A 288,358-nucleotide genomic window follows, 5' to 3' on the forward strand; every position below is an offset into this window, starting at 1 on the left:
ATGCCTGGCTGATAGCAGCACAATACTTCCTCCTCCATTCCTGGTTGTTAGCAGCACCATCCTTCCTCCTCCATTCCTGGTTGTTAGCAGCACCATCCTTCCTCCTTCATTCCTGCCTGTTAGCAACACCATCCTTCCTCCTCCATTCCTGGTTGTTAGCAGCACCATCCTTCCTCCTGCATTCCTTTTTGATAGCAGCACCATCTTTCCTCCTCCATTCCTAGTTGTTAGCAGCACCATCCTTCCTCGTCCATTCCTGGCTGCTAGCAGCACCATCCTTCCTCCTCCATTCCTGGTTGTTAGCAGCACCATCCTTCCTCCTCCATTCCTGGTTGTTAGCAGCACCGTTCTTCCTCCTCGATTTCTGGTTGTTAGCAGCACCGTCCTTCCTCCTCCATTCCTGGCTGTTAGCAGCACCCTCCTTCCTCCTCCATTCCTGGTTTTTAGCAGCACTGCCCTTCCTCCTCCATTCGTGGTTGTTAGCAGCACCATCCTTCCTCCTCCATTCCTGGTTGTTAGCAGCACCGTTCTTCCTCCTCCATTCCTGGTTGTTAGCAGCACCCTTCTTCCTCCTCCATTCCTGGCTGTTAGCAGCACCATCCTTCCTCCTCTATTCCTGGTAGTTAGTAGCACCATCCTTCCTCCTCCATTCCTGGATGTCAGCGGCATCGTCCTTCCTCCTCCATTCCTAGCTGTTAGCAGCACCATCTTTCTAGTCCATTCCTGGTTGTTAGCAGCATTCCTCCTTCTTCCTCCATTCCTGGCTGTTAGCAGCACCATCCTTCTTCCTCCATTCCTCGTTGTTAGCAGCACCATCCTTCCACCTCCATTGCTGGTTGATAGCAACATTCCTCCTTCCTCCTCCATTCCATGTTGTTACCATTCCTGGTTGTTAGCAGCACCATCCTTCCTCCTCCATTCCTGGTTGTTAGCAGCACTGCGCTTTCTCCTCCATTCCTGGCTGTTAGCACCACAATCCTTCCTCCTACAATCCTTGTTGTTAGCAACACCATCCTTCCTCCTCCATTCCTGGCTGTTAGCAGCACCATCCTTCCTCCTCCATTCCTGGTTGTTAGCAGCACCATCCTTCCTCCTTCCTCCTCCATTCTTGGTTGTTAGCAGCACCATCCTTCCACCTCCATTCCTGGCTGTTAGCAGCATTCCTCCTTCCTCCTCCATTCCTGGTTGTTACCATTCCTGGTTGTTAGCAGCACCATCCTTCCTCCTCCATTCCTGGTTGTTAGCAGGACCATCCTTCCTCCTCCATTCCTGGCTGTTAGCAGCACCATCCTTCCACCTCCATTCCTGGTTGTTAGCAGCATTCCTCCTTCCTCCTCCATTCCTGGCTGTTAGCAGCACCATCCTTCCACCTCCATTCCTGGTTGTTAGCAGCACCATCTTTCCTCCTCCATTCCTGGTTGTTACCATTCCTGGTTGTTAGCAGCACCATCCTTCCTCCTCCATTCCTGGTTGTTAGCAGCACCGCCCTTCCTCCTCCATTCCTGGTTGTTAGCAGCACCATCCTTCCACCTCCATTCCAGGTTGATAGCAGCACCATCCTTCCTCCTCCATTCCTGGCTGTTAGCAGCACCATCCTTCCTCCTCTATTCCTGGTTGTTAGCAGCTCCATTCTTCCTCCTCCATTCCTAGTTGTTAGTAGCACCATCCTTCCTCCTCCATTCCTGGCTGTTATCAGCACCATCCTTCCTCCTCCATTCCTGGTTGTTAGCAGCACCATCCTTCCTCCTCCTTTCCTGGTTGTTAGCAGCACCATTCTTCCTCCTCCATTCCTAGTTGTTAGTAGCACCATCCTTCCTCCTCCATTCCTGGCTGTTAGCAGCACCATCCTTCCTCCTCCATTCCTGGTTGTTAGCAGCACCATCCTTCCTCCTCCATTCCTGGTTGTTAGCAGCACCGTTCTTCCTCCTCCATTTCTGGCTGTTAGCAGCACCATCCTTCTTCCTCCATTCCTGGTTGTTAGCAGCACCATCCTTCCTCCTCCTTTCCTGGTTGTTAGCAGCATCGTTCTTCCTCCTCCATTCCTGGCTGTTAACAGCACTATCCTTCCTCCTCCATTCCTGGATGTCAGCGGCAATATCCTTCCTCCTCCATTCCTGGCTGTTAGCAGCACCATCCTTCTCATCCATTCCTGGTTGTTAGCAGCATTCCTCCTTCATCCTCCATTCCTGGCTGTTAGCAGCACCATCCTTCCTCCTCCATTCCTGGTTGTTAGCAGCACCATCCTTCCACCTCCATTCCTGGTTGTTAGCAGCATTCCTCCTTCCTCCTCCATTCCTGGTTGTTACCATTCCTGGTTGTTAGCAGCACCATCCTTCCTCCTCCATTCCTGGTTGTTAGCAGCACCACCCTTCCTCCTCCATTCCTGGCTGTTAGCAGCACCATCCTTCCTCCTCCATTCCTGGTTGTTAGCAGCACCATCCTTCCTCCTCCATTCCTGGTTGTTAGCAGCACCGTTCTTCCTCCTCGATTTCTGGTTGTTAGCAGCACCGTCCTTCCTCCTCCATTCCTGGCTGTTAGCAGCACCCTCCTTCCTCCTCCATTCCTGGTTGTTAGCAGCACCGCCCTTCCTCCTCCATTCGTGGTTGTTAGCAGCACCATCCTTCCTCCTCCATTCCTGGTTGTTAGCAGCACCGTTCTTCCTCCTCCATTCCTGGTTGTTAGCAGCACCCTTCTACCTCCTCCATTCCTGGCTGTTAGCAGCACCATCCTTCCTCCTCCATTCCTGGTAGTTAGTAGCACCTTCCTTCCTCCTCCATTCCTGGATGTCAGCGGCATCGTCCTTCCTCCTCCATTCCTGGCTGTTAGCAGCACCATCCTTCTAGTCCATTCCTGGTTGTTAGCAGCATTCCTCCTTCTTCCTCAATTCCTGGCTGTTAGCAGCACCATCCTTCCTCCTCCATTCCTGGTTGTTAGCAGCACCATCCTTCCACCTCCATTCCTGGTTGTTAGCAGCATTCCTCCTTCCTCCTCCATTCCTGGTTGTTACAATTCCTGGTTGTTAGCAGCACCATCCTTCCTCCTCCATTCCTGGTTGTTAGCAGCACTGCGCTTTCTCCTCCATTCCTGGCTGTTAGCAGCACAATCCTTCCTCCTGCATTCCTTATTGTTAGCAGCACCATCTTTACTCCTCCATTCCTAGTTGTTAGCAGCACCATCCTTCCTCCTCCATTCCTGGCTGTTAGCAGCACCATCCTTCCTCCTCCATTCCTGGTTGTTAGCAGCACCATCCTTCCACCTCCATTCCTGGTAGTTAGCAGCATTCCTCCTTCCTCCTCCATTCCTGGTTGTTAGCAGCACCATCCTTCCTCCTCCATTCCTGGTTGTTAGCAGCACCATCCTTCCTCCTCCATTCTTGGTTGTTAGCAGCACCATCCTTCCTCCTCCATTCCTGGCTTTTAGCAGCACCATCCTTCCATCTCCATTCCTGGTTGTTAGCAGCATTCCTCCTTCCTCCTCCATTCCATGCTGTTAGCAGCACCATCCTTCCACCTCCATTCCTGGTTGTTAGCAGCACCATCCTTCCTCCTCCATTCCTGGTTGTTACCATTCCTGGTTGTTAGCAGCACCGTCCTTCCTCCTCCATTCCTGGTTGTTAGCAGCACCGCCCTTCTTCCTCCATTCCTGGCTGTTAGCAGCACCATCCTTCCTCCTCCATTCCTGGTTGTTAGCAGCACCATCCTTCCACCTCCATTCCTGGTTGTTAGCAGCATTCCTCCTTCCTCCTCCATTCCTGGTTGTTACCATTCCTGGTTGTTAGCAGCACCATCCTTCCTCCTCCATTCCTGGTTGTTAGCAGCACTGCGCTTTCTCCTCCATTCCTGGCTGTTAGCAGCACAATCCTTCCTCCTACAATCCTGGTTGTTAGCAGCACCATCCTTCCTTCTCCATTACTGGTTGTTAGCAGCACGATCCTTCCTCCTCCATTCCAGGTTGTTAGCAGCACCATCCTTCCTCCTGCATTCCTGGTTGTTAGCAGCACCATCTTTCCTCCTCCATTCCTAGTTGTTAGCAACACCATCCTTCCTCCTCCATTTCTGGCTGTTAGCAGCACCATCCTTCCTCCTCCATTCCTGGTTGTTAGCAGCACCATCCTTCCTCCTTCCTCCTCCATTCTTGGTTGTTAGCAGCACCATCCTTCCACCTCCATTCCTGGCTGTTAGCAGCATTCCTCCTTCCTCCTCCATTCCTGGTTGTTACCATTCCTGGTTGTTAGCAGCACCATCCTTCCTCCTCCATTCCTGGTTGTTAGCAGCACCATCCTTCCTCCTCCATTCCTGGCTGTTAGCAGCACCATCCTTCCACCTCCATTCCTGGTTGTTAGCAGCATTCGCCCTTCCTCCTCCATTCCTGGCTGTTAGCAGCACCATCCTTCCACCTCCATTCCTGGTTGTTAGCAGCACCATCCTTCCTCCTCCATTCCTGGTTGTTACCATTCCTGGTTGTTAGCAGCACCATCCTTCCTCCTCCATTCCTGGTTGTTAGCAGCACCGCCCTTCCTCCTCCATTCCTGGTTGTTAGCAGCACCATCCTTCCTCCTCCATTCCAGGTTGATAGCAGCACCATCCTTCCTCCTCCATTCCTGGCTGTTAGCAGCACCATCCTTTCTCCTCTATTTCTGGTTGTTAGCAGCACCATTCTTCCTCCTCCATTCCTAGTTGTTAGTAGCACCATCCTTCCTCCTCCATTCCTGGCTGTTAGCAGCACCATCCTTCCTCCTCCATTCCTGGTTGTTAGCAGCACCATCCTTCCTCCTCTATTCCTGGTTGTTAGCAGCACCGTTCTTCCTCCTCCATTCCTGGCTGTTAGCAGCACCATCCTTCCTCCTCCATTCCTGGTTGTTAGCAGCACCATCCTTCTTCCTCCTTTCCTGGTTCTTAGCAGCACCGTTCTTCCTCCTCCATTCCTGGCTGTTAACAGCACTATCCTTCCTCCTCCATTCCTGGATGTCAGCGGCAATATCCTTCCTCCTCCATTCTTGGCTGTTAGCAGCACCATCCTTCTCATCCATTCCTGGTTGTTAGCAGCATTCCTCCTTCATCCTCCATTCCTGGCTGTTAGCAGCACCATCCTTCCTCCTCCATTCCTGGTTGTTAGCAGCACCATCCTTCCACCTCCATTCCTGGTTGTTAGCAGCATTCCTCCTTCCTCCTCCATTCCTGGTTGTTACCATTCCTGGTTGTTAGCAGCACCATCCTTCCTCCTCCATTCCTGGTTGTTAGCAGTACCGCCCTTCCTCCTCCATTCCTGGCTGTTAGCAGCACCGCCCTTCCTCCTCCATTCCTGGTTGTTAGCAGCACCATCCTTCGTCCTCCATTCCTGGCTGTTAGCAGCACCATCCTTCCTCCTCCATTCCTGGTTGTTAGCAGCACCATCCTTCCTCCTGCATTCCTTATTGTTAGCAGCACCATCTTTCCTCCTCCATTCGTAGTTGTTAGCAGCACCATCCTTCCTCCTCCATTCCTGGCTGTTAGCAGCACCATGCTTCCTCCTCCATTCCTGGTTGTTAGCAGCACCATCCTTCCTCCTCCATTCCTGGCTGTTAGCAGCACCGTTCTTCCTCCTCCATTATTGGCTGTTACCAGCACCATCCTTCTTCCTCCATTCCTGGTTGTTAGCAGCACCATCCTTCCTCCTCCATTCCTGGTTGTTATCAGCACCATCCTTCCTCCTCCATTCCTGGCTGTTACCAGCACCGTTCTTCCTCCTCCATTACTGGCTGTTACCAGCACCATCCTTCCTCCTCCATTCCTGTTAGTTAGCAGCACCATTCTTCCTCCTCCATTCCTGGATGTCAGCGGCATTGTCCTTCCTCCTCCATTCCTGGCTGTTAGCAGCACCATCCTTGTCATCCATTCCTGGTTTTTAGCAGCATTCCTCCTTCTTCCTCCATTCCTGGCTGTTAGCAGCACCATCCTTCCTCCTCCATTCCTGGTTGTTAGCAGCACCATCCTTCCACCTCCATTCCTGGTAGTTAGCAGCATTCCTCCTTCCTCCTCCATTCCTGGTTGTTAGCAGCACCATCCTTCCTCCTCCATTCCTGGTTGTTAGCAGCACCATCCTTCCTCCTCCATTCTTGGTTGTTAGCAGCAACATCCTTCCTCCTCCATTCCTGGCTTTTAGCAGCACCATCCTTCCACCTCCATTCCTGGTTGTTAGCAGCATTCCTCCTTCCTCCTCCATTCCTTGCTGTTAGCAGCACCATCCTTCCACCTCCATTCCTGGTTGTTAGCAGCACCATCCTTCCTCCTCCATTCCTGGTTGTTACCATTCCTGGTTGTTAGCAGCACCGTCCTTCCTCCTCCATTCCTGGTTGTTAGCAGCACCGCCCTTCTTCCTCCATTCCTGGCTGTTAGCAGCACCATCCTTCCTCCTCCATTCCTGTTAGTTAGCAGCACCATTCTTCCTCCTCCATTCCTGGATGTCAGCGGCATTGTCCTTCCTCCTCCATTCCTGGCTGTTAGCAGCACCATCCTTGTCATCCATTCCTGGTTGTTAGCAGCATTCCTCCTTCTTCCTCCATTCCTGGCTGTTAGCAGCACCATCCTTCCTCCTCCATTCCTGGTTGTTAGCAGCACTGCGCTTTCTCCTCCATTCCTGGCTGTTAGCAGCACAATCCTTCCTCCTACAATCCTGGTTGTTAGCAGCACCATCCTTCCTTCTCCATTACTGGTTGTTAGCAGCACGATCCTTCCTCCTCCATTCCAGGTTGTTAGCAGCACCATCCTTCCTCCTGCATTCCTGGTTGTTAGCAGCACCATCTTTCCTCCTCCATTCCTAGTTGTTAGCAACACCATCCTTCCTCCTCCATTTCTGGCTGTTAGCAGCACCATCCTTCCTCCTCCATTCCTGGTTGTTAGCAGCACCATCCTTCCTCCTTCCTCCTCCATTCTTGGTTGTTAGCAGCACCATCCTTCCACCTCCATTCCTGGCTGTTAGCAGCATTCCTCCTTCCTCCTCCATTCCTGGTTGTTACCATTCCTGGTTGTTAGCAGCACCATCCTTCCTCCTCCATTCCTGGTTGTTAGCAGCACCATCCTTCCTCCTCCATTCCTGGCTGTTAGCAGCACCATCCTTCCACCTCCATTCCTGGTTGTTAGCAGCATTCGCCCTTCCTCCTCCATTCCTGGCTGTTAGCAGCACCATCCTTCCACCTCCATTCCTGGTTGTTAGCAGCACCATCCTTCCTCCTCCATTCCTGGTTGTTACCATTCCTGGTTGTTAGCAGCACCATCCTTCCTCCTCCATTCCTGGTTGTTAGCAGCACCGCCCTTCCTCCTCCATTCCTGGTTGTTAGCAGCACCATCCTTCCTCCTCCATTCCAGGTTGATAGCAGCACCATCCTTCCTCCTCCATTCCTGGCTGTTAGCAGCACCATCCTTTCTCCTCTATTTCTGGTTGTTAGCAGCACCATTCTTCCTCCTCCATTCCTAGTTGTTAGTAGCACCATCCTTCCTCCTCCATTCCTGGCTGTTAGCAGCACCATCCTTCCTCCTCCATTCCTGGTTGTTAGCAGCACCATCCTTCCTCCTCCATTCCTGGTTGTTAGCAGCACCGTTCTTCCTCCTCCATTCCTGGCTGTTAGCAGCACCATCCTTCCTCCTCCATTCCTGGTTGTTAGCAGCACCATCCTTCTTCCTCCTTTCCTGGTTCTTAGCAGCACCGTTCTTCCTCCTCCATTCCTGGCTGTTAACAGCACTATCCTTCCTCCTCCATTCCTGGATGTCAGCGGCAATATCCTTCCTCCTCCATTCTTGGCTGTTAGCAGCACCATCCTTCTCATCCATTCCTGGTTGTTAGCAGCATTCCTCCTTCATCCTCCATTCCTGGCTGTTAGCAGCACCATCCTTCCTCCTCCATTCCTGGTTGTTAGCAGCACCATCCTTCCACCTCCATTCCTGGTTGTTAGCAGCATTCCTCCTTCCTCCTCCATTCCTGGTTGTTACCATTCCTGGTTGTTAGCAGCACCATCCTTCCTCCTCCATTCCTGGTTGTTAGCAGTACCGCCCTTCCTCCTCCATTCCTGGCTGTTAGCAGCACCGCCCTTCCTCCTCCATTCCTGGTTGTTAGCAGCACCATCCTTCGTCCTCCATTCCTGGCTGTTAGCAGCACCATCCTTCCTCCTCCATTCCTGGTTGTTAGCAGCACCATCCTTCCTCCTGCATTCCTTATTGTTAGCAGCACCATCTTTCCTCCTCCATTCCTAGTTGTTAGCAGCACCATCCTTCCTCCTCCATTCCTGGCTGTTAGCAGCACCATGCTTCCTCCTCCATTCCTGGTTGTTAGCAGCACCATCCTTCCTCCTCCATTCCTGGCTGTTAGCAGCACCGTTCTTCCTCCTCCATTACTGGCTGTTACCAGCACCATCCTTCTTCCTCCATTCCTGGTTGTTAGCAGCACCATCCTTCCTCCTCCATTCCTGGTTGTTATCAGCACCATCCTTCCTCCTCCATTCCTGGCTGTTACCAGCACCGTTCTTCCTCCTCCATTACTGGCTGTTACCAGCACCATCCTTCCTCCTCCATTCCTGTTAGTTAGCAGCACCATTCTTCCTCCTCCATTCCTGGATGTCAGCGGCATTGTCCTTCCTCCTCCATTCCTGGCTGTTAGCAGCACCATCCTTGTCATCCATTCCTGGTTTTTAGCAGCATTCCTCCTTCTTCCTCCATTCCTGGCTGTTAGCAGCACCATCCTTCCTCCTCCATTCCTGGTTGTTAGCAGCACCATCCTTCCACCTCCATTCCTGGTAGTTAGCAGCATTCCTCCTTCCTCCTCCATTCCTGGTTGTTAGCAGCACCATCCTTCCTCCTCCATTCCTGGTTGTTAGCAGCACCATCCTTCCTCCTCCATTCTTGGTTGTTAGCAGCAACATCCTTCCTCCTCCATTCCTGGCTTTTAGCAGCACCATCCTTCCACCTCCATTCCTGGTTGTTAGCAGCATTCCTCCTTCCTCCTCCATTCCTTGCTGTTAGCAGCACCATCCTTCCACCTCCATTCCTGGTTGTTAGCAGCACCATCCTTCCTCCTCCATTCCTGGTTGTTACCATTCCTGGTTGTTAGCAGCACCGTCCTTCCTCCTCCATTCCTGGTTGTTAGCAGCACCGCCCTTCTTCCTCCATTCCTGGCTGTTAGCAGCACCATCCTTCCTCCTCCATTCCTGTTAGTTAGCAGCACCATTCTTCCTCCTCCATTCCTGGATGTCAGCGGCATTGTCCTTCCTCCTCCATTCCTGGCTGTTAGCAGCACCATCCTTGTCATCCATTCCTGGTTGTTAGCAGCATTCCTCCTTCTTCCTCCATTCCTGGCTGTTAGCAGCACCATCCTTCCTCCTCCATTCCTGGTTGTTAGCAGCACCATCCTTCCACTTCCATTCCTGGTTGTTAGCAGCACCAGTCTTCCTCCTCCATTCCTGGTTGTTAGCAGCACCGCCCTTCCTCCTCCATGCCTGGCTGTTAGCAGCACAATCCTTCCTCCTCCATTCCTGGTTGTTAGCAGCACCATCCTTCCTCCTCCATTCCTGGTTGTTAGCAGCACCATCCTTCCTCCTCCATTCCTGGCTGTTAGCAGCACCATCCTTCCTCCTCCATTCCTGGTTGTTAGCAGCACCATCCTTCTTCCTCCTTTCCTGGTTGTTAGCAGCACCGTTCTTCCTCCTCCATTCCTGGCTGTTAACAGCACTATCCTTCCTCCTCCATTCCTGGATGTCAGCGGCAATATCCTTCCTCCTCCATTCTTGGCTATTAGCAGCACCATCCTTCTCATCCATTCCTGGTTGTTAGCAGCATTCCTCCTTCATCCTCCATTCCTGGCTGTTAGCAGCACCATCCTTCCTCCTCCATTCCTTGTTGTTAGCAGCACCATCCTTCCACCTCCATTCCTGGTTGTTAGCAGCATTCCTCCTTCCTCCTCCATTCCTGGTTGTTACCATACCTGGTTGTTAGCAGCACCATCCTTCCTCCTCCATTCCTGGTTGTTAGCAGCACCGCCCTTCCTCCTCCATTCTTGGCTGTTAGCAGCACCGCCCTTCCTCCTCCATTCCTGATTGTTAGCAGCACCATCCTTCGTCCTCCATTCCTGGCTGTTCGCAGCACCATCCTTCCTCCTCCATTCCTGGTTGTTAGCAGCACCATCCTTCCTCCTGCATTCCTTATTGTTAGCAGCACCATCTTTCCTCCTCCATTCCTAGTTGTTAGCAGCACCATCCTTCCTCCTCCATTCCTGGCTGTTAGCAGCACCATCCTTCCTCCTCCATTCCTGGTTGTTAGCAGCACCATCCTTCCTCCTCCATTCCTGGCTGTTAGCAGCACCGTTCTTCCTCCTCCATTACTGGCAGTTACCAGCACCATCCTTCTTCCTCCATTCCTGGTTGTTAGCAGCACCATCCTTCCTCCTCCATTCCTGGTTGTTAGCAGCACCATCCTTCCTCCTCCATTCCTGGCTGTTACCAGCACCGTTCTTCCTCCTCCATTACTGGCTGTTACCAGCACCATCCTTCCTCCTCCATTCCTGTTAGTTAGCAGCACCATTCTTCCTCCTCCATTCCTGGATGTCAGCGGCATTGTCCTTCCTCCTCCTTTACTGGTTGTTAGCAGCACCATCCTTCCTCCTCCATTCTTGGTTGTTAGCAGCACCATCCTTCCTCCTCCATTCCTGGGTTTTAGCAGCACCATCCTTCCACCTCCATTCCTGGTTGTTAGCAGCATTCCTCCTTCCTCCTCCATTCCTTGCTGTTAGCAGCACCATCCTTCCACCTCCATTCCTGGTTGTTAGCAGCACCATCCTTCCTCCTCCATTCCTGGTTGTTACCATTCCTGGTTGTTAGCAGCACCGTCCTTCCTCCTCCATTCCTGGTTGTTAGCAGCACCGCCCTTCTTCCTCCATTCCTGGCTGTTAGCAGCACCATCCTTCCTCCTCCATTCCTGTTTGTTAGCAGCACCATTCTTCCTCCTCCATTCCTGGATGTCAGCGGCATTGTCCTTCCTCCTCCATTCCTGGCTGTTAGCAGCACCATCCTTGTCATCCATTCCTGGTTGTTAGCAGCATTCCTCCTTCTTCCTCCATTCCTGGCTGTTAGCAGCACCATCCTTCCTCCTCCATTCCTGGTTGTTAGCAGCACCATCCTTCCACCTCCATTCCTGGTTGTTAGCAGCACCATCCTTCCTCCTCCATTCCTGGTTGTTAGCAGCACCGCCCTTCCTCCTCCATGCCTGGCTGTTAGCAGCACAATCCTTCCTCCTCCATTCCTGGTTGTTAGCAGCACCATCCTTCCTCCTCCATTCCTGGTTGTTAGCAGCACCATCCTTCCTCCTCCATTCCTGGCTGTTAGTAACACCATCCTTCCTCCTCCATTCCTGGTTGTTAGCAGCACCATCCTTCCTCCTGCATTCCTTTTTGTTAGCAGCACCATCTTTCCTCGTCCATTCCTAGTTGTTAGCAGCACCATCCTTCCTCCTCCATTCCTGGCTGTTAGAAGCACCATCCTTCCTCCTCCATTCCTGGTTGTTTGCAGCACCATCCTTCCTCCTCCATTCCTGGTTGTTAGCAGCACCGTTCTTCCTCCTCGATTTTTGGTTGTTAGCAGCACCGTCCTTCCTCCTCCATTCCTGGCTGTTAGCAGCACCCTCCTTCCTCCTCCATTCCTGGTTGTTAGCAGCATTCCTCCTTCCTCCTCCATTCTTTGCTGTTAGCAGCACCATCCTTCATCCTCCATTCCTGGTTGTTAGCAGCACCATCCTTCTTCCTCCATTCCTGGTTGTTAGCAGCACCATCCTTCCACCTCCATTCCTGGTTGTTAGCAGCATTCCTCCTTCCTCCTTTCCTGGCTGTTAGCAGCACCATCCTTCCACCTCCATTCCTGGCTGTTAGCAGCACCATCCTTCCTCCTCCATTCCTGGTAGTTAGCAGCACCGCCCTTCCTCCTCCATTCCTGGTTGTTAGCAGCACCGTTCTTCCTCCTCCATTCCTGGCTGTTAGCAGCACCATCCTTTCTCCTCCATTCCTGGCTGTTAGCAGCACCATCCTTCTCATACATTCCTGGTTGTTAGCAGCATTCCTCCTTCCTCTTCCATTCCTGGTTGTTACCATTCCTGGTTGTTAGCAACACCATCCTTCCTCCTTCCTCCTCCATTGCTGGTTGTTAGCAGCAAGATCCTTCCTCCTCCATTCCTGGTTGTTAGCAGCACCATCCTTCCTCCTCCATTCTTGGTTGTTAGCAGCACCATCCTTCCTCCTCCATTCCTGGCTGTTAGCAGCACCATCCTTTCTCCTCCATTCCTGGCTGTTAGCAGCACCATCCTTCTCATACATTCCTGGTTGTTAGCAGCATTCCTCCTTCCTCTTCCATTCCTGGTTGTTACCATTCCTGGTTGTTAGCAACACCATCCTTCCTCCTTCCTCCTCCATTGCTGGTTGTTAGCAGCACCATCCTTCCACCTCCATTCCTGGCTGTTAGCAGCATTCCTCCTTCCTCCTCCATTCCTGGTTGTTAGCAGCACCATCCTTCCTCCTCCATTCTTGGTTGTTAGCAGCACCATCCTTCCTCCTCCATTCCTGGTTGTTAGCAGCACCGCCCTTCCTCCTCCATGCCTGGCTGATAGCAGCACAATATTCCTCCTCCATTCCTGGTTGTTAGCAGCACCATCCTTCCTCCTCCATTCCTGGTTGTTAGCAGCACCATCCTTCCTCCTCCATTCCTGGCTGTTAGCAACACCATCCTTCCTCCTCCATTCCTGGTTGTTAGCAGCACCATCCTTCCTCCTGCATTCCTTTTTGTTAGCAGCACCATCTTTCCTCCTCCATTCCTAGTTGTTAGCAGCACGATCCTTCCTCCTCCATTCCTGGCTGCTGGCAGCACAATCCTTCCTCCTCCATTCCTGGTTGTTAGCAGCACCATCCTTCCTCCTCCATTCCTGGTTGTTAGCAGCACCGTTCTTCCTCCTCGATTTCTGGTTGTTAGCAGCACCATCCTTCCTCCTCCATTCCTGGCTGTTAGCAGCACCCTCCTTCCTCTTCCATTCCTGGTTGTTAGCAGCACCGCCCTTCCTCCTCCATTCGTGGTTGTTAGCAGCACCATCCTTCCTCCTCCATTCCTGGTTGTTAGCAGCACCGTTCTTCCTCCTCCATTCCTGGTTGTTAGCAGCACCCTTCTTCCTCCTCCATTCCTGGCTGTTAGCAGCACCATCCTTCCTCCTCTATTCCTGGTAGTTAGTAGCACCATCCTTTCTCCTCCATTCCTGGATGTCAGCGGCATCGTCCTTCCTCCTCCATTCCTGGCTGTTAGCAGCACCATCCTTCTAGTCCATTCCTGGTTGTTAGCAGCATTCCTCCTTCTTCCTCCATTCCTGGCTGTTAGCAGCACCATCCTTCCTCCTCCATTCCTCGTTGTTAGCAGCACCATCCTTCCACCTCCATTCCTGGTTGATAGCAGCATTCCTCCTTCCTCCTCCATTCCTTGTTGTTACCATTCCTGGTTGTTAGCAGCACCATCCTTCCTCCTCCATTCCTGGTTGTTAGCAGCACTGCGCTTTCTCCTCCATTCCTGGCTGTTAGCACCACAATCCTTCCTCCTACAATCCTAGTTGTTAGCAACACCATCCTTCCTCCTCCATTCCTTACTGTTAGCAGCACCATCCTTCCTCCTCCATTCCTGGTTGTTAGCAGCACCATCCTTCCTCCTTCCTCCTCCATTCTTGGTTGTTAGCAGCACCATCCTTCCACCTCCATTCCTGGCTGTTACCATTCCTGGTTGTTAGCAGCACCATCCTTCCTCCTCCATTCCTGGTTGTTAGCAGGACCATCCTTCCTCCTCCATTCCTGGCTGTTAGCAGCACCATCCTTCCACCTCCATTCCTGGTTGTTAGCAGCATTCCTCCTTCCTCCTCCATTCCTGGCTGTTAGCAGCACCATCCTTCCACCTCCATTCCTGGTTGTTAGCAGCACCATCTTTCCTCCTCCATTCCTGGTTGTTACCATTCCTGGTTGTTAGCAGCACCATCCTTCCTCCTCCATTCCTGGTTGTTAGCAGCACCGCCCTTCCTCCTCCATTCCTGGTTGTTAGCAGCACCATCCTTCCACCTCCATTCCAGGTTGATAGCAGCACCATCCTTCCTCCTCCATTCCTGGCTGTTAGCAGCACCATCCTTCCTCCTCTATTCCTGGTTGTTAGCAGCTCCATTCTTCCTCCTCCATTCCTAGTTTTTAGTAGCACCATCCTTCCTCCTCCATTCCTGGCTGTTATCAGCACCATCCTTCCTCCTCCATTCCTGGTTGTTAGCAGCACCATCCTTCCTCCTCCTTTCCTGGTTGTTAGCAGCACCATTCTTCCTCCTCCATTCCTAGTTGTTAGTAGCACCATCCTTCCTCCTCCATTCCTGGCTGTTAGCAGCACCATCCTTCCTCCTCCATTCCTGGTTGTTAGCAGCACCATCCTTCCTCCTCCATTCCTGGTTGTTGGCAGCACCGTTCTTCCTCCTCCATTTCTGGCTGTTAGCAGCACCATCCTTCCCTCTCCATTCCTGGTTGTTAGCTGCACCATCCTTCCTCCTCCTTTCCTGGTTGTTAGCAGCATCATTCTTCCTCCTCCATTCCTGGCTGTTAACAGCACTATCCTTCCTCCTCCATTCCTGGATGTCAGCAGCAATATCCTTCCTCCTCCATTCCTGGCTGTTAGCAGCACCATCCTTCTCATCCATTCCTGGTTGTTAGCAGCATTCCTCCTTCATCCTCCATTCCTGGCTGTTAGCAGCACCATCCTTCCTCCTCCATTCCTGGTTGTTAGCAGCACCATCCTTCCACCTCCAATCCTGGTTGTTAGCAGCATTCCTCCTTCCTCCTCCATTCCTGGTTGTTACCATTCCTGGTTGTTAGCAGCACCATCCTTCCTCCTCCATTCCTTGTTGTTAGCAGCACCACCCTTCCTCCTCCATTCCTGGCTGTTAGCAGCACCATCCTTCCTCCTCCATTCCTGGTTGTTAGCAGCACCATCCTTCCTCCTCCATTCCTGGTTGTTAGCAGCACCGTTCTTCCTCCTCGATTTCTGGTTGTTAGCAGCACCCTCCTTCCTCCTCCATTCCTGGTTGTTAGCAGCACCGCCCTTCCTCCTCCATTCGTGGTTGTTAGCAGCACCATCCTTCCTCCTCCATTCCTGGTAGTTAGTAGCACCTTCCTTCCTCCTCCATTCCTGGATGTCAGCGGCATCGTCCTTCCTCCTCCATTCCTGGCTGTTAGCAGCACCATCCTTCTAGTCCATTCCTGGTTGTTAGCAGCATTCCTCCTTCTTCCTCAATTCCTGGCTGTTAGCAGCACCATCCTTCCTCCTCCATTCCTGGTTGTTAGCAGCACCATCCTTCCACCTCCATTCCTGGTTGTTAGCAGCATTCCTCCTTCCTCCTCCATTCCTGGTTGTTACAATTCCTGGTTGTTAGCAGCACCATCCTTCCTCCTCCATTCCTGGTTGTTAGCAGCACTGCGCTTTCTCCTCCATTCCTGGCTGTTAGCAGCACAATCCTTCCTCCTACAATCCTTGTTCTTAGCAGCACCATCCTTCCTTATTCATTACTGGTTGTTAGCAGCACGATCCTTCCTCCTCCATTCCTGGTTGTTAGCAGCACCATCCTTCCTCCTGCATTCCTGGTTGTTAGCAGCACCATCTTTCCTCCTCCATTCCTAGTTGTTAGCAACACCATCCTTCCTCCTCCATTCCTGGCTGTTAGCAGCACCATCCTTCCTCCTCCATTCCTGGTTGTTAGCAGCACCATCCTTCCTCCTTCCTCCTCCATTCTTGGTTGTTAGCAGCACCATCCTTCCACCTCCATTCCTGGCTGTTACCATTCCTGGTTGTTAGCAGCACCATCCTTCCTCCTCCATTCCTGGTTGTTAGCAGCACCATCCTTCCTCCTCCATTCCTGGCTGTTAGCAGCACCATCCTTCCACCTCCATTCCTGGTTGTTAGCAGCATTCGTCCTTCCTCCTCCATTCCTGGCTGTTAGCAGCACCATCCTTCCACCTCCATTCCTGGTTGTTAGCAGCACCATCCTTCCTCCTCCATTCCTGGTTGTTACCATTCCTGGTTGTTAGCAGCACCATCCTTCCTCCTCCATTCCTGGTTGTTAGCAGCACCGCCCTTCCTCCTCCATTCCTGGTTGTTAGCAGCACCATCCTTCCTCCTCCATTCCAGGTTGATAGCAGCACCATCCTTCCTCCTCCATTCCTGGCTGTTAGCAGCACCATCCTTTCTCCTCTATTTCTGGTTGTTAGCAGCACCATTCTTCCTCCTCCATTCCTAGTTGTTAGTAGCACCATCCTTCCTCCTCCATTCCTGGCTGTTAGCAGCACCATCCTTCCTCCTCCATTCCTGGTTGTTAGCAGCACCATCCTTCCTCCTCCATTCCTGGTTGTTAGCAGCACCGTTCTTCCTCCTCCATTCCTGGCTGTTAGCAGCACCATCCTTCCTCCTCCATTCCTGGGTGTTAGCAGCACCATCCTTCTTCCTCCTTTCCTGGTTGTTAGCAGCACCGTTCTTCCTCCTCCATTCCTGGCTGTTAACAGCACTATCCTTCCTCCTCCATTCCTGGATGTCAGCGGCAATATCCTTCCTCCTCCATTCTTGGCTGTTAGCAGCACCATCCTTCTCATCCATTCCTGGTTGTTAGCAGCATTCCTCCTTCATCCTCCATTCCTGGCTGTTAGCAGCACCATCCTTCCTCCTCCATTGCTGGTTGTTAGCAGCACCATCCTTTCACCTCCATTCCTGGTTGTTAGCAGCATTCCTCCTTCCTCCTCCATTCCTGGTTGTTACCATTCCTGGTTGTTAGCAGCACCATCCTTCCTCCTCTATTCCTGGTTGTTAGCAGCACCGCCCTTCCTCCTCCATTCCTGGCTGTTAGCAGCACCGCCCTTCCTCCTCCATTCCTGGTTGTTAGCAGCACCATCCTTCGTCCTCCATTCCTGGCTGTTAGCAGCACCATCCTTCCTCCTCCATTCCTGGTTGTTAGCAGCACCATCCTTCCTCCTGCATTCCTTATTGTTAGCAGCACCATCTTTCCTCCTCCATTCCTAGTTGTTAGCAGCACCATCCTTCCTCCTCCATTCCTGGCTGTTAGCAGCACCATCCTTCCTCCTCCATTCCTGGTTGTTAGCAGCACCATCCTTCCACCTCCATTCCTGGTAGTTAGCAGCATTCCTCCTTCCTCCTCCATTCCTGGTTGTTAGCAGCACCATCCTTCCTCCTCCATTCCTGGTTGTTAGCAGCACCATCCTTCCTCCTCCATTCTTGGTTGTTAGCAGCACCATCCTTCCTCCTCCATTCCTGGTTGTTAGCAGCACCATCCTTCCTCCTCCATTCCTGGTTGTTAGCAGCACCGTTCTTCCTCCTCGATTTCTGGTTGTTAGCAGCACCGTCCTTCCTCCTCCATTCCTGGCTGTTAGCAGCACCCTCCTTCCTCCTCCATTCCTGGTTGTTAGCAGCACCGCCCTTCCTCCTCCATTCGTGGTTGTTAGCAGCACCATCCTTCCTCCTCCATTCCTGGTTGTTAGCAGCACCGTTCTTCCTCCTCCATTCCTGGTTGTTAGCAGCACCCTTCTACCTCCTCCATTCCTGGCTGTTAGCAGCACCATCCTTCCTCCTCCATTCCTGGTAGTTAGTAGCACCTTCCTTCCTCCTCCATTCCTGGATGTCAGCGGCATCGTCCTTCCTCCTCCATTCCTGGCTGTTAGCAGCACCATCCTTCTAGTCCATTCCTGGTTGTTAGCAGCATTCCTCCTTCTTCCTCAATTCCTGGCTGTTAGCAGCACCATCCTTCCTCCTCCATTCCTGGTTGTTAGCAGCACCATCCTTCCACCTCCATTCCTGGTTGTTAGCAGCATTCCTCCTTCCTCCTCCATTCCTGGTTGTTACAATTCCTGGTTGTTAGCAGCACCATCCTTCCTCCTCCATTCCTGGTTGTTAGCAGCACTGCGCTTTCTCCTCCATTCCTGGCTGTTAGCAGCACAATCCTTCCTCCTACAATCCTTGTTGTTAGCAGCACCATCCTTCCTTCTTCATTACTGGTTGTTAGCAGCACGATCCTTCCTCCTCCATTCCTGGTTGTTAGCAGCACCATCCTTCCTCCTGCATTCCTGGTTGTTAGCAGCACCATCTTTCCTCCTCCATTCCTAGTTGTTAGCAACACCATCCTTCCTCCTCCATTCCTGGCTGTTAGCAGCACCATCCTTCCTCCTCCATTCCTGGTTGTTAGCAGCACCATCCTTCCTCCTTCCTCCTCCATTCTTGGTTGTTAGCAGCACCATCCTTCCACCTCCATTCCTGGCTGTTAGCAGCATTCCTCCTTCCTCCTCCATTCCTGGTTGTTACCATTCCTGGTTGTTAGCAGCACCATCCTTCCTCCTCCATTCCTGGTTGTTAGCAGCACCATCCTTCCTCCTCCATTCCTGGCTGTTAGCAGCACCATCCTTCCACCTCCATTCCTGGTTGTTAGCAGCATTCGTCCTTCCTCCTCCATTCCTGGCTGTTAGCAGCACCATCCTTCCACCTCCATTCCTGGTTGTTAGCAGCACCATCCTTCCTCCTCCATTCCTGGTTGTTACCATTCCTGGTTGTTAGCAGCACCATCCTTCCTCCTCCATTCCTGGTTGTTAGCAGCACCGCCCTTCCTCCTCCATTCCTGGTTGTTAGCAGCACCATCCTTCCTCCTCCATTCCAGGTTGATAGCAGCACCATCCTTCCTCCTCCATTCCTGGCTGTTAGCAGCACCATCCTTTCTCCTCTATTTCTGGTTGTTAGCAGCACCATTCTTCCTCCTCCATTCCTAGTTGTTAGTAGCACCATCCTTCCTCCTCCATTCCTGGCTGTTAGCAGCACCATCCTTCCTCCTCCATTCCTGGTTGTTAGCAGCACCATCCTTCCTCCTCCATTCCTGGTTGTTAGCAGCACCGTTCTTCCTCCTCCATTCCTGGCTGTTAGCAGCACCATCCTTCCTCCTCCATTCCTGGTTGTTAGCAGCACCATCCTTCTTCCTCCTTTCCTGGTTGTTAGCAGCACCGTTCTTCCTCCTCCATTCCTGGCTGTTAACAGCACTATCCTTCCTCCTCCATTCCTGGATGTCAGCGGCAATATCCTTCCTCCTCCATTCTTGGCTGTTAGCAGCACAATCCTTCTCATCCATTCCTGGTTGTTAGCAATATTCCTCCTTCATCCTCCATTCCTGGCTGTTAGCAGCACCATCCTTCCTCCTCCATTGCTGGTTGTTAGCAGCACCATCCTTTCACCTCCATTCCTGGTTGTTAGCAGCATTCCTCCTTCCTCCTCCATTCCTGGTTGTTACCATTCCTGGTTGTTAGCAGCACCATCCTTCCTCCTCCATTCCTGGTTGTTAGCAGCACCGCCCTTCCTCCTCCATTCCTGGCTGTTAGCAGCACCGCCCTTCCTCCTCCATTCCTGGTTGTTAGCAGCACCATCCTTCGTCCTCCATTCCTGGCTGTTAGCAGCACCATCCTTCCTCCTCCATTCCTGGTTGTTAGCAGCACCATCCTTCCTCCTGCATTCCTTATTGTTAGCAGCACCATCTTTCCTCCTCCATTCCTAGTTGTTAGCAGCACCATCCTTCCTCCTCCATTCCTGGCTGTTAGCAGCACCATCCTTCCTCCTCCATTCCTGGTTGTTAGCAGCACCATCCTTCCACCTCCATTCCTGGTAGTTAGCAGCATTCCTCCTTCCTCCTCCATTCCTGGTTGTTAGCAGCAACATCCTTCCTCCTCCATTCCTGGTTGTTAGCAGCACCATCCTTCCTCCTCCATTCTTGGTTGTTAGCAGCACCATCCTTCCTCCTCCATTCCTGGCTTTTAGCAGCACCATCCTTCCACCTCCATTCCTGGTTGTTAGCAGCATTCCTCCTTCCTCCTCCATTCCTTGCTGTTAGCAGCACCATCCTTCCACCTCCATTCCTGGTTGTTAGCAGCACCATCCTTCCTCCTCCATTCCTGGTTGTTAGCAGCACCGCCCTTCTTCCTCCATTCCTGGCTGTTAGCAGCACCATCCTTCCTCCTCCATTCCTGGTTGTTAGCATCACCATCCTTCCACCTCCATTCCTGGTTGTTAGCAGCATTCCTCCTTCCTCCTCCATTCCTGGTTGTTACCATTCCTGGTTGTTAGCAGCACCATCCTTCCTCCTCCATTCCTGGTTGTTAGCAGCACTGCGCTTTCTCCTCCATTCCTGGCTGTTAGCAGCACAATCCTTCCTCCTACAATCCTGGTTGTTAGCAGCACCATCCTTCCTTCTCCATTACTGGTTGTTAGCAGCACGATCCTTCCTCCTCCATTCCAGGTTGTTAGCAGCACCATCCTTCCTCCTGCATTCCTGGTTGTTAGCAGCACCATCTTTCCTCCTCCATTCCTAGTTGTTAGCAACACCATCCTTCCTCCTCCATTCCTGGCTGTTAGCAGCACCATCCTTCCTCCTCAATTCCTGGTTGTTAGCAGCACCATCCTTCCTCCTTCCTCCTCCATTCTTGGTTGTTAGCAGCACCATCCTTCCACCTCCATTCCTGGCTGTTAGCAGCATTCCTCCTTCCTCCTCCATTCCTGGTTGTTACCATTCCTGGTTGTTAGCAGCACCATCCTTCCTCCTCCATTCCTGGTTGTTAGCAGCACCATCCTTCCTCCTCCATTCCTGGCTGTTAGCAGCACCATCCTTCCACCTCCATTCCTGGTTGTTAGCAGCATTCGTCCTTCCTCCTCCATTCCTGGCTGTTAGCAGCACCATCCTTCCACCTCCATTCCTGGTTGTTAGCAGCACCATCCTTCCTCCTCCATTCCTGGTTGTTACCATTCCTCGTTGTTAGCAGCACCATCCTTCCTCCTCCATTCCTGGTTGTTAGCAGCACCGCCCTTCCTCCTCCATTCCTGGTTGTTAGCAGCACCATCCTTCCTCCTCCATTCCGGGTTGATAGCAGCACCATCCTTCCTCCTCCATTCCTGGCTGTTAGCAGCACCATCCTTTCTCCTCTATTTCTGGTTGTTAGCAGCACCATTCTTCCTCCTCCATTCCTAGTTGTTAGTAGCACCATCCTTCCTCCTCCATTCCTGGCTGTTAGCAGCACCATCCTTCCTCCTCCATTCCTGGTTGTTAGCAGCACCATCCTTCCTCCTCCATTCCTGGTTGTTAGCAGCACCGTTCTTCCTCCTCCATTCCTGGCTGTTAGCAGCACCATCCTTCCTCCTCCATTCCTGGTTGTTAGCAGCACCATCCTTCTTCCTCCTTTCCTGGTTCTTAGCAGCACCGTTCTTCCTCCTCCATTCCTGGCTGTTAACAGCACTATCCTTCCTCCTCCATTCCTGGATGTCAGCGGCAATATCCTTCCTCCTCCATTCTTGGCTGTTAGCAGCACCATCCTTCTCATCCATTCCTGGTTGTTAGCAGCATTCCTCCTTCATCCTCCATTCCTGGCTGTTAGCAGCACCATCCTTCCTCCTCCATTCCTGGTTGTTAGCAGCACCATCCTTCCACCTCCATTCCTGGTTGTTAGCAGCATTCCTCCTTCCTCCTCCATTCCTGGTTGTTACCATTCCTGGTTGTTAGCAGCACCATCCTTCCTCCTCCATTCCTGGTTGTTAGCAGCACCGCCCTTCCTCCTCCATTCCTGGCTGTTAGCAGCACCGCCCTTCCTCCTCCATTCCTGGTTGTTAGCAGCACCATCCTTCGTCCTCCATTCCTGGCTGTTAGCAGCACCATCCTTCCTCCTCCATTCCTGGTTGTTAGCAGCACCATCCTTCCTCCTGCATTCCTTATTGTTAGCAGCACCATCTTTCCTCCTCCATTCCTAGTTGTTAGCAGCACCATCCTTCCTCCTCCATTCCTGGCTGTTAGCAGCACCATCCTTCCTCCTCCATTCCTGGTTGTTAGCAGCACCATCCTTCCTCCTCCATTCCTGGCTGTTAGCAGCACCGTTCTTCCTCCTCCATTACTGGCTGTTACCAGCACCATCCTTCTTCCTCCATTCCTGGTTGTTAGCAGCACCATCCTTCCTCCTCCATTCCTGGTTGTTATCAGCACCATCCTTCCTCCTCCATTCCTGGCTGTTACCAGCACCGTTCTTCCTCCTCCATTACTGGCTGTTACCAGCACCATCCTTCCTGCTCCATTCCTGTTAGTTAGCAGCACCATTCTTCCTCCTCCATTCCTGGATGTCAGCGGCATTGTCCTTCCTCCTCCATTCCTGGCTGTTAGCAGCACCATCCTTGTCATCCATTCCTGGTTTTTAGCAGCATTCCTCCTTCTTCCTCCATTCCTGGCTGTTAGCAGCACCATCCTTCCTCCTCCATTCCTGGTTGTTAGCAGCACCATCCTTCCACCTCCATTCCTGGTAGTTAGCAGCATTCCTCCTTCCTCCTCCATTCCTGGTTGTTAGCAGCACCATCCTTCCTCCTCCATTCCTGGTTGTTAGCAGCACCATCCTTCCTCCTCCATTCTTGGTTGTTAGCAGCACCATCCTTCCTCCTCCATTCCTGGCTTTTAGCAGCACCATCCTTCCACCTCCATTCCTGGTTGTTAGCAGCATTCCTCCTTCCTCCTCCATTCCTTGCTGTTAGCAGCACCATCCTTCCACCTCCATTCCTGGTTGTTAGCAGCACCATCCTTCCTCCTCCATTCCTGGTTGTTACCATTCCTGGTTGTTAGCAGCACCGTCCTTCCTCCTCCATTCCTGGTTGTTAGCAGCACCGCCCTTCTTCCTCCATTCCTGGCTGTTAGCAGCACCATCCTTCCTCCTCCATTCCTGTTAGTTAGCAGCACCATTCTTCCTCCTCCATTCCTGGATGTCAGCGGCATTGTCCTTCCTCCTCCATTCCTGGCTGTTAGCAGCACCATCCTTGTCATCCATTCCTGGTTGTTAGCAGCATTCCTCCTTCTTCCTCCATTCCTGGCTGTTAGCAGCACCATCCTTCCTCCTCCATTCCTGGTTGTTAGCAGCACCATCCTTCCACCTCCATTCCTGGTTGTTAGCAGCACCAGTCTTCCTCCTCCATTCCTGGTTGTTAGCAGCACCGCCCTTCCTCCTCCATGCCTGGCTGTTAGCAGCACAATCCTTCCTCCTCCATTCCTGGTTGTTAGCAGCACCATCCTTCCTCCTCCATTCCTGGTTGTTAGCAGCACCATCCTTCCTCCTCCATTCCTGGCTGTTAGCAACACCATCCTTCCTCCTCCATTCCTGGTTGTTAGCAGCACCATCCTTCCTCCTCCATTCCTGGTTGTTAGCAGCACCAACCTTCCTCCTCCATTCCTGGATGTCAGCGGCATCGTCCTTCCTCCTCCATTCCTGGCTGTTAGCAGCACCATCCTTCTAGTCCATTCCTGGTTGTTAGCAGCATTCCTCCTTCTTCCTCCATTCCTGACTGTTAGCAGCACCATCCTTCCTCCTCCATTCCTGGTTGTTAGCAGCACCATCCTTCCACCTCCATTCCTGGTTGTTAGCAGCATTCCTCCTTCCTCCTCCATTCCTGGTTGTTACCATTCCTGGTTGTTAGCAGCACCATCCTTCCTCCTCCATTCCTGGTTGTTAGCAGCACCATCCTTCCTCCTGCATTCCTGGTTGTTAGCAGCACCATCTTTCCTCCTCCATTCCTAGTTGTTAGCAACACCATCCTTCCTCCTCCATTCTTGGTTGTTAGCAGCACCATCCTTCCTCCTTCCTCCTCCATTCTTGGTTTTTAGCAGCACCATCCTTCCACCTCCATTCCTGGCTGTTAGCAGCATTCCTCCTTCCTCCTCCATTCCTGGTTGTTACCATTCCAGGTTGTTAGCAGCACCATCCTTCCTCCTCCATTCCTGGATGTCAGCGGCATTGTCCTTCCTCCTCCATTCCTGGCTGTTAGCAGCACCATCCTTGTCATCCATTCTGGGTTTTTAGCAGCATTCCTCCTTCTTCCTCCATTCCTGGCTGTTAGCAGCACCATCCTTCCTCCTCCATTCCTGGTTGTTAGCAGCACCATCCTTCCACCTCCATTCCTGGTAGTTAGCAGCATTCCTCCTTCCTCCTTCATTCCTGGTTGTTAGCAGCACCATCCTTCCTCCTCCATTCCTGGTTGTTAGCAGCACCATCCTTCCTCCTCCATTCTTGGTTGTTAGCAGCACCATCCTTCCTCCTCCATTCCTGGCTTTTAGCAGCACCATCCTTCCACCTCCATTCCTGGTTGTTAGCAGCATTCCTCCTTCCTCCTCCATTCCTTGCTGTTAGCAGCACCATCCTTCCACCTCCATTCCTGGTTGTTAGCAGCACCATCCTTCCTCCTCCATTCCTGGTTGTTACCATTCCTGGTTGTTAGCAGCACCGTCCTTCCTCCTCCATTCCTGGTTGTTAGCAGCACCGCCCTTCTTCCTCCATTCCTGGCTGTTAGCAGCACCATCCTTCCTCCTCCATTCCTGGTTGTTAGCAGCACCATCCTTCCACCTCCATTCCTGGTTGTTAGCAGCATTCCTCCTTCCTCCTCCATTCCTGGTTGTTACCATTCCTGGTTGTTAGCAGCACCATCCTTCCTCCTCCATTCCTGGTTGTTAGCAGCACTGCGCTTTCTCCTCCATTCCTGGCTGTTAGCAGCACAATCCTTCCTCCTACAATCCTGGTTGTTAGCAGCACCATCCTTCCTTCTCCATTACTGGTTGTTAGCAGCACGATCCTTCCTCCTCCATTCCTGGTTGTTAGCAGCACCATCCTTCCTCCTGCATTCCTGGTTGTTAGCAGCACCATCTTTCCTCCTCCATTCCTAGTTGTTAGCAACACCATCCTTCCTCCTCCATTCCTGGCTGTTAGCAGCACCATCCTTCCTCCTCCATTCCTGGTTGTTAGCAGCACCATCCTTCCTCCTTCCTCCTCCATTCTTGGATGTTAGCAGCACCATCCTTCCACCTCCATTCCTGGCTGTTAGCAGCATTCCTCCTTCCTCCTCCATTCCTGGTTGTTACCATTCCTGGTTGTTAGCAGCACCATCCTTCCTCCTCCATTCCTGGTTGTTAGCAGCACCATCCTTCCTCCTCCATTCCTGGCTGTTAGCAGCACCATCCTTCCATCTCCATTCCTGGTTGTTAGCAGCATTCGTCCTTCCTCCTCCATTCCTGGCTGTTAGCAGCACCATCCTTCCACCTCCATTCCTGGTTGTTAGCAGCACCATCCTTCCTCCTCCATTCCTGGTTGTTACTATTCCTGGTTGTTAGCAGCACCATCCTTCCTCCTCCATTCCTGGTTGTTAGCAGCACCATCCTTCCTCCTCCATTCCTAGTTGTTAGCAGCACCATCCTTCCTCCTCCATTCCAGGTTGATAGCAGCACCATCCTTCCTCCTCCATTCCTGGCTGTTAGCAGCACCATCCTTTCTCCTCTATTTCTGGTTGTTAGCAGCACCATTCTTCCTCCTCCATTCCCAGTTGTTAGTAGCACCATCCTTCCTCCTCCATTCCTGGCTGTTAGCAGCACCATCCTTCCTCCTCCATTCCTGGTTGTTAGCAGCACCGTTCTTCCTCCTCCATTCCTGGCTGTTAGCAGCACCATCCTTCCTCCTCCATTCCTGGTTGTTAGCAGCACCATCCTTCTTCCTCCTTTCCTGGTTCTTAGCAGCACCGTTCTTCCTCCTCCATTCCTGGCTGTTAACAGCACTATCCTTCCTCCTCCATTCCTGGATGTCAACGGCAATATCCTTCCTCCTCCATTCTTGGCTGTTAGCAGCACCATCCTTCTCATACATTCCTGGTTGTTAGCAGCATTCCTCCTTCATCCTCCATTCCTGGCTGTTAGCAGCACCATCCTTCCTCCTCCATTCCTGGTTGTTAGCAGCACCATCCTTCCACCTCCATTCCTGGTTGTTAGCAGCATTCCTCCTTCCTCCTCCATTCCTGGTTGTTACCATTCCTGGTTGTTAGCAGCACCATCCTTCCTCCTCCATTCCTGGTTTTTAGCAGCACCGCCCTTCCTCCTCCATTCCTGGCTGTTAGCAGCACCGCCCTTCCTCCTCCATTCCTGGTTGTTAGCAGCACCATCCTTCGTCCTCCATTCTTGGCTGTTAGCAGCACCATCCTTCCTCCTCCATTCCTGGTTGTTAGCAGCACCATCCTTCCTCCTGCATTCCTTATTGTTAGCAGCACCATCTTTCCTCCTCCATTCCTAGTTGTTAGCAGCACCATCCTTCCTCCTCCATTCCTGGCTGTTAGCAGCACCATCCTTCCTCCTCCATTCCTGGTTGTTAGCAGCACCATCCTTCCTCCTCCATTCCTGGCTGTTAGCAGCACCGTTCTTCCTCCTCCATTACTGGCTGTTACCAGCACCATCCTTCTTCCTCCATTCCTGGTTGTTAGCAGCACCATCCTTCCTCCTCCATTCCTGGTTGTTAGCAGCACCATCCTTCCTCCTCCATTCCTGGCTGTTACCAGCACCGTACTTCCTCCTCCATTACTGGCTGTTACCAGCACCATCCTTCCTCCTCCATTCCTGTTAGTTAGCAGCACCATTCTTCCTCCTCCATTCCTGGATGTCAGCGGCATTGTCCTTCCTCCTCCATTCCTGGCTGTTAGCAGCACCATCCTTGTCATCCATTCCTGGTTTTTAGCAGCATTCCTCGTTCTTCCTCCATTCCTGGCTGTTAGCAGCACCATCCTTCCTCCTCCATTCCTGGTTGTTAGCAGCACCATCCTTCCACCTCCATTCCTGGTAGTTAGCAGCATTCCTCCTTCCTCCTCCATTCCTGGTTGTTAGCAGCACCATCCTTCCTCCTCCATTCCTGGTTGTTAGCAGCACCATCCTTCCTCCTCCATTCTTGGTTGTTAGCAGCACCATCCTTCCTCCTCCATTCCTGGCTTTTAGCAGCACCATCCTTCCACCTCCATTCCTGGTTGTTAGCAGCATTCCTCCTTCCTCCTCCATTCCTTGCTGTTAGCAGCACCATCCTTCCACCTCCATTCCTGGTTGTTAGCAGCACCATCCTTCCTCCTCCATTCCTGGTTGTTACCATTCCTGGTTGTTAGCAGCACCGTCCTTCCTCCTCCATTCCTGGTTGTTAGCAGCACCGCCCTTCTTCCTCCATTCCTGGCTGTTAACAGCACCATCCTTCCTCCTCCATTCCTGTTAGTTAGCAGCACCATTCTTCCTCCTCCATTCCTGGATGTCAGCAGCATTGTCCTTCCTCCTCCATTCCTGGCTGTTAGCAGCACCATCCTTGTCATCCATTCCTGGTTGTTAGCAGCATTCCTCCTTCTTCCTCCATTCCTGGCTGTTAGCAGCACCATCCTTCATTCTCCATTCCTGGTTGTTAGCAGCACCATCCTTCCACCTCCATTCCTGGTTGTTAGCAGCACCATCCTTCCTCCTCCATTCCTGGTTGTTAGCAGCACCGCCCTTCCTCCTCCATGCCTGGCTGTTAGCAGCACAATCCTTCCTCCTCCATTCCTGGTTGTTAGCAGCACCATCCTTCCTCCTCCATTCCTGGTTGTTAGCAGCACCATCCTTCCTCCTCCATTCCTGGCTGTTAGCAACACCATCCTTCCTCCTCCATTCCTGGTTGTTAGCAGCACCATCCTTCCTCCTGCATTCCTTTTTGTTAGCAGCACCATCTTTCCTCGTCCATTCCTAGTTGTTAGCAGCACCATCCTTCCTCCTCCATTCCTGGCTGTTAGAAGCACCATCCTTCCTCCTCCATTCCTGGTTGTTAGCAGCACCGTTCTTCCTCCTCGATTTCTGGTTGTTAGCAGCACCGTCCTTCCTCCTCCATTCCTGGCTGTTAGCAGCACCCTCCTTCCTCCTCCATTCCTGGTTGTTAGCAGCACCGCCCTTCCTCCTCCATTCGTGGTTATTAGCAGCACCATCCTTCCTCCTCCATTCCTGGTTGTTAGCAGCACCGTTCTTCCTCCTCCATTCCTGGTTGTTAGCAGCACCCTTCTTCCTCCTCCATTCCTGGCTGTTAGCAGCACCATCCTTCCTCCTCCATTCCTGGTTGTTAGTAGCACCAACCTTCCTCCTCCATTCCTGGATGTCAGCGGCATCGTCCTTCCTCCTCCATTCCTGGCTGTTAGCAGCACCATCCTTCTAGTCCATTCCTGGTTGTTAGCAGCATTCCTCCTTCTTCCTCCATTCCTGACTGTTAGCAGCACCATCCTTCCTCCTCCATTCCTGGTTGTTAGCAGCACCATCCTTCCACCTCCATTCCTGGTTGTTAGCAGCATTCCTCCTTCCTCCTCCATTCCTGGTTGTTACCATTCCTGGTTGTTAGCAGCACCATCCTTCCTCCTCCATTCCTGGTTGTTAGCAGCACTGCGCTTTCTCCTCCATTCCTGGCTGTTAGCAGCACAATCCTTCCTCCTACAATCCTGGTTGTTAGCAGCACCATCCTTCCTTCTCCATTCCTGGTTGTTAGCAGCACCATCCTTCCTCCTCCATTCCTGGTTGTTAGCAGCACCATCCTTCCTCCTGCATTCCTGGTTGTTAGCAGCACCATCTTTCCTCCTCCATTCCTAGTTGTTAGCAACACCATCCTTCCTCCTCCATTCCTGGCTGTTAGCAGCACCATCCTTCCTCCTCCATTCTTGGTTGTTAGCAGCACCATCCTTCCTCCTTCCTCCTCCATTCTTGGTTTTTAGCAGCACCATCCTTCCACCTCCATTCCTGGCTGTTAGCAGCATTCCTCCTTCCTCCTCCATTCCTGGTTGTTACCATTCCTGGTTGTTAGCAGCACCATCCTTCCTCCTCCATTCCTGGTTGTTAGCAGCACCATCCTTCCTCCTCCATTCCTGGCTGTTAGCATCACCATCCTTCCACCTCCATTCCTGGTTGTTAGCAGCATTCCTCCTTCCTCCTCCATTCCTGGCTGTTAGCAGCACCATCCTTCCACCTCCATTCCTGGTTGTTAGCAGCACCATCCTTCCTCCTCCATTCCTGGTTGTTAGCAGCACCACCCTTCCTCCTCCATTCCTGGTTGTTAGCAGCACCATCCTTCCTCCTCCATTCCAGGTTGATAACAGCACCATCCTTCCTCCTCCATTCCTGGCTGTTAGCAGCACCATCCTTTCTCCTCTATTCCTGGTTGTTAACAGCACCATTCTTCCTCCTCCATTCCTAGTTGTTAGTAGCACCATCCTTCCTCCTCCATTCCTGGCTGTTAGCAGCACCACCCTTCCTCCTCCATTCCTGGTTGTTAGCAGCACCATCCTTCCTCCTCCATTCCTGGTTGTTAGCAGCACCGTTCTTCCTCCTCCATTCCTGGCTGTTAGCAGCACCATCCTTCCTCCTCCATTCCTGGTTGTTAGCAGCACCATCCTTCCTCCTCCTTTCCTGGTTGTTAGCAGCACCTTTCTTCCTCCTCCATTCCTGGCTGTTAACAGCACTATCCTTCCTCCTCCATTCCTGGCTGTTAACAGCACTATCCTTCCTCCTCCATTCCTGGATGTCAGCAGCAATATCCTTCCTCCTCCATTCCTGGCTGTTAGCAGCACCATCCTTCTCATCCATTCCTGGTTGTTAGCAGCATTCCTCATTCATCCTCCATTCCTGGCTGTTAGCAGCACCATCCTTCCTCCTCCATTCCTGGTTGTTAGCAGCACCATCCTTCCACCCCCATTCCTGGTTGTTAGCAGCATTTCTCCTTCCTCCTCCATTCCTGGTTGTTACCATTCCTGGTTGTTAGCAGCACCATCCTTCCTCCTCCATTCCTGGTTGTTAGCAGCACCGCCCTTCCTCCTCCATTCCTGGCTGTTAGCAGCACCGCCCTTCCTCCTCCATTCCTGGTTGTTAGCAGCACCATCCTTCGTCCTCCATTCCTGGCTGTTAGCAGCACCATCCTTCCTCCTCCATTCCTGGTTGTCAGCAGCACCATCCTTCCTCCTGCATTCCTTTTTGTTAGCAGCACCTTCTTTCCTCCTCCATTCCTAGTTGTTAGCAGCACCATCCTTCCTCCTCCATTCCTGGTTGTTAGCAGCACCATCCTTCCTCCTCCATTCCTGGCTGTTAGCAGCACCGTTCTTCCTCCTCCATTACTGGCTGTTACCAGCACCATCCTTCTTCCTCCATTCCTGGTTGTTAGCAGCACCATCCTTCCTCCTCCATTCCTGGTTGTTAGCAGCACCATCCTTCCTCCTGAATTCCTGGCTGTTACCAGCACCGTTCTTCCTCCTCCATTACTGGCTGTTACCAGAACCATCCTTCCTCCTCCATTCCTGTTAGTTAGCAGCACCATTCTTCCTCCTCCATTCCTGGATGTCAGCTGCATTGTCCTTCCTCCTCCATTCCTGTCTGTTAGCAGCACCATCCTTGTCATCCATTCCTGGTTTTTAGCAGCATTCATCCTTCTTCCTCCATTCCTGGCTGTTAGCAGCACCATCCTTCCTCCTCCATTCCTCGTTGTTAGCAGCACCATCCTTCCACCTCCATTCCTGGTTGTTAGCAGCATTCCTCCTACCTCCTCCATTCCTGGTTGTTACCATTCCTGGTTGTTAGCAGCACCATCCTTCCTCCTCCATTCCTGGTTGTTAGCAGCACCGCCCTTCCCCCTCCATTCCTGGCTGTTAGCAGCACAATCCTTCCTCCTCCATTCCTTGTTGTTAGCAGCACCATCCTTCCTCCTCCATTCCTGGTTGTTAGCAGCACCATCTTTCCTCCTCCATTCCTGGCTGTTAGCAACACCATCCTTCCTCCTCCATTCCTGGTTGTTAGCAGCACCATCCTTCCTCCTGCATTCCTTTTTGTTAGCAGCACCATCTTTCCTCCTCCATTCCTAGTTGTTAGCAGCCCATCCTTCCTCCTCCATTCCTGGCTGTTAGCAGCACCATCCTTCCTCCTCCATTCCTGGTTGTTAGCAGCACCATCCTTCCTCCTCCATTCCTGGTTGTTAGCAGCAACGTTCTTCCTCCTCCATTTCTGGTTGTTAGCAGCACCGTCCTTCCTCCTCCATTCCTTGCTGTTAGCAGCACCCTCCTTCCTCCTCCATTCCTGGTTGTTAGCAGCACCGCCCTTCCTCCTCCATTCCTGGTTGTTAGCAGCAACGTTCTTCCTCCTCCATTTCTGGTTGTTAGCAGCACCGTCCTTCCTCCTCCATTCCTTGCTGTTAGCAGCACCCTCCTTCCTCCTCCATTCCTGGTTGTTAGCAGCACCGCCCTTCCTCCTCCATTCCTGGTTGTTAGCAGCACCATCCTTCCTCCTCCATTCCTGGTTGTTAGCAGCACCGTTCTTCCTCCTCCATTCCTGTTTGTTAGCAGCACCCTTCTTCCTCCTCCATTCCTGGCTGTTAGCAGCACCATCCTTCCTCCTCCATTCCTGGTAGTTAGCAGCAGCATCCTTCCTCCTCCATTCCTGGATGTCAGCGGCTTCGTCCTTCCTCCTCCATTCCTGGCTGTTAGCAGCACCATCCTTCTAGTCCATTCCTGGTTGTTAGCAGCATTCCTCCTTCTTCCTCCATTCCTGGCTGTTAGCAGCACCATCCTTCCTCCTCCGTTCCTGGTTGTTAGCAGCACCATCCTTCCACCACCATTCATGGTTGTTACCATTCCTGGTTGTTAGCAGCACCATCCTTCCTTCCTCCTCCATTCCTGGTTGTTACCATTCCTGGTTGTTAGCAGCACCATCCTTCCTCCTCCATTCCTGGTTGCTAGCAGCACTGCGCTTTCTCCTCCATTCCTGGCTGTTAGCAGCACAATCCATCCTCCTACAATCCTGGTTGTTAGCAGCACCATCCTTCCTTCTCCATTTCTGGTTGTTAGCAGCACCATCCTTCCTCCTCCATTCCTGGTTGTTAGCAGCACCATCCTTCCTCCTCCATTCCTGGCTGTTAGCAACACCATCCTTCCTCCTCCATTCCTGGTTGTTAGCAGCATTCCTCCTTCTTCCTCCATTCCTGGCTGTTAGCAGCACCATCCTTCCTCCTCCATTCCTGGTTGTTAGCAGCACCATCCTTCCACCTCCATTCCTGGTTGTTAGCAGCATTCCTCCTTCCTCCTCCATTCCTGGTTGTTACCATTCCTGGTTGTTAGCAGCACCATCCTTCCTCCTCCATTCCTGGTTGTTAGCAGCACTGCGCTTTCTCCTCCATTCCTGGCTGTTAGCAGCACAATCCTTCCTCCTACAATCCTGGTTGTTAGCAGCACCATCCTTCCTTCTCCATTCCTGGTTGTTAGCAGCACCATCCTTCCTCTTCCATTCCTGGTTGTTAGCAGCACCATCCTTCCTCCTGCATTCCTGGTTGTTAGCAGCACCATCTTTCCTCCTCCATTCCTAGTTGTTAGCAACACCATCCTTCCTCCTCCATTCCTGGCTGTTAGCAGCACCATCCTTCCTCCTCCATTCCTGGTTGTTAGCAGCACCATCCTTCCTCCTTCCTCCTCCATTCTTGGTTGTTAGCAGCACCATCCTTCCACCTCCATTCCTGGCTGTTAGCAGCATTCCTCCTTCCTCCTCCATTCCTGGTTGTTACCATTCCTGGTTGTTAGCAGCACCATCCTTCCTCCTCCATTCCTGGTTGTTAGCAGCACCATCCTTCCTCCTCCATTCCTGGCTGTTAGCAGCACCATCCTTCCACCTCCATTCCTGGTTGTTAGCAGCATTCCTCCTTCCTCCTCCATTCCTGGCTGTTAGCAGCACCATCCTTCCACCTCCATTCCTGGTTGTTAGCAGCACCATCCTTCCTCCTCCATTCCTGGTTGTTACCATTCCTGGTTGTTAGCAGCACCATCCTTCCTCCTACATTCCTGGTTGTTAGCAGCACCGCCCTTCCTCCTCTATTCCTGGTTGTTAGCAGCACCATCCTTCCTCCTCCATTCCAGGTTGATAGCAGCACCATCCTTCCTCCTCCATTCCTGGCTGTTAGCAGCACCATCCTTTCTCCTCTATTCCTGGTTGTTAGCAGCACCATTCTTCCTCCTCCATTCCTAGTTGTTAGTAGCACCATCCTGCCTCCTCCATTCCTGGCTGTTAGCAGCACCATCCTTCCTCCTCCATTCCTGGTTGTTAGCAGCACCATCCTTCCTCCTCCATTCCTGGTTGTTAGCAGCACCGTTCTTCCTCCTCCATTCCTGGCTGTTAGCAGCACCATCCTTCCTCCTCCATTCCTGGTTGTTAGCAGCACCATCCTTCCTCCTCCTTTCCTGGTTGTTAGCAGCACCGTTCTTCCTCCTCCATTCCTGGCTGTTAACAGCACCATCCTTCCTCCTCCATTCCTGGATGTCAGCGGCATCATCCTTCCTCCTCCATTCCTGGCTGTTAGCAGCACCATCCTTCTCATCCATTCCTGGTTGTTAGCAGCATTCCTCCTTCATCCTCCATTCCTGGCATTTAGCAGCACCATCCTACCTCCTCCATTCCTGGTTGTTAGCAGCACCATCCTTCCTCCTCCATTCCTGATTGTTAGCAGCATTCCTCCTTCCTCCTCCATTCCTGGTTGTTACCATTCCTGGTTGTTAGCAGCACCATCCTTCCTCCTCCATTCCTGGTTGTTAGCAGCACCATCCTTCCTCCTCCATTCCTGGTTGATAGCAGCACCATCCTTCCTCCTCCATTCCTGGCTGTTAGCAGCACCATCCTTCCTCCTCCATTCCTGGTTGTTAGCAGCACCATCCTTCCTCCTCCATTCCTGGTTGTTAGCAGCACCATCTTTCCTCCTCCATTCCTAGTTGTTAGCAGCACAATCCTTCCTCCTCCATTCCTGGCTGTTAGCAGCACCATCTTTCCTCCTCCATTCCTGGTTGTTAGCAGCACCATCCTTCCTCCTCCATTCCTGGTTGTTAGCAGCACCGTTCTTCCTCCTCCATTCCTTGCTGTTAGCAGCACCATCCTTCCTCCTCCATTCCTGGTTGTTAGCAGCACTATCCTTCCTCCTCCATTCCTAGTTGTTAGCAGCACCGCCCTTCCTCCTCCATTCCTGGCTGTTAGCAGCACCATCCTTCCTCCTCCATTCCTGGTTGTTAGCAGCACCATCCTTCCTCCTCCATTCCTGGTTGTTAGCAGCACCGTTCTTCCTCCTCCATTCCTGGTTGTTAGCAGCACCATCCTTCCTCCTCCATTCCTGGTAGTTTGCAGCACCATCTTTCCTCCTCCATTCCCGGATGTCAGCAGCATCGTCCTTCCTCGTCCATTCCTGGCTGTTAGCAGCACCATCCTTCTAATCCATTCCTGGTTGTTAGCAGCATTCCTCCTTCTTCCTCCATTCCTGGCTGTTAGCAGCACCATCCTTCCTCCTGCATTCCTGGTTGTTAGCTGCACCATCCTTCCACCACCATTCCTTGTTGTTTGCCGCATTCCTCATTCCTCCTCCATTCCTGGTTGTTACCATTCCTGGTTGGTAGCAGCACCATCCTTCCTCCTCCATTCCTGGTTGTTAGCAGCACTGCGCTTCCTCCTCCATTCCTGGCTGTTAGCAGCACAATCCTTCCTCCTCCATTCCTGGTTGTTAGCAGCACCATCCTTCCTCCTCCATTCCTGGTTGTTAGCAGCACCATCCTTCCTCCTCCATTTCTGGCTGTTAGCTGCACCATCCTTTCTCCTCCATTCCTGGTTGTTAGCAACACCATCCTTCCTCCTGCATTCCTGGTTGTTAGCAGCACCATATTTCCTCCTCCATTCCTAGTTGTTAGCAGCACCTTCCTTCCTGCTCCATTCCTGGCTGTTAGCATCACCATCCTTCCTCCTCCATTCCTGGTTGTTAGCAGCACCATCCTTCCTCCATTCCTGGTTGTTAGCAGCACCATCTTTCCTCCCCCATTCCTGGTTGTTAGCAGCATCTTCCTTCCTCCTCCATTCCTGGTTGTTAGCAGCACCATCCTTCCTCCTCCATTCCTGGTTGTTACCATTCCTGGTTGTTAGCAGCACCATCCATCTTCCTCCACTCCTGGTTGTTAGCAGCACCATCCTTCCTCCTGCATTCCTGGTTGTTAGCAGCACCATCTTTCCTCCTTCATTCCTAGTTGTTAGCAGCACCATCCTTCCTCCTCCATTCCTGGTTGTTAGCAGCACCATCCTACCTCCTCCATTCCTGGTTGTTAGCAGCACCATCCTTCCTCCTCCATTCCTGATTGTTAGCAGCATTCCTCCTTCCTCCTCCATTCCTGGTTGTTACCATTCCTGGTTGTTAGCAGCACCATCCTTCCTCCTCCATTCCTGGTTGTTAACAGCACCGCCCTTCCTCCTCCATTCCTGGCTGTTAGCAGCACCGCCCTTCCTCCTCCATTCCTGGTTGTTAGCAGCACCATCCTTCTTCCTCCATTCCTGGTTGTTAGCAGCACCATCCTTCCTCCTCCATTCCTGGTTGATAGCAGCACCATCCTTCCACCTCCATTCCTGGCTGTTAGCAGCACCATCCTTCCTCCTCCATTCCTGGTTGTTAGCAGCACCATCCTTCCTCCTCCATTCCTGGTTGTTAGCAGCACCATCTTTCCTCCTCCATTCCTAGTTGTTAGCAGCACAATCCTTCCTCCTCCATTCCTGGCTGTTAGCAGCACCATCTTTCCTCCTCCATTCCTGGTTGTTAGCAGCACCATCCTTCCTCCTCCATTCCTGGTTGTTAGCAGCACCGTTCTTCCTCCTCCATTCCTTGCTGTTAGCAGCACCATCCTTCCTCCTCCATTCCTGGTTGTTAGCAGCACTATCCTTCCTCCTCCATTCCTAGTTGTTAGCAGCACCGCCCTTCCTCCTCCATTCCTGGCTGTTAGCAGCACCATCCTTCCTCCTCCATTCCTGGTTGTTAGCAGCACCATCCTTCCTCCTCCATTCCTGGTTGTTAGCAGCACCGTTCTTCCTCCTCCAACCTTGCTGTTAGCAGCACCATCCTTCCTCCTCCATTCCTGGTTGTTAGCAGCACTATCCTTCCTCCTCCATTCCTAGTTGTTAGCAGCACCGCCCTTCCTCCTCCATTCCTGGCTGTTAGCAGCACCATCCTTCCTCCTCCATTCCTGGTTGTTAGCAGCACCATCCTTCCTCCTCCATTCCTGGTTGTTAGCAGCACCGTTCTTCCTCCTCCATTCCTGGTTGTTAGCAGCACCATCCTTCCTCCTCCATTCCTGGTAGTTTGCAGCACCATCTTTCCTCCTCCATTCCCGGATGTCAGCAGCATCGTCCTTCCTTGTCCATTCCTGGCTGTTAGCAGCACCATCCTTCTAATCCATTCCTGGTTGTTAGCAGCATTCCTCCTTCTTCCTCCATTCCTGGCTGTTAGCAGCACCATCCTTCCTCCTGCATTCCTGGTTGTTAGCTGCACCATCCTTCCACCACCATTCCTTGTTGTTTGCAGCATTCCTCATTCCTCCTCCATTCCTGGTTGTTACCATTCCTGGTTGTTAGCAGCACCATCCTTCCTCCTCCATTCCTGGTTGTTAGCAGCACTGCGCTTCCTCCTCCATTCCTGGCTGTTAGCAGCACAATCCTTCCTCCTCCATTCCTGGTTGTTAGCAGCACCATCCTTCCTCCTCCATTCCTGGTTGTTAGCAGCACCATCCTTCCTCCTCCATTTCTGGCTGTTAGCTGCACCATCCTTTCTCCTCCATTCCTGGTTGTTAGCAGCACCATCCTTCCTCCTGCATTCCTGGTTGTTAGCAGCACCATATTTTCTGCTCCATTCCTAGTTGTTAGCAGCACCTTCCTTCCTGCTCCATTCCTGGCTGTTAGCAGCACCATCCATCCTCCTCCATTCCTGGTTGTTAGCAGCACCATCCTTCCTCCATTCCTGGTTGTTAGCAGCACCATCTTTCCTCCCCCATTCCTGGTTGTTAGCAGCACCTTCCTTCCTCCTCCATTCCTGGTTGTTAGCAGCACCATCCTTCCTCCTCCATTCCTGGTTGTTACCATTCCTGGTTGTTAGCAGCACCATCCATCTTCCTCCATTCCTGGTTGTTAGCAGCACCATCCTTCCTCCTGCATTCCTGGTTGTTAGCAGCACCATCTTTCCTCCTTCATTCCTAGTTGTTAGCAGCACCATCCTTCCTCCTCCATTCCTGGTTGTTAGCAGCACCATCCTTCCTCCTCCATTCCTGGTTGTTAGCAGCACCGTTCTTCCTCCTCCATTCCTGACTGTTAGCAGCACCATCCTTCCTCCTCCATTCCTGGTTGTTAGCAGCACCATCCTTCCACCTCCATTCCTGGTTGTTAGCAGCATTCCTCCTTCCTCCTCCATTCCTGGTTGTTACCATTCCTGGTTGTTAGCAGCACCATCCTTCCTCCTCCATTCCTGGTTGTTAGCAGCACTGCGCTTTCTCCTCCATTCCTGGCTGTTAGCAGCACAATCCTTCCTCCTACAATCCTGGTTGTTAGCAGTACCATCCTTCCTTCTCCATTCCTGGTTGTTAGAAGCACCATCCTTCCTCCTCCATTCCTGGTTGTTAGCAGCACCATCCTTCCTCCTGCATTCCTGGTTGTTAGCAGCACCATCTTTCCTCCTCCATTCCAAGTTGTTAGCAACACCATCCTTCCTCCTCCATTCCTGGCTGTTAGCAGCACCATCCTTCCTCCTCCATTCTTGGTTGTTAGCAGCACCATCCTTCCTCCTTCCTCCTCCATTCTTGGTTTTTAGCAGCACCATCCTTCCACCTCCATTCCTGGCTGTTAGCAGCATTCCTCCTTCCTCCTCCATTCCTGGTTGTTACCATTCCTGGTTGTTAGCAGCACCATCCTTCCTCCTCCATTCCTGGTTGTTAGCAGCACCATCCTTCCTCCTCCATTCCTGGCTGTTAGCATCACCATCCTTCCACCTCCATTCCTGGTTGTTAGCAGCATTCCTCCTTCCTCCTCCATTCCTGGCTGTTAGCAGCACCATCCTTCCACCTCCATTCCTGGTTGTTAGCAGCACCATCCTTCCTCCTCCATTCCTGGTTGTTAGCAGCACCACCCTTCCTCCTCCATTCCTGGTTGTTAGCAGCACCATCCTTCCTCCTCCATTCCAGGTTGATAACAGCACCATCCTTCCTCCTCCATTCCTGGCTGTTAGCAGCACCATCCTTTCTCCTCTATTCCTGGTTGTTAACAGCACCATTCTTCCTCCTCCATTCCTAGTTGTTAGTAGCACCATCCTTCCTCCTCCATTCCTGGCTGTTAGCAGCACCACCCTTCCTCCTCCATTCCTGGTTGTTAGCAGCACCATCCTTCCTCCTCCATTCCTGGTTGTTAGCAGCATCGTTCTTCCTCCTCCATTCCTGGCTGTTAGCAGCACCATCCTTCCTCCTCCATTCCTGGTTGCTAGCAGCACCATCCTTCCTCCTCCTTTCCTGGTTGTTAGCAGCACCGTTCTTCCTCCTCCATTCCTGGCTGTTAACAGCACTATCCTTCCTCCTCCATTCCTGGCTGTTAACAGCACTATCCTTCCTCCTCCATTCCTGGATGTCAGCAGCAATATCCTTCCTCCTCCATTCCTGGCTGTTAGCAGCACCATCCTTCTCATCCATTCCTGGTTGTTAGCAGCATTCCTCCTTCATCCTCCATTCCTGGCTGTTAGCAGCACCATCCTTCCTCCTCCATTCCTGGTTGTTAGAAGCACCATCCTTCCACCCCCATTCCTGGTTGTTAGCAGCATTTCTCCTTCCTCCTCCATTCCTGGTTGTTACCATTCCTGGTTGTTAGCAGCACCATCCTTCCTCCTCCATTCCTGGTTGTTAGCAGCACCGCCCTTCCTCCTCCATTCCTGGCTGTTAGCAGCACCGCCCTTCCTCCTCCATTCCTGGTTGTTAGCAGCACCATCCTTCGTCCTCCATTCCTGGCTGTTAGCAGCACCATCCTTCCTCCTCCATTCCTTGTTGTCAGCAGCACCATCCTTCCTCCTGCATTCCTTTTTGTTAGCAGCACCTTCTTTCCTCCTCCATTCCTAGTTGTTAGCAGCACCATCCTTCCTCCTCCATTCCTGGTTGTTAGCAGCACCATCCTTCCTCCTCCATTCCTGGCTGTTAGCAGCACCGTTCTTCCTCCTCCATTACTGGCTGTTACCAGCACCATCCTTCTTCCTCCATTCCTGGTTGTTAGCAGCACCATCCTTCCTCCTCCATTCCTGGTTGTTAGCAGCACCATCCTTCCTCCTGAATTCCTGGCTGTTACCAGCACCGTTCTTCCTCCTCCATTACTGGCTGTTACCAGAACCATCCTTCCTCCTCCATTCCTGTTAGTTAGCAGCACCATTCTTCCTCCTCCATTCCTGGATGTCAGCGGCATTGTCCTTCCTCCTCCATTCCTGTCTGTTAGCAGCACCATCCTTGTCATCCATTCCTGGTTTTTAGCAGCATTCATCCTTCTTCCTCCATTCCTGGCTGTTAGCAGCACCATCCTTCCTCCTCCATTCCTCGTTGTTAGCAGCACCATCCTTCCACCTCCATTCCTGGTTGTTAGCAGCATTCCTCCTACCTCCTCCATTCCTGGTTGTTACCATTCCTGGTTGTTAGCAGCACCATCCTTCCTCCTCCATTCCTGGTTGTTAGCAGCACCGCCCTTCCCCCTCCATTCCTGGCTGTTAGCAGCACAATCCTTCCTCCTCCATTCCTTGTTGTTAGCAGCACCATCCTTCCTCCTCCATTCCTGGTTGTTAGCAGCACCATCCTTCCTCCTCCATTCCTGGCTGTTAGCAACACCATCCTTCCTCCTCCATTCCTGGTTGTTAGCAGCACCAACCTTCCTCCTGCATTCCTTTTTGTTAGCAGCACCATCTTTCCTCCTCCATTCCTAGTTGTTAGCAGCCCATCCTTCCTCCTCCATTCCTGGCTGTTAGCAGCACCATCCTTCCTCCTCCATTCCTGGTTGTTAGCAGCACCATCCTTCCTCCTCCATTCCTGGTTGTTAGCAGCAACATTCTTCCTCCTCCATTTCTGGTTGTTAGCAGCACCGTCCTTCCTCCTCCATTCCTTGCTGTTAGCAGCACCCTCCTTCCTCCTCCATTCCTGGTTGTTAGCAGCACCGCCCTTCCTCCTCCATTCCTGGTTGTTAGCAGCAACGTTCTTCCTCCTCCATTTCTGGTTGTTAGCAGCACCGTCCTTCCTCCTCCATTCCTTGCTGTTAGCAGCACCCTCCTTCCTCCTCCATTCCTGGTTGTTAGCAGCACCGCCCTTCCTCCTCCATTCCTGGTTGTTAGCAGCACCATCCTTCCTCCTCCATTCCTGGTTGTTAGCAGCACCGTTCTTCCTCCTCCATTCCTGGTTGTTAGCAGCACCCTTCTTCCTCCTCCATTCCTGGCTGTTAGCAGCACCATCCTTCCTCCTCCATTCCTGGTAGTTAGCAGCAGCATCCTTCCTCCTCCATTCCTGGATGTCAGCGGCTTCGTCCTTCCTCCTCCATTCCTGGCTGTTAGCAGCACCATCCTTCTAGTCCATTCCTGGTTGTTAGCAGCATTCCTCCTTCTTCCTCCATTCCTGGCTGTTAGCAGCACCATCCTTCCTCCTCCATTCCTGGTTGTTAGCAGCACCATCCTTCCACCACCATTCATGGTTGTTACCATTCCTGGTTGTTAGCAGCACCATCCTTCCTTCCTCCTCCATTCCTGGTTGTTACCATTCCTGGTTGTTAGCAGCACCATCCTTCCTCCTCCATTCCTGGTTGCTAGCAGCACTGCGCTTTCTCCTCCATTCCTGGCTGTTAGCAGCACAATCCTTCCTCCTACAATCCTGGTTGTTAGCAGCACCATCCTTCCTTCTCCATTTCTGGTTGTTAGCAGCACCATCCTTCCTCCTCCATTCCTGGTTGTTAGCAGCACCATCCTTCCTCCTCCATTCCTGGCTGTTAGCAACACCATCCTTCCTCCTCCATTCCTGGTTGTTAGCAGCATTCCTCCTTCTTCCTCCATTCCTGGCTGTTAGCAGCACCATCCTTCCTCCTCCATTCCTGGTTGTTAGCAGCACCATCCTTCCACCTCCATTCCTGGTTGTTAGCAGCATTCCTCCTTCCTCCTCCATTCCTGGTTGTTACCATTCCTGGTTGTTAGCAGCACCATCCTTCCTCCTCCATTCCTGGTTGTTAGCAGCACTGCGCTTTCTCCTCCATTCCTGGCTGTTAGCAGCACAATCCTTCCTCCTACAATCCTGGTTGTTAGCAGCACCATCCTTCCTTCTCCATTCCTGGTTGTTAGCAGCACCATCCTTCCTCCTCCATTCCTGGTTGTTAGCAGCACCATCCTTCCTCAGGCATTCCTGGTTGTTAGCAGCACCATCTTTCCTCCTCCATTCCTAGTTGTTAGCAACACCATCCTTCCTCCTCCATTCCTGGCTGTTAGCAGCACCATCCTTCCTCCTCCATTCCTGGTTGTTAGCAGCACCATCCTTCCTCCTTCCTCCTCCATTCTTGGTTGTTAGCAGCACCATCCTTCCACCTCCATTCCTGGCTGTTAGCAGCATTCCTCCTTCCTCCTCCATTCCTGGTTGTTACCATTCCTGGTTGTTAGCAGCACCATCCTTCCTCCTCCATTCCTGGTTGTTAGCAGCACCATCCTTCCTCCTCCATTCCTGGCTGTTAGCAGCACCATCCTTCCACCTCCATTCCTGGTTGTTAGCAGCATTCCTCCTTCCTCCTCCATTCCTGGCTGTTAGCAGCACCATCCTTCCACCTCCATTCCTGGTTGTTAGCAGCACCATCCTTCCTCCTCCATTCCTGGTTGTTACCATTCCTGGTTGTTAGCAGCACCATCCTTCCTCCTACATTCCTGGTTGTTAGCAGCAACGCCCTTCCTCCTCTATTCCTGGTTGTTAGCAGCACCATCCTTCCTCCTCCATTCCAGGTTGATAGCAGCACCATCCTTCCTCCTCCATTCCTGGCTGTTAGCAGCACCATCCTTTCTCCTCTATTCCTGGTTGTTAGCAGCACCATTCTTCCTCCTCCATTCCTAGTTGTTAGTAGCACCATCCTGCCTCCTCCATTCCTGGCTGTTAGCAGCACCATCCTTCCTCCTCCATTCCTGGTTGTTAGCAGCACCATCCTTCCTCCTCCATTCCTGGTTGTTAGCAGCACCGTTCTTTCTCCTCCATTCCTGGCTGTTAGCAGCACCATCCTTCCTCCTCCATTCCTGGTTGTTAGCAGCACCATCCTTCCTCCTCCTTTCCTGGTTGTTAGCAGCACCGTTCTTCCTCCTCCATTCCTGGCTGTTAACAGCACCATCCTTCCTCCTCCATTCCTGGATGTCAGCGGCATCATCCTTCCTCCTCCATTCCTGGCTGTTAGCAGCACCATCCTTCTCATCCATTCCTGGTTGTTAGCAGCATTCCTCCTTCATCCTCCATTCCTGGCATTTAGCAGCACCATCCTACCTCCTCCATTCCTGGTTGTTAGCAGCACCATCCTTCCTCCTCCATTCCTGATTGTTAGCAGCATTCCTCCTTCCTCCTCCATTCCTGGTTGTTACCATTCCTGGTTGTTAGCAGCACCATCCTTCCTCCTCCATTCCTGGTTGTTAGCAGCACCATCCTTCCTCCTCCATTCCTGGTTGATAGCAGCACCATTCTTCCTCCTCCATTCCTGGCTGTTAGCAGCACCATCCTTCCTCCTCCATTCCTGGTTGTTAGCAGCACCATCCTTCCTCCTCCATTCCTGGTTGTTAGCAGCACCATCTTTCTTCCTCCATTCCTAGTTGTTAGCAGCACAATCCTTCCTCCTCCATTCCTGGCTGTTAGCAGCACCATCTTTCCTCCTCCATTCCTGGTTGTTAGCAGCACCATCCTTCCTCCTCCATTCCTGGTTGTTAGCAGCACCGTTCTTCCTCCTCCATTCCTTGCTGTTAGCAGCACCATCCTTCCTCCTCCATTCCTGGTTGTTAGCAGCACTATCCTTCCTCCTCCATTCCTAGTTGTTAGCAGCACCGCCCTTCCTCCTCCATTCCTGGCTGTTAGCAGCACCATCCTTCCTCCTCCATTCCTGGTTGTTAGCAGCACCATCCTTCCTCCTCCATTCCTGGTTGTTAGCAGCACCGTTCTTCCTCCTCCATTCCTGGTTGTTAGCAGCACCATCCTTCCTCCTCCATTCCTGGTAGTTTGCAGCACCATCTTTCCTCCTCCATTCCCGGATGTCAGCAGCATCGTCCTTCCTCGTCCATTCCTGGCTGTTAGCAGCACCATCCTTCTAATCCATTCCTGGTTGTTAGCAGCATTCCTCCTTCTTCCTCCATTCCTGGCTGTTAGCAGCACCATCCTTCCTCCTGCATTCCTGGTTGTTAGCTGCACCATCCTTCCACCACCATTCCTTGTTGTTTGCAGCATTCCTCATTCCTCCTCCATTCCTGGTTGTTACCATTCCTGGTTGTTAGCAGCACCATCCTTCCTCCTCCATTCCTGGTTGTTAGCAGCACTGCGCTTCCTCCTCCATTCCTGGCTGTTAGCAGCACAATCCTTCCTCCTCCATTCCTGGTTGTTAGCAGCACCATCCTTCCTCCTCCATTCCTGGTTGTTAGCAGCACCATCCTTCCTCCTCCATTTCTGGCTGTTAGCTGCACCATCCTTTCTCCTCCATTCCTGGTTGTTAGCAGCACCATCCTTCCTCCTGCATTCCTGGTTGTTAGCAGCACCATATTTCCTCCTCCATTCCTAGTTGTTAGCAGCACCTTCCTTCCTGCTCCATTCCTGGCTGTTAGCATCACCATCCTTCCTCCTCCATTCCTGGTTGTTAGCAGCACCATCCTTCCTCCATTCCTGGTTGTTAGCAGCACCATCTTTCCTCCCCCATTCCTGGTTGTTAGCAGCATCTTCCTTCCTCCTCCATTCCTGGTTGTTAGCAGCACCATCCTTCCTCCTCCATTCCTGGTTGTTACCATTCCTGGTTGTTAGCACCACCATCCATCTTCCTCCACTCCTGGTTGTTAGCAGCACCATCCTTCCTCCTGCATTCCTGGTTGTTAGCAGCACCATCTTTCCTCCTTCATTCCTAGTTGTTAGCAGCACCATCCTTCCTCCTCCATTCCTGGTTGTTAGCAGCACCATCCTACCTCCTCCATTCCTGGTTGTTAGCAGCACCATCCTTCCTCCTCCATTCCTGATTGTTAGCAGCATTCCTCCTTCCTCCTCCATTCCTGGTTGTTACCATTCCTGGTTGTTAGCAGCACCATCCTTCCTCCTCCATTCCTGGTTGTTAGCAGCACCGCCCTTCCTCCTCCATTCCTGGCTGTTAGCTGCACCGCCCTTCCTCCTCCATTCCTGGTTGTTAGCAGCACCATCCTTCGTCCTCCATTCCTGGTTGTTAGCAGCACCATCCTTCCTCCTCCATTCCTGGTTGATAGCAGCACCATCCTTCCACCTCCATTCCTGGCTGTTAGCAGCACCATCCTTCCTCCTCCATTCCTGGTTGTTAGCAGCACCGCCCTTCCTCCTCCATTCCTGGTTGTTAGCAGCACCATCCTTCGTCCTCCATTCCTGGTTGTTAGCAGCACCATCCTTCCTCCTCCATTCCTGGTTGATAGCAGCACCATCCTTCCACCTCCATTCCTGGCTGTTAGCAGCACCATCCTTCCTCCTCCATTCCTGGTTGTTAGCAGCACCATCCTTCCTCCTCCATTCCTGGTTGTTAGCAGCACCATCTTTCCTCCTCCATTCCTAGTTGTTAGCAGCACAATCCTTCCTCCTCCATTCCTGGCTGTTAGCAGCACCATCTTTCCTCCTCCATTCCTGGTTGTTAGCAGCACCATCCTTCCTCCTCCATTCCTGGTTGTTAGCAGCACCGTTCTTACTCCTCCATTCCTTGCTGTTAGCAGCACCATCCTTCCTCCTCCATTCCTGGTTGTTAGCAGCACTATCCTTCCTCCTCCATTCCTAGTTGTTAGCAGCACCGCCCTTCCTCCTCCATTCCTGGCTGTTAGCAGCACCATCCTTCCTCCTCCATTCCTGGTTGTTAGCAGCACCATCCTTCCTCCTCCATTCCTGGTTGTTAGCAGCACCGTTCTTCCTCCTCCATTCCTTGCTGTTAGCAGCACCATCCTTCCTCCTCCATTCCTGGTTGTTAGCAGCACTATCCTTCCTCCTCCATTCCTAGTTGTTAGCAGCACCGCCCTTCCTCCTCCATTCCTGGCTGTTAGCAGCACCATCCTTCCTCCTCCATTCCTGGTTGTTAGCAGCACCATCCTTCCTCCTCCATTCCTGGTTGTTAGCAGCACCGTTCTTCCTCCTCCATTCCTGGTTGTTAGCAGCACCATCCTTCCTCCTCCATTCCTGGTAGTTTGCAGCACCATCTTTCCTCCTCCATTCCCGGATGTCAGCAGCATCGTCCTTCCTTGTCCATTCCTGGTTGTTAGCAGCATTCCTCCTTCTTCCTCCATTCCTGGCTGTTAGCAGCACCATCCTGCCTCCTGCATTCCTGGTTGTTAGCTGCACCATCCTTCCACCACCATTCCTTGTTGTTTGCAGCATTCCTCATTCCTCCTCCATTCCTGGTTGTTACCATTCCTGGTTGTTAGCAGCACCATCCTTCCTCCTCCATTCCTGGTTGTTAGCAGCACTGCGCTTCCTCCTCCATTCCTGGCTGTTAGCAGCACAATCCTTCCTCCTCCATTCCTGGTTGTTAGCAGCACCATCCTTCCTCCTCCATTCCTGGTTGTTAGCAGCCTTCCTCCTCCATTTCTGGCTGTTAGCTGCACCATCCTTTCTCCTCCATTCCTGGTTGTTAGCAGCACCATCCTTCCTCCTGCATTCCTGGTTGTTAGCAGCACCATATTTCCTCCTCCATTCCTAGTTGTTAGCAGCACCTTCCTTCCTGCTCCATTCCTGGCTGTTAGCAGCACCATCCATCCTCCTCCATTCCTGGTTGTTAGCAGCACCATCCTTCCTCCATTCCTGGTTGTTAGCAGCACCATCTTTCCTCCCCCATTCCTGGTTGTTAGCAGCACCTTCCTTCCTCCTCCATTCCTGGTTGTTAGCAGCACCATCCTTCCTCCTCCATTCCTGGTTGTTACCATTCCTGGTTGTTAGCAGCACCATCCATCTTCCTCCATTCCTGGTTGTTAGCAGCACCATCCTTCCTCCTGCATTCCTGGTTGTTAGCAGCACCATCTTTCCTCCTTCATTCCTAGTTGTTAGCAGCACCATCCTTCCTCCTCCATTCCTGGTTGTTAGCAGCACCATCCTTCCTCCTCCATTCCTGGTTGTTAGCAGCACCGTTCTTCCTCCTCCATTCCTGGCTGTTAGCAGCACCATCCTTCCTCCTCCATTCCTGGCTGTTAGCAGCACCATCTTTCCTCCTCCATTCCTGGTTGTTAGCAGCACCATCCTTCCTCCTCCATTCCTGGTTGTTAGCAGCACCGTTCTTCCTCCTCCATTCCTTGCTGTTAGCAGCACCATCCTTCCTCCTCCATTCCTGGTTGTTAGCAGCACCATCTTTCCTCCTTCATTCCTAGTTGTTAGCAGCACCATCCTTCCTCCTCCATTCCTGGTTGTTAGCAGCACCATCCTTCCTCCTCCATTCCTGGTTGTTAGCAGCACCGTTCTTCCTCCTCCATTCCTGGCTGTTAGCAGCACCATCCTTCCTCCTCCATTCCTGGCTGTTAGCAGCACCATCTTTCCTCCTCCATTCCTGGTTGTTAGCAGCACCATCCTTCCTCCTCCATTCCTGGTTGTTAGCAGCACCGTTCTTCCTCCTCCATTCCTTGCTGTTAGCAGCACCATCCTTCCTCCTCCATTCCTGGTTGTTAGCAGCACTATCCTTCCTCCTCCATTCCTAGTTGTTAGCAGCACCGCCCTTCCTCCTCCATTCCTGGCTGTTAGCAGCACCATCCTTCCTCCTCCATTCCTGGTTGTTAGCAGCACCATCCTTCCTCCTCCATTCCTGGTTGTTAGCAGCACCGTTCTTCCTCCTCCATTCCTGGTTGTTAGCAGCACCATCCTTCCTCCTCCATTCCTGGTAGTTTGCAGCACCATCTTTCCTCCTCCATTCCCGGATGTCAGCAGCATCGTCCTTCCTCGTCCATTCCTGGCTGTTAGCAGCACCATCCTTCTAATCCATTCCTGGTTGTTAGCAGCATTCCTCCTTCTTCCTCCATTCCTGGCTGTTAGCAGCACCATCCTTCCTCCTGCATTCCTGGTTGTTAGCTGCACCATCCTTCCACCACCATTCCTTGTTGTTTGCAGCATTCCTCATTCCTCCTCCATTCCTGGTTGTTACCATTCCTGGTTGTTAGCAGCACCATCCTTCCTCCTCCATTCCTGGTTGTTAGCAGCACTGCGCTTCCTCCTCCATTCCTGGCTGTTAGCAGCACAATCCTTCCTCCTCCATTCCTGGTTGTTAGCAGCACCATCCTTCCTCCTCCATTCCTGGTTGTTAGCAGCACCATCCTTCCTCCTCCATTTCTGGCTGTTAGCTGCACCATCCATTCTCCTCCATTCCTGGTTGTTAGCAGCACCATCCTTCCTCCTGCATTCCTGGTTGTTAGCAGCACCATATTTCCTCCTCCATTCCTAGTTGTTAGCAGCACCTTCCTTCCTGCTCCATTCCTGGCTGTTAGCATCACCATCCTTCCTCCTCCATTCCTGGTTGTTAGCAGCACCATCCTTCCTCCATTCCTGGTTGTTAGCAGCACCATCTTTCCTCCTTCATTCCTAGTTGTTAGCAGCACCATCCTTCCTCCTCCATTCCTGGTTGTTAGCAGCACCATCCTACCTCCTCCATTCCTGGTTGTTAGCAGCACCATCCTTCCTCCTCCATTCCTGATTGTTAGCAGCATTCCTCCTTCCTCCTCCATTCCTGGTTGTTACCATTCCTGGTTGTTAGCAGCACCATCCTTCCTCCTCCATTCCTGGTTGTTAGCAGCACAGCCCTTCCTCCTCCATTCCTGGCTGTTAGCAGCACCGCCCTTCCTCCTCCATTCCTGGTTGTTAGCAGCACCATCCTTCGTCCTCCATTCCTGGTTGTTAGCAGCACCATCCTTCCTCCTCCATTCCTGGTTGATAGCAGCACCATCCTTCCACCTCCATTCCTGGCTGTTAGCAGCACCATCCTTCCTCCTCCATTCCTGGTTGTTAGCAGCACCGCCCTTCCTCCTCCATTCCTGGTTGTTAGCAGCACCATCCTTCGTCCTCCATTCCTGGTTGTTAGCAGCACCATCCTTCCTCCTCCATTCCTGGTTGATAGCAGCACCATCCTTCCACCTCCATTCCTGGCTGTTAGCAGCACCATCCTTCCTCCTCCATTCCTGGTTGTTAGCAGCACCATCCTTCCTCCTCCATTCCTGGTTGTTAGCAGCACCATCTTTCCTCCTCCATTCCTAGTTGTTAGCAGCACAATCCTTCCTCCTCCATTCCTGGCTGTTAGCAGCACCATCTTTCCTCCTCCATTCCTGGTTGTTAGCAGCACCATCCTTCCTCCTCCATTCCTGGTTGTTAGCAGCACCGTTCTTACTCCTCCATTCCTTGCTGTTAGCAGCACCATCCTTCCTCCTCCATTCCTGGTTGTTAGCAGCACTATCCTTCCTCCTCCATTCCTAGTTGTTAGCAGCACCGCCCTTCCTCCTCCATTCCTGGCTGTTAGCAGCACCATCCTTCCTCCTCCATTCCTGGTTGTTAGCAGCACCATCCTTCCTCCTCCATTCCTGGTTGTTAGCAGCACCGTTCTTCCTCCTCCATTCCTTGCTGTTAGCAGCACCATCCTTCCTCCTCCATTCCTGGTTGTTAGCAGCACTATCCTTCCTCCTCCATTCCTAGTTGTTAGCAGCACCGCCCTTCCTCCTCCATTCCTGGCTGTTAGCAGCACCATCCTTCCTCCTCCATTCCTGGTTGTTAGCAGCACCATCCTTCCTCCTCCATTCCTGGTTGTTAGCAGCACCGTTCTTCCTCCTCCATTCCTGGTTGTTAGCAGCACCATCCTTCCTCCTCCATTCCTGGTAGTTTGCAGCACCATCTTTCCTCCTCCATTCCCGGATGTCAGCAGCATCGTCCTTCCTTGTCCATTCCTGGTTGTTAGCAGCATTCCTCCTTCTTCCTCCATTCCTGGCTGTTAGCAGCACCATCCTGCCTCCTGCATTCCTGGTTGTTAGCTGCACCATCCTTCCACCACCATTCCTTGTTGTTTGCAGCATTCCTCATTCCTCCTCCATTCCTGGTTGTTACCATTCCTGGTTGTTAGCAGCACCATCCTTCCTCCTCCATTCCTGGCTGTTAGCAGCACAATCCTTCCTCCTCCATTCCTGGTTGTTAGCAGCACCATCCTTCCTCCTCCATTCCTGGTTGTTAGCAGCACCATCCTTCCTCCTCCATTTCTGGCTGTTAGCTGCACCATCCTTTCTCCTCCATTCCTGGTTGTTAGCAGCACCATCCTTCCTCCTGCATTCCTGGTTGTTAGCAGCACCATATTTCCTCCTCCATTCCTAGTTGTTAGCAGCACCTTCCTTCCTGCTCCATTCCTGGCTGTTAGCAGCACCATCCATCCTCCTCCATTCCTGGTTGTTAGCAGCACCATCCTTCCTCCATTCCTGGTTGTTAGCAGCACCATCTTTCCTCCCCCATTCCTGGTTGTTAGCAGCACCTTCCTTCCTCCTCCATTCCTGGTTGTTAGCAGCACCATCCTTCCTCCTCCATTCCTGGTTGTTACCATTCCTGGTTGTTAGCAGCACCATCCATCTTCCTCCATTCCTGGTTGTTAGCAGCACCATCCTTCCTCCTGCATTCCTGGTTGTTAGCAGCACCATCTTTCCTCCTTCATTCCTAGTTGTTAGCAGCACCATCCTTCCTCCTCCATTCCTGGTTGTTAGCAGCACCATCCTTCCTCCTCCATTCCTGGTTGTTAGCAGCACCGTTCTTCCTCCTCCATTCCTGGCTGTTAGCAGCACCATCCTTCCTCCTCCATTCCTGGCTGTTAGCAGCACCATCTTTCCTCCTCCATTCCTGGTTGTTAGCAGCACCATCCTTCCTCCTCCATTCCTGGTTGTTAGCAGCACCGTTCTTCCTCCTCCATTCCTTGCTGTTAGCAGCACCATCCTTCCTCCTCCATTCCTGGTTGTTAGCAGCACCATCTTTCCTCCTTCATTCCTAGTTGTTAGCAGCACCATCCTTCCTCCTCCATTCCTGGTTGTTAGCAGCACCATCCTACCTCCTCCATTCCTGGTTGTTAGCGGCACCGTTCTTCCTCCTCCATTCCTGGCTGTTAGCAGCACCATCCTTCCTCCTCCATTCCTGGCTGTTAGCAGCACCATCTTTCCTCCTCCATTCCTGGTTGTTAGCAGCACCATCCTTCCTCCTCCATTCCTGGTTGTTAGCAGCACCGTTCTTCCTCCTCCATTCCTTGCTGTTAGCAGCACCATCCTTCCTCCTCCATTCCTGGTTGTTAGCAGCACTATCCTTCCTCCTCCATTCCTAGTTGTTAGCAGCACCGCCCTTCCTCCTCCATTCCTGGCTGTTAGCAGCACCATCCTTCCTCCTCCATTCCTGGTTGTTAGCAGCACCATCCTTCCTCCTCCATTCCTGGTTGTTAGCAGCACCGTTCTTCCTCCTCCATTCCTGGTTGTTAGCAGCACCATCCTTCCTCCTCCATTCCTGGTAGTTTGCAGCACCATCTTTCCTCCTCCATTCCCGGATGTCAGCAGCATCGTCCTTCCTCGTCCATTCCTGGCTGTTAGCAGCACCATCCTTCTAATCCATTCCTGGTTGTTAGCAGCATTCCTCCTTCTTCCTCCATTCCTGGCTGTTAGCAGCACCATCCTTCCTCCTGCATTCCTGGTTGTTAGCTGCACCATCCTTCCACCACCATTCCTTGTTGTTTGCAGCATTCCTCATTCCTCCTCCATTCCTGGTTGTTACCATTCCTGGTTGTTAGCAGCACCATCCTTCCTCCTCCATTCCTGGTTGTTAGCAGCACTGCGCTTCCTCCTCCATTCCTGGCTGTTAGCAGCACAATCCTTCCTCCTCCATTCCTGGTTGTTAGCAGCACCATCCTTCCTCCTCCATTCCTGGTTGTTAGCAGCACCATCCTTCCTCCTCCATTTCTGGCTGTTAGCTGCACCATCCTTTCTCCTCCATTCCTGGTTGTTAGCAGCACCATCCTTCCTCCTGCATTCCTGGTTGTTAGCAGCACCATATTTCCTCCTCCATTCCTAGTTGTTAGCAGCACCTTCCTTCCTGCTCCATTCCTGGCTGTTAGCAGCACCATCCTTCCTCCTCCATTCCTGGTTGTTAGCAGCACCATCCTTCCTCCATTCCTGGTTGTTAGCAGCACCATCTTTCCTCCCCCATTCCTGGTTGTTAGCAGCACCTTCCTTCCTCCTCCATTCCTGGTTGTTAGCAGCACCATCCTTCCTCCTCCATTCCTGGTTGTTACCATTCCTGGTTGTTAGCAGCACCATCCATCTTCCTCCATTCCTGGTTGTTAGCAGCACCATCCTTCCTCCTCCATTTCTGGTAGTTTGCAGCACCATCTTTCCTCCTCCATTCCCGGATGTCAGCAGCATCGTCCTTCCTCGTCCATTCCTGGCTGTTAGCAGCACCATCCTTCTAATCCATTCCTGGTTGTTAGCAGCATTCCTCCTTCTTCCTCCATTCCTGGCTGTTAGCAGCACCATCCTTCCTCCTGCATTCCTGGTTGTTAGCTGCACCATCCTTCCACCACCATTCCTTGTTGTTTGCAGCATTCCTCATTCCTCCTCCATTCCTGGTTGTTACCATTCCTGGTTGTTAGCAGCACCATCCTTCCTCCTCCATTCCTGGTTGTTAGCAGCACTGCGCTTCCTCCTCCATTCCTGGCTGTTAGCAGCACAATCCTTCCTCCTCCATTCCTGGTTGTTAGCAGCACCATCCTTCCTCCTCCATTCCTGGTTGTTAGCAGCACCATCCTTCCTCCTCCATTTCTGGCTGTTAGCTGCACCATCCTTTCTCCTCCATTCCTGGTTGTTAGCAGCACCATCCTTCCTCCTGCATTCCTGGTTGTTAGCAGCACCATATTTCCTCCTCCATTCCTAGTTGTTAGCAGCACCTTCCTTCCTGCTCCATTCCTGGCTGTTAGCAGCACCATCCTTCCTCCTCCATTCCTGGTTGTTAGCAGCACCATCCTTCCTCCATTCCTGGTTGTTAGCAGCACCATCTTTCCTCCCCCATTCCTGGTTGTTAGCAGCACCTTCCTTCCTCCTCCATTCCTGGTTGTTAGCAGCACCATCCTTCCTCCTCCATTCCTGGTTGTTACCATTCCTGGTTGTTAGCAGCACCATCCATCTTCCTCCATTCCTGGTTGTTAGCAGCACCATCCTTCCTCCTCCATTCCTGGTTGTTAGCAGCACCATCCTTCCTCCTCCATTCCTGGTTGTTACCATTCCTGGTTGTTAGCAGCACCATCCATCTTCCTCCATTCCTGGTTGTTAGCAGCACCATCCTTCCTCCTTCATTCCTAGTTGTTAGCAGCACCATCCTTCCTCCTCCATTCCTGGTTGTTAGCAGCACCATCCTTCCTCCTCCATTCCTGGTTGTTAGCAGCACCGTTCTTCCTCCTCCATTCCTGGCTGTTAGCAGCACCATCCTTCCTCCTCCATTCCTGGTTGTTAGCAGCACCATCCATCTTCCTCCATTCCTGGTTGATAGCAGCACCATCCTTCCTCCTGCATTCCTGATGTTAGCAGCACCATCTTTCCTCCTTCATTCCTAGTTGTTAGCAGCACCATCCTTCCTCCTCCATTCCTGGTTGTTAGCAGCACCATCCTTCCTCCTCCATTCCTGGTTGTTAGCAGCACCGTTCTTCCTCCTCCATTCCTGGCTGTTAGCAGCACCATCCTTCCTCCTCCATTCCTGGTTGTTAGCAGCACCATCCTTCCTCCTCCATTCCTGGTTGTTAGCAGCACCACCCTTCCTCCTCCATTCCTGGCTGTTAGCAGCACCATCCTTCCTCCTCCATTCCTGGTTGTTAGCAGCACCATCCTTCCTCCTCCATTCCTGGTTGTTAGCAGCATCGTTCTTCCTCCTCCATTCCTGGCTGTTACCAGCACCGTTCTTCCTCCTCCATTACTGGCTGTTACCAGCACCATCCTTCTTCCTCCATTCCTGGTTGTTAGCAGCACCATCCTTCCTCCTCCATTCCTGGTTGTTAGCAGCACCATCCTTCCTCCTCCATTCCTGGTTGTTAGCAGCACCATCCTTCCTCCTCCATTCCTGGTTGATAGCAGCACCATCCTTCGTCCTCCATTCCTGGCTGTTAGCAGCACCATCCTTCCTCCTCCATTCCTGGTTGTTAGCAGCACCATCCTTCCTCCTCCATTCCTGGTTGTTAGCAGCACCATCTTTCCTCCTCCATTCCTAGTTGTTAGCAGCACCATCCTTCCTCCTCCATTCCTGGCTGTTAGCAGCACCATCCTTCCTCCTCCATTGCTGGTTGTTAGCAGCACCATCCTTCCTCCTCCATTCCTGGTTGTAAGCAGCACCGTTCTTCCTCCTCCATTCCTTGCTGTCAGCAGCACCATCCTTCCTCCTCCATTCCTGGTTGTTAGCAGTACCTTCCTTCCTCCATTCCTAGTTGTTAGCAGCACCGCCCTTCCTCCTCCATTCCAGGCTGTTAGCAGCACCATCCTTCCTCCTCCATTCCTGGTTGTTAGCAGCACCATCCTTCCTCCTCCATTCCTGGTTGTTAGCAGCACCGTTCTTCCTCCTCCATTCCTGGTTGTTAGCAGCACCGTCCTGCCTCCTCCATTCCTGGCTGTTAGGAGCACCATCTTTCCTCCTCCATTCCTGGTTGTTAGCAGCACCATCCTTCCTCCTCCATTTCTGGTTGTTAGCAGCACCATTCTTCCTCCTCCATTCCTGGCTGTTAGCAGCACCATCCTTCCTCCTCCATTCCTGGTTGTTAGCAGCACCACCCTTCCTCCTCCATTCCTGGCTGTTAGCAGCACCATCCTTCCTCCTCCATTCCTGGTTGTTAGCAGCACCATCCTTCCTCCTCCATTCCTGGTTGTTAGCAGCATCGTTCTTCCTCCTCCATTCCTGGCTGTTACCAGCACCGTTCTTCCTCCTCCATTACTGGCTGTTACCAGCACCATCCTTCTTCCTCCATTCCTGGTTGTTAGCAGCACCATCCTTCCTCCTCCATTCCTGGTTGTTAGCAGCACCATCCTTCCTCCTCCATTCCTGGTTGATAGCAGCACCATCCTTCGTCCTCCATTCCTGGCTGTTAGCAGCACCATCCTTCCTCCTCCATTCCTGGTTGTTAGCAGCACCATCCTTCCTCCTCCATTCCTGGTTGTTAGCAGCACCATCTTTCCTCCTCCATTCCTAGTTGTTAGCAGCACCATCCTTCCTCCTCCATTCCTGGCTGTTAGCAGCACCATCCTTCCTCCTCCATTCCTGGTTGTTAGCAGCACCATCCTTCCTCCTCCATTCCTGGTTGTAAGCAGCACCGTTCTTCCTCCTCCATTCCTTGCTGTCAGCAGCACCATCCTTCCTCCTCCATTCCTGGTTGTTAGCAGAACCTTCCTTCCTCCATTCCTAGTTGTTAGCAGCACCGCCCTTCCTCCTCCATTCCAGGCTGTTAGCAGCACCATCCTTCCTCCTCCATTCCTGGTTGTTAGCAGCACCATCCTTCCTCCTCCATTCCTGGTTGTTAGCAGCACCGTTCTTCCTCCTCCATTCCTGGTTGTTAGCAGCACCGTCCTGCCTCCTCCATTCCTGGCTGTTAGGAGCACCATCTTTCCTCCTCCATTCCTGGTTGTTAGCAGCACCATCCTTCCTCCTCCATTTCTGGTTGTTAGCAGCACCATTCTTCCTCCTCCATTCCTGGCTGTTAGCAGCACCATCCTTCCTCCTCCATTCCTGGTAGTTTGCAGCACCATCTTTCCTCCTCCATTCCCGGATGTCAGCAGCATCGTCCTTCCTCCTCCATTTCTGGCTGTTAGCAGCACCATCCTTCTAATCCATTCCTGATTGTTAGCAGCATTCCTCCTTCTTCCTCCATTCCTGGCTGTTAGCAGCACCATCCTTCCTCCTCCATTCCTGGTTGTTAGCAGCACCATCCTTCCACCACCATTCCTGGTTGTTAGCAGCATTCCTCCTTCCTCCTCCATTCCTGGTTGTTACCATTCCTGGTTGTTAGCAGCACCATCCTTCCTCCTCCATTCCTGGTTGTTAGCAGCACTGCGCTTCCTCCTCCATTCCTGGCCGTTAGCAGCACAATCCTTCCTCCTCCATTCCTGGTTGTTAGCAGCACCATCCTTTCTCCTCCATTCCTGGTTGTTAGCAGCACCATCCTTCCTCCTGCATTCCTGGTTTGTTAGCAGCACCATATTTCCTCCTCCATTCCTAGTTGTTAGCAGCACCATCCTTCCTCCTCCATTCCTGGCTGTTAGCACACCATTCTTCATCCTCCATTCCTGGTTGTTAGCAGCACCATCCTTCCTCCATTCCTGGTTGTTAGCAGCACCATCTTTCCTCCTCCATTCCTGGTTGTTAGCAGCACCTTCCATCCTCCTCCATTCCTGGTTGTTAGCAGCACCATCCTTCCTCCTCCATTCCTGGTTGTTACCATTCCTGGTTGTTAGCAGCACCATCCTTCTTCCTCCATTCCTGGTTGTTAGCAGCACCATCCTTCCTCCTGCATTCCTGGTTGTTAGCAGCACCATCTTTCCTCCTTCATTCCTAGTTGTTAGCAGCACCATCCTTCCTCCTCCATTCCTGGTTGTTAGCAGCACCATCCTTCCTCCTCCATTCCTGGTTGTTAGCAGCACCGTTCTTCCTCCTCCATTCCTGGCTGATAGCAGCACCATCCTTCCTCCTCCATTCCTGGTTGTTAGCAGCACCATCCTTCCTCCTCCATTCCTGGTTGTTAGCAGCACCACCCTTCCTCCTCCATTCCTGGCTGTTAGCAGCACCATCCTTCTTCCTCCATTCCTGGTTGTTAGCAGCACCATCTTTCCTCCTCCATTCTTGGTTGTTAGCAGCACCATCCTTCATCCTGCATTCCTGGTTGTTAGCAGCACCATCTTTCCTCCTTCATTCCTAGTTGTTAGCAGCACCATCCTTCCTCCTCCATTCCTGGTTGTTAGCAACACCATCCTTCCTCCTCCATTCCTGGCTGTTAGCAGCACCGTTCTTCCTCCTCCATTCCTGGCTGTTAGCAGCACCATCCTTCCTCCTCCATTCCTGGTTGTTAGCAGCACCATCCTTCCTCCTGCATTCCTGGTTGTTAGCAGCACCATCTTTCCTCCTTCATTCCTAGTTGTTAGCAGCACCATCCTTCCTCCTCCATTCCTGGCTGTTAGCAGCACCATCCTTCCTCCTCCATTCCTGGTTGTTAGCAGCATCGTTCTTCCTCCTCCATTCCTGGCTGTTAGCAGCACCATCCTTCCTACTCCATTCCTGGTTGTTAGCAGCACCTTCCTTCCTCCTCCATTCCTGGTTGTTAGCAGCACCGTTCTTCCTCCTCCATTCCTGGCTATTAGCAGCACCATCCTTCCTCCTCCATTCCTGGTAGTTAGCAGCACCATCCTTCCTCCTCCATTCCTGGATGTCAGCGGCTTCGTTCTTCCTCCTCCATTCCTGGCTGTTAGCAGCACCAACCTTCTCATCCATTCCTGGTTGTTAGCAGCATTCCTCCTTCTTCCTCCATTTCTGGCTGTTAGCAGCACCATCCTTCCTCCTCCATTCCTGGTTGTTAGCAGCATTCCTCCTTCCTCCTCCATTCCTGGCTGTTAGCAGCACCATCCTTCCACCTCCATTCCTGGTTGTTAGCAGCACCATCCTTCCTCCTCCATTCCTGGTTGTTACCATTCCTGGTTGTTAGCAGCACCATCCTTCCTCCTACATTCCTGGTTGTTAGCAGCACCGCCCTTCCTCCTCCATTCCTGGTTGTTAGCAGCACCATCCTTCCTCCTCCATTCCAGGTTGATAGCAGCACCATCCTTCCTCCTCCATTCCTGGCTGTTAGCAGCACTATCCTTTCTCCTCTATTCCTGGTTGTTAGCAGCACCATTCTTCCTCCTCCATTCCTAGTTGTTAGTAGCACCATCCTGCCTCCTCCATTCCTGGCTGTTAGCAGCACCATCCTTCCTCCTCCATTCCTGGTTGTTAGCAGCACCATCCTTCCTCCTCCATTCCTGGTTGTTAGCAGCACCGTTCTTTCTCCTCCATTCCTGGCTGTTAGCAGCACCATCCTTCCGCCTCCATTCCTGGTTGTTAGCAGCACCATCCTTCCACCACCATTCCTGGTTGTTAGCAGCATTCCTCCGTCCTCCTCCATTCCTGGTTGTTACCATTCCTGGTTGTTAGCAGCACCATCCTTCCTCCTCCATTCCTGGTTGTTAGCAGCACTGCGCTTCCTCCTCCATTCCTGGCCGTTAGCAGCACAATCCTTCCTCCTCCATTCCTGGTTGTTAGCAGCACCATCCTTTCTCCTCCATTCCTGGTTGTTAGCAGCACCATCCTTCCTCCTGCATTCCTGGTTTGTTAGCAGCACCATATTTCCTCCTCCATTCCTAGTTGTTAGCAGCACCATCCTTCCTCCTCCATTCCTGGCTGTTAGCACACCATTCTTCATCCTCCATTCCTGGTTGTTAGCAGCACCATCCTTCCTCCATTCCTGGTTGTTAGCAGCACCATCTTTCCTCCTCCATTCCTGGTTGTTAGCAGCACCTTCATTCCTCCTCCATTCCTGGTTGTTAGCAGCACCATCCTTCCTCCTCCATTCCTGGTTGTTACCATTCCTGGTTGTTAGCAGCACCATCCTTCTTCCTCCATTCCTGGTTGTTAGCAGCACCATCCTTCCTCCTGCATTCCTGGTTGTTAGCAGCACCATCTTTCCTCCTTCATTCCTAGTTGTTAGCAGCACCATCCTTCCTCCTCCATTCCTGGTTGTTAGCAGCACCATCCTTCCTCCTCCATTCCTGGTTGTTAGCAGCACCGTTCTTCCTCCTCCATTCCTGGCTGTTAGCAGCACCATCCTTCCTCCTCCATTCCTGGTTGTTAGCAGCACCATCCTTCCTCCTCCATTCCTGGTTGTTAGCAGCACCACCCTTCCTCCTCCATTCCTGGCTGTTAGCAGCACCATCCTTCTTCCTCCATTCCTGGTTGTTAGCAGCACCATCCTTCCTCCTCCATTCTTGGTTGTTAGCAGCACCATCCTTCCTCCTGCATTCCTGGTTGTTAGCAGCACCATCTTTCCTCCTTCATTCCTAGTTGTTAGCAGCACCATCCTTCCTCCTCCATTCCTGGTTGTTAGCAACACCATCCTTCCTCCTCCATTCCTGGTTGTTAGCAGCACCGTTCTTCCTCCTCCATTCCTGGCTGTTAGCAGCACCATCCTTCCTCCTCCATTCCTGGTTGTTAGCAGCACCATCCTTCCTCCTGCATTCCTGGTTGTTAGCAGCACCATCTTTCCTCCTTCATTCCTAGTTGTTAGCAGCACCATCCTTCCTCCTCCATTCCTGGCTGTTAGCAGCACCATCCTTCCTCCTCCATTCCTGGTTGTTAGCAGCATCGTTCTTCCTCCTCCATTCCTGGCTGTTAGCAGCACCATCCTTCCTACTCCATTCCTGGTTGTTAGCAGCACCTTCCTTCCTCCTCCATTCCTGGTTGTTAGCAGCACCGTTCTTCCTCCTCCATTCCTGGCTATTAGCAGCACCATCCTTCCTCCTCCATTCCTGGTAGTTAGCAGCACCATCCTTCCTCCTCCATTCCTGGATGTCAGCGGCTTCGTTCTTCCTCCTCCATTCCTGGCTGTTAGCAGCACCAACCTTCTCATCCATTCCTGGTTGTTAGCAGCATTCCTCCTTCTTCCTCCATTTCTGGCTGTTAGCAGCACCATCCTTCCTCCTCCATTCCTGGTTGTTAGCAGCATTCCTCCTTCCTCCTCCATTCCTGGCTGTTAGCAGCACCATCCTTCCACCTCCATTCCTGGTTGTTAGCAGCACCATCCTTCCTCCTCCATTCCTGGTTGTTACCATTCCTGGTTGTTAGCAGCACCATCCTTCCTCCTACATTCCTGGTTGTTAGCAGCACCGCCCTTCCTCCTCCATTCCTGGTTGTTAGCAGCACCATCCTTCCTCCTCCATTCCAGGTTGATAGCAGCACCATCCTTCCTCCTCCATTCCTGGCTGTTAGCAGCACCATCCTTTCTCCTCTATTCCTGGTTGTTAGCAGCACCATTCTTCCTCCTCCATTCCTAGTTGTTAGTAGCACCATCCTGCCTCCTCCATTCCTGGCTGTTAGCAGCACCATCCTTCCTCCTCCATTCCTGGTTGTTAGCAGCACCATCCTTCCTCCTCCATTCCTGGTTGTTAGCAGCACCGTTCTTTCTCCTCCATTCCTGGCTGTTAGCAGCACCATCCTTCCTCCTCCATTCCTGGTTATTAGCAGCACCATCCTTCCTCCTCCTTTCCTGGTTGTTAGCAGCACCGTTCTTCCTCCTCCATTCCTGGCTGTTAACAGCACCATCCTTCCTCCTCCATTCCTGGATGTCAGCGGCATCATCCTTCCTCCTTCATTCCTGGCTGTTAGCAGCACCATCCTTCTCATCCATTCCTGGTTGTTAGCAGCATTCCTCCTTCATCCTCCATTCCTGGCATTTAGCAGCACCATCCTACCTCCTCCATTCCTGGTTGTTAGCAGCACCATCCTTCCTCCTCCATTCCTGATTGTTAGCAGCATTCCTCCTTCCTCCTCCATTCCTGGTTGTTACCATTCCTGGTTGTTAGCAGCACCATCCTTCCTCCTCCATTCCTGGTTGTTAGCAGCACCGCCCTTCCTCCTCCATTCCTGGCTGTTAGCAGCACCGCCCTTCCTCCTCCATTCCTGGTTGTTAGCAGCACCATCCTTCGTCCTCCATTCCTGGTTGTTAGCAGCACCATCCTTCCTCCTCCATTCCTGGTTGATAGCAGCACCATCCTTCCTCCTCCATTCCTGGCTGTTAGCAGCACCATCCTTCCTCCTCCATTCCTGGTTGTTAGCAGCACCATCCTTCCTCCTCCATTCCTGGTTGTTAGCAGCACCATCTTTCCTCCTCCATTCCTAGTTGTTAGCAGCACAATCCTTCCTCCTCCATTCCTGGCTGTTAGCAGCACCATCTTTCCTCCTCCATTCCTGGTTGTTAGCAGCACCATCCTTCCTCCTCCATTCCTGGTTGTTAGCAGCACCGTTCTTCCTCCTCCATTCCTTGCTGTTAGCAGCACCATCCTTCCTCCTCCATTCCTGGTTGTTAGCAGCACTATCCTTCCTCCTCCATTCCTAGTTGTTAGCAGCACCGCCCTTCCTCCTCCATTCCTGGCTGTTAGCAGCACCATCCTTCCTCCTCCATTCCTGGTTGTTAGCAGCACCATCCTTCCTCCTCCATTCCTGGTTGTTAGCAGCACCGTTCTTCCTCCTCCAATCCTGGTTGTTAGCAGCACCATCCTTCCTCCTCCATTCCTGGTAGTTTGCAGCACCATCTTTCCTCCTCCATTCCCGGATGTCAGCAGCATCGTCCTTCCTCGTCCATTCCTGGCTGTTAGCAGCACCATCCTTCTAATCCATTCCTGGTTGTTAGCAGCATTCCTCCTTCTTCCTCCATTCCTGGCTGTTAGCAGCACCATCCTTCCTCCTGCATTCCTGGTTGTTAGCTGCACCATCCTTCCACCACCATTCCTTGTTGTTTGCAGCATTCCTCATTCCTCCTCCATTCCTGGTTGTTATCATTCCTGGTTGTTAGCAGCACCATCCTTCCTCCTCCATTCCTGGTTGTTAGCAGCACTGCGCTTCCTCCTCCATTCCTGGCTGTTAGCAGCACAATCCTTCCTCCTCCATTCCTGGTTGTTAGCAGCACCATCCTTCCTCCTCCATTCCTGGTTGTTAGCAGCACCATCCTTCCTCCTCCATTTCTGGCTGTTAGCTGCACCATCCTTTCTCCTCCATTCCTGGTTGTTAGCAGCACCATCCTTCCTCCTGCATTCCTGGTTGTTAGCAGCACCATATTTCCTCCTCCATTCCTAGTTGTTAGCAGCACCTTCCTTCCTGCTCCATTCCTGGCTGTTAGCAGCACCATCCTTCCTCCTCCATTCCTGGTTGTTAGCAGCACCATCCTTCCTCCATTCCTGGTTGTTAGCAGCACCATCTTTCCTCCCCCATTCCTGGTTGTTAGCAGCATCTTCCTTCCTCCTCCATTCCTGGTTGTTAGCAGCACCATCCTTCCAACTCCATTCCTGGTTGTTACCATTCCTGGTTGTTAGCAGCACCATCCATCTTCCTCCACTCCTGGTTGTTAGCAGCACCATCCTTCCTCCTGCATTCCTGGTTGTTAGCAGCACCATCTTTCCTCCTTCATTCCTAGTTGTTAGCAGCACCATCCTTCCTCCTCCATTCCTGGTTGTTAGCAGCACAATCCTACCTCCTCCATTCCTGGTTGTTAGCAGCACCATCCTTCCTCCTCCATTCCTGATTGTTAGCAGCATTCCTCCTTCCTCCTCCATTCCTGGTTGTTACCATTCCTGGTTGTTAGCAGCACCATCCTTCCTCCTCCATTCCTGGTTGTTAGCAGCACCGCCCTTCCTCCTCCATTCCTGGCTGTTAGCAGCACCGCCCTTCCTCCTCCATTCCTGGTTGTTAGCAGCACCATCCTTCGTCCTCCATTCCTGGTTGTTAGCAGCACCATCCTTCCTCCTCCATTCCTGGTTGATAGCAGCACCATCCTTCCTCCTCCATTCCTGGCTGTTAGCAGCACCATCCTTCCTCCTCCATTCCTGGTTGTTAGCAGCACCATCCTTCCTCCTCCATTCCTGGTTGTTAGCAGCACCGTTCTTTCTCCTCCATTCCTGGCTGTTAGCAGCACCATCCTTCCTCCTCCATTCCTGGTTGTTAGCAGCACCATCCTTCCTCCTCCTTTCCTGGTTGTTAGCAGCACCGTTCTTCCTCCTCCATTCCTGGCTGTTAACAGCACCATCCTTCCTCCTCCATTCCTGGATGTCAGCGGCATCATCCTTCCTCCTCCATTCCTGGCTGTTAGCAGCACCATCCTTCTCATCCATTCCTGGTTGTTAGCAGCATTCCTCCTTCATCCTCCATTCCTGGCATTTAGCAGCACCATCCTACCTCCTCCATTCCTGGTTGTTAGCAGCACCATCCTTGCTCCTCCATTCCTGATTGTTAGCAGCATTCCTCCTTCCTCCTCCATTCCTGGTTGTTACCATTCCTGGTTGTTAGCAGCACCATCCTTCCTCCTCCATTCCTGGTTGTTAGCAGCACCGCCCTTCCTCCTCCATTCCTGGCTGTTAGCAGCACCGCCCTTCCTCCTCCATTCCTGGTTGTTAGCAGCACCATCCTTCGTCCTCCATTCCTGGTTGTTAGCAGCACCATCCTTCCTCCTCCATTCCTGGTTGATAGCAGCACCATCCTTCCTCCTCCATTCCTGGCTGTTAGCAGCACCATCCTTCCTCCTCCATTCCTGGTTGTTAGCAGCACCATCCTTCCTCCTCCATTCCTGGTTGTTAGCAGCACCATCTTTCCTCCTCCATTCCTAGTTGTTAGCAGCACAATCCTTCCTCCTCCATTCCTGGCTGTTAGCAGCACCATCTTTCCTCCTCCATTCCTGGTTGTTAGCAGCACCATCCTTCCTCCTCCATTCCTGGTTGTTAGCAGCACCGTTCTTCCTCCTCCATTCCTTGCTGTTAGCAGCACCATCCTTCCTCCTCCATTCCTGGTTGTTAGCAGCACTATCCTTCCTCCTCCATTCCTAGTTGTTAGCAGCACCGCCCTTCCTCCTCCATTCCTGGCTGTTAGCAGCACCATCCTTCCTCCTCCATTCCTGGTTGTTAGCAGCACCATCCTTCCTCCTCCATTCCTGGTTGTTAGCAGCACCGTTCTTCCTCCTCCATTCCTGGTTGTTAGCAGCACCATCCTTCCTCCTCCATTCCTGGTAGTTTGCAGCACCATCTTTCCTCCTCCATTCCCGGATGTCAGCAGCATCGTCCTTCCTTGTCCATTCCTGGCTGTTAGCAGCACCATCCTTCTAATCCATTCCTGGTTGTTAGCAGCATTCCTCCTTCTTCGTCCATTCCTGGCTGTTAGCAGCACCATCCTTCCTCCTGCATTCCTGGTTGTTAGCTGCACCATCCTTCCACCACCATTCCTTGTTGTTTGCAGCATTCCTCATTCCTCCTCCATTCCTGGTTGTTACCATTCCTGGTTGTTAGCAGCACCATCCTTCCTCCTCCATTCCTGGTTGTTAGCAGCACTGCGCTTCCTCCTCCATTCCTGGCTGTTAGCAGCACAATCCTTCCTCCTCCATTCCTGGTTGTTAGCAGCACCATCCTTCCTCCTCCATTCCTGGTTGTTAGCAGCACCATCCTTCCTCCTCCATTTCTGGCTGTTAGCTGCACCATCCTTTTTCCTCCATTCCTGGTTGTTAGCAGCACCATCCTTCCTCCTGCATTCCTGGTTGTTAGCAGCACCATATTTCCTCCTCCATTCCTAGTTGTTAGCAGCACCTTCCTTCCTGCTCCATTCCTGGCTGTTAGCAGCACCATCCTTCCTCCTCCATTCCTGGTTGTTAGCAGCACCATCCTTCCTCCATTCCTGGTTGTTAGCAGCACCATCTTTCCTCCCCCATTCCTGGTTGTTAGCAGCATCTTCCTTCCTCCTCCATTCCTGGTTGTTAGCAGCACCATCCTTCCTCCTCCATTCCTGGTTGTTACCATTCCTGGTTGTTAGCAGCACCATCCATCTTCCTCCACTCCTGGTTGTTAGCAGCACCATCCTTCCTCCTGCATTCCTGGTTGTTAGCAGCACCATCTTTCCTCCTTCATTCCTAGTTGTTAGCAGCACCATCCTTCCTCCTCCATTCCTGGTTGTTAGCAGCACCATCCTACCTCCTCCATTCCTGGTTGTTAGCAGCACCATCCTTCCTCCTCCATTCCTGATTGCTAGCAGCATTCCTCCTTCCTCCTCCATTCCTGGTTGTTACCATTCCTGGTTGTTAGCAGCACCATCCTTCCTCCTCCATTCCTGGTTGTTAGCAGCACCGCCCTTCCTCCTCCATTCCTGGTTGTTAGCAGCACCATCCTTCGTCCTCCATTCCTGGTTGTTAGCAGCACCATCCTTCCTCCTCCATTCCTGGTTGATAGCAGCACCATCCTTCCTCCTCCATTCCTGGCTGTTAGCAGCACCATCCTTCCTCCTCCATTCCTGGTTGTTAGCAGCACCATCCTTCCTCCTCCATTCCTGGTTGTTAGCAGCACCATCTTTCCTCCTCCATTCCTAGTTGTTAGCAGCACAATCCTTCCTCCTCCATTCCTGGCTGTTAGCAGCACCATCTTTCCTCCTCCATTCCTGGTTGTTAGCAGCACCATCCTTCCTCCTCCATTCCTGGTTGTTAGCAGCACCGTTCTTCCTCCTCCATTCCTTGCTGTTAGCAGCACCATCCTTCCTCCTCCATTCCTGGTTGTTAGCAGCACTATCCTTCCTCCTCCATTCCTAGTTGTTAGCAGCACCGCCCTTCCTCCTCCATTCCTGGCTGTTAGCAGCACCATCCTTCCTCCTCCATTCCTGGTTGTTAGCAGCACCATCCTTCCTCCTCCATTCCTGGTTGTTAGCAGCACCGTTCTTCCTCCTCCATTCCTGGTTGTTAGCAGCACCATCCTTCCTCCTCCATTCCTGGTAGTTTGCAGCACCATCTTTCCTCCTCCATTCCCGGATGTCAGCAGCATCGTCCTTCCTCGTCCATTCCTGGCTGTTAGCAGCACCATCCTTCTAATCCATTCCTGGTTGTTAGCAGCATTCCTCCTTCTTCCTCCATTCCTGGCTGTTAGCAGCACCATCCTTCCTCCTGCATTCCTGGTTGTTAGCTGCACCATCCTTCCACCACCATTCCTTGTTGTTTGCAGCATTCCTCATTCCTCCTCCATTCCTGGTTGTTACCATTCCTGGTTGTTAGCAGCACCATCCTTCCTCCTCCATTCCTGGTTGTTAGCAGCACTGCGCTTCCTCCTCCATTCCTGGCTGTTAGCAGCACAATCCTTCCTCCTCCATTCCTGGTTGTTAGCAGCACCATCCTTCCTCCTCCATTCCTGGTTGTTAGCAGCACCATCCTTCCTCCTCCATTTCTGGCTGTTAGCTGCACCATCCTTTCTCCTCCATTCCTGGTTGTTAGCAGCACCATCCTTCCTCCTGCATTCCTGGTTGTTAGCAGCACCATATTTCCTCCTCCATTCCTAGTTGTTAGCAGCACCTTCCTTCCTGCTCCATTCCTGGCTGTTAGCAGCACCATCCTTCCTCCTCCATTCCTGGTTGTTAGCAGCACCATCCTTCCTCCATTCCTGGTTGTTAGCAGCACCATCTTTCCTCCCCCATTCCTGGTTGTTAGCAGCACCTTCTTTCCTCCTCCATTCCTGGTTGTTAGCAGCACCATCCTTCCTCCTCCATTCCTGGTTGTTACCATTCCTGGTTGTTAGCAGCACCATCCATCTTCCTCCATTCCTGGTTGTTAGCAGCACCATCCTTCCTCCTGCATTCCTGGTTGTTAGCAGCACCATCTTTCCTCCTTCATTCCTAGTTGTTAGCAGCACCATCCTTCCTCCTCCATTCCTGGTTGTTAGCAGCACCATCCTTCCTCCTCCATTCCTGGTTGTTAGCAGCACCGTTCTTCCTCCTCCATTCCTGGCTGTTAGCAGCACCATCCTTCCTCCTCCATTCCTGGCTGTTAGCAGCACCATCTTTCCTCCTCCATTCCTGGTTGTTAGCAGCACCATCCTTCCTCCTCCATTCCTGGTTGTTAGCAGCACCGTTCTTCCTCCTAAATTCCTTGCTGTTAGCAGCACCATCCTTCCTCCTCCATTCCTGGTTGTTAGCAGCACTATCCTTCCTCCTCCATTCCTAGTTGTTAGCAGCACCGCCCTTCCTCCTCCATTCCTGGCTGTTAGCAGCACCATCCTTCCTCCTCCATTCCTGGTTGTTAGCAGCACCATCCTTCCTCCTCCATTCCTGTTTGTTAGCAGCACCATTCTTCCTCCTCCATTCCTGGTTGTTAGCAGCACCATCCTTCCTCCTCCATTCCTGGTAGTTTGCAGCACCATCTTTCCTCCTCCATTCCCGGATGTCAGCAGCATCGTCCTTCCTCGTCCATTCCTGGCTGTTAGCAGCACCATCCTTCTAATCCATTCCTGGTTGTTAGCAGCATTCCTCCTTCTTCCTCCATTCCTGGCTGTTAGCAGCACCATCCTTCCTCCTGCATTCCTGGTTGTTAGCTGCACCATCCTTCCACCACCATTCCTTGTTGTTTGCAGCATTCCTCATTCCTCCTCCATTCCTGGTTGTTACCATTCCTGGTTGTTAGCAGCACCATCCTTCCTCCTCCATTTCTGGCTGTTAGCTGCACCATCCTTTCTCCTCCATTCCTGGTTGTTAGCAGCACCATCCTTCCTCCTGCATTCCTGGTTGTTAGCAGCACCATATTTCCTCCTCCATTCCTAGTTGTTAGCAGCACCTTCCTTCCTGCTCCATTCCTGGCTGTTAGCAGCACCATCCTTCCTCCTCCATTCCTGGTTGTTAGCAGCACCATCCTTCCTCCATTCCTGGTTGTTAGCAGCACCATCTTTCCTCCCCCATTCCTGGTTGTTAGCAGCACCTTCCTTCCTCCTCCATTCCTGGTTGTTAGCAGCACCATCCTTCCTCCTCCATTCCTGGTTGTTACCATTCCTGGTTGTTAGCAGCACCATCCATCTTCCTCCATTCCTGGTTGTTAGCAGCACCATCCTTCCTCCTGCATTCCCGGTTGTTAGCAGCACCATCTTTCCTCCTTCATTCCTAGTTGTTAGCAGCACCATCCTTCCTCCTCCATTCCTGGTTGTTAGCAGCACCATCCTTCCTCCTCCATTCCTGGTTGTTAGCAGCACCGTTCTTCCTCCTCCATTCCTGGCTGTTAGCAGCACCATCCTTCCTCCTCCATTCCTGGTTGTTAGCAGCACCATCCTTCCTCCTCCATTCCTGGTTGTTAGCAGCACCACCCTTCCTCCTCCATTCCTGGCTGTTAGCAGCACCATCCTTCCTCCTCCATTCCTGGTTGTTAGCAGCACCATCCTTCCTACTCCATTCCTGGTTGTTAGCAGCATCGTTCTTCCTCCTCCATTCCTGGCTGTTACCAGCACCGTTCTTCCTCCTCCATTACTGGCTGTTACCAGCACCATCTTCTTCCTCCATTCCTGGTTGTTAGCAGCACCATCCTTCGTCCTCCATTCCTGGCTGTTAGCAGCACCATCCTTCCTCCTCCATTCCTGGTTGTTAGCAGCACCATCCTTCCTCCTCCATTCCTGGTTGTTAGCAGCACCATCTTTCCTCCTCCATTCCTAGTTGTTAGCAGCACCATCCTTCCTCCTCCATTCCTGGCTGTTAGCAGCACCATCCTTCCTCCTCCATTCCTGGTTGTTAGCAGCACCATCCTTCCTCCTCCATTCCTGGTTGTAAGCAGCACCGTTCTTCCTCCTCCATTCCTTGCTGTCAGCAGCACCATCTTTCCTCCTCCATTCCTGGTTGTTAGCAGTACCATCCTTCCTCCTCCATTCCTAGTTGTTAGCAGCACCGCCCTTCCTCCTCCATTCCAGGCTGTTAGCAGCACCATCCTTCCTCCTCCATTCCTGGTTGTTAGCAGCACCATCCTTCCTCCTCCATTCCTGGTTGTTAGCAGCACCGTTCTTCCTCCTCCATTCCTGGTTGTTAGCAGCACCGTCCTGCCTCCTCCATTCCTGGCTGTTAGGAGCACCATCTTTCCTCCTCCATTCCTGGTTGTTAGCAGCACCATCCTTCCTCCTCCATTTATGGTTGTTAGCAGCACCATTCTTCCTCCTCCATTCCTGGCTGTTAGCAGCACCATCCTTCCTCCTCCATTCCTGGTAGTTTGCAGCACCATCTTTCCTTCTCCATTCCCGGATGTCAGCAGCATCGTCCTTCCTCCTCCATTTCTGGCTGTTAGCAGCACCATCCTTCTAATCCATTCCTGATTGTTAGCAGCATTCCTCCTTCTTCCTCCATTCCTGGCTGTTAGCAGCACCATCCTTCCTCCTCCATTCCTGGTTGTTAGCAGCACCATCCTTCCACCACCATTCCTGGTTGTTAGCAGCATTCCTCCTTCCTCCTCCATTCCTGGTTGTTACCATTCCTGGTTGTTAGCAGCACCATCCTTCCTCCTCCATTCCTGGTTGTTAGCAGCACTGCGCTTCCTCCTCCATTCCTGGCCGTTAGCAGCACAATCCTTCCTCCTCCATTCCTGGTTGTTAGCAGCACCATCCTTTCTCCTCCATTCCTGGTTGTTAGCAGCACCATCCTTCCTCCTGCATTCCTGGTTTGTTAGCAGCACCATATTTCCTCCTCCATTCCTAGTTGTTAGCAGCACCATCCTTCCTCCTCCATTCCTGGCTGTTAGCACACCATTCTTCATCCTCCATTCCTGGTTGTTAGCAGCACCATCCTTCCTCCATTCCTGGTTGTTAGCAGCACCATCTTTCCTCCTCCATTCCTGGTTGTTAGCAGCACCTTCATTCCTCCTCCATTCCTGGTTGTTAGCAGCACCATCCTTCCTCCTCCATTCCTGGTTGTTACCATTCCTGGTTGTTAGCAGCACCATCCTTCTTCCTCCATTCCTGGTTGTTAGCAGCACCATCCTTCCTCCTGCATTCCTGGTTGTTAGCAGCACCATCCTTCCTCCTCCATTCCTGGTTGTTACCATTCCTGGTTGTTAGCAGCACCATCCTTCTTCCTCCATTCCTGGTTGTTAGCAGCACCATCCTTCCTCCTCCATTCCTGGTTGTTAGCAGCACCATCCTTCCTCCTCCATTCCTGGTTGTTAGCAGCACCGTTCTTCCTCCTCCATGCCTGGCTGTTAGCAGCACCATCCTTCCTCCTCCATTCCTGGTTGTTAGCAGCACCATCCTTCCTCCTCCATTCCTGGTTGTTAGCAGCACCACCCCTCCTCCTCCATTCCTGGCTGTTAGCAGAACCATCCTTCTTCCTCCATTCCTGGTTGTTAGCAGCACCATCCTTCCTCCTCCATTCTTGGTTGTTAGCAGCACCATCCTTCCTCCTGCATTCCTGGTTGTTAGCAGCACCATCTTTCCTCCTTCATTCCTAGTTGTTAGCAGCACCATCCTTCCTCCTCCATTCCTGGTTGTTAGCAGCACCATCCTTGCTCCTCCATTCCTGGTTGTTAGCAGCACCGTTCTTCCTCCTCCATTCCTGGCTGTTAGCAGCACCATCCTTCCTCCTCCATTCCTGGTTGTTAGCAGCACCATCCTTCCTCCTGCATTCCTGGTTGTTAGCAGCACCATCTTTCCTCCTTCATTCCTAGTTGTTAGCAGCACCATCCTTCCTCCTCCATTCCTGGCTGTTAGCAGCACCATCCTTCCTCCTCCATTCCTGGTTGTTAGCAGCATCGTTCTTCCTCCTCCATTCCTGGCTGTTAGCAGCACCATCCTTCCTCCTCCATTCCTGGCTGTTAGCAGAACCATCCTTCTTCCTCCATTCCTGGTTGTTAGCAGCACCATCCTTCCTCCTCCATTCTTGGTTGTTAGCAGCACCATCCTTCCTCCTGCATTCCTGGTTGTTAGCAGCACCATCCTTCCTCCTGCATTCCTGGTTGTTAGCAGCACCATCTTTCCTCCTTCATTCCTAGTTGTTAGCAGCACCATCCTTCCTCCTCCATTCCTGGCTGTTAGCAGCACCATCCTTCCTCCTCCATTCTTGGTTGTTAGCAGCACCGTTCTTCCTCCTCCATTCCTGGCTGTTAGCAGCACCATCCTTCCTCCACCATTCCTGGTTGTTAGCAGCACCATCCTTCCTCCTGCATTCCTGGTTGTTAGCAGCACCATCTTTCCTCCTTCATTCCTAGTTGTTAGCAGCACCATCCTTCCTCCTCCATGCCTGGCTGTTAGCAGCACCATCCTTCCTCCTCCATTCCTGGTTGTTAGCAGCACCATCCTTCCTCCTCCATTCCTGGTTGTTAGCAGCACCACCCTTCCTCCTCCATTCCTGGCTGTTAGCAGAACCATCCTTCTTCCTCCATTCCTGGTTGTTAGCAGCACCATCCTTCCTCCTCCATTCTTGGTTGTTAGCAGCACCATCCGTCCTCCTGCATTCCTGGTTGTTAGCAGCACCATCTTTCCTCCTTCATTCCTAGTTGTTAGCAGCACCATCCTTCCTCCTCCATTCCTGGTTGTTAGCAGCACCATCCTTCCTCCTCCATTCCTGGTTGTTAGCAGCACCGTTCTTCCTCCTCCATTCCTGGCTGTTAGCAGCACCATCCTTCCTCCTCCATTCCTGGTTGTTAGCAGCACCATCCTTCCTCCTGCATTCCTGGTTGTTAGCAGCACCATCTTTCCTCCTTCATTCCTAGTTGTTAGCAGCACCATCCTTCCTCCTCCATTCCTGGCTGTTAGCAGCACCATCCTTCCTCCTCCATTCCTGGTTGTTAGCAGCATCGTTCTTCCTCCTCCATTCCTGGTTGTTAGCAGCACCATCCTTCCTCCTCCATTCCTGGTAGTTTGCAGCACCATCTTTCCTCCTCCATTCCCGGATGTCAGCAGCATCGTCCTTCCTCGTCCATTCCTGGCTGTTAGCAGCACCATCCTTCTAATCCATTCCTGGTTGTTAGCAGCATTCCTCCTTCTTCCTCCATTCCTGGCTGTTAGCAGCACCATCCTTCCTCCTGCATTCCTGGTTGTTAGCTGCACCATCCTTCCACCACCATTCCTTGTTGTTTGCAGCATTCCTCATTCCTCCTCCATTCCTGGTTGTTACCATTCCTGGTTGTTAGCAGCACCATCCTTCCTCCTCCATTCCTGGTTGTTAGCAGCACTGCGCTTCCTCCTCCATTCCTGGCTGTTAGCAGCACAATCCTTCCTCCTCCATTCCTGGTTGTTAGCAGCACCATCCTTCCTCCTCCATTCCTGGTTGTTAGCAGCACCATCCTTCCTCCTCCATTTCTGGCTGTTAGCTGCACCATCCTTTCTCCTCCATTCCTGGTTGTTAGCAGCACCATCCTTCCTCCTGCATTCCTGGTTGTTAGCAGCACCATATTTCCTCCTCCATTCCTAGTTGTTAGCAGCACCTTCCTTCCTGCTCCATTCCTGGCTGTTAGCAGCACCATCCTTCCTCCTCCATTCCTGGTTGTTAGCAGCACCATCCTTCCTCCATTCCTGGTTGTTAGCAGCACCATCTTTCCTCCCCCATTCCTGGTTGTTAGCAGCACCTTCCTTCCTCCTCCATTCCTGGTTGTTAGCAGCACCATCCTTCCTCCTCCATTCCTGGTTGTTACCATTCCTGGTTTTTAGCAGCACCATCCATCTTCCTCCATTCCTGGTTGTTAGCAGCACCATCCTTCCTCCTGCATTCCTGGTTGTTAGCAGCACCATCTTTCCTCCTTCATTCCTAGTTGTTAGCAGCACCATCCTTCCTCCTCCATTCCTGGTTGTTAGCAGCACCATCCTTCCTCCTCCATTCCTGGTTGTTAGCAGCACCGTTCTTCCTCCTCCATTCCTGGCTGTTAGCAGCACCATCCTTCCTCCTCCATTCCTGGCTGTTAGCAGCACCATCTTTCCTCCTCCATTCCTGGTTGTTAGCAGCACCATCCTTCCTCCTCCATTCCTGGTTGTTAGCAGCACCGTTCTTCCTCCTCCATTCCTTGCTGTTAGCAGCACCATCCTTCCTCCTCCATTCCTGGTTGTTAGCAGCACTATCCTTCCTCCTCCATTCCTAGTTGTTAGCAGCACCGCCCTTCCTCCTCCATTCCTGGCTGTTAGCAGCACCATCCTTCCTCCTCCATTCCTGGTTGTTAGCAGCACCATCCTTCCTCCTCCATTCCTGTTTGTTAGCAGCACCGTTCTTCCTCCTCCATTCCTGGTTGTTAGCAGCACCATCCTTCCTCCTCCATTCCTGGTAGTTTGCAGCACCATCTTTCCTCCTCCATTCCCGGATGTCAGCAGCATCGTCCTTCCTCGTCCATTCCTGGCTGTTAGCAGCACCATCCTTCTAATCCATTCCTGGTTGTTAGCAGCATTCCTCCTTCTTCCTCCATTCCTGGCTGTTAGCAGCACCATCCTTCCTCCTGCATTCCTGGTTGTTAGCTGCACCATCCTTCCACCACCATTCCTTGTTGTTTGCAGCATTCCTCATTCCTCCTCCATTCCTGGTTGTTACCATTCCTGGTTGTTAGCAGCACCATCCTTCCTCCTCCATTTCTGGCTGTTAGCTGCACCATCCTTTCTCCTCCATTCCTGGTTGTTAGCAGCACCATCCTTCCTCCTGCATTCCTGGTTGTTAGCAGCACCATATTTCCTCCTCCATTCCTAGTTGTTAGCAGCACCTTCCTTCCTGCTCCATTCCTGGCTGTTAGCAGCACCATCCTTCCTCCTCCATTCCTGGTTGTTAGCAGCACCATCCTTCCTCCATTCCTGGTTGTTAGCAGCACCATCTTTCCTCCCCCATTCCTGGTTGTTAGCAGCACCTTCCTTCCTCCTCCATTCCTGGTTGTTAGCAGCACCATCCTTCCTCCTCCATTCCTGGTTGTTACCATTCCTGGTTGTTAGCAGCACCATCCATCTTCCTCCATTCCTGGTTGTTAGCAGCACCATCCTTCCTCCTGCATTCCTGGTTGTTAGCAGCACCATCTTTCCTCCTTCATTCCTAGTTGTTAGCAGCACCATCCTTCCTCCTCCATTCCTGGTTGTTAGCAGCACCATCCTTCCTCCTCCATTCCTGGTTGTTAGCAGCACCGTTCTTCCTCCTCCATTCCTGGCTGTTAGCAGCACCATCCTTCCTCCTCCATTCCTGGTTGTTAGCAGCACCATCCTTCCTCCTCCATTCCTGGTTGTTAGCAGCACCACCCGTCCTCCTCCATTCCTGGCTGTTAGCAGCACCATCCTTCCTCCTCCATTCCTGGTTGTTAGCAGCACCATCCTTCCTCCTCCATTCCTGGTTGTTAGCAGCATCGTTCTTCCTCCTCCATTCCTGGTTGTTAGCAGCACCATCCTTCCTCCTCCATTACTGGCTGTTAGCAGCACCACCCTTCCTCCTCCATTCCTGGTTGATAGCAGCACCATCCTTCGTCCTCCATTCCTGGCTGTTAGCAGCACTATCCTTCCTCCTCCATTCCTGGTTGTTAGCAGCACCATCCTTCCTCCTCCATTCCTGGTTGTTAGCAGCACCATCTTTCCTCCTCCATTCCTAGTTGTTAGCAGCACCATCCTTCCTCCTCCATTCCTGGCTGTTAGCAGCACCATCCTTCCTCCTCCATTCCTGGTTGTTAGCAGCACCATCCTTCCTCCTCCATTCCTGGTTGTAAGCAGCACCGTTCTTCCTCCTCCATTCCTTGCTGTCAGCAGCACCATCCTTCCTCCTCCATTCCTGGTTGTTAGCAGTACCATCCTTCCTCCTCCATTCCTAGTTGTTAACAGCACCGCCCTTCCTCCTCCATTCCAGGCTGTTAGCAGCACCATCCTTCCTCCTCCATTCCTGGTTGTTAGCAGCACCATCCTTCCTCCTCCATTCCTGGTTGTTAGCAGCACCGTTCTTCCTCCTCCATTCCTGGTTGTTAGCAGCACCGTCCTGCCTCCTCCATTCCTGGCTGTTAGGAGCACCATCTTTCCTCCTCCATTCCTGGTTGTTAGCAGCACCATCCTTCCTCCTCCATTTATGGTTGTTAGCAGCACCATTCTTCCTCCTCCATTCCTGGCTGTTAGCAGCACCATCCTTCCTCCTCCATTCCTGGTAGTTTGCAGCACCATCTTTCCTCCTCCATTCCCGGATGTCAGCAGCATCGTCCTTCCTCCTCCATTTCTGGCTGTTAGCAGCACCATCCTTCTAATCCATTCCTGATTGTTAGCAGCATTCCTCCTTCTTCCTCCATTCCTGGCTGTTAGCAGCACCATCCTTCCTCCTCCATTCCTGGTTGTTAGCAGCACCATCCTTCCACCACCATTCCTGGTTGTTAGCAGCATTCCTCCTTCCTCCTCCATTCCTGGTTGTTACCATTCCTGGTTGTTAGCAGCACCATCCTTCCTCCTCCATTCCTGGTTGTTAGCAGCACTGCGCTTCCTCCTCCATTCCTGGCCGTTAGCAGCACAATCCTTCCTCCTCCATTCCTGGTTGTTAGCAGCACCATCCTTTCTCCTCCATTCCTGGTTGTTAGCAGCACCATCCTTCCTCCTGCATTCCTGGTTTGCTAGCAGCACCATATTTCCTCCTCCATTCCTAGTTGTTAGCAGCACCATCCTTCCTCCTCCATTCCTGGCTGTTAGCACACCATTCTTCATCCTCCATTCCTGGTTGTTAGCAGCACCATCCTTCCTCCATTCCTGGTTGTTAGCAGCACCATCTTTCCTCCTCCATTCCTGGTTGTTAGCAGCACCTTCATTCCTCCTCCATTCCTGGTTGTTAGCAGCACCATCCTTCCTCCTCCATTCCTGGTTGTTACCATTCCTGGTTGTTAGCAGCACCATCCTTCTTCCTCCATTCCTGGTTGTTAGCAGCACCATCCTTCCTCCTGCATTCCTGGTTGTTAGCAGCACCATCTTTCCTCCTTCATTCCTAGTTGTTAGCAGCACCATCCTTCCTCCTCCATTCCTGGTTGTTAGCAGCACCGTTCTTCCTCCTCCATTCCTGGTTGTTAGCAGCACCATTCTTCCTCCTCCATTCCTGGCTGTTAGCAGCACCATCCTTCCTCCTCCATTCCTGGTTGTTAGCAGCACCATCCTTCCTCCTCCATTCCTGGTTGTTAGCAGCACCACCCTTCCTCCTCCATTCCTGGCTGTTAGCAGCACCATCCTTCTTCCTCCATTCCTGGTAGTTTGCAGCACCATCTTTCCTCCTCCATTCCCGGATGTCAGCAGCATCGTCCTTCCTCCTCCATTTCTGGCTGTTAGCAGCACCATCCTTCTAATCCATTCCTGGTTGTTAGCAGCACCATCCTTCCTCCTGCATTCCTGGTTGTTAGCAGCACCATCTTTCCTCCTTCATTCCTAGTTGTTAGCAGCACCATCCTTCCTCCTCCATTCCTGGTTGTTAGCAGCACCATCCTTCCTCCTCCATTCCTGGTTGTTAGCAGCACCGTTCTTCCTCCTCCATTCCTGGCTGTTAGCAGCACCATCCTTCCTCCTCCATTCCTGGTTGTTAGCAGCACCATCCTTCCTCCTCCATTCCTGGTTGTTAGCAGCACCACCCTTCCTCCTCCATTCCTGGTTGTTAGCAGCACCATCCTTCCTCCTCCATTCCTGGTTGTTACCATTCCTGGTTGTTAGCAGCACCATCCTTCTTCCTCCATTCCTGGTTGTTAGCAGCACCATCCTTCCTCCTCCATTCCTGGTTGTTAGCAGCACTGCGCTTCCTCCTCCATTCCTGGCCGTTAGCAGCACAATCCTTCCTCCTCCATTCCTGGTTGTTAGCAGCACCATCCTTTCTCCTCCATTCCTGGTTGTTAGCAGCACCATCCTTCCTCCTGCATTCCTGGTTTGTTAGCAGCACCATATTTCCTCCTCCATTCCTAGTTGTTAGCAGCACCATCCTTCCTCCTCCATTCCTGGCTGTTAGCACACCATTCTTCATCCTCCATTCCTGGTTGTTAGCAGCACCATCCTTCCTCCATTCCTGGTTGTTAGCAGCACCATCTTTGCTCCTCCATTCCTGGTTGTTAGCAGCACCTTCATTCCTCCTCCATTCCTGGTTGTTAGCAGCACCATCCTTCCTCCTCCATTCCTGGTTGTTACCATTCCTGGTTGTTAGCAGCACCATCCTTCTTCCTCCATTCCTGGTTGTTAGCAGCACCATCCTTCCTCCTGCATTCCTGGTTGTTAGCAGCACCATCTTTCCTCCTTCATTCCTAGTTGTTAGCAGCACCATCCTTCCTCCTCCATTCCTGGTTGTTAGCAGCACCATCCTTCCTCCTCCATTCCTGGTTGTTAGCAGCACCGTTCTTCCTCCTCCATTCCTGGCTGTTAGCAGCACCATCCTTCCTCCTCCATTCCTGGTTGTTAGCAGCACCATCCTTCCTCCTCCATTCCTGGTTGTTAGCAGCACCACCCTTCCTCCTCCATTCCTGGCTGTTAGCAGCACCATCCTTCTTCCTCCATTCCTGGTTGTTAGCAGCACCATCCTTCCTCCTCCATTCTTGGTTGTTAGCAGCACCATCCTTCCTCCTGCATTCCTGGTTGTTAGCAGCACCATCTTTCCTCCTTCATTCCTAGTTGTTAGCAGCACCATCCTTCCTCCTCCATTCCTGGTTGTTAGCAGCACCATCCTTCCTCCTCCATTCCTGGTTGTTAGCAGCACCGTTCTTCCTCCTCCATTCCTGGCTGTTAGCAGCACCATCCTTCCTCCTCCATTCCTGGTTGTTAGCAGCACCATCCTTCCTCCTGCATTCCTGGTTGTTAGCAGCACCATCTTTCCTCCTTCATTCCTAGTTGTTAGCAGCACCATCCTTCCTCCTCCATTCCTGGCTGTTAGCAGCACCATCCTTCCTCCTCCATTCCTGGTTGTTAGCAGCATCGTTCTTTCTCCTCCATTCCTGGCTGTTAGCAGCACCATCCTTCCTACTCCATTCCTGGTTGTTAGCAGCACCTTCCTTCCTCCTCCATTCCTGGTTGTTAGCAGCACCGTTCTTCCTCCTCCATTCCTGGCTATTAGCAGCACCATCCTTCCTCCTCCATTCCTGGTAGTTAGCAGCACCATCCTTCCTCCTCCATTCCTGGATGTCAGCGGCTTCGTTCCTCCTCCTCCATTCCTGGCTGTTAGCAGCACCAACCTTCTCATCCATTCCTGGTTGTTAGCAGCATTCCTCCTTCTTCCTCCATTTCTGGCTGTTAGCAGCACCATCCTTCCTCCTCCATTCCTGGTTGTTAGCAGCACCATCCTTCCACCTCCATTCCTGGTTGTTAGCAGCATTCCTCCTTCCTCCTCCATTCCTAGTTGTTACCATTTCTGGTTGTTAGCAGCACCATCCTTCCTCCTCCATTCCTGGTTGTTAGCAACACTGCCCTTCCTCCTCCATTCCTGGCTGTTAGCAGCACAATCCTTCCTCCTCCATTCCTGGTTGTTAGCAGCACCATCCTTCCTCCTCCATTCCTGGTTGTTAGCAGCACCATCCTTCCTCCTCCATTCCTGGCTGTTAGCATCACCATCCTTCCTCCTCCATTCCTGGTTGTTAGCAGCACCATCCTTCCTTCTGCATTCCTGGTTGTTAGCAGCACCATCTTTCCTCCTCCATTCCTGGCTGTTAGCAGCACCATCCTTCCTCCTCCATTCCTGGTTGTTAGCAGCACCATCCTTCCTTCTGCATTCCTAGTTGTTAGCAGCACCATCCTTCCTCCTCCATTCCTGGCTGTTAACAGCACCATCCTTCCTCCTCCATTCCTGGTTGTTAGCAGCACCATCCTTCCTCCTCCATTCCTGGTTGTTAGCAGCACCGTTCTTCCTCCTCCATTCCTGGTTGTTAGCACCACCTTCTTTCCTCCTCCATTCCTGGTTGTTAGCAGCACCATCCTTCCTCCTCCATTCCTGGCTGTTAGCAGCACCATCCTTCCTCCTCCATTCCTGGTTGTTAGCAGCACCATCTTTCCTCCTCCATTCCTGGTTGTTAGCAGCACAATCTTTCCTCCTCCATTCCTGGTTGTTAGCAGCACCATCCTTCCTCCTCCATTCCTGGTTGTTAGCAGCACCACCCTTCAGGTAAGGTCTTTGGAAAGATGGAGCATGTGCAGAAAAATGCTAAATATATGGCACATTGCTAGAGTCTTTGCTGTCTCCTGTGCTAAATCTACCTTTACGAAGACATCGCCGGAAAGATGGCGCCACCAGCAGCCCGGTAAATATGTTCTTGGCTTAGGGCGTGCAGTGAGGTGCTCCTCTTGAATCATGGAATGATGTGCACCGCATACTCCGCACACATTGTAGCTACACATCTCCTCTCAATATGAATATAGCTCTCAACTGTCCTGTTTTTAACAGTACAGTCCGGCTTTTTTTAAACTGTCCTGCCGCCCCTCTCATGGGCCGCAGTGTGCCGTGATGGTGAGTAGTTATTGGTGAGTAGTTATTTTTCCTCACAGGCTGCTGTGCTTAGCAGATCAGTGGTGGATATATGCCGTACACATGTGCGCAGAGTCTATTCCATGGAGAGAGGGACCAGGGACATACCCAGTGGCTCCTGGAGCACTGGGCATGCCTCCAGCTTGATGAAAACTGGCCATGCCCCCTGTCACTAGGCCACAACCCCTTTTGTCCCGATTACAATTGTCAAGAAGTTGTGAGGTATGAGATGAAGTTAATGTGTATGCTTTGTTTTAATATTGTAATTGAATCATATGGGCTCAAACCAGAAAATCAGGAAACTCTGATGAATAGTAGAGAGCAGAAGGGGCAGGCCAATGACCAAATAAAACTTTCAGCAAGTCTATGAGCAGAGTGTATGAGTGAATGTACACGCTGCTTCCCTATAAAAGACAATTATGTATATATAGCATATATCACAGACAGGATTATCAGACTAATATCCCTGCACCAAGTAGAACTATATAAGAGCATTGTTTGAGATTTGTGTTCCTTAATGTGAACCTGGAATAAAGAATTACTGTAAGTACCTGGAGGAATATCAGCTTTGGCGCTATTTGGTCGCCACATCAATGCTTTCATGTTAGCGTCCTCGGGAGTGCACAATCATGCAATGTTTGCAAGTTTCATAAAACAAACTTGCTTTTGCAAACTCGCACCTAATTGAATTGACCCCATATAATATTGTTACAAGGTGTCTTTTGCTTTAAAGTTACCCTTTAATAGCTTATTGGAAGAGAATTTCTAGCTGACACCTAACCAACTTTTTCAGTTATGGGCCCCATACTGTACATCAGCAATCTATTGGGTAATATATCGACAATGTATGGGGTTCATTGATTCCAACCATTAAGTGATCGGAATTGGTGAATCAGCTTGTCCAACATGTTAGATTTTACATTCCAATCGGGGTTGTACAGTATATTGCCTGTGCAGCCCGTTACTAGTATTTTACAAGTAAAATTATTTGCAGATCTGATCTTTGGATGAAAAAGATCTGCAAATCACTTAAAAATATCAGCAGTGTATGGGTGCATGAGTACAGAAGATTGGTAAATTGGGATTGATGTCTGGGCCCCATAAGATATTGGAGTTGACATCAATAACATATGAATACTGTCGTAACATTACACATGATTCTAGCAAGTGTCAGCGCAGTTGGTTTTGGAAGTGGCAGTTTTTTTGGCTTGCATTTCTCTTTCTGGTATGGGATCATTGATCCGTCTGCTGGAGAAATCGGGTTCTCGTCTTTATTTCCTGCTCGCAGCTTTAAGGATTCCACAATATAAGCGCACTGCAACAGACAACCAGCTGGCCTGAGGTTCCCCATCCCTAGGCGCATCACACGCGATACTGTCTCGGTGGACCATGATGCATTACAATTCCCATCACGTAATGTTTTCTCAATTTTATTATAATGCACATTTTTGTATTTATAATACTCCTTAACTGCCAAATATTGTTTCCAAAAACCGCTCAGAAATTGACGGTTCATTATCCAACACGATTTTATTTTGTTGGCGGTGCTTATTTAGTCCTGATTTTGCTGTTTTATAGGCTGTCAATTCCAGATACTGGTTCATTTTAAATGCTCATGGCCAGCTTACCCTACAATAGGGCGGCGTCCACTCCGTGTTGTTGACTGGTGCACTTTAAACAATGATGAATTGGCAATTTTTTTAAAAACACACACACTGGGGGAGATGCACTAACCCTTGGAGAGTGATAAAGTGGAGAGTGATGAAGTACCAACCAATCTGCTCCTGCCAGTGTACAGGCTGTTTGAAAAATGACAGTTAGGAGCTGATTGGTTGGTACTTTATCACTTTCCACTATATCACTCTCCAAGGCTTAGCGCATGTCCCCCACTATGCTTTAGAGCTCACTATCCATTAATTAAAGTTCTGCGCAGACACCTGTAGACACTGCCAGGGCTTGTATAATGACAGTGTGCTGCTGTGAGATACAATCACTTCATTAGGCAGAGCCATCCTACACTGTTATTATTCCAGCATGACAAGAAGATTGCATGTAAACCTTGGCATTTCCTTCAGCTGTGCTCAAAACCCTCTGTTTGGTCTAATGTTATTTGACCCTGTTATTTTCCCTGTTTTTTACGTCAGCGACAGCTTCTCTTTTGTATGTGTAGCATCATGTCATCGCTTTCATTTCTGCATATGCAATGGCATTATTTTTGCTTTGGTAGACAGCTGTAATCAGGAAATACATTTCATCATTTCAACATTTTGCAAAGACCAGAACGGAAGGTTAATGATTACAATTAACCCTTTGTTGTCCTGCAATGTCCCTACAGCAAACAAAGAGGTTTAGCCAGTTTGTGTTCCAGTTTGGAATATATTTTGAATACATCTGGGTTGATTATTCCAGGACTGAATACATGTCAGTTTCAAAAGCAAGTTGTTTCTAAGCAAGTCTGAATTCTCTGTCAGTTACTATTATCACTTCACTCAATACAATTTGCCTGTACTGTACATAGCCAGATGCAGACTACTTTTTATGGTAATAACTGTTTTTGTTAGAAGATTATATTGAAATTTTAAGGCTACGTCCAGTCGATAGGCTTTGACCCTTTAGATACTAATATGCTCCTGAAATGCCTGTCCACTAAAATAAATTTCTAAAAAAAAAAAAATGCTCATTATTTCCTGTAAAGCTTTTAAAATTTTTAAAAAAAGAAAAACAAACAAACAACAGTCTGGATATAGTTTATCACTTAAAAATAAACATAAAATGTGGTTATAAGCTAAAAAAATACTTCAGATTCCAGAATTGTCCCAGTTTTGACTTAGGATGGGTGTACATCAGACGATGTCTTCTGATCCCGCGGATTGGAGCGACATATTGTTCACATCATCTGATGTGTACGCACTACCGCGTGCTCCCGCCTGCCGACATCAGTTATCCCATCTGCTGTGCGGCAAGGCTGATGGGACGACATGGCGGCCGACAGCATACAGCTGAATGTTACCATGAACGATATAGCTGATGATCTTGCGCTATGTCGTTCAGTGTGTATGGCCAACTGACATCACATCCCGTCTTGCGTGCTGTCGGCGAAGATACACATCGTTCTGATGTGTACCCGGCAGAGTGCTGTGAGGCATATATGAAAAATCTTTGATAAGTAAAGACTGAATAGACAATCATTGATCACTATGTCCATAGTCCATCTTGCTTCATCTGTATGTATACTGGTCCAATACCTCTCCATGGAGATCACAGATCCCTACGTAAGTATCTGTCTCTTCTATGTTCACTTGGTAAAAACAGAAGGGCAGCTAGGCAGAAAGACTTAACTCACTTGAGCACATAGCCTAAAAGATAACATTGAAGAGAAAATAATAAGCAGGAGAGAAAGACCAGTGAGTGAGAGGGGGCAGCACAGGGATACCTCATGCCTCATGATGTCAACCGATCCTAGTACAGACTAGGCTGCATTCTCATGAATACTAGTATGCCACCCAATTAGGTGTGATAGTCCCGATTTGAGGACATTTTCCCGATCGCCTGGTCCATTGTGGAGGTAAGTCCCATACACTTGCCATGTGCATTCCGTTCACGTCCCATGCACTTCAGGGTAAATAATGAGATACTTCTTTATAGGATTTGAATAAATAATATCCCGTAAACAACTACAACACCATTTTAATCAGTACATTATTTTGAATAACATGTGTACTTGAAAATGCATGCGGATTCCTCTATATAATCATACATCATGGGATTACTCAGGAAACATCTCATTATAATCAAAAGAAAAATACAATTTAGATCATGTAGATGGAGAAATATGTTACAGCATATAGCTGCCAGCCATTTTCCTACACGAGCAGCATGCACCCACAAAGATAATCTACATGCATCCAGGTTTGTGGATTCATGAAAACAATAGACAATGGAAAGTACACTACCCCAAGGACAATTTGGAATAGACAAGCTTTGTTTTTGAATTCTGTGGGGATGACCAATGTAATCATCTTTTAGATAATAGTAATTATAGATGGCAATAGTCTATTAAAAGCTTGACTTAAATATAACCATTTTCTCCCACGCAGCACCATAATAACCAGCATTGGGAGTGTTGAATGGAGGACAAGCCTTAAATGGTATAATAAGCTTAATCCATATGTATGTGGGTGGAGTAGGAGTTCATTACACCATTAAGTGATAAAGCCTTGTGGATGTGATAGCAAGCAGATGTTTTTAGATTCAAACACATAATTAGAATAAAGGGCCAGTGAAGAGGGCCATCTATGTTATTGTGAACCAGTAAATAATGTACTTAAACTAGAAATAGTGACATGGATGCAGGGGGGTATCTATAATGGGTCCAAGGGGGGTCCACGCCACACGCCCTGCACCGATATTCTTCATACTTGCCTGTCCAAAGTCCCACGTCTGCTGTAGCAGCGCAACACAAAACCCGTGGAAAATGGCTACGGCAGCCATTTTTCCGGCGTTTTGCACATGCGCAGTAGGGAAATTGCTGGGAAAATGGCTGCTGCACCATAATCCCGGTGATCTGTGTATGCGCAATAGACTCTGGGCACAGACTAGTGCCCAGAGTCTCCTGCTTTGACAGTGCTCTGCCAGCCGCAGGAGAGAGAGTAGGGTAGATGTACTCTGATGTCATCAGTTATTGTCGAACGTCATTCCTTACTATCCACATGGACATAGAGGGGGAATATAAACCTGTGGTGAGCGAAGCGAGTCCGCAAGGGGACAAATTTCTTCTATTGGTGGCCTTTATGGGCATGGAACTACACTCCACGTCACTTCCAGGTACATCTACTGAAGGGCAGGGGTTGAAGCGGGCCCAGAACGGAGCGGAACTACATTTTGTCACTTCTGTTTGGAGACGGAACCAGTTCTGCCTCCTTCGGCTCGATTTGGTAACAAAATCTCAGTGGGCGCCAGGCTTCTTCCCCGCTGCGCCAGCTCACTCCTGAGATCCGGCTTCCGGCTCCCACAGTGTGCACTATGAGAGAGGTCATGAGGAGCAGCTTGTCGGACGGGCCGCGTAAGGTAAGTTTAAGGTTTTTTTGTGTAAGCAGCACTACTACAGGGGGCATTACTATTGGGGGCACTACTACAGAGGGCATTACTACAGGGGACATTACTATTGGGGGCACTACTACAGAGGGCATTACTACAGGGGACATTACTACTGAGGGCCTTGCCAAGCAGGCACTGCATAAGGGGCACTATTACTGGGGGCACTACAGTGTTAGGGGCACTATTACTGGGGGCACTACAGTGTTATGCAGTAAGCACATATGTCTTATCCAGGGGCAACAAAAATAAACTTTCTTCCTAACAATGTAAAATTATGGTTGAAAATGACAGAATGATAATAGAAAGTTAAAGCAATGTATTAAAGTAAAAGTACATACAGGCACGTACAAATTAATTAATATTACAATTTATTTTAAAATTATAATAATTGCATTAAAAAAACAAAAGAGATGTTATGTGATAAAGAGGAAGATGTACTGTACTAAGCCTTGAAAAGTGAAAGTGGAGAGTGACAAAGCACCAACCAATCAGCTCCTAACTGTAACTTTTCAAAAACAACCTGTAAACTGACAGTTAGGAGCTAATTGGTTGGTACTTTATCTCTCTCCCCTTTACCACTCTCCAAGGCTTAGTACATCTCCCCCAAAATGAGAATAATCCCTTAAAGAGTGAAAATTTTAATTTATTTTAAAACTGCATTAAACTTAAAGTTAGCACAATGACACATGGAACAATTAGTCAAACAAAATAACCTAGATTATACATACTTGGAAACCCTATTAACCAAGAGAGGTTTCAATAACTACAACTCTGAGAAACAATGGAGCAGTGCCCCCCGGTGGCCACGCCATATTGTGACTACAAGGATCTGTATATGTGCTGCACTGGTGAGATATTGTTTGATAATCATTTGAACATCGTTTCAACATCGTTTGAAAATTTGGTCTTTTAGACATCTATCATCGTGCAAACATGCTGGTCAGCCTGACAATATCGTCAGGTTCAGCATGTTTGCAGATGATTGATTGTGCCTGCACTGAACGACATATCGTTCAGTGCGGCCACCCTGCAGTGTAGTGAACGATAACGATATCGTTATCGTTCAGTCTTTTCACTGTCGGGTAGTGGATACCCGCCTGATTGGTTGGTACTTTATCTCTCTCCAAAGTTTGATACATCTACTTTAAAGTTTTTTTTTAATGTAGGAGTGTTCCCCATTTAGGAGTAGCTGACAGAACCTCTCTCAGTCCTCAATATTACCAACACATTAGAGGTGGATGTAATCCATATATAGTTTTTGCTCCATCTGGGTGCATTATACTGTATATAGTGGAACACATTAAGCAGACATTGGAGTTACCTTTATTGTGAGTGCCAATTTGTTCTTCCTAAATACTCTCTCTTTTACATAAACTTACTTCATATTTCCATGTTTTCAAATGATTTTTTTTACAACACTATCTTTATGTGCATCATGGATAACATACATCTGGTACCCTGCAAAGATCAGGAACATGTGCCACTGCCACCTCCAACTCTAACAGATCATTGCTGTGTACATTCCAAGTAGAAGAGCACACTCAGGGCCTGATTCAGAGCCGCTCGTAAGCGGCCGCTCGTTCGCTCCGAGCGATGTTCGCACATCTGCGCATGCGTATGGGTTTTAGTACGCATGCGCGAACCAGTCAGTGCGGTCGAAAATCGTGTGCTCGCAAAATAGCGAATGCCAGCTAATTTGAGTGACAGGATGAGGCGTTTGTAGGTGGTAACAGGGGAAGGTGCTTGAAAACGGGGAGTGGAGATCCGAACGCAGGCGCGCCAAAAGGTCAAAACGGGCGTTTTAAGGGTGTGCATAATTAACAAAGCAGCGTCATCGACCACGTCAGTTGGGTGTCTTTTAGCCAGAACTGCTCGCATGATTGCGGTAGGAAAATGCAACCACAAGAATAGCGAGCAGTTCATTCGCCTTTCGATGTACTCGAGTAATCTAATAAATAGCGGAGATGACGTATGATGCGAGCGGCCAGGGGGCGTTTTTTACAAAAAAAGTCTGCATGTTTTGTTCGCTCGTTCAGACATAGAGGCGTCAACAGACCGCAAAGAGCGAACGGTCAATTTAAATAGCCAGCCCCTTTTTCTGGACGAGCGAGCGCAAATAGCGTCCGGCTCTGAATTAGGCCCTCAGAGCAAGTTCTTCAGTACTGGGTTTTTTTGTCAGGTGCTTTTACCTTCCCCATCATTGTGTTGCTGGCAGAGAGTCAGAGTCCTTAGAGTCCTGCTTTTTGGTGGCTTTGTACTAGGTTTTGGTTGGTGGGTTCTCAATTTAAAGACACTTGAATATTTTTTTTATAGGCTATTCCACACTCATTATTTGCAGGGTCAGACTGGATCACAGAGGAATTCCCCGGTGGGCTCCACTGTCAGTGGGCCCACCACTCTTCTAAGGGTCAGGTTCCAGACTCAGCATCTAGAATCCCAGCGTAATTGGTTTACTTTAGGAAAACAGAAGGCGTAAAATATGAGTTGTACTCAAACAAATCTGGGTCATCTACATTCTGAATTCTACGAACGATGAACGATATATCGATAGTGGATCAGCTGTGTACACCCAATATGTCTGTGTATGACGTTATTCACAGACATATCTCATCTGTCCTGCAGTACAGCCGATGCTGATATATCTTGCAGCTATATCGGTATGTCCGAATGTGTGTACGGGTGACCGCCGACCGCATGTATACTGTACTGGCTGTAGGGATCGCCGACACTGACAGCAGCGTGCCCACCCAGCTGTGATTACCTGCCAAACATATCAAGCAGCCGATTGGTAACTGTGTACCTCCATACACCTTACTCTTTTACCTCCACTCTCCGTGCTCTGTTGTTACTTCCACACGCCTTACTCTGATACCTCCACTCTCCGTGCTCTGTTGTTACCTCCACACGCCTTACTCTGTTGTTACCTCCACACGCCTTACTCTGTTACCTCCACTCTCCGTGCTCTGTTGTTACCTCCACACACCTTACTCTGTTGTTACCTCCACACAACTTACTCTGTTACCTCCGCTCTCCGTGCTCTGTTGTTACCTCCACACACCTTACTCTGTTGTTACCTCCACACGACTTACTCTGTTACCTCCACTCTCCGTGCTCTGTTGTTACCTCCACACGCCTTACTCTGTTGTTACCTCCACACGACTTACTCTGTTACCTCCACTCTCCGTGCTCTGTTGTTACCTCCACACACCTTACTCTGTTACCTCCACACGACTCACTCTGTTACCTCCACTCTCCGTGCTCTGTTGTTACCTCCACACGCCTTACTCTGTTGTTACCTCCACACGACTTACTCTGTTACCTCCACTCTCCGTGCTCTGTTGTTACCTTCACACGCCTTACTCTGTTGTTACCTCCACACGCCTTACTCTGTTGTTACATCCACACAACCTACTCTGTTACCTCCACTCTCCGTGCTCTGTTGTTACCTCCACACACCTTACTCTGTTGTTACCTCCACACGACTCACTCTGTTACCTCCACTCTCCGTGCTCTGTTGTTACCTCCACACGCCTTACTCTGTTGTTACCTCCACACGACTTACTCTGTTACCTCCACTCTCCGTGCTCTGTTGTTACCTCCACACGCCTTACTCTGTTGTTACCTCCACACGCCTTACTCTGTTGTTACCTCCACACAACTTACTCTGTTACCTCCACTCTCCGTGCTCTGCTGTTACCTCCACATGCCTTACTCTGTTGTTACCTCCACACGACTTACTCTGTTACCTCCACTCACCGTGCTCTGCTGTTACCTCCACACGCCTTACTCTGTTGTTACCTTCACATGACTTACTGTTACCTCCACTCTCTGTGCTCTGTTGTTACCTCCACACGCCTTACTCTGTTGTTACCTCCACACGACTTACTCTGTTACCTCCACTCTCCGTGCTCTGTTGCTACCTCCACACACCTTACTCTGTTGTTACCTCCACTCTCTGCACTCTGTTGTTACCTCCACACACCTTACTCTGTTGTTACCTCCACACACCTTACTCTGTTGTTACCTCCACACACCTTACTCTGTTGTTACCTCCACACGCCTTACTCTGTTGTTACCTCCACTCTCCACACTCTGTTGTTACCTCCACACGCCTTACTCTGTTGTTACCTCCACTCTCCGCGCTCTGTTGTTACCTCCACATGCCTAAATCTGTTGTTACCTCCACTCTCCGCGCTCTGTTGTTACCTCCACACGCCTTACTCTGTTGTTACCTCCACTCTCCGCGCTCTGTTGTTACCTCCACATGCCTTACTCTGTTGTTACCTCCACATGACTTACTCTGTTACCTCCACTCTCCATGCTCTGTTGCTACCTCCACACGCCTTACTCTGTTGTTACCTCCACTCTCCGCACTCTGTTGTTACCTCCACACACCTTACTCTGTTGTTACCTCCACACACCTTACTCTGTTGTTACCTCCACACACCTTACTCTGTTGTTACCTCCACACGCCTTACTCTGTTGTTACCTCCACTCTCCGCACTCTGTTGTTACCTCCACACGCCTAAATCTGTTGTTACCTCCACTCTCCGCGCTCTGTTGTTACCTCCACACACCTTACTCTGTTACCTCCACTCTCCGCGCTCTGTTGTTACCTCCACACGCCTTACTCTGTTGTTACCTCCACATGACTTACTCTGTTACCTCCACTCTCCATGCTCTGTTGTTACCTCCACACACCTTACTCTGTTGTTACCTCCACTCTCCGCGCTCTGTTGTTACCCCCACACACCTTACTCTGTTGTTACCTCCACACGCCTTACTCTGTTGTTACCTCCACACGCCTTACTCTGTTGTTACCTCCACATGACTTACTCTGTTACCTCCACTCTCCATGCTCTGTTGTTACCTCCACACACCTTACTCTGTTGTTACCTCCACTCTCCGCGCTCTGTTGTTATCTCCTCACTGCGTGCTGTTATCCCCTCACTGCGTCCTCTGTTGTTACCTCCAGCCATTGATACAGTCTCATTCTTGTCATCTTGCTCCTTATCTTCTTATTCTTATTCATATTCTATTTAGCAAGTTGGCTTTTTTTCAGTCTTAATATATTCATATATTCTATATCATAAGCAGTATTCAGTGTCAGACTGGGGTGTGAAGGGACCACCAGGGAATGCAGTGGTAGGGGCCCAAGCTTACGGGGTGTGACCAGCCAAAACAGATGGACTTGGCCAACCATTAGAGAGAATATGCAAAGAAGAGGGCCCTTTATATTATAGGGGACAGGGGAGTGTGAGCACCACCCACTTTGATTGGCAGGAGGGCTAATCTTAGTGTAGTTTCCATAGAAACAAATCAAGCACCCAAGTTCATTGATGACCCTGCTCCTCCCCTAGAGAAGGGGATGGGGCCCTCAGGCAGTGGGGTCCACCGGGGTTTTCCCCTGTACCCCATGGGCCAGTCCAACCCTGGCAGTATTTACTGTCTACTTTATACCACATGTACTAAGGTTATTTCTTGTAACAGTTGGAGTGGGAAATACAGAATACTTTTGCCTCACTGTAAAGGTACAACGTAGTAACCAACCTGACCTACTGCACCTGGCGAGGAACTTAACACGGATTCTTTTCCTGAATAAACCTAGGCTTCATTAACTGATAAATCCAGATGTTTTGTTTTATCACAGTTCATTAATGAGCACAGAATAACACGATAAAATAGTCAGCACCACAAATACCTCCCACGTTGAATGGGACAGGATGATGCCTCTGGTACATTTGCAGAACAAATATCTATTCATATTCCATGGAATTATACTTTATCCACAAGGTGGCATTGTAATGCCAGTCTTTGGGACAAGACACCTTCTTCACTTGATTATGTCATTGGGTATCTCATATTAGTGGCAGATCTTTATATTGAAAGTAACTTCACATTTTTATTTTATTTTATATATTTACATTGCAAATTAGCACAACATACATACTATATGACATTTTTTACTGTTAATTACACTAACACTTAAGGCAGTGATTTTCAACCTTTTTTAACTCGCGGCACACTACACAAGATTTTAAAATTGCCAAGGCACACTATCCGGCGCTGCGGTGTGCGCGGACTATGAAAAAACACACTACATTAGTTCCCACAGGAACAAAACACACTGCATTGGCCCCCACAAGAATAAAAAACACACTACATTGGCCCCCACAAGAATAAAACAATCCCATTGGCTGGCCTAACAGAAAAAAAAACCCACATTGCTCCCCACAAAAAAAACAACCATACCACATTGCGCCCCACAGAATTGCTCCCCACAGAAAAAGAAACCTATGGCTGGCCCCACAGAAACAAAAAACAAAACAAAACACAATGTTCCCCACTAAATAGGCAAATATATGGCTGGATAACATATGGCTGGTTCTCACTAAAAAAAATGACATGACTGGTTCCCACGAAAAAATAAACTATGGCTGGTACCCACGAAGAAGAAAAAAATGTCTGGTCCCCACAAAACCCACATTTCTTCCCCCCTTGTCACTCACACTGCAGCAGGATCGCGTGCGGGCGGGCTTCCAGGCAGGCTGCAGAGCCTGCCTGGACAGAGCGCGGGCTGGCTGATTGGCGCAGGGCGTTGGCTGGCAGAGCGGGCTGGAGGGCAGTGGACAACGCGGAGTGCGTGACCTGTGATGTCACGCCGCCGCATCTTTGCAGGTCACTACCCGGTCGCGCCTGAGTCTCCCAGAGGAGCTCAGCGGCCCGGGATGCTGAAGTACAGTAAAATGTGCCCGGTGGCTCTGACAGCCCTGCGGCACACTTCACAACCGGCCATGGCACACTAGTGCGCCGCGGCACACCGGTTGAAAACCTCTGACTTACGGTGAGTACACACGTAAAGATTTTCTGTCTAACCATCCAACTAGTTGATTGGTTGGAATGAAAACCTGGTAAGGTATGACAGCAAATGACAATCAGCAATTTGCTCCCAAATGCCGGAAAATGGACAAAAACTGTTGTTTGAACAAATTGTTTAGATCACACATTTAACAAACTTGTCTGACCGACCATTTTCATCTGTTTTCTGGCATTTAGGAGCAAATTGCTGATCATCAGTTACTCCCATACGTTACCAGATTTTCATTCCAACCAATCAACTAGTTGGATGGTTGGACAGAAAATCTTTAGGTGTGTATGCAGCATTACATTTAAGCACAGGTAGATAGATGATATTGAGATATAATGCCATTTAAAAAAATATTGTTTAAATAAAATATAATTGGTGAGGTCAAATTAGCCAACTTGTATTGCTTCATGTGTTGCAGAATGCTTAGGTTTACAATTGTTTTTGTATCAATAGGTTAATTGTCTCTCGACAAAACAAATGAACCCTAGTGTGTAAGTGTGTGCGTGTACAGTAAATGTGGTAGGGAACATAGCTTGTAAGCTCCACTGCGGCAGGAACTGATATGAATGGGCAAACATTCTCTGTAAAGTGCTGCGGAATATGTGTGCGCTATATAAATACCTGGTAATAAATATTATTATTGATATTAATAATAATATTATACTGTAACTTCAAAATATTATAGAAAATATATCTAGTATGCTTTAAGAATGTGTTAAGCATAAATGTAATTTTCTTAACAATCCACACTTTCTAAGACCATCATTAAAGACAGTTTGACTCTCATGCATTTGAAAGGAAATGACATTACAATCTGTGCTTTACCTGGAAGGTTTTTAGAAAGTAAAAGAATAATAAACCTAATATTGGTGACCACTAAGTGGCGGCAGTGAGTTTGTGCTGGAAAGATAGGCACCATTCAAAACAAAACAGGGAAAAGCAAGCAAATAAGACACTTATAATCAAAGCAGCAGAGTCTGTAAGTGACAGGGAGGAGGGAGCCATTCCCAGAAACAGGCACAGCCAGTGCAGCAGCCCCCCAAATAATCCAGGGTGCATCTGATGTGACATCCAAGCCACAAGTAAGAGTAGCCTGTCTGCTGGGAGGAAGTGTCACCATGAAGAACAACCCAGCTCTGAGCTGATCAACTAAACAAGTCACGTCTATTTTTCCCTTGTGTGTGTGTGTGTGTTTTATTGAGGGCAAAGAGGAGGCAGAGAGGGGAACGCTATGAGCTGGCAAAATTGGGACCTGGTGGCACTTTGAGTGAAGATGGCATATATACAGGTAGGTGTCCTTCACACTTTGCTTACACATTGCTGAAAATGAAGTATCTGGTGAGAACTTGGACACCTTCAGCCAATGAACAAGTCACTCACTGGGACTTGGTGGAAAGGATGGGTTCTGGCTGGCAGGTGACACCACCTGAGACCACTATACAATGTCACATTACTATTAGTAGTAGTAGTAGTAACATTTACTGATATATACTGTAGCACTAGCAAATTCTGTTGCACTTTACAATTAATAGAAGATTGGTGTGAGAAGACAGAAGGGTGTGTGATGTACATGTTAGGATGTATGTCTCATAGAAGCAGAACTTTATAAGACAAATGTATAAAGGTAATTTAAACAAGTTTTACAGTGCAACAAAAATGCAAAAAAAATCTTAAATATAGATACAGGGAACGCTATGTTTTCTTTTATATAAATTATATACATATATATGTGTGTGTATATGTATGTATGTATGGATAGATACTATTATTATTTATGCTAGTTTTGCCATAAAAATAAAATTGCAAATAATGTTTCTGTCATAAACATGTTGAAAGGATATAAAATGGATACAGATGGGAAGAGTAATGAAAGCTCCTGATGTTTGTCCTCTCTTGCAGCTTAGGTTGGTGTATTTTTCATCATGAGGTTAATTGGGATGTGACATAAATTGTCACCGGGCAGCGAATTACAGGCAGGGTTCTTATGGCTTGTGTCTGACTTGAAGTGAGTTTTGATGTGTGGTTGGAGCTGAGAGTCTGATTGGTTGATGTATTGATGCACAGACAGCAGTCATTATTTGCAAAGCAACAGTTGTTTATGCTGGGAGCAGATGTTGTTCACTTGCTGCAAATTGCCTGCACTTTCAGTGTCAGGTTACCTCAGTCTCACTGTAACTAATAACCGATTGTTTCCTTACAGACTGTTGCTGTACAATAAAAACAGTACATAATCTATATTCATGCTGTCTGTCACATGGGGATTATCATTGTCAAATAATGCGTATTATGCTGTGACAAATTATCACTAGCTACATCACTCACCCTATACATAAATGTATTAGTTATTACTATGACACATTATAACCATACTGGACACATATTATATATGTAATATAGATTCTAGCACGTCTTCTCTCACAAAAAGGAATTTCATAATTACTGTATATTTTCCATATCTGTTTATGGAAGGTGTACAATCTGTTCTATGCTGTTATTATCAGGACATGAAGTAGGACCTGCTAGATTGTAAGATCTGGGAAGCAAAGTGTTTCTGTAGTAATGTATCAGCATAATGTATTTTATTCTGCTATGGAATATGTTTATGTTGTATAATTATTATTATTATTATTGTGCTTGAACTGTATAAAATAAATAAGTGTGATAGTTCCTGAGAAGATGCAAATTGCTGTGCTTTGTATGGAGTACAGTATAATTAAGCGACATTTGGGCCTCTGAACTGCAAACGCTATAGAAAATATTACCATCCCCCCCATATCCCACCTCTTTCATTCTTCACTTCAGTTTATCTTTGCACTTATGGCCCCTCCCCTTTTGTTCCTCACAGCCTGTCTAATACCTTTCTCACACTACTGACTTTTTTGACCGCAGTTTTGCCATTGTTTCATGTTACATCCCTTCAGTCATTCATTATTTTTGGCTTTACAACCCCTAGTTCTTTTTTACCTTCCTGTACTGCATTACTCTGCTCTTCACAGCCATTCCTGTACCACACCTCTTCTGCATTTAATGTTCCCCCTGGACTTGTACGTCCATCATTGATACATTTTTGATGTGGAATATAACTGAGTTTCTTAAGAACATACTTGTAGAACTTGGCTGTTAGTGGCTTTTTTTGAGCATTTCTCCACCCTTAATGGATTGCCCTAAAAATATGTTCCAATATTCTATGCTGTTCTTTCTGTGTACCACCCACCGATTCTGTTCTCCATCATCCCACCACACATGAGACATCATCCTGGCTATACTCGCCTCTTCTTACTGTTATTTTCCATTCTATGTTTTCAGTCATTCACCATCCATTTTTTTTACCTGTCCTTCCTGGGCTTCACTTCTGTACAGTAGCTAAGGTTTACAGTATGTATTCATTTTACCAAGTGTTAGAAATGTTTTAAAAAAACAGATGTGAGGTCCTAAGAAAATGGAAATTATAGGGCATATACTAGCACATTGTTAGGCTGCCAAACTGTAGTCTATGGCAAATGCTTACTGTAATAATCCCCCAGTGGCTCCCTATTAGAAGCGCTCCCTGCTAAATCACAGCCAGACAGGCAGTCCCAGGGGAGGTGTTTTCTCCCCCTGGGACTGCCAGCCTGGACTGCGATAGCGCTGAGAGTGCTTCCAATGCGAAACCACTCCTCTGCATTGCAGTGAGTCCTATCCGTCTTCTAGGAGCTGCAGCTGATGCAGTCCCTAGAAGCTGGTGCCTCTGCGCATGCGCCAGTCGTAGGCCCTGCCAGGTGCATTGCGCATGCACCTGGCGGGAGCCAAAGAGATCAGGAGCCAGCCGGGCCGCTGATCAGGCTGCTGCATGGGCTGGTCCCCTGCCAGAAAAAAAATAGGAGCTGCCTCTGATCTCTTTTATTTATTTATTTTACTTTTTGTACACCATCTCTTTCACTCTTCACCATCCTTTCTAATGCCATTATTTCTGTTTTCATGCTTCAAGTCCATGCCAACCTCTCTTTACCACTCTGCAATTATTTTATATCCTACCTTGTTAGTCCTTCTCCATTCTCTTATTTATCCCTTCCAGTACTTTGCCATCCATCGTGGACTGCACTTCTTCTGTACTTAACCTCTCCTTGTAGACCATGTTGCCAATGTTTTAGGCAATCCTTTCTTTACTCACTCTGTTGCTAATAAAATTATACTGACCAGGGTTAAATATATATTCTTTACATACGTGGATAATTCAAGTAATCTATATTTTTGGGAGACAATTTGGTAAAAACAGTTTGATACAGTTTAAAAAAAAGTTTACTATATATATATATATATATATATATATATATATATATATATATATATATATAGTTCCACGATCCGGCACTCCAAATTTTTGCTGCGACAGCTGCGCTGGGTGCCCTTCACACTAGGGACCTCATTCAGAGTCGGTCGAAGCGGCCGCACGGTCGTACGCGAAAAGGGGCCGTATATGCAAATGATTCCCTCGCAAGTTGCGTCCCTAAGTTCGGATCGGTAGTTGGCCGACCCAGGGGAGGAAGCGGTCGGTAGACAAAAAAATACGCCCCCTTCTCGTATGCATTGCACGTCATCTCCGGGCATATAAGGATTAATCGAGACCATCGGCAACCATCGAAACTGGTCGTAGAGCTTAAGGTTGACCATACCCTCTCTTAAGCTCTACGATCATGTCAGTGTAAAAACCTCCCATATCACATGTGCCATGATGCTACTTTGTTAATTATGCACTCCCATAAACCGTATGCACTCCCACAAAACGCCGTTCGCATAATTAGGCACGCCTGCGTCCGGATCTCCACTCCCCCGTTTTCAAGCACCTTCCCTTGTTACCACCCACAAACGCCTCAATCTGTCACTCAAACTACCGACCTGGTTGTGTTCAAGGAGAGAGAAATTTCTGATCGTAGCGGCTAGTTTGTGCACGCGCATTGCGAACTGTACGCATGCGCAGTATAGCGAACATTGGTGGCGTACGACTGTGCGGCCGCTTCAACCAACTCTGAATGAGGTCCTAAGTCCCCTGGGAGACCTGCTGTAATATTCAAAACCAACGGCGGCACTCCAGAATAAAAATAACCACTGAATCACATAGCTTTCAAATACAATGTTTCAGCGCCTTTATTAGCACTTTTGTCAAGCAAACAAGTGCAAATAAACATTCTATTCTAAGACTGTTAAATAGCTAGCCCCTCATGCAAGCAGACCGCCCATCACTCCGTACAGCGCCCGGAGGCTCGTCTCACCGGAAGTGACAACAAAAACTGATGCAGTACATCGATACACAAAACATAGTGTAACCCGATAACTGCACCACAATATGAGTTAAAAACAACACAGAGCACAATATACAGATCGAAAAGTTACAAACATCACAAGTAAATAATGAACTATAAACAAAACTTTTAGCTGTATGGATCTAAATCATTACCTCATTGCACACGGCGCCTGAACATAGCTACTAGAACTGTGTGTGCTAATGGGAAACCTAAAGCCGCTGACTAAATGTGCAATTAATATAGTAAAAAGGTCTATAGGGTTACAAATATGTCGATGCCTAACTTGTGGAAGGAACCGCATAAGCCCCTGTTGTAACAGTGGTAAGTAGTCATTACACCATGTCAATATGTATAGGGCATAACAACATACTCAAACTGTGAGAGCCAATACATAGACAAAAGACCTCATCGTAGTACAAGCAATAGTGCCATAAATAGAGGACCTGTATACAGACATGACACAGTAGCTATAAAATGTAACCACTGCAAAGTGTCTAACATTAAATGAAACCGTGTAGTCCTAATGACTCAATAAGACCACGGGGGGATAACGTGTCCAGCCTAATAATCCACTTGGTCTCACATTGGAGCAATTTACGAGCTCTTTCGCCACCTCTAGTGAGGGGGGGTACATGGTCTATAATTCTGTACCTGAGGGACGAAATATTATGCTTTGCCAGGGCCAAAATGTCTTGCCACCGGTTGCTCGCTATTGCCTGTGGCTATAGCCGCCCGGATGGCCGAGCGATGCTGAGCAATAGCTCCCTGAGAGTACATTCTGTCTTGCCTATATAGACCTTTGAACAAGGACAGGTGATAGAATAAACAATGTAATTTACTGGTACATGTTAGTTGGTGGTGTATATTGAATTTAGCTTCCGAGTAAGGATGATAAAAAATAGGGCCTGTTTGTAGAAATCTGCACGTCGTGCAGTTGGGGCACTTAGAACAACCCAATTTAGGAGTGCCCAGGAATGTAGTATTTTTATTTTTACCCATCTGTGAGATGTCATTATGCACCAGATAAACCCTCAAATTTCTGCCTCTGCAATAGCAAGACATTAAGGCAGAATTGTGTAAAGGTTTTAACTTTTTGTCAGTCGTAATAATCGGCCATCGAGACTTGGCTTGATGATTAATAGTGGCATTCATATGGTTGTATTTGTTGACCCACATATGTTTATTTATGTTGCGCTTGTCCTTTTTATTGATGGATAGCAGTTGATCAACTGGAATGGCCAACGCTTTCAATTTGGCTTTTTCTAAAGTGGAATGACTATAAACTCTTTGGACAAATTTGGTGTACATTTCTTCCAATTGTTTATTCCCCTCTGTTTGATTTTTGGATATTCTCAATGCGCGTAAGAACTGGGAGAATGGTAGCGCATGTTTCATGGGCGGTGGATGAGCACTGCTAGCTTGTAGAATATTGTTTCTGTCCGTCGCTTTAGAAAACAATGACGGCAACAATTTACCCTCATTCTTAGTTAATGTCACATCCAAGAAATTCACACTATGATGATCAATGGTGTACGTAAATTTAACGGGTTGATTCAACCTGTTGTAATTTTCAATAACATCAATGAAGGCTTGTGGTGTCCCTCCCCAAATAATCAGTAAATCGTCTATGTAATGATAAAATTAAATAATATTCATGGCAACCACAGGGTCTGCAAAAAATATATCATGTTCCACACTAAATATGCAGGCGTTCGTGTACGATGGGGGCCACATTTGACCCCATCACACAGCCTGATACCTGCAGAAAAAATGACCCATCATACATAAAGTAATTGCGAGTTAATACTAACTCCAATAACTCCATGAAGAGCTCAACGCTAGGTCCACTATACAGCGGATTTTTGGTGATAAGTAGCCTTGTAGCCTGCATCCCTGCTGCATGTGGAATGCAGGTAAACAGGCTACAGACAGCGACAGAGCACAAAACACAATTAGTAGGTAGCATTGGTAACTTGGACAATGACAATAGAAGACTATTGGTGTCTTTCAAAAATGTAGGACGTGCCTGTACATATGGCTGTAGCAAAGCGTCGAGGTAAGTGGAAATGGGTTGGTATAATGACCCACCGGCGGGTAGAATCGGCCGGCCGGGAGGCTTAACGGGATCCTTATGTATTTTAGAAATCAAATACAAAAGTGGTTTAATAGGATAGTTGACTTCTAAGGCTTTTTTGATGGCAGGGGAAATTAAACCTTGGTTACATGCAGAACTTATTAAAGAATCTAATTCCTTTTTAAACTGCAAAGTTGGATCAAGAGGCAATTTTTTGTAAGTGGAAATATCACTGAGTTGTTTTTCAGCCTCTTGTTTGTAATCATAAAGATTGAGCGGGTCTGTTGAGCATGGCTCCCCGCTTACTTGCCCTCTTGGAGGCCAGGAATACTGCATGATTTGTGCTGAGTATTTTTATACTCATAATATGGCTGATTTAACCCTGACGGTATTTTTCTATTAAATGCATTGAAGTTTTTATTCCTAAAATGGTGTGCTGGATTCTTGTCTCATGTGGACTCTGCTATATATATATATATATATATATATATATATATATATTTTATATATATATATATATACACACACACACACCCACCCACACATAGTGGCGCCTAGAGGATGGGGACAGGTTTTAATTACCTGGTCTCCTCTGCCTGTGGGTTTGGGTGGGGTGGGGAGGTGGGGGGATAGTGGTTGCATTGATCGCTTCTACCTAACTTTCTGTTCCCCACCTCTTCTGTCTTCTACATGATTTTCTGTACCCCACCTCTTCTGTCTTCTACCTACATTCCTGTACCCCACCTCTTCTGTCTTCTACCTACATTCCTGTACCCCACCTCTTCTGTCTTCTACCTACATTCCTGTACCCCACCTCTTCTGTCTTCTACCTACATTCCTGTACCCCACCTCTTCTGTCTTCTACCTGATTTCTGTACCCCATTTCTTCTGTCTTCTACCTAAATTCCTGTACCCCATATCTTCTGTTTTCTACCTGACTTTCTCTACCCCATCTCCTCTGTCTTCTACCTGACTTTCTGTACCCTATGTCCCCTGTCTTCCCCCTTGTTTCCTGTACTCCACTTAATCAGCTTTTTACCATCATTTCTGTACCCCAGCTGTTTTGACCTTCGCTATCTATTTTGTTCTCTTCTCTTTTCCCCTCCCACCCTCAATATGTACCACATATTATTCCTCCCACCTGGTTCTTCTCTATACATCTTCTTTTTCATCCCTTCCCATTTTTCTGCATATATATGTAGGATTCTGTGGTATAATCTAGCAAGCACATAGTTAGTCATTGCTACGCAACTATCTCACTGTAATCAAATATAATCTAATATATCAGTGAGTCTGGAATATCAGCGCAGCACACACACAGTCCGCCTTTGCATTGATTACCAAAGACAATGATTGTAAGTATTCCTATAGCATATAACCACTGAATATATTTAATGTTTAATATTATCATATGTAATGTATTTGCCGTGAGTCTATTTTTTATGATAACAATGAAGGAAAGTTGCCTCTTTCAGTAACTTATTAATACATACTCCATATATTTATATATTTGAGGTTGTGGGAGAACACTAATCGCTCTGATATGCTGGTGAATTGCATAATTTTGGCTCTGTAGATCATATGCTGTCATCTTATATTACTATTGAATGCTGTGTACAAGCTGTCTGTCATTTGTCTTTGTAAGCAGAAAAAAGGGTGTGGATGATTGACAATTGACCACAGGAAGCCAGGGTTGCTCTAATTATGACGGTTAGCAGCTTAATGACCACATATATGTTTACAGAGGGACGGTGAGGAGCTCCATGTAAAACCAGATTTGTATTTGAATTAGTTCTTTCTGTCATGATGAAAGAGGATGTTTTCCTACAAGTCACAGCTGAGGGGAGGAACTAGTAAGTTAAAGAGGTGTTCTACATCATTACATTAATTTATCTGATGATTTTTAAACCAGTAACCTTTATGTTTATAATGGAACACTTGGGAACTTACGTTTAGCCAAACAAACAGAAATCCAGGGGATTACAGAAAAGCGGTGGTAATAATGAGCTCTTTACAAGCCTAAATTATTTCAGCCCCATGGACAGAGTTGAAACTGTTGCACTTATAAATTAATCTTACACACTGCGTATGGTGTTTGGAATAATTTAGGAGTCTCTATATTTCATGCTTGTTATGCAAATAGTATTACTGATAATTACCTTCTTGCTATTTCCCGGAGTATAAATTCAGGTAATTACTGTATACAGTATTGGTTGGTGTATTAAAAGTTCCCCTTGACTGTGGTCACTTCGAGTTTATAAGATTGCAACATTGTTTCTGTTAATTAGTTACTTCAGACAATTGGGGTAAATTTACTAAAGTGAAATTTTTAGAAGTGAGTTTTAAAAGAGATGTTGTCCATAGCAACCAATCAGATTCTAGCTATTATCTTCTAGAAGGTGCTAGATAAAATGTTACGTAGAATCTGATTGGTTGCTATGGGCAACATCTCTTCTAAAACTCACTTCTAAAAACGATCACTTTAGTAAATTTACCCCCTAGTGTCTCACCTTTATCTATAGTGTCTCTACCTGAATAATGTCACTATACCTCAGGTGATCTATGTGATGGTTGAAGTAAAGTGATACGAAGTAAGTTTTAGGGACTGGCTGGCATATGTTATATGTGACGGTAATGTGTGACTTATATATGGATATTTGTTGCAGGCGTATTGAAACAACTACTTTTATTACTGGTAAATGGTTCATTTGACAAATATTGCCTTGTCGTGTTTGTCACCAGTAAGTCCCACAAACCCTGGGTTGTCCTGAGTTTTAATCACCGACAGTAGTAATCTATACGGATTTTAAACCAAACATTTTAGTGTACAATAGACCTGGGTAAATTAGGGATGCAGTAAGGAAGCCGACGGTCGAAATGCCGACCGCCGGCTTCCCGACTGTCTAATCCTGGCAGGGGTCTAATGACAGGCGTTGAAATCCCGGTTAGGGGCTCCCGGGGGTTTTTTAGGGTTAGGCACCCCCCGGGAGGGTTAGGCTAGGGGTAGGGGGGGTTAGGGTTAGGCACCCGCGGTGGAGGTTAGGGTTAGGCACCTCCCCGAGAGACTTAGGTTTAGGTTGCGGGAAAGGTGCGGTTAGGTTTAGGCACTTACAGGGGGGGGGGTTAGGGTTAGGCACTTTGGAGGGAAGTTAGGGTTAGGCATTTGGGAGGGAAGTTAGTGGTAGGCATTTGGGGGGTTATGTTAGTGAATATAGAAAATACTTACCTGTCGGGATCTTCACTGCCGGTCTTCCAGCGTCGGGATTTGAACCGATCCCGTTATGACTTATGACTCTCTTGCACCTGCCATACCAGCTGTACAGCAACATCTTGACTAACCCAGCATCAATTTACTCTCTATGGAAACATATAGCACAGGAGTCTATAATAAATATCAATAATTAGTCGCTGACTAGCAGACCGTGAAATATACTGCAGTACACAAACTATATTAATTGTAATACTTTGGAATAAGTCCTAGCCATGAACTGTGTGTCTTCTTCTTTAATCAGATCCTATTAATTTTACTTTTATTATCCCCCTGCCCCGCCCCCTTCTTTTATTAACCATATAAATAAATAAGCAAACTGTAGCAAGTAGGCACTATTTATTATATGTATAGTAGTTTATTATAATGACATGCTCTCTCCACTGTGCATCTGTCCTGTACGACGTCTCCTTTCTGGTTCCAAATATCTGAAATCACTGGTCTTTTAAATAACCTTGTCAATAAATCACAACAACCCTCTCAATTGCACTGGCTCTGTGAGAGGGTTTTTATATACATTATACATTTAGATTAATGCCCACAACCACTAGTGGGGATTTATGTGATAAAACAGTGTACATTAAGGGGAGTGCCTGTTCTTTTTTTTTTTTACTTGTTGCAATCGCTAAAGGCATACATCTGTGGCGTCTGATTCCCTGTCTCCCAGGAGAGGTGAGAGGGTCTGAAGCCGTGCCATCCTTTGCAGATGTTTCTATGGTTACAGACTCGGCTAATTTCTAAGTAAGATCTGTCCTCTGATGGAAGAAACAATACAAGGATCTGCCATCCCCTCCCCCTTACTACTTGATGATGTACCGGGAAGACAAACTTGTCACTATAGGGTCACAGGTTATAGTGACAATTTCCTAAATCTGAGCTTCAATATATTCCAGGACACAAAATCCGTATTGAACCTCCCACCTATTTTCATCTGATTAGTTTCCTTGTCACCTTCTGCCTACTCATTACCAGTTAAGTAGATTAAACCACAGCATCATTTTTCTTTCTGTTTTATAAAAACTTTACTTCACTGATTATATTTCGTTGTCACAATAAGACAGGACCTTTGCAATTATTGGTGTCATCTAATATACTGTATAAATAATTTCATAATCTCTGCTGGTAGTGTTCAACCTTTTAGTTTTTACAGTTTGTAATACAAATATGCACATACATTTATAGTTGTATTGTTGTGAATAAAGCATAATAAAATGTGAACGTATATACTGTATTGTTACATTTTGAAAAGAAGATGTTTTTAATGGAATATGTTATCTGAATTAATGTATGATTCATTTTCAAATTCTGAATAGCATACAGTATGACTATAGGCTATAAAGTTTGCAGGAAAAGTATATTTTATTAAGTTATCCAAGTTCCTCTTTGTGAGTATGTATCACTGTCACAATTGGTGTCTGAGAGTTACCTGACTCAGGTGTTGAACTGGATTCAGCGGAGACCGGCTTGACTGGAACCATGGATGAGGTAAATAGCTCTATTTGCATCAGAATTGTATGGCAGTGAGAACTGCCTTTGATGATAAATGACAGGAACAGGAAACTTGTAATGTTGGGGTGGAACCAGTAGAAAACTTGGAGGAACCAGACTGGGACCAGCAGGAAGGCTAGCTGAACTGGACGGTGTATCAGTAGATGGGCTTGCAGAATTGAACAGAGAACCAGTAGATAAATTGGAGGAACTGTATGGAGAATGATGGTAGCACGGGAGCTACTTGGTGTGGCTGGGAAGCCGTGTGGAGAATGGTGGCAGCACGGGAGCTACTTGGTGCAGCTGGGAAGCCATATGGAGAAGGGTGGCAGCACGGGAGCCACTTGGTGCGGTTGGGAAGCCGTATGGAGAATGGTGATAGCACGGGAGCTACTTGGTGCAGCTGGGAAGCCGTAAGGAGAATGGTGGTAGCACGGGAGCTACTTGGTGTGGCTGGGAAGCCGTATGGAGAATGGTGATAGCACGGGAGCTACTTGGCGTGGCTGGGAAGCCGTAAGGAGAATGGTGGTAGCACGGGAGCTACTTGGTGCGGCTGGGAAGCCGTATGGAGAAGGGTGGTAGCACGGGAGCTACTTGGTGCAGCTGGGAAGCCATGTGGAGAATGGTGGTAGCACGGGAGCTACTTGGTGCGGCAGGGATGCCATGTGGAGAATGGTGGTAGCACAGGAGCTACTTGGTGCAGCTGGGAAGCCATATGGAGAAGGGTGGCAGCATGGGAGCCACTTGGTGTGGCTGGGAAGCCGTATGGAGAATGGTGGTAGCATGGGAGCTACTTGGTGCGGCTGAAAAGCCGTAAGGAGAATGGTGGTAGCACGGGAACTACTTGGTGCAGCTGGGAAGCCGTATGGAGAATGGTGGTAGCATGGGAGCTACTTGGTGTAGCTGGGAAGCCGTAAAGAGAATTATTCACTGGAAGGTAGAAAGTGCTCTGGGAGCACAGTGAGGAGGCTCTCTTTAGACAAACTGAAAGACTTGCTGAATTTGACTGTGAACCAGTAGGATTGTGCCAGGTATAGCTATTAACAAGATTGCTGACTGAAGTGGTCTGGGAACCAGCAGGATTTCCTGATGTGCCAGGTATAGCTATTAGCAGGATTGCTGAATTAACTGGTCTGGGAACCAGCAGGACTTCCAGATGCACCAAGTATAGCTATTAGCAGGATTGCTGAATGAACTGGTCTGGGAACCAGCAGTACTTCCAGATGTGCCAGGTATTGCTGTTAGCAGGATTAGTAGATGAACTGGTCTGGAAACCAGCAGGATTTCTGGATACACCAGGTATAGCCATTAGCAGGATTACTAGATGAACTGTTCTGGGAACCAGCAGGATTTCTGGATACACCAGGTATAGCTGTTAGCAGGATTACTAGATGAACTGGTCTGGGAACCAGCAGGATTTCTGGATACACCAGGTATAGCTGTTAGCAGGATTACCAGATGAATTGGTCTGGGAACCAGCAGGATTTCCAGATGTGCCAGGTATTGCTGCCAGCAGGAGCCTGGGATACACTTGTACACAGGGAGACAGAAATAGCACAATCTGTACACCACGGGAAGTAACAAGATGTTCAGGCCCCGAATGCTATGAGAGGAGGATGTTTATATCCTGGGTCTCGCAGGAATTGGTGGATACAGTCAGGTGTTCTGGCAGTAGCATTCTGAGTAGTGGAGGGCACAACATGCAGAGGGAGCAAACATATCTGCAGTACTGAGAGTCAGAACTACACCTGCAATTCCAATCAAGACTAGCAGTGTTCACAGACAAGGAAAGGACCCAGGTGAATCATCAATGTGGAAAGGAGAGCACAGTCCAAATGCATACACAGAAGTGTTGCAGCTAGCATAATCAGGACAGTTCTCCCAGGTGAATACACATACAGATCCATGGGACAGTTGACAGGGGTAAGTGTCAAGGCAAAAGGTGAAAAACTAGCCAGGATTGTGACAATCACATTTTGGTAAGTAATCTAGAGTAGCTGTATTTCATTTGGTATTTTGGAGTCACAAAAACATGCTGATCCTTAGCACCAAACATTAGGATCTGTGTCTAGTTTCACCACATACATCAGTGGTCAAATGGAGGAGATTTGAAATTCGACCCTTCGTTGCTTGAGCTGGTTAATGTCACCAGAATATGGCAGCACACAGGCATGGCCAGTGCAAGGTTTCTAGGCGCTATAAGCAATGCTTCACATTACCACCCCTACACCCTCCAATACACTGTTCAAACCCATATACTTAAAACCACAATCACGTGTTTATGAGAGAAGGGGGAGTCATTATTCATATGCACATCATACACCTGTCTGTAAATGTATTACACATTAACCCCTCTGTATTACCCCCCATCCAGCACCCATGAACCAATTCCCTCTGGAATCCAGTAATCAATTCACTCTAAACCCAGCATTCATTAACCCATTCCTCTCCAGGAATCAATTAATCAAATCACCATCACAGCACCCACTATGAACACCCATTAACCTCCCCACACCCAGCACCCATTAACCCCCCCTGTCAGAACCTATTAATTTCTCCCCACCCTGCACTCATTGTCCCAATCCTTTCAAATAATTAATAAATTCACCACCCCTGCCACATTAGCATCCATTACCCCCCCCCCCCCCCCCGCCACAGCCTGCTAACCCAACCACCCCCACCAATAAGCCATTAAACACTTCACTTGCCTGCCAGGTTCCATTCAGCTCCTCGTTCTTCTTGTGTAGTCTGAGAGGGGGAGCTTCTTGCATAATGGACTGCGTAAGAGGGAAGGGAGGAGTGAGAAGGAACGTGTGCCCACGCTGCTACACCAAGCATGACGCTGACGGCCAGATGAGAAGGTGTAAATAAAGAAGTGCTGAGGCAACGGCACACAGGTGTGGTCATCTTCCAACCACTTTTACTAACATGTCTGATAATAAAATGAATCAATTTCAAACAGATTAGTATCAGGTATAGTAGTAGTTTACACTATCTGTTCTTTTTTTGGGCAGAAGTGTCAGCATGCCTTTGTTCTGCTACCCCAAAGAGTAAAAGCATATCTAGCAGCTTGGCCAGTTACTGTAGATCACTGATTCTGTTGAATATGAATAAAGTATCTTTAACAGTCAATTACAATGAGCCTTGTAGCGCTATTTAGAGCAACATGTCTCTAATCTGTACATAGGTTGTACTATAATTATATTTTATATGAAATATGAGCAAATTAGAACCTGATCATTTCCTTATGTCCGGAAGGTAAATAGTGTGACTCCTCCTTCCTTTCGGTGTCCTTGGGAATCTTCTCAGGCTGTTCTACAGAACAAAAGCAAACTTCATGGATGGGAAATATATGGCTTCTATGGAGTATTCAAGGAAAGGAAATTATTTCCTTTTTTTTCCATACCAGCTCTCAATAAATGTGATGTATCCAACAGGGCGGTGGAGTCAGCGTGTTAAGCGTGGAGTTGGAGACAATTTTGGGTGGAGTTGGTAGAAATGTACTGATCAGCTCCAGTTTCGAAATAAAAATCTATATAATAATTGTGTAAGGCTGTCCTGTTTCCCCAGTGTGCATGCAGTGGAAGCCTGGGCGCATGCCCCAACCACTTCCACTACCAGCTAGGGAGATGGGACAGACCTGAAAGAAAACTGTCCACCGGGGTAAGCATAGGAGAGGGGGAGAGGGTGGGAGCCATGATGGAGCAGAGGGGATGGGGAGAGACATGGAGGGGGTAAGACTAGGTGGGGGTGGCGCTAATCTAGATACATGCTGTCACCACCACCACCCTTGGCTTGGCCTGCCCACACACCCACATTCCCAGATCCTGCTTTACCAAACCAGTGTTTAACCGCTTTGTCACTGCAAGTGAATCATTCATCTGCACATTCATGATGATGTGCAGTTCACTTTTCGACGATTTCAGCTCGCACCCGTCTGGGGCTGCGAGCTGAAATGGAGCGCTGGCAGCTGATCGTGCCCGACAGGAGCAACAATTGAATAGCTCCTTCGGGCGCGATGGGGACTGGAAACAATTGAATTCCGCCCATAGCACTACACTAAGGGGATACCCAGTTTGAATGTAATACACCATGTGTAATTTCTTGTCTTTTTTGACTTGGGGCATGTTATACCCTGATTAACCCTTGGTACAATCCTGCCTATACCTTCTAAACCTTTATACGCTCCTGCCTATATCTTCTAAGTTGACGCTATTTGCGTATGCAGTCATACAGTAAAATAAAAGCGTTCAGACATTGAAATGTGTTTCCAATGCACAAAGTATATTATTCAACATAAAAACAGTAGGTTACACGCTGTGATCTAAAGACAATTTAGCGCAAAGAAATCATACAGACCCAAGGTACAGTTATACATACGCACGCGCACTGGAACCAGTTACCGGCATCAGCAAGAAACCTCCGTCAACAGCATCAGCAGTCTGTACGCACATTTATACCCTTGCAGGGATTGGGAATACAATAGATAAGTTTGGCTTGATTCCATTGGTTCTTCTTAAAATTGTCTTGGTTACAGGATCATTTATTGGACAATTTCAAATGGATACAAACAGTCTCCAACCTCCCTTTGTATCCTTTTTCCCGCCACATGCAAATCTAAGCTGCTAACATTACACTGGGCCTGATTCAGAGCCGGACGCTATTTGCGCTCGCTCGTTCAGAAAAAGGGGCCGGCTATTTAAATTGAGCGCTTGCTCTTTGCGGTCTGTTGACGCCTCTATGTCTGAGCGAGCCAACGAAACATGCGCTCGCTATTTTGTAAAGACGCTCCCTGGCCGCTCGCATACTACGTCATCTCCGCTATTTATTTGATTAATCGAGTACATCAAAAGGCATCTGAACTGCTCGCAGTGCTTGTGGTTGGATTTTCCTACCGCAATCATGCGAACAGTACAGGCTAAGAAACAACCAAGTGACGTGGTCGATGACACTGCTTTGTTAATTATGCACACCCTTAAAACGCCCGTTTTGACCTTTTGGCACGCCTGCGTTCGGATCACCACTCCCCGTTTTCAAGCACCTTCCCCTGTTACCACCCACAAACGCCTCATCCTGTCACTCAAATTAGCAGGCACTCACTATTTTGCGAGCGCTCGATTTCCGACCGCAATGACTGGTTGGTGCATGCGCATTACGACCCATATGCATACGCAGATGTGCGAACATCGCTTGGAGCGAACGAGCGGCCGCTTACGAGCGACTCTGAATCCGGCCCACAGTACATTTTAGTGTTTTAACTCTCTACAGTCCATAAGTTGAAAATGCATGTTGCGATCTTCTCACCGATGATACCGGAAAGCTGTTGAGACAGAGTAGATCAGTACAACACTAAACACGGTTTACTTATCATGTACTAAACCTTAGATATCAAAATAGTCTTTATTTCACAACATTAGTAATAAATGGATAACCCTTGAATATTACACTTTGGAGCTATGGAACCTTTTATGTGAGTGTGCAGTGTGTAAGTATGAGGGGTTTTGGGAAAAGACGCTAGTTAGTTATATGTAACTTAGGGAAGATGCGTACGCATGAAGCTAATAAACAGCGTTCGCCTGCAGGATTTTATGTATTTGCTAATGTGCGTCATGTTAGCGCAACTGCGTGTATTTAATGTGTGTATGGGGTATGGTGAAATATGCAGTTGCATGATGCTAATAATAGCATCGCTGTATGTACTTAAGTGTGAGTTTCTCTAAAATGGCGCTGGACGGCCATTTGCAAAATGGCGTCGTGCAGATCTCATTTTCTAAGATGGTGTCTTGTGGCCATTCGCAAGATGGCATCGTTCCAATCTAATTTTAAACTGATTCTGTCTTAGCCAATTATCCAGCTTCGACAGGCGGGATGCAGCAAAGGAAGAAATGTGGTCAAACCCCCGAAAATGCAGTTTTTGGGTTTTGACCTCATTTCTCATATGCACCAAGATCCGGAATACAGTGCTTGGATGCAGTGGGCAACTCCATCTTCAGATAGTGTTACAGCACTCTGCGAAGAGAAGCCCATAATGTAAGTGGGATCCAATCGGATCCCTCCCAGCACCACCCGCAGTGCCAATTAAAGGGTGACAACCATTTGGACTTCAGGGACATTGCCACCGCCAATGCATTGGACTGCAGCCCTTCCATAATAAAAAAGTCGGCGCTACAGCGTGTCCTGAGTGTTTTTATTTCTGCTATACCGTACACTACAACTATTTCATTTAGTACTCCGTCAGATCAGTCCCATGTATCTCTGAACACATAACCCTGCAGAAATGAAATGCTAAATGGCAGGAGGAGAAAGCCAATAGTGTATCCTAGAGCCCGTCTTTGGCAGAGAGATGGGTCCTGTGAGGTTCTTATTTGGACAACAGATGAGGCGATTCTCTGCCTGTTTTGCTGTCACTTATACACCTCAGGCAGTGTATCTACATGGATGCGAACAAGTGACTGGACCAGTGCGGACATCTTATTGCTCAGTAACATGGCCCATTTATTTGCTCTGATAGGCACATGTAATGTATAAATATTTGTTCTTACATATAGTTCGGTGCGCCAAGAGGGTGGGTGGTGGGAACAAAGAACTGGGGCTTAGGCCTGTCTGGGGCCTAGTGGGACCCCAAATTAGCGATAGAATACACTTATGCTTCCAAGATGGTGTGGCCCCCAGCATGTAAAAAAGGCCCACTATATTTACTCCCAGGTATATAGGCACTCCCCCATTATAACTTTTGACTTTATTGTACACCTCCAACCCTGTCTCCTGGTTAGTTTGAACGCACTCTATGAATAAATATAGAGTTAATGATCTGTGCAAAAGAGTATAGACCTGTCAGACTTGGAATAGTGAAAAATGAATACACCTGATAAGTGAGTGCTTAATGTGTATAGTATGATGACAAATAATGTACCAAGTGTGTCAGCTTGGCAAACATATCATTTATAACAAGTTTTACATAGCACCATAAAGATATTTTCCTCTCCAAAGGATTGTTTACATTTGGTGATGCTTCATTTTCACCAAGAATCTATTTTATGATGCATACACACGGTCAGATTTTTCCTTCAGATCTGAAACGATAACGATTTAAAAATCGTTCAGTCGTTCATATCTGAAGGAAAATCTGACATATCTGAAATGCTTGAACGATGGATGATGAACGATGCGCGTTCCCGTTTGTCAGATAACGATATCTGACATCTGATGTGTTTGCAGTCAGACTTGGACTATTCCATTTTAATGCAGTCAAAAATCGTTCAATCGTTCAAATCGTTCAAAACTTTGGTAAAATCGTTCAAATCGTTCAATCGTTCATCTGACAAATCTGACCGTGTGTATGCTCCATAACATTTTGTTTTTAACAAGAACTTTTTATAGGGCGTTCTTTTCTTCTCAGATGGGAAGTAATATCTTTTTTTTAAAATTTACAAACAGATTACATTTATGGGCAGACATAAAGGAATTGGTATGAAATACCGTCAGCCGCATGGCCGGCGGTACGATTCCCGTCAGCGGCAGCCCGACAGAAGCAGAGTGCGACGCAGCGGAAGCCCGACAGCGCTGGAAATCCCGATCGTGGATAGGTAAGTATCCACTAACCTAACCCCCCTAACCCTAACCCTCCTGAGGGGTGCCTAACCCTAACTTCCCCCCCAAGTGCTTAACCCTAATCCCCCCTCTAAGTGCCTAACCCTAACCACCCCCTTCCCCACTGCCTAAACCTAAGTCCCCCGGGGGGGTGCCTAACCCTAAGTCCCCCCCGGGGGTGCCTAACCCTAAGTCCCCCCCGGGGGTGCCTAACCCTCCCTCCCCCTAGCCTAACCCTCCCGGGGGGGTGCCTAACCCTAAGTCCCCCCCGGGAGCCCTAAACCTAACCCTCCCCCCCCGCGGCTGTCCGCTCGCGGCGCCCGGCATCACTACGATCGTGATGCCGGGCGCCGGTCTCCCAGCGTCGGGGAAATGCGGGCGTCTATATCTAGATGCCTGGCATTTCACCCTTGCCGGGATAAGACAGTCGGGAAGCCGGCTGCCGGTATTTTGGCAGTCGGCTTCCCGATTGCCTCCCGACATAAAATACCAGAAGCTTACATACATGGTTCATTTGCCTGCACAGACATAGCAGGGACCCTTTGAAGAGATTGCTGCTATGCTCTATGGCCCTGATTCAGAGCCGGACGCTCTGACCAGAGCGCTCGCTCTGAATCAGGGCCCACCTCCATTAATATGGAGCATCCTCCTGGACGCTCGTATAGCTGTGGGTCACCACCCACAGCATATACGAGCGTGCAGGATGACGGTCGCGATGGTCTTGACCATTGCGACCATCGAAACTGCGAGCAAAAGCCTGCGGTTGGGTTTTTCAACCGCAAGGCCAGGAGCGATTTTGGCTCTATCAGAGCCAAAATCACTCCCACTGACATCACTAGTGATGTCAGTGGGGCCGGCTTCAGACGGTAGGCGTTCCCTTGGGAACGCCTCCGTCTGGCTGGCACGCCCCCGGCACGCCCACCAAAGGGGGCGTGCTGTCAGTCACCATCGACAGCACGCCCCCTTTGATGAGACACTCCGAGCGAAGGAAAGTCCTTCGCTCGTCGGGTCTCGCGCATGCGCACGACGGAGCTCCCTCCGTCGTGCGCATGCGCAGTGGGGACGATCGACCCACTTGCGAGCGGACAGCCGCTCGCGAGTGGGTCTGAATGAGGGCCTATATCCGTTGCTTCTTGGTTCATGGAGCAATATTAGAGCTAGAGTGCAAGTAAATAGTGTATACTGTACGTTGCCTGTTATTGCTATTACTATACTATGTTTTATTAATATAGTGCATATCAGTATGTGGCCCTTTACAGAATGTTTATCCATTCACAGCAGTTCTTGTCCACTTGGATCTTACAGTATAAATTCCGTACTACAGGTGCACAAATGGACCCGCACACACACTAGGGCATTAGTTAGAAGCCAGTTAATCTACATTTATGTTTTGGGCCCTTGGTAGGAAGCTAGAGGAATCTCATGAGGACATTCCGGAAGCCATTCCGTGTGTGCGTTTTTTGACAGTCACACGTCTGTGACCGGCTTGTTGCAAACCATCGGGTACTACTTTGAATCAGGACCTGTGTATGAAAAGACTTTAGTGTCACGCCTGCGACACTCCCATAACCTGTCCCGCCTGCGACACTCCCATAACACACCCATAAATAAGATGGATCATCTCGTGCAAATGATTAGCCACCTCCGCATTACTGCCCAGGAATGCCCAATACATTTTAAATTTACTTCTCTGTGCGTATGTCTGATATCTCAACTGCGACTCTGTATAAACACAATCAGGACACAATCAGGATGGCACAAATTAGACACATGCGCAGTAAAACAAAACGTCAACTCTATCGGACATCGCCATAGCATGCAACTCAGAATCAGGGCCGCAGTCTTCATGTAGATGGCTCCTGAGTGTATATCCATCCATAGGTGCACAAACTGCATTTGTACCACTTGTTTAGTGTAGAATAAGGGAAGAAAACAGAGGGAACCCGAGTCCATAGGAAGTAAGCTACAGATGTGCCCTGATGCACTATTGCTGCAGTCACGCCAAATAACCCTTCTCTGCGCACCAGGTTGCGTCTGACTCAACTTGTACAGAGCAACTTTTTGTGTTCTTTTTTTGCCCAAAAAATGCATCTTCGTCACAGTGGATACGGCAAAACCACTTTACGAAACTGCAGATTAATTTGCTATGCGACACTTGTATATCTGTGTGCTACTGAGTCTGAATCTGTATACGAAGTGCTATGAAGCAGCGTCTGCAGCTTTTTTCCATGCCAAGGTCTGTTGTGCTTCTTATCAGTGGCATCCCTCCCCGTGGTGAGACCCAGTGTGGTGCGTGCGGCTCCGCTCCGGCAAAAGGTGTGTCCTGGCGGGGGCATGTCCTCATGGCCCGAAAACCCTAGTTTTAGTCACTCCAGGAGTCCCGAAGGTGCGGAGTGCCCCCGGGGACCAGTCTGTGTGCAGTGCCGGCTCCCTCACTGTGTCAGGAACAGAGCACTGCACGCAGTGGCGGTTCTAGGGGTGGGCTAACAGGGCAGTTGCCTGGAGTGCCGGCCCCTAGAGGGCGCCACTGAGTCCCCAGGAAAAAAAATAAAAAATACAGCTCCGGTCCCCCCCGCTAGCCGCTGCAGAGAGGCTCCATTTGCCGGGTGCCTGCTGATATTTGTTATCAGCAGGGAGCACTATGAGTATGACGACTCTCCCATAGGTCCGTGGTGGACCCGCGGTCGGACCGGACAGCAGCAGACGCAGGAGCGGGGCTTAAGGTAAGTATTGTTTGTTTTTTAATTGGATTTTTTTTTTCAGAAGCACCAGCACTGGGGGCATGGCTATAGGGGAGCATTACTACTTGGGGCACTGCCTCTCTCTGTGTCCAAATCTGTTCTGTGGCTTTCAATGGCAACCTTCGGACGCCTGCGCAGTGCAACTCCGACGCATGCACAGACTGAAAACATTGTCCGTTTGCGTCCAACATCGCCACTGTGTCCACCTGTTTCAGGCCGACTGATTTCTTTACATTGTACATAGCACATGGACACAGCTGTACTCAAGGTTGACACCACGCAGAAGAAAACACACAGGGAAACAGGTTACAGATACAGACATATGCAAAGCAGCATAATGATTGTGTAAGCTACAATTACTTCTTGACCCATAACAAATGCGTATTCAAAAGATCAGGCAGCAGTGTACTCTCCAATCATGCAGTAAGGTAGTGAGAGAGAAATACAAATTTTGATCAGTCAGAACAGCCTTTCCTGAGGAATAATTTAACCGCACGAATTGTTGAGTTCTGAATAATCTTTTTAAAATACATCTTGGAAAATAAGATTCATATTTTAACTTTCCAAACCCAATGGCCCCTATCTCCTCTGAATAAATATGCATGTTAATAACTAATCACAACATACATTTTAATTTTATTTAGTCTGTTAATTTACCAACACTGCTAACATTTGATAATTGTACTTTGCATATAGCAATAATTCTTACTATACATTCCCCAAAACATATCACTACAGACATCTTACAGATTGTCACCTGTGTGTATATCCACCCTTTACCACCAAATTGAATAGCCCATTTAAATCTTGAGGGGGTTTGGGGGAGAGGTCTTAAATATTATAACCAGTGGGGAGTAAAGAAGTTGCCCATTACAACCAATCAGCGTTTACCTATAACTTTATAGAATTTGCTAGATAAATGCTAGGCAGAAGCTGATTGGTTGATATGGGCAACTTCTCCATCCTTTTGAAGGTTTGATAAATTTCCCTTCATAGTTCCTCCCCAACCTAATTCTCTTCGATATCCATCAATGTTTATCAGCAAGTCAGAACATTGCCAAATTGGTTCCAGCCAACTGAATAGCAACAACTTCACCCTGTGAGTTCCATGTAGTGAATTGATGTGGTTTCACCTAATGAATAACTTTACCTAAAATCATAAAGATAAGCTCAGACAGATAACACCAACTACCAAAAATCCAAAGCATTGTTAATGCTACTTAAATCTTATGTATATATATATATATATATATATATATATACATACACACACATACAGTCAGGTGCATAAATATTGGGACATTGACAGGATTTTCAGATTTTGGCCTCTATTCACCACCACAATGGCTTTGAAATGAAACAAGCAAGATGTGCTTTAACTGCAGACTTTCAGATTTAATTTGAGGATAATTACATCCAAATCAGATGAACGGTGTAGGAATTACAACGGTTTCTATATGTGCCTTCCACTTTTTAAGGGGCCAAAAGTAATGGGACAAACTAAACAATCCTAAATCTAACTTTCACTTTTTAATACTTTGTTGCAAATCCTTTGCAGGCAATTACAGCCTGAAGTCTGGAACGCATAGACATCACCAGACGCTGGGTTTCATCCCTGGTGATGCTCTGCCAGGCCTCTACTGCAAATGTCTTCAGTTCCTGCTTGTTCTTGGGGCATTTTCCCTTCAGTTTTGTCTTCATCAAGTGAAATGCATGCTCAATCGGATTCAGGTCAGGGGATTGACTTGGCCATTGCATAACATTCCACTTTTTAGCCTTAAAAAACTCTTTGGTTGCTTTTGTAGTATGCTTCGGGTCATTGTCCATCTGCACTGTGAAGTGTCGTCCAATGAGTTCTGAAGCATTTGACTGAATATAAGCATATAATATTGCCCGAAACACTTCAGAATTAATTTTGCTGCTTTTGTCAGCAGTCACATCATCAATAAATACAAGGGAACAGTTCCATTGGCAGCCATACATGCCCACCACCTTGCTTCACTGATGAGGTGGTATGTTTTGGATCATTAGCAGTTCCTTTCCTTCTCCATACTCTTCTGTCAATGTCCCAATATTTATGCACCTGACTGTATATATATATATATATATATATATATATATAAATCTATATATATCCAATTGTGACCTGGCACTCACCAGTCCTTTCAGCTGTAAATGGCTCTGGTGCCCTCCAAAGGGGTACAGCTCCCCCAAATAAACACACAAAAAATGAATGAAGGCGGCACTCAGGGACTTCAGTATCAGGTAAACCAAGCACCCACTGTGGAGTAGCGGTGTATGTGATGTGTTATGATGTCACATTAAAGCCACTCCACAGTGGGTGCTTGGTTTACCTGATACTGAAGTCTCTGAGTGCCGCCTTATATATATAAATAAAACAGTACTCTGGGCCTGATTCAGAGCCAGACACTCTGACAAGAGCGCTCGCTCTGGATCAGGGCCCTCCTACACGTTATTGGAGCGGCCTCCTGGCCGCTCGCATAGCTGTGGGTGACCACCCACAGCTTATGCGAGCGGCCGAAAAGATGGTCTCGCTCCCTCCATCGTGCGCATGCGCACTAGGGCTCGCTCCCTCCATCGTGCGCATGCGCACTAGGGCACCATCGACCCGCTTGCGAGCGCTCAGCGCTCGCGAGCGGGTCTGCATCAGGCCCTCTGTTCCAACACACTCCAGATAGAACCCCTTCAGTGTCAGACAGCACCTCAAAAAAAATCACAAAATGGAGTCTCCCATAATGAAGTACTGTCACACTTATTCATAAAAAAGATATCAATTGCACATCATATATATATGTCTCAAATGAAAACAAGATGGCAGCGTACCATACAAACCTTTTCAGAAAGGCACAGTGTAATAGCATTTAGGGGTCATAATGCTATCCCAAAGCAGTTCACCTTCCCTGCAGGATAACAGGTCCCTTTCAGGTGGCAGATGCTGGCAGCTCCCACAGCTCTCAATGACTGTCAGGTTCTTAAAGTCTGGTAAATCGTCAGGTCCTTATGATTTCTCTGCTTTATACAATAAGAAGTATTGGGATTTGCTTCTCCTTTATTTGCACTTTAATAAGATACTTAAGGGGGATCCATTTCCTAGGGAAATACTGGAGGCCACAATAGTTGTGATCCATAAGGGAGGTAAGAAGGACTCGCATAACTGTGCTAGCTATTGACAGGTTTCTTCTATCAATAATGCTGTTAAGATTTATGCTAAATGCCTAAATCAAGTTCTTCCTTCCCTCGATCAGGTTGGTTTTCTTCAGGAATGACAGACGTGGGAGATTTTGATATGTATTATAGGTATTTTTCAGGTTGTGCATTCCAGAAGATCTCTGACTATAATACAGTACCTTCCCTTAATCCCAAAAGGGCATTTGAATAGATCTCCTGGTGATTCATGACCTCTACTCTAGAAACTATGGGTGTCTCTGGTAAATTTCTGCATGGGGTGTTGACCTTTTGGCTTCGTATTCTTATCCTATGGCAAATATCCTATAAAGCCGCGTATCCATTAGGCGAAGTAATGAATGTTTGAATGATAATGATATCGTTATCATTCATTATATTGTGCAGTGGACATCGAGCTCACACTGAACGATATATCTTTCAGTGCCGACACCCTCCCTCATTCCCGAACCTGCACAACCTGACAATATCGTCAGGTTGGACAGCAGGTTTGGGCGATGAGCGACGTCGTAAACGACCAGTGTGAGCATGCATCACTGGTCATTACGGCATATCCACTGCACAATATAATGAATGATTGAACGATAACGTCGCTATCGTTCAATATATCGCCTAGTGGATATACATATATATATTACTCTAGTAATACCCAGGGATGGACTGAGGCTGTAGATCAGCCCTGGCAGTCCGCCCTGTGCACGCGCCTCAGGCACGCTCACTCGTGAATGGAGCGTGGTTGTTTCAAGGGGGTGTGCTTCAAGTCATGGGGTCCAGGCCTCACAGTACACCCCCGTCTCCTCCCAGCCGAGCAGAACTCACTGTACCATCATTACCACCACCCTTCCGTCTCCCTGAGTTCATATAGTGAATCCGGCAGCGAAGGGTGGAGAGCGGGGACACTTCCACCCTCCTTGAGCTGGCCCTGAGGACATCGGCTCTTCTGGCATGGGAAATGGATCATGGTCTCCTGTCTTGATGATGATGCATGGGATGGGAATATATAAGAAAAGCTGTTGCTAAATCCTTCTTTGATCAAAATGAAAGAGACTTCCCACAAGATCTATTACCGTTGGTATTATACTCCTGATAGGCTGTACTAGATGTACTGTACATTCTATCCTGTCTGTTGGTGGGACTGTCTTCACAGGAGAATAATTATTCACATCTGTTGGTCATACCCTGTAACTGTTCCTTTTTGGGACATGGTTGCTCTTATCAATTCTATGACAGAGGCTTTAGTAATAAAATACCCCAGGGTGCTTGTCCTTGGTTAAGCACTTTACGAATTTAATGTCCCAGCTACTAATGTGTTTTAGTTAAGCACTGGAAAAGTATGCTCAGTCCCGCCCTCTTTACAGGGATACATTACATCTGGCATGTGGCTCTCACGGAAAGATTAGGCACTTCCTTTATGAAAGGGACCATCATTTTACTAAAGTATGGTCTCCTTGGTTAGATCATGAAGGAATAGTCCTTGTATAACTTTTCTATAAATACGCCTGAATTTTCTATTAACGCCGTTACCCTCCTTCCCCCATATATAGTAACAATAACCATGAATGGTACTATTTGAATTATTGAATTTTGTGTAAAATGTTACACCCCATTTGGATTTTATTGAACAATGTCTGTGACCTTATTTGTATTCTGCACTATATTGTTATATCTGCACTGACCTATTTAAAATAACATATATATATTTTATTTTTCAAAAACTTTTCCTGTCCAGTTGGGGCTCGAGTCGCCCTCAAAAGTACATGCATCAGTGTCTATTGGCCATCGCCCGTCTGCGAGTTTATGCAAATGATCTACAAGCTCCTTCTCTCGTGTACATCCATGCTGCCGAATGTGCAAGGATTGAGATGCCCACTTTAAGCGCCAGTGCACGCTGTAATACCGATTGGTGTATCCTTACCCACCACCATCGACCCTTGCACCAGCCCTATGGCAGGTGCAGTTTACCTGTCCGACTATGGCCTATGCTTATGGATGTTCTTCTGTGAATACTGCCGCTTGCATTCACATATCAGCGACACTCCCATAATATGCCCACTGAACAGACCATTTTTGCATGCACTACCAATCACCGCCTAGAAACGCCCATCACTTTTTCTCCACCTTCCTGATACAGTCTGTCCTAATCGCAACAGCATCTTTGTGCGTTCACAATGTGTAATGCCTGCACCGAAGTTTTGCGCATGCGCAGTTGCAATGAATCGCTTCACTACATGTACATCATCATTGCCTGCGGATTGCAGGCGGCTCTGAATCAGGCCCTTGGTGTCTTTCTTATATATATTTTATACACACAATACAATCTATAAATATATTTTAAAAATTAACCATAGCTTTTTTACAGGTTTTAAAATAAAAACAATAAAAAAACCTGAAAACAAGTATAATATTAAGTGACAATGGGCCTGATTCAAATTTGTAGACTATGCGAAAATATGCAAATGTTGCAGCTGCCAGGAGATGTATTGAGACTCCCACCTGCAAATCCAATCATCTGTGTAATATGTTGCAGCATCTGCGTACAAAGACGCAGCATCGGTCGCAGATCATTCGATTGTTGCAGTCCTGAGTGAGTCTATGGTCCTGCAGAATGGCTGTGGGAACTGAGACGCCAAAGCCATATGCCTTACGTATGTGCTCGCAGTTGCAGGACGTGACACGCCCCGAAATGTCACTACAAGCCTATGTTTTTTCCCATTACTGTTCATTACCTCCCCCAAACGTTCCCTGACTGTGAGTGACTACGGTAATGTACCTTGACATTTGCACTGTGTGACTTAGATGCATGCGCTGTTTACTGATAAATCGCTCAACTCCGTAAAATCAGCATTGCTTACAACTCAGAATTAGGCCCAGTATTGCATACATAGGACATACGTAGTGATCCCCTGCCTATATAATAATTCTGTATTTTAACATTGCTTATTTTCCATATGTTCTGTTGATTTTTTTAAATATACTTTTATATTTGTTACTACATAATTTAATCTAATCTGACACGTTTATCGCACTCTTTATTTCAATTTACATTGACAACTCCCCTGCGACACATATCCATTGAGAAACAAACTCAATGTCTTATCCGTTTAAGATTCCACATGCCGTTTAGGTATTGCCATCAAGATTACCCTGTCTGTATTAACCTGTTCCCCATTTCTCTGATAGCCCAATCCCAACTGTGTGCCTGTATCCTATATTACTGGTACATACTTTATTTTAAAGGGTCCCTTCCAGAAAATTTGGGCAGAATCCTCTACCCTCCCTAAACCTTTAGATGCACTAATTCCAACCACCATTGTCAAACTCTTATTCAACCTTTGGAAAACTTAAATTTGACTTAAAGTTGTGTGAGGTTAAAAAAAAACAACATATTAATGGTAATTGTGAACATATTTAAGCTGTGAATCCAATCTTTTATTTTATATAATATTTGTTCTTTAAGCTTTGTTGTATAACCTATATGGATGGAATGACGACGGGTCTTATTTTAGGTTACTCATATCTTTGGAATATATTTTAAATATTGAGAATACACAAGACGGAAGCTAGTTTTCGAGCTGATGATTATGATTGCTACATTTGTGTTTGAACTTGTCTCTATGCTAGATTTAAGGTTGTACATATCTTAAGATGAATGTATCCCAAATTACAGACACTGTAGGCAAGCGGAAGTGTGAAGATCCATATTTGCACATATGCAATTGCAAACTGGCTATTTGTACGGTCAACTCTATATTGCTATTTATAATTTATATGTTTAGCATTTTAGAAAAGCTGAAGAATGCAGTTAAGAAATCAGAAGCTTTGAGAACATAGAAACCTGCATTGCGGGGAGATAGGTCTGTGAGACTCGTTAGTTAGAGGCACATGAGGGAATATAATTATAAATTATCTAGACGCACTGATCATTAGACTCTGACTATTAAAATACTAGGCAAGAGCTAAATTAATGAGGGTTAAAGTTTAGTACCACTGTATGTCTGTGTTAACTAACCAATAATGATCAATGATTTGTGGGATCTAAGGGCTCGATCAGACAAGCGGTTAATAAAAGCCTAGTAAGATTTTGCCAAGGTGGGAACGCAACATGAGGAAATGGCTCTGAACTCTGACTGCACAATGCTGCTCTCATACAAACATCAGTAGAAGCCATGGGTTTAGTCCCAAACAGTTGAAATACTGAGCGCTGACGATGCACCAGCATTTGGGTCTGGCGTGTTTTAGCTTCAACGATACTTGTTCTATATTGTGATCTGTGTGTTCCGTTTGTAACACTGGTCAGCTAACTGAGTCCTAAGGATTCTATAAGAGCAGCAAATTATTTTACCACAAGATACAAGTCTACCAAAATTCATATACCGTAAATAGAGAGTGTATACAGTATGTTATAGAACAGAGCTGCAGTGATACAAAGGTAAATAATAAATTCCTACCGAAGACTAATGTACTATAATTATATAAATATAATAAGTTGTACTTACAGTTGATCTTGTAAAAAAACAAACACTAAATTGGTTTTGTTGTTCGTTTTATTTTTTCCATTTGCTTCATTGTGGATATGAAAAAGGACAGTTGGAGCCAATAAATGAGGTGAGTGTTTGACATTTAATTCTGAGATTCCATATTATAATGTTATATATGGCAGTCACTCCCATGAAAAGCCAGATTTTTTACTTTAACAAAAAAAAAAAAAAACAACTTTATAAGCTTTCATCTAGATGAGCATTTGTAAAAAGAATTTTAAAAAAATAAAAATAAATTCTGAACTGTAAAATGTGTTGGGGCACAAATGCACCTCACTATCCGCCTCATACATAACTAGGAACACACCCACATTCTGTTTTCATTTTGGAACTGCTACTGGAAATATAATCTGTGTAACGTTTGTTGTTCCTATGTTGGAAACCGGTCTCCTGCCGACAATAGTAACATCCGTATGAAAAAAATATTATCTTATGACAGTTGAGCAGCAAGCAGTTGTAGTTCCTGATTGTGAGCAGAAGCCTGACGCGTTTCTCCTCTATCAATTTGGTGGTTTCGTCAGATGGGTCATCCTCGGGTTTATTTTGTTCTATGGATTTTACTATTGTTAGCATTAGATCTGTTTCCAACACATAATTACTGCTTACCAACCAATGGTAAAACTCATCAACATCTCATCAACCTGTTTGCAAGCTATTATTATTGGTACTCGCGTTTTTTTGCAGTGCTGTCTCTTCTTCTTGTTCAAACTTAGGACGGAATGTACTAAGAATGAAAATGTGGCCAAAACTCATAAAATGCAGTTTTCTGAGTTTTGGCCGCATTTCCATATGTACCAAGCTCCGGAATGCAATACTATCCTGGAGCATGGATCTGCTGGGTAACTCCATCTTTAGATGTCCCCATTCTGTGCATGTGCAGAATGACTTCTGGGTATTAAACCCAGAAAGTCCCTCTATCCAAGTCTATCACAAAGGACAGCTTATCAGGAGAGCTGTCCATTGCGACTGTAATTGCATTTCTAAGTACATACCTGCATAATTAACACCGGTATGTACACGATAAGTGGGGGGATGTATCACATTGCAGATGTGATGCTTAGTATGTCCAGCCCCTATTACTACTATATGGTTAATCCTTTCACTCATTATAATTTTTTTCATTTGTCTACTAAGATGCTGCCTTACATAAAATATTTTTCAACATTTGGACTGTATTTATTGCATGTGTCAATATTATCCAGGTGAATGTTTTGATCACCTTTTAATGTGCAAGGGCAAAAGGCATCCCGATGTAAGTGTAGAATGGGGCCTGATCACATCACCTCTGAGGACATGTAAAAATGTTCTTGAGGTAGAAGGAAGGCTGAGCAGCTTCCCGCACACCAGGGAACTGCTCCATAATCTCTTTCCATCACTTAAAGCGAATTGAAATAATTAAAATTGTTCAGTAAACTAAAATCTAACTTTTGCATGTTGATGTAAAATGAGGGGTATAAGTGTCCTCAGACAGGCCCGCACAGCTCCCGTTAGAACAAACATTTTTGTACCTTCGTATGATGTTACCTTTTGTGCAAACTCTATGCACATAAATTAGATATATTTGTGCAAATAAAGAGACAAATGGTATTTGTTCTAAACAGGCTGCACTTTACTTCTAATGAAAATATTGTAAAAACATAAGAAATCTGTAAACTAGTGCACATCAACTTACTATTATCACAAAAATGTTGTAGTTTGGAGTCCACAAGGTTATTCTCTACCTGGTCCTCACTGGCAGCCGTTATCCTCAGCTATATATACTATTTTCATGACCTGCAAGATCAAATAACTCCTGGGGGGTTAATAACTTGACAAACATTAGCGCAAACACAGGCCCGTGGAAAACCAGGGAATAACTACACATAGTGGCAATTAGCAAAGGTGGGGAATGGGGGCAGACATAACAGGAATGGGATGGGTAACCCAAATGAAGGTGGAAAATGTAAAAATAATCTCTGGGAGTCAAGGCTAACAGACAATTAGGTTCCATTTTGAGCAGAATAAAGGTAAAGCAATTCATACCCTCACAACAAGCAGACTATATGCATCCTGAGTTACCCAAGGCAGGGAGCGCCAAAAATTCAATGCATGTTAGACTTGCAAGCTGGCAATATCCAGTGGCCAAGGGCCTGGAGGGACACTACTGTACATAGAAACTCTTTTTTGCTGTGTAAGTATCCACCCCCATCAGGAACAAATGCATGCTATAATTCAAGGCCTTCAATTCCAGAATTTCTAAGCAGCACTTGAACAGAGCAATTAAATCAGAGGTACTGCATCCACATGAACAAACCATTGGGCGCCCTGCAACAACCTCAAACTCACATAGTTGGCACCCAACACAAACGGGCAATTTTCTGAAACTGTTTACGCCAAGAGTGTATCCAAAAGCCCCTTGCCCAACTGGCCTGTTTAGAATCTATGAATTTTACCTAAAGCCATGTATTGTTTAAGCAACACGTGATGACAAGGAGGCTGTAAGACACAGACTACTTAGCTGCTGCCACTAGCTGGATAATCTGAAAGAAAGGCCCCACAAAGACCGGAACAAAACAGTTTGATTCACCCTGTGCCAGCTTGTTTATCAAGTCCAAATTGATGGACTGATGCCTGTCTGAAAGGTTAATGACCCGTTCTTGAGAAAAGTGTTGTCTTAGCAATTGTAATACTATTCGATTGATTTTTATCGCCACCTGGTGACAAAATTTGTAACTAATATTTTTTTAAACAAATGGTTAAATGGTTAGCACATCCTCTGATATACCAGTTGTACAAATTTCTCATCTTTATGAGCCTTAGAATTCACTCCAGAGTGCTCCAAGTAGGGATCCTTTAATTTTAATAGTCATATTATATATATATATTTGTGTATGTGTATACTCACACACTCACATGTGAATTCACAGAAATTAATACACAAGTCACTGCTTTAAATTACTATACTCTCAGAGATGTGCAGATGTATATACTCCTAGTGATATTATGTATTGTTTACATGTGTACTAGTAACTTACCACTCTCCAGTGTGATGAGAGCATTAGCTGAGTCAGTTATGCAGACTGCAGGTTAGAGGAGCTGCTGCCAGCTCTAATTAGAATGGGTAGCAGCCCTGTTGAAGCAATTTTAAATATGCTGTGGTTACGACGCTATAAATTATTTTAATGTTTAGTGAATTGAGCCACTGGAGGGGGAGGGGGGGTTCTGGGGAACTGGAAACCCCCCTATGTGCACCCGTGCAGATCAGCATGCTCCACCAACCCTGGTTGTGCATGGTATTATTGTTGTGTGTCCATGTGCTTCCCCCTATAGTAACAGTATGAGGAGTATTCTGTAAACATCTGGATAGCATGTCAGTGGAGAGAGGTCTGTTTAGGGGGAGCATATGAGGCATAAGACAGGTACAAAAATGCAAGTTTCATCCAAGCGTAGGGGTGTATGATAGAGTGGAAGATAAATATGTGTCGAATTATTATGGATTTATAGACATTCATGCAGAAATTTCCATTAGTGTAGTTTTTCTAACATAGGCTATAATGTTTTTTAGCTGAGTGCACAGAAGCACTTTCTTCTTTAATGTAATGTAATTTAGAAATACAAGCAGTAGTGATACTACTACACCATGTAGTTATATATTCAGTATCCATAGCCAGCTGGTAAAGATATTCCTTCATTCCAGGAATGTACTGTATCCTGATAATGGAACTCTTGGCAGACACATGCACGGTTATGCCCCTTTTCTGAGCATTCTAATGAAAATAAAGAAACAAATTGTGTTTAAAGTGTATATCCCATTGTAATAGTAAATTACAATATTAAACCTTTGCTGCATTGTGAAAAAATAAGCACAGTAGTATCTAGTTGTGAGTAGGATCAAAATGACAGTAGGACCTAGCTGTAAGTAGGATCAATTCAGCGCTCACACCCTTTCCTTCCTTAATCACTTCAATAATCTTACAAAGCCAATAAGACGTCCATTGGTTTTATTCTTTTCATCATCTTAGCTTAATATACCCACACTGCATGAAATGAAGACTCAGGCCCTGATTCACTACGAATCGCTATTCTGCTTATATGCACGCAACTGCGTTGCTAATATCAGCGGTGATATTTAAATGTTTGCAAACGCATTGTGATTGCAGCCTGACATAAGGACGCCCACTTCCCCTTACTCACATCTGTATACTTTAGCAACATAGAGAATGAATTGGTAACATCGAGTAACATCGGACAGTTAGAGAAGCCCAGACATTACTCAGGAGTTGCTTACTTCAGCGCACGCTATGAGGCCTCAGCCGGCATTTGGTAACGATGTGGATAATTTATGCACGCCCATGCAACGGCATTGAAACACACTGGCACGCCTCTGTTCGTCCGACCACCTCCCCGTCACCACCCCCAAACGGCACTTCCTGTCAATCAATCTGCCATTGGTCAGTGTATCCTCTGCGTTCGCACTCCCGAGCGCAGTGGCTAGTTCGCGCACTGCGATGCATACGCATGCACAGTATGCAACAATCAGCCAATTGCGTGTGTATAAGCTACTGCGTTCCTTGCTGAACCAGCCCTCAGACACCTGAATTGCTGCTTAAAGAGGTCACAGCCAAATGTACTAATCATATTAGAATTGGTAATTAAGGGTGGCTAGAAAAGCAGTGTTTACCCTCAGGCTACAGCCCTCTACTGATACTCAACTTATTACATTTATTAATTGGGGCGGGAAATATATATTTCCCCTGTCAGTGACGGTTCTAGGTGCGGGCTAACAGGGCCATCGCCCGGAGCGCCGACACCTAGAGGACGCTACTGAGTCCCCCCCCTGAAAAAAAACCTACAAGAAAGAAATTAAAATGAAAATACGCTGGTCCCCCTCCCCCGCTAGCTGTCGCAGGGAGGCTGCATTTGCCGGGTGCCCGCTGATATTTGTTATCAGCAGGCACCCAGCTCCATCCCTGCAGCGGCAGCCGAAAGCCGGAGCTCACTCCTGAGCTCCGGCTTCCGGCAGAGAGCACTATGGGAGGGACGTCATGATGTCATGATGTATCTCCCATAGATCCGAGGAGCCGCGGTCAGACCGGATGGCAGCGGCAGCGGAAGCAGGAGCGGGGCTAAAGGTAAGTATTGTTTTGTTTTTTTTCAGTCGGAAGCACCAGCACTGGGGGCACGATTATAGGGGCATTACTACTGGGGGATGACTATAGGGGGCATTACTACTAGTGGGCACAACTACAGGGGGCATTATTTGTGGGGGCATTACTAATGGGGTCAGTACTACTGGGGAGCATTACTAATGGGGGCACTACAATAGGGGGGATTACTATTGGGGAGCATTACTAATGGGGGCACTACAATAGGGGGATTACTACTGGGGAGCATTACTAATGGGGGCACTACAATAGGGGGGATTACTACTGGGGAGCATTACTAATGGGGGCTCTACTAATGGGGGCACTACTATAGGGGGCATTACTACTGGGGGATGACTATAGGGGGCATTACTACTAGTGGGCACAACTACAGGGGGCATTATTTGTGGGGGCATTACTAATGGGGTCAGTACTACTGGGGAGCATTACTAATGGGGGCACTACAATATGGGGGATTACTATTGGGGAGCATTACTAATGGGGGCACTACAATAGGGGGGATTACTACTGGGGAGCATTACTAATGGGGGCACTACAATAGGGGGATTACTACTGGGGAGCATTACTAATGGGGGCACTACAATAGGGGGGATTACTACTGGGGAGCATTACTAATGGGGGCACTACAATAGGGGGGATTACTACTGGGGAGCATTACTAATGGGGGCTCTACTAATGGGGGCACTACTATAGGGGGCATTACTACTGGGGGATGACTATAGAGGGCATTACTACTAGTGGGCACAACTACAGGGGGCATTATTTGTGGGGGCATTACTAATGGGGTCAGTACTACTGGGGAGCATTACTAATGGGGGCACTACAATAGGGGGGATTACTATTGGGGAGCATTACTAATGGGGGCACTACAATAGGGGGATTACTACTGGGGAGCATTACTAATGGGGGCACTACAATAGGGGGGATTACTACTGGGGAGCATTACTAATGGGGGCACTACAATAGGGGGGATTACTACTGGGGAGCATTACTAATGGGGGCTCTACTAATGGGGGCACTACTATAGGGGGCATTACTAATGGGGGCAGTACTACTGGGGAGCATTACTAATGGGGGCACTACAATAGGGGGGATTACTACTGGGGAGCATTACTAATGGGGGCACTACAATAGGTGGGATTACTACTGGGGAGCATTACTAATGGGGACACTACAATAGGGGGGATTACTACTGGGGAGCATTACTAATGGGGGCACTACAATAGGGGGGATTACTACTGGGGAGCATTACTGATGGGGGCTCTACTAATGGGGGCACTACTATAGGGGGCATTACTAATGGGGGGATTACTACTGGGGAGCATTATTAATTGGGAGCATTACTAATAGGGGGCATTACTAATGGGGGAACTACTATAAGGGACATTACTACTGTGGGCACTACTAATGGGGGCATTACTACTGGGGAGCATTACTAATGGGGGGCATTACTACTGGGGGAACTACTATAAGGGACATTACTAATGTGGGCATTACTACTGTGGGCACTACTAATGAGGGCATTACTACTGGGGAGCATTACTAATGGGGACACTACTATAGGGGGCATTACTAATTGGGGGATTACTACTGTGGACACTACTACTGTGGGCACTACTATAGGGGGCATTACTAATGGGGGGATTACTACTGGGGAGCATTATTAATGGGGGGCATTACTACTGGGGGAACTACTATAAGGGACATTACTACTGTGGGCACAACTAATGGGGGCATTACTACTGGGGAGCATTACTACTGGGGGAACTACTATAAGGGACATTACTACTTTGGGCATTACTACTGTGGGCACTACTAATGGGGGCATTACTACTGGGGAGCATTACTAATGGGGCACTACTATAGGGGGCATTACTAATTGAGGGATTACTACTGTGGAGCTTTACTACTGGGGGAACTACTATAGGAGGCATTACTACTGGGGGCATTACCACTGGGGGTACTACTAATGCAGGCACTGCATGGGGGGCACCACTACTGGGGCCATTGTGTAAGGGGCACCACTGCTGTGGGCATTGTATAAGGGGCACTACTACTGTGGGCATTGTATTAGGGGCACTACTACTGTGGGCATTGTGTATAAGGGACACTCATTTTGGCATTATGTAAAAGGGGCACCACTGTGTGTCATAACATAAGGGTCTACTGTGTGGTGTAATTTGAATTGGGGATAATGTAATATAAAGGTAATTACTGTGTGTGGCACAATGTATTATACAGGGAATTACTGCATGTGGCATAATATGTTATAAAGGGCATTACTGCGTGTGGCATAGTGTGTTATTACTGCGTGTGGTATAATGTGTTATAAAGGGCATTACTGCATGTGGCATAGTGTGTTATAAAGGGCATTACTGCATGTGGCATAATGTGTTATAAAGGGCATTACTGCGTGTGGCATAATGTGTTATAAAGGGCATTACTGCGTGTGGCATAGTGTGTTATTACTGCGTGTGGTATAATGTGTTATAAAGGGCATTACTGCATGTGGCATGATGTGTTATAAAGGGCATTACTGCATGTGGCATAATGTGTTATTACTGCGTGTGATATAATGTGTTATAAAGGGCATTACTGTGTGTGGCATAGTATGTTATAAAGGGCATTACTGCATGTGGCATAATGTGTTATTACTGCGTGTGGTATAATGTATTATAAAGGGCATTACTGCGTGTGGCATAGTGTGTTATAAAGGGCATTACTGCGTGTGGTATAATGTTATCTTATCTAAAAAAAAATATTTTCTTTTTGTTTTGTTTTTTTTGGGGGGGGGCGCAACTGGGAACTTTGGCCCTGAGCTCCACAATGTCTACAACTGGCCCTGACCCCTGTGCAAATGAGCTAGGTGGTACCATTTCCCTCCCTTGGCTTAGCACTGGCCAATCCTTGGGCTGACGACCAGGTCGACCCTTGAGGTCACGACAAACTCACCTCTTATCTGGGGGAAGTGCCGGTCAACCATTATTGCGTTACTAGAGGCAGCTGAGGAGCACTGCTTGTCGCCAACACCTGGTTCGCAGAACCAAGGCCTCTCTCTGCTGGCTTCTGCACAATAGGAAGATGGCTGTAACTTCCTGACCCTATATACCTCCTCCCAGGTCATTTCTCTCCCCCCACTTCCTGTAAGCTGACCACCATGTCCTTATACTCCCATCCCTGCTAACTTCAACACCCCCTCTCCCTTCCCTCCCCTGACCCACTAACCAGGTTTTTCCAATAAAAAACTGGACGCTTATATATCCTCATCCTTAATTAAGTCCTCACATACTTTACCGCGGTTAGTGTATTTTGCATTGTTACTACAATGCTGGGGCTGGTCTGTAAATCAATAACCCTTAGAAGGGTTAGCAGACAAGCGCTTTAATCTTTTTCAAATAAATATGGGTTAGTATTCATCGCGCTGAAATGAGTTAATGATTACACATTGAAGTGAATGGGCAATGTCACATGGGAGCGAGTAAATGTCTAAATAGGCTATGGGGTCTATTTATTAAGCCATGGAAGGAGAAAAAGGTGGATGGAAATAAAGTACCAGCCAACCAGCTCCCAACTGTAATTTCTCAAACAGTCTGTGACATGGCAGTTAGGAGCTGATTGGCTGGTAATTTAGCTCCATCCAAGGCTTAGTACATAGACCCCTAAATTTTCTGAACCTAATCCCTCCCATGTGACGGGATTAACCTTTACCGCTCTCATTTACCTTAGTGTATCAGTACAGAGTCATTTCAGTGCTAGGAACGTTAGAGCTTTCCCTGCTCAAACAACAATATTGCTCTTAGGACATGACTGACACCACTGTTGTTTTAAAAAATGAATAACATTGCTTGCAGATCATGTAATTTCCAAACAAATATTTTGTTAATCCACCAAGAAAATATGTTAGAAAAGCATTTACATTCTATGTATTAGCATGAGATAAGCCCTTTCTTTTTGCTTCTTACTATCTTTTAAAGGTACAGTAGACCCCACCGGAGAAAATGGTCACTGCATACAGTACTTACCTACTCTCCTGGAATGTCTGGGAGACTCTTGAATCTCAGGGATATCTCTTTTATATGTCCAGAAAAGTGGGCAAGACTCCCGGTGGGCGAGAACTTCCTGAGTGTAGTGGGTGGCCCAGGTGGCTTGTTTATATGATTTGTGCTGAACACACATCATCGTGGACCCACTTTACAATAGTGGTAATTGTGGCATTGTATTGTGGGTCCATAATGATGCAATCACTGCATCAAGCCCCTCATATCTCCGACATGGCTTCCCTCTCCTGGAGGAGGCAGCCTAAAAGTCAGCGGATAGGATTTACAGGGTATCTCCAGTGAAGGCTTGTATGGGGAAGCCTGTGTAAGAAGAGTGGCAGGAGTACATGTATCACTACAGTCCTCTTATCACTAACAACATCTCAGGATAGAGTTAGCCGGGTGGATGCCCGACAGTGGCTGCTGACAAAGGAGGAAATCCCGATCGTCCTAAAGGTAAGTATAAATGAATCTAATTCTACCCCCTAACCCTCCTTTAGGGTGCCTAACCCTAACCAACCCCCGTGCCTAACCCTAATCCACCCTGTAAGTGCCTAACCCTAACTCCTCCTCTAAGTGCCTAAACCTAACCCTGCCTTCCCCGCTGCCTAAACCTAAGTCCACCGGGGGGTGCCTAACCTCTCCTCGGGGGTGCCTAACCTTAACCCTCCCTCCCCCTAGCCTAACCCTAACCTTCCGGGGGGTGCCTAACCCTTACCCCCCCGCGCAGCCGTCCGCTGAGGCGCCGGGCATCAATTCGATCGGGATGCCGGGCGCCGTTCTCCTGTCATCACTAAAATGACAGGCATCTAGATTTAGACTTCTGTCATTCAACCCTCGCCGGGATTAAGTAGTCTGGAAGCCGGAGGTGGGCATTTAGACCGTCGGCTTCCAGACTACATCCCAGCAGGGTAGACCACCAAAATAATGGTTTAGCTATTTCCCCCCAAAAAATTCCAGATTGCTTTATGGGTTTTTTTTTCTTCTAAATTTGCAAACATTTTTATTTTATTAACTTTTTATTTTACCAGAAAGTATAACTAGAATCCCAGGTGCGGACTTCCAGTCCACTGCGCAGCTGCACCCAACCTTCATGCTGAAACCCAGTATAGCTGCCCCAAGCGGTGTCGTGGAGGGGGAGGGGGAGCGGGAACTACTTACCAGGGCCTGAAGTGGCTGGAGGGGACATGGGTCAGTAGCCCGCCACATCAGGCAGGGGGAGAGAGTAGACTGATGCTTCTCAGCTGCAGCAGTTTCTCTCCCTAGCTCAGTATATGTTGCTGTGTGCTGGGCTGCAGAGTCTCCAGGGAGGCTGCTGCCACTGAGCAGAAGCAGCAGTCTTCTCTCTCTCCCTGCAAGTGTTATGGAAGGAAGGGGACAATCGCACTGTTGGTGCAGCACTAACCATGCTACATATTTACTGTCCTATAATTAATGTTGTGCTAGTTAGTAACCTCCTATCATCAATCACATATAATGTTTTGTGTATGCTGATATGTGCACTGAAGACAGCAGACATTTTGTACATTAGGTAAAATAAACAATGATTATTTTAACACTGGATTGTCCATTCTCAGGCATAAATGATTGTGTAGCAATTTTTCATTATATAATATGTGCTATCAATATCAAACCTCTGGGCATGCTGGGCTTTATGTGTAAAATTATTGCATACTCATGTTAAAGTCATGCGTTCTGCACGGTCATGCTTTGGAAATTTACCTCAGGATGTTTTTTGGTATTTGTGTAAAAACATATGTTATGTAAAAAGGAACAATAATACACCACTGGGATATTTTCTGAATCATTGTGAAATGAGCCGATGTGAGCTGTATTCTCAGCAGGCATTTTAACACCCTGCTGCGTGTTGCTATCTCTTGGCACAGGGGTTCCTGTCCAAAATTTCAGATCTGCTGCTGTGCCGGTGGACGTGCAGGAACTGCTGTCAGAAGTGTTACGAGTGCAGCTGCTGCCAATCAAGTGAAGATGAAGTGGAGATCCTGGGGCCCTTTCCCGCTCAAACACCGCCCTGGCTGTTAGTATAGCAGAGACAATGTCTTACTTATCACTACAGTTTAGCTTTGTGTTTTAGTGGGGGGGGGGGAATAGAATTAACAAATCAGGGCCATCTTAACAGCAGTGTAGGCCCTGGGCAAAGCAATGCACTGGGGCCCCTGCCCACCCATTCTCGGCAATACAAATTTAAAAAGTCAATAAAATTAAATCTTTAGATTTATTGGTACTTTCAACAAAATCAAAGTTTAAACATAAGAAAACATGATGTAAAGTGAGGATTACAGACTCCGCCTCCCTCTTATCTTCTCCAGCTCGCAGTGCAATTCTTGCTCTGCATTGCAGCTGAGATTAAAGTATGGGGGCTCATTTAGAGACGGGGGCCCAGGAGATCATGCCCCCTGTGTCCCACCCCCTAAATCTGGCTCTATGGCTGCAGGCTGGGAGGCAGGTAGCAAATACTGTCTGACTGCTCCGATTGTGTATAATACACAATCAGAGCGGCCGGGGATCATCTTTCTATGCCTGCCCCTCAGCTAGCTGCCCCATGCATGAGTGAGCAGCCGCACACTTCATATAGATGCCCCTCAGCCCAGCCTGCCCAAAGGCCTTGCCCAGTGTGCCTATACGTTAAGATAGCCCTGACACAAATTTTAGAATAAGAATGTGACACCGAAAGATTTTTTCTTTGTGACAGCATCCCACAATGTTTTTGTATTGTAATATTACTTCATTTTAAAAGAAAGGGGAACCTATGCAGTCTCTGGTAACTCAAGAAGACTCAACCCTATTGTCAGCACTTATAGGACTTGATTCAAAGGTGCACGCAATGGCGGCGTCAGACGCATGCAGCCAATGTTTTCAGTCTGCACATGCATCTGAGTAGCACTGCGCATGTGTCCTGTAGAGATTAGTGCTTCAGTTATACTCGGTTCTTTTCCTCAAATTTAGCACAAGTTTGTATTTATAAAAAACATTCGAGAGCCGGATAGCCCATAAGGTTCAGTTTTTCAGATCCGAACGTATCAGAGTAGAACCGAACCGCTCATCTCTACTGGCCCGATAGTTATCGCTGGAAGACGCAGCCATAGGGCTGATGTAATCTTCGATGTTGCAACCGATGGTGCGTCCTAGCACGCGCCACACAGGAATGGCGCCACAGCCAGTGGGCTGAGAATCCATCACGGCATTAGCATAAAGACACTGTTGTAGCAATTGGGTCCGCCTCTGAATCAGGCCCATAGAGTCCCTAAGCTGATAGTAAGCCAGGCACTATTAGATACAGTGGAGCAGACGCAGAGTTGAGAGTAAGTAAGCTTTGCATATGTATCTTCCTGAACTGAATGTATGCACCTACAAACGATACTGTGTTGTACACAACTCACTTGCATCTCCACTTGCAGCTTAAGCGCCGTAACTCTGTGTTAATGGGTTGTTGGCACATAGGCATAGTTTAGTGTAATGAAGTCATCAATGGAATTGCGGGTTATGCAGGTTAATGCGTACACGTGATTGCTCCAGTTTTCAAACTGATTTTTTTGCATTAGAGATAGGTCTAGAGCAGATGTGCATTATTAATGAGACCATGCTTACAGATAAGGGTGTTCCGACTGCAGAGATACATACACCTCTGCATAAGTGTACATGTCTGCATCTAGCTCCATACACGCAGTGCAGATGTAATGATAGCCTAGTTGCATTCAACTGTTAATTGGCCCCAGTAGGACTACCTCTATTAATAAAGGCAGCCTTGTCAGTGACGCATTATTTTTTTTAATATAAAAAATAAGAGAAAAAATGATGCGTGAATAACCAATTAGCCTGAAAGTAGTGTTTTGCTACAGATATACATATAGCTAAGGAGCTGCTGTACATTCTGCAGATCCTGGAAGATTGTACTGGTCACCATTTCATAGATGTTAGTAAGCCTCTCTTACCATAGTATGATGTGCCTACTGTTGTGTCTAAAGCTAGGCACGCACTGGAGCGATGTCAGGATGATATGCTGTTTCGTAGCGACATATCGCCTACATCGCTCAGTGTGTATGCATTTTTTCGTGCTCCCATGGTTGCTAGCGACGGTCGCCAGGTTTGATATGCTGCACATCAAACCTAGCAATATCGCTATTGGCCAATGCATTGTTAATGAATGACGTAACGATGAGCCTTACATCGTTCATTAAAGTCGACCAGTGTGGACGCAAAATCACGGTTGACATTGGAACGAATGCACGTCGCTCCAGTGTGTACTTGGCTTTAGTGGCAAATGCAGGGGGAGTGGTGACCTGATTCACATCATGGTCCTGCCTCCTGTAGGACAATGGCACAATTCAAGTCATTATACTGAGAGCGGCATGGTCATGATGATGCAGTGGCGTAAGTTCATCCCATACGCCCGAAGGCAAGTTATAATTTGTTGCCCCCCTGTCACAGCTGCTGACACTGTAATGTAGCAATTCGCATGCAGACCATACTTGCCTACTTTTGAAAAACACTTTCAGGGAGATTGCAGATGGGAGCAGAATGCGCCGCGAGCAGCGCGGCGTGCCGTTGAGGGGGCGTGGCCCGCTCCGCCCAAAGGGCGTGTCTAGCTCCACCTAGATGCCCTACACACACACATTCACATTACTAGATGCCCTACACATACACACATTCACATTACTAGATGCCTTACACATACACACATTCACATTACTAGATGCCTTACACATACACACATTCACATTACTAGATGCCCTACACATACACACATTCACATTACTAGATACCCTACACATACACACATTCACATTACTAGATGCCTTACACATACACACATTCACATTACTAGATGCCCTACACATACACACATTCACATTACTAGATGCCCTACACATACACACATTCACATTACTAGATGCCCTACACATACACACATTCACATTACTAGATGCCTTACACATACACACATTCACATTACTAGATGCCCTACACATACACACATTCACATTACTAGATGCCCTACACATACACACATTCACATTACTAGATGCCTTACACATACACACATTCACATTACTAGATGCCCTACACATACACACATTCACATTACTAGATGCCCTACACATCCCCACATTCACATTACTAGATGCCTTACACATACACACATTCACATTACTAGATGCCTTACACATACACACATTCACATTACTAGATGCCCTACACATACACACATTCACATTACTAGATGCCCTACACATACACACATTCACATTACTAGATGCCCTACACATACACACATTCACATTACTAGATGCCCTACACATACACACATTCACATTACTAGATGCCTTACACATACACACATTCACATTACTAGATGCCTTACACATACACACATTCACATTACTAGATGCCCTACACATACACACATTCACATTACTAGATGCCCTACACATACACACATTCACATTACTAGATGCCTTACACATACACACATTCACATTACTAGATGCCTTACACATACACACATTCACATTACTAGATGCCCTACACATACACACATTCACATTACTAGATGCCCTACACATACACACATTCACATTACTAGATATCTGATGTCACACTTTCCTAAGCCACAGAACACATCTCTGGTAGAGATAAACTAATTAGGAAGCGGCCAGAGAGATCCGACCGATAACACAGAGACAAGCTTTCCTTTATCAGCTCCACCAGCTGGGAGTTGTAGTGTAGCAGCATATAATGATTTATGTCCTTATAAACTACAGTAATGTAACAACACATCTAACCTACAAGCAGAAGCAGGGAATATACTGAAGGTGTCAATACACACTATAACAACCTGAATGTCTGGCACTGCTGTTACATGTAAAAAAATAAATATATATATATATATATATATATATATATATATATATATACACACACACACACATATCCCACTATGCAGTCAGCATCTGTACATGTCCTGCACGGTGGAGGTAGATAATAAATCCCATGCTGGGAGTGTGGTGAGAGAGGGAGAGGGTCCTACCTTACAATGTGAGGAGTGGTTGGAGGTTCAGGTCAGTAGTTGCTGGGAGGATTGGGTTGCTGGCTGTGAGCAGGCTGCCTCACTCTCCCTCCTATATACTGTATACTCCATTATATATATATATATATATATATATATAATCTTGTCACAGGCATTAACTGCACTCTAAACGGGCACTCACTAACAGCCATCCATGATTAAATGGATGGCTGTCAGTGAGTGCCCTTTCGGAGTGCAGTTAATGCCTGTGACACTCAGCACAGCTAGCCACTATTCACTTCTATTTAACAACACTTTTACTTACATTGAGCCAGGCCACCGTGGGAGGAGAAAAGGCCACCGCTGCTGCTGAACTGTGTACACGTGACCTACGCCTCTGACCAGATGACCAGAGCTCCACAGCGCCGCTGTTTACAGATCCCGACGATCTCACTGCTGTCTAGCCGGCCACCGCTACCCACAACCCCGCGGTGGCCGGCCAGTCATGAGGTTCTGTGCAGGCCCCGCCCCCGGCATTCCAGGACTCGCACATGCGCGGTCCTTAGATAAAAAAAAATAATAAAAAATACGGGAGTTGATGTATACTTTGCGGGGGGGCGGGAGGGTTCATTAAAAATCGGGAGCCTCCCGCTAAAATCGGGAGTGTAGGCAGGTATGATGCAGACAGGCTATAGATAAACGAAGGCAGCAGCTGATGGTCTGACATGGAGCTCTCCACTAATGTATGGTGGCTTCTCAGGTGCCGGGAAGGGGTGCCATGTATTGGGCAGCCATGATGGTACACTCCGGGTACATAGTTACAGCCCTACGTGGGGTGAATATGTTGTGGACAATGGAGGAGGTGCCCCTTCGATGCTGGAGCCGGCGGCAGGCGCCTCCATTGTCTCCCATAGTTCTGCCCCTGTGATGATGCATCAAGTCCCCACTTCACTAAGGAAGTGGGTGGGATCTGGGAGGGTTCCCCGCTCTTTCAGCGTAGCTAAGCATGTGTAATAATCTGTACCACAACAGCTCTCTTATATAATGGGAAATTGAATTTTTTTTTTTTTTTTTTGTTATTTTTTTTATCCAGCTATGCCTTGTGGTGTGGTGTGGTATAATATATATATATATATATATATATATATATATATATATATATAATGTATGAAGTGCTGTCCCAAAACTGAAAGAGCTCATACCAGTTATATATGTAATATAACTGCAATCTTTCTACTGTCCTATTTTCGAAAAGTAGAAATAAAAAAATAATTTTGTTCATAGGATAAATAATCGCAGTGATGACAAGGAAGATTCAGATAATGCAACAAGTGATCCTCCTCCAACACCACAGGAGATGTCACCGGACAGAAGGCGGTCGTCTTCAGATACATCTAGATCTACATATAGCCTCACAAGACGCATTTCAAGTAAGATCTGGTACACTGTACTATAGTAGGAGTACATTATTCCTGAAGGAGAACGACAGCCATCCATTTAATTTTTTGTGGATGAGTCAATGTTGCTTAACGAGAGATATGCACCTACTGTAATGCTTCTACTTTGCTCACGGCATGGAGAAGTTTGAATGTAAGCAAATACCCCGGTTTAGAGTGCCGCTGACTTTATGACTTAGCACGATAAGCGAACTAAGGGCCTGATTCAGACGTGCTCGCAAGCGGGTCGATGTTGGGCCAGTGCGCATGCGTACGACGGACCTGGCTCCGTTGTGCGCATGCGCGAGACCCGGATAGCGATGGGCAAGCCATCGCTATGGGTCTCGCTACAAAGGGGGCGTGCTGTCGATGGTGAATGACAGCACGCCCCCTTTGGTGGGCGTGCCGGGGGAGTGGCTGGCCAGATGGAGGAGTTCCCATGGGAACGCCTACCGTCTGGGGCCGGCCCCACTGACATCACAAGTGATGTCAGTGGGAGTGCTTTTGGCTCTGATAGAGTCTGTGTAAGAAGGCAAAAGACAGGTCCGATACTAGTGACTCACGCCATGCATCATTATGCTTACTCTGCCACTTTCTACCTGTTCTTTGTGACACAGAAACTAATCATAGTACACTATGGGGCAGAATCAGCACAGATCGCAATTGCAACTGCGTATGCAGATTGAGCGATTGTTAGCCATTGCGCATTCATACAAGCCGCACTGCGATTACGCATGCAGATAGAAAACCATCGCAGAGTGAGTGACAGGCTGTGAGCGTTTGGGGGTGTTGATGGGGGTGTGGTCGGAGAAACGCAGGTGTGCCTTTCCGTTCAAGCGCCGTTGCATGTGCGTGCATAAATTAGCTACTGTGATTGCATACGCAGCTTGAGTACTCACTGCGTGCGATGAGACTTGCAATTTCTGCAACGGGTCAGACCTGCTGTAATTGTGCGTGACGGGCCGATGTGCTTAGATGTTACCGATGTATATGCAGCACTGTGAGGTATTACGAATGTGAGAAAGCAGCAATGGGCGTCTCTATTGCTCGCTGAGCTGTGGCAGGTATTAGCATATTCTCGCAGCTTCATTGTGTGCGATTACTGGGGAAAATAGCAAAATTAAGGAGAAAGTGCACAGCACAAAAATTGCATTATATGGCGCAACATTCTAATAAGATACAAACTAAGTCGATCTTTAGTTTTCTAGGTCATCATAGACTGCAATGACTTATGATCTTTTTTTTATGTATCTAGGACCATAATTAGTATTTGCTTGTGGTCTACGATCTTGAAATATCTCTGCATCTATTAAAAAACATTCTGATTCTGGAGTCGCACATTTTATGCACTACTGGTTGTTTAAATGTATATCGGAAATGCATTTGTATTGTTTAACAAATTGCTGTGGTGTCATTACAAGAATTATACCTTCATTATCACTAAATGCCATATATCATTATCTCCTACTGTAGGTTTAGAATCTAGAAGACCCAGTTCTCCATTAATTGATATTAAACCGATTGAGTTTGGTGCATTAGGAGCCAAAAAAGAAATCGTGCAGCCAACAGTACTAAGGAAAACGTATACCCCAGAGGACTACTTTAGGAAATTTGAACCACATTTATATCCAGTTGACTCCAGTAATGATGATGTAGACTCATTAACGGATGATGAAATTCTAAGCAAGTACCAATTAGGTATGATGCATTTTAGTACTCAGTATGATCTTCTGCACAACTATCTGATTGTCAGGGTAATAGAGGCCAGAGACTTGCCACCTCCCATATCTTACGATGGTTCAAGACAAGACATGGCGCACTCTAACCCATATGTGAAGATATGCCTATTACCAGACCAGAAGAACTCTAAGCAAACCGGAGTGAAGCGCAAGACCCAGAATCCAGTATTTGAGGAGAGATATACTTTTGAAATCCCATTTTTAGAAGCCCAAAGAAGAACATTGCTGTTAACTGTGGTGGATTTTGACAAGTTCTCCCGACATTGTGTTATTGGGAAGGTCTCCATGCCACTGAGTGAGGTGGACCTTGTTAAAGGAGGACACTGGTGGAAGGCCATAATACCGAGCGCTCAGGTAATATTAAGGATATATGTACAATGGAATAATACACTTTCTTTAAATAATAATCCCTGATATGTTGGAGGTTATTTTATACCTAAACAAATACGTTAGTGCAGTGGTTGGCAACCCTAACTTAGTGGGCTAGCTAAATTCTAGTTTAGTCCAGCGTACCAGCTCTCTCTCTCTCTCTCTTTCTCTCTCTCTCTCTCTCTATGTATATATATATATATATATATATATATATATACACACACACACACAATATATATGTATGCTTGTGTCTATGTTTGTGATGCATAAACACAATGCATATTTTGTAATTATAACAACTGAATAAACAAATTGCTCTTTTAATTATAAAGTATTGAGGCCAAAATTTAAGTCTGGAACTGGAAACCTTCAGAACATTCGGTGTGCTATTTAAAACTACTATGCATACCGCATTTGGCACAGGTGCTGGGGTTTGCCGACTTCAGATTCAGAGATGGATGCAATGCCAATATATATGCAGATTGTGTAAGCCGCACTGTGCACGCGCAGTGACTAAATTGTGATTATGCTCACACAGAGGAGTCACTCGCAAAGTGAGCGTTTGGGGGATGGACAGAAAAAAGCAGGCGTGTCGGACCGTTTAAGCACTGTTTTCTGGGCGTCCATAAATTAGTCACTGTGTCTTTGCTTGCAGCAGGAGAGCCCCCGTGTGCCTGGAGACCCGCTATGTCTGCCACAGCTTAGACTCAGAAAGCTGATGGCCATCTGATCTGCGTTTCCGGATTTGTGCGCGAACAGCGGATGCTACATGCTTTCAGTTGGCATCTCGCGAGTGAGTGATTAGCATATTATCGCAATTGTGATCTCTGAGAGATTACAGCTGCGATGACATTTCCGTCCATTTCTGAATCAGGCCCTTAGTGATTCCACAGTAAAACATCAGCAATTTGACAACAGTGCATTTTGAAACATGTAGTGCAACAGACTAGAAATAGTTCTAAAATGTTCTCAACTGAAATAGAACAAAATAAAATGCTTAATATCATATACCTCTAGAGCAGAGGTTCCCAAACGCGGTCCTCAAGGTTCCCCAACAGTTCAGGTTTTAGCTGCGTACACACACAACGATTTAGTAAATGAACGATTTTAGTAAACGATTTTCCCTTGAAAAAATGAACGAAAATCATTTACGAAAATCATTAATTTACTAAATGTAATGAACGATTTTCTTGAACTACAAACGATTTTGGCATATTCCCTTACTGAAAATCATTGAGTTGGTCAGTCTGACTAAACTACGTTCATCGTTTTAACTCAGAAAGTGAACGATTTTTTCAACGATTGAACGATAAACGATATAGTTATCGATAATCGTTCAAAAAATCGTTGTGTGTGTATACACCTAGATATCCATGGTTGAGTTCAGGTGTTTAAATCAAATTAACTGAGGTACTAATTAAGTCACCTGTGCTAAAACCTGAACTCTTGGGGAGCCTTGAGATTGTGGGGGTCATTCAGACCCGGTCGTTAGCGCCGATGCGCTCGGACCGGGTCGATGGCCCCCCACAGAGCATGTGCACGACGGCGCCGGCGCCCTCGTGCGCATGCGTGAGACCCGCTACGACCGACAGCGCCGGTCGTAGCTGGTCTCTTTCCAAAGGGGGCGAGCTGTCGATGTTGATTGACAGCTCGCCCCGTTTGGAAGGCGGGCCGGGGGGGTGGCAGCCCAAACAGAGGCATTCCAATGGGAAAGCCTACCGTTTGGGGGAGGCCCCACTGACATCACTAGTGATGTCAGTGGAGAGCTTCCGGCTCAGACAGAGCCAGAAGCTCTCCGGGGCTTACGACAAGGGAGACCCTACCCTAGGGTCTCGTCGTAAGCCCCGATGGTCGCGATGGTCTCTGACCATCGCGACCATCACCGGAGCGGTCGTTAGAGCTGTGGGTGTTAACCCACAGGCTAACGACCGCAACAGAGGCGGGCGGTCAGGATGCAGGCGGCCGCCCAGTTTCTGAGCGACCGCTTGCATCCTCCGACCGCCTCTGAATGAGGCCCTGTGTCTGGTAACCTCTGCTCTAGAGCATTGTTTTACATTTTATGTCTTTTTAAGCTTGTATATACTAAAGCTACTGTAGGTAACCCAAAATGAAACAACAAAACAGTATTTTGATGCAAGTGGGCTGGGTTTTTTTTTTTTTGAGTACTTAAAATAACAAGTGTATTGGATGAGCACTTGTACATACACTAAATTCTCTTTAAAGTAAAATGTTAATATTTGGACTAGATAATAACAAAGTTTTGTTGGTATTACTGAGCAAATATTGTAATGCTTTCTCAGATTTACAGATTATTGAGCAATAATCTTTTAGCATTCTACCGCTATCACCAGTACATATTGTGCTGAAAATATATGACCTTCCTGTTCACATATGAGGAAAAGAGCAGCTGAGCCTTGAGGCATTAAATATTAATAAGAAAAAATGACAATTTTCTTTAGTGCTTGGTACAGAGTGACTCATGTATGGAAGCACTAGAATGTAGTTACATTGTTATAGTATATTTTATATGTTGGCTGCTCAAATTGTCTTCAGGTTGTTATTATATTATTGTGGTCATAAAATTTTATTCTTTGGAGCTTCACGGATGGGCTGCTGTGTGCATCCGGACTAGACTGTGTTGGACTGGGGTGTGGAGAACTTGGGCAAAACCTGGGAGGTCTAATATAGCTCTTTCTCATGCAACAGTTTGGCGAGGACAGAAGCACAAACCGGACAGCTCTGTATGTGGGGGAAGCAATCGGGAAGCCGACTGCCTAAATACCGGCAGCCGGCTTCCCGCCTGTCTTATCTCGGCATGGGTGAAATGCCGGGCGTCTAGATGTAGACGCCCGCATTTCCCCGATGATCGTAGTGATGCCGGGCGCCGCGAGCGGACAGCCGCGGGGGGGAGGGTTAGGTTTAGGGGAGGGAGGGTTAGGGTTAGGCACCCCTGGGGGGGACTTAGGGTTAGGCACCCCCCCGGGGGACTTAGGTTTAGGCAGCGGGGAAGGGGGTGGTTAGGGTTAGGCACTTAGAGTGGGGATTAGGGTTAGGCACTTGGGGGGAAGTTAGGGTTAGGCACCCCTAAGGAGGGTTAGGGTTAGGGGGGTTAGGTTAGTCTATACTTACCTATCCACGATCGGGATTTCCAGCGCTGTCGGGCTTCCGCAGCTTCGCACTCTGCTCCTGTCGGGCTGCCACTGACGGCCGGTGGTATATCATACCCATTCCGTATGTGGAGCAGATAGCTATACAAAAGTACTGGGTTGTGTAGCAGAACCAGCTACACAGGAATTACTGGGATGAGACCAGCTATAAATGATCGCTGGGACGTGGAGCAGAACCAGCTACACCGGATTACTTGGATGAGACCAGCTATACAGGATCGTTGGGATGTAGAGCAGAACCAGCTACACAGGTTTATTGGGATGAACCAGCTATACTAGATTGCGGAGATGCATAGCCAGGGAGTTCCTTAGATAATTACTGCACTGAAACCACATGCTGGCAGCTTGCTGTGCAGATCACAGGAGAGTACTCAGCAGGTCTGTGGACAACTAAGCACTGGCAATTAGTGAGTGCTCAGGAAGCTTCCTTTATACCCCTGGCCGTTCAGGGATAGGCTGAGGAGGTTCACATGACCGCTGGCTGACTCCTGATAGCAGACTGATCGGTCAGTTGACCCTCAGAGTCAAGACTGTGCCTATAGCTGATTTTCTAGGGAACTCCGGTGTTCGGCACACTGATGCTATGCAAAGGTACCACGGTCGCTGTAAACAGCGGAAGTCTGCTAGTGTTAGTGGCAAGTACGTCCATTCATTAAATAGTTTGATCTCTGGGCAATCTGGTTACCCAAATCCTACAAGATAGGTGAGACTGCGCACGGCTAGAGAGACCTGGACGGTTCCGTTTTGTGACAACTCTCTTATTACAAATATTTATGTTGATTTGCATTTCTCTGTCAATTTATAAAAGGGAAAATATGTAATATTTCACTTGGAAATTGTGCCAAAATTGCAGTAAATCATTGCTAAGGCTCAATTTCAGCTGAATAAGAAGAATCTGATGGAATTTTATGGATATTTGTAAGATAGGTGAACAAATAAGTCTTAATTTAAGCTATCGCTATTTACCAGATCATTTATCTGTAGTAACTCTGGGTTATGCTCAAAATTTCCCTATGACCACAATTGATTAGTATTTGTATCTGAAGAGGAGACATAACAATTTTGGTAATTCGTGCATTCTACCTCACTGTAATAAGCTTTTTTTGTACCTACAGACACACAAACAGAGATTTTGGGCTTTGGTGAAATTCACTTTAATTGTAAGATCCATATTTTGTGGACAATTTAATATAAATATCAGGACTTAGTAAGGAACGGTCAATAAATAAGTGCATTGAAGTATTTGTGGGTTTGACACTGGGATAGTTATAATTGAATCTGGTCACAGTGGGGGCCAGTTCAGAGTTGAAAGCAAATCATCCGTGATGTACTTGATAAAGGCCACCTCAAAGCTGATTGGTTGTCATGGGTAACTTCTCCAGTCTTTAGAACATTTGTGTACATTCACCCATATGCATTTCTTTGGGCTGATCACCCCAATCTGTGCACTTGGTTTCATAGCAGTCATCATCATCAGTGAGCACTGGGATCGGTATGGCTTGAAGGCATTCAAAATGTCGGCATCTTAATTTTGAACACAGTATGCCAACTTGCTAGTAATGTTAGTTAAAGCATTGTAACAGCATCGGCACTACAAACTTGAAATGGTATGTAGTCAAGAAGCCAGCAGTCAAAATGCCGACCGCTGGCTTCCCGACTGTGAAATCCTGGCATGGGATTAATAATAGACGTCTAAAAACTGACGCCTATCATTAGCCCCACGCCGAAATCCCCCGACGCCCGGCATACCGATTGTAGGTAATCAGGGCGCCGGGAGCGGATAGCTGCGGGATGGGGTGTGGGGGTGTGTGTGGTTAGGTTTAGTGTCTCCCGGGGAGGGTTAGGGTCAGGCAACCCTGGGGGGAGGTTAGGGTAAGGAACTCCCCCGGGAAGGGTTAGGTTTAGGGTGCGGGGAGGTGGAGTTAGGTTTAGGCATCCCTGGGGGGAGGGGGAGGTTAGGGTTAGGCACTCCTAAGAGAGGGTTAGGGATAGCCTACTTACCTCCCCTGTCGGGATCTTCATCTGCCAGCCTTCCGGCATCGGTATTTCATCCGCTGGGCTGACGTCCAGCGGTATAACATACCAATTCCCTTTAAACAAGATGCTAATGCATCATATTTAAAGTTATACTGCTGATCCAGTTACAATACTTTAATTAACATTGGTACCTACCGTGTCAGCATACTGTGCTGGACATTACACTTCCGTCAATGTCATTGTCGACATTATGAATGTCTGCAAATGAACTACCTCCCCTTGCACTAGCCCTATCCTTGGTGCAAAAGTCACATTTGAAGACAGGCACATATACAGTATGCATACGCACACAACTGCCTAGTCCGCAATTCTGTCTGCACACACTCACTGGACTTAGGCCCTGATTCAGAGCCGGATGCTCTGACCAGAGCACTCGCTCTGAATCAGGGCCCACCTCCATAATTATGGAGCGTCCTCCTGGACGCTCGTATAGCTGTGGGTCACCACCCACAGCCTATACGAGCGTGCAGGTTGATGGTCGCGATGGTCTTGACCATCGCGACCATCGCCACTGCGAGCCGGAGCCTGCGGTTGAGTTTCTCAACCTCAAGGCCCGGAGTGATTTTGGCTCTATCAGAGCCAAAATCACTCCCACTGACATCACTAGTGATGTCAGTGGGGCCGGCTTCAGACGGTAGGCGTTCCCTTGGGAACGCCCCCGTCTGGGAGGCACGCCCCCGGCACGCCCACCAAAGGGGGCGTGCTGTCAATCAACATCGACAGCACGCCCCCTTTGATCAGACACAACGAGCGAAAGAAAGTCCTTCGCTCGTCGCGTCTCGCGCATGCGCACGACGGAGCTCCCTCCGTCGTGCGCATGCACAGTGCACACCATCGACCCACTTGCGAGCGGACAGCCGCTCGCGAGTGGGTCTGAATCAGGCCCTTAGTCTACGTGAGGATGCCCTTTTAGACCAGATCTGCCTGCTCAGTCAGCGGATATGCTTCTGAGATCTGTGTTACTTACTTCGCTCCTAGTGACATACAATTGATTCCAGCGAAAACACGCAAGATATGCTCCGCAAACAGACTGGAGTTCATCTCTTCATCGTCCCCACAGTGAGATCAGTTGAGGCTTGAGTATTGATTGGAGTTTCCTGTGCTTGGCTCATTCCAAGCACATAAAGGTCTATTTACTAAGCCTTTGATGGAGATAAAGTGAACTGACTAGCCAACCAGGTCCTGTTGTTTTTCAAACACAGCCTGTGACATGGCAGTTAGGAGTTGATTGGCTGGTACTTTGTCTCCATCCAAGGCTTAGTAAATAGACTCCATAATCCTTAACATTGTGTTTTGCATGGATTTGGCTCTTTGCATTGCATGAAAGACAGGCTTCAGCAGCATATGCTCCAGCTATGGCTATGACAAGGAGGCTTGTCTGATATGGGGACTCCCGGTGCTGGTCTAACCAGAATGGTATCCAGGGCAACTAATGTACAATTACAGTTTCTCTTACAACCAGCTGTTTCTGTTTTATGTTCATTAACAGCCAAATATTGCAATGTTTCTTGCAAGTCTTAGGTTAAGATTTGTACAGATGTGTCCACATATATCTATCCTCCGTGCGCTACATGTCACGTTATACATAATGTGCGAGCGCCATGTACCTCGGTAGCGCCGTACGTCTTTTCGTGCGACTGTTTACCTTCAAATGCTCGCAAAGCAATGTGAATAGGACGCCCATGCAGCTTCTGGTGATTACAATGATGTGCGGCATGCCTATATTCTGTGTGCCACTGCGGCTGGATCTGCATGGAAAATGCTACGCAACAGTGTCACATCCGCTTCTAAGTTGGCAATAGATCAAGAAAGAGTAAGTAACTGAGCGCCTGATTCAGGGATGTATGCCCATGCATTTGCACTTGCGATCCCGTACACAGCTGCTATGTGAAAATATGTGAAAATATGCTAATGCTGTAGCCGCCTAGAACTGTACGCCCAACAGCAGCTTAGCAGATCCAAACAAGTTCGTAAAAGCACACAGCAACGGTGGTCGCAGTTCCTTTGATAAGCAACCATCCGAGTAACACTATGCTTTCATGAATGGCTGCGGGAACTGAGTCACTGGCGCGTACAGGATCGCAGTTGTAGGCTGAGACACCCCCCAGAAATGGTTGCAACATGCCTGTGTTTTTGCTGCCACTCCCTGAAAACCACCCTCAAACAGTCCTTAATTTTTAATCACTGTGAAAAAATCTTCACCGCGAGCGGCATCGCTAAGGTACCTTGGCGCGTGCATGGTGTGACCATGACGCATTGGGCCGATAGTTTTGCATGTGTGGTAAATACTGGCTGCCGGGCAGCTTTATTTTTTACACTGCAATTTAGATGTCAGTTTAGACACGCCCCTCCCACAATGAAATCTCTCTGCACATTTACACCTGCCCCACGTGCAGTGCAGTGTGGTGTTATCAAGGTGCACAGTTACCTGCTCTTTTTTGCTTTACTCCCAACTCAGAATTAGGCCCAGTGTGGATACAAGATACACAATTCTCTATGTTCTAACGCAATAACATAAAAACATTGTAAAGTGCAAACTCTGCACTATTAGATATTGCACACACAGGTAATTCAATGCACATCAGAAGTCCGTGGTGATTACAGTTCAAACAGATCATTGACTGAAACATCTTTGTCCATACTGTGGAGAGAATACCGTATTTGCCCATCTAATGGTGGCCAAAAATGGTGCCCAGTCTACATCAATACTTACTTTCACCCTTTAATGCCTGTGAGTGAACTTTCCCTAATTGTTATAGGAATTATATTTTTAAAGCCAGCGATTCAGGGGCGGCCCTAGGTCTACTAGCACCATACTTGCCAACTCTCCCTGATTGTCAGGGAGACTCCCTGAAATAGTAGCAATCTCACTGACTCCCTGAAGAGCCTAGCAATCTCTCTGATTGCACCTTACCCCCATTATGAAGCTGTTACTGTATATGCAAAAAAACAAAAAAAAAACCCAGATATGTACATTCAAACTGGATCATTAGTATAATTTTCCTTCCATCGCACAGGGCACCACAGGTCAGGGGGCACTGTTTGGGCCTGTCAAATTTCTGTTTATTATCATTCTCACTTGTAGCTTCCTCTTATTTCATCCCCGGCATCTCCTGGCCTCTCCTATCTCTTCCCTGGCCCTCCCCCATGAAGCCATTCCCCTTTTTTGGGTGCATTATGTCCCTTTGAAAAATGAGGGGGGCGCCAATGCTCTTTCTGGCACAGGGCACCAAAAAGTCTAGTTACGGCTCTGCTCAGATGTAGCAGTACACGCCCACTTTACCGCCACGCTCATAGGTGTTGCTTTCACAATCTCCCTGAAATGCTTTTTCAAAAGTAGGCTAGTATTACTAGCACCCTGTTCAAGAAATTTGTGGAACACGTCCCCCCCCCGAAATCCAACTATATCCGTCACTAATACATTTGTTATTATTTTTAATATCATTATTAAGAACACAAACACACATTGTATCCCACGAGGAAAAAAAACACACATAGTCCCCACAAGAAAAATAACACACACATAGGCCTCCACAGGAATAAAACATACACATAGGCCTAGTGCAGGGGTGGGGAACCTTCTTTCTGCCGAGGCCCATTTTGATATATATAACATTAATCGCGGGCCTGGGGCAGGCCACGCCCCCTCCGGGGCCACAATCGCCGATGATTACAGCAATGCCCAATGTGGGTGTGTACTGCTACATCTGAGAGGCATGTCATAAATTGATTTACATCCAAATGTACACAAACTCCAAAGCAGTCAGTAAGATCTACTTGTTGAAGAAAATACAGTGACACTTTTCAGAAAATGCATGTAGCCATAGGGTTCATTGTGCCTTATAATCAATGCAGGGAAAAGATACAATGATCCCATCTGAATGTATATATCAGTTGTTTTTTATTATATAACCGCTTCATAATGGGGTAAGGAGCAATCAGGGAGTTACCGAGCGGTAAATTTACTAAAGTGAGAGTTTTTCGAAGTAAGTTTTAAAAGTGATGTTGCCAATAGCAACCAATCAGACTCTACTTAACATTTAACTAGCACCTTCTAGAAGATAATAACTAGAATCTGATTGGTTGCTATGGGCAACATCACTTTTAAAATTCACTTCTAAAAACGCTCACTTTAGTAAATTTACCCCCTAGACTCTTCAGAGAGTCAGGGAGATTGCTACTGTTGCAGGGAGTCTCCCTGACAATCAGGGAGAGTTGGCAAGTATGCGTATTGGGTGTCGCACTATTGGGTTGAAGCGCAAGGTTCTCTGTGTAATATTACACACATAGACCTCCATAGGAAAAACAAAACACACGTTGGCCCCTACAGCAAACAAATAATACACAGTGGCCCCCATAGGAAAAAAAAATACACATTGGACCCCACAGAAAAAATACAAAACTAAAACATTGGCCCCCACAGGAAAATATACACTGGCCTCCACAGGAGAAAGACAAACACATTATTCCCCTTGAAAACAACCCAAAAACATTGGCTACTGGGAAGAAAAATAAAATACATTGTCCCCCACAGAAAAAATAAATACACACATTACTTGCCTCAGTCCCCCACAGAAGACTTACCTGATCTGTAATGGAGCATACACACGGTCAGATTTTTCTTCAGATCTGAACTATAACGATTTAAAAAATCGTTCAATCGTTCATATCTGAAGGAAAATCTGACATATCTGACAGATCTTGAAATGACCAAATAGTGGTGCGCTAATAAAAAATGATTAAACACACTAAAATAGGATTGACAGGGCAGAATTTAAACCAAGACGCCAATATTTTGCTCAATATATTTTATGTCAATAACAAGTATCAAATAACAATATACATATACCAAACACACATAAAAAATTTATAAAATATAGACCACAATTCGGATCCTCATATATCTATACTAGGACCTAACATTTAGTCCATAGTGCCACAGTTAAGTATTCGTATTTTAAAAACACTTGACTCTCACCAGACTTGTAAATATAAGGAAGTTCTTTTAATAGTCCCACGGACCAATTTTTGCTTCAGTTTTAATAAAAACGGGATATTCACAATGATAGTCCTTTATAATAAAGAACTTTTGGTGTGGACAATCCCAATCAGCCCGCATGCATAGTTAGAAGGCTCCGGTTTGAAGGTACATAAAGGCTCCAGTAACGTCAACCTGTGACCGCCTCTCTTCAGCCGCTTGCACCCTCTGACTGCTGGAGATTATCCTCCATTGGATTTCCAAGTGATCGGCTTCAGCGATGTACAGAGGCACTAATTAAGTCAGCCTGTGACCACCTCTCTCTTACCGCCCGTGTGCTGCTAGTGCTGGGAGTTCGTCTCAGTTAGCATATATGTGGCTCACTGTATCTATGCAGCAAAACTTCCAATCAAAGCAAGATGATGTCTGGCAAGAAGTAACAACACAATAGTAGGTATCGCTGACGCGTTTCGCTTCCGCCTATGGAAGCTTTATCAAAGAGTATGGATACTCGTGACTCCAGATTTTTCCTTTTTAAACCTACTTAATTGGATAATAATTGGCACAAATCTTTACACCTGCTTAAACAGGTGTCTCTAATGGTCATTAATCACATAACAAAATCCCATGAAGGGTTTTAAGAAAATAAAAACAACAATTTATTGGCGTCAAGGTTAATCATTTTATATTCATAATTATGCATCTACTACGTCTATACCCACATTGTTGGATGATTATAAATCAAAATAAAAAGTATATATATATATATATATATATATATATATATATATATATATCTATATAGAGATAAAAGGTAAAAAATAAAAAATATAAAATAATAAAGATACTATTAAACTACTCCTATACCGGGATTCGAACCCCGGTCTTAAAAACACAGATTCTCAAGATCAGATTCTCTACCTCTACACTATCGTCATATAGGTACCAAACAATCAAATATTAAGTACATCTCTCAATTTTAAATAACTTTACTGAGATACATGCTTTTAGTCAAACTCTCTCGTATTTATCTTATTTTATTTTATTTATATTTTGGCAAGTGTACCCACTACTCACTATCAACTTCAATCCTCCAATGGATATTGTAATAGGGAAAGCTACACAGAGAGATTATATATCACATTATCATGATGTTATCAAAAATGAGAACCCTCACATCTAGTATTATTAGAAACCTCTCACTACTTCTCACTCATAAATTAGCCTCCCGATGTAACTAACTAAATAAGATACATAAATCCAGAGTGAGTTATCTGATTGTCTCACCTGTCAATAACCATATAAACAGGATTAAAAATATTGTATAATAAATATATATCTCCATCGGGATATGAACCCACGTATTCAAGGTGTGTGAGTCTTCACGATCATGTTCTTTACCTCTACACTATCAGCTCTCTCAAACCCTGTTTGGTTGTACTAATATAGCATGTTGAACCTCCTTCTCTCATTATGGCAAATGAAACTAATCACCAGTAAAAACTACAAGCCCCGATAGGATATTGCATCTTAACAAAAATGCATCCCTCACCCTCAATGATCTAGATGGTTGAATATCTGACAGATCTGTCAGATGAACGATTTGATCGATGCGCGTTCCCGATGGTCAGATAATGATATCTGACATCTGATGTGTTTGCAGTCAGACTTGGACGATTCCATTCATTTTAATGCAGTCAAAAATCATTAAAATCGTTCAAATCTTTGGTAAAATCGTTCATCTGACAGATCCGACAAATCTGACCGTGTGTATGCTCCATAAGAGAGAGGAGCTCCTAGTCCTTCCCTGGCCTGCCCTCAGTCACCGGCTGCACCGGCAACAGCAGCAGCCTCAGTGCAGACTCCAGAGCACTGTGTGGGCAGGATGGCGAATGGCTGCGTGACCTATGATGGGAGTAACTTGGGCCGCATGTGAGCCACCCGGACGAGCACAGGCCTGAAGTTAAAAAACTGGTGTCTGGGCAGGGGCTGCAAATCAGGACGGTCCAGGGTCCCAGTAGCGGACGCACCATGCCCCCTGTGGTGTGGCGCCTTTGTGTGACTTCACCGCTGGAATGGCCCTCAAGACGGCCTTGCAGAGATTGTTTAATAGTATCTAACTAGCTGCATAGCAGACAGAATATTTAATATGCACAGCACAACTGCGCATGTGTACAAATCCTTACGCCTATTTAGGATGTTTTATTCATGCACTCCTAAGGACCTGATTCAGAGGTGAACTCTACTATATCCGCTGGTGCATCTTTTGCCAGAGTAACGGCTGCAATATAATACAAATGCTAGTATCAGCTTTCCCCTGGTGTAGCAGCCTGCGTCTAAATGTACAGCCACTGACACTCCCACGTTTAGCATCTCTGCACGCTGTAACACTGCCGGTGATTCTTGACACCATCGGCGCAGGGTGGGAGGGTGGGGAATGAATATCTTTTGCAGCAGCTGTATGGAGGGCTACAGAACCTAATAGGTAGGGGAGCATGGAGTCCATGGAACGATAGTGAGGAGTCCTGGAGTATGGTAGTCATGAACTCCATTTCATACGCAAAGCATGTTTTATAACTAACATTCATGGAATGGAAGAGGGGAACTCAGATATCAACATCCCAGCAAGGACACAGCTGGTAGCACTCACTATGTGACGTACAAGTCTATTGGTATGTTTGGGGGTATCCTTGTGATATCACAAAAGTACAGTAAGTACAAATCAATTATTCTAGGGAAGTTCCAGTGCATAAATATGGGAATTTGTACAAAGAAAGGTTCTGTGCTCCTACATCTTTCACACTTTCTTAAAATACCTTTAAAGGTAAATTTATTATTATTGAAAGAGGTATCAACGCACTAACATGAATTTATCATGAGACAGCTAACCAACTGCCGCAGTGAAAAACATTCATTCATAGGACCATAACTATTATGTTTTTCTTAGAAATCTGGGCAAATAGTCAAATATTCCCTGGAATGCACATTACATAGATATGCCTATGGTATACCAGTAGGGAGGCCAATCCGGGTCATTTTTTCAATCCCGGGATTCGGGATTGAAAAAAATCTCAATAAAATACATTGAGAAAGCCAGTGGCCATTATGCTGTGCCCCCTGTATTTGTGCCCCATATGTAGTGCCCTCTATAATTGTGCCCATTAAGCAATGCCCCCAGTAGTTGTGGCCCTTATGCAATGCTATGAAAGGGAAGTTAAGATGGGGTAGGCACATCAAAAATGGCAATAGATAAATCTAGAAGCAGCTCACCAGGGAGGAGTGGCTAACCCCTTTGAAAACCTTATGGAAAAAAAAAACAACAACTGGGAGCGCTGAATGACACTAGTAGTGTCTAAATTTAATGTATACAGAAATCACAAAATACATATAATAAAATTCACATATTAAATAGACCTTAAATCAAATCTATAGATGACAAAAGCAAATAAAAATACATTAAATCAAAAAATATGAGGAACCACTGTGGCCACAGAAAAACAGACAAAAAAATCGGCATGCATAAAAAAGGGGGTTATTTCCCAATGAATAAATGTTAGTATAGATATGCGAGTTTTTTCTTTTTATTCTTTTGTCTCTTTATCCAGGATTGTATGGAAATGAATCAAAAAGTCTGTTGGATTTGATTTAAATAATAAAAAATAAAATCAGTGTGCACAGCCACCGAATGATGGGCTTATTCCACGAAATTAAAATCAATTTGTAGTGGAAGTGAACATTAATATAAGTCACGTCTGGGGATATATTGCTGAAACCACTAAATCGTGACTAATACAGTCTCTGTGTAACCAATAAACTGGTACCGTATTGCTGCTTTGCAGCGTAGATCTTGGGAGAGGCATCTCCTAAAAGCATCCAGCAAAAGAATCCTTAGTGCCCGACATGTGTCCAGAGACGCCGACCGTGGTGCAGCGGTGGAGTTCACAGACTTCTGTAGTGCATGCCGTGTGCTGGCTAGGAAACCGGCAGTCTCATCCTGTGGTGGAGCCGCAGTCAGCTGAAGATTCAGTGGGATGTAGATGATACTCCCGGGTGCACCAGCACCAGCGTGTGGGAGTAAAAAACCTATCACGTTTCTCAGCCTGTAATCTCTGGCTGTTTCCTCAGAAGTATAGCTCTTCTCTTTAGTCCGGGACTTTAAATAGGAGATGCTAGTTAACTAATTGAGAATAGTTGTGACCGACTTATTGCACACATGGGACCCGGCTTATAGAGAACTGAATAAGATGGATACATATATGAATTGAACTCAATCAAACAGGGTTATTGATATGCATGTAATTGTAACATATTTAAATGGATGGACAGTTGCAAGGAAATTAGAATAATTATCCTAAAAAAAAAAGAAATATAAGAAATAAACACATGAAATGAAAAAATGCAATAAATTACTATAAAATAGACAAATGAGACTTATATTAAGCCTAATGGTTCATTATAAAAATTAAAATAAAAAAATTAATAGATCTCCTTGATAGAAACAAGTATCAACAAAAAAGTACTTTTAGAGAATCTATATATTCATATATTGTGGCGGCATCATAGTCCACAGGCTAGTACAAGAAATTATAATCCAGATTGAACTATATTATGATGTCGACAGATAACTAAAACATATTAAACAAAAAAAGGGGGATATAAGTATATCAAACTAGACTAAACCAAAACAAGGTGTGATGTAATGTCAACAGACAATAGGAACACATATTAACATATAAAAATGAAAAATAATAGGGAAAAACGTGAAAAGGAGGCGAGGATGGACCACAGCATCCCACCATCAATGAAATATATTTAAACTTAGAGTAAAGGTGGATGGTATTCACATACACCTTCCAGACACAACCCCTAGAATATAGAAACAAAGTGTTCCAAAAGGCTGATTAGTAAATAGATGGTAAGTAGTAATTTAAAGCACTTGAAGAAAGTCTCTGTATTCATATATTACAGCAGTGTCATAGGCTAGCATAAGAAAATTGTATTAAATCCAGAGTAATTTGTATTATGATGCCGACAGACAACGAAAACATACTAAGCAAATAAATGATTCAAATGTATCAAACTAAACCTACACAGGGTGTGGTGTAATATCGGCAGACAGTTGGAGCACATATATATATATATAGAGATAAAAAATAATAGGGAAAACCGTGACAGGGAGGTGAGGATGGACCACAACGTCCCACAATCAATGAGATGTATTTAGACTCAGAGTAAGGGTGGACGATGGTGTCCACATCCACCTCCCAGACACAACCACTAAATGTGAAAACAAGGTGCCACAAAAAGCTGGTTAATGAATAGATGGTAGGTAGTGATATAAACCTTTGTGTATTGACATGGAAAGGTGTGTAGAAACTGGCCAACCATATGGATCGGTGCTGTTCCCCCCAAACTCCCAGATGGTGAACTAGGAGTGGAGAAAGACGGCAACAGAACCCCACAGGAGGGTGAGGAGAAGGACTCAAAATAGATGACTAAATGTAATCAAACAGGTAGCACATAGGTGGCAGTCAGCACACAGGACCTCATTCAGAGTCGGCCGAAGCGGCCGCACGGTCGTACGCCGCCGATGTTCGCTATACTGCGCATGCGTAAAGTTCGCAATGCGCATGCGCAAACTAGCCGCTACGATCAGAAATTTCTCTCTCCTTGAACACAGCCAGGTCGGTAGTTTGAGTGACAGATGAAGGCGTTTGTGGGTGGTAACAGGGGAAGGTGCTTGAAAACGGGGGAGTGGAGATACGAACGCAGGCGTGCCTCATTATGCGAACGGCGTTTTATGGGAGTGCATACGGTTTATGGGAGTGCATAATTAACAAAGTAGCGTCATGGCACATGTGACATGGGAGGTTTTAAACATTGACATGATCGTAGAGCTTAAGAGAGGGTATGGTCAACCTTAAGCTCTACGACCAGTTCCGATGGTTCCCGATGGTCTTGATTAATCCTTATATGCCCGAAGATGATGTGTAATGTGTACGAGAAAGGGGCGTATTTTTTTGTCTTCCGACGGCTTCCTCCGCCTGGTCGGTCAGCTACCGATCCGAACTTAGGGATGCAACTTGCGAGGGAATCATTTGCATATCCGGCCCCTTTTCCCATACGACCGTGCGGCCGCTTCGACCGACTCTAAATGAGGTCCACAGTCTCTAGGGACCTAGACTCCTGTGGACAACCGCAAGCCAGGGTGCTAGACAATGTTGAGTTCTATGGTATCATTGAGGCCACGAGGAGACAAGGTATCAAGTTGGAAAATCCAAAATGCTTCTCTTCTACATAGGATATTAAATCTGTCTCCCCCTCTCTATGTGGTTTTAATATGTTCAATGGCTGTTATTGTGAGTCCTCTCATATCCTTGTTAGTGTGTCGTGATAAGGTGTGTGTTTTAACACCTTTCATAATGTTTCGTCTATGTTCTAGAAACCTAGTATTGAGATTACGTGTGGTTCTACCCACATTTGGATGCCGCATTGGTTAAGATTAATTTTCTTAATATTGTGGTTTATGTCTCTGATGGGAAATTACATACAGCAACATACAAAAAAGATGTGGACTGCCAGAATTACTTACATTTTAAGAGCAGTCACTACAAACCTTGGAAACTCAACATACCAAAAGGGCAGTTTCTCCGACTCAGGAGGAACTGCTCCTCAGAATCCGTTTTTAACACTCAATGTAAGGATATGTATTCTGCCTTCATACATAAAGGCTATCCGACGTATATATTAGACAAAGCCCTTCAAGAAGCCAGGTCATACACGAGATGTTCCCTTTTATCTAAATCCACAAAAAATATACCTGCTATTAAATCCAATTTAGATATGTCCTCGATTCATAATACTCACCCCACAACTTCTGATAGAACTTTGTCTTTTATTACCCAATATAATTCCTGTGCTAATGAAATAAGAAACATTATTGGTAAAAATTCTACTATTCTTTATCATGATCGACTTCTTACCTCCTTATTACCCCAGAAAAATTAAGTAGTTTTGAGAAAATCGATGACACTTAAACAGAAACTAGCTCTGAGTTTCTTTACTACTAGAGACACAAATTTGAAATCAGAATCTTTGGCCTGCACCACCAATTGGCTACCACAGAAACTGAAAGGGTTTTTTTTATATGCGGGAACATCAATTGCCTCACCTGCAAACATGTAGTCAATAACACCAAAAGTATCTCTTCCTTTTCCACTAACAAACAATTCGAGATCACCAGTTTTCTTAATTGCAAGTCCAAATATGTGATTTACATTATTCAATGTCAATGCGGCATCCAATATGTGGGTAGAACCACACGTAATCTCAATACTAGGTTTCTAGAAAATAGACAAAACATTATGAAAGGTGTTAAGACACACACCTTATCACGACACACTAACAACTGTCTTACCAAGGATATGAGAGGACTCATAATAACAGCCATTGAACATATTAAAACCACAGAGAGGGAGACAGATTTAATCTCCTTTGTAGAAGAGAAGTATTTTGGATTTTCCAACTTGAAACCTTGTCTCCTCGTGGCCTCAATGATACCATAGAACTCAACAATGTCTAGCACCCTGGCTTGTGGTTGTCCACAGGAGTCTAGGTCCCTAGAGACTGTGTGCTGACTGCCACCTATGTGCTACCTGTTTAATTACATTTAGTCATCTATTTTAAGTCCTTCTCCTCACCCTCCCGTGGGGTTCTGTTGCCGTCTTTCTCCACTCCTAGTTCACCATCTGGGAGTTTGGGGGGAACGGCACCAATCCCTATGGTTGGCCAGTTTCTACATAACTTTCCATGTCAATACACAAAGGTTTATATCACTACCTGCCAGCTATTCATTAACCAGCTTTTTGTGACACCTTGTTTTCACATTTAGTGGTTGTGTCTGGGAGGTGGATGTGGGCACCATCGTCCACCCTTACTCTGAGTCTAAATACATCTCATTCAGGGGCTGGCTGGCAACTTTCAGCCTGGGGGGCAAACAAGGGCAAGTGGCCCAGCTTTTCTACCAGCAAATGCAATTTTAAAATGGGCGTGGTAATAATGTTGGGGGTGTGGTTTGCATAATGTGGCGCTGCAGAGCAGAAAATATTGTATTTTTTTGTAGGGGTCGTATCCTATATGTGATAGCTATCTATGGGATGGGATGAAATATATTGCAGCTGTCCCGTATGTTCGTTACTTATGTATCATGCACATTGACATTTATGTAGGGGGCAAATGTAGTAATTATTTAGGTGACATGCACATGTGCAAGTACAACCTACATAAATATCAATGTGCATGATATATAAGTAACAAAAACATAAGACACCTACACTATATATCATTCCATCGCCTAAATAATTACATATAGTATAGGAGGACCCCTGCAATATATAATAGTGAAGTGTCCTATGTGTTTGTTACTAATATAAAATATGCTGGCAGTGGCACTTACGTTCCACTTGCGTGTGTAGTAATTGTTTAGGTGACATTCACATGTACATGTCACCTAAATAAATATATGTGCAAGTGCAACATAAATGCATGATATTTTATATAACTAGTAAACACATAGGACCCCAGCAGTATTTATAATACATACAGTATGCACAGGCTGGCAACAGAAACCTTGGGGCCCGGTACACTAATATCTCTGGGGCCCCCAACCCCCCCCTTCCCTGGGATCCCGGCGGTCAGAATCCAGATGCCGGCATCCTGACAATGTTAGTATATCGACACCCGTCGGTCGGTATCCTAACCCTCCCCCTTCTCCTTCCTCCCTGATGCCTAAACCTTACCGTCCCCCCTAATGCCTAACCCTAACCCCCCCAAGTGGTGCCTAACCCCCCCATAGTGGTTTCTAAAACTAACCCTCCCTGCCCGTGACTTACAACTAAGGCGCCCTGCTATACCTACAGGATTCCAGCGTCAGTATCTAAACTAGCGTCAGAATTTTGACGCCTATGTTTAGTTCCAGGTCGGGAATTCGACACTGGGATTTATCAGCTGGCATCCCGTCTGCTGGCAAACTGTATCCTCTCTATCTAGCTCATGTATAAGTTAGTGTAAAAAATAAAGTGTGTGTGTATATATATACATATATTCATATATACTTACACACACAGCAAGAATGGCGGCACTCAGTGTTTACAGAAATACTCTAATATATATTATATATATATATACATACACACACGCATATATATGTATATATACACATACTAAATATATATATATAGATATATATACACATAATAAATAATATATATACACACACATTATATATATATGTAAATATATATATATGCATACACATATATATGTGTATATATATATATATACACATATGTATACACACACATACATATATATGATAAAAAATGACATTGACAATTACTTACCTGACCTGGGAGACTTTACCACTTAAAGAAGAGGACTTGGAGTGTGTGGGTGGGGGAAATCGGGGGAGGGGGGTATGCAGCCCATTGCCATTATATAAAATAAATGTGTGACAGTGACACACTCAAGTGCCACTGCCCGCCTTACAGTTGATGCTAGATCCCTTGTCCTTACCTGTTTGCCGCGCATGGACGCCCTGTAGCTGCTGCTGGAGTCCACCGGACATGGATGGGGGCGGAGCCGTGAGTTGTGGCTCACAAGCTCCGCAAAGGCCCATGGGGAGAGCTGCTGCAGCTGGGCATGCGCGGCAGCCCTCCCGCGGCCATTTTAGTATAGGGAAGCCTGGAGCCAGGACTCTGATGGCCGATCAGAGCTCCGCTCGGGTAGCTGCGGCCGGGTAGGTAGTGTTAGGCGGCCTGGCATAGGGGGACATGATGGGACCGGTCCAGCGCCGGTGGCCCAATCTTCTCTCAAGCTGCGCAGGGAGCAGGAGCATCTGCTGCCTGCCTGCTGGAGCCTGGCGGCCCGGGAATATTAAAATTGTACCGGCCTGGGGGGCAGATGGCACCCTGCCCCCCGGCCCAGCCCGCCACTGATGTCATTGATTGTGGGACGTTGAGGTCAAGCCTCACCTTCCTGTCACGGTTTTCCCTATTATTTTTTACCTCTATATATATATATATATATATATATATGTGTGCTCCAACTGTCTGCCCATATTACACCACACCCTGTGTAGGTTTAGTTTGATACATTTGTATCATATTATTATTATTATCGTTTATTTATATGGCGCCACAAGTTTTCCGCAGCGCCTTACAATGTACATAAACAAATAGATTGATTTACAGTGACTTACAGTACAATACATTACAGGACATGGATAATATACATTGCTACATTCACGACCATAACACCCAGATAAGCAACAATGCAAAGCAATCAAGTGTTAGGTGCCCTGGTAGAGAGTAAGAAGTAGATGAAGGTATAGTAAGGAGATGCAAGTCTCTGTATTCATATATTATAGCAGCGTCATAGGCTAGCATAAGAAAATTCAATTAAACCCAGAGTAATTTGTATTATGATGCCGACAGATAAATCATGTATTTGCTTAGTATGTTTTAGTTGTCTGTCGGCATCATAATACAAATTACTCTGGATTAATTGAATTTTCTTATGCTAGCCTATGACGCTGCTATAATATATGAATACAGAGACTTTCTTCAAGTGCTTTATATATATAAATATATATATATCTATATCCCCAGACGTGACTTATATTAATGTTCACTCCCACTACAAATTGATTTTAATTTTGTGGAATAAGCCCATCATTCGAGGCTGTGCACACAGATTTTATTTTTTATTATGTAAATCAAATCCAACAGACTTTTTGATTCATTTCCATACAATCCTGGATAAAGAGACAAAAAGATAAAAAGAAAAAACTCACATATCTATACTAACATTTATTCATTGGGAAATATCCCCCTTTTTTATGCATGCAAATTTTTTTGTCTGTTTTTCTGTGGCCACAGTGGTTCCTTTCATATTTTTTGATTTAATTTATTCTTATTTATTTTTTATTTTCTTTTGTCATCTATAGATTTGATTTAAGGTCTATTTAATATGTGAATTTTATTATATGTATTTTTGTGATTCATGACTATATCTGTATACATTAAATTTAGACACTACTAGTGTCATTCAGCGCTCCCAGTTGTTTTTCCTTATGCAATGCCCCCTGTAGCTGTGCCCATTATGCATTGCCCCCAGTAGTTTTCCCCTTTCTGCAATGCCCCCTAGTTGTGCCCATTAAGCAATGCCCCCAGTAGTTGTGACCCTTATGCAATGCCCTGTAACTATTCCCATTATGCAATGTCCCACCAGTAGTTATGCCACTTCTGCAATTCCCCCTGTAGCTGTGCCCATTAAGCAATGCCCCCAGTAGTTGTGACCCTTCTGCAATGCTCCCTGTAGTCGTGCCCCCTAAGGTAGTATGTCAGGACCCCGGACTGTCAGACTACGGCAGAGGTCCTGGGCAACTGTGCTCCATTTGTCCAGATTCAGGGGTCCTCTCTGGCATGCCCACTCTCCCCGCAGCCATGCGCGGCATCGGCCGCATGAAGTCATCTAAACACTGCCTGAGTACCTAAACGTCCACTCCTGCTTCCCAGTGGTTCCCACTCACCTGCATGGCGATGTTCCACATTGTCCACGAGTGCCTCTCCGGTACATGGGCACGGCCATCTTGGTTTGATCATGTGGTCATACAGTTACCAATCCTAAGTCTCTACTAGGATCAGCTGTTTGTATGTGGCCAGCCAGCAGCAGATACTGGATATATAAGTCCATCCTGGACACTCAGTCACTGTCTGTGCAATGTCTCCTAAAGGTTTCCTTTTGGCTTCTGACGGATCTTCGTTTGTTCCTGACTCAGTATACTTACTGGCTCCAAGAACTCCTGCTATATACTGAGTATAGCTCAGCACCTTGCTCTAAGAACGTTTGCTTAATACTGAACGCAGTTCAGCACCTGGCTCCAAGAACTTCTGCTAATTACTGAACACGGCTCAGAACCTGGCTCCTAGAACTCCTGCTAATTACTGAGCACTGCTCAGCACCTGGTTCCAAGAACTCTTGCTAATTACTGGGCACAGTTCAGCACCTAGCTCCAAGTACTCTTGCTATTACTAAGCATAGCTCAGCACTTTGCTTCTAGAACTCTGACTTTTACCAGAGGTCAATGCAGTGCTTAAGCATACAATCTTCAGCCATTCACAGATCATTTCAAGCATCTGTCTAGTGGTATATTACTACGTATTACCGGGACTGGTTCTATGTTTATACCACTATCCCCTCCAACCATTCTTGTCATCATTAAAGCTCTATTCTGATCTACTTGTGTCTTGTGCCGTATTATGAGGAAAACATATCTAATGGTGCATACACACGGTCAGATTTTTCCTTCAGATATGAACGATAACGATTTAAAAATCGTTCAGTCGTTCATATCTGAAGGAAAATCTGACATATCTGACATGCCTGAACGATGGACGATTTACAATGCGCATTCCCGTTTGTCAGATAACGATATCTGACATCTGATGTGTTTGCAGTCAGACTTGGACGATTCCATTCATTTTAATGCAGTCAAAAATCGTTCAATCGTTCAAAACTTTGGTAAAATCGTTCAAATCGTTCATCTGACAAATCTGACTGTGTGTATGCTCCATAAGACCTCCTCAATTTGTGCTGCCAGTATCACTGCCTGCAAAGCCTGTTCCATCATTGGAGGCCAATTTCCCCAGAGTCATGACATAGTCCCCCAGAACTAGCTCCCCCTCCCTGCCCACACCTCTGTAAAGAACTTATCTGTCTTCATGCTGGCACCGCTCCACGCCGTCAGGGCTCCCGAGTCCCACCGTCGCTGCTGCTGCCTCTTCCTCTGCCTGCTGGATCTAACTGGATCCAGCAGGCGCGCGGGCTCCTCACATCGCTGGTGACGTCATAACGTCACCCGCGCACTGCATTACTGGGAACGCTGGCCTCTGCAGTGATCAGAGGCTTCTATAGTCTATGATCACTTCATTGACCAGCATTCTCAGTACTAGTGGAGGCTTGTCGAGCCGGGAACCGCTTCGGAAACTCAAAAGAGCCACAGGTTGGCCACCCCTGCCTTAGCGGAAGGAATATTGAAGCAGCAATGTGAACATCCTTGGAAAGCAATAACTTCTGAGTCTACTCCATGAAGAACATAACCAGGCCTGAGAACATTAGCTAATCTTTGTAATTTTGAACAGAATTTTTGTAAGTCATCACAAGATATGCAGTGTTATCTGTAAACTGCAGAATAGGAAGGTATTTGAAATGGGATGTAGTTAATTTATCGGCAGCCGAGATGCCGGCCATCGGAATTCCGACGTCAGAATCCTGACCTGGGACTAAAGATAGGCGTTGAAATCCTGACGCCTATCTTTAGTCCGACGAGGAAATCCCGACAGCCGGCATTCCTAACAAAGGTAAGCGGGGCCCTGGAAGCTTTTAGTCATGGGAGGGGGGGTTCGTTTTAGGGGCCCCAGGGGGAGATTAGGGTTAGGCACCCCTGGGAAGGGTTAGGCTATGGGGAGGGGGGGGTTAGGCTTAGGCACCCCCGGGGGAAGGTTAGGGTTAGGGTGCGAGAAGGGGGGGTTAGGCACCACTAAGGGAGTAGGTTAGGCACCACTAATGGAGGGCTAGGGTTAGCATACTTACCACCCCTGTCGGCATCTTCATCCTTTGGTCTTCCGGCGTCAGGATATGAACCGGTGGCTATTCAGCCATTCCATATGAAATACACCTATTAATATTATTTTACATTTCCTAGTTGACCTAAATAATATTATATTCTGTACTATGGTAGACCACAAATGATTTTCAGTCTTTATAGTATATCTCTGAGTCCAAACGTCTGGACACGCGTTAGCAGACAGCACCAGCAGCCTACTGCTTTAATATGCAGGCAGCAGTGGTTCTTGCTATTGTCACCAGACCCAGGACCGTCATGATAAATTTTGGGTCCCAGCATAAAAGGGGTATGTGTAGAGTTGGGACATGCTACATTGGAATATATTGGCCTCATCTGCTCAGGCTGCCATGTTGGAGTTGTGACTGTGGGCCTCATTCAGAGACGCACGCAATGTTGATGTCAGATGCAGTGGAGCAATTTTTTGCTACTGCACATATGCCACAGCCAAACTGCACCCATGCAGCAATTGGGTAGTGATGGCGGTCTCAGTGAGTGACAGGTACTGTACTGTAGTTAGCATTTGGGGTAAAGGCGGATGGCTAGAAAAACGCAGGTACTGTTTGTCGTGTCAAATTGGTGGGCATGCCCTAGTGAGCCTCTGCGAATTCCTATGCAGCTGGAGGCCCCGGCATCTTAGGTAAAATGCTCATTCTGAGACAGCACAGTTGATGTATAACTGAGGTTTCCAGTGTTTTCGCTTTTGTACATAAGCCCAGGAGGTGGGTGTCTCTCTGCACAAGATGGCGGCTGAGTCATTAGCATAAATGTTCAGTTCCACTGCGTATAGGATTGCGGAAGCAACGGGCATTGAGTGCATCTCTGAATCAAGCCCAGTGCTTCTATTACAGGCTCAGACTACCTTCTCAGCACCTAGTGCCCAGACCTACTCACAATAGGCAGGACTTAGGCAAGAACATATTTTTCTATATAAGTGACCCACAGCCTTATGTATCTAAAAGGAATTAAAGCCATCATTGTGCACTGTATAGACACTGTAATTTAACATTTACAGTATGGGAAATATGCAGGGCCGGCCCATTAACGCCAAGTACGGAACCGCGTACGGCGCCAAGCTGTAAGGGCATCGTGTCCGGAGTCCCGCAGCTGTCCACCGCATATGCCGCTGTGCTGCCCGCCGGCGCTACCAGCGCTGCAGCCACGGCCTGAACACTGTCGGTGATTGACAGTACAGCCTGAACTGTCAATCACCGACAGTGTTCAGGTCGCAGCTAATCCGCCAGTGCCATGATGACCACCGCCTCCTTCCAGTTCCCACTGTCTTCCTGAGCGGCGCATCGCGTGACGTCATCACGGCCGTGCCTGGCATTCTGGGACGCAGGGGAGAGAACTATAGACATAGAGCAGGCTGCAGGACCGGGACGCGGAGGAGCAGCCTTTGCCTGCAGGGACACACAGCAGGTGAGTCACTGGGGGAACGGGAGGATTAGGAGGCAGTGAATGCTGAGGAGAGGGGGGGAGGCATTACATGTGTGGCATAATGCATTATAAAAGGCATTGCATGTGTGGCATAATATATTATAAAGGGCATTACATGTGTGTGGCATAGAGTATTATAAAGGGCATTACATGTGTGGCATAATATATTATGAAGGGCATTACATGTGTGGCATAATGTATTATAAAGGGCATTACACGTGTGTGGCACAATATATTATAAAGGGCATTACACGTATGTGGCATAATATATTATAAAGGGCATTACACGTGTGTGGCATAATGTATTAGAAAGGGCATTACTGTGTGTGACATAATGTATTAGAAAGGGTGATCAATTGTACCGCAAGGCCATGCCCCCTGTCCGATCAGCCACGCCCCCTTCCCGATCGTCCACGCCCCTTTTTGAAAGCGGCTTGCGCAGAGGAATGCCGCCTGTAAAGACTTTTTTGCGGAGGGGGGGGCAACTGGGAATTTCCGTCCTGAGCTCCACATTGTCTAGAACCAGCCCTGAGTACAGGCATGGTTGGAGGGGGAGGAGGGACCGATCTCGTGACCGTCCCCGGCATTAAGTCCAAGGAGGAATTTAAATACGGTGGCCTGATTTCTATATTAGTCATCCACTGGCTGTCACCCTCTCCCTGTCACCCTCTCCTTATTGTCATACTCTCCCTGTCACCCAGTGCTGTCACCCTCTCCCTGTTACCAACTGCTGTCGCTCTCACCCTCTCCCTGTCACCCTCTCCCTGTTACCGACTGCTGTCACTCTCAGCCTGCTCTCACCCTCTCCCTGTCACCAATTGCTGTCAACCTCTACCTTTCATCAATCATTGCTGTCACCCTCACCCACTGCTGTCACCCTCTCCCTGTCACCCAGTGCTATCACCCTTTTCATGTCACTCAGTGCTATCACCCTCTCCCTGTCATCACCTCTTTCCCCGAGACCCTCTCCCTGTCGTCACCCTCTCCGTCATCACCCTCTCCCTGTCACCCACTGATGTCACCCACTCCCTGTCACCCACTGATGTCACTCTCTCCCCGCTGTCACCCTCTCCCTGTCACCTATTGCTGTCACCCTTTCCCTGTCGTAACCCTCTCCCTGTCATCACCCAGTGCTGTTACCCTCTCCCAGTCACCCAGTGCTGTCACCCTCTCCCTGTCACCTATTGCTGTCACCCTTTCCCTGTCGTAACCCTCTCCCTGTCATCACCCAGTGCTGTTACCCTCTCCCCGTCACCCAGTGCTGTCACCCTCTCCCTGAATTTGTATCCTTGGGTATAATTGTATCTCAGCACCCAGGGTGGTCCGGCTGTATAAGGACTTCATACATATTCATGTGGGGGCCTATGGGCCTGATTCAGACCCGCTCTTGAGTGCACAGTGCTCGCAAGCGGGTCGATGGCCCCCGACTGCGCATGCGCCGCCTCCGGCGTGTGCATGCATGAGACCCGTACTGCGACGATTGACAGCTCACCCCATTTTGTAGGCGGGGATGGGGGGTGGCTGAACAAATGCAGGCATTCTCTTAGGAACGCCTGGCGTTTGTGGGCAGCCCTACTGACATCACTCTTGATGTCAGTAGTGGACTTCCTACTCTATTAGATCAGGACATCCACTCGGGCTTGCGAGAGCTGAGATCCTACCACATGGTCTCCTCGCAAGCCCGATGGTCGCGATAAGACCATCGCCAGGCCGATGCCACCCACATTGCTACCATCGCCACCCACAGCTTAGCGAGCGGCTTGGAGACCGAATTAAAAAAAAATAAATCCCCGCACTGATTTAGAGCTAGTGCTTGCAAACAGCGAGCGGCTCTGAATCAGGGCCCTATGTGTGTGTTTAATTATTTTCATGTGGGGCCTGTTTTTATTTTTTGCGAGCATAAAAGCATAATTATTTTCACGCCGGGGCTAATGTGTTTTTTTTTTTTTTTTTACTTTTTCAATTAGCCGCAAGGTTTCCCCCATGACTAATTACCGTTAAAAATCCCTGCTGTGCGGTGAAAGGCTGTACAATTAAATAGCCTTTTTCTCACGCCGGAAAATTGGGATTATTTCAACAGGGGGCGCCAAAATCTATATATGCTTACCAAAAAAATTAGGCTTGGGCCGGCCCTGGAAATACGGCCCATTTATCTCCATATTAAAGATTTGCCACTGTCTGCCTTGGTATTGCCTGTGGGTGTTATATTAGACATTGCACCTAGATTACTGTGGTGCCTAGCTAGCCTATCCCTCTTGTAGACATGCTGCAGCTCAGTTATTACAAGTAATGCATTATTTCTGGATGAAGTATCTCCATCAGCATGTCACATTGTTATTATAGTGAGCGTGAGTCACGGGGCAAAGGCTGTTTGCATAAATCATCATCCCTCATATTCCTTGCAGAAAATTGATTTTTTTTTTTGGCTTGGTGCTTTCTGTTTAGATAAATATATTTTGAGCGTAGAGATTGTGTGTTTAATTTATTTTACACTCACTTAGTCACATTCTCAGCATGTTTCGGTGATTGGAATATTCTGTAGCAATTGCTGTCAAACTACATGTGTAATTGGTCAGTATATCCTATGTGTACAGATATTTTATATAAACTGTATAAAGTAGAAAAGAGCATCATTAGGAAGATGTATACATAAATACCAGTGTTCTGTTCATTAATACTTAATTATCACTAGTGATAATTATGTTTAAACTCGCTGCAAGTTTAAACAAGCTTTCGGAGGCATTCTTCATGCCTCACTGCCTAAAGTATTACTTACGGAAAAGCTGTTCTTTTTGAGGAGTCAGCTTCTCGGAATTGTGATACTTTTCCCCTGCAGCTGAGGTGTCCATAAGGACTTCCTCAAACTGAGCATGTGTCATCGTCACCTTCGCCTGTGAAGATTATCGGAGGCTGTATGCCATCTCAGAATTGCGTACAGTAACACCACCAATTTCCAAAGAAAAATACTTTTTTGTAACTTGATGAATGGCCCTGTCACTTTAATTTATACAAAAGTATGTGAAAGTATTAACTTTCACCTGCTTTTGTATAAATTAAGTAATGATGAATAGAACCCTCAGGGTCTAATTCCATACTCTATACAGTATGTCCTTCCAAAGGTACATAAAAATGAGAAAAGACCACCTGGAAGACCAATAGTGTCTGGTATGGGAAGTCTCACAGAGAGAGCGAGTATCTATGTATCTATGTAGACACACATCTATGGAAATTCGTAACAGAACTACCATCATACACAAGGGACACCATGGACATCTTAAATAAATTACAAAATCTTCATATTACAGAAAACTATATGATATGTACCTGTGACATAGAGTCTTTGTACACCAGTATCAATCATGATATAAGGATACGAGCCACTGAATACTTCCTAAGAATGGAAAAGGAAAATGATCACAATTATTTCATATGCAAAATACTGGAGTTCATCCTAACCAAAAATGATTTAGTCTTTAACAAGAAATTCTACCTACAAACCCGAGGTACAGCTATGTGAACTATGTGTGTGCCCACGTACGCGAATCTGTACCTCGGGTGGTGGGAGAAGGAACACGTGTTAAATGAACAATTGGAAAAATTCACAAAACATATCAATGCTTGGCATTGCTATATTGATTGCCTCCTAATAATCTGGGAGGGACCACAACATTTGTTTAAAGAATTTATAGAAGAACTAAATAACAACCCTTTAACCTTAAACTTACTATGGAGATGAGTCAAAAACAAATTACATTCTTGGATCTCACAATAAAAATTACAGAGCTAGGAAACATTGAAACAGATGTCTTTCGAAATTCAACTGCCACCAACAACATATTACATTTTGAGAGCTCCCATCACTTAGCAACCAGGAACGGCATCCCCAAAGGAGAGATGATAAGAACACGGAGGAATTGCTCGGCTATGGAAATCTTTGAAATTAGAGCAAAGGAACTTGAAAAACGCCTATTGAATAGGGGATATACCAGAAGAAACATCAAAGAGCACATAAAGAAGAGAAGCAAAAAGACAGAAGTGATCTATTAGTGCCAAGAATAAAAAGTAGGGAACCCGCAAATGAAAAAACAAGGTTCATTGGTACATACTGTAATCAATGGAGAGATATCCAAAACACACTTCAAAAACACTAATTGATGAAGAACTGGCCAAAGAAATAGGAAACATAGTGAACATAAGTTGGAGGAAACCACAAAATATTGGTGACAGACTAGTACACAGACATCACTCCAATTTTAAGAAACATGAGAAACTTGAAGGAAGTTATTTATGTGGTCACTGCAAAGCTTGCAGCTACATGAAAAAAAAAAACTAAAAACTATACAGACAGGTATGGATACACCAACACAATAAAGGGATATATCAACTGTAATACCCAAGGTGTAATATACTGTTCGGAATGTGAATGCCAAAAAAGATACATAGGGATGACCAGTAGGAAATTAAAGCAAAGAATTTTAGAACATGTGGGAAGTATCAGGAACACTGATAAGGATAGAGCTAAAATGAAACAGCTTGCCAGCGTGGCTTGACACTTTTTGATGGAACATGGAGGCAATTCAAAATATCTCAAAGCTTTCGGAATGGAAAGGGTCCAATTGGAGATCAGAGGAGGAGGCAATTCAAAATATCTCAAAGCTTTCGGAATGGAAAGGGTCCAATTGGAGATCAGAGGAGGAAATTTGAAGAAAGAGCTAGCACGAAGAGAAACAAAGATGATTTACATGATGAACACAATCATCCCTAAAGGACTGAAGGAAAACAACAATTACACAGTCTTTTTAGCTTAATTACAATATATATATACCCCACTTCCAAGTGGGGATGAGTGTTCCATTTGTACTATCCTTTTATACTTGAGAATTTAATTACTTAAAAACAAAAATCACAATATTCAGATATATTTGCACTTATACTTTGTTAGAATTATTTGCTATATCTATCCAAAGGGATTATTACATATATTAATATCCCTCCTACATCACAAGCACTATATCATCACTCAATTATATGGTGTAAATTATGGTATTATATTATTAATATATTATTATGGGGATATTTTTTACAGTTACAAGAATCTATCACATCCTCTTAGATATGGCTTTTTTTATTGACTTTATTCCATTATTCTAACACTGAATATGTGCATAGGTTTAAGATCCTATGCTCCTAAAATACCCTAATTTATAGTCTCATATTTTAATTTTCACTGTAATTTATTATATTATTAAAAATCTTTTTTAATTTTTTTTATTTATATCACATATTTCACATACAAAATAATTATATACTTTCCCAAATATTTTTTTTCACTGTTACACTTAAATAATTAATTATAATAAGTGAATATAACACTAATCAAACTCTAATTATAATAGTAAGATCACTAGAAATTGTACAGTTCAAACACAACCACTAATTTCTATATTAAATATATTATAACCAATTTCCTTTTATTTTTCCCTTTTTCATGTCATATTAATATTATATATAACTTACATTTTTAACCTATTCGTTAATAATTTTAGGGAACAGTTACAATGTAAGAATCCATTATCTCAATAACATCATAATCCTCTAGGTAACTAATAGCACTAGATCTAGATGCAAAATCCTTGACACACCCCCTAGCAACGGTTGCCATTTTAAGGTATTTAACCACTGTCCGGGCGAAATACGTATCGGCTCACCACTGAGCCACAGTATTGAAGGTCCACTAGTGCGGTGAACCTGACTCAAAGGGGTAAATTTACTAATATGGGAGTTCTATTTAAGAAGTGATGTTGCCCATATTTAATACCTTTTATTTCTGTCACATTATTATCAACCATTCATTTACCCTTCCTTTCTAATTAACATCTCTTTAAAAACTAACCTACAAAGGGAATAGTAACACCACTATTACATGTGGCCCTCAGCAACATTGAAACAATATTTAGTTGACAGTGTTGCAATTGCTGTGTTACGGTATCAACAAATAAAGTAACTTGTCTAGAGGAGACAGCACTACATGACCATACTAATAAATTGCAATCATTTACTGACAATTTGAGATTAATATCTGAGTACTTAATATTAGATGAAACAGTACTATGTGACTATACTGATGAATTGCAATAATACACTGACAATTTGAGATGAATAGCTTAGTATTTTATATCGGATGGCTCTGTAGATTGCCTGAACCTAGTGACGTACAGAAACATTAAATAATAGAGTAATTATTATCAATAAAACTGTGTCTCAGCGGTAAGGATTTTTTAATCCTAATATTAACACACACTTTCTATTCTTTCAGCACTTTCTTTATTATCTATATTTTAATAATTGTAGGTTATATTTTAAAATACTCAATCCAAGGATAACTATTTCCCTATAGACCCCGGAGTGCACCTTTGTAGTCTCACACTATTTTTCTCTTTCTTTCTGAGTTTGTCAATAAACAGTTAGTAAGGTACCACCATTCCCGTCATATTGGTCTTAAATAAATCACAAAATGTATATCAAGGTTTGAATACAACATAATGCAAAATATTACGGCAAAGGGGGACAATCACAAATTCCAAAATCTAAGGAAATCTGTGCGGGACTCCCACAAATCTTACAAATACTAATTCCATACTTGCCTACTTTTTTTTCTTCTCCCGGGAGAAGAAGCAGGTGGGTTGCGATGGGGGCAGGGCCTGATGGCTCATGTCATTAAGCGCCGCCCCTTACACGGGAACCCACGATCACCGCAAAATTTTTCCCCATTCTGCCCACTTCACTAGGAACCATCCCTTAGGGGTGCCTAACCCTAACCTCCCCCCTAGTGCCTAACCCTAACCTCCCTCCTAAGTGCCTAAACCTAACCCCCCCCATCCCCACAGCCTAAACCTAACTCTACTGGGGGGTGCCTAACCCTAACCTCCCCCCGGTGGTGCCTAACCCTAACCCTCCCTTCCCCTAGCTTAACCCTCCAAGGGGGTGCCTAACCCTAAGTCCCCCTGGGAGCCCCAAAACTAACCCTCCTTTAGGGGTGCCTAACCTTAATCTCCCCCCTAGTGCCTAACCCTAACCCCCCTAAGTGCCTAAACCTAACATCCCCGCAGCCTAAACCTAAGTCTCCTGGGGGGGGGTGCCTAACCCTAACCTCCCCCCTGTGGTGCCTAACCTAACCCCCACTTCCCCTAACCTAACCCTAAGTCCATCCCGGGAGCCCCTAACCTAACCCTCCCCCTCCGCACGGCTGTCCGCGCCTGCCGTCTGGCTTACCTTCGTTCGGTATCCCGGGCGTCGGGCTCCCGGTGTAGGTATAATGACAGGCGTTGGGATCTCGACAGTCGGGAAGCTGGCGGTTGGCATTTCGACCATCGGCTTTCTCACTGCATCCCCTCTGTGGTTGTGGCTCTGCATTTGAAAACACAGCCACGTCTACTGACATGCTTGTGACGCTCCTATAACACGCCTATGAGACGGCCCTTATTTGCGTTCACTTCAGGCCACCTTCCTTACACTGCCCAGGACCACCCATGGCTTTTCTGCCGTCATCCGAAATGGGAGCGATTCCATACGCAACAGTTGTCTCTGCATACACTAAATTATAACTTGCCTCCAGGCGTCTGGGATGAACATACACCACTGTGAAGCACTAGTAATTTGTACAAATGAATCAATGATATACATGTTTCTACAGTTTGTCATGGTCATTTAAAATAGGTGTCGGTGACCCCTGTGCACCACCGGAGCTCCATCGGTTTAGAGCCCTGGGGGAGTTTATATATATATATCTTTTAGATATTCCATATTGTATGAGTTGTCTGTTTATAGCTAGGATTTATTAGTTTATTGAAAAGTATTTGCATAAGTTATTCAGTACATAGAACATTACCTACCATGAGTTTATATGAATTTATATTGTAGAGAGCTGCCCAAGGCTTTTTCTACTGAATTCATATACTGTAAATTATAACCAATAAATATTAAAACAGTGCTAACGAGGCCAAAGTATCATGAAGAATGCTGGAATACTTAACAGTATTGCCAAGCAATACAATTACTCTGCCAGGCATGGAAATAGCAAACACAATGAGCCTTGCATATTGTATATATAGTAATTTAGCAAATGTCCATATCATATTTGATACATACAAATGATTGTCTATGTCACCCTTAACTGTGTCCAATCGTAAATAGTGGCAGGAGTACCACAGCTCATAAGCAACCAGAATCATGTCCAACACGTATATACCTATGCAGGAACGTAGAGAGCCGGCTCGGGCCCAAGGAAAGGGGTGTGTGGCCTAATCATGGGAGGCGTGGCCATGCCTTTTGCAGCTCCGCGAAGAAGCATTGCCCATAAAGTTATCCCGGAAACATAACTGTTAAATACTGGAAGCCCGGCAACCATTCGATGCCGGGTTTCCGACATCCATTCCTAACCCAGTGTGCCTGTCAGGACCCGGACTATCAGATGCTGCGACTGAGTCCCGGGGCGTCTGTGCCTCACATGCCCAGATTTAAATGCCGACTCTGGCGTTACTAAGTTCTGTCTGAGTTACTAAGCTCTGTCTGAGTGATGTCCGCCTCTCTTTGTCTTCTGTTTGCTGGCATGTCCTGTGGTTTCAGCCAATATCCTCCAGTGTATGGGCGTAGTCATATTGTTTCAGTCAGGTGGTGTATAGATGTAATGTACCTACATACAGCATAGGGCCTGATTGAGATGTGGACACAGTGTTGATATTTATGCAGATCAAATATTGCGCATTCGTGTAAGATGCACTGATCAGCGATTGAATTGAAATTACGCTCACACAGCAGATTCACTAGCAAGTGAGTGACAGGTAGTCAGGTTTCAATTTGTAGTAGATAATAACAGTCCTCCAGTCTCTATAGGCAGAACGGTGAGGCCCAATTGTGCCTAGGAGCAGCAATCATTTTAAGTGAATCTCTGCAGTGATGACAAAACAACTCTTTGTTCAGATATGAAATATACGTTCAGCTCCACTCAGCTCATGCAATAATCGTGCATAAAAGTTGGTTAACAGACTTCTGTTTGTTGTGTTGTTATTCATGTGATTGTAGAGCCTTGAGGGTAAATTTACAAAAGCTTCTAAAAAGATTCTAAAAATGAAAAATGGAGGGGTTGCCTATAGAAACCAACTAGATACTATCATTTTCTAAGATGCAACAGAGAAAATCTAGCTAGAATTTGGCTGGTTGCTATGGGCAACACCACCAATTTTCATGTTTAGAATCTTTAGTAAATCTACCCCTTGTTCTGTAAATGCTCATCCAGCACATATACCCGGGGTGGGCAAAATACGGCCCACCAGGCCACTGTGTCCATCTTGTCTCTTATCCCTCAACAACCTGTAATGCCGCATACATACTAGACGATAAGTTGGACGATATGAATGATATCGTTATCGTTCATCACATTCAATATCATCCAGTCTGTATGCAAGACATTGTTAATGATGCGCGCTCTCGCGGATCGTTAAAGATGTCTTTCATCGCCCGTACTTGCAGGGCAACCTGACGATATCCTCAGGTTCTGCAAGTTCGGGGATGAGGGAGAGTGCCATCACTGAACAATATCATTAATGATATCGTTCAGTGTGTGTGCTCAATGTCGTTAATGACATTGAGCCCGGAAGTGCAGTGGAAACACAATGATATCGCTCATGGAGCATATCATTAAGTGTGCATGTGGCTTAGGTGCCTCACCGAGTAAATACAAAGTGTCTCTTATTCCTCCACAACCTGCAAGTGCCAGAGAGTAAATACAAAATACTTTTTGCGCAGCCCTCAACAGTTCACTAAACCTTAAATGCCCCTCCAGCAGAAATAATAGCCCACCGTCTTCTAGATGTATGCAATTAATTTACAACTTTTACAATACAGAAACAAAAAAGTCATAACATTTATTTACACATAAACAAATTTATGTTTAAACCGTCTTTATTCTGTATTTTCAAATCAAATGAGCAAACAAACAAAATAAACCCACACATACATAATACATTCATAACAGGACGGTATGTTTTACGGGCTTCCAATAGGTCACCGTGATCAGGAAAAACTCAGTTAGTGCAAAGCCCTGGGGACCAACTGACCCCGATAGACTGCTGAGAGTTCATACAACCTAACAAAAGTGCATACCACAGGAAAGAAGAGTTTAACTAGTTACTAGCCTGTTATGCCACAGAAGGTTTCAATTAGTCCACTATATAGTTCCGTACACAACTACTAAGAGAATATAGAGAGTATATATAGTATTGTAAAACAATATATTTTGTGACCAAAAAATGTAATATTTAGTCTAAGTAATATTATAAAAGGCATATGTGTGTGATGCATAGCATGGCACACAGGTACAGCACAAAAGAAAATATTTCATCGTTACCATTATTTTGTGACGATATTTAGCCCATCAAGTGTGTGTAGCACAGTGTTTGTTGATGACAATTGCATCATCAAGCTCCTGCCCACATTGGGGGAGATTTAGAGGTGGATGCAGAGAAGCCATTGTACAATGGTCTCCATCTGCGCATTGGTCTGGATCGCACTGCACATGTGTTGCGATAGTTACCACAGAGAGATGCATTCTGGGTAGTAAATGTGGGGCATGCCTACCCTCCCGATTTGGCCCGGGAGCCTCCCGAATATTGGGTGCCACTCCCGGCCCCCTGGAAAGGCGGGCAAGCCTTCCAGCATCCACCAACACTCCCGACCTCCCCCCAGAATAACCTAGAAATCCCGGCAGCGCGGGGGGGGGGGTGACGCTGAATCGCATCATCGTGGCCCCTCCCCTGCGTCACAATGCCGAAAATAACAGCATTGTAGAGAGGGGGCGGGGACATGATGACACGATCAGGTGGCCCCACCCCCAGCTCCACCCCCAATATGTCATAACTGTCCAGACATGCCCCCTGCTGTTAGCCGACAATCAGCTCCCTCCCGGATGGAGGGAGCTAATTGCGGCAAGTATGATGTGGGGATGTCCTACCAGTCATAGGATGCCCGTTGGACATATCTACTGCAACTGCGTCCACCTTTGAATCCCCCCCCCCCCCACAGTGTTCACTGAAATTGGTTTATTTTTTATGGGGTGATTTATGTTGTCACAGTATATCCCCACTCATTTGTTGGAGAACATCCTGCTCATGGGAGTCGGGGAAATCTTCCCCAATTTTGTGGGTCTCCTGGGAATTCCAGAAGATAGTCAACTATGAACTATGGTTTAGCCTAGAGGTTCACAAACTGGGTGCCATGGCACCCTGGGGTGCCTCTGAGCTCTTGCAGGGGTGTCAAAGGTTGGTGATCCAGGACCAAATCAAATTATTTATGGTCATTGTGATAAGCAAAACCAGTGCTGGTGCCTGCCAATCATAACATACAGTATGTGGGCAAACAGAAGCGCAACCCTGTCCACCACTACATAACCAAACCTGAGGGTGATATGTTGCTGAAATTCTCAATAACAAACTTTTGACCTAGGGGTGGCGTGATGAAAAATGCTGATACTCTAGGGCAGTGGTTCCTAGACTGTGAGCCGTGGCACCCTGGGGTGCCTCAGGACACTTGCAGGGTACCTCATTTTGGTGGTCCAGCACCAAATCAAATTCTTTATGGTCAATGTAATGTAAATATGTGGACAAACAGAAGCACAAACCTGTCCACCACCACATAACTGAACCTAAGGATGACGGGTAGCACAATTTACTACTTTACTACATTTTTTTCTGAATTTCTCAATAACAAATTGTGGCTTAGGGGTGCCTTGAAAACAATGCTGATACTCAAGGACGCCATATTTCAAAAAAGTTTGGGAACCACTGCTCTAGGGTACTATGATTCAATAAAGTTTGGGAGCCACTGGTTTAGTCTAATAATAGTGCTTATAGTGCTACTAGTTAGATACATTTTTAACCACACTGCACACAATTGAATGACTCTGCATGTGGCTTGCTAACCAAGATATGTCTGAGTTTATATGATTTTAGACTATATTATTTTTTTTATCTACCTTGGTGTGATTTTATATCAGTTTATGCAATAAAATAGGTATTGAATAAAATTGTTGTAAAGAAGACATCTATAGATGAATTGTGATAAATTCTGCATAAAATCTATAATATAGGGGACTTTTTGCTGTTTGCAAAGTGCCACACATAAATAATATGCATTTTTTTTCATCCAAATCACAGGATTTATTAGCCTGCACTTTGAAACCACATTCAGACCACATTTTGCAGTATGTAGACCTATAACCACATGTGTTTAAGACAAAACCACACAGTAATTGGATGGGAAACATCCATTGTCTAAAAGCCAGGACTCATAATCATCAGACCCAGTTATCCGGGTGGGGGTGTCAAACAAAATTAAAATATTATCTGGCTTCTGTATCTAAAGAGTGGAAAGCATGAGGTTGCTATAATAGCTGCATTGTATTATGCACTTATTTATCTGTCTCAATCATAATATGTACACTTATACCCTGTCCTGATCTATCTGCCTCTTTCTACATCGGTTCACTCATCCACAGATGAGACAGCCCCATTCACTACATAGTCTCTGGCAATCCAAACTTCTGCAGTGGCACACCAAACATGCCCATTACTTACACTAGGGCACCTGCAATGCTGTGCGCCCATGGAGGAAATCTTGCTCCAACTCATCTGTCATCTTACAACACTGCTGTTTCGCTTGCTAAGCAAACTTGCTTCACAGGCTCATCATCAACAGGCTGACAGAACCTTCCCCACCCACTGTGTTCTCCAATCCCAACCCTTCCTAAATATATCCTGCCTTCTAAGCAAGGATGACGTTTCCACACTCATGTCATCCTCTTTTCTCACAATCAGCCCTCTCAAACCTGTTCTCTATCTGCCATTGCAGCTCCTCCTCTAGAGGTCTCTCTACACGGGAGGCAATCGGGAAGCCGACTGCCTAATAACGGCAGCCGGCTTCCCGACTGCCATTTCCCGGCAAGGGTGAAATGCCGGGCGTCTACATGTAGACGCCCGCATTTCCCCGACGCCGGGAGACCGGCGCCCGGCATCCCGATCGTAGGGAGGGTTAGGTTTAGGGCTCCCGGGGGGGGACTTAGGGTTAGGCACCCCCCCGGGAGGGTTAGGGTTAGGCTAGGGGGAGGGAGGGTTAGGCACCCTCGGGGGGGACTTAGGGTTAGGCACCCCCCCGGGGGACTTAGGTTTAGGTAGCGGGGAAGGGGGTGGTTAGGGTTAGGCACTTTGAGGGGGGATTAGGGTTAGGCACTTGGGGGGGAGGTTAGGGTTAGGCACCCCTAAGGAGGGTTAGGGGGGTTAGGTTAGGTTAGTAAATACTTACCTATCCACGATCGGAATGTTCAGCGCTGTCGGGCTTCCGCTGCGTCGCACTCTGCTCCTGTCGGGCTGCCGCTGACGGGAATCGAACCCGCGGCCGGCGGTATTTCATACCAATTCCCTCTACACTGACACACTCCCATCCTTCTGTAAGCAATTTCTCATCTCACCAATCCCAAACAATTATCTCTCCTCCCATTTGCCTCCATTTGTGTTCCTCTCACTCCCTTATTTATGAGCTAATAACAGTCATCTATATAGGACCTACATATACATTTGCAAAGAATGTTTTTTTTCAAATCATTCACATCAGTCCTATCCCCTGTGGAGCTTACAATCAATATTTCCTACCATATGGACACAAGTTCAATTTTTGAGAAGTCAAGTAACCTGACTTTGGTGTGTACCGTAACCACCCCCAAACGGTACTTCCTGTCAATCACTCTGCGATGGGTCTGTGTAATCACTGCGATCACAGTCCTGATTGCAGTGGAGTGTTCACGCACGCGCACTGTGATTCATATGCATGCGCAGAACGCAACCATCGACCAATTGTGTGCATAATCACCATAGCGATCCTTGCTGAATCAGACCCTGTGTGAGGAAACTGGATCACCTGGAGAAAACCCATGCAAACACTGTGAGAACATACAAACTCTGCACATATCAGGCCCCAATGCTGTGATGTATAAATGTTAACCACTGTGCTGTCCTACCTTGCTTTCCCTTTTTACTTTCTGCAATTATACTTCTGTCCCCAACATTTCACTGAGACTGCACTCACAAAAGTCACCAGTGATCTGAGGGCCTAATTCAGACCCGCTCGCGAGCGCTGAGCGCTCGCAAGCAGGTCGATGTTGGCCAAGGCCAACTGCTATGGGTCTCGCACCAAAGGGGGTGTGCTGTCGATGGTGAGTGACAGCACGCCCCCTTTGGTGGGTGTGCCGGGGGTGTGGCTGCCCAGATGGAGGCGTTCCCATGGGAAGGCCTACCGTCTGGGGCCGGCCCCACTGACATCACAAGTGACGTCAGTGGGAGTGCTTTTGGCTCTGATAGAGCCAAAAGCACTCCAGGGCTTGCGACAACAAGACCCTACCGCAAGGGTCTCGTCGCAAACCCGATGGTCGCGATGGTCTTGACCATCACGACCATCATTTTGGCCGCTCGCTATACTTGTGGGTGGTCACCCACAGCTATGCGAGCGGCCAGGAGGCCGCTCTTAAATTCAGAGGGACAGCCCTGATTCAGAGCGAGCGCTCTGTCAGAGCGTCCGGCTCTGAATCAGGGCCTGATTTCATTAAGGTCTACTTGTCACTATTGGATATACATCCTCCTGGATCTCTGTGCATGCTCAACACTATCAACATTTGTCCTCCAGAAACACTTCTATGCTGAATGAAGTCTGCCTCTCCTCCCCTGACCTCCTCCCTTCTCTACTAATCAGTGACTAACTCTCTGTCTGCTCGTTACACATAGAGTTCCCATTGCTATCTATTTATAAGTTCAACATGTCCAAAACACACTGTATACTTTCATTATGCTCATTTCTTAATGAAAGGCATCTACAGATGTGTCCACATACTGTATACATATACTAGAATTGGACTATTTGGCGCTCCATGAAAAATACGACTAAGCTGCATCATGTGTCCCTTTACTGATTTTGCATTTTTTTTCGCATTGCAAGTACACAGGCTTGCCTACCCTCCCGATTTGGCAGGGAGCCTCCCGATTTTCAGGTGCCGCTCCCGGAAAGGCAGGCAAACCTCCTGACATTCCCCAACCCTCCCAACCTCCCCCCAGAATACACTGGAAATTCCCACAGCGGGGGGGTCGGTGACGCGATTCGCGCTGAATCGTGTCATCGTGTCCCTGCCCCCTGCTTCACAGTGCCGAAAACAACGGCATTGTGAAGAGGGGGTGGGGCCACGATGACGTGATCATGCGGCCCCGCCCCTGACTCCACCCCCAATGTGTCACAGATATTCGGGCACGCCCCCCACTGTTAGCCGACAATCAGCTCCCTCGCGGAAGGATGGAGCTGATTGTCGGCAAGCATGCTAATACGGTAATAGCACAAAGTATGGGTACCCTGTACACCACTAGTGGATTTGCTTGCTATAATAATGTGAAAAGGACGCTAATCTGAGAAAAAAGCAAGAGACCGGGGACCGAAATGACTGAGACCGAGTACAAATTCTAAGCTCTCAGTAAACTACAATCCTGCTTGTGTCAGACTGCGTTCCGTAAAAGACGCTAAAGTGCAAATTTCCAGAACTATCAGCGGCGCTCAAGTGTTTTGCGCCATATGGTGTATAAATGCTATGCGAATAAGGACTCATCCGTAGATGGTATATAACATGTCCCATTGAAAGTCAAGGCTTGGTTTCCCATCTATGAGGACATGTGAAAGTCCTTTGGCAGATAAGACACTATTCTGTGTTTCCCATAGACAGCCTACTAAATGCACCGTCTCCATTCTTGAAATCTCAATTAAATAATGCTGTCCAACAATTATTTACAGGTTGCCACATAGTAAGGCACATTTATATTGGGTTGCCTGATCTACACGGCTCTGCAAATGCCGTTTACCCTTGCAGAACCTCTGCACATTTTGTACAAAAATGGGCAGTAATGGCATTTGGAATGCGGCAGGTGCATGTTATACGATTTCAAAATTGCCCCTTGTTGTGTTTCATATGTATGTTGAGTGGCGTCCCTCCCCACGATGACACCCGGTGTGGTGGCGTGGCCTCGCAAAAATGGGGTGTGGCCTCATGGAAGGGGTGTGGCCTCGCGGCCCGAACCTCGTCATCATTGGGGTAGTGGGGGGTGCTGTAGGTACGGAGTGCCGGCTCCCTCGCTGTGACAGGAGCCGAGTGCTGCACTTAATGCTAAAGTGCAGCACCTGGCTCCTGTCACTAAGGGGGAGCCTGCCACTTGGTGTCACCAATCGGTGTGTGACACCTGGGTGTGGCCCGCACCCCCCCTTGTGACGCCACTGTGTATGTTTATGATAATGTATCTAGCAATGTAAATGATAGGATACTAGGGGGTATATTTGCTAAAGTGCAGGTTTTTAGAAGAGGAAATCAGATTATACTTAACAGCACCTTATAGAAGATAATAGCTAGAATCTGGTTGGTTGCTATGGGCAACATTTCCACTTCTAAAAACTCTCACTATTTTTACTGTGCATACTTCTGTTATGGAGAAATGTATTGAAATATGTATTGGATGTTCCTGGGCAGTGACTGGGTGGTGACAGGGAGGTGGCTATTCAGATGCACAGAGATGGTCCGTCTTACAGAAATGTTGCAGCGTGTCACTGAAGTGGTTGCGATGGAGCGACCAATGGTGGTGTCTCTAAAGATGCACCAAACCCTATTGCAGCATCTGCGGATGCTTGTGCAGTCCTTGCGCAATCGTAGGCATTGATGTACACAAGGGAAGAGCTTGTAGCGGTTTGAGCAGAAAGTCGTAGATGTGTGACCAGCAATAGACACAGAATCCGCTGTGTCCGTCTCAGAATGAGGCCCTGTGTGTGAAGGGACTTGTCCAAACACACAGCTTCAGGTTACTTCAACTCGTACTGTGCTTAGTGTCTTGCTGGCATTGAGAAGCAGGGGGCAGGGCTACGATGACGTGATTAAGTCCGAATCGCGTCATTCCCCCCCACTTCCCCGGACTGCCCACTTTCGCTGGCTAAGTGGGCGCGGGGTTGAGGGGGGGTTGAGGGAGGCTCCCGGCCGTCCTGGAAGAGTAGGCACGTATGCTTCATCTATAACTATAATGTACTGCAGTTTGGTGATACTTCTGTGCTATAAAGTATATAAATAGATATAGCTAGCATATAAAATAAATTGTACAGCTACATCACAAAGCCACAGTATGTGTCTCTAGCAAACGGACCTGAGAAATCTATGCACACAAGATGTTTTGCTCATGTATCGTCTTGTTTTAGAATGAAGTTGAGCTGGGAGAGCTGCTTCTGTCTCTTAATTACCTGCCAAGTGCTGGGAGATTGAATGTGGATATTATCAGAGCAAAGCAGCTTCTTCAGACTGATATGAGCCAAGGATCTGGTAAGTCTTGTGTTTCCTGATTTGTTATGTCAAAAGCATTTCTTTTACAAGAAGATGAACTGGCATAAAAAAGAGTGCAAAGAGCACATCTATAAGGCAGTACTGTACAGGAACCGCCTATGAAGCTGATGATATTATTAGAACCAGTAGGGCAGAAGGTATAATACAAAGCACTGCTTATTACATCACAGACGATATGGTGAGATTAGCATAATGTTGTTTTTTTTTTGTACTACTGAACATGCATTCTGGCACAAAGTAAGTACTTTCTACCATGAGACGAGATGAAGTATTGACCTCACCTTGGGCATCATCCTGTAGAGGCAATCTATTTGTATTTATTAAAAACTTAAGTAAAAGTTAATAGCTTGGCTGGATCATTCTCCTGCTCACTCTGCCCACTACCTGTTACATAGGGGAGCTCAGCGAGATTACGGGTGCACAGAGCAACATCAATAAATTACTATGTCATCATTGCACCACTTGTAGCCTCCTGCATCGATGATGATCAGCTCATTGAGGGTCTAAGTAGCAGTACAGGGTAAGCTGTCCGGGTTTTAGTCAGGATATTTTGAAATCCCAACGCCTATCATTAGCCCCACGACGAAATCCCGACATACCGAACGAAGGTAAACCTAGCCGCGAGGGGAAGGGTTAGATTTAGGAACCCCCAGGGGGGCTTAGGGTTAGGCACTTCCCCTGGGAGGGTTAGTGTTAGGCTAGGGGAAGGGGGGGTTAGGGTTAGGCACCGCCGGGGGGAGGTTAGGGTTAGGCATCCCCCCGGGAGGGTTAGGCTTATGGTAGGGAAGGGGTGGTTAGGTTTTTTATGCACCAACAGGGGGGGTTTAGGGTTAGGCACTAAGGGGGGAGGTTAAGGTTAGGCACCACTAAGGGAGGGTTCGGGTAGGAGAGCGGAGGGTTAAGGTACTTACCATCCCCCGTCGGGATTTCGAACCATCGGTCTTCTGCTGTCTGTATATGATCCGGCGGCATTACATACCCATTCCAGCTGTACAGAGGAAGGTTTCCCTTTCCAGTATTTTAATTTCCGCCTTAGCCGATTTGTCCATAATACACAGATGCAAGAGAAGTGCATCCCACACTGCAGAATGGATGCACACAGCTGGGCCAAGATATATTTATTTTTTAATGTGATTGAAGTTATTATTATTATTACCAGTTATTTATATAGCACACATATTCCATAGTGCTTTACAAAGGAAACCAACACAATCACATGGAGAATATACAAAGTCCACACAGTTAGGGCCGTGGAGGGAATTGAACCCAATAACTCAATTCTAAGAGACAGTAATTACACAATCTATGTCATTAATTATGCAGGGCAGGCTGAAAGGGATGCAAAGGAATGTTCCCTCAGATGGCAGACATCTGCCTTGGTCACCAGGAGGATACTTATGTGTCAAAAACATGACACCCATGTGAGCTTGTTGAACATCTCGTTACAAAACTCTGGGCATTAATATGCAGTTGGTCCCCCCTTTGTTACTTTTCAACACTTTTTAACTGCTACTTTATAACATGGCTGTGGGGATTCTCATCTATTCATCCACAAGAGGATTTTGTGAGGTTGAGTGATAAGGTCCGGCTTGTATATGCCAGAAGGCGAAGCACAGCCATAACCGGGCTTTTCTGCATCCTGTTCCGGTCATGCCCCCTGAGTGCATGATGTCATGATGTCATGCGGAGGGGGTGGGCCAGCAGCATCGGGAATTACAGCACAGCCGGGGAGCTGTAAGAGCTGCACTGTGCACTTCCGGAGTGTCCAGAGGATGCTATGTGCAGCACTGCAGCAGCGATTCTGGTTAAGGATACTATTACAGGCCCCTGCTAGCCAGATGCAGGGTCCAGATGCTCTGAGCTCTTGCGGCAGCACCGCTTGCACACCCCTAGTTATTGCCCTGGGGCTAAGGTACACGGCTTTGTGGTGGCCACTTACAGTAAGTCCAAATTGGCTAATCATTTTCTGATGGACTTTTCTCTGCGCATGGAGGCATTGTCATTCTGAAACGGGAAAGGGCAGTTTGAAACTCAGCTGTAATTGTTGCAGACAAAGACAGTTGATTATTACATTCCTCAGCACTCAGTGGTCCTGTTCTGTGATCTTGCGTGTCCTATTGCTTTCCAGGTAAGCTATTGTTGCTCCTAGACAATACCACATCAGAATAACAGCACTTACAGTTGACCAAGCAGTTCTAGCATGTCTCAAATTTGGTGATTTGATTTGTCGCTATGGGGACTTTCTATGACAGAGAGTACTTGAAAGTCACTGAAGTCTTCAGTACGACAAATATAACCACTTGAGTTCTAAGGACGAGTCTGACCTACAGTAGAGATATGGGAGTAACTTTATGTTAAAGAGAGGTGTTCCCTCTTTCAAACAATATTTCTCTTTGTAAGATATTGTTTGGTGATTAGTGTGATCAACAAATGATAACCTTCTACACTACATAAGGCAGAAGATCTTCTCCATCCTGGTTTCAGTTAACTTAGGGGCACTCTTTTGAAAGAGGTTAGTCCCTTTTAATAGCTATTGTCCAGAGATGGGGGATCTAATGCCCTGATCTCATACAGGGGTGTGGGTGGGGGGTGGGGGGGATTTATCAAACCTTGGAGAGAGATAAAGTGGAGAGAGATAAAGTACCAACCAATCAGCTTTTAACTGTCATTTTACAGGTTGTGTTTGAAAAATGATAGAAGCTGATTTGTTGGTATTTTATCTCTCTCCACTTTATCTCTCTCCAAGGTTTGATAAATCTCCCCCTGGGTCAAATGAAAACAGGTGTCATCTTAGTTAATGTGGTATGTTGTCTAATTTTCCAAATGTTATGTCTTGTTGAGCTACCTTATTAATCTTACACATAGAGGGCCTTTTTCAGAGTCGAGACTTTTTACTGTCTCTATTTGCGATTTTGTAAAATGTGCATGTGAGTCTTTTCACAGCCTGCAACTAGGGGGCTGGGGCTGGAATGGGCATGTAATTGTGGGAAGTGGGCATGAATGTGACTACAGTGGTCATGCAGTCGCAATGAAAGTACAGTAAGGGCATTTTCTGGGCGTGTAGTCTCAAGTTAAGACAAACATGGCTGCCATAAACCTCTGCTAACCCTATTGTAAGTGTAAAGTTGAGACTAATGACTGCGGAGCTGCTAATAATGACTGCATTTGATTGGTCGCAAATGTGAATAACACACCCATTTATTCAAATACATGAAAACAACTGGAACCATGCAAACCAGTCTCACCTCAGTCAGGTACGACAAGGGGAGGGAGATGTAGTAACCTGACCCTTTCCATGCATTTCATTCAAGATGGTAAACACTAGCAATAGTAAAAAAAAATATAATTTTCAAAATCAGATATTATTAAGAAAATGTATATGTATCCTTGGAAATTAGGATTAATGTCAATCAAGAACCACAAAATATTTCTTAGTGGTGTTTACTGATATTATTATTATTATTATTATTATTATTATTATTTATATTATTATTATTATAATAATACTGTAATAATAATAATACAAATACTTGGTTTTAGTTCACTTTCTTGCTATGTCAATAAAAATAATGTTTTTAGGCCATTTTATGTTAAATTTATTTACTGTTTTAGAATGAAAACAAAAGGTATTTTTGGAAAACTCAAAGGGCCTGATTCTGAGTCGGACACAGCAGCGTTGTCGGACGTTGTGGAGCGCTGTTTTTGCATGCACATGCATCTCAGTCACACTTGCGCCCCGTTTTTATTCATACAGTGTCACAGTACAGATTTGGATGCACACTATCAAAAATGAAAGGGGTGTTCCTCCATGGTGGCTGGGAGGTAACAGGGGGGCGGCTATAAAGATGCACAGAGATGTAGCACCATAAGGGAGTGTTCCAGGCTTGTCGCTGGAACACCAGTTTTGCCATAGGGCAGGTGCACATTTTGTTGGTGCGACCGATACTGACATCTAAAGATGCACCAAGTGGCATATCAGCATCTATGTAAGCTGACAGTGGGCACCTCAGTCCTTGCGCATTCGGTCACAAGGATGTAGAATCAGCCCCAAAGTATTCTAACAAAAAAGAAAAACAAGGTATAATTTGTGCTACTGCATAAAAATAATTGTGAGGTTGATGTTGCATTGTAAACACCCCAAAAAGTGTCAAAATAAGGCTCAGCACAGGGGTGAGAAAATCCTCAGGGGTGAAATGGTTAACTATATAAAGGGTAACTTATCAACACTTATCCACATCAGATATTTATTAAAGCATGAGCTTTCCTGAATCTTTGCTGTAAACTTACTGCTTGTACATAAAGTATGGTATTGAACCTAAAATAGAATATGTTTCTTTTAGATCCCTTTGTGAAAATTCAACTAGTCCATGGGCTAAAGTTAGCAAAAACCAAAAAGACATCGTGCATGAGAGGCACTATCGACCCCTTCTACAATGAGTCCTTCAGCTTCAAGGTCCCACAAGAAGAGCTTGAGAATGCCAGCTTGGTATTTACAGGTAAGTGAATGTTACTGGGTATTCATAAAAATATGAAGGACGTTTCATTAATACAGGATCCTCTTAGGAAGACGTATTCCAGGAACAGAAAGTAACATCATTTCTGGATAATTATATCTGGAATCCAGCAACCAAGTACACTAGTGAGAGGGTCAAACTGTTCCAGACAGCAGAGGTCAATTGCTTCTGGGCTTGGAAGACTGTAATGACTTGTACTGTTACATGTCAATCATAGAAAACAGTGCAGGAAAGCCTGCGGCTGTTGTAGAAGCTGCCTGGTCACTCACTGTCATATTTAATTTCTGAACATCATATGAGGTGCAGCACATCCAGCAGTGTATTGCAGATTACCTTGGCACCAGCTTTTCTTATTTTAGCCCATCCGAACTAAAAGCCATATATTTTGCCTGTAGCACAGGGCAGACCATGTGCTGGTCAGCTACCAATATATAAAATGTTATTGCAGAAAAATGTATCTGTATATATCTATTGACAGATGCTATAGGTGTTGATGCAGGTGCCAGTGGTGTGATGGAGGTTAGTCCACACAATGAATAACTTAACCAGGGACTGGTTTATTAACCAGGCAGAACAGGTTGTAGCAGGGGCTGGCTGGCAACTTTTAGCCTGGGGGGCAAATGCATGCAGGCGGCCCTGGCAGAGGAGTAGCGTGTAGCCAGGGTGCCCGAAGAACGTGCGTGCTACGGCGCCTCCCCCCCCTCAAGTGTTCCAGGGAGGAGGCGTGTCCATATGGGATTAATGTAAAGTAAAAATAAAGATATGGGGCAGCCCCGTCGTGGTGCCCATATGCAGTGCCCCAGGAGAGGACCCCCTTATGCAGGCCTCCAGTAGTGCCCCCAGTAGTGATCCCTCCTATGCAGTGCCCCTTATACAGTGCCCCCAGTAGTGGTCCCCCCTGTGCAGTGCCCCTTGTGCCCCCAGTAGTAAGCCCCTTATATAGTGCCCCCAGTAGTGGTACCCCCTATGCAGTGCTCCTTATATAGTGCCCCCAGTAGCAGTCCACACCCCATGCAGTGCCCCCAATAGTGGTAACCCTTATGCAGTGCCCCTTAAATAGTGGCCCCAGTTGTAGTCTCCCCCCTATGCAGTACCCCCCATATTGCCCTTTTTATAGAGCCCCCAGCAGTGGTCCCTCGATGCAGTGCCCCCAGTGGTAGTCCCCTCCCCCCTATGTAGTGCCCCTAGTAGTAGTCCCCTCCCCCTATGCAGTGCCCCTAGTAGTAGTCCCCCCCCTTGTAGTGCCCCCAGTAGTAGTCACCCCCAGTTGTAGTCCCCCCCCTTGAAGTGCCCCCAGTTATAATCCCCAGTAGTGGTCCCCCCTTGTAGTGCCCCCCCTTGTAGTGCCCCCAGTAGTGATCTCCCCCTTGTAGTACCCCCAGTAGTGGTCTCCCTCTTGTAGTGCCCCCAGTAGTAGTCCCTCCCTCTTGTAGTGCCCCCAGTAGTGGTTCCCCCTTTGTAGTGCCCCCAGTAGTCCCCCCCTTGTAGTGCCCCCAGTAGTCCCCCCAGTAGTAGTAGTCCCCCCCTTGTATTGCCCCCATTAGTAGTAGTACCCCCTTGCAGTGCCTCCAGTAGTGGTTGCCCCCTTGTGGTGCCCCCAGTAGTGATCTCCCCCTTGTAGTACCCCAGTAGTGGTCTCCCTCTTGTAGTGCCCCCAGTAGTAGTCCCTCCCTCTTGTAGTGCCCCCAGTAGTGGTTCCCCCTTTGTAGTGCCCCCAGTAGTCCCCCCCTTGTAGTGCCCCCAGTAGTCCCCCCCTTGTAGTGCCCCCATTAGTAGTAGTCCCCCCCTTGTATTGCCCCCATTAGTAGTAGTCCCCCCCCTTGCAGTGCCTCCAGTAGTGGTTGCCCCCTTGTGGTGCCCCCAGTAGTGATTTCCCCCTTGTAGTACCCCCCAGTAGTGATCTCCCCCTTGTAGTACCCCCAGTAGTGGTCTCCCTCTTGTAGTGCCCCCAGTAGTAGTCCCTCCCTCTTGTAGTCCCCCCCCCCCCCCGTAGACACATGTAATAAAAAAAAACAAAAAACACTTACCTGAATCCCCGCTCCTGCCGTCGCCATCCGCTCCTCCGTCTGTCCTTCCCAGGCATTATGGGAGACACGTCATATGATGTCATGACGCCTCTCCCATTGCCCACTGCGGGAGCCGGAAGATGGAGCGGCTCCTGCAGTGGGCGCAGAATCAGCTAATGAGAGTCTGACAGACTCTCATTGGCTGCTGCTTACAACAAACACACAGCTGCCGGAGCCGGCGGCTGTGTGTTTGTTACTTGTGTAGCGCTGACCGAACTCCGTCCGGTCAGCGCTACACACACGGTGCAGTCTGTGTCACAGTGACACAGACTGCCCGCGGCCCACATGACGCTGCGGCCCGGGGGGCACGTGGCACCCTGCCCCCCGGCCCAGCCCGCCACTGGGTTGTAGGATAACACAGGTTTAATGCTGATATGTTGAAAAGGTACACAATACAGATGTATAACAGATAATATGGATCCATCCAGAAACGGATAGGGACCATGCAGGGTGGTGCCATGTGGAGTGGCGGCAGTGGAGTATGCGCCCACTTATATATAGCGGTGGTGACACAATGGAGTATGCAGGGTTTCTCATGTAAGAAAGGTAGACTCACCGAGGAGACACTCAGGGACATGTCCTTCCTCTATGGAGGACAGAGCTGAAGATGCATGGAAAAGCAGCGCATGCGGTGTAACGCACTTGCGTCGGAGGTCGCGCTGTGACACGACCCCTTCACTACGGGGTCCCAGCAGGGTTAGGTCTAGACTATACAAGGCTGATGGACCTGTGACGTCACACCCACGTGACCCGGCCTGAAAGGGGGAGGGGCGGGGATGCTAACGGGGGACCGAAAGTGTCCCCTCGTGGGCGTGCTGCGCTCGCCACGCTTCGGGCACGAGCAATATTTATTCCCCCTCTATGCCCTAGTGGATGGTAACGCAGGAGCTGTCCAGCCTCCTTCAGCGGTTACGTGGTGGATACGTCACAGAGGTCCTTTAGCCACATAGGAAATAGCAGCAACCGTCCCAGCAGTACAGAAGAGACAGTGAAGAGTGTTCTCCTCCAGCATGGGCGTTGTCATTGTCTACATACAGTGAAAGCAGTCATTTCAACAAACTGAGCCTATCCATTCACTGGGAAACAATGACATTACTAAGTTTGGCCACGGGAAAATGGCCACATCATAACGATGATGTGGCCACATCTCCAGCGGTGGCTATAACACTTTTTAAGCCTTTGCCTATTATCCCCTCCCCCCTAGACATACAATCATTGCTCCGTGCACTAGAAGCTGGTGCGAGTGGCACCTGTACATCACTGTAAGCCCAAATCGAGCATGCCTAAGCACATCCACAGAGAGATGTGCCAAGCGAAGCAGTACATTATGTCTCTACAGGCCAGTAGATGAATTACAGCTTTATCACTGTACAGATGTGTCCACACACATCTTACCTCCGTGCGCTACAAGTCACTTTAAACATAACGTGTGAGCGATCTGCAACCTGGTTTTGTGCGACATTTTACCTTCAATGCATCTTATTTGCAAAGCTGTGGGTGTATCTGCATGCGAACTGCTACGTTACGGTGTCAGCGGCTGTGACACTGTAACGTAGCATTTTGCATACAGATACACAGGAATATAGGCATGCCGCATATCATTTTAATCAGCAGGAGCTGCTTATTCGTCCCATTCGCATCGCTGTGTGAATAAGAAACATTTGAAGGTAAAAAGTTGCATGAAAAGATGCTCTGCGCTACTGAGTCACGCCACGGCATGGCGCATCAAGAAGGGCTGTTTAATGCGCAAGTAAGTAAGATGTATGTGGACACATCTGTAGATTGCTAAATGGATCCCATAAGTCCCTTACTACAGCAAGTAAAGTTACTGTGATAGATGTGGTAAAATCACATACCAGCTTGGAAGCAGGAAGCATATAGACAGACAGCAATGTCATTTTTACTGCTTAAACTGCATTCTGTATGACATGATCTTCTGCTTATATCCATGATCCTTATACATTACCTTCTGACACATTTTTGATGGCAGTGCAGGTGGTGGGTAATAAATGTTATGACGGTAAAGCGGCCCATACACGGTGCGATTTGAAAATGTACGACACCTCGGAACGTTTTCATATTCAGCCCGATGCATCGCATGCTGTTGTGAATGGCGAACGATGCATCTTACAAGATGCTTCGTTTACCTATTTAACAGCATGACGGATCGTAGATCTTATGGTTTTTCCATAAGATCTACGATGCCGATGTATGACGGCGGGGACGCGCATCGCCGTTGTACAGCATGCCAAAACACACACGATATGCACGATTGATCCTTGCGATCGATCGAAATCGTGCATATCGTGTGTAAAATCGCCCCATGCATGGGCCGCTTTAGGAACCTCGCAGACAGAGATGTGCCATTAGGTTTTCTCAGGGTAAACAAGGTAATTCACATCTAGCTGATGAGCTGTTTAATGCACCAGGCAGAAGAGCACACTGTGAAGACTGTCATCTCCTTGTCCTGCAGATATCACAGGGGCTGAGCATACCTCTCTATTCAGCATTATAATGACTTTGCAAATATTACAGTGCAGCTGATCAGTCATTTCAGAGTTGCCCTTTAAGCTCTGAGATAGCTGTATAACAAAATCTGAAGTATTAAGAGCTTTTTAATATTCTTACCATGTAAATTTGTATGACTAAACCACTGGTCGTAACTTTCATTAATAGATCTCTTAGTGCAAAATCGTTTTATTGTTCTTTGACTTTGTGAAGTAAAGTTATTATTATTAAAAGTCACTCAATCTCTTACTGTTATTATTTGATGCCTGAATCTTAAGGATTGTCTGCTAGGGATCTTCTTAAGATGACGGTAGAGGGCTTTATATACCAAGCAAAGCGGGTTGCAGGTGAAAATTTAAAATGGCACCCACAGCCAATGTACAGGCCGGCGTGCTTTACAAAGGCTGCAGGCGCTGTTTTAATCTTTCACCTCACTTCAAAACGTCACACCGCTTCAATTTATGGGTTGGCGATGAGACCAATCCAAACTACTGCCTGAAACAGCCATTGGTACTCCACCCATGCACCCGATCTTTACATGTCAGATATGTCAGATTTTCCTTCAGATATGAACGATTGAAAGATTTTTAAAATCGTTATCATTCAGATCTGAAGAAAAATCTGACCGTGTGTATGCACCATTAGTTCATCTTCAAGTAATGTTATTTAAGTAGATCTCCTCAGTCTCCGTTTTTAGCATGCAAACAGTATTGTCAGAAATTATACAGTTTTAAAAATATATATATTTGTGATTTAGGAAAGTAACATTAAACATATATTATCCTGGGGGAAAACATTAAAGAGGACTTGTAACAACATTGTAGCTGTTTTTTCTTTTTATTTATATTCTGGCTTTTTGCCTCTGGTCTTGATCGTTATTTTCTTTCATCTGCTAAAATTACTTTTCTACCTATGTTTTTTTTTTTTTTTTTAGTTAAATCAAAAATTTCAAAGAAACGTACTGATCATTGTTGGCGGAGGGCTGTGTGTTCGCTAATATGGCAAAATCCGCCATTTGAAAGTCGCTCACCAGCTAGGATCTTACAAAAGCGGCCTGGAATGAAAGAGGCTTAGTGCAGTACTCAGTGCATGGGTAGCCAGCATGGGGTTCTAGGAATAAAAATTCAGTTCTTCACGTTAAGGGGTTTATTGTGTATAACCCACAGTGATTAAAGTCTTGTGTTCTGTTCCCTTTCCCTTAATGCAATCCTCTTTTTAGAATAGGAAATACATCATGTATTTCCTGCTGTTATCCTTTATAAATTCTTATTAAATATTTAACAGCAACCTGAGGCTTAGCTGAATTCATTATTTCAGTGTTGCAAACTCTAGCCAACCTGAATGACTAGATTTCCATCTGAAGTTAGATGCATATTCATTATCAGTCACTTTAAAGTGATATAACATGGGTAATTTACTAAATGTAGAACATGTCAAAACATGTTCATACTGAACTCATGCACTTTCTCTCTGCCTATAACATACAGTACGTAGGGGCAAACCCCATTCTGCTTTTGGCCTCTTCCCCCTACCCTGTAGAAACAATCTGTGTAATCTTTTTGGGGGATTTACAATTGGAAATGTGCATGGTGACTGCAGAGGCTCTTGGTGGGCTGTAGGTTCCAATCACACAAGAATGTTGGCCTAGGGTCAGGTCAGGATGTGAAGGCGAAGAAAGAGAAAATATGTAAAGTTATGTATGGGCTGTATAGAGGTACAATAGCTTATGGAGGTTATGTGGGTGGTTATGAAATATGATAAGCTTGTCTGAAGAGGTGAGTTTTTAGGGAATGCTTGAAGGTTTGGAGACTAGGGGAAAGTCTTATTGTGCATGGTAAGGCATTCCAAAGAGTGGGGGCAGCCCCAAAAAATTCCTTGTAACCATGAATGGGAGCAGGTAATAAGTGTGGATAAGAGACGCAGATCTTGTACAGAGCATTGAGGTCGGGTTGGGGTATATTTTAAGGTTAGTGAAGAGATGTAAGTTGATGTAGTTTGGTTAATAGCCTTATGTGTAAGTAAAAGTATTTTATATTGAATTCGATAGAATACAGTTAACCAATGGAGGGCTTGACAGAGCGGAGCAGCAAACAATGAACGTTTAGCAAGGAAAATCAGCCTTGCAGCTGCATTCAAAATGGATTGTAGTGATGAAAGTCTATTTTGGGAAAGACCAGTAAGGAGACTATTGCAAAATTCAATGTGGGAGATAATGAGTGCATGAATTAGAGTTCTTGTCTAAGATAAAGGCGTATTCTGGAGATGTATTTTAGCTGTATGTAACATGATTTGGAAACAGATTGTATGTGGGGAACAAAAACAGTTCAGAGTCAAGTATAACACCTAGGCAGCTAGCTTGTGGGGTAGGGTTGATTGTCGAGTTATCAGCAGTGATAGAGATTTCAGAGTAGTAACTACTATTGGAAATATTATTAGTTCTGTTTTGGAAAGATTAAGTTTGAGGTGGCGAGATGACATCCACAATGAAATGGCAGAAAGACAATCAGTAACGCGAACAAACACAAATGGTGGCACATCTGGAGATGATGGGTTGATTTGAGTATCATTCACATACAGATGATACTGTAATCCAAAAGAGTTTATAAATTGCCAAGAGATGTGGTATAGATTGAGAAAAGCAGGGAATCTAAGACTGAGCCTTGCAGTACTCCAACTGATAGAGGAAGTGGATTCAGAGAAATGAACGCTGAAAGAGCAGATTGATAAGTAGGATGAAAACCAGGATAGAGCTGTATCCTGAAGATGTGGGATTCGTATTGTTTGTATGAGGAGAGAGTGGTCAATAGTGTCAAATGCACCACAGAGATCTAGAAAAATAAGTGGGTAATGGCCTTTAGACTTAGCAGTGATCAGATCATTCACTGTCAGTGTAGTCTCTGTGAAGTGTGTGGAATGAAAGCCTGACTGAAGTAGGTCCAATACACTGTTCAAGTGTGTGAGGCAGGTAAAGGCAAGTCTATTAAGTAGCTTAGAGGGCCATGGGAGCTAGAAAGGGGATAGTAATTTGAGAGAGAGAGTTAGGGTCAGATCTCTGGTGTTTTTTTTCTTCAGAATAGGGGTAATCACTGCATGTATGAATAGTGATTGAAAGTTGCCAGTAGAGAGAGAGATTACACATTTTAATTAGGGTTGGGATGAGCACAGAAGCCAGAGCTTTACGGATTTGTGAGGGTTTAGGATAAAGAGGAGAAGTAGTAGACTAGGAGGATGAGAAGAATGTAGTTATTTCATCTTCATTTGTGGGGTCAAATGAAGAGAATGTGCCAGAGGGTTCAGGGAATTGAGCAACGGGTTCAAGGAATTGTTGGCCGAGGAAGAGAATACTATTGCATTTTGAATAGTATCAATCATGTCCTTAAAATAGGATGCAAGATCTAGTGCACTGACAGTAGCTGTTGGGTTGGGTGCGGGAGGGGTAAGAAGTAAGTTAAATGTATTAAAAAGTTGCCTGGTGTTAGAAGCTTGAGCAGAAATGAGAGATTGGAATTATGTTTGTTTGAAAGTAACCTTATGATGGGAGTGATAGTTTTATATGCGAGGACAAAAAAGGACTAGATAAATAAGATATATATCTATATCAGGCGCATTTAAAATCTTAAGACAATATAGTTATTAGCAAGTAAATGAATAATTATACTATATGTTTATATGCTAGGAAGCCACTTGGAGTACGAGATTTACGCCTGTGGCATTCTACTTTACATGAGAATTTTTGTAGGCATCTGCATAAATTAAAATGCGATGGATGAAAGTCTACATGGAGTGTGATGGGTTATTTCTAGAGTTTGGTTATGGTGTGATACAGCAATCTCAGGAGAAGTGAATACAGTGGTGAGAGTAGTTATTGCAGAGAGGTGAAAAAAGTTGTTGAAAATTAATAGCATTCGTATTTTTGCGAGTTTGAGGAAACTTAGTAGAGGTTTCAGGCCACTGGGAGAGGCCAAGAGAGGAGGTTAGAGAAAGTAGTTTGGAGGCACAAGGAGATTGTGGACTCTTAATAGAGATATTGAAATCACCCATGATGATGGTGATGTCAGAGGATAAAAAGTGAGGGAGTCAAACAGAAAAATGTGTAATGCTTGCCTATATTTCCATATCTGTATAATGCTTGCCTATATTTCCATAGCTGTGTAATGCTTGCCTATATTTCCATAGCTGTGTAATGCTTGCCTATATTTCCATATCTGTATAATGCTTTCCTATATTTCCATAGAGGTGTAATGCTTACCTATAATCCCATAGCTGTGTAATGCTTGCCTATATTTCCATATCTGTATAATGCTTGCCTATATTTCCATAGCTGTGTAATGCTTGCCTATATTTCCATAGCTGTGTACTGCTTGCCTATATTTCCATATCTGTATAATGCTTGCCTATATTTCCATAGCTGTGTAATGCTTGCCTATATTTCCATATCTGTATAATGCTTGCCTATATTTCCATAGCTGTGTAATGCTTGCCTATATTTCCATAGCTGTGTAATGCTTGCCTATATTTCCATATCTGTATAATGCTTTCCTATATTTCCATAGAGGTGTAATGCTTACCTATATTCCCATAGCTGTGTAATGCTTGCCTATATTTCCATAGCTGTATAATGCTTGCCTATATTTCCATAGCTGTGTAATGCTTGCCTATATTTCCATAGCTGTGTACTGCTTGCCTATATTTCCATATCTGTATAATGCTTTCCTATATTTCCATAGAGGTGTAATGCTTACCTATATTCCCATAGCTGTGTAATGCTTGCCTATATTTCCATAGCTGTATAATGCTTGCCTATATTTCCATAGCTGTGTAATGCTTGCCTATATTTCCATATCTGTGTACTGCTTGCCTATATTTCCATAGCTGTGTAATGCTTGCCTATATTTCCATAGCATCATACTTGCCAACTCTCCCTCATTGTCAGGGAGACTCCCTGAAATAGCAGCAACCTCCCTGTCTCCCTGAAGAGTCTACCAATCTCCCTCATTTCATCTTACCCCCATTATGACACTGTTAAATAAAAGAAAAACAGAGATATATACATTCAAATGGGATCATTAGTATCATTTCTCTGCAATGGTTGTAAGGCCCAATGATACCTATGGTTACATGTATTTTCTGAGAAGTATCAGTGTATTTTCATCAATAAGTAGATCTTACTAACTGCTTTGGGGCTCATTTACATGTGGATGTAAATCAATTTTATGACACACCTCTCAGATGTAGCAGTACACGTCCACTTTACCTCCCCGCTCATAGGTGCTGCTTTTACAATCTCCCTGAAATACTATTTCAAAAGTAGGCAAGTATGCATAGCATGCTTGCCTATATTTCCATATCTGTGTAATGCTTGCCTATACTTCCATAGCTGTGTAATGCTCACCTATATTTCCATATCTGTGTAATGCTTGCTTATATTTCTATAGCATGCTTGCCTATACTTCCATAGCTGTGTAAAGCTTGCCTATATTTCCATAGCTGTGTAAAGCTTGCCTATATTTCCATAGCTGTGTAATGCTTGCCTATACTTCCATAGCTGTGTAAAGCTTGCCTATATTTCCATATCTGTGTAATGCTTGCCTATACTTCCATAGCTGTGTAATGCTTGACTATATTTCCATATCTGTGTAATGCTCACCTATATTTCCATATCTGTGTAATGCTTGCCTATACTTCCATAGCTGTGTAATGCTCACCTATATTTCCATATCTGTGTAATGCTTGCTTATATTTCTATAGCATGCTTGCCTATACTTCCATATCTGTGTAAAGCTTGCCTATATTTCCATATCTGTGTAATGCTTGCCTATACTTCCATAGCTGTGTAATGCTTGACTATATTTCCATATCTGTGTAATGCTTAACTATAGCTGTGTAATGCTTGCCTATAATGCTTACCTATATCTGTGTAATGCTTGCCTATATTTCCATAGCAATAGCATGCTTACCTATATTTCCATATCTGTGTAATGCTTGCCTATATTTCCATAGCTGTGTAATGCTTGCCTATATTTCCAAAAGCTGTGTAATGCTTGCCTATATTTCCATATCTGTGTAATGCTTGCCTATATTTCCATATCTGTGTAAGCCGCGCGCGAGCATTCACACTCCGGGGATCCGGCACCGCCGCACAGCTGCGGTGGTGGGGGTCCCCAACCTCCCGATTTCACCACCCGCGGGCCACTTCGGCCCACGGGTGGAACAGCGGGACAGTACTGTCCCGCTGAAATCGGGATGTTGGGAAGGGGTCCGTCCTCTATGGGTGGTACCCCTGTTCGACCATACTGGTCGAACACCCCTAGAGCCGGCCCTGTCTCCCGGATATCCTGCATGCCTTCCCTTTACTGAGTGAAGTGTACGGCCCAGGAATTTGATGACGTAATGGAAGAAGTCTAGCCAGTACCCATTGTGATTGTAAGCCGGAGTAATTGCAACTGTGCAAGGAGCACAAGTTAGAGTAATGCAACTATTCAAGAATGTCAGCTCATGTGTCAACTAACTGCACTGCCTAGCAAATATAGGTGAAACGTGCTGGAGTGGGAAATGTGACATGTAAATAAAGTCCACCTCATTTATTTCTATCAGCACCCATTGATCACACCACTGGTAACTCTATACTGCTGCACCTGCTGTAACTACAATACTTGCACTTTGCTGTGATTACTTCTTGACCTGCAGGGACACCCATTTCCTGATTCACCCATAGAAGGCTGAGGTGTGATGGACATATAACATCGCCATCCACAAAGCAAAAACATTTACTATTTGAAATTGATTATGCAAGAGAAATAAAGGTCAGAAGCTTCAATTATGCCTACTGTATTTGATATATTCTGCCCATGAAAGCATACAGTATGTCCCAGTTATGTTCCAGGATCAGAATGATTACATTTAGAGACTGACCCAAGGAGCGGAAAGTGACGTATATACTGTTTCCATTATTCATACACACTGCATCACATTTATATTTACTAAAGTAAGACTCTCACATGCTTGCATTAATACACTTTAATGTCAGACACCAACACATGTCCCCTCAGGGAAGGCCTCCCAGCATTTACCGATGGTATCTATCACTGCTGATTATCTGTGGTCCAGCCATTGGTCACATATGAGAAGAGATATAAGTGGAACTGAATGATTTAGCACATATTGCACTCTGCTATTTATAGTATTGTGTATGTTCTATATCACACAGCAAGCAGCACAATGACAGGACACTCAGTTTCAGGGGACTCACAGTCCTGCTTAATGCAAAGTTTCAGTATCTTGGTTACAGTGAAGTCTGTTTTCATTAAACAACTCATCACTTAACTATCATGATAACTGGAAGTGTCTTGGATGCAAACAGATCTAGTGCTAGGGTGCAAAAAGCCATTCAGTGTTCGGGGTTTTATCAGAGATTTAGAGCAACTATCATTCATGTATTATATATTTTTATATGTATATTGTATTTAATAATACTAATTTAAAACCAGAATTGGAGAACATGCAGATGAAAATAACGTACTATTTGATTTACTTCAGTCATTTGGGCATGACATGTGCTATGTGAAATTGCCACAAAGCTGTTTTAAACCAATGATAAGCCCCAACGATGTGTCACAATTGCACTCTCATGAGTTTTGCCATGATTGTGTGCATTCAAGTTTATTATAGTCTCATATGTATACAATACTTGCCTACTGTCCCAGAGTTCTTCTGGAACCATGGGAGTCTGGATCACCCTTCCAGATCTTGACCACTTTCCCTATGAATTGGGCGGCTCAAGGGCTTGATTACATGGTTTGAGAGTAGGCGGGGCAATGATGATGTGAAACGCGTTGCCACACTGCTGTCACTTTCTATTTAGATCTCTCCTCTGGAAACTCCCATTGAAAGGCTTAGTAGTAGGTTTGATATTAATGATAATAGTTGTTGGTAGACAACTGCTTTAAGATCTGTACATGTTTGTTCTGTCAATGCCTTTTTTTGTGCAAAACAGTACAATGTTTTACCTATATGGAAACATGGCTTGTCACCACCTCCTGATCAAGTAGTAGAAATAGGTCCATCTCACGCTCTATGACTGCAGACAATAGAATAGGAAATTCGCCTTTTTAGCAGGAAGTTACCCAAACACAACTGGGTAAATCATCAGTATGCCTTCCCTGCTCTTAGCAAACGGTCCTGCATACATTTCTAAGGAAAATAACAGAGCATTATTATGTCTGGCACATCAGAAGAAGCACACTGTGAGTAGAAAACCAGGCACAGTGGAGAAAGGAGGAAACTGGCAGTTATACATGAGACCAGGAACGGGCAATCTTCTGCGCTCAAGCTGTTTCTGAATTACATCTCCTATCATGCAGATGGCTCGAGGTTATCCACGGCTGCCCTTCATTTATAAATTGTTCAATGACACAAGCAACAATATGCGATAAGAGTAATTTGAATATTGGCTACATTTGTTCCTTCAAATTCTGGACAGCCAGGTGCCCATGAGAGCTGTAATTGGACACACGCCACTAAATAAAGAAAATATATTTATTTCTGTGTTCTGTTGTATTTCCTTGGAATAATCACTGTTACAACAAACCAAGGACATATGCCTGGCATGGAAAGTCACGAGCATTACAAACATAATATTTGTAATTTACAGATGGGGTAGGCTATCATCTTAGCTCATGTCTCCCCCAAGATTGCTCAGCTCCTGCGGCACATTATAATTCAATTACAAAGACTCTTAGGAACTTATAATGCAAAGTGGCAGATGTGAATCCGTGCAGATACTCTGTGTCTGATACTGTACTTGTGATTCCGAGTGTGCCAGGTATATTATTCCAATGTGTAGAGTCCATGTTCCCGATAATGAAGCAGTGCAACAGTTAGGTGGGCTCTGCCAGTATAATAATATATAGGCAATCCTCCTTTTTAAGAAATGTACCCTATTTCTATTATTTAAAATTATATATATAAGAGAAGTGCACAGACCCCGTGTTTTGGTTCTAAATCATTGTAGTGTTTTGATTTTGGTTTTGGTAAAACCACCCTCAAGTGTTTTTGATTTGGTTTTGGATTTGGAATTTTTTAAAAATGTATAAAAACAGCTAAAATCAAACTTGGACCTGTTTTTGCTCCTGTAGTATTATTAACATCTATAACATTAATTTCCAGTCATTTCCAGTTAATTTTGACCACTTCACAGCACCTGGAATTATGAGGGAGGGACTTAAATGAAATCCAAAGTATGCGAGATCCTGTATATAGACCCGAGTTCTGAACTTGCCGATAAGACTGAGCAAGGACTCGATTCTACTCGGAATCCCAGAGTTCGGGTGTGTTAGTTTTCAGCAAAACCGGTCTGCTCATCTCTAATATATACTTTATTATTATTATTATGATTATTTATATTTAAAGCGCCACATAGCGTCCGAAGAGGAAATATACAGAGTAAACAGTGACTATACAGTTGAAGATATTGTACAATATTTTATTTAAATGTTCAATTTAAATGCACCTGGAATTATGAGTTAAAATGTTGTGATAAAGGAGAACAAAACTTGAAAAAGTCTACTTGCCATTTGGTTAAAATGTGGACTCTTTTAGAATGTCGATATATGGTTTTTTATTGAGTTTTAAGGTTAGGTTTAGGATTAGGCTAAAATAGATAAAAAAAATTGTGTTGACACTTGTTTCTGACCTCGTGCCTTATCTTATAACCACCTCTTACTCAAAGATTTCTTATATGCTACTACCCAGCTACAGTATGGTACTACTTACTATCCCCAACCCGACTCTTCCCTGACCTTTAATGCTTTTTTTTTAATAATCTTTTTATGAAAGTTTTCACATCACGTTGGAAAAAAACAACGAAACAACGGAAATGCAAGAAATGTATATCATCAATCAGGACTTGTCACAACTGAGTACACGTATCCAATACAAGGATGATAGGAGTCCAAACAAATACTTGCAAATGCCCTGCTTCCTGCTGCCACATCCTCCACTATAGTTGTACTTCTTTCTTCTAGCTCACCTTTCATTTGTAAGCTATCATAAGCAGAGCTCTCCCAACCTCCTGTCTGCTTCTTCTTGTCATATCTTATGTTCATTTACACTATAACCCTGGAAGCGGCATCCCGGCAGAGAAGGAAATCCCAATCGTCCTAAGGTAAGTATTGACTAACCTAATTCTACCCCCTAACCCTCCCTTAGGGGTGCCTAATCCTAATCTTCCCCCCAGTGCCTAACCCTAATCACCCCTCTAAGTGCCTAAACCTAACCCCCCTTCCCCGCCACCTAACCCTAAATCCCCCCCGGGGGTGCCTAACCCTAACCCTCCCTTCCCCTAGCTGAAACCTAACCTCCTGGGAGGGTGCCTAACCCTAAGTCCCCCCCGGGAACCCTAAACCTAACCCTCCCCCGTCCGCGGCTATCCACGTTCGGCGTCCGACATCCCGTCGATCGGGATGCCAGGCGCCATTCCACCCGCATCGGGAAAATGACAAGCGTCTACATTTAGACGCCTGTCATTTAACCCTCGCCGGGATTAAGCAGTCGGGAAGCCGGCTGTCGGGATTAGGTCCGCCGGCTTCCCGACTGCACACCATAACCCTACTATCTGGTACTACAGTGTATTGTGATGACCTACAAATAAAATTCGAATAATAACAATAATAAAATAGGTCTTCATCTTTATACTGTATCTACAGTTTAAGGGGTGAAATGATTACATTTTATGACACTTTTGTGTTGCGACTATATCCTGTGATAAGTAAATAGCTAATAAGGCGGGTAGTATAATCACTGCATTTGATGATGGCTAAGTTAATTTCATACACAGAATAGAAGTTGCTCAGAATCAATTTATTGGCTCATAACAGGTGCATGTAAGGGAGGGGTTAATCTAGACAAGAAAACAAAAGACAGAAATTCCCCCAGCACACGGCAATGGGCCAGCAAAAGAGACCTGCATCCTACATATAGTAATACAAAGCAGTTCTCAGTAACACACATTTGCAACTATAGGGTAAGTCACCAGCCATGTCAAGGCGTCTTTGCTCTGGTGATCCTACACTACAGCAGTGGTGACGAACCTTAGCACTCCTTCTGCTGTGGGAATACATATCCCAGCATGCCCTATCACAGTTTTAGCATTCCCTAATAGCAGAACTCTGGCAGTGCATGCTGGGATATGTAGTCCAACAGCCAGTGTTGGACTGGGGCATGAAGGGCCCACCGGGGGAATGCAGTGACAGGGGCCCATGCTTAAGGGGTGTGGCCAGCCACCACAGACACTTGGCTAACCAATAGGCAAAACTTGGTGCAGTTTTTATAGAAAGTAACCAATCCCATATGTTGATCAGTGGTACTACTGCACCAGGTAACTGACCATCTAATAGAGTAACAATGTATCATTTTAGGTCTGGAACCTGACACCTAGAAGAGGAGGGTGGGCCCTCAGGCAGTGGGGCCCACTGGGGATTTCCCCTGTGGCCAGTCCAACCCTGCCAACAGCAGCTGGAGTGCCAAGGTTTGCCACCACTGCACTACAGTATAAAAGCACCATTTTGGGCCGTCCACTTCGCTCAACAAATGCATGCCTCCTCTCCTGCCAACTGATTACTTCCTCCCACTCCTGCCTCCAAGATATTGCCCTTGCTGCTCCTTACCTTTGGTACTTTCTCCCTCTCCTCATCAGACTCTCCACCTCTCTACAAATCTTCAAACGGGCTCTCAAGACCCACTACTTCATCAAGGCCTATCAGCTCTCATCCGAACCCACTGCTACATGCTCCTTCCTCACTGTCTACCCCTTCTGTGTCACGTCTGTTTGTCAGCCCCTCCCCTTTAGAATGTAAGCTCTCACAAGCAGGGCCCTCTTCCCTCGTGTGCTTCTCCTTATGATTCTACTCCTTGCTCCCCACAAAGGCATCTAACACTTGCTTGCTGACTCCCTGCTGTTTATTTTGAGTGTTATAGCTAATGAAGCACTATGTATAAACCATGGCCTTGTCCTGTATTGTACTGTAAGTCACTAGTTTCTTGTTCACTTATTTGTTTATGTACTTTGACAGCGCTGCAGAACACTTGTGGCGCCATATAAATAAAGGATAATAATAATATATTCATGTGTATGTAAATAAGAGCAAGCTCACCTGGAGGCACCCCAGATCCTCCAATTTGGTAACTTCCATTCTGTGTATCAGTGTTTTGAGAGGCATGTATTGGATCAGTGGCTGGAGGGAATGCTGATACTTGTAGTACCATGTTGAATGATCCTGGGGTGCCTCCAGCTTTTCCCAACCTGGCCCTTGAGATTTCCAGTCAGAGGACTGGGAGTCAGGGTGGCTAGGTGGGGAGGCAGCAGTAGACGAGGAGGAAGCATATATGACTTCCTCATCAGCTAATTCCGGGTGTTGACGAGATCTTCTAACTCATTGGTGGTTTTCACCAGTGACCCCTCCAAATGGGATATGGGCTTAGCTGCACCCAGGACCTCATTCACAGTCGGTCGAAGCGGCCGCTCGGTCGTACGGGAAAAGGGGCCGGATATGCAAATGATTCCCTCGCAAGTTGCGTCCCTAAGTTCGGATCGGTAGCTGGCCGACCAAGGGGAGGAAGCGGGCGGAATTCCAAAAAATACGCCCCCTTCTCGTACGCATTGCACGTGATCTCCGGGCATATAAGGATTAATCGAGACCATCGGGAACCATCGGAACTGGTCGTAGAGCTTAAGGTTGACCATACCCTCTCTTAAGCTCTACGATCATGTCAGTGTAAAAACCTCCCATGTCACATGTGCTATGACGCTACTTTGTTAATTATGCACTCCCATAAACTGTATGCACTCCCATAAAATGCCGTTCGCATAATTAGGCACGCCTGCATTCGGATCTCCACTCCCCCGTTTTCAAGCACCTTCCCCTGTTACCACCCACAAACACCTCAATCTGTCACTCAAACTACCGACCTGGCTGTGTTCAAGGAGAGAGAAATTTCTGATCGTAGCGGCTAGTTTGCGCACGTGCATTGCGAACTTTACGCATGCGCAGTATAGCAAACATCAGTGGCGTACGACCGTGCGGCCACTTCGACCGACTCTGAATGAGGTCCCTAATGAGCAGGTCGCAGCCCCCTGGTCAGGGACCCAGGAAATAGCAACTGACCAGTAGGTAAGTTAGACAACAGAGTGGCTGGAGATTATCACTAGTGAATATTGATAGTAACCGATGTTGAGTATCTCTGAAGTATATCGGTAGGGACTGATGATGAATATCACTGGAGAATATTGGTAGTGACCGATAATGAATTTCACTGGAGAACATCGGTAGCGACCGATAATGAATATTACTGGAGAATATCGGTAGTGACCGACGTTGAATATCACTGGAGAATATCGGTAGTGACCGATGTTGAATATTACTGAAGAATATCGGTAGTGACCGATGTTGAATATCACTGGACAATATCGGTAATGCCTGATGTAGCACACTGGAGTAATACAGCAAAGACTGGTGAAAGCGCACTGAGGATACAACAGCGTGGAACCTTGAACAGTGATCCGAAGCTTGCAGCTACTGGAGAAGCGAAGTTGTTCAGGCGACTTCAGGTTTCCTGGAGTCCTGCTTTATACCCTTCGGTAGCTGTCCATTGGAGGAGAGAGTCAGCTGAGAGCTGGCAAGGCTACCATTGGTAGAGGGTCCGGTCAAGTGAGAAAGACAACATGGCTGCGTCTGACCGCAAGGCTAGTCAGGGGAAGCCGGCGCCACAGTGAGTAACAGCTGATCCCAGGCACCTGACACAGCTGAGTTGGAAATGTGTGCAACTGAGAACTCTGCATTTTATTGTTATATAGGATGCAAGGCTCCTTTGCTGACCCATTGCAGTCTGCGAGGGGGAGGTGAGGGGGTTCTGTCCTTTTTATTCTCGAATAAGGCCACTTGTCAAGTTTGTTGATGCTTTACCTGTTGAGGTGACTTATTTATTTGTCACAAAAAAAGAATTCTAAACTTTTTTTTTTTTTTTTTCTCTAGACTTTATTTTGAAAGTGACACAAGCTGTAACTGTATTGTATGAATAAGGCATTTGCCTCTTGTCCTTTGATTGAATGTTAATCATTAATCCTGGTGAGGGCAGCAAAGTTCTTGTTTGTTTGAAATCGTTCACTACATAAAAAGCTAAAACATATTTATATATAGGCTCTTAGAGCCAGCACTTAGAAGTAGTCCTACCATATAAACCTATGAGATCATATTAAAATAAGTACCCACCTATTATATAGGCACAATAATCCCCAGAAGAACATCTTATATTTATTGAATTAGAAAGAAAAGCAAGACGTCAAAAAATATTGAAATATTCATAATGTAATATAAAATGTGAAGTATTTAGCTGTATTTTTCCAAAGGCATCTTTTGTGCCCAGTGTATGCCATCAGCTTGTGCTCGGGGTTCTGTCACACCAGTACCTATATGGACATGTACAGTAAATAACGTTAGATTGTGATGTGACATTTTCCTTGTTCTCACTCTGCGCCTTTTAAGATTTATCTACTATCCCAAAAATCTAGGTGCAAAAAGAAATTGTCTATGGTATTTCCAATTACCACAAAGTGATTCAGGGGCCTATTCATCATCTAAGGCCATATGGCCTCTGACATTGAAGGAATGAACTCGCTGCGAGGGATAGTTAAGTATCCAACTCGCAGCGGGGGAAGCGTGGCACCGGAGCAATTCATCATTGCTCCGGTGAGGAGACAACTGCTCCGAAAAGAAGTTGTCCCTGTGGAAAGTATCGCAGCTACTTCTGTAGCTGCATTACTTACCTGCTCCCCGTCGTCCCGGCTAAGCATGCATGACCTCAGGTCACACATACGCAAAGCCGCCGGGGGGGAGTGAGGAGGCGGCGGAGGGATCCGCTTGGTTCCCTGTTCGCATCCTCGGAACACCTTCCCATAGGAAAGAGCGGGGATCTGAGAACAAGGCGCCGTCTGAAGATGGCGCTTGTTCTCGGCAGCAAACTCCGAAAGCTTTCCGTTTTTGGAGTTTGCTGAATACCGGAGGGGTCCTATCGGACCCTTAATGATGAATAGCCCGGTAACCTAAATATGCGGAAACTAGCATTTCCGCATGGTTACCGGGTCATTTATCGTATGATGAATAGGCCTCTCAGCCCTTTAAAATGCGCGTTGGAAATGAAGGCACCCATGCAAATATAAATAATTATATAAGGTGGTGTGCAGATTTTGCAATCTGTAAATGACTCTTAGGGGTAAATTTACTAAAGTGAGAGTTTTTAGTAGTGAGTTTTAGAAGAGATGTTGCCCATAGCAACCAATCAGATTCTAGCTATTATCTTCTAGAAGGTGCTAGTTAAATGTGAAGTAGAATCTGATTGGTTGCTATAGGCAATATCTATTTACTAAAACTCATTTCTAAAAACTCTCACTTTAGTAAATTTACTCCTTACCATGTACTACCTCCTAAGGAGGGTCACTGAAAATTGGACTTTTCTATAAGATTGATTTCCTTGTCATATACATCACTATTTTGGAATTGATCCTATATCACATCAATAGGACAGATCCAGAAATCCCGATGGTGGCAGCGATGTATTGTTACTGTGCACATTACCTTTTTGGTTATTTTCCAACTGCGCTTGCACAACCTTTTATACCTAGGCAGCTGTGCATGCGTGGGAATAATAACGATCCTGTAAAAGAGTGACAATATTTGTTAAATTTTGACATCTATTATATACAAAGAATCCTATCCCATGTCAGTCCAAAAGATCGATATGGGATATTCAATTGGCCATCTATACTTAGTAGTAGGGGGAACCTTTTAGAATGTAAACTCTTACGAGCAGGGCCCTCTACGCTCTTGTACTTCTCCTTACTTTACTTTCATCTACTTCTTAAGCCATGTATCCACTACATGATATAATGAACGATTGAACGATAACGACATTGTTATCATTCAGTCGTTCATTATATTGTGCAGTGGATATTGAGCTCACACTGAATAATATATATATATCGTTCAGTGTGGGGGCCCTCCCTCATCCCGGAACCTGCACAACCTGACGATATAATCTGGTTGGACAGTAGGTTCTGGCCATGAGCGACGGAGACCACGACCAGCGGGAGCGCGCATCGCTGATCGTTGATGGCATATTCACTGCAAGATATTGCGGACGATTGAACAATGTCGTTACTGTCCAAAATATCATGTAGGGGATACGCGGCATTACTCCCCACTAGGGCACCTAACACTGGTTGTTTATGCTCTATTTTTTATTCAAGTGTTATAGTCGTTAATGTAGTATTATGCATCTAGGATAAATTCACCTCTGACTTATGGTAATAGTGCTGAGGATTATATGAAGCGATGGGGATAAGGCTGGTAGCCCAGTTGCAGCCTTGAGGGTTGAATGATGTTTGACAAGGTTGTGGTCTGGTGACCAGGTCACAACCTTGAGGGCTGATTGATACTTGGCAAAGTTGTGGTCTGGTGACCCAGTCGCAGCCTTGAGGGCTGATTGATACTTGGCAAAGTTGTGGTCTGGTGACCAAGTTGCAGCCTTGAGGGCTGATTGATACTTGGCAAAGTTGTAGTCTGGTAACCTAGTCGCAGCCTTAAGGGCTGATTGATACTTGGCAAAGTTGTGGTCTGGTGACATAGTCGCAGCCTTGGGGGCTGATTGGTATTTGGCAAAGTTGTGGTCTGGTGACCACGTCGCAGCCTTGAGGGCTGATTGATACTTGGAAAAGTTGTGCTCTGGTGACCCAGTCACAACCTCCAGGGCTGATTGATACTTGGCAAAGTTGTGATCTGGTGACCCAGTTGCAGCCTTGAGGGCTGATTAATACTTGGCAAAGTTGTGATCTGGTGACCTAGTCGCAGCCTTGAGGGCTGATTGATGCTTGGCAAACCTCATAGCAGAAAGTCCATTACGGCACTGAAGTGTAACTGAGGCTGCAGCAATGTCCAAACTTGAGTCCACCCAGACACTGCAGTGCGGCTGAGAGTGCCGTGAAGTAGACGCAGAAAGTCCACTCAAGTGTTATAGTCGCTAATGTAGTGTTATGCATCTAGGATAAATTCACCTCTGACTTATGGTAATAGTGCTGAGGATTATATGAAGCGATGGGGATAAGCTGGTAGCCCAGTATATATATATATATATATATATATATATATGGAAGCTATTGAGAGTGTTTATCAGTAAGCGCATTATGACTTTTCATCTGTTCCCCTCCAATTGCAGTCAATAGTAGTGGAGTAATATCACTATGGGTCAATTTATCGTTTCATATGGGAGAATTGATTGAAATATGAAGCTTCATTCTTAAGATTATTAATATATATTGGTAGTCTGTTCTTTCAAATCTGGTTTACTGAATGTTAATTTTGTTATGAAATTAATACAGGTTTCAACTTGGGAAATTTTATGAAATTTTACGAGATTGGTGTTCAGGTGTGAACTTGAATATTATTATACTGTCCAACAAAGTGTGGTATGTATATTTATGTCTTTTAAGTCTATATATAATGATCCAATGGGACATTTTTTACATAATAGTATGAAAACATTATGTATTTTACATCTTTTTACACAATAGTATGGAAACATTATTGTGTACCTTACATCATTAGTCACCCATTTATTTTGTTTTTATTTAAAGACTTACCCCTGATGAAGTCCTTATAAGGACGAAACGCGTTGGGTCACATGGTAGGTTGAATTGTCTCTATTCCCTGTGGGTGAGCATTCACCAAAAGGGAAGATATCAAGTGTAAGCTGATTTTGTATGTTTTAAAACACTTATGTACAAATAAATACTTGTAATCCTACTAATTTTGGCCTCTGGACCTTTCTGTCTGGGTGATTTTTGGTGTGAGGGTCTGTTTTAGTACAACTCAAAAAAAGTAATAATTCCTTGGAATATTTATCTACAGGCATTCTTCTTCATATTGATTAGTCCTGGTGGTTATCCCACGAAAGGAAGACATCATCTGAATCTGTCCAATTAAAAGGAGGACTTTTATTTTATCCTAAAAAAACAAAATGTAACTATTGTTTTCTCACAGTTGCCCATTTGGGTGTCTGTATGCAGGATGGTCCAATTTGTAACTAAATAATTTTTTGGAGCGCCCTTTCTATCTCCGTGTCTGTATTTATTTGTTGAGCATCACACTAACGGGGTGTCCATTGGGAGGTGCTGCTCTTACATGATAGTATATTATTGCTGATATAATAACATTTGGAGTGTAGATTTAGTGCAATATAAGAGCATTTTTTGTACATTTATATATATATATATATAATATATCCATGATGACAGCACACCACCGTACTCTACCATTCATCTATCTCAGCCTTCCTCCCACACATATACCCCCCAGCAACCTACTGGTTCCCGCTACCAGGTTCTTGGAGAGCCGGCTCACGCCAATGGGAAGAGACGTGGCCTAATTGCGGGAGGCATGGCCACGCCCCCATAGGGGAAAAAAAAACACTTTTTTGTAGCATGGTCCGGCATGTCCCCGGGCTCCGAGCTGTGTACGTGGAGGTAGCCTGAGCAGATCACTCAATCAATTTTTAGCTGAAGAAGGTCAGGCTGCCAGTACTGTGTATACTAGCTGTGTGTTAAGGGGGCGATCATCCTGATCGGCCCCTCCCCCTGGATCCGCCACTGGTCAGCAATGCAGACTGAAGGGGGTATGCCCTGGGTCTGATCCGGTTTGGAACCTTGTTCCAAATACCGGGTCAGACCCGGCACATTGGTGTTAAAGAGGTAAGAGAGAACTCCATGTCATTTTATACCTAGTCTCTGTGTTTCCTGGATGGAAGACATAAAAACGAGTCAAGTATTATTTTATTCACAATCACATACATAGCTACAGCATAGTTCATTAGTGAGCCTGAATGGTTCTGTTACAGGCTTTCTGAATCATAGTGGACACACATTGTATTTGTGGCGATATGAAGAAAGACATAGACGTATTGTAAACTAAAGCTTAATATGTGGTAGGTAGGAAAGGAAGCGTTACAAGTAATATGAATTTAATGGTGGCCACACACACTTTCAGCAATGACTGGTAATGTTTCTAATGTGGCATTGTGTTGTGCTTTTGTTTTAATTAGCAATTAATAAAGGTTATATATAACAGGTGCAATGTACAGTAAATTTCGGTTGTTAACTATACAGCTGTAGCTTAAGATCCTTATTAAATTAACATTACGGCTGGCTGCCAGGAGTATATCCGTAATAGCTGACCCATGAAAAAACATATGTTGGTATTGGAGAGGTATGCTAATTATTTGTAAGTAAGCCACTGATAGGCTGTCACTAATTACTGTATGAATGCATGAGTTTTTCATCAGGCAAACATCAGATACTCTTACACACAATTTTTTAAATATGTATTTTGATAGTAAAATACAGTTTCATTTGTTGTGGGGGGGTTGAATAAGATTTTAAAAATGTCTATAATACAGAGAATGTAAAAAAAATTAGCAGAGTGTAGTGGAGTGTGTCTGGGCCCTGGGTGTACAGGATGTTAAGCGAGTAGCTGGTGGCGGTTAGTCCACACGTGGTACAGCTTAACTAGGTTTCAGGTTTATTTAACCAGTTAGAACAAGGTGGCATAGAGAAATAGTGGTAAACAGGTACAATAACAATGCTGGAGCAACCTGAAGCGTAAGGGTTTTGCTGGGGTTTGTAGTGCGCGGGGCAGCAGGATGTTATATGCCCCAGTGGTTAGTGATGCTCTGCACTTTAGTAATAGCGGTGGTGGTATAGGGTATTTGCAGTATGCTGTAGGGCTTTGTATAGCTCTTATGGCTGGGAGTCTCTGTGGGTACGTCCAATCTCCTGGAACGCTGAGAAATAATGACAATAGGGCACACATACGCAGTAGCGCATGTCAGAAGTTAGCTGACCAGCTGCGGGACCTGGAAACCGCTGGCTCTACTGCTCTATGGATCCGAAAGCCTGATTCAGAGATGTACGCTAATGCAATTGCAGTTGCGAACGCAGCTGAGAAAATATGTTAATGTTTCCAAAGTTTACCTGAGCATAGGTGCACTGCTGCCTTCTCATACCCATCCGATGTCGCCCACCAGCGTAAACATTGGTAACATCGACGCAGATCAGGCAGCCATGCAACTTATGTAGGAAGTCTGACCTATCTCAAACACAGCATCTCTCCTAACATGCAGAGCACTCTCATGTTGCAGAGGAGATGGCAATGGCTGATTTATGTACGCCCATGAAACAGCGTTTAAACGGTCAGACACGAGTGGAGAGTAACATTATCGGGAGAATATACAAACTGTAGTTAATACCTGGATCCTCTAAAAAGCTTTATGATAAGGTATACTATGTCACATCATTGGATGTGACTCCTGAATTGCCTGCATAACCCTTCATTCATTTTTGGACGGAATTGCTCCATCTGGATCCATTTATACAGCTACAAGTGGACAAATTACACAGCCCCACCATCTGCGGAATCTACGCTAAAGGACTGTTTATTATCATATAACCACTTGGTAAATATTTGCTGTTTAACGAATTCTGGGAGACATTTGGGAGCAAGTCCTAATTTATATTTCAATGTGGCTTATATTACATGACCATGTTTTGAGCTCCTTTTTATGTGATACTACTGTATATGATAGATATATTTTAATATTTGTTACTTATTTCATGCATCCGTTTTTCCATTAGTACTATTATTTCTAAACTTGCAGTCAGCACTGGTATCCAGACATTTACATAGTTTGCTACCTTTTAGAGGCAGACAACCTCTTCCCAGCTGCTGCGTGACAGTGCACTAAGGTTTTTACCTTTTTATCTCTATATAAACGGTCAGTCACACCTTTGAATGTCTAGCCACCCCCATTACCTCCCCCAAACCCTGACCACCTGTCACTCACTTTGCGAGTAAATCCTCTGTGCAAGCCTAATCACAACACAGTCACTGCACGTGACCAGTGTGGCCGATTGATCGGCCAATGTATCTGTCAGTGTGTACCCATCCTAACACACCTGCATAATGGCAAACAATCCTACAATCTGCGTAAATATCTGCATTGCGTACATCTCTGAATCTGGTCCTTAGAGCTCCTCGCCTAAAAACAAGCACCTATCAGCTTCATGGTGAATCTTCAATTAGCCAATCAAAAGCAATGTGTTATCATCATCAGCATGTAGCAGTTGATACGGCTAAGAGCAGGTATATGCATCCCAAACATGCCTTTTCTGTATCCAGCCTATGTTAGACTATCAATTCCCTCCCCCATCCTTTCTCTGTGAGCACTGGCATGGCTCGGGATATGGGGTTTTCTTGTTTTTTTTTTTATTTTAATGGCCGGGGAATCTGCTGGAAAAGTGGACATATCTACAGCAAGGGTTAGGTGAGTATGTTTTTACTATATAGCGGGATTCTACTGGAGAAGAGGACAGCTCCAGAGACAAGGTAACTGTAAATATAGTGTGAGTGCGGGTGAGTGTGAGTGAGTGAGTGAGTAAATGAGTGTGCATGTGTAATAAAAGAATACAACCTTCGGTGAGTGTGTCTTGTTTTTATTTAAACATTTTTTTACAGTGGGGGAAACAGTGCCGGCTGCCTGCTGGCATATGTAGTTCTACAAGTGCCAAATGGCAGGCACGCTGGTACCTGTAGTCCCACTGTAAAAAACAATATTACACTATTATTATTACTATTACCTCTGCACCCACTGGCTAGGGGTACAGGGAAGAGTCCCGGGCTTCAGCCCAGGCCTGGGGGGCTCAGGAGAGGGGGGACGCATTTATTGGGGGGAGTCCCCTCCTCCCTGGCTCGGGCTGATTGGTTTGGGGTGTTAATGCTTTGGCCGGGAGACCTGGTGAAATGGTTCCCTGGCTGTGGCATTACTCTCCGGCTAGTAGAGCCCAGTGCTGGTATAAAAAATATGGGGGACCCACAGACCATTTTTCCCTCCGTATTATTATTACCAGCATCGGGGGCCAAGAGCCTGGTGCTGGTTTATGAAATACGAGGGACCCCTACATTTATTGTCCCCCATACTTTGTAAACCAGTGCCGGCTCAAAGAGTCCGGTGCTACTTATGCTTTAAAACATTATAACACCTTTGTTGGCTTTAAAACAGGCGCAAACATACAGGGATCACACTGATGTGTGTATGTGTGTGAAACACACTGCTCTGGAGGGGGGTCTATTGGAAACCTCTATGTTTGTTGCTGAGTTAGCTTATTTTACACCCTTGATTATAAGCACGATTCTTGGTAAATTCCTGTGTTGTAGTCTTGACTATGAAAAGTACTTGTGAGTTGGCCAATGGTGTATTTATTTCTATTGTGAGTTCACTTGTGTTTTGCAAAGAAAATCATGAAATCACACCCATGTTTGCCCTTAGTAAATTTCTGAGTTTTAAAATATTACCAAACACTCCCGTGAATGCAATCTTACACGATTCTCAGTAAATTTACCCCATAATCTCAGTTCTCAAGTGTAACAATAAAGGCTCTATTTATTAACATTATTTTTACTAAAATAAAGTGAAAAAGGGTGTTTTCACACCCTTTTCACATTATTTTAGTATCACCTATAGTTATTACAGGGCAATTGGAGTAGAATTAGTAAAATTCTACTCCAACCCCTAGTATCACTTATTTTTAGTAAAGCAGATCGCATTTCCCATAATTGTAATGGGAAATGTGATCTGACCAGAGTTACTAAAAATAAATTGTAAAAAAATACCGGGGGAAGCCCTGTGATAATAACGGTTACCGGGCTCCCACTCTGCTCTAACGGGGAGAGCAGAGGCGGGAGCCGGTACCAGTAATCAGCTATGTGGTCTAAGCAGACCGCAAGCTGATTACTGTAATGGTGATGGCTCCTCTCCGGTCAGCTGGTCTCCCATAGTGCACTGCGGCCCGGTTATCAGGTGATCGGGTCCCAGTGCAGTATGGGAGATCACCTGATCGGGAAGCCCGGAGAAGATCACCGGAGGCCAGGAGGATGCAGGTAAGTGTAATGAAGGGAGGGGGCGGTCGCGGGGGTCAGCGATCGCGGGGGGCGGGGCTTAGCATCGGTGGGAGTAGCAGCGACGGTGGGTCGGCGCATGCGCGGGCTCTTAGTCGCGGTATTTTTTCCAAAAATTCCGCGACTAGAGTGCGGATGGGATCTGCAGGGACAGAGCTTTATCAGAAGCTCTGTCCCTGCAAGGGATTTATAGTAAATCCCTGTGATATTGCCTGAATTCGCAATGTGAATTCACTCGGTAATATCACACTACAATCCGCATTCAATATGCGGATTGTAGTAAATAGAGCCCTAAGGAATGGGGTTTTACTCCGTTCATTGTCAAAGCATGAAAAGCAATTGGAACACATTGATAGATTATTGAAAATACATAAGACTGTACTTAATAATGACAAATCAATTTTATGACACCTGCCTCCTGTCCTATATCGTGTTGGTGTGAGTATTTACATTTTACCTCAAAAAATTAATTTGCTCCAATATAATGTTTTCCCTTTCCACTATGCTCTAGATTACCCCCTATTGATACAGGCATTGTAAGCTAAGTTACAGATAGTTACACTTGCCTTTTAGTCAGACCTAACATCCTGGTGGAGCTTCTAAAGGGGGGTATCCACTACGCGACATGAAAGTCTGAAGTCCAGCGTTCATACCTTCATGTCGCCGAGGTGCGGTGCCTAAACATCATTCAGTGAACAAGCCCAACCTATCCCTGAACATTCTGAACCTGACGAATGTCGTCAGGTTGACGGGAATGTTCAGTAGACAGTCGGGAACGGCAAGGACCCAGCGCGCACGCGCATCGCTGGTCCTTGCCGGCTATCCATTACCTGACTTTGTGAACAATGCGACCAAAACCTCCTGGTTTTGGTCAGATTGTTCATAAAGTCGGGTAATGGATAGGCCCTTTTAGGTGTAGCTGATAAAGCTAGATATGTGCCCTACTGTGTTTGCCATTGATTAGCGCTGGATAGTTTGAGGAGCAAAGCTCAAAGTACCTATAATACACAGCCAACAGCCCACTAGGCAGCAGATACAAATAATAAAATAGATAAAATTCAAGAATACTAAAATAATGCATGTGCTGCTTTACTTATCGTGGGCACACACCTGATATATCTGCAGACTGTGCAGAACATATGTTCTGCATAGAGTCTGCACGATCCGTCGTAACTGACGTCACAACTGGGCAGGTATTTACATTCGCCCGTACAGTTGAGCTGTCAATCACCGCCGCCCCGTGCAGCAAGTGTACGGGCGGACAGCTGACCTTCCGTACACACAGCACAATGCCCCAATATATCTGCAGATATATTGGGTATCAGCTATGCAGCACAGCCGACACGATATGTCTGTGAACAACATCGTTCACACAGACATATCGTTGGTACACACTAACGCACACATGATATATCGGCCGTACAATGGAACGACTGATATGGCGGCCAGTGTGTACAGAGCATTAGACAGCTACAGTACTAAGGGCTCTATTTACTACAATCCGCATTGGTAATGCAGATTGTAGTGTGATATTACCGAGTGAATTTGCATTGCGAATTCAGGCAATATCACAGGGATTTACTACAAATCCCTTGCAGGGACAGAGCTTGCGATAAAGCTCTGTCCCTGCTAATCCCCTTCGGAGCCTTATCACGGTATTTTCGCAAAAAATACAGTGATTTAGGGCCTCATTTATCAATGAGTTTATAACTAAAACTAGTGATATATATAACTTTTTATGATAAATGGTGCTCCAGCCAATCAGCTCTCAACTGTCAACTGTTAGAAAAATGACATTTGGGAGCTGATTGTCTGGAGCACCATTTATCATAAAAAGTGATATTTATCACTAGTTTTAGTTATAAACTCGTTGATAAATGAGGCTATAAGTGCCCACACATGCGCCGACCGTTCGCCGCAACTACCCCCCCTCCGGCGCTAAGCCCCGCCCCTTGGTGCTAAGCCCCGCCTCCACGATCACGGACCCCCCCCCCCCTCTCCCTTACTTTCACTTACCTGCATGCTCCAGGCCTCAGGTGATGTTCTCCATTCCTCCGGTCGGGTGATCTCCCATACTGCACTGGGGCCCGATCACCTGATGACCGGGCAGCAGTGCACTATGGGAGACCAGCTGACTGGAGGGGAGACATCACCGGAGGCCCGATCACCGGTCCCTGGAGTCAGGTAAGTAATTTTTATTTTTACTATTTTTTTTTTTATTTTTTTTTTTACAGTAATCAGCTTGCGGTCTGTTTAGACCACACAGCTGATTACAGGGACCGACTCCCGGCTCTGCTCTCCCCGTTAGAGCAGGGCAGGAGGCCGGTAACCGGGGGAGACCATGGATAACGCCACCTCCAGGTGGCGTTATCACTGGGCTTTCCCCGGTATTTTTTTCACATTTATTTTTAGTAACTATGGTCAGATCACATTTCCCATTACAGTTATGGGAAATGCGATCTGCTTACTAAAAATAAGTGATACTTAGGGGTTGGAGTAGAATTTTACGAATTCAACTCCAATTGCCCTGTAATAACGAGGTGATACTAAAATAATGTGAAAAGGGTGTGAAAACACCCTTTTTCACATTATTTTAGTAAAAATAATGTTGATAAATAGAGCCCTATGAGAGGGATGCACACACTCCAGCCCTGCTAGCTGCCCCAGGCCACATCATCATCCAGAGGTGAGCTGGGGAAATCAGGCATATAACCTCCTCCACAGGTCTCATCAGTTTCTGAAAATAGCTACAGTATATGTGCTCATATATATATAAGATGCTGATAATCATGACCTCACTGGCGGAAAATATCCTTATGAGATTAAGTCCTGCTCATAGGAGCTAATGACAAGTAATGCAATATCAAGATTATATTTTTAGGTTATTACATTTATGTTTTGAATGCACAATTTGCCAGTGAATGCACTAATACAAAGCTATCTATCTCATCGGCAAGAGCCACCTCTAGTGTTCGGCGATATTTTCCTGTGTGTTTGGCTATGAATTCGGTCCAGCCTGTATTACATTCATCAGTTTGCATTCTGAACATAATAAAATAAAATCAGGACAGCGGTTTGCAGCAACTTGTGTTGGAGAAAGGTGGTTTTCTGGTGGTTTTGGTTGGAAGTGGAACATACCAGAAAGTTGCTGTTTTTAATAAGAATCGGAGGCTGTTACATTCCCCCTTTATGTCCATTCCCTCACAAGTTACATTAATGTACAGGATATCCAAGAGGGTGGTTCTTCAAGTGAAGACAAAAATTCCATTGTTATCTGTAACTGATCTCCTTAAAATTATGAGTTTCAAAGCATAAATGAAAACCCATGGAGACAAATAGTTTACTATCACCATGCTACAGATTCCAGCCATTGATTCATATACCACTTTTACACACAAGTCCCGGGTCTAACCCACTATTTGGAGCACGATTCCAAACCGGGCAGACCCGGAACAGCTCCGCTTCAGACCGCGGGTTATTTCTGGGTCGGCGCCATTCACACTCCACACCACATGGGTGCAGTGGAACTGGTCTGGAAAATCCGGAAATCATCATCCTGTAAACGGGACCTGGGTCGGAAGACCCGAGGTAGCTGTTCACACGGCAGGGTTACACGGGTCGTTCCCACGTTAAACTACCCAGGTTGGATTGCTGGGTCACTGCCTGGGAATCCAACCCTGGCCCCTTTTACACCTAGCAACAACTTGGGTTAACCTGGCAATAACCCGGGTTTTAGCTGTGGTGTAAGAGGGGTATTAAAGTGATGCAACAGACTCTGATGTCCGAGTACATCATAGCTTGTACTACAAGATATATAGGGGTCTATGTACTAAGCAGTGATAAATGACAGATTGAAAAGTGATAAGTCTGTTATAAGTGCCAGTCAATCAGCTCCCAACTGTCATCTCACAGGCTGTATTTGAAAAATTACAGTTGGAAGCTGATTGGCTGGCACCTTATCACAGACTTATCACTTTTCACTCTGCCACTTATCACTGCTTAGTACATAGACCCCATAATATCATATATGACTGATTTTAAATTAAAGGTTTAACACATACAGCACTGAAATAGACATAATATCATTAGCCCCTATTAAAACAAACAGTCTTTTTGGATTTTAGGTGTAGTTTAGTGTTATCAGAGCAAATCGTTAGATTTAAATCTGGTCCAAAGTGTAGCAATTACTCATTTGACATAAGGAGACTGGTTATATTTTGTGATGTATATAAACCCACGGTGCTTATACAATGAATTTTTGCGAGGCATTTGGGAAATCTTCCTACTTAACATCTGAAACTGAAGGTCCGAAGCAGCGCACTGTGCAATAAGTCAATAATAGGTCATTTATTTAGGTGATTGCTGAGGAATGCTTCAAATTGTGTTAGGCTGGGTTTTATGAGGTCTCAGTTAACACTTTAGGTGTATACACACGTAACGATTCTTTTAACGATTTGTCGATGACTACGTCGTTATCGATAAATCGTTCAAAAAAATCGTTCAGTTTATGAGTTATAACGATGAACGATAATCACAAATGCGCACTCCCGTTTGTAGTTATCGTTCATCGTCCATTTCAGACTGTCCAACATGACGATTTTTATTAAGGGAAGGAACATTATTCGTTCATCGTTCAAAAAATTGTTCATTACACTTCAAAAAATCATTCACTATTTCAAGGGAAAATCTGAAAGAAAATTGTTGGTTACAAAATTGTTACATGTGTATGCACCATTTCTCTACTTGACCATTTTTGGTGCCAGAGAATGAGAAGTTGTGGAAGTACTGAAGAAATCATATGTAAAATTTGCTATTGCCAATCTTTATCACGCTGTAAAGAGGGTAGTGTTGACCCAAGGATTTGCTAAAACCTTGAACATTTAGGACTCATGGGTTGTCCCAATATTGGGGCCCCAGATGCAGTCCTGATTTGGTCACTATTGACCAATGTTTTCAGGACTGTGCATGTACCACGATGTCGCTGCGAAGGAGACAGGGAGCAGCATATAAAATTCAGTCATGTCACTGGCATTTTAGGGGTGCGACTGCCAAGCCAGTAACGGCGTCATTGGATGCAGCTTCACTGGCCTCGGCAGCTATCTTAGGGTTGCGCAGATGTCCGTTAGTCACACAGATGTCCGATGGTCCGGCTGATGGTCACAATCGTGATCCAATGCTACATACTGAGATGCAGGCAGAAGCAGGTAGTGGGCGTCTTTTTCGAAAGACACTTCCTGCTGTATTAACATAACGCAGCACCGATCACTCCTGCTACCATCGCTGAATCAGGTCCATTGTTATCCAGGAATTGTTAATCCAGAAAAAGTGTATAATTGTGAAAGACAAATCCCATTGCTATTATATTTTACTTATTTACAAGGGCTGCCAAGACATCTCGCAGGTGCTAGAGAAGGGACAGTGTGGTTTGTGCAGCTCTGAAAATTATTCTTTGCGAAGATTGTGTGCGATACCGCAAAGCCAAGTGTGGGTATGTGTGTGTGTGGAGGGGGGGTTGTTACTACATCTCTATGGCTGGACTGGGTCACCCTAGGCAAACCCAGGAATCAATCATTATCGAGCTGTGGGCCTGATTCAGAGACGGACGCTCTGATAGAGACCACCCACAGCTATTGCGAGCGGCCAGAATGATGGTTGCGATGGTCAAGACCATCGCAACCATCGGGCTTGCGACGAGACCCTTGGGGCCGCCCACTAATGGCAGGCGTTTGTTTGGGAATGCCTCCGTTTGTGAAGCCACCCCCCGGCCATGCCTCCAAAACGGTGCGAGCTGTCGATCAAAATCGACAGCTGCCCCCTTTTGGTGCGAGACCCGAAGCGACGGAGCGCCCATCGCTAGCCGGGTCTCACGCATGCGCACGTCGGAGTCGGCTCCGGCGTGCACATATGCAGTGGCCAAACATCGACCCGCTCGCGAGCGCATAGCGCTCGCGAGCGGGTCTGAATCAGGCCCTATGTACCAAGATACAATATAGGTGTAACTGGAGAAGTAAAAAGTAGAGTAGATATTGGGGGAAGGGGGGGGCACTAGAGTTAACGATAAGAAATACTGTAAAACATATGTAGGGCAAAGCACTCCATCTACCAAATACTCATAACTAACTCATCATCATAATTAATCACTTAACTGACAAGAAATTGTCAGGCTTTTTTATATTTGAAATTAGGTCAAGTACATTTTTTTTTAAATTGTCCAACACTATTTTATAATTTTTTTTTTTAGCACAGTATGCCATAAAAATAGCAATTTTTATGGTATACTGTAATGATGGCTATTGACAGGTGTACCATCGATGGTCAATGGGGCAACCATCGCTAAAAAATTATTTGAGACCGCAGCCACCGGTTGGGGACGGCCATCGAAGTGCAGCATCGGTGCCTGTCAGCGATGGCAAAATTATTTGTTTTTGGTAATATACGATCGATGGTGGCCATCTCTAGTGTGTATATATATATATATATATATATACACACATACTATATACTGTATATATATATATATACTGTTTATATATACATATACTGCGTATATATATGTACATATTTATGTGTCTGTATTGCCTGATCACTGTGGCCAGTAGTGATTGTGCACAAGGGAGGCAGAAGAGGCGGAGCTGCTGCTGGCAGGAAGGAATTAGGAGGAGGTGGGGCTGTCCCCGTCCAGGAGGAGATAGCTGCGCTTCTGCGATACTTGGGAGCAGCAGTCGCGGCCGGCCTCCTTCTATGGAGGAGACTGCTTCCCTGTATCTGCACTGGGCAGGAGGATGCTGGCATCCTGATCACTGCTGGCCACAGTGATTGGGACACGGAAGTAGCCATGGCTACAATGAGCCGCGGCTGCTGCTTCTATGGAGGTCACTGCTACCCTTGCAGCCGCGCTGGGAGGGGGGTGCTGCTGTGTCCCGATCACTGTTGCCAGCAATGATCGGGATATAAAGGAGGGGGAGCCGCGGGTGCAGAGGGACCGGTAGGTCCCTCTGATAGGGAAGCAATCGGGAAGCCGACTGCCTATATACCGGCAGCCGCCTTCTCGACTGTCTTATCCAGGCATGGGTGAAATGCCGGGCGTCTAGATGTAGACGCCCGCATTTCCCGGACGCCGGGAGACCGGCGCCCGGCATCACGATCGTAGTGATGCCGGGCTCCGCGAGCGGACAGCCGCGGGGGGGAGGGTTAGGTTTAGGGCTCCCGGGGGGGACTTAGAGTTAGGCACCCCCCCGGGAGGGTTAGGGTTAGGCTAGGGGGAGGGAGGGTTAGGGTTAGGCACCCCCAGGGGGGACTTAGGGTTAGGCACCCTCCCGGGGGACTTAGGTTTAGGTAGCGGTGAAGGGTGTGGTTAGGGTTAGGCACTTAGATTGGGGATTAGGGATAGGCACTTGGGGGGAAGTTAGGGTTAGGCACCCCTAAGGAGGGTTAGGGTTAGGGGGGTTAGGTTAGTGGATACTTACCTATCCACGATCGGTATTTCCAGCACTGTCGGGCTTCCGCTGCGTTGCACTCTGCTCCTGTCAGGCTGCCGGCGGTATTTCATACCCATTCCCTCTGATATAGGCAGCTGCGGTAAGATTATCTTCCCGCATCCGCCTAGTGGGCGTTTCTGTCTGGTCGTATCAGATGCGACCATGTCAGGGAAAGCCCAGCCTGGTGTGGTCGCATCTGATGCGACTGTGCCAGACAAGTGGTTAATCCCTTCGTAATAAACTAGAGATGTGCGCGGATCCCAAGTTTTGGTTTTGGCAAAATCACCCTCAAGTGTTTTTGTCCGGTTTCAGTTTTGGTATTGATTTCTTTAAAAATCTTGATGAAAAAGCTAAAATCATGTAACTTGGACCTGTTTTTGCTCCTATGGGGCTCTATTTATTAACATTATTTTTACTAAAATAAAGTGAAAAAGGGTGTTTTCACACCCTTTTCACATTATTTTAGTTTCACCTGCAAGGGATTTATAGTAAATCCCTGTGATATTGCCTGAATTCGCAATGCGAATTCACTCGGTAATATCACACTACAATCCGCATTCAATATGCGGATTGTAGTAAATAGAGCCCATAGTATTGTTAACATCAATAACATTAATTTCCAGTGGGCAGCATGGATGGTGTAATAGTTATCATTACTCTGCCTCACAACACTGAGGTAGTTGTTTCAATTCCTACCACAGCCATGACTGTGTGGAGTTTGTATATACTCCCTGTGCTTGCGTTGAAGTACTCCTGATTCCACCCAAAATCCAAAAATATGCTGTTATGGATACAAACAAACAATTGTGTGCATGTACATGTGGTAGGGAATATAGATTGTAGGTTCCACTGATGCAGGGACTGATGTGAATGACCAAATATGCTCTGTAAAGCGCTGCAGAATATGTGTGCGCTATATAAATAACTGGTAATAAATAAATAATTTCTAGTAAATTTTGACCAATTTTGCCACCTTAAATCATGAGGGAGGTACACACATGCCATCAAAAACATTCAAGATTCGTTTTTTAGATCTGAGATATGACTTGCGGGTAGACCTGAGCCGAGATTCGGTTCTACTCAATCCCAAAAGTGATCCCAGTTGGAACTTGTTTTGACTCGGAACCCCAAAGTTCAGGTGTGTTCTGTTTTCATCTCTATAATAAACATTGACCCCCTCATCCATGAATTCCATCATCCTCATGAAAGTCATTAACCTTCTCATTATAGTTGTGTATGTATACATATATATATATATATATATATATATATATATAAATATATTAACATCTTTACCAACATCAACCTCTCCAACACCAATTGACCCTTTATAATTATTAACCCCACAACTTTTTTTCCATCATCCACAATGTGTGGCCATGCCCCTGCATCGATGCAGACACGCCCCCTCCTTGACGTGGCCATGTCCCCTGGCCCACGATGCCCACCTCCAATGATTGGCATTATCACAATAGGATACACGACCTATATCTTCAAAATAGAGTGAGAGAAGTAGGAGGGGTTAAAGCAGATGCCCAGTTAATATTTTCATGAAAGTGATCTGTATTATGTTGTCATGATAGAAAATAAATAAAATATTTCTATTAAATAAGTGTTGTTCTCAGACTCAATACATTATATTGTAGGAAATATTTCCTAAACCTCTCGGATCTATAACAAATGGCAGTTTCATTCACAGAGAATTCTTCAAGGTAAAAGCTGTAAAACTGTCAAATGAGTGGTGTAGTTTATATATATATACTGTACCACGTCCGAGATTTGTGGGTGGGGAAGGAGGGGGGGAAGGGTGTGTGTGTGGTCCTGCGTCATCTTGTTCAACATTGTTCAAGGCTCGATTTACGGCATTTTACAGCGGGGTATGAGGCCACGATGATGTAATTCAATGCGAATCGCACCATCAAACCCCTAGGCTGCCAGCTTCACTCGGAAATTGGGCGGCTTGTGGAAAACTAAAATACTTGCCATAGAACACAAATTTATGTGTAAAATATATATTAAATTTACATGTTTTAGCCTTGTCGATTACATTGATGTTTCCTAAGGCAAAGCGCTGTGATAGATGGTTAGATTATAATACATTCTGCCCCTTCAGACAAAATACAGTAATCATTGCAGTGTTATATTAGATTACCAAAAAAAGTTGATTGATTTTTGATACGCAACAAGGTCTTGGAAAATAAAATATGATATAACTTCAAATTATTATTTTCGTTTGCAGTTTATGGACACAACATGAAAAGCAGCAATGACTTTATTGGAAGGATAGTGATTGGTCAGTATTCATCGGGATCCCCCGAATCCAGCCACTGGCGGCGCATGCTGAATACCCATCGAACAGCAGTGGAGCAGTGGCATAGCCTGAGGTCCCGGGCTGAGTGTGACAGAGTCTCCCCAGCTTCACTGGAGGTGACGTGAGGACCAAAATCAGTGATGTCCCAGCGCTTACTTGCAAGAAACCACCGGATTGGGAGCAACTATTTCAGCTGCTTCTGAATAGATGGCAGCATTTAGCCTATGTGCCTCAGCAAATATTCATGATGCAAATCATTTGTTAAATGTATGGTCTAATCAGCTTTGTGAAATGTCTCACAATTGGCTGATTACTCTTATAATTGCCAGGACACTGCACTCCATTACAATTTCCATTTCATCCATCATAAAATAACACAGACATAGAGCTGTTTCTGATATCTTATTTAATATTAGATGTTAGCGCTAAGGTGAGCTTGCAGTGAGCTTTCGGAACACTGCAGTACATGCAAACTATCATATTCCATTTTAAAGGGAGGTGTAGGTATCTGTGGTCTACTTTGTGAATGTGCGCAAACACCTAAAAATACAAAAAAAATATTAAAAACAAAAATATGTTGCACCTATATGAAATACAGTTTTGTCCTTATACATGTTGAATTCTATACCTGTTAATGTGTGAGTATTTTTGTGTATAAACACATATCTATATTTATAGCTTTGTTTATACAGTACAAATGACAAATCCATATTTATAGATATTGATTTAAATATATAATATTATACCCAGGTACCTATATTATATATACAAGTATATATGTTAAAAAAGTATATAAAGAACAGAGTATATGTAATTTAACGTTTCTGAATAATAAGGTAATACAATCATCAGAAATAGTTTATGAAGTTGCCCAGTGGAAACTTTTAAGATGGTGGGTTGTAGCTTATTGCTGCAGCCAGGATGGAGTTATACGTTGTAGTGCATTCGCTGTAAGATGAGGGAAGAGGCTGTTCCTTCTACAATAAACATTTCAGTAATAGGCTCTAACAACTGCAAAATACAGTGTTGTATATTTCATAAGAAGTCTAGTCTAAGAATGTATATTTATTAAAAAATAAATATATATTTGTGCCATCATTATCTTGTATGTGTACTGTACTTGCCATTTTTGTAAAATTCATCTGTACTGGGAAAAAAATGGTACAATTATTGCAAATATACAATTTAGTATTATTATTTATATAATTTAATTTTATTAAATAGGTTAAGTACTTTTTTTGAGCTGTCATTGCACATACGGTTGTCCATAAGTCTTGGCGCCAGCAGGGGGGCATTTAGCTTCGGGCCTCGATGCCTCTGATCCCCTCATTTCTTTGTTGTATTGAATATCGCAATTCAAGGACTCTTACCTTTGTAATAGCCCCATTGTTTTTTATGGGAAAATTCAATGATAGCAGTGCCAACAAGAATAAGGACTGGAATCTAGGGGTTCTCCGTGTTATATACAGATGAAACATGCTTCTTCTGGGCTACCTGCACAATGGAGCACTTCCCGAGTAGCAAGAGTTATGCTAGATCTTGTGGTACTATCCTCTCCCACTCCACAGGAAGGCTATTAAAGTGCAGCAAGGTTAGGAGTCACTTGAATGCGCCATGTGAGCAGAATTTGCTCCATTGGTCTGTATTTGTTTTATAAAACCCTCCCTTCCTTTTTATATTACTTTGGTTTGGGTAACTTTCTTACATATAGCTGGAACCCTCACTGCTCAGTGCCCCTGATTCCCAGATGCTCTAGATCCAGAGCAGGAAGAATGTGACCAACATCTGAAAATTAAAGGTGATTGCTGATTGTCGGGGGCCTCTGTCTGAGTCAGGGACTATTTACCAAGAAAGGGGTTGTTGCTTTGCTGCCTAAATGTTGGCTGAGGTGATCCTTTCTTACATATGAGGGAAACGCATCCCCAATGTATCTAAGTGATGTACCATAGACACAACCATGCTCCCATTCTGGATTGTTGCAAGGTATGATGTAGACTCCTTATCAGTGTAATCGCAGGTGACCACTGTAGGTAGCAAATGATTTAATTACTGATCCCATTTCTGTCACATTTGGTATCTGGACCCTTTTTGACAAAATAAACAGACCTGCTTATTTTATACATCTTATTTATTTAGCAAAGTCGTTAGGATTTCCCTCTGATACAAATGCTCTGCACCTGACCTTCCCTCTACATTTATTTTTTTGCAGTTACCTGGCCTGAAGTAATAATAAATCACTAGAAATTGTGCTTTCATTCATTCATTTAGCCCAGGTAACTGCAACGTAAGTGGGACATTAGGGAATGCAGCAAGTTGTGCAGGGAGGAACAGGTCTTGTATCCATCAAGAAAAAGGATGAAAAAAAACATGACCTTGTATGGATGTCTGATGTCTGACTTTAGCATGTATTGGCCAATAAAAATTGTATCTCCTTTCCTATAACAATTTATAAGTTTCTAAAAACATGGAAACAGGAATACAAGAATGTAAAAAAACATTTAAACATTTCAAATTAAATTAGTGATGTGATGGTTCACATAAAGAAGCCCTATTTAAATGATCCACTGTGTATGCTCCTAATTTACAGATATTGTTGCTTAAAATTAAATAAGAACCAGGAAACAATGCAGATTTATGTTGCCTTCAACATTATATTTTTAAGACGTTTAGTTATGACTGTCACATATATTACATGTATAGATCTCCCATCATTTTCAAATGACAAACTGGGAACATATGTAACTTAAAGTTTGCACAGGCCATAAAATTAGCAACAAACATAATTGTATCTGCCAAATAAGATAAATAATTATAGCAACCTATTCCAGTATGTCTTGTTAATGTAGATGCATCCTCAGAATTTGACATGGAAACCAAATAAATAATGTACATTAGAGTTTTGGGGCAGAAGAAAAGGGGATTATTCTAGAAAAAAACAGAACACATGTCCTATATACAACCATTGGCAAAAGTTTTGAGAATGACACAAGTATTGGTTTTCACAAAGTTTGCTGCTTCAGTGTTATTAGACCTTTTTGTCAGATGTTACTATGGTATACTGAAGTAATATTACAAGAATTTCATAAGTGTCAAAGGCTTTTATTGACAATTACATTAAGCTTATGCAAAGAGTCAGTATTTGCAGTGTTGGCCCTTCTTTTTCAAGACCTCTGCAATTCGCCCTGGCATGCTCTCAATCAACTTCTGGGCCAGATACTGACTGATGGCCGCCCATTCTTGCCTAATCATTGCTTGGAATTTGTCATAATTTGTGGGTTTTTGTTTGGACACCCGCCTCTTGAGGATTGACCACAAGTTCTCAATGGGATTAAGGTCTGGGGAGTTTCCTGGCCATGGACCCAAAATTTCGATGTTTTGTTCCCCAAGCCACTTAGTTATCACTTTTCCCTTATGGCAAGGTGCTCCATCATGCTGGAAAAGGCATTGTTCATCACCAAAGTGTTCTTTGATGGTTGGGAGAAGTTGCTCTTGGAGGCTGTTTTGGTACCATTCTTTATTCATGGCTGTGTTCTTAGGCAAAATTGTGAGTGATCCCTCTTCCTTGGCTGAGAAGCAACCACACACATGAATAGTCTCAGGATGCAGGTCCTGCCTGCTATTAGTAGTAGTGTGGATGAGACAAACCTGTGGGAACATTGGACCTCTGGTTGCATTTCTACCCCCCTTATAAGTCCCAGTAAAAGATGGTAATGTGAATCAGTTTTTAATTTTAAACATGCACTTTAAAAGTACTTTGTTTTGAATCATGTGTTTTTTATTGGATGTTCAGAGAATAAAAAAGCACACACCACAAAAAGCAATATACACAGACATACAAAATACACCCCAACGGACAAGTAAAGGACTTACAGCAAAGTACCAATGAATAAGCAGCAGCACATAGAAGATCATAGTTGAGAAACAAAAATGACAATAAAAGTGGAAGGCTTGAATTTCAGGCAGTCAATATAGCATTATATGCAGTAGGCTGCCCAGAGACAGAAGTGGGGGAAGATAAAAAACATAAGGGGGATAGGAAATCACACCAGTGAAAGGAGATTCTAATCACATATCAGCATCAGGCAGAGCAGCCAGACCCTGCCCAAAGCTAGAGTAACACCAGAAGGTATTTAGTAAGATTGTTGTGTTAGTTGATGTGAATGTTCTAAAAGTTAAAAGAAACTTTATTTTCTACATCAATCTCTATATGAGCTCTGTTCTACAGTCTCTAGTAAGAGGCCATGGGGTCTATGTATTGGGCCTTGGAGAGAAATAAAGTGGATGGAGATAAAGTATTACCATCCAATCAGCTCCTAACTCATTTTTCAAACACAGCCTGTAAAGTGACAGTTAGGAGCTAATTGATTGGTACTTTATCTCCATCACTATCTTTCTATGAAGCTTAGTACATAGACCTCCATGTGACCACTCAGACACAACTGAGGAGAAACAATCTGTAATTATGTTTGGGACAGTCCTGTTCCCTGGATATCCTCACAAACGAATAAGTTTGTGGAAACGCAAAAAATCTGGAGAGGCTCTCTGCGCCCCAACGCAAACGCCAAGTCTAAGTCCAATCTGCTATCACTTTAGCACCACTTATTTCATTTAATACATATGTTATTGTTTTATCCTGAAACGATGCTTACTTTAAACTCATGTACGGTTAAGGTGCATACACACATATCGATTTTGTAACCAACGATTATCTGTCAGATTCTCTGTCAGATTTTCCCTTGAAAAGTGAACGATTTTTTGAAGTCTAATGAACGATTTTTACAACTATGAACGAAAAATGTTCCTTCACTTAATGAAAATCTTTTTGTTGGACAGTCTGAAATGGACGATGAACAGAAACTACAAACGGGAGCGCGCTTGAACGATTTTCGTTCATTGTTATAACTCAGAAACTGAATGATTTTTTGAATGATTGAACGATAACGACGTCGTTATAGTTAAATCATTCAAAAAATCGTTGTGTGTACGCACCTTTAATTACAGTGTGGAGACATCACTACTGCCTATATTACATATGGCACTTTTTCTCATTAGGCAAAGTCACAATGTGACTTTCACCACAATCAGGTCAACCTATTCTCACTCCCTTGCATGTGTATAAGGGTAGCGGCCTTCTTTGTTAGCAACACCTGTTAATTTGGTGCAGTAATTCCTAGACAAATTTCTAAAAGCAGCGCCCATTGGTGAAGCAAATTAGGAATCCATATCATGGTATAGTGCAAATTAATGCTAAAGTGCTGCTGTACAAAGTCTCATACAAAAAAAGATGTAAAAATGAAGCTTATCTTAATTCATGCAAAGGAATCTATATAATAATTGAGAATGGCATGTCCTAAGACAGACATGTTCATTCCGCACACACCCCGCTCCCCACTTACAGCTCTCACTGATGCAAAGGTGAGGGGGCAGATCAGCAAAGGAGAACCCTGGGCCTGCACAGGTAAGTATTACAGGGGGGGTGGGTTGAGGTGACCTGGCATATGCTAAGTCCATACTGCTAGTCATCCTTCTCATGGGCAATATTATCCTCTTACTATTATCACATATGGGGCAGGAATATGGTTCCTGAGTGCATCCACATAAGATCCACACAAAGAACATAATGTAATAATGTTTACATTTAAAAAAAAATAAAATAAAAAAAAGTAATACACTTGCAAATAACAGAAGATCAATGTACTTTTCTGGATAACACTGGAAAATGGTAGATGGTGCTCTATTGTGTGTGGCAGGGATCCTGCCATCCAGAATAAGCTCCTGGATGACTTGTCGGGGGGAGGGGGTGGCATCAGTTTATTGAGAGATCCTTATTTAATAGGTATCTCAGGGCCTAATTCAGTAGTGCACGTTAGTGCCCTGCTGAATGCAGATTCTAGATGTTCGGGAATTTGCGCAGGCACCAGACCCGTTCTGCTCATGTGCAGAATGGGTCTGCAAGCCCGCACGTAAACTGGCAGCAGACTGCTGTTTGAGGGCAGGGAGGGGGCGGCAATGGCCTCCGTTTCCTGAAACGGAGGTGTGTCGCCGCCGTTGGGGTGGAGGGAAGAGGCCAGGATCTCCATCGTCTGACAGAGATTTCCTGGCCTCTGCCTCTCAGCTGCGATGGCGGTGGCTGCGTTACCCCATGGGTCACCTTAGGCAGCCGATGTTCCGTAGAGTATTCGAACCTGCATTGGACAACACAGCTCGGATACGTAATGCAGCAGGAGGCGTGATGCTTCCTGCTGCATTACCATACCAGACGGAATAGCTAAAATGCTTGCGAGCAGCTTAGCTATTCCATCTGAAGCTGAATCAGGCCCTCAGTTAGCTCTAATTAAGTCACATGACATTCATTATTCAATAAACAGTATATTCGATTTAATCCATATCTAAAACATCTTAATATTAATATTATGGGCTGTGGTGTATTTTGTCAAAATTTTGGATAATTTCACCTTCACATTGAGTCAGTGTTGGACGCTGATGTAAAAGCATTAGCCAATTTTGCCGCTTAGGAATTAATAAACTATGCTAATGCATCAGCCGTGCGGAATTTGTAATGAGTCGCTCACCGGAGCCCTCGCAGCTGCCTGCAACTGTGTACACAAACGCAGCATTGGACGCAGATCCTAAAAACATTGACTCCTCTAGTGAGTCTATGGTCACTCAGACTTGCCGCTGTAACTGAGACACTGGAGTTTTGTTCTATGCATGCACTGTAGCAGACGCTGGTTAGTACACGCTCAGGAAACGACCATGACACACCCGTGTTTTGGCCGGAACTCCCTGTAACCACCCACAAAGCATTCTCTTTCTGTCACTCAATTACTAGTGAGTCCTCACAGTGAGCGCTATCACAATTTATTTGCAGCATTTGCGCAATGCCGCTCTGACACATGCACAAACCACCGATAATAGCTCAACTGCGTTAACATCGGAATAACATTCAACTCTGATTTAGGCCCATAGATCACACACGGCAGAATGCAATCACATCGGAGGAATGACAGTGATTAACCTTTTCTAATTGGATTGACAAGCAAGAATTTTGGACAAAACTATCCCACAAAATTAGCATGTCTATAACTCACAACTAACTGTATCTGCCCCTATGTACTAGCACTTTGTACTTAGGGGGGTATTTATCAAAGCTGGGAGAGAGATAAAATTGTGAGAGATAAGGTACTAACTAATTAGCTTCCAATTTACATTTTGCAGGCTGTGTTTATAAAATGATAGTTAGGAGCTGATTGGATGGTAATTTATTTTTTACAATTTTATCTCTCTCCCAGATTTGATAAATACCCCCCTTAGTGTTCAAAGCATTTCAAATTCATTTTAAATGGTCAAAAACTCCTAAAATACATACAGTCAGGTGCATAAATATTGGGACATTGACAGAATTTTCATATTTTGGCCTCTATTCACCACCACAATGGCTTTGAAATGAAACAAACAAGATGTGCTTTAACTGCAGACTTTCAGATTTAATTTGAGGGTAATTACATCCAAATCAGGTGAACGGTGTAGGAATTACAAAGGTTTCTATATGTGCCTCACACTTTTTAAGGGGCCAAAAGTAATGGGACTATCAACTCAAAAGCTATTTCATGGACAGGTGTGGGCTATTCCCTCGTTATTTCATTATCAATTAAGTAGGTAAAAGGTCTGGAGTTGATTCTAGGTGTGACATTTGCATTTGGAATCAGTTGCTGTCGACTCTCAATGTGAGATCCAAAGAGCTGTCACTATCAGTGAAGCAAGCCATCAATAGGCTGAAAACTCAAAAAAACCCATCAGAGAGATAGCAAAAACATTAGGTGTGGCCAAATCAACTGTTTGAAACATTCTTAAAAAGAAAGAATGCATCGGAGAGCTCAGCAACACCAAAAGACCCGGAAGACCACGGAAAACAACTGTGGTGGATGACAGAAGAATTATTTCCCTGGTGAAGTAAAACCCCTTCACAACAGTTGGGCAAATCAAGAACACTCTACAGGAGGTAGGTGTATATGTGTCAAAGTCAACAATCAAGAGAAGACTTCACAAGAGTGAATATAGAGGGTTCACCACAAGATGTAAACCATTGGTGAGCCTCAAAAACAGGAAGACCAGATTAGAGTTTGCCAAACAACATCTAAAAAAGCCATTACAGTTCTGGAACAACATCCTATGGACAGATGAGACAAAGATCAACTTGTACCAGAGTGATGGGAAGAGAAGAGTATGGAGAAGGAAAGGAACTGCTCATGATCCAAAACATACCACCTCATCAGTGAAGCATGGTGGTGGTAGTGTCATGGCATGGGCATGTATGGCTGCCAATGCAACTAGTTCCCTTGTATTTATTGATGATGTGACTGCTGACAAAAGCAGCAGAATGAATTCTGAAGTGTTTCGGGCAATATTATATGCTCATATTCAGTCAAATGCTTCAGAACTCATTGGATGGCGCTTCACAGTGCAGATGGACAATGACCCGAAGCATACTGCAAAAGCAACTAAAGAGTTTTTTAAGGCTAAAAAGTGGAATGTTATGCAATGGCCAAGTCAATCCCCTGACCTGAATCCGATTGAGCATGCATTTCACTTGATGAAGACAAAACTGAAGGGAAAATGCCCCAAGAAGAAGCAGGAACTGAAGACATTTGCAGTAGAGGCCTGGCAGAGCATCACCAGAGATGAAACCCAGCATCTGGTGATGTCTATGCGTTCCAGACTTCAGGCTGTAATTGCCTGCAAAGGATTTGCAACAAAGTATTAAAAAGTGAAAGTTAGATTTAGGATTGTTTAGTTTGTCCCATTACTTTTGACCCCTTAAAAAGTGGGAGGCACATATAGAAACCATTGTAATTCCTACACCGTTCACCTGATTTGGATGTAATTACCCTCAAATTAAATCTGAAAGTCTGCAGTTAAAGCACATCTTGTTTGTTTCATTTCAAAGCCACCATTGTGGTGAATAGAGGCCAAAATATGAAAATTCTGTCAATGTCCCAATATTTATGCACCTGACTGTATCTGCTATATCAAATTTCACAGCTTTGCAACAGGGGCTACATAATAATTGTTCTGCAAACCAGTTCTGGACTCTATATTGAATAACATATATCCTATTAATCCCAATAACAGTGTGATGGTTTTACTTTATTTTAGCAATTTTATATTTTAGAAATAGAACTTTGGCAAAGGAGGTTCTTTGAGACCTTTATTTATTTCATCTAAAGTAAGGCTGCTAAGTTGTACACAAGTATTATTGGTATAAATATATCTTATATTCATACTTGCCTAACCTCCCGGAAGTCGCGGGAGGCTCACGATTTTTTCGGGTAACACTCCGCACCCCCGGAAGGGCATTCTGCCCACTTCCTAGTGAAATAGCAGAATGGGGAGAATATTACCGGGTATCGGCGGGTCGGTGCATTGGGGGAGGGGCCTAATGAGGCAATTCTATAAGAATCGCTTCCTTTAGCTCCGCCCCTATTGTAAATATCTGTCATTCATGGTGAATTCCTTTGATGGGGCGGGGCTTAATGATGGGCCAGCCCTGCCCTCAACTTCGCCCACCTGCTTCTCCTCCCCAGGCTTCTCCTGGGGAAGAGACTTTATAAGTTGGCAAGCATGCTTATATTAAACAATATTACAATACGTATAGTTACTCCTTTGTAGTAATAATTGAACACTGATGGAAATATCACAACTTTTACATTGATGTTATGGTCCATCTCTCACTTAAAGATGGTGGGCATAATATACTTGATTTTACCTGTCCTCCCTGCACTATATATTCTCTTTATTTTCACAGAGCTGGATGTATGACAATTGTTTATATATGAATTAGGCAAATATCAACATATGTAGAAGTAGAAGGACACAGGAAAATGTCTATGTCAGGGCTCTGCCGGGGATCAGCGCAGCCTTACCTCCTCGCCGGCTTCCTTTGATCTCCCGGGCGGTCGGGCAGCTGGCGCGGCGGCTGGGAGGACGCTGAGCATTCTCCCCGTGCGTAGGGGACTGCGGGCGGTCCGATGTCTGGACTCTGGGTTCCCGGCATGGGCGCCGCCATGTCAGTCGGCCCATGTGGCTGTACTTCTGGCCTGGGATAGGTGAGCGTCAGCTGATCGCTGTGCACCTATCAAAGGGTTCTGTGGGGTATATAGCCTGCTTCCACCTTTCTGCAAACTGCCTGAACAACGGTTGTCTCCTAGTCCCTAGTTGAGTTCCGGTCCAGATTCCTGGCGTTCTATTTCCTCTACAGTGTGTTCCATCTCTGCCTGTGTGCCAAGACGTTACTGTGATCCCTGTGCAACAGAGAGTTACCATCTGCCTGTGTGCTAAACGTGTCTCTAGTGAACTTCTTGCAACAGTGTATTACCATCTGCCTGTGTGCTAAACGTGTCTCTAGTGAACTTCATGCAACAGTGTATTACCATCTGCCTGTGTGCTAAACAAGTCTCTAGTGAACCAGGTGCAACAGTTAATTACCAGCTGCCTGTGTGCTAACGAGCCTCTAGTGAACTTCATACAACAGTGAATTACCATATCTGCCTGTGTGTTAAACGTGTCACTAGTGAACTTTGTGCTACAGTATTGCCAGACTTCTTTACGTTGTTTGTGGATCACTCCCCAGTGCCTTAAACCTTAGGCATCTCTTATTAGGGCCACGGTTATTTGTGTCTCCAATTCCCACTGAGCTCGGGTACCTGGTCAAAGGACCGCGACCTGCTCACAGGGTGCAGCTAAGCCCAAATCCCGATTGGAGGGGTCACTGGCGAACACCATCCTGTGGGTTAGACTCCGCACCATTGCCCAGGTCTCGTCAACACTCGAGAGCTGTGGATGAGGAGAACATATATCCAGGCCCCTCGCCTTCGTTTCCTCCCGCAACCCGGACCCAGAGTTTCCAGTCCCCCAGCGCCAAGCGTGACAGTCTTCAGCTATAAATCTGTAAACTTGGACTGTTTTATATAAAATCCACTCTTCCATAAATAGATGGCACTCGTCATCTCTACATGTTCCAGTCCCTGGCTTACTATGCTCTCTTGTCTAAACTGACACAGCTGCTCTGCTGCTGAAAACACAGGGTTTTACAGGAAGGGTCTGGAATTGCCAGGACTTAAACTTACTTCTTACACAACAGTGTAGGCTCTACAAAGTTAGTCAACAGGTTCAGATAACAATATCAAACAAACAAAAATGGCAGCTGCTCAATCAATATAGCAGTACTAATCAGGTGCATGAAGGAGGGATCATACCAAGTAGAAAAAGGAGGGGGGTTTAACCCCCTATTGTTCCTCAGCACACTGAATAATACCTGCAACAATATATGAAGACTATATGGTCATAGAAATTCAGAGATATTAGTTGCATGCATTTGCAAATCCATGGGAGGCTGCTAGGCCACGTCACGGCTTCTCTGTTACTAGCAGTCCCTAACACTAAGGGGTTCACGTCCGGGGCACAGTGCACCCCAAAACAAATGTCCAGCCCAGGACCCCCCAGGGCATCACACGAAAATGGAAAAAGAGTGACAGTGCAGTGTAAAGTATAGATGTGTGTGAGTAATCAATAAGTGTGGAATGAGAGGTTAAAATATATGTGAAAAAATACATGAATAATAAACAAACATAAAAGGTGATGTGAAAAGCAACTATGTGTATTAAGTGGTGATGCCCTGAGGAGGCCCAGCCAGACCAGTCCCGGGGGCCCTACGCCCAAACGCTCACCCCAAATGTAAAATATACCAATTATAAGGCCTCATGATAAAGGCACATACATAAATGCATCCAAATTGAGAGTCAGTTTACCTGGGGGAGGGGCCTAATGAGGCAATTCTATAAGAATCGCTTCCTTTAGCTCCGCCCCTATTGTAAATATCTGTCATTCATGGTGAATTCCTGTGATGGGTCGGGGCTTAATGATGGGCCAGCCCTGCCCTCAACTCCACCCACCTGCTTCTCCTCCCCAGGCTTCTCCTGGGGAAGAGACTTTATAAGTTGGCAAGCATGCTTATATTAAACAATATTACAATACATATAGTTACTCCTTTGTAGGAATAATTGAACACTGATGGAAATATCACAACTTTTACATTGATGTTGTGGTCCATCTCTCACTTAAAGATAGTGGGCATAATATACTTGATTTTACCTGTCCTCCCTGCACTATATATTCTCTTTATTTTCACAGAGCTGGATGTATGACAGTTGTCTATATATGAATTAGGCGAATATCAACATATGTAGAAGTAGAAGGACACAGGAAAATGTCTTCAGCCATAAATCTGTAAACTTGGACTGTTTTATATAAAATCCACTGTTCCATAAATAGATGGCACTCGTCATCTCTACATGTTCCAGTCCCTGGCTTACTATGCTCTCTTGTCTAAACTGACACAGCTGCTCTGCTGTTGAAAACACAGGGTTTTACAGGAAGGGTCTGGAATTGCCAGGACTTAAACTTACTTCTTATGGTGCATACACACGGTCAGATTTTTCCTTCAGATATGAACGATAACGATTTAAAAATCATTCAGTCGTTCATATCTGAAGGAAAATCGTTCATATCTGACATGCCTGAACGATGGACGATCAACGATGCGCGTTACCGATGGTCAGATAACGATTTCTGACATCTGATGTGTTTGCAGTCAGACTTGGACGATTCCATTCATTTTAATTAGAGATGAGCGGTTCGGATTCTGTGGAATCCGAACCGCTCCGAACATTGGGGATCCGAGTCCACCCGAACCCTGTTCGGGTGTTCACCACCTGACTCGGATCCCCGTTTGGGGCCGAACGGCGGCCGCCTGATGTCGGATTCTCACTAGAGAATCCGACATCAGGTCTCCTCGCGTGTAGGGCAGAGCGCAGTGATAGCGCTCTGCCCTACACAGACACAGACACACAGCCGCCAGCGGCAGCTGTGTGTTTGTTACAGCAGCCAATGAGAGTCACACAGACTCTCATTGGCTGCTGCACGGAGGGAGCCGGCTGGAGCTCACACATGAGCTCCGTCTTCCGGCTCCCTCCTCAGCGTGTGACAGAGCGGACGGCGCGGGAGCGGGGAATCAGGTAAGTTTTATTTTTTTTATTTTTTTACTTGTCAAAGGTCCGGGGGCGCTACTGGGGGGGGTCTGCACTACTGGGGGGGTCTGCTACTGGGGGGGGCTATACTACTGGGGGGGCCATACTACAGAGGGGCCTGCTACTGGGGGGGCTATACTACTGGGGGGTGGTCTGCACTACTGGGGGGGTCTGCTACTGGGGGGGGCAATACTACTGGGGGGGCCATACTACAGAGGGGCCTGCTACTGGGGGGGGGGCTATACTACTGGGGGGGGTCTGCTACTGGGGGGGCCATACTACTGGGGGGGATCTGCACTATTGGGGGGCCATACTACAGAGGGGCCTGCTACTGGGGGGGGGGCTATACTACTGGGGGGGTCTGCACTACTGGGGGGGGTCTGCTACTGGGCGGGGCTATACTACTGGGGGGGCCATACTACAGAGGGGCCTGCTACTGGGGGGGGCTATACTACTGGGGGGGGTCTGCTACTGGGGGGGCCATACTACTGAGGGGCCTGCTACTGGGGGGGGCCATACTACTGGGGGGGCTTACTACTACTGGGGGGGGGCTGCTACTGGGGCAGCCTACTACAGGTGGGGCCATACTACAGGGGGGGCCCATACTACAGGGGGGGCTACTACTGGGGCAGCCTACTACTGGGGGGGCCTGCTACTGGGGCAGCCTACTACTGGGGGAGCCATACTACTGGGGGGGCATACTACTGGGTGGCATGCTAATGGGGGGCATACTACTGGGGGGGCCTGCTAATGGGGGGCATACTACTGGGGGGGGCCTGCTAATGGGGGACATACTACTGGGGGGCATTCTACTGGGGGCACTGCATAGTGGACCCTACTACTAAGGGGACTGCATAGGGGGCACCACTGCTGGGGGACATTGTGTAAGGGACACCGCTACTGTGGGCATTGTGTAAAAGGGTCACTACTGTGGGCATTGTGTAAAAGGGGCACTACTGTGTGTCGTAACATAAATAAGAGACACTACTTTATGGTGTAATGTGAATCAGGCCCTATGTGCGGTGTAATGCTAATAAGATTGTGCACTGTGACTCCTAGGGCCGTAGCCCACTATGTAAACAAGTACTGTGACTCTGCTGGCCGTACCCCACTGGGTGGGTGCACTACTTTTCATTTCTGCCACTGCTGTGTGGCAATGTGTCATTGATGTGCTTTATACTGTGGTGTCTGTGTCGTTGTGCCGCTGCTTTGTCGCTTAGTAACCAGTCAGCTCACTGCAACCTTTGGCCAATAATGTTGAAAACAATATCATAAGCTGTGATATGGTCTAAATTGACTGGAAATTAATGTTATTGAGGTTAATAATACTCTAGGAAGAAAAAAAAGACCAATTTATGTGATTTTAGCTTTTTTTGTCAATTTTTGTAAAAAAATCCAAATCCAAAGCCAGTCACCGCAGTTTGGCAAATCCAAATCCAAAGCCGGACGACGAATTAGAACCAAATCCAAATCCAAATCCGGCAAAAATGGTCCGGCGCACATCCCTAATTTTAATGCAGTCAAAAATCGTTCAATCGTTCAAATCGTTCAAATCGTTTAATCGTTCAATCGTTCATCTGACAAATCTGACAAGTCTGACAAATCTGACCGTGTGTATGCTCCATTACACAACAGTGTAGGCTCTACAAAGTTAGTCAACAGGTTCAGATAATGGAGCATACACACGGTCAGATTTGTCAGACTTGTCAGATGAACGATTTGAACGATTTGACCAAAGTTTTGAACGATTTGAACGATTTTTGACTGCATTAAAATGAATGGAATCGTCCAAGTCTGACTGCAAACACATCAGATGTCAGAAATCGTTATCTGACCATCGGGAACGCGCATCGTTGATCGCCCATCGTTCAGGCATGTCAGATATGAATGATTTTCCTTCAGATATGAACGACTGAACGATTTTTAAATCGTTATCGTTCATATCTGAAGGAAAAATCTGACCGTGTGTATGCACCATAACAGTATCACCTTTTCTTAGACCTGCAGCTGAGAATGGCCAAATGACCTTCTGCTAATAATGAGTTGTCTGTTCCACTGTTCCACAAGATAAGATCTATCAAAGTAACTTCCTGTGACACATTTCCAGGTTATTGAACCAAATTCTAAATCCTGCATTTCACTGGCTACTTTCCTGGGTTTTTACCCTTGCCTTTTGAACGACTACCTATCTGGCTTGTACCCTGGCTCTTAGACAAATACCAATATGCAGGGGCGGAACTATGGTTGACAATGGAGGCGCCTGCCGCTGGGCTCCAGCACTGAAGGGGCACCTCCTTCACTGCCCACAATATATTCACCCCATTTGGGGCTGTAACTATGTACCCAAAGTGTACCATCACGGCTGCTCAATTCATGGCACCTCTTCTCGGCACTTGAGAAGCCACCATACACAAGTGGAGAGCTCCATGTCAGACCATTAGCTGTCACCTCCGTCTATCTATAGCCTGTCTCTACTCATTGGTGTTGCAGCTTATGTTAGTGTGACACTCTCTGTCTCACTCCTCCTTGGCAGCAGGCCTAACCTCGGCTCTGACCTGTGCAGCAGTCCCAGTGCATTGCCTCACCAACAACTTCCCATCCCACTCCTCCGTGGCGACAGCCCTAGCCGTGAACCCGTGCAGCAGTCCCGATGCCCCCCCACACCCACAACTCTCCATCCCACTCCTCCTTGGCAGCAGCCCAAGCCGCAGCAGAGTTCTGAGTGGCTGGCCCAAGGATAAGCGCTGCCGCAGATCTTCCAGGAGCTGGATGTCAACAAAGATGCATCAAACTGAGCTGCGGGTAAGATAGCATGGAAGGCAGGGCCTGGGGCACCAGCAACTGAGGTTGGGGGGCAGATCTTTGGTGGAGCAACTTCCCGGCATATGATCCAGTTGGCAGTAGGCTGGGCATTTTGTGTTTTGTAGTCCACCAACGGTGGCAGTCTATTACAGTATCTTACTTTAAACTCCTCAAAGCCACCACATCAGGTGATTTTCCCCTCCATCAGGGGTATCAGGAGTGCTCCCTACCCCACATCAGGTGGCTTTCGCCTCCATCAGGAGGACTCTGAGCCTCATGCTAATTGCACCATACATATCTTATCTGTGACTCGTGCATACAGATGTGTCCACATACATCTATCCTCCGTGCAACACATAACACGTGAGCGCAGAGTGACTCGTTAGCGCCGAGCATCTTTTCGTGCAAAGTTGTCCTTTCAAATATGTCTTATTTACACAGCGATGCGGATAGAATACTCAAGCAGCTTCTGCTGATTAAAATTATATGTGGCATGCCTATATTCTGTGTACAACTGTGGCTGTATCTGCATACGAAACGCTACGTTACAGTGTCAGCAGCTGTGAAGGCGGGGCAATAAATTATAACTTGCCTCCGGGCGTCTGGGATGAACTTACGCCACTGCCACTATGGCATTTAACTTCTTGCTCTTGATAACTATTTTTCTGATATTATTTGAGTCCTCAGACTTATCCTCTGTACTTAAATGTAACAAGTATTTTCACTGGAATGTTCTGTATCTGCACCATAATTCTTGAGATCAGTGCATAGGGAGGTGTACGTAGCCATTAGGTCAACAAAAACATTTATGTCAACACCGCAATGTTATCATATCACCATTGTTAAATGTCTACATGCAACATGTTGACATTCTTAGAAAGCCGATATGTGAAATTTTGACATGCCAGAATGTTAACATTAGGGTTAAGCACTAGGGGGAGGTTTGAGTTAGGCTATAGGAGGGGCGGTTAGGGATAGGCACTAAGGGGAAGTTAGAGTTAGGCTACGGGAGGGGGGGCTAGGTTTAGGCACTAAGGGGGAGGTTAGAGTTAGGCTACAGGAGGGGGGGTTGGGGTTAGGCACTAAGTGGAAGTTAGAGTTAGGCTACAGGAGGGGGGGTTAGGGTTAGGCACTAGGGGGAGGTTAGAGTTAGGCTACGAGAGGGGGGGTTAGGGTTAGGCACTAGGGGGAGGTTAGAGTTAGGCTACAGGAGGGGGGGTTAGGGTTAGGCACTAGGGGGAGGTTAGAGTTAGGCTACAGGAGGGGGGCTTAGGGTTGAGCACTAGCGGGAGGTTAGAGTTAGGCTACAGGAGGGGGCTAGGGTTAGGCACTAGGGGGAGGTTAGAGTTAGGCTACAGGACGGGGGCTTAGGGTTGAGCACTAGGGGGAGGTTAGAGTTAGGCTACGGGAGGGGGGGTTAGGGTTAGGCACTAGGGGGAGGTTAGAGTTAGGCTACAGGACGGGGGCTTAGGGTTGAGCACTTAAGCCCTAGGGGGAGGTTAGAGTTAGGCTACAGGTTAGGGATAGGCACTAAGGGGAAGTTTGAGTTAGTCTACGGGAGAGGGGGCTAGGGTTAGGCACTAGGGGGAGGTTAGAGTTAGGCTACGGGAGGGGGGTTAGGGTTAGGCACTAGGGGGAGGTTAGAGTTAGGCTACAGGAGGGGGGGTTGGGGTTAGGCACTAAGGGGAAGTTAGAGTTAGGCTACGGGAAGGGGGGTTAGGGTTAGGCACTAAGGGGAGGTTAGAGTTAGGCTACTAGGGGGGGTTGGGGTTAGGCACTAAGGGGAAGTTAGAGTTAGGCTACGGGAGGGGGGGTTAGGGTTAGGCACTAGGGGGAGGTTAGAGTTAGGCTACAGGAGGGGGGGTTAGGGTTACGCAGTAGAGGGAGGTTAGAGTTAGGCTATGGGAGGGGGGTTAGAGTTAGGCACTAGGGGGAGGTTAGAGTTAGGCTACAGGAGGGGGATTAGGGTTAGGCACTAGGGGGAGGTTAGAGTTAAGCTATGGGAGGGGGGGAGGTTAGGGTTAAGCACTAGGTGGAGGTTAGAGTTAGTCTACGGGGGGGTTAGGGTTAGGCACTAGGGGGATGTTAGAGTTAGGCTACAGGAGGGGGGTTATGCAGTAGGGGGAGGTTAGAGTTAGGCTACAGGAGGGGGGGTTAGGGTTAGGCACTAGAGGGAGGTTAGAGTTAGGCTATGGGAGGGGGGGTTAGGGTTAGGCACTACGGGAAGGTTAGAGTTAGGCTACGGGAGGGGGGTTAGGGTTAGGCACTAGGGGAGGTTAGAGTTAGGCTACGGGAGGGGGGGATTGGGGTTAGGCACTAGGGGAAGGTTAGAGTTAGGCACTAGAGGGAGGTTAGAGTTAGGATACGGGAGGGGGGGTTAGGGTTAGGCACTACGGGAAGGTTAGAGTTAGGCTACGGGAGGGGGGTTAGGGTTAGGCACTAGGGGAGGTTAGAGTTAGGCTACGGGATGGGGGTTAGGGTTAGGCACTAGAGAGGTTAGTTGTAGGGATTCTTGTTAGGGATATGGCAGGTATATTCACCAGAACATCGCTCCATCAGATGACTCCACCGGAAGCAAAACTCACATGACCGCCAGGACATATCGCTATCACAGACCCTCAAGTTTTAGCCAGGTTGGAACTTGTTTAAATATATATAAAGTAGAACAAGCAAATGGAGCAGGTAGTCTATAGCAGCCACAGTTTATCAATACAGTAGGTTTCCACCAGTCACAGAAAGTCAATTAATAGTAAAAAGGAAAGTAGAGAACAGTTGCGGCACTGCTACACACAAATCTTCTATTTTCTATCATAAAACGGTACTTTCTCCCAAGGATGAAAGTGTATAGTTTGTGATGTCAGGATATCAAACGCTATTCATGCTGTTAACAAAAGCATCTTTCTCATGGGTGCTTCCAGCAGTTCATCAATGTGACCCAAAAGAAATTGAAACAGAAAAAATAGTGCAATACGGTCACAAATAATTTTAATGTTAAAATATATAACATGTATTGGCCTTTTGAAATTAGCCTTAAAAATTTAGCATAATCAGAGATACATAAAGTAGCTGTACTTCAAAATCCTTAAATGGTAGAAATAAAACTGTATAGTTTACAGCACCTGACTAGGTGCTTAAAAGTGAGTAAGAAATGGGAGGCTCCGGAATCCCCTTCCCTCTACCTTCAAGCAAAACACTGGCGGGCTGGACAAACGATATATGTTTTCAGGTGAGTGCATGTAAGTCCATATAACTCCGCCAACACGTTTCAAGTACCACTGACTCTTCCTCAAGGTTGTGTCAAAGCTGGATAATTGGCTGAGACAAGATCAGCTTAAAATTATATTGAAACAATGCCATCTTGCGACTGGCCACAAGACACCATCTTGAAAATGAGATCTGCAAAACGCCATTTTGCGAGTGGCTGCCCAGCACCATTTTAGCTAAACTCACACTTAAGTACATATGGCGATGCTATTATTAGCATCAGGCGATCGCATATTTTACCATACCACATACACACAATAATACACACAGTTGCGCAATTAACATGTCGCACATTAGCGAATGCATAATACCCCGCATGCGAACGCTGTTTATTAGCTTTGTGCGTATGCATCTGCCCCAAGTTAACCAGCGTCTTTTCCCAAACCCCTAACACTCACACACTGCACATTCACGTAAAAGGTTCCATAGTTTAAAGGTATAAGATTCAAGTTTTATTCATTTATTACAAATGCTGTGAAATAAAGGTTATTTGGTATCTTAGGTTTAATACATGGTAAGTAAGCCGTGTTTGGTGTTATACTGATCTGCACTTTCTCAACAGATTCCCGGTATCATCGGTGTGAAGATCGTGACATGCACTCTCAACTTATGGACCGTAGAAAGTTAAAGCACCAAAATGTACTTTGTAAAATTAACAGCCTAGATTTGCATGCAGGGGGAATAGAGGAGACAAAGGCTGTTGGAGGCTGGTCTGTGTCCATTTGAATCAACCTGTTAAATATCCTGTAACAGATGCACCCGCACTGGGAACCAATGAAACCATGCCAAACTTTTCTATTGTATAATCTATTTCTGTAAGGGTATATATATGTGGGTTCTGACCCCAATCTGGAGTCTACATGCTGATGCTGTTGATGGAGGTTTCATTCTGATGCCGGAATCTGGTCCCAGAGCGTGTGCGTATGTACAACTGTATCTTGGGTCTGTATAATTTCTTTGCGCTAAATTGTACTTAGATCACAGCGTGTAACTAACTGTACTTTGCTTGGAATAATACTTTGTGCTTTGGAAACACATGTTCAAGGTCTGAAGTCTTTATTTTACTGTCTGACTGCATATGCAAATAGCGTCAATTTTAGAAGGTATAGGCAGGAATTTAGAAGGTATAGGCAATATACAATTTTAATATTAAAACCTAATAAAAACTCGGAATCAGTATCCTCATACAGACCTATAACCCTCCTTAATCAAGACTATAAGATCTTAGCAAAAATTTTTGCAAGTTGTTTACAATCTATGCTACCTTCCCTTTTATCACCACAACAGATGGGATTTACACATGGTAGACACATAGTTCAAAATGTTCGATTAATGGTGGTGGCTTTATATTCTTCCTCAATTGATACCCGAACACCCAATGTATTATTGAGTTTAGATGCCGAAAAGGCATTCGATAAGGTGCTATGGCCATATTTATACACAGTTTTACAAACTAGACAATTCAGTTCCCTTTTCATACAGATGATTAAATATTTATAGATTATTTTATTTATTTATTTATTTATTAACAGTTTCTTATATATCGCAGCATATTCCGTTGCACTTTACAATTGGAACATTAACAGAACAAAACTGGGTAATAACAAACAGATATATAGGTAGGAAGGACCTGCTCGCAAGCTTACAATCTATAGGCACTAGGGGGATGTTAGAGTTAGGCTACAGGAGGGGCTACTTCCCCTCATACAAAACTTTTCATTAATGGTCTATTGGGCGACTCTATAACAATGTATAGAGGAACGCGACAAGGATGTCCATTGTCTCCTATGTTGTTTAACCTAGTATTGGACCCACTATTAAGAACGCTGCAGTCATGGCCCCTTTTTAAAGGTATTCCTCTGGGACGAACAGAAGTAAAAGTCTTTTATTATTTATTTCCAATCCAAGAGAAAGTCTAGCCCCTCTTTTAGAGAGGCTGGAGGAATTTGGCAAATTTTCAGGCTTTTCAATAAACTACTCTAAATCTACAATAATGGCTCTAAATAAATCTGTTACTAAAAACAACTTAGATTTTGGTAAACTGCAATGGGCAGACACTGGAATTTCATATCTGGGAATTAGAATACCGGAAAATATTCATGAATTATATTCTCATAACATCAAAGATATTATAGACAAAGCAATCAAAGAACTAGATGGATGGCAATACTTACAATTGTCCTATCTAGGTAGGGTGAATCTTATAAAAATGATTACTTTCCCAGAATTATTATACCCTATTCAGGTTCTACCAGTAATTTTCACTAAAGCAAATATTAAAAGAATAGATGCGGCTTTTAGGCAGTTTATCTGGAAAAAAAGAAGCCTCGAATTAGTCTTCAGCTACTCCAACGAGATAAATCGGAAGGGGGAATCAATTTTCCAAATATGGAAATATACAATCAAGCAGCAGTATGTAAACATATCAAAGATTGGGTATTACACTCCAATTTTTACTCTAATTGCCTAATAGAGAAGTCCTTTCTTGAAAATACTGAACTAGTTAGTTTCTTACACTTAAATAAATCTGAAATTTCCACTGAAATATTAGATAATCCTCTGCTGATGTCGGTATGGTCCGTTTGGCATACGGTTTGTGACAAATGGAAATTAAATGCATCTCATTCTTTGTTCCTTCCATTTTTGGGTAATGTGACTTTTCAGAATGGATTGGCTTCCTCTCCTTTCAATTCATGGAATTCTAGTGGATTAAATGAAATTCACCAGCTAACAAACCCAGACACATATCGTGTCCTTACTTTTTCTCAAGCACATACTAAGTTTCCCTTTATACGGATTCATAATTTAGCCTTCTTACAGGCACAACATTACACAGCCAAAGTAATTTCTTTTCTATCTCCCATGGACTGGATGAATCGGTTGGACATAGCTTTTCAGACCCCAGGAAACTCCAAAGGAGCCATATCCTTATTTTATAAAATTCTCAAAACACCTTATTATAGTGGTTATTATGAAACGGGAATAACTAGATGGCAGAGACACTTCCCGGATCTTAGTGAATCCAAAATCCTACAGACACTCCTATACTCAAATAGAGTTCTTTCAGCAATCACATACCAGGAAATGTTTTTTAAGTTGTTTTATAGAGGTTATGTATCACCCTCTCGTAGCCAGTTAATTGGTATCTCTACATCGGCAAAATGTCCGAAATGTACTAGCTCTGAAGCCACATTATACCACTGTCTCTGGGACTGTATCTCTATTAAAAGATTTTGGTATCAAGTCAAACAATTAGCAACTTCAGAATTAATTAAGTTTTTACCACTAACTCCCGAATGGGCCATTTTTGGAATTTTAATGACAGATTCAAAGATCTCCCCAGGATGCAGAAAATTACTACTGATACTCTCAGCCGTAGCGAGGAGATGCATACTTCTGCAATGGATATACTCTTCCCCCCGTCTTTACAAATGTTCAGAGATAAACTTTTTCACATGTTTAAAATGTATTGGATGGAAACGTCATTACACAAAGAACAAAGAACAGAAAGATTTTTTGAAATATGGGAATCTTTTATTGACACTTTGAATACATCACTTAAACAACAGATACATAACTGTTTCCGAATGAATTTATGATATGAAACCAGAACGTTTTAGCTGGACCCAGCTATTCAGCTTAGTTAGAATCCACGGATGAACTTTTCTCTTTACCTCCCCCCCCCCACCCTCTTTTTTTTTTCTCTTTCTTTATCTTCACCCTTTCTTTTCTTCATTGCTCTTTTTTTTATTTTTTTTTTCATATATCATGATATGTCCTGGTTATTTAAGAATCTGACATAAGTAATTAATGTAAATTATCTACCCCAATTTCCATATTCGGAAAAGGGGAGATTTGAATACTATGTATAACAACAAGTATATTTAGTTTCATATAATCTGAATTACAACAAATGCATTATTGTATCTACGTTGAAAATTATTGCATGTTCTATGAAACTGTTTGAAAACCCAAATAAAAACATTTTGAAAAAAAAAAAATTCTGAGATTAAAACACACAATTGTTTAAAAAAAAAAAGAAGGTATAGGCAGGAGCGTATAGAGGTTTAAAGTCAGTCACGATAAACATAGGGTTATCCATCTCTCACCAAAGGGTGGAGTGGCCACACGCACGGTTTACCTGCAACCACTTGAAGCTGAGAGATCGCTATCCGTTATCGTGTGAGCCAAGGTACGCTGACTAGAATCCAGGGACAAGAAAGGAAAAAGTTTGTTACCGTAGTATTGTGTACACAGCTGAGTCGCATTTTTGCGCGCACAGCAAAGACGCACTTTTGCATACGCAGCTAAGGGTAAGTCATATGGTTGTGTAGTAGTCGCATTATTGTGTATGTGACTAGTCGCACAATATCGTGTACGTATTTCTGGTTGTGATGCCATGTGTTTAGACAAAGCTGTTGAGTTTACCTTATCAATTGTTGCCAATAACTGGGTTAACGTGTATTTTTCTGCACAGGAAAAAAGTGTGTAACTGTGAGTACTTATTTAGGGTGTAACACGGGACCTAAATGTTAAGGGTATCGTAGGACCCTTAAGTGCTAGGCGTAACAAACGGCCTAGTGACTCGGTAGCAGCTTACCGTTTACTTTACACAAGGCAGGTGTATGGGTTGTTATTTTTGTTAGGGTTCGGCTCCCAGCGTGATTATAGTGTTCAGTAATCAATGTGTGTGATCTGTTAGGCTTATTTGAACCCTATAATTGAACCGCATAATTTTGGTTAGATTATGATTGTGAGCTGGTGAGAGGGTGGACGAAATCAACTGGAAAACAAAGGGTACTTTGCTCCCCCCTAGCAGTTGAAACGTAGTCAAAAAGGGATTGCTGAGTGGAAGTGCCCTTTACTTCCGTAGGTGAGTGGAGGCGTCTATAGGTCCTCCATACACCCTTTTTCAAATGCTGATACACCCTTTTTCAAAGGCGTCCGCAGGTAAGTGAAAGTATCTTGACGGTCTTTTAACTAGTTTAATTTTTTATTGAAAAACGTAGGAGTTGTCCCAAAATGGGAGCCACGCAAACAATAGAGATGTTAGACAATGATGTGCTGCTAATGGAAGCGCCGCTTGGATCGGCCTGTCGTATTATGCATACTAAGTATGGTGCTTATGCAATAAGGTATTGTGACATATGGTTTAAGATAACGATGAAGAGTGTTAGGCCGTTTCCCAGAATTGGTAGTTTTGATAAAGATGTATTGAGTAATGTCCGGGATCACATCTGTCTGATGCGTTCTCAAGTGAAAAAGGTAAAACATAACGAATGTTTAAAGTTGTGGCAGCATGAAGGGGATGCGTGGTTAAAAAATGTGCAAGCAACGCAAACCAGCGTTGCGAATGCATTGCCAGAAAATACACCCACGGCGCTAAACTGCAATGCGTGCAAGCTGCAAACTGGCACGCACGTGCGGCAAGGTAGCATTGCGAAAGGTATTGCCAGTGGTTCACGCGCACCTCCACCACCACCTTATGTGGATGGGGGTGCAGGTACAGTTATTGAAAAAACCCATAAAAATGTAACAAGCAATTTGTACCCTCTCTTAAGTAACCATAAGGAAAATGTTTATGATGTGGATGATGAGCCTATTGTTATGTCTGCTATTTAACATGCTGTACATATGTTAGATGCTGCACCACGACAAGCACAAGTGGTGCCACCATCTCCATCAGTAACAGCACGGGAAGTGTTAACATCCTCTACACCCGTAGAGGAAGTTGCTAATACTATACGTTGCAGCAACAGACTAAACCCCCCAGCCAGGTAATAAGGTCAAAGGTAGCAGTGCCGCCGGTCTGCATCCCATTCGGACAATAACTGTTCCGAATGAGAATGCCGATGCGAACGGAGTAGTGCCCACAAGGGATGTGGTAATGCATTGTCCTTGGACAAGAGCAGAACTAAATTCCATCACGAATGATTTCCCCGATCCCAAAAAGGAACTAGCCAAATGTCAAAGATTTTTGAGAAATTTCGGTAGTTCTCACGAGCCAACCAATAAAGATTGGTGGGTGGTGTTAAGGGCCTGTCTACCACGCAATATCGACGTGACAAAATTTATCATGGATTGTGTATTGGATGGTGACGATCCCTTAACAGACCAAGTAAACCAAGGTAACATTTCCCGCATTGTAACTCAATTGGGTATATATTTTCCAGTAGTAGTTAACTGGAACAAAATTTTCACTATAAAACAAAAAGAGAGTGAATCTGCAGAAGATTATTGCGACCGGGTTCTGCAGGCTATCACCCAGTACACTGGGTTAGAAGATATTAAAGATAGCACTCACCACAGGGGAAAGATTGTCACTATACTCATGGATGACCTTAAAGAGAACCTAAAAACCCGGGTTCTGACCTCACAGCCTGGCTGGAGGGGAGTCACAATAGATACCTTCATAGAATCTGCCATAGAACATGACAAAAACATCTCAAAGAAGAGAGAGACCCAGAGCGAGAAATTAATGGCTGTCAGTATTCAAGCTCTAGAAGGAATGACAGTAACATCACAGCCAGCAGACACACCTGCACCCACACCTGCACCTGAACAGTTACACGTCCTCACCAATCCCACACCACTGCAAACACAGCCCTACCCCACTTATCACACACAGCCACAAGTCCCATATTACTCACAAACTACATACCTCCCAAAATATCCTTTTCCTCAATATCCTTACCCATACCCACCACCTTTCTCTCCTGCTCAACCTACACAACAATCCTTTCCACGAAAGTGTTTTAATTGCATCCAGCCAGGACATCTAAGTAAGAGCTGCACGGAAAAGAGGGTAGGACCCCCAAACCAGGGAGTACCTGGATATCCCCATAAAGGATATGCACAGAGACCAGCAAATATCCAACAGGCACCAGCTCCAATTGTGGCCATTAAGGCTTTATTGGAGAGCGGGAGCCAGCGCTAGGGGTCAGGTCATAACTGTAGTCTACAGATAGTCAGGTTAACGGGGGGTACTAGGGAAGAGCCATTCATGATGGTGGATGTAGCTGGTACTAAATACCCTTTTCTTGTAGACACAGGGGTGACCAGGTCAGTGATAAAATCTCCCGTTAATTTACAGGTAACCAACGAGACAGTACCAGCCATGGGCATAACGGGTAAAGTGCAACATTATCCTTTAACAAAATCCACAGAGGTTACTATTGGGCCGTTGCATACCAGGCATTCTTTCCTCCTGGCAGCAGCAGCTCCTACTAACCTACTGGGAAGGGATTTGTTATGTAAGATGGGAAGTGTCATATATTGTACCCCTGATGGTGTATTTTTACATATCCCAGAGAGAGTTGCGCACGAAGTGAGGGATATGTTGGACACTCCCCAAAGGATAATGTATCACTCTACCAGTTTAAATGAAAATCCATCTCAGGTAGATCAAATGCTATCCCAACTACCAAATTCACTTTGGACCAAGGATGGACAGGACACTGGATTAATGGCAAACGTAAGCCCCGTAATGGTAAATTTAAAAGGCGGTAGGCAAACTCCAAAAATTCCCCAGTACCCACTAAAACAGGAGGTAGAATTAGGGGTTTATCCAATAATTGAGCGATTATTACAACAGGGAATTTTAGCTCGTACAGCTAGTGTAGCCAACAGTTCCATCTTTCCTGTGAAGAAGAGTGGTGGCAGGGGTTATAGGCTGGTACAAAACCTTAGAGGTGTTAATAAGGTAGTAGAGAGCCAATTTACCATAGTGTCAAATCCAGCTGTCATTCTTATGCAGATCCCACCAAACAACACATTTCATTGTCATTGACCTCTGTTCTGCTATCTTCTCTGTGCCTCTTCATCCTGACTGTCAGTACCTATTCGCTTTCACATACAGGGGTGTACAATACACATGGACACGATTGCCCAAAGGTTTCATAGACAGCCCCAGTATCTTCTCCCAGGCCCTGCACGACTGTTTACAATCTTTTCAACCTGCCAATGGGTCTGTTCTAATTCAATATGTGGACAATTTATTGCTATGTTCTGATTTGTTTATGTCATGTTTAAATGATATTAAACTTTTGTTGCTTCACCTCTCGCACACAGGACACAAGGTTGCTAAGGACAAACTACAGCCGTGCCAATCCAGAGTAAAATATTTGGGACACTGCCTAACTCAGGGGTTATGACATCTCACAAATGACAGAATCCAGGCCATACAGAACATGACACTGCCGCAGAACCAACAGCAAATTTGTACCTTCTTGGGAATGTGTGGATACTGTAGAATGTGGATCCCAGGTTTTTTCTATTTTGGACTTGCCATTACAGGAATTAGGACCTCATTCAGAGTCGATCGAAGCAGCCGCACGTTCGTACGCCACCGATGCTCGCTATACTGCACATGCGTAAAGTTCACAATGCGCGTGTGCAAACTAGCCGCTACGATCAGAAATTTCTCTCTCCTTGAACACAGCCAGGTCGGTAGTTTGAGTGACATATTGAGTCGTTTGTGGGTGGTAACAGGGGAAGGTGCTTGAAAACAGAGGAGTGGCGATCCGAAAGCAGGCGTGCCTAATTATGCGAACGGCGTTTTATGGGAGTGCATATGGTTTATGGGAGTGCATAATTAACAAAGTAGGCATCATGGCACATGTGACATGGGAGGTTTTTACACGGACATGATCGTAGAGCTCAAGAGAGGGTTTGGTCAACCTTAAGCTCTATGACCAGTTCCGATGGTTCCCGATGGTCTCGATTAATCTTTATATGCCTGGAGATGATGTGTAATGTGTACGAGAAGAGGGAGTATTTTTTTTGTCTTCCGGCCGCTTCCTCCCCTTGGTCGGCCAGCTACCGATCCGAACTTAGGGACGCAAATTGCGAGGGAATCATTTGCATATCCAGCCCCTTTTCCCGTACGACCGAGCGGCCGCTTCGACTGACTCTGAATGAGGTCCTTAGTCTCTTCCTCATAGCCCGATCGTGTCATAGACACAGAGGAAACAGAGCAGGCTTTCATTAATCTTAAGGATAGTCTGACAAAAGTACCTGCATTGGGAATACCTGATTATGAAAAACCTTTTGATTTGTATTGTACGGAAGCCAATGGTTGTGCTGCAGGTGTCCTCACACAAAAACATGGTGATGCCAGTAGGCCCATAGCATACTACAGTGCCAAATTGGACACTGTGGCAAGATCACTCCCAACGTGTTTAAGAAGTGTGGCAGCAACAGCTCTATTGGTGAGTAAAAGTGAGGTCGTAGTATTGGGCCATGATATGATTGTCTATACTCCCCACGCTGTATCTGCTCTGCTGAACTCTGCCCAAACTAGACATGTTTCTTCAGCTAGGTTTACCAAATGGGAACTAGCTCTAATTGCACCTGCAAACATCACTGTTAAACGATGTAATACGCTGAATCCAGCAACGTATTTACCATATGTACAACATGATGTACAAAGGGTGGAAGGAGACGATTTGCTGGCGGGAAGTGAGTTCAGCGGACATAATGATACACATGATTGTATGGAATATCTGAATCAGACCTTTACTGCTAGATCTGACATACGTGACACACCTTTAGAGAATGTGGATGTGACATTTTACATGGACAGGAGTTGTCATAGACAAACAGACACAGGTGAATTATGTACAGGTTATGCTGTTGTAAATGATACAGACATCATAGAAGCTGAACCCCTTGGTCCTCCTCACTCAGCCTAGGTGGCAGAGTTAGTACCACTAAAAAGAGCTTGTGAACTGGCAGCAGGCAAATCTGCTAACATTTACACTGACTCTAGGTATGAGTTCGTTGTGGTGCACGATTTTGTAGCTCTATGGCGTCTGAGAAATTTTATGACAGCAGCAGGCACACCAGTTGCACATTCCAGATATATAAAACAATTACTAAAAGCAATCCAACTGCCCAAAATGGTGGCAGTAATTAAGTGTAAAGCCCATACATGTGAGAATGATCCGGTGTCACTGGGCAACAACAGAGCAGATGAAGCTGTGAAATGGGCAGCAGGGTTAAAAATGAACATAACAACAGAACAAATTATGTCTTTTCAAACAATTGATATGTTGAAATTAATTGAGATGCAAAATTTGTGTTCAATCCAGGAAAAGTCAGTTTGGAAGTCCAAGGGATGTGGGCAAGAGTCCACCGGGCTCTGGAGGGATGGACAAGGTAATCCAGTAGCCCCCAAGCCATATTACCGCAGCCTGGCTGAGGCAGCACACGGTCTGACTCATCTGGGAAAGCAAGGTATGTGCAAATTGGTGAGAGCATACTGGTGTGCACTGGGCTTTTCTTCACAAGCAGAAAAGAGAGCAATGTCCTGTCTGACCTGCTTGAGGAATAACATAGGGAAAGCGATCCCTACCGAACCATCCCACATTCTACCGACTGACAGACCAGGTGATACAAATTGATTTCATCCAATTACCACCCTGCAGGAATCTCAAGTATGTATTAGTGTGCACTGACGTGTTTTCCAACTGGGTTGAGGCCTACCCAGCGGCCACTAATACTGCTGCGTTTACTGCCAAGAAAATAGTACAGGAGTTTATATGCAGATACGGTATCCCTAAAATTATTGAGAGTGACAGGGGTACTCATTTCACAGGTGATGTTTTTCAAAATATGTGTAAACTGATGGATATTAACAGTCGACTTCACACCCCCTACCGACTACAGGCCAGCGCCAAGGTAGAGAGGATGAACGGGACTATTAAAAATAAGTTAAATAAAATCATGGCAGAGACTGGACTAGGATGGCCAGAAGCATTACCGTTGGTCCTACATAGTATAAGGACCACTCCTAGACCCCCCCTAAATCTGTCCCCCTTTGAAACACTGTTTGGTAGACAACCTCATTTGATTATAAGTCCACAGGAAGACTTGAAGGGTAACAACGAGGTAACTGTAAGATATCTTATATCAATGAGTAAACAGTTAAAACAGCAACAGCAGAAACTGAAATTGTTGTCCCATGATATGCCTGAAACTAACTGTCATGATGTTGAACCTGGAGAATATGTTATGATCAGAAATTTCTTGCGTTCAGGTTGTTTGACTGATCGGTGGGAAGGCCCGTACCAGGTGTTACTGACAAGTACCACATCCTTGAAGGTGGCTGAGAGAGATACCTGGGTCCATTCCACTCACTGCAAAAAGGTCAACCAACCAGTGGAGAAACAAGGTGGAGACAAGGCTGATAACGTGGACCTGTCGATCGCGAGCTTGTTCCGGGAGGATTGAAAGGTTGTAGTTAGATACCTGAACTAAAAGAAATTTGCAGGTCTTTGGCAATGGACTGGCCTGCTGTGTTCATTTTCATATTCTCTTCCAGAGTTTTCACCATTCTGGTTAGTTCGGGAATGTCCGATTTCTGTGATGGGGGACCGATAGAGGAGATGGTAGCTGATGGCAGTGCTTATGGAGTGGAGTCAGAAGGAGGAGTGCTATGCCAATCAGGGGAGTGTCTGACCAACCTTAGTACTGTAATTGTTAAGAGAGCTGCTATTCCAGGTACTCGGGGACAGTGTGGAGGGTTATAATCTGAAGATTGGTGTATTTGTGAGCTTTGTGGGTCCCTAGTTGATGAGAACTGTATCCAACGGTGCCAACCTAAATATAACCCGTACTGGGGTGGGTATCCTTTAGAGGATTATCATGGTAGGCAAAGTATTAAACCAGACTGATTGTTGGGTGTGCTCACACGTGCCACAGGGTCAGCATAATGTAGGGTTGGTGCCATTTCCGCTTTATATTACGGAAATTTTAGAATTGCAAAAAGGGAAAACATTGGATGGAAAAGTCCTCTCATCCAAACCACCTCATTTCAAACTCTATCAATTCCAAGTAGATAGATCACTTTTGTGCTTAAACATAACCAACCCCAATAAACCCGGGAGTTGGGAAGTGACGGGGAATAATCAGACGATGACCTTCTCACTGATGGCTGATAATGAGTCTTTGAATCATGATCTGTTACGCTCAATTAGATCTAATGGGAGAAATTTTAGGTATCGGTATACATTGAGTTCCACCAAAGAAATTATTGGTAAGGTACCAGATGGATATTGTGCTAAGATAATACAACCAGAAACTTGCATGTACCAGATGGAAGAGCCTGAGATAGGATTGTTTGCAAGGGAAATGTGTTTAATGATAATGATGCATTCTATTGTTTATGTTCTCCCTGATAATGTATATTTTATATGTGGAAGAAAAGCGTATAATTGGCTCTCCCTGAGTTCTGAAGGTTTGTGTTACTTGGGAAGAGTAGTCCCAGTGGTTATGACCCTCACACAGGTTGAAATGCTTGGTATTCACAAAAACACACCATCACCATATCTTCACATGCAGTATGAACACAGAGGCAAAAGAAATATGATACCTGGTGATGTGCATAAAGCCACTCAGTAAATTAGTGAGACAACTGGCTTTCAAGTTTTAGTAGCACTGGATCCCACCAGGATCACTTGGGGTACATAAAATTTTAGATATATTCAGGACCTTGCTAAATTGATAGATAATATCACCGAGATGTATGATGACACCTTCAGGTATACAGGTAGGGAATTGCAAGCGTACAAGAAAGAACTGGTGCAACACAGGCTAGTGTTGAATTATTTAACTGCTGTCATTTGAGGTTACTGCGTAACTTTGGCCACCCAATTTGGAGTGAAGTGTTGCACCTATGTCACCAATGATACCAGCGACCCCAAGGAGGTGATAGACCGGAAGATGGATGAAATTCTGCAGCTAAAATGGGAATTTCGGAAGAACCACAATGCTTCAGTGGCTGAAGTAAAGGAGAAGGTAGAGGAATGGGTTTCATGGTTGAACCCAGTGAAGTGGTTCTCAGGCCTAGGGGAATGGGTCCAGGAAATGATCGCAAGCATAGGTAAACTCCTGATCCTCATACTGGTTGGCATATGTGTCCGGTGTGTTCCTACTGTGGTGAAGTGTGGAAAATGTAAAGATAAGGTAAAACGAAGGAACAATTTATGATGGTGGTCAGTAATGACAGTATGAATACTGAGGTAAATATAGAACTGCATTACAACCCTGAACTAGGTAATACCATCATATAATGTATTATATTTAGACATGCACAAAATATATTATCAAAATGTTAGTTTAAAAACACCTCAAATAATGTAAGTCCCTATTCCCCCTCAAGACTGCCTTTATAGGATTAATGCATCCCCACATCATTCCCATGACCTTCCAAGATCCGCGGTGTGCGTATAATGGTAGTTTTATGTCCCCTCCCAGAGACACATTATTGATGGATTAAGAATCACCTTGTACCATCCCATAATAACATTTAATAATATATATAAATGTAAGCCTAAATTAAATTTTAAAATTAGAGTGTGATAGCATGTTGTTCACTATCAAAGGGTGGACTGTCAAAGCTGGATAATTGGCTGAGACAATATCAGCTTAAAATTAGATTGAAACGACGCCATCTTGCGACTGGCCACAAGACACCATCTTGAAAATGAGATCTGCAAGACGCCATTTTGTGAATGGCCGCCCAGCGCCATTTTAGCTAAGCTCACACTTAAGTACATATGGCGATGCTATTATTAGCATCAGGCGATCACATATTTTACCATACCACATACACACATTAATACACACAGTTGCGCTGTTAACATGTCGCACATTAGCATATGCATAATACCCCGCATGCGAACGCTGTTTATTAGCTTCGTGCATACGCATCTGCCCCAAGTTAACCACCGTCTTTTCCCAAACCCCTAACACTCACACACTGCACATTCACGTAAAAGGTTCCATAGTTTAATGGTATAAGTTTCAAGTTTTATTCATTTATTACAAATGCTGTGAAATAAAGGTTATTTGGTATCTTAGGTTTAATACATGATAAGTAAACTGTGTTTGGTGTTATACTGATCTGCACTTTCTCAACAGCTTCCCGGTAACATCGGTGTGAAGATCGCAACATGCATTCTCAACTTATGGACCGTAGAAAGTTAAAGCACAAAAATGTGCTTTGTAAAATTAACAGCCTAGATTTGCATGTAGGGGGAAAGCGGAGACAAAGGCTGTTAGAGGCTGGTCTGTGTCCATTTGAATCAACCTGTTAAATATCCTGTAACAGATACACCCGCACTGGGAACCAATGAATCCATGTCAAACTTTTCTATTGTATAGTCTATTTCTGTAAGGGTATATATATGTGGGTTCTGACCCCAATCTGGAGTCTTCATGCTGATGCTGTTGATGGAGGTTTCATTCTGATGCCGGAATCTGGTCCCAGAGCGCGTGCGTATGTATAACTGTATCTTGGGTCTGTATAATTTCTTTGCGCTAGATTGTACTTAGATCACAGCGTATAACTAACTGTACTTTGCTTGGACTAATACTTTGTGCTTTGGAAACACATGTTCAAGGTCTGAAGTCTTTATTTTACTGTCTGACTGCGTATGCAAATAGCATCAATTTTAGAAGGTATAGGCAGGATTTTAGAAGGTATAGGCAGGAGCGTATAGAGGTTTAAAGTCAGTATCCTTAGTTGTATAGACTTACTAGGAAAAGCACCACTATTTAAGTGACTTAACCCGGAAGTGCACTCTATCATCACCTCTCATATTATTTAAAATAATATTAAAAAAAGATAAAACAATGTAATTATAGCAGTGCGTTAAAAATTCATATACAATACACATATTCGTGTCCTAACACATGTGCATAAAACCCATACTAAAACATACTGAATAGTCCTTAAAAATACCAATTCCGGGTCATTCAGTACCTAAAGGACGGCTGTTACGGACTGGGATTTTTGTGGACCCGGGATGGAAACAGAAGTGCAAGCAGGAACAAATTTAAATTGGAAAGTTGGTTGTTTTTTATGGATATTAGTATACATGAAAATATACAGATAGTAACTAGAGTCCCAATGTAAATAAACTTAGAACTGGGGTATGTGGATGATAGGGCACTGTAGTGGGAGAGAACAAAGTCAATGTCCAGGAAAGTGGCAGAGATGTATAATGTGAAATCCAGAAATGATGCAAATATGGCTGAATGAGATATCCTGATATCCTCAAGAATGGCTTGAATGAGATATCCTTGATGAATGGCTAAATGAGGAGTTAATGACAGGTTCAGAACACAGGAGCGGGTACCATGTGGGAGACTGGGCAGTCACCACCGGACTAGAGGCTGTGGGACTGGTCATAGCGGTGCTGGGAGATCTGTGGTAGCCGAATAGCTGATAGGAGGCTGAGGTAGCACCGGAGCTTAGGAGCACAGGGAACTCTCTCACAGCAAGCTGTGAAACATGTTGCACTGGCAACTACAGGGTGCTCCAAACCCCCTTAAGTATCCAGCAGCAGAGCGTTAGTGGCTGGGAGAGATCACCTGATTCATCAGGATAGGCCCACTATGTCACATGACCTGAGGCAAGATGGCCGCACCCAGACACGTGCAGCATGGTGATGCTGATAGCCTTACCCCTGTCAGCAGGACTCACAGACATCAGACCCCCACGCGTACCCAGCACCAGTCTCCAAGTACCAGCTCCCCCGCCGGAAGGGCCACACCACAGAGTCCACACTGGTAAGCACCGCAGGCTCCTGGGAAGAGATACCCTGGTCATGACAGCGGCAAGAAAGAGAAAGAACGGCATCTGTGTATATCTCATAACATCACTTTCGGTTTCCGGGAAAGAGTACCTTTTTACTTCACTTCCGGTTTACCGGAAGTGACAGCGCATCCTCTAAAGGTGTCCCCAACAACAAACACTGAGCTAGTATGCCCCGCAATGATAAAGCCTCCAACTCTCTCTGTGAGGGAAGCCAGGGGAATGTCAATAAGTGGAAACAGCGCTAACGTCACTTCTGGTTTATCGAAGGTGGAAGTGCGTCTTACATAAATTTCTCCCCTCTCTTGGACAGCGGGAAGGAGGATTCATCAAACCATATTAAAGTAATCTCCAAATTCTTGGAGGCAAAAAATGTATTTTGTACAGATTTTCATACCGCAAATATCACTTCCGGTTGCGACACCTCAATATATGTGAAACCCAGAAATGGGGGAATGTAAACATTCGGTTCATAACCCAAGGGGCATATATCATAAATTAACATAAAAGATACATAAAGGTAAGATCATTAATAAAAAATCAATTCATGTAAACATAGTATTAAGATAATAAATATACAGTATAATCCATAATAACGTTAGCTATCATCTTCAAATACATAAATAGATGATGAGAAACATATCAAAAAATGTGCTAAGACACAATAATACATGACTGGGACCAGAATATATATTATCGTGCTTCACACTATCTCTGATATTAATCAATCCCTTAATGATATTCATAAGGCACATATTTTTTACAGGAACCATTGTAATTCAAATTCCTTGTTTAAGCCGTAGGGTATGATGATTTCAAGTCTGTAAATCCAGGACATTCTTGCCCTAGCCAACATACTTTCTTCATCCCTATCTTTCCAGGATGCTTTAATTGTTTGAATGCCAATACATTTCTTAATTCCCTTTATGTTACAATTATGAGAAATTTTAAAATGCTGTGATAAACTGTGTGTTTCCAGGCCCTTCTCAATATTCCTAGCATGCTCAGACATTCGAGTTTTAAGGGCTCTGGAAGTTCAGCCTATATAGAAGAGGCCACATACATATTCTATCAGGTAAACTACATTGCTCGTATGGCGAGTTATAAAGTTCTTTATTTTATATTACTTATTTTTTACTACAAAATGAGAGTATTTGGATTCCTTACTAGGTATTGACTGTCAAAAAGTACAAAGCCCACATCTATAAAACCCTTCTGTCCTTATGGGGTTATTATTATCATATGGTAAGGCACTTCTTGCTAAGTGTGTTTTTAAATTTGGCGCTCTCCTATATATAAAATTTGGTACTGGTGGGATTAGGTCCTTCAAAATGGGATCAATTATTAAAAGATGCCAGTGCCTTCTGATGATATTTTCGAACTTTTTAGAATTGGCACTGAAGGTGTGGATAAAGGAAAAATCATATTTTGTTTTATCTGGTTTCCTTGATTCTTTAGGTTTTTTAGGTTCCAATACATTTTTTCTCTTCGTTAGGGAGACTTCCTCTTGCTTTTTCCAACTCCTCTGCACGATATCCCTGAGCTAAGAACCTCTGACTCATGTTTTCCCTCTGGGCCTGATTCAGCTTTGGGAATAGAGTGAGATTTAGCACATAACTGATCATCTTGGTGAAACCATGTTGCACTGCAGTTGGGGCAAATTTAAATCTGGAGAGAGATTTATATTTGGGAGAGATGTTTCCAAACTGACATCTTCATTATAGAGCAATAATGAAGCTGCACAGTATTTGTGGGCTACATGCAAAAGCAGCCAGTAATTACACTACATGCAAAAATTATGTATTTACACCCCTTGCATTGCAATATGGTTTGTCCAGGTACACAGTTAAGTGCTAATTCTCACTCTATTCCCAAAGCTGAATCAGGCTCTCTGTCACTAAATTCGACATTATCACTGCAATTCCTTTTGAGTCAAATGAACTGGCCTTTAGGGATTCCTTTAAGCCAGTGCATTCGATGTTGACTTTTTTTTTAGTAATATAGTTTTATGAATCATTCCCTTTGTTTCTAAAGATCCTTCCTTTATATAAACTGTAAAATCAGGGAAATTCACAGATTTTAACTAATATCAAAAGAGAGCTTGATGTTAAAGTTATTTGCATTAAGTAGGTTGCTGAAAATTTTTAAATATTCTTTGGAGCCTTGCCAAATAAAGATTACATTGTCTATATAATGATACCACACTGTTATGTTATGCGCCCATCTTTCTTCCCAAACTGTTGTCAATTCCCAATAAGCCAAAAATAAATTAGCATAACAGGGCGCAAATTTCGTTCCCATAGCAGTCCCGATTTTTTGGACATAATTTGCTCCCTCAAAAAAGAAGTTATTGTTTTCTAATATAAATTTCATTCCTTCAATTATAGCATACTTTTTGTCTTTTGTAAGGTTTGATTGATCTAAAGACCATTTAGTTGCTTCTAGACCCTTGTCATGTGAAATAATAGTATAAAGGGATGTAATGTCAGCAGTGATAAAAGAGCATAGATTTCTTCCAGTTTACATTCCCAAGTTTATTGATTATATCACTTGTGCCTTTGATATACGATTTATTTTTCACTACAAGGGGCTGTAGAAAAAAGTCTATTATTACAGACAAATGGGTTGTTATACCTCCAACTCCCACAATAATGGGCCTTCCAGGTGGTGCAGTTAATGTTAGGTTAATAGTTAATTTCATTTCTTGCAGACAAATAGCACTGCATACTGTTACATGTGCCCTCTGCAGGTAATGTAAGCTGGATGTCTGTATCCAGTACAGGTTTTGATATGGAATTAACCAACTGGAATATTAGCTGAGGTAATCAGCACACTGAAACGATGTTTGAAGATTGCACTGATTTAGCAGACGATAGTAGCTGTTTGCAGGAACACTCAGAAGAGACTGCGTACAGAGAACCGGCGAGACTGCAGGTTAGATGGATGCAAGATGTTTCCAGGATAGGCTGTAATACTAGGCAATAAATGAAGGCTTCCAGCAGGTCTTTAGAAGGAATGCAAGCAGGAGCACACTGGTGTATGGAAGGCTGCATACCACAGGAGAGCATTAGCACAGGGCAGATAGGCGTCAGGAATATAGGATGCACTCAGTGAGTGACAGGTAGAAGGAAGCTCGCAAACCAAGCTGCTGACCCTGGAGCAGGAACTAGTGATGAGACAAGTAGTATTGGCAATGTGCTAGTGAACTTGGGGAACTTAAATAGGGTGCTTTGAGCGTGAATTGGCTGACAGGATCATGTGGAATGTCCAGGCTGTCAGGGCTCTGCCGGGGATCAGCGCGGCCTTACCTCCTCACCGGCTTCCTTTGATCTCCCGGGCGGTCGGGCAGCTGGCGCGGTGGCTGAGAGGATGCTGAGCATTCTCCCCGTGCGTAGGGGACTGCGGGCGGTCCGGTGTCTGGAATCGGGGTTCCCGGCATGGGCGCCGCCATGTCAGTCGGCCCATGTGACTGTACTTCCGGCCTGGGATAGGTGAGCGTCAGCTGATCACTGTGCACCTATCAAAGGGTTCTGTGGGGTATATAGCCTGCATCCACCTTTCTGCAAACTGCCTGAACAACGGTTTTCTCCTAGTCCCTAGTTGAGTTCTGGTCCAGGTTCCTGGCGTTCTATTTCCTCTACAGTGTGTTCCATCTCTGCCTGTGTGCCAAGACGTTATTGTGATCCCTGTGCAACAGTGAGTTACCATCTGCCTGTGTGCTAAACGTGTCTCTAGTGAACTTCATGCAACAGTGTATTACTATCTGCCTGTGTGCTAAACGTGTCTCTAGTGAACCTTGTGCAACAGTGAATTACCATCTGCCTGTGTGCTAATGAGCCTCTAGTGAACTTCATGCAACAGTGAATTACCATATCTGCCTGTGTGCTAAACGTGTCACTAGTGAACTTTGTGCTACAGTATTGCCAGACTTCTTTACGTTGTTTGTGGATCACTCCACAATGCCTTAAATCTTAGGCATCTCTTATTAGGGCCACGGTCTAAGGACCGCGACCTGCTCACAGGATGCAGCTAAGCCCAAATCCCGATTGGAGGGGTCACTGACGAACACCATCCTGTGGGTTAGACTCCGCACCATTGCCCAGATCTCATCAACACTCGAGAGCTGTGGATGAGGAGAACATATATCCAGGCCCCTCGCCTTCGTTTCCTCCCGCAACCCGGACCCAGAGTTTCCACTTCCCCAGCGCCAAGCGTGACACAGGCTTAGCAATAGAAGCAGAAGGGTCATGTGACAGAGATGCCAACATTCTGGCCACCCCTTCCGGGAGGGGGCAACCAGATCGGCAAAATCGGGGCATGACCGATGGTTGTGGGCGGAGCAGGGGCATGGCCACGCGATCACATCATTTTGGTCCTACCCCCGCTACACAATGCCAATAATCCTGGCATTGTGAAGCAGGGGGCGGGGCCAAAATAATGTGATTCGGCGTGAATCACGTCACAGGCCCCCTCCACTGCCGGGGATTCTTATGTAATCATGGGGGGGCAAGAGGGGTCGCAGCTACCGGAGGCTTGCCTGCCTTCCCGGGAGGCTGGAAGCGGCACCCGATTTTCAGGAAGGTAGGCAAGTATGTCATGTGATGAGAATCAATATGGTGGCGCCCATGTATCTCAGAAAACGCTGTCATCCGGGATCCATGTTTTGAAGGACATGTGGAATCTCATCTGCAGGTACATGCCATGTGGAATAGTCATAGCGTCGGGGAGGTTTAGAGAACCACAACGTGACACATATTATTGGATATAAACAGACACTGTCCTTACATTTTGAATTTTGCATTTTAATTGATAGATCATATGACCCATACAATTAGAGTACTGGGAAATCATATGGTGTCTTTTTTTTTATAAAGAACCTGGACTATTGGCAGGTATGTATAAAATGAATCATAAAATTAAGTTACAAGAGGAGATGATATCTGCAGCTTAAAAAAAGGTTGTAAGAATATTGGTTTGCTTTCTTATTATGTGGAAGAAATACCCAAAAAGTTGTGAAACAATCTACAAATAAAATTACAACTCATTTTTATATGACAGTGCTTGTTTTATAATTTTTACTCAGTGAAATGTATGACAGAACAAGAGGATCACATTATCATGTCAGGGCCACTGACCTTGGTCGTACAAGTACAACATGTTGTAAAATGTAGTGCTGGATATAAATAATGCACATTGAATTAAATGTGAGCATACATTGCATCAGAGATTTGGCACACACTAAGGGGGTGATTCAGCTTAGGACAGAATTGCAAAGCTGCACGCAGTAGGCTTTGCAATTACATCCTTGCTAATATGCAAATGCAGTAGGTGGTGTATGACACCACTGCTTCATTTGTGATCCCAGCACTGTGACCGAGGCTGAGATTACCATCACGACCATCGGTCACGATGGTGGACGGCACCGGGCCGTCTGCCAGCTGAGTAAGCCTCAGCTTACTCAAGCTGGCCGGTTTGCGAGGCCTGGAAACTGCATCCATGGACACAGCCCCTGCCCTACACACCCTATTTCTGGGAACGCCGGCCGTCCCCACCCACACACTACCCCTTAAATGTCTCTATCAATCAGACAGAGGCATAGAGAGGGCTGCGTGCGATCACCCATTCTGCACATTCACAGAACTAGTCCTGCGCATGCTCAGATTCCAGATAATCCCTCATAATTGGGAATCTGCGTTCAGTATTGCACATATGTGCAATGCTGAATAAACCCATAAATCCATTAGATTGTACGCTCTCTGATGAGCAGGGCCCTCACTACCCTTTGTTTCATATCTGTTTCAGATTTATTTTGTCTACTTTGTACGTCCCATTGTTACAGTATGTATACCTTATTTTACCCACTGTCAGGTGCTGTGGAGGAGCACTATGGCGCTTTAGAAATTAGTAATGACAATAGTAATACTCAAAATAGTTTATATTAACTACGTCTTGTCCACATTTACAAAAACATGAATTATATTGACATACATTTTTTTTAAGGCTTACTGGACTTTAATTATAACTCAATAAATATTCATAATAATTATACACTCACTGGGTCTGATTCATTACGGATCGCTATTGCGATCGCAGCTGCGATTACGCACGCAGGTCTGTTGTAAAAATATGCTAATGACTGCACTCGCAAAGCTATTATAGAGATGCCAAAGCCAGCACAGAGACACCCACTATCGCTTTCGCACATCCCTAATACCTTTCAGTCCTGCGCAGGGCCGTAGAGAGCTGCGGCGGGCCCAGGTACAGAGAGGGGCATGGCCTAATCGCGGGTGGTGTGGCCACTCCCCCTCGAGCAAAAAAAAAACACAGTTGTACAGCGCCACGCCGGGCAGGGGGGTACTGTAAGCCCTCAGCCCGGCGCAAAACTAGGGGGGGTGCGATCAGTGTAATCGCTTCCCCCCACAGGCAAAGGAGACTGCAGCTCAGCACACGCTGTGTGCTGGGCTGCTGAGAGAGAGAGAAGGGAGGGGGGAGCGGCACCGGACCCGGGCCCCCGCCGGGCCCCTCAGGAATCCCGGGCCCGGGTAATCTGTACCCGCTCCCCCCCCCTCTCGGCGCCCCTGGTCCTGCGTATACATCGGGAGCATTGAGTAACATCGGCCCCTCACGCAAAATTACAACAGGTCTAACCTTACTCAGAAATTGGTAACCTCATCGCATGCAGTGAGCACTCATGCTGCGTATGCCATCGCAGTGGCTAATATATGCACGCCCATGCAACAGCGTTGAAATGGACAGACACGCCTGCGTTTCTCTGACCACTCCCCCGTCACCATTGCCAAACGCTGACATCCCCTCCATATGCGATTGATTTGTATCTGCTTGAGTAATCGCAGTGCGATCACAATGCTAACGCGCGCACACGCACTTCGGTGCATACGCATGCGCAGTACGCAACAGTCATCTTCGTGCGCTCTCGCATTACCGATCCATGCTGAATCAGGCCCTCTATTACATATGTTTACCTAATATCCTCAAAGCTGTAAGTATATTACATATTTGTGCTATTTAGAGTGAACTATTTGGATGACAGTTTGAATTTATCTGGCAATCAAGAGGTTAAGTGATGAACAAGAATGCTTTTAGCTGTGTTTGTGTGCTTATTATTATCTTGAGAACACTATAACGCTAATTGTATTCCGATCAACACATTGTAGTTATGTCATTTATTAGCAATAATCGGCTGCCGTTAGTTTTATTGCACGTTTTGCATTGCATTTCTATATAAGCAACTCCCTTGTCTATATTTCATCATCAACTTCAATTTCTCTCTAGTAAATTGGAGTTTCTTGTAAAAGTTTGGGAATGATAGAGACAGTGTTATCTCTTGATTCATCTGTGACACAGATGTTCTGTGTTTACTGTGGTTCATTCTTTCAGGGGAAGCCTAGCGATATTTGACCTGTGTGTTTTATTGTCCCAACAGGCATATTTAACAAGGCAATGCAAGTGCAAAGTGTAAACATATTCATCAATACATACATATAGCACAACACACTGGTCCGGCACTCCGAACTATGCAAATGACGGGTGTGGATTAACAGATAGACAGCAAAAGGTAGACAGTGTCTACACAGACACCAGATGTTAGATAGTCAATAGGCCGACTGGGACAAAAGGTCAACAGGGACAAAAGGTAGATGCACTAAATGTCGACATGTAAGAAGGTAGACAGAGACGGCATGAAAATGGTCAACACAAAAATGGTCGACACATGATTGTTATTTTTTAAGCCCTAATCTTCACCCTAACCCTCACCTTGGTGCCAAACCCTAACCCTCACTCCTGGTGCCGAACCTTAACCGTCGGGGTAGGTGCCTGACCCTAACCACCCCTTCTAGTGCCTAACCCTCCAGTAATTGCCTAACCCTAACCATCGGGGTAAGTGCCTAACCTTAACCCTCCGGTAAGTGCCTAAACCTAACCCTAACAAAAACAACACATGTCGGCCAAGTTTGTGTTGACCCTGTCGACCATTTATACCTGTCAACCTTCTTACATGTCGGCCTTTAGTGTGTCAACCTTTTGTCCATGTCGACCTTTTATCCCAGTCGACCTATTGACTGTCCATCATCTGATGCCTATCTAGACATTGTCGACCTTTTTTCTGTCTTTCTATAGCCCACAACCCACAAATGACACAACGGAGCAAGCTGAGATCAACGTTTCAGTGTATTAGCACTGTCATCAGGATCACATGATTCTGATGACAGTGCTAATACATATATAAAATATATAGAAATATAAGGGGATTCATAGTATGCTTGGGTAAGGGGATTGGAATAACTCATTACAGTATTGTTTGATCACTTTTTTATTGTTTATTTGTAATGTATACAGATTGGTGTTGGTGTACGACCAAATCATAAGTTGTTCATCTATACTGACATATCCTCTTTCAGTGCAGCTCCCACAGGATTTACGAGTTGAAAGTCCAACGCACATTTTTTTTGTTTTCTACATATATGGGGAAAGCTACAGTATGTAATGAAGATCACTAATCAATGGGATAAATAATTTGTTGTCTCATTATTATATATAGGAAATTCATAATTTCATTATGTACATTTTTTGTTGTTATTCACAATCTGTCATTATAACTCCTTTTATATTAGAGTGTCAACAATAGCATACATGCCTTCTGGTCATTCTGTTTTGAAGTGTGGTTAACACCTGGGCATATCTATAATGGGTGCAGGGTGAGCAGTGCATATGAGCCCATGGGTCCCACACATATACCCTGCACCAACAAACATACTACTACTGTACCTGTCTGTCTGTGTCACAGAAATCACAGAGTCAATAGTGTGGGCTCCATTTTCCCAAAGATCTACCCATGCGCAGTAGAGTGGTCACTGGGAAAACGGCGTGTGTGTCATGTTTCCAGAGACCAGTGCCAGAGTCTACTCAGTGCATATGCTGGTGAGAGAAAGGGAGAGGGGACACAACTGAGGCTGCATATGGGCCCCCTCCTCTCTTTTTTTTTTTAACAACATTTGTATTATACAGTTTAAACAGAGAATACATTTCTCCACATAGCAATAAAGAATATAATAAAAATGTAACAAAAAGAAAAGAAAATATGTATGACATACAATAAAAGACAGATTCTCCACTTAGTAGCCAGTAAGCTATAAAGGTAGTACCCAGAACATGACATAGATCAAATAGTGGTTAAAGGACACATAAACAATCCCACACATCACCTCAAATACCTCCATTCTATATAATGTAAATTCTATGAACAGTAAGATTTGACATCAGAATGGTGGATGGCTCTTTTCAAGTATCTCCCTCCGTATTATACCAAGTGGTCATATTTACTAATTTACGTATCTTTTCTTTGGTAGATGGTGATAAGGTGCCAATATATATATGGGAGCCATATTTAAAAAAAAATGTTTGCACTATTTTCAATATCAAGCGAGCTTTCCACCCAGTCCATCTGATACAGATACATTAATCTTGGTAACATAAGCGTTAAAGAAATAGCATTAGAATCGATCCACTCTGACAAGATCGTTTTTTTTGCAGTCATTTTCCCCTCGATATTCTCGGGTGAATTGTGGGAGGATAATAATTCCACAGCGCCCACGCCATAGATATCTTAAAAGAAATATGTAATATATTATTTATGTAGGACTGAACTTCTTTCCAAAATGTCTGAACATTTTCACAGGACCACAAACAATGTACGATGTCAGCATTGGGCGTTAGCCCCCGCCTCTCTTAATCCCTGGGTTAACACTTTTATATATGTACCAGGCAGTACTTGAAAGTGCTTGTTAAAATACTACATTTACTTATTATTTTTTAAGTATTATATTTAAATGAACAGCACTTCCTTGGCTAACAAGTAGTGTAGAGCTAGGTACATACCTGACATATGAGAAATGATCCACAATTTTTTTTGTCTGAGTAATGAAACCAGTGCTTAAAGTAGTCCTCACCCTCCCCCCGCCCCCCTAGCCGCACTAACCCCTCCCCGGGGTGCCATGCCCCTAGCCCCTCCCCTTCTTGCCCAGCTGGCGGGTGCCCAAGAAACAGAGTTAGCCACATTTTGGCTGTTAAGCTGTGCAAGTTTGTGCTTGCAAGTAGTCTTGCAACAGAGGTGCATCATTCAGTGAAACATGCAATGGGCAAAATTTACTAAGCAGCGGTTTGACGGCAGTTTCTATTCTATTCTAAACCCTGGCGGTTTCTATTCTATTCTAAACCCCGGCGGTTTCTATTCTATTCTAAACCCCGGAGGTTTGGTGGTGGTTTTGCGGCAGTTTCTAAATGACAGCCCTGTTCTATTCTATTCTAAAATGTGTTTTGATGGCAGTTTTGCAGCGGTTTTGAACTTAGAAAATCTGCAGATAGGAAAACCGCCGCCAAACCACAGCCAAAACACATTTTAGAATATAATAGAGCATGGCTGTCATTTAGAAACCACTGTAAAACCGCCACCAAACCGCCGGGGTTTAAAATAGAAAGAAACCGCCATCAAACCATCACTTAGTAAATTTTGCCCAAAATCTCAGTTCACCAGAGTCTAAAATCTTTTTGCAGCAAAAAACTTATATATAAATAGAAATATATTAATTATTTCAGTACGTAATACACATATATATGCACACTATCACCAAATAACTATAAAGTGTGCGTTAGCAGACCAAGAAAAAAAACTAGCACAATGATAGTCACAGCACCTTAGTAACAAATGCCCACTGCCTGGACTCCACAGCACAGCGATTGCAGGTACACACTTAAATAATGTTTAATTTATAGGCAAATAAATGTAATGCCATATCCAAAAAGATATAAAATTACAAACTCGGCACTCTCTCACAAACTATAAATACAGGGAATGTTAGTTCCAAAATATTGCAATAATTTTCTCAGCTGGCCAACCACGTCATGGTCTTCCCACCTGGCCAGTCCCTACACTGACTCTCAGATATATGAGCTTTGCTCTGCCACATTTGATTCCAGCTAACACACAGATTTTAAATGCAAATTATGCTTATTTCATTAGTATGGGTCCTGACTTAAAGAGACAAAACCACACCCAGCATAACAAGTAATTAGCACCTGTGTATAAAGTGACAAAGTTTATATATTTATTTATATTTATCTTATTATTAGCCTTTAATTTAAACATTAATTAAACTAATGATAGATACCCGCAATTTTTAGTTCCTAACACACTTTATATATTTATATAATGCACACACACCTCTCTCCCGCAGGCTGCAACATCCTCCAAGCTCCAAAGCAGTGATAGGCAGCCTGACAGGTGGGTGATTACTGCTCACCTTCACTTCCAAAAAATGTGGGCGTCCTAGGAGGAGCGTTTCTGCACAGGAGCGCGTGTATGGCGTGACATCACGGCATGTTGGGTGCCTACATAGAAACAGAATCCGAATAGAGAGAAGATGGGAGGTGGAGAGTTACTAGGCCGCTGCTCTCCTCCCTGTCAGTATATCCATTCCTGACCCGGCATTGGCAATGATTATGATGCAGTCTCCAATTGCTGTGGCCGGATAATACAACTGATGGAACGCAGTCTCGGCCCACTTTACCCCCTGAATGAAACGATCCTGAGAACATCCTATGTCCAGTATTCACACTGTTCAGTTATCCCTTTTCCAAGCATCACATTTTGAATTCGATACTTCCCACCACTTACCGCATGCATAGCAGCAGTTAGTAACACCAAATGCATGTAGATTTAAGCAAAGGACAGTTCTCCCAATAAGAGCTGTCCTTTGCGGTATGCAGATTTCTGGGTTTATGACCCAGGACTCCTACCACACATGTGCAAACCACACTGTCTCCGAGTGCATGGCAGATAAAGAAGACCATAGGCTTCTATAGGTAAAGCCATGTTTTAGATGGCGTTGCCCATCGGGTTCAAGCTCCGTAAAGTTTCACTTTCCAGAGCATGATGCATACCGGTACATTGCAGTTCCATAGCATTTTATGGGGACAGCAGTGCCAGTGGTCCAGAGTGGATATCTCTGATATTGCTCATTGGGACCAAATAATGTCATGCAGTAGCAGTGACAAACACAGGATTTCTAGAGGGGTGTTTCCAAATACTTTACTTTAGAGTGAGTGTGGCCGGTCAATGAAGAGGGCATAATTAGCACTTAACCAGCTTTAATATGTGTCATACATAGAGTATAGTGTGTCATGATAATTCCAGCATATACAGGACCAGCGATTACAGTAAGCCATTATATATGGCAGTAGGTCCATCCTGACTGAGCTGAATGTTTTTATTTCAGATGTGGGCTCAATTCCAGAGCATTGAAGCAAGTCCGGGTGTCTGGTGGAGCAGCAGAAGAACCCAGCACTACCCTGGGCATATATGTACATATTGGTCTCGTCATGCACTGGAGAGTGTATTATTATATGGTATTAATAATTAACAATATTGATGGTCTATAGCAGTGCACCCCTAACAGTGCATGTTTTCCAGATCTCCTAGTTGGTGCACAAGTGTATGTTAAAAGATCCACAGGCCGGTGCTAATTATTTAATTTGTGATACTGAGAAGGACATGCAGCACTAGTAAAATTCTATATTACTATTTCTATTGTGGTCATGGTGTGGGCTGGGGAGGGGGATTTCCAGGCAACTGGAACCCCCCCCTGCGTTTGCCTATGAGTAGACCAGGCCAGATAAGCAGATCTGACTGGTTTATACACAATAATTGGCCCTGGGTGCTGTGTACACACTGTGTAATAATTGGACTGAGTAAAAAATTGTTGAATCTTATGTACCTAGTATAAGCAAAATGTCTTGTTTTTCCAATATCACCCCTTGTACTTATTAACCACTTGCCTGGCATGGACGTAATTTTCTGTCCACACCAGGCAGTTCTTTATCTGTACTGGACGTAAAATTTAGTCCAGACAGATAAACACGAGGGCGGCTGCAGGAAGAGAATCTTCCCACAGCTGTTGCTCTCAGAGAGACCTTCCGGTCCCTCTGCTTGCCAGTACCCTCTCCCCCTCTGTCTGGTGTGCTGCTGATCAGTCAGCAAAGCAGGACCCCTACCCAGTGCCTGCAGAACTGAGCAGCCGCTGGGGAAAAGTAAGTTTAACCTCGCCCCCAACGCCCCTGACATACCTGATTCCTGTATCCGGTCACTAATTGAACGTCGCGATGGTCGCGATGTTTTCGATGTTCCGATGGTGGTTCCGATGTTCAGATATTTTACGAACCGATTGTTTTACAAATCTTAAAAAAATAATTATTTTTTTTGCTTCTGAAACCATTTTGTATAAGTTAAAATGGATGTTCCTCACCTAATTGACTCATAAAAAAACTCGACAATTTTGGAGCGTTTTTTGGAAAAAAAAAATTGTCAGTTAAGTGGTTAAACACATCAGTTTACATTTATTTGTGCTACTTTTGTACAATTAGGCACATCAGCAATACAGTAGAATGTGTTTAATATATTTTTACTATTATATAATGGTCCCTACCTGTACATTAGATATTATTAGTTTTGTATTAGTTAATCCTATAGTACTCCTCCTCCAGGGTTGGACTGGCCCACAGGTCTACAGGGGAATTCCCCAGTGGGCCCCACTGCCTGAGGGCTCTACCTAGGGATGGAAATCGGAAGCGTGCCATCATATGATGGCAGTGCTTCCACCATTGAATCTTTCGATGCAATGGTAACTAACCATCACATCAAAAGCATTCAATGGTAAAAACTATTCATATGAATAGTAAAGGGGCGGGGTTGGGGGAGGGATTCGGACACAAAGCAAAACAAACTCAGACAGGCAAAGCTGACTGAGGACGAGGAGGAGAATGAGACACACTGTCACTGCCACGCTGCTGCTGCTGCTGCTGCTGCTGTGGGCACTTTAAGCAACAAGAAAGTGAAGTGTAAAAACATTTATTAAATATACTTAGAACACAAAGAAAAGGAACCTCTTATAGCACCAGCAGAGAAATCACTCTACTTCTCTGCAGGTGTAATGTTGTTATCTGTCACTCTGTGTGTACCTGTGAGTGACAGCTGCTTCAGGGCCTGGGCTGCACACTGATTGTCTCTCACTGTCTTAGAGAGCCAATCAGAGCTAGCAGAGAGGGGAGGGGGGGGGAGGGGGTAGGGACTGAGGGCCAGGTCTGAGGCAGTGACAGTCAGCCTCCAACGATCCCAGTGACATGAGCCAGGAAGGTTATCAGAGTCAGAGACACAGCACACAGAAGCCAGGGGAGGCAGAGCTTTTCATAGTTTAAGAAAAGAAGCCACCATCGCAACACCATTGAATGATTACCATTCGATGGCAGCAAACATCGGAATGCTGCCATCGAATGGTAAAAACACTAACATCGGAAGAAAAACATCGATGGATGGCAAACATCAACCATCAATGTCCATCCCTAGTCCTACCCCCTCCTATAGGGGATATTAACTTGGTAGAGCAGTATCATGGATGAACTGTGGTGCTTGGTTTGTTTCTATGGAAAGTACACAAAGATTTGCCATCCTGCCAATCAAAGTGGGTAATTTTGACCCACCATGTCCCCTTCTTTATAAAAGGGCCCTGTTCTTTGCATGACCTCCCCAATGGTTGGCTAAGTTCCTCTGTGGTGGCCTACCACAACCCTTAAGCTTGGGCCACTACAACTGCATTCCCTGGTGGGCCCTTAATTCCCCAGTCCGACACTGTCTCCGTCTAGTTACTTTTTGCACCATCTGGGAAAATACTGTAGTTAATATTGATAAGTATCTGCCTCCCTTGCTAGATCTACTAGATTCAATGTCCTAATTTCCTATATTTTTATGTATTTAAAGGCAACAATATTTACCTAAGTTTGCATTAGTAATTGACCGCCTACCTTTGTTTTTTTATTGCATTACAAATGGTAATCAGCGGTCGAATTCACTCTAAATAAACTTAATTGAGACATAAAGACAATAAGATAACTAGCACAATCTATAAAATGACAGAAGCTGATTGGTTGTTATGGGCATCTTCTCCACTCTATCTCTCTGGATGGTTTGATGCATCTTCACCTGAAGCAGGGCCAGGGCACTTTGCTCGGCCGGGATCCTGAAAGATCCTGAAAAATGCGCCCTTGACTTGCGACACATAAGCACGCCTCTTTTGCGCAGGGGGACTCCCAGGGTTGATTTGAAGGCCCAAGTACGTCCCTGCCATGGAGGCAAATAGTGGGAGATAAAAAGGTCAGCTATTTATTGGGGAACCTAAGGCCTGGGGGCCGTATAAGGCCCTCAGAACCATTTGGTCTAGCCCTCAGAGCTTTTTTTCTGCTAGCCTCATCTGGCTAGCAAGGTTCCTAGAATCTATGCAGCAGTGCTGCCTGGGGCATCCTTAGGAGCTTTCAGATGTCACACAGCTGCCCCCTACAGGGGAAGCAATTGGGAAGCCGACTGCCTATATATCGGCAGCCGGCTTCCCGACTGTCTTATCCCGGCAAGGGTGAAATGCCGGGCGTCTAGATGTAGACACCCGCATTTCCCCGATGCCGGGAGACTGGCGCCCGGCATCATGATCGTAGTGATGCCGGGCGCCGCGAGTGGACAGCCGCGCGGGGGGGTTAGGTTTAGGGCTCCCGGGGGGGACTTAGGGTTAGGCACCCCCCTGGGAGGGTTAGGGTTAGGCTAGGGAGGGTTAGGGACACCCGGGGGGGACTTAGGGTTAGGCACCCCCCCGGGGGACAGGTTTAGGTAGCGGGGAAGGGGGTGGTTAGGGTTAGGCACTTAGAGGGGGGATTAGGGTTAGGCACTTGGGGAGGAAGTTAGGGTTAGGCACCCCTAAGGAGGGTTAGGGTTAGGGGGGTTAGGTTAGTGGATACTTACCTCTCCACGATCGGGATTTCCAGTGCTGTCGGGCTTGCGCTGCGTCGCACTCTGCTCCTGTCGGGCTGCCGCGGTATTTCATACCCATTCCCCCTACAGCCACTGGAGCATCCTCAGGATTATCCGGGCATTGCTGTATTCACCGGCGTTTGTGGCCCCGCCCTGTGTGAAGTCACATGGAGTGAGCTTTGCCTGCACCGGACCCGCAAATAATGTTATATATATCAAAATGGCTCTCTGCAGAAAAAAGGTTCCCCACCCCTGGGCTACAGGGACAAACCAAGGAAAAAGAAAGACGACAAAGAAGAAAAAGAAAAATATAACAAAAAAGGGAAACCACTGATAAGAAGGGGAAAAAAAATTAATATAAAATTTATAAAAACTAATGAAAAAATTAATAAAAGTAAAGAAAATGATAAGACGTAATGGGAGTTGTTCTCTTATTGTAGAAAAATATTCAAAGATTTATATTTATTCAACCCTATTGGGGATACAGTGTCCAGTCTGTGAATCCACCAAGCTTCTCTTTTGAGAAGCATGGTGCCATGATTACCACCTCTTCTCGGCGATGGGATCCAGTCAATTGCCATATATTTTAAAGATGAAATTTGATGGCCTTCTTTAAGAAAATTAGGTGCCACCGGTTTGTCAGAGACTCCATAACTATATTCTCTAAAGGGTCTAATAGTTTTGCCCATTACATCAGACCACATGGGCAATTAAGATGGTAAATCACATGGTCCAACTGGCAGTATAAACCGTGTTGGAGGTAAATTTTCTTCCCACTATGCGGGTGACAAAAGAAGCTTCCCTGTATAAGGACCCTGCAGCCGAGAAAATCTATAGCATCCATTCTTCTTCTGAAGCCAGTTCTTTGCACCGTTGTTTTTCGGTTTGATTTTAAGTCTGAACAGGAGATTCTTCAACTTGAGTCCGAGTTTAATGCTGAGAAGAGGAGGTTCCCTACTGAGTTTCTTGAAGGCAGGATTGGTATTGATCAGATGCCAATTTCTTTTAATGGATTTCCGTATCAACTGCAAGTTGGTATCACATCGGGTCCCTAGGATAATTCTATGTTGGTTGTCCTGAGTTTTCCAATTGTTACCCTCGATAAATATCTTCTTAGTCCTGGTGAGGCATCTCTTTATCATTGACTTTTTGTAGCCCCGAGTTTTAAATCGTTCCATACATTCCTGCAGCTGTATGTCTGCCAGTCTAGCATCAGAATTGTTGCGGAGGACCTGGAGGAATTGGGACACTGGTAGATTAGATTTTAGGGACTATGGATGTTGGCTAGTGGACCATAAAAGAGTATTCTGGTCGGTGTCCTTGCGATAAAGAGTATAGCCAAGTCTGGATCCTCTTTAAAGACTGTTACATCCAAAAAATTGATATGACTATTATCAGCCATGGCTGTAAGTCAGATTGGACTATCAAGAACATTTAATTTTTCAACCATGTATTACCTCTCCACAGCAAAAAGATGTAATCTATAAACTGCCTGTAGTGTAAGATGTAGTCTGAGTAGGTACTAAGGATGTAATTTTGCTCATACATATTCATGTAAATATTGGCATAAGCCAGGGCCATGTTCAAGCCCATAGCCGTGCCTGCGATTTGCATATAGTAATGGTCATGGTATGAAAAGTGATTAAGTTCTAACACCTTCCACAGGAGATCAACTATGAATTCGATTGGTGTGCCATCATAGGGACCTTGCAGTAATGCACACCTCAGAGCCTCAATACCCTCCATATGCGGGATCACTGTGTACAGTGAGCTTACCTCTAGGGTAGTTAGCAAGCAGTCTTCCGGGAGGTCATTAATTAGTATTAAGCTTGTCAGGAAGTCACCTATGTCCTTAACATAACTGCTCATCTTTTGTACATGGGGCTGGAGACAAAAGTCAAGGTATTGGGCTACAGGTTGTAGCACCGACCCCCGTGCAGAAATTATCGGTCTCCCGGGAGGGTCCACCAAGGTTTTATGGAGCTTCAGCAGGGTATATAGGATGGGGCAAATGGGGTGGTCTACCATAAGGAATTTCACCAACATATCATCTAGCCACAGGTTGGAACTGACTAAGGTGATCAAGTCATCAATCTCCTGTTTTATATGGGGAATGGGATTAAAATCCAACAGTCGGTAAGTGTTGGTATTGGCTAATTGCCTCCTAATTTCCTTATCATAGTCCCCAAAGTCTTGGAGGACCACAGCACCACACTTGTCCGCCAATCTGATGACCAAGTCATCATTCCTGATTAGTGATCTCAAGGCCGTTCTTTCTTGTGGTGTCAAATTATCAAAATAGTTAGTCCTATTACTCCCACCTGTTTTAACCTCACTGTCAATTAACCTCAGGAGTGTCTTGAGACTTGGGTTGGAGGAGACAGGATCAATAGTTCCCTGTTTTTTAAAAATCACCTGAGGTGCCTCCAGGTCCCCAACTCCCCAGGGATCCCCGGCCTGGGCTGACTAGCGGTCAGGGGTGATGCTGCGGCTGAGGGGCCTGGTGAAAGGGCTCCCCTGACTGTGGCATCACCCCAACCACTAGAAGGAGTCCGGTGTTGGTTCTGGGATATACAGGGGGGCCTTATGCAATTTTTCCCCCTGTATTTCCAGAACCAGGACCGGCTCAGAGCCCTGTGTTGGTTGCGCTAAATACAGGGGACCCCTACATCATTTGTCCCCTGTATTTAGCACAACCAGTACTGGGGCTCCAAAGCCCGGTGCTGGTTTTTTTTTGGGGGGTGGGACCACACCATTTTTTTTAGTTTTTTTTTTTTAAACATAGGCAGCTAGTCCTAGTTATGCTTAAATGCAGGGTACAAATGACATAGGGGTCCCTCATATTTAAGCACAACCAGCACCGGGCTAGTCAGAACCATCCCTGGTTGCCAAAATACGGGGGCCAAATGACGTAGGGGTCCCCCATTAGTTGTGCAACCAGCACTGGGCGCTGATACAGTTCTGGAAAAACATGGGAAAAAATGAGTAGGGTCCCCCTGTATTCTCCAGGACCAGCACTGGACTATTTCTAATGGGGGGCTGATGCCACACCCACACCCTTTCACCGGGCCCCACAGCTGCAGCATCAGCCCTGACCACTAGTCAGTCCAGGCCAGGGATCCCTGAGAAGCTGGGGACCCCCCCAATAAAGGGGTCCCCCTCCTCAGGGCACCCCAGGCCTAGGCTGATAGATCAGGTTGATTGTGTGATGTGGTGCATTTTAAAGAATATTTTCCTTTGCAGGTGAACTATAGGTCCCAGCACGTCTCCCTGCATGCTGGTACTTGTAAAACCACAAGTACCAGTATGCTGGGCATTAGGGCCCACTGCCTCCTGTAGTCCACCTGTAAAAAAATATTAAAATAACACAACAAACTTTAATATTGTAATATTTTATTTTACAAGTCTCCACCTGGGGAAGGCGGCCTTTAAACTCTTTTACGTGGCCGCCACCACCCGAGGGCTTAGGCCTCTTTGCCTGGTGGGCGCCAACCCACCAGGGCTTCAGCGACTTTGCCTGGCGGGCGCCAACCCACCAGGGCTTCGGCGTCTTCACCTGGTGAATGCCAAAATGCCAGGGCTTTGGCGTATTCACCTGGCTGGCACCAACCCACCAGGGCCTCGATGTCTTCACCTAGTGGGTGGCAGCCTGTGTCAGCTCTTTTTCGTGGCTGCATCCCACTAGGACTTCCGGCGTCTTTGCCTGGCAGGCGCCAAGCCGCCAGGGCTTCAGCGTCTTCGCCTGGTGGACGCCAACCCGCCAGGGCTTCTGGTGCGTTCACCTGGGGGGGGCTGCCACCTCCCCAGGGCTTCTGTGGTCCTCTTCAGGTGCTACCACCTCCAATGATGTCATGAGTCGTGACTGGCTCGCGGCGGCCATCTTTGAAAATCAAAGATGGCCGCCGCGAGCCAATCACGGCTTGCGATGTCATCGGCAGAGGCACCCTGCAGCTGTGGGACCGGCACCTGTTCAGGTGTCGGCGGCAGGATCCAATCCCCGCCAGCCATTCTGCCGAGTACGGCAGCAGCGCCCATTTCAAAAATGGCACCTTAGCACCATTTTTGAAATTCAAAGATGGCCGCCACTAGCCGTGATTAGCTCATGGCGGCCATCTTTGAATTTAAAAAATGGCGCTAAGGCGCCATTTTTGAAATGTGCGCCGCTGCCATTTTCAGCAGAATGGCTGGCGAGGACTGTATCCTCTTGAATCCAGGCCCACCACCAAGGCCCTCACCACTGCCGGACCCTCCGCAGCTGCCGCCGACACCCACACCCCCGACGATGACACCCGCAACCCGCCTCCGACACCGCCGATGCCCCCGCTGCTGCTGATGTCCCCACCGCCGCATCCGTGTCCCCGCCACTGCTACCATTGCCTGCTATCTAGCGCACGCTATCGCCCACAAATGATGGCCATCTTGCTGCACCCAAGTGAAACCACTATGACTACACCTGCTGGAGGCTTCTACTGAGGTTGCGCAACAAGTTGAAAAGTCCTATCTTTTTAATGGTGCATTCTTGAGGTAATAGTTTAAAAACTGTAACTTTCTAATTTACCTGAACCCCAAAAGCACGTACCCTGGCACAATAGCTACCTAATAAAACAAACCCCAAGTCTAAATACCACCCCTACCCTGAGTTTTGCCTTCCCAAAAATCCTCCATAGATAATAGCAGAAAAGGGTTCCTAATTGAGGATGTCAGAAAAATTACTCCTAAGTCCTCATTTTTTATTTATTTCCCTGAAATTTGGCATGCAGCACCCAGTGACAGTTCTACCTGGCAATGCCAAATTTCAGATCCGTATCTCCTATAGCTTTTGAGGTGTAGCCCCTTAAACACCATGCCCCCCCTTCGGAATTCTCTATGGAGAAACCCGTTTATTTAGATGCAGCCTTAATATGAGGGCACGACTGTGCCCTTATAATATATATATATATATATATATACAGTATATATATTGTGACACAGTCAGGTTAGGGGGTCCCTCTCCTGGGTAGAGGACTCCTTCCTTTCACACACAGCAGCTGGGAAACAGTACGCCAGACTGGATTCGAGTACAAGCTGGTCGGCGCCAGTCTTTATTGTACAATGTCAGAAATAATATAAAGAAAACATAAACATAAATCCTGGCCCTGTCGGGGCACTAACTTCACAGGTGGTTCCCTCACTACCAGAACCTGGCAGGGCCTAATGCCCTCACCAGCAACGAAAGCACAGCACAACACTCACGGATAGGTTTTCAAGTGTCTCTGAGCAAACTCCCTGTCTGCCCTCCCAGGTGAGACACTCAGCCTTATCCAAACTAGGCTTATATTGGCCACTCTCAGGTGGAAACCCTAACAAGCCTGTTACCAGGCTGCGAGAACCAAAACCTGGAGTGGCCGTGGGTGGAGCCCTCCCTCTCCTCTCACCCACAACCCCCAGGTCCCAAACCGGCTTTTCAAAAAGCCGAAACTCAAGCCTGCTACACTGCAGACTTTCTCCTGGGGGTTTAAAACACATAAGACAGGAATCTGGGACAAATGTACCTGCCACAGACCACTTTACCAATGATCCTATCACAATATATATATATATATATATATATGCACACACACACACTTTCTTGTGTCTGGTCTTATGCTGGGTACACATTTAACAATATATATATGATAATATATATAATAATATATATATTAATATATTATATAATATATATAATAGCATATAACATTCTCTTGAATTCAATTCACAGAAATATCGCTGCACAGCTGATGACAGATATATCTACCACCCGCCCGTACACCGGGACCGGAGAAGATGGTTGTTCACTGTGAATGAAGAACCATAATCTGCAGATATATCTTTCAGCTGTGTACCCACTTTAAAATTGGTGGTGCGATTATCTGCTAGGGGGCACCTGCCAAAATTTTGCCTAGTGCACCAAATTGGCTAGGGCCAGCTCTGGGTGTGCAGATGACGGAATGTGACCGCTAAGTTGAAGGACAGGGCTATCAGTTCCTGTGTTCCATGTGCAGTGTGGGGCCCACCGGCAGGGTCTAGAGCGGAACTGATACTGATCCCGTGGGAAAGCCAGGCTAATATCTACATAGTTGGGCATTTTCAAGCTAGTCCCTGAACAGAGAGAGATTGTTCAGTTCTGGGTGAATGTTGTTGAGGGTTCTTCAAGCAAGAAGGGATGACTATAACTTGTGTTCTCAGTACAGCATAGATAAGTGACTTCTCCATATTTACATATATCCGCTGTGATTTATCATTGAGATTTGTAGACACTGGGCCTGATTCTGAGTTGGGAATAAAGCAAAAAATAACTAGTAACTGTGGGCCTGATTCAGAGCCGCTCGCCAAAAGCGAGCGTTTGCCCTGAATGAGGGCGGCCGCTTTTTTTTTAACCGGCCTCTTGGCCGCTCGCTAAGCTGTGGGTGACCACCCACAGCTTTTGCAAGCGGCTAGGTGATGGTAGCGATGGTCTCGACCATCGCGACCATCAGGCTTGCGACGAGACCCTTACGGTAGGGTCTCGTTCCCGCAAGCCCCAGTGTGCTTCCTGCTCTAATAGAGCAGCAAGCTCAACTACTGACATCACGAGTGATGTCAGTAGAGCCACCCTCAAACGGCAGGCGTTCCTTTGGGAATGCCTCCGTTTGGCCAGCCATTCCCCTTCACCGCCTACAAAATCAACATCGACAGCCGCCCCATTTGTAGTGAGCCCCAGAGCGAGTGAATTTCTCTCTCGCTCCAGGGCTTGCGCACGCTGTGCGTGAACAATGCCCAACCATCGACCCGCTTGTGAACAGGTCTGAATCAGGCCCTGTGTACCTATACAAACACTGGGCCTGATTCAGACCCGGTCGCAAGCGCTGAGCGCTAGCAACTGGGTCGATGGTGGCCCAGAATGCATGTGAATGACGGAGCCGGCTTCGCCGTGCGCATGCTCGAGACCCGGTGGGCGGGCCAGGGGGGGTGGCTGCCCAGACGGAGGCGTTCCCATGAGAACGCCTACCATTTGGGGGCGGCCCCACTGACATCACAAGTGATGTCAGTGGGAGAGCTTTCGGCTCTGTTTGAGCCAAAAGCTCTCTGGGGCTTGCGACCACGAGACCCTACCACAAGGGTCTCGTCGCAAGCCCGATGGTCACGATGGTCTTGACCATCGCGACCATCATCCTGGCCGCTCGCATAAGCTGAGGCCACTCCATAAAAAAAAAAAAAGATGCCCTGATTCAGAGCGAGCGCTCTGTCAGAGCGTCCGGCTCTGAATCAGGGCCACTGTTCCAATGCAAGGGGTGCAAAATTGTAAATACATAAATTTTTTTGCATGCAGGGTAAATACTGGCTGCTATTGCATGTAGCCCACAATTGCTGAACAGCTTTATTTTTATATTGCAATTTAGATTTCAGTGTGGACACACCCCTCTCAAATCTAAATTTATCTGCTTACCTTACATCTGCCAAACCAGCAGTATAGAGATGAACACTGAAAGACCACCATCAAATGATGGCTGGGCTTCTGCCATCAAAACTTTGGATGCAATGGTAAAAAAAATCGACCCCCCTCCCTTAATAGCACTTACCTGCAGTCATCGATGCTCCGGTGATGTCTTCCATGCCTCCGGTCAGCTGATATCCCATACTGCACTGGGACCCGATCACCTGATGACCGGGCTCCAGTGCACCATGGGAGACCAGCTGACCGGAGGGGAGTCATCACCAGAGCCCCGATCACCAGTCCATGGAGTCAGGTAAGTAAATTTTTTGTTTTTTTTAGCAGAGATCAGCTTGCGGTCTGTTTAGACCACATAGCTGTTCACTGGGACCAGCTCCGGGCTCTGCTCTGCCTTTTGAGCAGAGTAGAAGCCCGGTAACTGGGGGAGACCCTGGAAAACGCCACCTCCAGGTGGCGTTATTATCACAGGGCTTTCCCCGGAATTTGTTTACAATTTATTTTTAGTAACTTTGGTCGGATCACATTTCCCATTACAATTATGGGAAATGTGATCTGCTTACTAAAAATAAGTGATACTTAGGGGTTGGAGTAGAATTTTACGAATTCTAGTCCAATTGCCCTGTAATAACTATAGGTGATACTAAAATAATGTGAAAAGGGTGTGAAAACACCCTTTTTCACTTTATTTTAGTAAAAATAATGTTAATAAATAGAGCCCATAGAGAGATTACCAAGAGTAACTTCACCAGAGTTTAAACGTAGCAGCTAAAGCTTTGAGAGACATTGGGCCTGATTCAGACCCACTCGCAAGCGCATTGTGCTCGCAAGCGGGTCGATTGTGGGCTAGTGCACACTGCGCACGCATGAGCCCTGGAGCGAGCGCAAATAGCACTCGCTCCAGTGCTCGCAACAAATGGGGCGGCTGTCGATGTTGATCGACAGCTCGCCCCGTTTTGTAGGCGGGGAGGGGGGGCTGGCCAAACAGAGGCGTTCTTGCAGGAACACCTGCCGTTTGTGGGTGGCCCTACTGACATCACTCGCGATGTCGGTAGGTGGACTTCCTGCTCCTGCACTGGGGCCTGCAGCAACGAGACCCTACCACAAGGTCAAGACCATCGTGACCATTATCTGGCCGCTCGCATAAGCTGTGGGTGGTAACCCACAGCTATGCGAGCGCCAGGAGGCCGCAACAAAAAAAACAAGCGGCCGCCCTGATTCAGAGCGAGCACACGCTTTTTGCATGCGGCTCTGACTCAGGACCTTTGTTTCAAAAGAGACTGTATTTACTATTCATGCACTCTGCACCCATGTTCTTACATTTCTTTAATAATTATCTCTCTTTAGACCTGCTGCGGTAGTGCTGCACATTTCACTTGGAAAATTATGCGGCAGCCACTTTCCCGGCGGACTGCGCATGTGTAGTAAAGAAATCACCTAGACTTCTTCACCTAGACATCTAGAATCGCCTAGATGCAGTAGACTGTCATAGCGCCAGAGACTACTGCATAGCACCTGCACACTGGACCCCTCCTCACTTAATACACCCCATGTATGCGTGCCATCGCCCATGGTACCTACCCAGTCTTGCAATGTTAATAGACTGTATTCATAAATGTGATGCTGAATATCTGTACAGACTTTTACCTGGCTGCCTGTCAGCTCTGTCTGGCCCCTGCCTTAGCCTCTCTCTCTCGCGAGAAGAGAGGCCAGCGGCAGCCTATTTAAACCCCGCCCAACATACTGTTGGCGTCACGCGCCGCGGAGGACACAAGAGAGAAAGGTGGCATGGCCTGCGGCTGTCGGCGTGACAGCGAGGGAGTTAAGCTGCGGCAGAGGTGGGGGGCCATGCGGCGCTCTGTTAGCCCGATCGTCTCCTCTCCACTCTTCCCTATCCAGGCTGTGGGGCCGGCTGGGAGATGAAGACAGACTGGACTCGGAATGTCTGGGGTGGGGCCTGCCGCCTTGCTAAGGGAAGAATGAGATCATCTGTCTAAGAAGGAGGGGAGTTGATCTGTCTAAGGGGAAGGGGAGATCTGCAGGGGAGATGCTGAACTAGGGGGAGGGGGTCTTCTATACTAGGGGGGATACGATCTGTCTGTGGGGTTATTTTGTGCCAAGGGGAGATGGTCTTTCTGTGGGTGAGGGGGGGGCTGCTATATTGAGATTATCTGTCTGTGGGGTGGGCTCATTGTTCTAAGGGGAGATGACATTTCTGTGGGGGGGAGTCTGCTATACTAGGGGGAGATGATCTTTGTGGGGTGTGGTTATTTTGTGCCAAGTGGACATGGGCCCTCATTCAGAGCCACTCGCAAACAGCAGTACGCTCGTTGTGTTCCGATGTTGACTAACCGCGCATGCGTCGATGTAACACTGCGCATGTGCGTACGGCAGATTGCGAGTTTTTTTGGTCTCGTTCGTCAAATAGCGTACAGGATGTGACCTGTCAAATGTGATTGACAGAACAGGGCATTTTTGGGTGTTGACGGGGGTGGAGATGGAAAAACGCAGGCGTGGCGAGGCGTTTTTGGGGCGTACATACATTCGCAGATGCGAGCGTAAAATGTGTACGGACCGACTCATACGTCACTGGATGATCCTCTTTCCCTTCAAAATGCTCGCACAGCTTAGGGTCTGGATTAGTCGACCACATTGGCGATGGCCTTCACCTCCATCCCGGCACTCCTCGATGTTGCTGCGATTAATCACGGGTGGTCTGAACAGCAATTAGTGGTGGATTGAAAACCGGCTTGGTATGTGTATTGAAAGTAGTTTTTTGTGTTAGCACAAAAGCGTACGCAGGTGGAAATCATAGCTGCTAATGTGATGATTACACAATCAATTTACGTACATTTGTGGCTCAATTTGTTGGTTAGGGCCTATTGTAACAATAATGTCATCATGTTTTTTTAGCTTTTCCCTTTTTCTTTTGGCCTGTTGAATTTGCCCCGTTATGTTAAATTTGAAACGTTTCTTACAGAGCCCTTTTTTGGGGGGGCATGTAAAATGTGGTTCTTGCCAGTTTGTGCCTTTTGGCCCAGGATTAAATGTAATCCATTGTGACAATAATGTGAGAATACAATGTCAGTTTTTTTTTTGTTTTTTTTATTGCTCAAAGAAAAAATCACAATTCAAAAATTTTTGCCCAAAGTTTTTTTGCAGGGTTCATTTCCAAAGTTACAATAATTGGGCCAAAATAAAAGATTTATGAAATGTAGAACACAAAATTAAAAACAATTCACAAGAAAGGAGAGGGAAGTTTTGACCAGAAAGGAATATGAGCCAAGCACAGAAGGAGTGTGGGAAAAGTCGCCATTGCTTTCAACGTTTTTTCACCCGTTTGGCTGGGGGAGGGAGGGCGCCAGACCGGGTCCGGGATGTCATCGGGCTTGCCTGTCCAGAGGCAGATGTTGTGGCCTCTGGACTAGGCACAGGGCTAGGCACATTTGGAGGATTGGCTGATGTTGTGCCAGAGGTGGAGGATCCTGATGTTCCGGCAGGAAGGGAGGTCGGCTCCACCATGTGCTGGCGAACGAGCTGCTCCAGGGCATTGGCGATGCGGATGTTGGCCCTGGTATTTTCCGCCAGGGCCTGACCAATGGTCACGTTGGCCGCAGCATTTTGCTCCAGGGCCTCAGCCACCCGTAGCAGACTGGCGTCCATCCTCTGCAGAATCTCCGTATGGAAATCCGATTTGAAATTGAGTTCTGTGAGGAGGGCCACTGCCTGCGAGGAGGATTGCCCTGGACTGGCTTCTGCAGGGTCCTCAGCCGGATGTACTGGTTCCTCCCCTGCAGAGCCAGCAGAAATTCGGCGGCCAAGGCTCCCCTCTGGAGCAGACTCATCCGCCTGTGTCTCTGTTAGGAAAAATGAGAAAAGACTCACATTAGAATCTACATATTGGCCCACTAACATTTCAGAGTTGGTGACATCACAAGATTTACCTGGGACAACATGAGGAGCCGCAAAGTCTGGCATGTCCGTATCCATGTTGGACACGCCAAACACCTCCACAGGCTGCACACACCCCTGTGCCAGCTCTTCTAAATCCGTCAACTCCAATGACACAGGGGTGGGACCCCCACCTGTCCCCCTTGCATGCCTAGCCCTGTCCGCGAGTTTTTGCTTTAGGCGATATTTGAAGTCGCCCCATCTGTGGGATAAAATGGAAGCCATTATCCTTTTGTTTAAAATGGTGTTTGTTTTTAGGGGGGGCAAGTGTTTACTTACCGCCGTTTGACATCCCGGGCTAGACGGACATAATCACCCACCCTATTGACAGCAACGGCTACCTCTTCCCACATTCTCCACTTCTGGCTTATACTCATATTCCTGTCTGCCTGTGGCAGGATGTCCACACACTTCTGATCAAAACCTCCATCTCCTTTCTTGTGAAATGTGGCTGCCTTTTTTTTTTTGCAGCTTTGGCCGGAATACTGGGCCCAGCAGCCTCTTCCATGTCATCCTCCTCACCTATTTGTGTAAATATTCATATTTCTCTAATTCACAACTTGCCCAATCTTATGTTTCAAATTAATCATTGATACAAAATGCATGAAAGACTTACCGCCTGACTCTTGGCCATTGTTTCCCTGGTCTGTAGCCATGTCTGAGGTCCAAACAAGAAATACACCAGAATTTAAATGTGTTTTCGTGACGTATTTATACATGCGTCCTTATTTTGCGGCCGCATCATTGATTGTGCGTTCCTATGATCCCTCCTTAATTTGTGCGGGAAACGAAACACTATTTATGGCTTGGTGTGTCTCGAGTCGAGGTGGCGTTTTTGGATTGTTAGAGGTTACCTTGGTTGGAGTTTCTTGTTTGCGGATAAAGGAGTTGGCGTTTGGAGTTTATTTTGTTTGCTAGATTTGCGTTTTTATTTTCCGTTCGCTTTTTTTGTATATTTTTTTTTGGCCTCGTTTCTTGATTTGGTAAGTTTTGTGAAGTCTAACTTTGGTTCAATTGGTGTCTCATTGTGTTTCTTCTTGTTTTTAATTTTTTGATCCCTAATTTCATATCTTGTAGCTTTTTTTAATTTCGGACCCAAAGACCTTTTGATTTGGAATCTTATATATTTGCTCTTGGTAAGTCCATTTTTTATCTTGTATTTGCGAACTAATTAGCGCATTTTTCTCAGTTTGTTTATTAACTTGTATTTGCGAACTAATTAGCACATTTTTCTCTGTTTGTATAGTGACTTGTATTTGCGAACTAATTAGCGCATTTTTAAATGCTTATTAATCCTGTAAAAATTTTTGTGGTTGCCCTTTCGCTTTTTTGGCTTACATTTCAACCCATTTTGATGTACTGTGTGCAATGTCGTTTTGCTCTTTGGCCAAATGTGTGTTTCGCATATTTTAAGTTTTGTCTAGCACAAAAGTTTGAAACATAAATGCACAGACTAAAATTTTACAAATTATTTTTGGGATTAATTTCAGTTTGGACGTATCATGACAATACCCCAGCATGTAAGCAGCAATGGATGGTATCATCAAGCTAAGTTGTTCTTAATTTTCTTTTGGGGTGGGTCCAAAGCCTTACATTCCAATCTTGCCATTTCAGGTTGATCTTGGGCGGATTGTTCTGGCCATGCTCCCGGAAGCCGACCAACCTCAATCTCATCCCAGGCGTAGGCATCGTAGGCGTGCAAGGCCCCAGATATTTCGAACACGTGTCACCCTTTTTGGAATGCCCGATGATGAGGTTTTAAGACGCTACCGTCTTCCTCCCAAAATCATCATAGGCACTCTCTCATTAATAGAGAGTGATCTTGAGCGGCAAATTGACAGTCCAACAGCAATACCACCACTTACGCAATTTATGGCGGTGTTACATTTCTGTGCCTCAGGATCGTTTCAAACAACGGTGGGAATAGTGGCGGGCATCTCACAATCCTCCTTTTCCAGGATCCTGAGGGCAGTGATGGAGGCACTTTTCAAGCACCTCCATCATTTTATTAAGATGCCTTTGGATATGGGTGCCCTTAGTGTGGCCAAGGCCAATTTTTACCAAATAGCTGGCTTACCACACATCATAGGGGTTGTGGATGGTACTCACATACCACTTCAGCCTCCAGCACGGCTGGAGGCAATATTTCGCAACCGTAAACACTATCACTCCCTGAATGTAATGGTGGTATGTGATGCCTCCCTCCAGATCCTGTCCCTGAATGCAAAATTACCAGGAAGTGCACATGACTCCTTCGTCATCCGGCAATCAGGGATATGGCACAAATTAAACAACCTCCACGCTGGTGATGCGTGGCTTCTGGGTAAGTGTAGACCTTTAGTACATAACAATGTTAAGCTTGATACACAGTGATCCTGATGTTGTCTATTCTTTTTCACAGGAGACAGTGGATACCCTTGCATGCCCTGGCTGCTCACTCCTTATTTGGCTCCCACACCAGGTCCACAAAGTGAGTTTAATACCGCACTTACAGCCACCAGGCAAGTGGTGGAGCACTGTATCGGCCTTTTAAAAGGCCGATTCAGATGCCTCCACCGCTCTGGTGGTGAGCTCATGTATTTGCCGGATATGGTTTAGAAAATTGTGGTCCTGTGTGGGATCTTTCACAACATCGCCATAAGGAGTGGTGTTCCAATGCAGCCAGAGGATGCCTTACCTGAGGATGGCCCCCCCGAGGTTGGTCGGAGGTCAGTATGTGGGGGGGCCATACGCGATGATGTGGTGGCCCGATATTTTAGGTAATTATTGACCAAACAACAGTGTGCATACCCAATGTGTTACGGTTTTTTAGCGTTCATCTTTTTTTATATTAATTCTTGCACCATCTTCTGTTTGTTTGCATAATCTTTGGCACTCCCACGATGACT

At 45.9% G+C, this 288,358-nt stretch overlaps 1 protein-coding gene across 3 annotated transcripts; it reads left to right on the top strand.

Moving 5' to 3' along the window:
- The first annotated feature begins 90,804 nt into the window (after positions 1-90,804).
- On the top strand, positions 90,805-224,589 carry SYT17 (synaptotagmin 17). 3 transcript variants are annotated; one of them, XM_088476223.1, is made up of 8 exons: positions 90,805-91,116; positions 120,063-120,080; positions 131,081-131,229; positions 136,504-136,649; positions 138,129-138,748; positions 181,386-181,506; positions 185,868-186,023; positions 223,384-224,589. In XM_088476223.1, exons 1-8 carry the CDS (start codon positions 91,102-91,104, stop codon positions 223,578-223,580), a joined length of 1,422 nt encoding a protein of 473 aa, XP_088332349.1. In that variant the 5' UTR covers positions 90,805-91,101; the 3' UTR covers positions 223,581-224,589. The 3 variants fall into 3 exon arrangements, with proteins under 3 accessions (XP_088332349.1, XP_088332351.1, XP_088332350.1); XM_088476225.1 differs by lacking the exon at positions 223,384-224,589 and adding an exon at positions 208,041-208,114; XM_088476224.1 differs by lacking the exon at positions 90,805-91,116 and adding an exon at positions 98,470-98,539.
- The last annotated feature ends 63,769 nt before the right edge of the window (positions 224,590-288,358 follow it).

The sequence above is a fragment of the Taudactylus pleione genome, unplaced genomic scaffold (genome assembly GCF_031769625.1).
Source record: "Taudactylus pleione unplaced genomic scaffold, aTauple2 ptg000184l, whole genome shotgun sequence".
Classification (NCBI taxonomy): Eukaryota; Metazoa; Chordata; class Amphibia; order Anura; family Myobatrachidae; genus Taudactylus; species Taudactylus pleione.

What these genes read in the sequence shown, in the direction of transcription:
- SYT17 (XM_088476223.1), top strand. An exon ending in GCTCAAACACCGCCCTGGCT is followed by an intron (nt 131,230 to 136,503) that starts GTTAGTATAGCA and finishes TTTTGTTCATAG; the next exon opens with GATAAATAATCGCAGTGATG. An exon ending in TGCCAGCTTGGTATTTACAG is followed by an intron (nt 186,024 to 223,383) that starts GTAAGTGAATGT and finishes TTTCGTTTGCAG; the next exon opens with TTTATGGACACAACATGAAA.